Source organism: Pagrus pagrus, assembly GCF_965226575.1.
Source record: "Pagrus pagrus genome assembly, chromosome: 19".
NCBI lineage: Eukaryota > Metazoa > Chordata > Actinopteri > Spariformes > Sparidae > Pagrus > Pagrus pagrus.
The window spans coordinates 9,163,113-9,416,252 of record NC_140203.1 but is presented as its reverse complement, the minus strand read 5'-3'; the positions used below and the strand labels follow the sequence as shown (position 1 = coordinate 9,416,252).

Below are 253,140 nucleotides of genomic sequence, written 5' to 3'. Positions count from 1 at the left end.
GCCACTGTTCGCTTCATTTCTTCAGTTTGAAAGGGAACAAGCTCTGCCCTTTTACTCTGCACTAATTATGTCTCCTTACATTCACATTTGGCATTAAAAAGCCATGTCTGTCAAACTTTTTCCCACATGCATAACATTTTAGAGGCTTGTTGACACTTTCGGTCACTTTCTCTGAGTGGTTTTGCTCCCGAGGTGCCTTTTCTTTAAGGTGAGCTGTTTCCTCTGTTGCCCCCGAGCCTACAAAGCTCGCCTCTGCAGCGTATACACCGTCGCTTCGAAAGGCATGAGCAGTTGACTGACAGGCTTAATGTGTTCAGGGTGTCGGTGGGTTGCAGTAATGAGAATGGAGGCAAAAAGGAAGTCCTTCAGCGTTAAGGTGTTCGAGCTGTTATTTCCCCTGAACCTCTCTGATCTCTGGAGAACAAACACCACCTCTGCTACAGGCTGAACAAGAGAATTGATGAAGCGTGTGTTGTGTTTTATTTCTGGCACAGGATTTCTTCCTGTGTGCCCTCGCGCCCTCTTTCAACTCGGAGTTCCCCAACTGGCCGATCAATAATCCAGGATGTCTGCGCTGCTCAGGATCGCAGGAGCGACTCCCTCTTCTCTTGTTCTCGCTCTCCAGAGACGAGGCCTCCACCTGAGCCTGTTCAATACCAGACTGCATCTGATCAGCGATCAATCCGACGTGCCTCTGAAGAGCTAGATTGCAGCTTGACGTCAGCTGTGGCCACGGTCCTTTATGTGCCAATTAATGCTGCTGAAAAGTCATTAGTCTGTGAATAGACAGGAGTGAGTTCAAAGCTTTGTGTTGATGATCAGACAATTGGTTTATTGGATGCCTTTAACAGCTGCCAGTGGTAATGAAGATAAATGAGCTGATTAGGTGTAACTTTTCAAAATTATTCAAAAATGCTTGAGCGCCCCTTTTTTTTTTTTTTGCAGTCGGCATTTTTACATGATTTTAAATTAAGAAAAAAAAGACATTAAACAACCGATAACACATTTTGGGGGATGGGGAGAAATCATCGGCACAGCAGGCTACCTCATAATTAAACCTAATTGATTATCTGGTTATCATAAAGGGATCTTTCAGAAACAGGGGTAACATCAAGTAAAAAGAAGAGAAGACGCCACTGAGGTCAGGCCGTCGGTCATCTTTCATTTAAATGCAAATTTGTAATGTCGAAAGTTCCCCACTATATGCCAAATCATTGCAGGACCATGATTATTAATTAACATACTGTATCTGTTTTTCTTTCCACAACCAAGACTACGAGCTGGTAACAGTTTTTCATCCTAGTGTTTGATAAGAGCCTAAAGGCGTGGCTGCATCATGTAGAGCAATAATGTAGAGGAGGTGTGACTGCCAGTGCATACTGTCTGGGGGTCTGCTTGAGAGGAACTTCAATATCCAGTTGCAGAGTGTGGTACTCAAATGCAGAGTTTTCCAATCAGCCTAATGGGTGAGATTGTATTAAATGCTAAGCTAATGTCAACAAACAGCCTCCTGATGAAGCTGCTGTTATTTTCAAGGTGTGCGAAGTCTGAGTGGAGGGCAGTGGATGAGTATAGATGTATGAAATTGTCAATGTTGAGTCGAACCAACCCAAAATATGAGCGTGGCAGCAATGTTTCCACCCTAAAGTGTCTAAAAAGAGCCTTAAGATGTGGATGAATTATTTGGCAAAACAGATTTTGGGTAATAAACACATGGGAAAAACGGACACTACATTTTTTTACACAAAGAAAGAAAGAACTTAATGTATGATACATGCCGAATTTACAAGAAAGGCCAAATACTTGCAAAATTTAGCGATTTTGTAAGGGAGTCTGGGGAATTTCTCTCCCTCTCTCTCTTGTTTAGGAGAACACTGTTTTGCTCTGACGCTCCAGACATTTTCTCTGTATGACAAAACTTCACACAACTTTCCATTGGTTTGAGGGTGGGTAGAAGTTTCAGTTTTGGGTGAACTTATCCTTTAAACCAAACACATATGCTTCAGACATCTCTTTCCGGCCCTACCCAGCTAGAGTCCTTTCTCACTATGTCATAGCTTTATTAGGAAGACAGTCACCTCAGATATGTAAACACTGGTGTCAGGCAGACTGATGAAGCTGGGAATAGGAGGAAACCGAGGTGGGACTGTGGAGACATGCAGCTGCTCACACATTTGTCTTTTAAAAAGCCTTACACAACGAACAGCTTACATCTTCAGTGAGACATTTAAATTTTGATGACTTATTATCTCCTCTTCTTACACTTGGTACTGCCGCTGCTCATTGTCGTTGCGCACACAAATACACAGTTTGTCTCTTCTCTGTTTGCAATTTCTTTTTATTAGCTTGTAGCAAAGTCAATACCAGGATAGACAGGCGTAAAGGGTGCTTGTTGAAAGAGCCTGTGAAGCACCTCGGAGAGGGGGCTTGAGGTGAGCGGCGTCTGGAGTCGGGCCCTGGAGGAGACACAATACCCCCTGGGTTCAAACCATTTCATTTCCACAAAAATGTATTCCTCTGCGGTCAAGTGGAGGAGAAGTAATACTTAGAGTATCCACGCACAACTTTTACAACCTGCCGGAAAGGGTCAGCCGCAGTCTGAAAGCCAAGAAGCTCTTGTTTGCACTCTGAGATCTAATACCAGCCGGCCTTTTTAAAAATCTAAATATAGTTTGTGATGACAAGACTGAAAAGTGATGTTTGCTTTTTATTTTTTTTAAGCTAAAGGGAGTTGTCCAAAGAAAGAAACACTAGCTCAGTGTGCTCATTTAAGAGCCCTGCAGGAGATGTTGCTTCAGAGCTGCTGCTTGGCTCGTTCGCCGCTTGGCTTTTGAGGCCAAGAGAGAAAGTTTAGGAGGCGGTTTGTAGTGTGGGAGGTTCCCGTTCGCTCGCAAAGATTCCAGTTTTAGTATGTTGATGTAAATTACACCTGTAACACAGCAGCAATCCAGTCTGGTCAACTAATCCAAAATGAATAGTTTGACATTTCAGGAACTATTCACTTTCTTGAAGAGCGTTGGATAAGAAGATCGATAGAGCTCTCATATATGTCAGCTAAATGAAGTTACAACTGGCAGCCCGTTCAGCTCAGTGCAAAGACAGCCGCTCAAGTAAAATAAAAATCTTTTAATATCAAGCAAAACCATTGGCACATTTGTTCGTTGTCTCCTGGTGTTGATTTAAGAAAGCACAAAATACATTAATCTTTTACTTCCCACTGTTCCCCACACGTATGACCGACCATATGTCGACTGTGAAAGCAGCTTATCACTTCCTATATTTATCTTTCTTGTTAGGTGGCGACCTCTAGTGGCTGTAGTAATTGTTAAAGCAGCAAAGGAGGAAGTGAGGTGAAGTAAAGAGTGAGACAGTAAACGTCAACAGTGAGTTATTTTAACGTACTAATGTAGTTGTGACGTCAGATATGTTAAGTCTATCTAATCTAGCTATTTTAAGCCAAAACACGTTTTCCTAACCTTTATCAAGCAGCTTTCTTCCCTAAACCTAATGTAACTGCAAGTGTACTAAGTGTAAATTAGTATATTTTGGTTTAAGTTTGACATTTTGGAAAATACTCCAATAGTCCACATATGAGGCCACAGCCAGGAGATGGTTTGCTGCATTTAGCACAAGGACTCCAGGAGGTAAATGCACCCGGCCAAGTAGTAGTCCAGCACACAAACCCCTGTCAAACTACAACATGGGATTTGTATTCTTATTTTTTTTTCTTTACAGATTAAACAAACAAACAAATCATGATAAAGATTCGATATCTTCAGCAACATCACCACACACACTGTACATGTAGAGCGCCATAGTGGGGGAAATAGTAATAAAATGCAGCACTTCAGAAGAGGGGAAGTCTTGACGGTGCATGGGGACAGATAAAATGTGCAGGTGAAAACAGCAGAGAATTATTAGACTTAAGTGTGTGAATAACAATGTGAACATCATTTTGTTGGAAGCGGAATATCCGGAGGGAGTCTCAGGAATATGATAATTGATGGTTGTCCGTAGAAAGCAAAGAATATGGAATTACAGGAAAATATTATCTCTGGCAGCTCCGACTGAAAAGCCCTGCGGTTTCTCCCGTCTGCTGAAGGCGATGGGCAGCAGCTCCTCAAAGATGATTAGAGGAAAGAGGGAGGAGCAGGGGAGATGCATGTTCTGGCGGAGTTAACATGGTGTTGGAGGGTTGGCACCCTTTGGTTTTGTGAGCATGGATGTGGTGTGGTGCAGAATAGTAATGTAGTGTTAGCCTTGATTTGAGCTACCCAGGGAGATTTAATGTCACTGGTGTACTGTAAGTCTAAGGGAGTTTGTTCGGCTCTGATTATTTCCAGTCTGTGTTTTCGCAACCTTTTAACCTTCACCACAGCACAAAATGATAACCAGAGATGGAAACGTAAGGACTTTAATTAATCCTCTCACTGCAACACAAAAGAGAAAAGGAGACTCGCGCAGTAACGATTTTAAAAGAAGAGCCAATAAATTACACTCTGCCACCAAACATTCATAATTCTCATTATACAGTCCTCGTGTGGTAACACCACCAGCTTACAGAGTTTATCGCCCTCACAAATATCCTTGACTTTGTCCCTTGATAAGTATTATGTTTGGCAGGGGACAGTCCTCCCTGCCTGTTACTCAGCACATTCAACAATTTAAAAACACACAGGCTTCACTGAATGTAGAGAATATAGAAAAGATTATTCAATCAAGTAATTTTGTTGCCTATACAAAACCAAACAGCAACAGTGTTGCCAGATGGGAAATGTTAAACCACCGTAAAGAGGCTTAAGATTATAACAATGGTGGTATAAAATTAAGATTATAATGACAATAGCCTGCTATTACAACATTAAATTGTAAGACCTGTTCATATTTTTCATGAAAACAGTTAAGGCCATAAGCTAATTAAGTAAATGGCTGCATTTACTGGTGCATTTAAAACGACTCACCTTGAACATAGCATACCTTAGTGAGACAGTTCAAGCTCAATTTGCAGCAGGAGGGAGGGAGAGTGACAGAAATGAGAAATGAGACAGTGTAGACGTAAACCACCTACTAATGTTGGCATAACAAAATGGTCAAATTATCGTATACATAATGGCAACTTTGATCATACATTGCACAGAGGGCAAAATTATCGTACAAATGTGAGAATTATTGTACATCTGGCCGTGCTGACAACAGAGAACCGAAAAGAACTTCAAATAATAGGTCTAGTTAGTATATAATAACAATTCATCAATATATTCTGCGCAGGACATGAAGCCTGATCTCCTCACTTCATTCAGCCACAACAACCTGCTCCCTAACAGGCTATTTTCATCAGTTGCAATGACGGTTCTGGAGAAAAACACTATCAGGTAAACCGTGAAGCAGATTTTTTGGAACCACTAAACCAATAAACATTTAGCCGTACCCATAAATCTGCTCTTTAGGGCTTGTTAGCTATATACTGAGCTGCAGTGTCGAACCACAAGTCTTAAATAACTCTCACTCGTCCCTTTGCGAACCAGCCAACGCTTTTGTTCTGCTGCTCTTTATACCCACAGGCCTTATTATCAGCATTGAAATAATCACAAAAGCCAAAAAGGCGACCACCCTGCCCATTTCAGAAATCTTTGTTACATAAGGCCAATTAGGGCGAAGATGTTCAGATCTCATCTCTCCCTCGGCATTGTCCGTCCGAGTGTGTGGGAAGGCTGAGTGTAATTTGTGAGTCTTACCTGTTTCCCTTGGTCCATCTGCTTTCTTTGCTCTGCGGCACATGTTGAAGTGCTGTGGTCAGACCATCCAAGCATAACAAAGTCTTTATTAGAAAATTCTCTCAATTATTTGTTTAACTTATGACAGCCTCTCGCACAATGTCCTCGCATTTATTTTAGTTATAGATTTGACTTATTTAACTTGGAACCGTTTGAAACCAGCAGTGCAGGCTTAACATTATAGACCTAATGTTCTTCCACAGGCTGTCTCCCCTGAGCTCCACACAAGCGGTGTCCTCGCGTTGATTCACAAATTAATTTCATTCGATGCTGTTTTTGCACCCAACCGGCTCTCAGCATCTCTGCAACCAGGCTCTCACCACCCGATGTAATTGAATCTTCTCTACAATAAAGAAATACAAGACCCATTCAATCATCCCTGTTTATATATTCCAATTTCCCCTGTAGCAGGGAGCGCAATATTAACACCGATCTGAAATGATATGATTCACCACGGTGCAAGTGAGGATGGGTTGGAAGGCAGCGTGCTGTTTCTACTGCTTGTTTACAAAAATCTGATTCAGGTATTAAAGATGCAAGAGATACGTTATTTTACATCATAGTCACAATAGATGGCTTTAAATCAATTACTACATCTTTCTTTAACCAAAATAACATTTTAGAATCGCTATACTAACAGTACCAACCCTCTCATCTCCGCAGTACGTGTTGGTTCAGTCTATATCTGTACAGTCTGTACAGTGGGGTTGATTCATTGTGGTTGCCTCGATCATATTCTCTCAAAGTTTGAGTTCTTGTGTGTGCTTTAGTGTGTTCAGACTGTCGCTAATTTAGATGTCCTCAGTCAGTATTTGTTGCTTTTTGTTGTCTGTGTTTTTTTGAATGCTTGCACCTGTAAGCTCACCTCTGTGCTCACCTGAGCAGGTGCTAGGTTCTAGATGAGATGATAAATTCCAGTCACTGGTCCGTAGTAAAAATGGGTTAGTTTGCTGTAGGCTGTGGGTTGAATGTGTTGGTCTATGTCAGTTTTTGGTTAGCTTTATAGGGTACATTTAAGGCTTCTGTTTCATTTTATGTGAATAAAACTACATTTTTTCGTCCTTTCTCGTCCAAATCCGACACAAGGCTATTGAGCAAACCTATTTAGCTCAACATATAGTATATGATGGACTGTCTCTGCATATGTCTTCTTGTGTAAACCTTATTTTTAATTTAGTATTTTGCATGCTGCTGATGTGCATTAAAATATTAAATATTTTTCACATTTTTCAAATATTTAATTGGTATAAGTCACAAATGACTAAATAGAGGTAGCAGAAATCCCTGACAGGACATCTCTTCCTCTTACTGTGTTACACTGACACTAGATTGTGTAACTTGCGTGTTTCCACATAGTCACTGTTCCTGAGTATACTGTATTTATCATCCACACCCATGGACCCAAAATGAGCCCCCACCCCATTTCTGCCCTGGGTCAACACAGTTTCAGCACAGTTTCACTTCTTCTTTGCAGTGACCGTGTCCTCAGAGTTCAGAGTTTACATCTCTATCTTTATTATGTTTATCTGATCTTGCAACACACTTCATCCACCCGTCCGTTACAACATGTTTTCTATCAACAATAGGTCACATGACGACTAATGTTATGGATCCACAGCCAACTCTGCAGCTCTACTCAGCTTCACAGCTGGTGGCTCGTTGTTTAGCTATCGACCCACAACTTTACTGTATTTGGTCAATATCACTTTTCTCAAAGTCATTTTCGGCTAAAGCAGGCAGTTATTTTTAGTGAAAAAGCTGTAAAACTCAACTGTGTGCTACCTGCTCAGCACCAAACGATAGATCATATTACGTGTTTATGACCTGACTTCCGTATCTGGAGGCAGAGGGGATGGTGGTGGAGTTACAGGCGAGAAGGCTGCAAAGCCAATGACCACTATTTCGAGACTGCGTTGCAACATTTGTAAGCGTGACACCACTGGATAATTTTAAGGAGACTTCGGACACATTTTCAGCCATGTTTGTGGCAACAAAACCAGGTATTTTAAGCCAAAACATAGTATTTTCCGTACCCCAAACAAGTGTATTTCGTGCATAAACCCAACCAGTCCATAAGTGCAGTGTTGTCACAACATTTAGCCAGTAAAGAGACAGATGGGTGGCAAAAAAACAGACTCTAATGTTGATCTGTATCTGAAGGATGAACCTTAAAAGCCCGATAGTATGTCGCTGTTGTTTCCTTTTTCAAATGCTCCCAAGAGGCCTGAAATAATCTGTTATTAAAAGTTAAAGGTGCTCTGACTAGTATCAGCCATGACTGACGTGTACTGTCAGTTCAGTTTACACTTAACGCAAGACATGACATTATGAAATTTGATATTGTCTTGTGTTTCGACTCAAATCAAACTGTTTGAAACTATAAATGGAGGTTGACATTTCCTCATCCAAGTCGTTCATTTCTCGTACATCCCATTACAACCCTGACAGGCCATCAGCTTCCCTCAGCTGCCCCCTCTCCAACCTCCCTGCCTCCACCCAACTGCACCCACTTTATCAGTGTTTGCCATGATTTTGTTAATGGTTTCAAAGAATTCAGACTTTTTCTCACACGCAACAATGCAGTAATACTTTCATTAAATACCAGAGGAGCACGCCCTCATTGATTTTTCAGCAGTGAACAATAATTTCATTAAGATCCTTTGTGTTTATCTGTGTGTGTGTGTGACCTTGATCGTAATCTGCCATCTGGACAAAATGCTGAGCGCGGCCTTCATACAAATGGTTTGTGGGAGAGGATTGCTCACCATATTGTGCTGAAATTGAATGTTTATTCACTTGTAATCAGCAGCTTCTCCTCCCTTCAACAGCTGAGCTAGATTTCCACAGCAGGCTTTAAACAAAATTGTATTTTCTGACATGTTATAGTCTTTGCTGGGCAACACTGGACAATGCAGTGCTGGGTAACCTCAGCCCCGTGTTTTTAATGTAGAGTTAATGGTGAAACCTTTGGGAGTTACATGAATAGCAAAAGCAGACTTCCAAGGGACCTTAGAGAGGTCTTAAAGAAGCATAACTGTTCATGTATAGCTGAGTAGCTGGTGTGCGTTTTAAACTCTGCAGACCCTGGTGATGGTGAAAGCCTGGATTATTCATCCAAGTGTGCTACATTTATCAGATCCCCACGAGATGCCACTAATGCATTTGGTCATCCTCCTGGACTCCAGAAATACACACAAATAACATAAAAAGACACTTTCAAAGATGTAAAAACAAAGGACTTCAAATTGGATTGACTCACTATAAACCACTTATAAGGCGCATTGGAATAACTGATACCTTTGTAACTTAAAATATATTTTGAAGATAAAACTTAAGAAGTTAGGTAAGGTTAAGGAATTTTAATTAATTTAATACATTTCTACTGACATGTTACATCACGTGTGTTTGTGACCTGACTGTCATATCTGGAGCTGGAGGGCATGGTGGTGGAAAGGTGGGAAAAAGGGTTTTCAAGCCAATGACCACAGTTCAAGACTGCGTTTCAAGATTTGTAAGTGTGACACCACTGGATATATCAAAAAAAGACCATTGGACAATTTCTGGCCATCTTTTTGTGCCTAAACCTAAACCAGGCCATACAGTGTCTTAAACACCTGCCCAACACCGAACAACACGACAAGGCTGTAACTGCTGAACAATAGTGTTAAAGGGTTTCAAGTTCACACCATCTTCATTATTTTAAAGCATGAGTCAGCGTTTTAAGCCATTTTCCCCCGTCCCTCTGCCTCCCCGTTCATTAAATGAGATACCTGTCACCTCTTATCAGACCCCATGTATCGGGTTTTTATATAGTGTGTGTCTTAGTGTGCGTGTGCGTGTGCGTGTGCGTGTGCGTGTGCGTGTGCGTGTGCGTGCGCCTGACAGTAATAATATCAGTGACACAGAGCGGTGAGTCAGTCAGTATAAGCTCATTCAGCTGTGCTGCTTCAGCTCTCTCCAAATCTGTTACGTTTCACACTCAATTTATTTCATCACATCCCGAGGAGAGGACGGATTTGACTGCAGCACGAGGGGCATCTCTGGAAAAGAATTACAACAAGACAAAAATACAACAGAAGCTCCTGCAGTCTCTCGAATTTTACTCCAACTTGCGCTTTCTGCATTTTGTTCTTGGGTGTCGTCTTTTAACCAGCTGCAGCGTCTGGCCACCATTAAACCTAAATACTGTGGAGCTTTATTAATGAATATAATGGACAAATCATGAACAAGATTATTAATTTATGTTCAACTTATCCTGTGAGATAATTAAGAAAAAACCTCATCACCAACAGAGGGAGCGGGTTAAACATTGACTCCAGAGAGGGCATTCTGCATCTTTAGCCGCCACCATTGTTTCTTCTATATGTTTGATGAGATGAGGTGTATTTAGTTGGTTGCAATATGCAGTCTCACCACTAAATGCCCTACTGGTCTTTCAAACAGTAGGTCAAAATGATATAAAAATAATAATAAACATTTGGTACACTGTTACTGGATGAGTAATTTTGTTTCAGTGACCAAACTGAATGAATATTAATTTTGATTTTAGTGTGTAATTTACATTCGTTATCATTCTTATTCCCATTTGCCATCATTATAAACCACATCTACTTTCTCACCTCTTGAATATATGACTCAGCTCTTCCACCAAAAAGCACTTTTTTGAGGCTCTTCTGGAGAATATTGAAAGCCTTTCAAAGCCACACGACTCCCTGCGGTCACACTTTTAAAATTAATTCCTCCCTTATGGAGATGAATCCGATTATTCTGAGTGTAAGTGACAAATTGATTGGAGTGATGCTGAAGCAGCAAGCGCACCACTCTCAGGAGGGACACGTAGCGGGAAAACATCCCGTCTCATTTGCAGCACTCAATCTCATACTTGTCACAAAGGTGAGCTCGGACACACACACACACACACACACACACACACACACACACACACAGACACACACACACATGAAATAAACACAGACCCAAGGAGCATTGATTTATCTATTTCTACAAGACTGATTTATGTCTTTTAATTTGTCCTCTCTTTTTTTTATAGGAGGAGGTGACGGTATCACTGAAGCGACTTTGTCAGCCAGAGCAGCCACACGAAGCCGCATTCATCCTCACCACATCAAATCCCACATCAGCAGGTAATGTTCTCATGTTGTTGTCTTAAAGTGTCAAAGCCTCAAAGCCGTTACTGCAGCTGTGTTTTGCCTGCCCTAAGGTATCATCAGCCCAATAGGCTCATGCAAATAGATGACTGTGCTTTCACTGTGGCCTGCCTGTGACCTTGGAGAGTCATTTGACTGGATCTCATTCATAAGAAATCTCATTTTGTCTCAGTTTATCCTCCTGTTACTGTTCTCTTGCTCCCATTAATGTTGTCCTGCCTCCTTCCTCCTTTAAAGCAGCATCATTTAATTTCTCTACCTCTCCTCTCTTTAAAAATCTTTCCCCTTTTATCCTTCACCTCCATCGTCTCCTATTCAGCCTCATTTTAGTCTAATTTTCCTCCATAATCGACTCCTTTCTATCTTTCTCTCTCTATGCGCCTTGAATGTTACTCTCACACACCTGTTTGCACGCCCTCACCTGGGAGTTCTGCGTTAGATTGCGCTTTAATTGATGGAGGCAGATGTAACCTGAAAGGCAGAACACGAAGGCTTAATCTGTTTACTCTAATCAACTCACAGAGCCGTTTCACTCAGCGGTGCAGCTGCCAGGAGTGCACACATTCACAAATACACATCGTTTAATTTCTCATTTGAGACGTTTGATGTGGATTCAGCTGCAGAACGATTTGGAGAAAGGTTCAAATAAATCTTTCATGTGGTTGTCAGAGGGCAGGAAAAAATGACTTTCTATTTCTGCATTAATCAACTTTGAAAACATAATGTGCACATTTTGTGATAAGAACACCTTGTTACTCTGGTACCTCTCACACAGTTTCCTTTCATTTTTGGCTAAAAAGTGCTTTGTCTCGTCAAAACTGTGTCATGCTTGAAGTAAAAGGCAGCAGGGGAAATATTACCCAGATTACTGTCTGAGTCCGTTGATCTTCTCTGGATACAGTTAATATTTTTGTGGTAATGTTTTGATTCTGAAAATGTATCATCTTGAAGAAGAGTTGACATTTTTAACTATCTACTACGTGTGTAAAATCTGATGCAATCACAAGCCAATCACATAGGAATGTATGTTGATATATGAAAATGTAAATTTCACATGTGGGAGTTTTTGTTCATATATGAAAATAGCCAATGAGTGAAAAGGCAAACTTCATATGTGACATTTTCATAGAGGCAAATTTCATGTGATTTCTTGTGCATTGTTTTGTTGCAACGTGTTAAAAAACGGCAGTTGCATATGAACGTATGTAAATCACATGTGGAAATAAAAATTTTGCTTGTGGAAAATGTATTTTTTATGTAAAAATCATGTAAAATGTCGTGTTCATACACTTTATTCAAAGGCTCAAATTTTAGTTTACATGTAAAAATGTTAAATTCTCATGTGAAAAGGCAAAAAGGTCACGTTACATTTTCATTTTCGAACAGTGTTTGTCTTTTGACAAGCTATACAACCTATAGCCAGACTCTCAGATAATTTGTCTCTAAATTCCACAGTTGATGTAACCATAATATGGTTACAATGTCCATTATAGTTTAAGTGGATGAGACGTTGTGTGCCACAGTGTCTAAATGAGGACATACGTTTTATAAACTGGTTCAGTATTGAGTGAGACTGTCACAGTCGGCAGCCATGAAACGGCCTGCAATCTAATCCCTGCGGGCAATTGCGTAGCATCAAAGTGTATCCACTCAGAGTGGTTGTTTTTCCCCCCATTAGTCACTTAAACACAAAAACATGGGAGTCCAGGCGGAAAAATACCAAAGTTACCCTTTAACAAGGCTAAGGGTCAATACTAACAACTCTGTGAGGCTGTACTTTAGGTTCATTGATGCTTTGAGCTAAATGCCAAATTCCACTGCTCTCGTGCAGAAGTATCGGACATCAAATTATTGACTTGACGATGGCGGTTGGTGAAAAGTCAAGGAATTTTAAAAGTCATTGTATGTCAGTCTGCAGGGAGCATGAACAAAATGTTATGTCAGTCCATCCAGGAGTTGTTGAGATATTTCAGTCTGAAGGAAAGCGGTGGATCGAACAGAAGATATCACACTGACAGTACAAATTATTGTGATTAATTAACGAACGCTGACATCATCGGCTTCAAAGACAGCAACTGAAAATCACTGACACAAATGAGACAGTCACCTCTGAGTGAGTCAGTGTCTCCACACTTCGTCAGCCAACTGGAGTGTCCTACCATCATGTCAGGCTTTTTAAAAATAATGTATTGGTGTCCTGTTATGGGCGTAACTTAAGTTATTTATTTGTTATACAGCTATTTAAATGCATGTAGCCTTCAGATAATTAAAACACACCACCACATTCTTGGTCATTGTGTAAATAACAGATGCTCGACACCTCCGCATCACATGTTTCTAGAGGCGCTGCTAAAATAGAAAACTGACATTACTGGAATAATGATAAAAGGACATTGTTATCTTGAAAGAAACGTGGAGATAAATGAAAAAAGATAAACCCATGACACGTTGAACCCTCTCATAAAAACACACACACCCACACAGAGGAAGACAGACAAGAGGGCAATTTCTTTGACAGCAGGAGGAGCAGCCTGCGATGAAAGGATAATAGATGAAAACCCTGTTGTTGGTCTCTCTACATCTCTGCGGATACCTTCACATCTCTCACTGTCGGATGGAAAATGCGACACAAGGGACTGTTTGCTCGTCCTCCTCCTCCTCATCTTGTATTATTTGAATTCAGAAAGGAAGGGACAGCGATGTGTGTGTGTGTGCGCTTGGCAAGGGTTTGAGCGTGGTCCGTGTGAGAGAAAAAGCAAGTGAAAGATGAATGAGTAACCGCATTAAGAAAAGCAAGTAATAAGCAATTAAGTAATCTTTCTTGTAGTTCCATTTAAAAAAGCATCAGTGACCTTATGCTATAAACTATTCTTATGATTCTGTTCTTCAGAGACGGGATAAATGGGCGGGTTTTGTTTTGTGTGTGCGTTTGCGTGCCTGAAAGTGGCAGAGCGAACACACATCCCCGTGTTCAAGGTCAAAGTTGCGTCTTCAGTGATGGTAATGAGCCTCAGAATAATCACGAGCAGCACATCACACAGGGACGACGATGTGGAGGACGGGTTTGATTGTCACACCATGATTGTTGCGTGAGAGGGCTAACCTACGTGTTGATTGACAGACACACCCCGTTGTCCGTGGCCTCGTTTTGATCCCGTAACGACACGAGCAGAAGCCAGGAATTCAAAAACAGGCTATTTTTAGAACATTAATACAGGTGCAAACTCATGTGAGCATGTGATAACACTATACGATGACAACTGACGCGCAAGAAGTTGGGGAATATCTAAGCATTCTCATGAATGCTAATTAATGCTAATGAATGCTAACAAGATAGCAACCCATTGATGCAGCGTCTGATTGTCTGAAGACAATAGCTGCAACAGCGTTTCCGTTAAACACGCCAACAATGATGAGGTCTTTCTTTTCCTCTGTAAGTCTGCGCTGTCGTTTGATGAACAAGATATTATGCAATACATGACTCTAACTTCAGAGAAAATAACTTCAATTTGTTCCGTGTTTAAAGTGGAATAAATTGAGTTTAAGTGCCCCTCTTGAGTCACCTCACGCCCTCATTAACATACATTTAAGTTAATTTTCCATTTACGAAGAGCAGCATTTTCAAAATCTCAGACACTGGGGGCGAGTGGGAGGGATAAGAGGCTGAGAATAGAAGTGACAAGGGACAAAGAACTGTCAGAACAATCAGTGTTTTCTTTGTTGGGGTGAGGAGACACTTTCAAACAAAAGAATAATACTTCTATGACTTTCTTTTTCATTATAAAACAAGTCTAGGTGCTGTATGAATACTGTGAAAGCATCAAAACACAAGCTGTGTTCAGAAACTGCGCCTTTAAACGAGCCTAATGTGGAGACACGGTGGTTGGTGCCTGCTCATGCCTGTTAGAGCTGACCAATCAGAGCAGACTGGGCTTTTCAAGAAGGGTCTTAAAGAGACAGGCACTACGACAGAGCGTTCAGACAGAGGGGGAACAGAGGTGCTGCTGTGATGGACAGAAAGAGAAAAGGTTTGGAAATTATGCAAGTTTATGTAATTTTATGCAGTTTTTGACTATTTCATAGATGTAGTGAAAGTAAAGAAGTAAGATCATTTGACATCAGTTTTCAGGAATGGTAGCAGGTTGTTAAGTCTTCTTTTGAATATTACATCTGTACACTGTCTGGAAGCAGGGGGAGCCCTCCAGCTAAGCCTCACTCAGGTGATTGACAGGTGTTGTGATTGGGTAACTCGGCCTGAAGTGACTGCACCTGTTCACATCGCGTTCCCAGGGAAACAGCTACACTAAAGTCCCTTTTGTGCATATGCACGTGTGCATGTGAGGGTACACACTACACAAAAGAATAGATGTGCGTGCATGCGCAAAGTGTTCACATCTGCTAAATCTGATACACCTAATCGCCCAAAAACATAGATGTTTTCCATCTCAGAGTGTCCAAATGGTCCGAGTGACATTTAGGAGGAAAAATGGGTTATTACATGGATGCATCAGACAATCTTAATCCCATCTCTGAGAGCCACGGTGACACAGAGGCCTCATGAATAACTGACATCTGCTCCTCTGATCCTCCTACAGCACCAGGAAGCCATCAGCAGCCAGAGAGGCCGGAAAGAAAAGACTGTGATTTGCATAGTGGCTGCTTACACGACTTGTTCTACAGATGAGACTAATTATGTTGAATCATCCTATATAATTGTGCATTATGTGTGCAGGGTCATAAGCTCATTGGAGAGATGGATAGCGAGCCAAGAAGATATTGACAGGTTAATGTAAGTGAGGGGAAAGCAGGAAGACACATGATACCTGTGTGCATTTATTCATTCACTTAGTCGTCCGTGTCTCCATCTGAGGGATTTCCTGTGCAGAAACACAGCATCTCATTTAACATGTGTGTATGTTATAGTAGATGACTCTTTCTCTGCATTTCAGTTTCACTATTTGCGTGCTTGCTGTGAGGCTTTTCCTGACTTATTCTATGTTTTCCTGACATCAACCTCAAATGTTGGGGAGACATTGATCTTGGGTAACTTAACACCGCGACTTAAAACCAACACAATTATCAGCGTCTAATGATGTTACAATTTCATGTTGCTAGGACCGGTTAACATTGTGATGTTAAGCAAGACGACTAATGTCGGTCAAAAGACATCAAAAGACAATGAGCTTTTGTTCCATTACACCACAACTTAAAAACAACAACATCCCAACGTCAGCTGCTGTCAGTATTCAATATCAGCTTGACGATGGCATTAAACATTGTCCTGACATTCAATTTTGGTCACAAACTACATTGAACCAAATATCAATGTCCAGTGACGTTGGTGGCCAGCTTCATTTTATTGTTGTCCTGTTAAAGCACATCAATGAGCCTCATTGTTACACTGTTTTCAATGTTCCCTATCATATGTCATCTGATATGTTATTGTTCTGCTGTAAATACGTGCACCAAATGTGTATATAGCCACGTCTAAGAATAGTTCCCAACAAATACACTATTTACTCCTATTTGATTGATATTTAAACTTTAAACATCTCCCATGTGTTTCAGATGTTTAATTATTAAGCATTTATAAATAAGACTAATCCAGTCTACACCCACATTAGCCCGTCTCTTGTCCAAATTAGTGGTCATTGATGGTGGTACTTGAGGGATCATAGAAGTTAATAAAACTCCACATCAGGGGATCATGAATGCCTCTACCGAATTATATGGCAATCCATCTCACTGTTGATGACACATTTCACTTAAAACTACAAATACCAACCTCATGGGAGGCACTAAAGGGAACGTCATGCAATAGTAATCTATCTCATAATTGTTGAGATTGAGCCTTGAGGCTGAGAGCCATTGGTGGGCTGGGGAAGTCGGAAAGTACTGAAAGATAGACTACCACTTTCGTTTTTTTGTTTCTTTTTTGTCGGTCTTTTCACAGGATTTGTTCACAATAACAAAGCTTTTAATATCCATTAATTTCTACGATGAAGCTTTTACTTTTCTGTTCCTGCCTCTGTGTAAAAATTCCAGTCGGCATATATTCACTTATCCTTCAGCTATGTTGGTATATTTTAAAAGTGAGCACTGGGAGATGACAGGCACAAATCCAAGCAATCGTCTCGATATAGGACTCTCGCTTATCAAAGCTCCTGGAGGGGAAGCAATGGAGTGGCACCATCTGCCCGTTCAACACTGCCACTCTCGCCGACCCCAACTCTGATGAACTGAGTGTGGAACAAAGTGTCACTGGCAGCCTGGCGAGGACTAGGTGTGTGTGTGTGTGTGTGTGTTTGTGTGTTTGTGTGTGTGTGTGTGCATTTCAGCTTGTGTACTTTAGAGGCTTCATACGGTGGTGATAAGCTATGAGTCACCCTGTAATAGGTAGAAGGAGGAAAGTGCCAAGGTACATACAGACCTGCAGACAGAGTTTACTCAAGATCCGCCTCGTTCTTTAGGATAAACTCCAACATAGTTACAAAGACTTCTGTTTCTTGCAATTATTCCACATATACAGCTGTCTGTCCATCAGGTAAATGATGTAGACTTGAGGACAGCTGCTGGAGGACATCAGAGGGAATACCAGAAGACATTTTCTCCAATCCAATCTCCAAGTACAATCCAGTTTCACCAACACAGTTAGTGGTGTGTGACTTAATGCTGTACAGAATTACACACTGGTAATCGGGCCATTGTCACATGCAAGAACTGGTGTTCAGGGCACAGAGTTGGAATAACTGCGGCACCATTCTCCCCATTTCAAGCCATCAAAATGAGTCTGAAGCGGTTATTTTAAGCTAAGATAGTTGTAAAATGTTGATTTAAACAACATTAACAACTCTGGTGAAAATAACATTTGTTATCTCTTTGAATCTCTGTCCTCTGCTTTCGCGGTTCAGCCAGTTTAAGTGGACGAATCCACACAGATGCAAAATAGACCCCTGATAGCATCACACACACAAACGCACATTAAGTCGACATCTGTGATCACAGACCACCACTCCATAATTGCTGTGTCCAATCCTCCATCCTGCTGCAGATGAGGGTTCAGGCTTTAACTGACACTCGAATAGATTCAAGGGGTGGACCTAATGTCATGACCACCTGCGCAGCTTAATCCAATAAAATAGTCTTAACAGTGAGAAGCTTTGGTGTTAAAAATGATTTGGTCATTTTTGAGTAAAATTCGAATGTCCAAATCTACATAGTGCCCCTTTAAGAGTAATGATCGTCCACTGACTTGCCCATCCTCCAGCATATTATTTATTCATGGTGTTGTGTTTTTTGAGATCAATAGACAAGGTCTTCATGTAGAGGTTTTCTTGCTCCCACAGTGTGCATCTAAAGAAGTACAGAGTAGCACTCTGGGTAAGAATATGCTGGCTAGCTTCAGTTGGGCTGAGGCATGTGTGAGAGCAATAGAAGAAAGATGTTGAGGAGCAGATTGGAAACCGGTGATTCCTCATAATTGCATTTCTGAAAGGGAACAGAGATGGTTATGCGCTCCCGTGGGACAACTGAGATTAAACAGATGGACAAGAACAGGCCAGGCCCTTAGATTCATCTAGACAATATGAAGCAGTCCATAAATATGACAGGATTATTCTGAATCCTGTTACGGGATATCTTATCGGCGTTTTCTGACACTGATAGCGGTTCTGTAATTGTTTTTGTGTCGCAGCTGTTAAACACACCCTCGAGACAGCTGGAGGATCGATGTAGAGTAAACATCTCGAGTGTGTTTTGTACATGTCACAAGAGGTCAAAATAACTCATTTTCTCTCCTCAGTAGATGGTTTAAGTGAGATTCTGACATTTTTCGTGGTCACACTTTTCTTCCCTCAGCTGATAATGGATTTAAAGTGCCCAAACAAGTCTGTCAACAGCTCCACGGAGGTATGGCGTGATTGTTTTCAGCAGCGATTTGAGGACAAATCACTGCAGGACGTCAGATGTTTTATCACGCCTGATGGGGTGATTGCTCTGATTTTACATCTATATTATGTGCTTATTGCTGCAATCACTTGTTGCAAAAGAGTTGGAACGCACCGGAGATTTTTGTGAGCAAATTTATTCGACTCCACATAGCTGATGTTCATTCCCAGAAGCCGGAGAGGATTTCTTTCAACAGAAACGTATGTATGGGTAACTCCAACGCTTAATGACTCTTCCTCTGCAGATTTCCTTATGATCATGACATCAGACTGCGAAGTGACTTCTCTAAGCGTCTGATCTTTTAATTAAGCAGGAGATGATAGAATATGTGTGTGATCTTTAACTGTAACATTGTGTAGGTGAATGAGTGCATATCTAAGCAGCGGGCTGCAGAGAGAAGAGGAAGTAAACAAAAGGTTCGCCTTTGTCGCCCTTGAAGTCTTTCTCCTCAGTCTGAATGAACGCCGTCAACCCCAATGAAACCCCTGCACCTGTTCATACACAGCTACATACAGACTGACACACACACACACACACACATACGCATTTGATCTTTAGCTGAGAGCCTCCTTTGAATGGATTTGAATAAAGATAAGGACCAGAAGTGAAGAATTATCATATTAGAGGGTACTACAGTGCGTCAGTAAAGTTTAATTAAATTTTCAGCCATATTAGCAGGAGGGAGGTGGAGCTAACTTTATTTGCTAAGCTCTAATAGCAAAGTGCTGTACACACACAATTTTTACATCTAGCTCTCGGCAAGATAACAGATAAGCTGATTTCCTAAAATGTCACACTTCTCCTTTAAGGTGACATAAAGCGAAGACGTTCAAGGAAAGAGCGAGGGTGAAAATAAGCCAAAAAACAGTAAAACAGACTTAATGTGATGGAAAACTTGCGTTACTACTAGATAAATCTTAAGAATTAAATGCACAGTATGAAATTTCTGCAGCTATAAACCATACAGAAGACATTTACTGAATGCTCTGCCTTCTGGAGGAATAAACACCCGGAGTCACATCAGATTTGGCTCTGATCTGGAATTTTACTGACGGGAGGAGAGCTCAGAGATTACTTTTACATTTCTGGGATTAAAAAGTGGATTCATCTTCACTCCTGTTTATCAACCTGACTGCAGCAGGAATCCACGGAGGTGACTTCCGTTGTCGGGTGTTTATGTAGGCTACTGTAATGTTGACTGCTGACGGTGGTGAGTGCTGAGCTTAGTGATTTACCTGAATGCAAACACACTGATGCACACACCCTCTGTGTGTCAATGCTTGCTAGCTTATAGCTATTGTAAAGTAATCATCTAACTGTTTGGGGTGAATAAACACTCCTGTGAGTAACACGAATAAACACAAGTAATCCAGTGGTCAGACTCGCTTCGCTGCTGGGGAACACATCATTAAACAACCACTCCTGCCAATGCAAATCTATCTGACGTGACTCAGGCACAAATGCTCACAGACATGCTAATGTTTTTACTTTTATTTGTGGTGTTTGGTCAAATTCACAGACTTCCTTCCTCTATCCTGGAACTTATACTGACAGGCTACCAAATGAAACACACTGTTAACTTTTCTTCTCTGGGTTTGAACATTGTTGGAGACATTTGGGACACAACTCAACAAAATATGTAACAAAGGTCTAGTCGTTTTTGGACATTTTTATGTAGAATTCTTGCACATTACATCTGATCTCTTACTTCTAAGATCGCTCTAAATGAATCACTGTAAAATAAAAATGTAATTCTGAACAAAAGGCTTAAATCTGTGATGAGGGGTCACGGGTGCTTCATTGATTCCATTTAATGGGTCACAAGTCAAAAATGGTTGAATTCGCAATCACATCTTTCTGTTCAGGTTTCAGAAATTGATGAAAAACCATTTCAGTTCAAGTCATTTCATGACTCAGAGCTAAATAATAGCTTCTTTCTCTGTATAAATATTGAAATCATGGTTTCTGCAGTGGCATTTGGCACTTCATCTCTGTACACTGCTGTCCATGGGGCCTCCTCCGGGGATGACAGGTTGCTGACACTGCCCTCATCGCCAGCCACCAACACCCCCCGAAAAACCCTGTGATCCGGAGAGATGTGCCAATGTTGGCATCATTTTGCTTAATGTCACCACGCTGTATATGAGATTTCGGTTGCTGTTGTCTGCTGGCATCGGACCCGGTGTCATTGATAGACTCACCTCAGCTGTGATTTGGCAACATCTCGTGGCCCTGCTCTCCTCCTTGCTCTTTCTTTATTGCTCAGGTCAGCAAGACACCGATGAATCAGTCCTTTCACGGGCAACTGAGACGACAGGAGGTGAGGAGATATAGAGGAGGGTCCGTATTCATGTTGCCAGGTTGTACTTTTCTCTCCCTATCACCAACACTATCTCCATCGGCAGCAGGTTAGAGCGGATTGGTTATGTGCAATTATTTCTTTGGACTTCACAAACTTAGTTGATGGCGTGCTGACAGTGCAACAGAACCTCTTTGTTCAGCCAAACTGTTCAGACAAAAATGGGACTATTTTTCAGAAATACAAAAGCATCCTACAGCAACAGACCCAGTCATAGCACGCTGGCGTTGTTGAGGACTATTATTTAATATAAGCTTATTTTTTTCTTTCTTTTTGCACCCTTTAGAGTCTGTGCCAGCAAAAGGTGAATGGGCGTTTTCTACATTGAGCTTCTAAACTTACAGTTGGTGTATAACCTCACTGAAATCACATGGGTTCCTTCTGTCTTAAGTATGAGTGTGTTGCCTCTAGTCCTGTCCTCTTCCCACCACTGATGCAAACTGCTGCAAACAGAACTGCACTCCACTTCTGTCTGGATGAAATGACCTTAGAACGCTCATCTGGAGGTCATCGGTCAGTCTGGTTATTGAGGCTGAGCCATAATCAGAGCAGGAAGCTGGCAACAGCTCATACACAACACTTCCCTTGACACATGCATGTTCGAAATGGCATCTGGTCAGTACTGCGTTTGTAAAGGTGCTTTTGGCCATCCCTTCCCTCTCTCATCAGCGTCATTTCCAGTCACAGCAGGCAGCTGTCAGCAAAATAATAACTCTAAAAAACCTATTGCTAACTAGCTAGCTAACTGCTGTCAGTCAGACAAAGTTAGCAACTAGTTGGTGAACATAATTGAATAATAATAGCAGCTAAAGAGCCAGACATTTCCCTCAGGCTGGACAGCACAACTATAGCTAAAAGGAGAGTGAATACTGGACTTGCAGTTCTCCAGACAAAAGGCTCCATCTTAAAATTCAATACATAATAAAACAGTCCAAGCAAATCTACAACCTAAAACCTGTTATAAAATTATGTATCATCGTTTTTTCCCCTGAATTTTCAAAGGGACAGAGTTAACATAATCATTTTCACTGAGTCGTGCTGGAGGTCACAGACCTTCAGTGTCCTCCACTCTTGTTCTGTAAATACAAGAAAGAGCTGCGCACACATTGCATAACCTCACTGCCTCACATGCCTCACAGCAGGTTATTTGACTCCAAGACTTATGGTATTCATTTGGAAAACACGTCATTTTTTATGTCAGCGGTAAACAAAATAATTGTACTTGTTCATGGCAGGCCGAGTACCTCTGAAAGTCTCAATTACAGCAAATGCTGTCTCTCAAAGTCTCTAGTCATAAGTAAAACTTTCACCAGTCTTAAGTGCGGTGAATGTGCTGCCGCTACACGATGAGACTGATGAAGAAGCGTTAGTGCGAGGGCAGCTATTTCAAGGCGTCTCTAACCAGAGCGAGATGTGGTAAGATGGTAAGAAGAAGCAGCACTGTTGAATCACAGTGAGTCAGAAGGTTTGAGCAACAGAACTGAAGTCGTTCCAATCACACAAACACGGCCGGGTCCTTCTTTGAACGCAGCTGTGAGTCATGTTGAGAGAATTCCTCATCTAAACAGTGGGCAGACATAGACAGTGTGTGTGTGTGTGTATTTGAACATATGTGGGAGTAATCAGCCTTCTTTCACCTCCACTGGATGGAAGAAGGTGAAACATCAACCAGCAGCCTACAGAAAACAACCACATGAGTATGTATTGATCACAGTAGGAACTACAGAGACGATCCATATTTTTTCCTCATGAGTTATTATTGAATCCGAGTGCGGATCCTCATCTTCTTTCCTGTCCACAGTCCATGAGTGATGATGTCTGAAAATGTATTTCAGGAGGTGTACACTGAGGCTGAAAATGGAACATATCTTGTTTTGTAGATGCATTTTGCATTGCGCTTCCTGTGGCTGCTTCACAATAAAAGCCACTCGAATTTCACCATTTGGATGTTTTTAAAATGTGTGAAGCAGCTGCAGTAGTACATGTTCTGTTTGCATTAGCAGTAACTATTATTAGTTGGTAATACAACCTTCTTATCAGTGCAAGGTGGTCTGAATCCAGCATTAGACTGGCTGACTATAACAAATATATAGAGCAGTGTTAGAGCAGGATCAAAAAAATATTAGGCTCTCCAAGTAACACCATTATGGTTGACATTAAAATACAGTATCGTAGGCCCACTCTATTCAGCTTAACTGACTGTTTTATTTTGAAGTTCCGCTCTCATGCTTTTCATTTCCTCCCTTTGTCTGTTTTCCCGCCCTTTTTGCTCCTCACTTGTATTCTGTTAGTAATCACCCCCTGTCTATTTAGGTCCTTGTCTGCTCCTCAGTTGTGTGTTTCTGGCTTTTTGTTCCTGATTCCTCACATTATCCCTGGTTTGTACTTTGCCTTTTAATTTGCACATTGTTTTTGATTGGTACTTTGCTTTTTTGGCTGTACTTTGTTTAGCTTTTGGGTTTGGTCTTGGTATTGGCCTCCTGCTTAACATTAACATCATCTAGCCATCACAGTTTGAGTTTAGCTTGTGACTAATCATGGATGACGTATGCGCACTCGACTTGCATGAACGTGACTCAGCAAGTTGTAACAAAAACTACTGTAACTTTAAATAACATTCTACTTTAAGTATTCTAATTCAAAAGTTAATGATTATTGGACTTACTTGAATTGTAGAAAAAAATGCTAATCATATAGTAAATAGTGTCAAAAAATCTAAAGGATTATAAAATAAAGGTACCGATTTTAGATAATATTATATTAATTCAATGTGCCATTGCTGCCATGTTTAGCCACAGTGGCTGCTGCTCAGCAAAGGTATGCTAAAGCAAGTCTACAGGGCTTTTTCAAACAAACCTTCGATGAGGCTACATAATATCTGACTTACTGGATGTAGACTGTTGTATATAAAGCCTGTCATTGGGCGCCTATTCCCAAGCTTCATTCCGCTCTCTGCATGTACTGTTTTCAAAATCCCCATCGCGACATAAAACAGCAACAACCCCCAAGCTTGAAGCCTACATGCTAAAATTGGAACATTACTCCAACACTAAACACACATTATGTACTGTATGCATTATGTTTTCAGTCCGGTATTCCTTCACAAATGTTTTATTATATTTAACACTGACCTGTTGTCAAGATATTCAACACTGTTCTGTATTAATGAGACAACCTGAGACAACTAGGGATGAAGTCTGGCAGGGTTTCTCTCTGTGCAGACTGTTAGACCTCATGTGAACCGGCCATACTTCCCAGCCACTCTCTGCACGCACTGTGAATCACCCCTCGACATCCCACCCTAATGAAGCACAGGATGCACCACCAACCCACACCATTATATTTTTAGACCTAATCAACTAATCCATAACACCCACAGCAGGGTGCACTTGCAGCTGAGTGTTATTTTAGCAGAGTAAACTTTGCTTTGGTAGAGCACACTTAGAGTTGTGATGCCCTGTTGAAATATTAATCATACTTGACCTGACTGAGCTGTCTCTAGCACTCTCTGTGGGTCTCCGTCCACATATTTATAGTGTTGGAGTATTTACTGTAAAACCAGTTACCACTACACTGTCTAAATGTGGTCACCATGGAAATACAAGACATTATTTATAACTGTTTTCTTTCTGGATGGATCATTAAAGGACAAGTTCAGCGAGAAATTAAAATTCAGCCATTATTTACTCACCCCATGCCGATGGAAATGTGGATTTAGTTTCGTAGTCCACAAGACGTTTCTGGAGCTTCATAGCAAAACAGCGTTGCAGTATTCTCCTAAACAACTGAAGTAGATGGGGACTTGTATTAAAATGTAAACTAACAACTCAACCCCCCCAACCACAAGCTGTTTTGTTGTGAAGCACAAATGTTTTGTGGACTGCAAAACCTCAGCCACACTTCCATCAGCACAAGGGTGAGAATATAATGTCTAAATTCTCTGAGTGACCCTAAATCCTTCACAGGGTTCAACACCAAGCTTACCCAAAACCTCCAGATTGAAATACTGCTGATGTGTTTTCTTCCACTGAATCCACATATTACATATATTACATATATTACATGACGGACATTGTTATCTTTAATTCTAGCTTTGATAACATCAGTAACAGCACTGTTTTGCACTGTAGGCTTGAAACACAGGCATTAAAGTCAACTCTCACTCTGTCAGTCCTTTCACACGCTGTAAACACACACACACACACACACACACACACACACACTGATAGTGTCACCACCAACGTTTCTCTCTCTCCCTCCCTCTCTCTCTCACTCTCTCTCTCTGTCTTCCTCTCTCTCTCTCTCTCTCTCCATCAGGTTCATGAAGTCACTGCCTCTCAGCCACTCAGTGCCGGGCTGAAGCTGAAGGAGCGCTGTGGGCTCCACAGTTCAGGATCTCTGGAGCCGGGGAGACTCCTCAGCACTCAGTCCGCTCAGGTTGACATCTGCAGCAGCAGCAGCAGCTCCCGCTACAGCCCGCATGGAGATACCACCAACCCCGGACATCATGCACGTCTGACAGCTTCAACACACCGTGTTTTCGTGTAGCCTGACCGGGGGAGAAAAGTCTCACTCAAAGCTCACTTTGCCTGCTCCGCTGAGGTGGACCGAGCGCCAAAGGATTTTTTTTCTTTCCCTCCTCCTCTCCTCCTGGTTCTCTTTCTCCTTCCGCCTCTCGCAGTCCACTGCTCGGTTTTTTGACTTTTTTTTTTTTTTTTTTTAACCACCCTTGGAAAGAAAGCTGTTTCCCTGATCGCCCAGCACCCATGAATTCAGATAAAAATGTGTACCTCGGCAGAGACAAAGGCATCATGCGGAAGAGAGCCCTGCTCCTTCGGAAAGGTTGCAGCTTCGAGATTACCAGGTAGGTCCCTTATTTTATTGTCTGGGACAGGAGGGCGATCAGAGCGGCTAGACTATCCCACAGAAACTGCAACCTTCCCGCATACGAGTGGCACTTTACATAAGACCACACAATGAGTTTCCTCTGCGTGTCTTTCACCTTGTGGATTGGTGGTCTAGCCAGGATTTGCCGTGTGTGTGTGCGCGCGTCGATAAGGAGCGGAGGGATGCCCCAAAACATTTTGTACCCAAAAAGAGTGCAGCCACAAAACCACCGCTGATGTTCAGCCGCCTGGTAGAGGAAAATCACACCCTGATGTCTTTTGTTCATCTCATCACATTTGATCCAAACGGCGTGCGTTCACATGTCCTCTCGGACTGTGTGTGTGTGTGGGGGGGGAGCGTTACGCACGGATTCATTTCGTCTGCACCTGACTCTGCGACGGTGACAGAGCTGCTTAGTGGCAGGACGCCGTCAATCGTCATTTCATAGGCAAAATTAGGTATTGATTGGGCAGCCCAGCCACCACAGTGCCCCAGTTCTGTCCAATCATGCTGCTGTGGAGGGTTGAGAATATGCACGTTTCCATCCCATCCCAATAAAATTAAAAAAAACTTTACAGGAGATGATTTCAGGGATCAGATCACCTGCTGTAGGTTACACCTGCGAGTTCACTCTCATCCTCAGGCGACAGACACATGAAAGCAGGGGGTGCTGACAGACCGACCACATAATGAGCAGTTGATATGACTTCTCAGTGTGGTACAACTGGTTCCTGGCAAACCTCCTGGCGCTTTCTCAGATATGTGGCCTCTGCGGGCAGCTCCAACAGGATGGCACCGGCTGTGTGCCACCGAGCTGTTTGGATGTCTTTCCTCTCTGTGTGGTCCGTGCTCCAAGTCATTCATCAGAAGCTTGTAAGCTGTTTGGACCAGTGAATAGCTGGTATTATTTAGAGAATTTCACTTTCACTGGTGTCACACCAGTTCCTTCCTCTTTGCATAACACCTCAGTGTACACAAGACTTCCTAGGTGGGGACTGTTTGACAAGAGGTTGTGGTAGCAAGTTTGTCTGAGCACAATAGCACACAATGCATTCAGTAAGCTGAGAGTTGTTTTTCTCATCAGGGCTGCAACAACTGATTATTCTCATCAACGATTAAACCACCATTATTCTCTCAGTCATACCAGATCAGCGCCCATTCAAAACATGCTCATCACCACAGATTATCTGGTGATGTGAGGGGTTACAGATCCAGTCTGAAGCCTCCTGAACTGCTCACAGACTCACCAGGGCCGTTCCAATAATATCAAACAGGTTTGATATATACGATTTTGTAATGTGGATTAATACATCCGTATTGTCACAACAACCAACGAGGGAGGCATCCTGGAGCAGCTGAGGGTGTTGCCAAGCAACGGTAAACTTTGAACCCCTATAGGCTAACTTTAGCTAGCACACTACTGTTGACAGAAACTTGAAATCACACCTTCAGTTCTTGCAGAAGAATAGAAAACCTGCTTCTCCCCACTAATCCAGACTCGTTTAACCTTCTGCTATTCTTTTGTTCTCACTGCAACATGTTACTACAGCAAGTTGTTGTTTACGTCTGCCTCCCCATGGGATCAAGTGAGAGTGATCATGTGTCCAAATCGCACCAAATTCGATACTGCGCTTCCTCGGGTCCTCAGCAACACACTTGCCAAGTGTGAAGTGGATCAGATGAACAGCTCTCGAAATATGCGAATCACAAACTGACAGGCAGTTGGAGATCCCTTGCTTTATAGTTAGATGGCCTAACAATACAAACTGTTTGTCAGGTTTAGCTTGTTGCGTCAAAATAACCCAGTGATTTCTAGTGTGAGTAAAAAATGTCCAGTCGAATATCTTAGAGCACAAGGTGACATCAATAAATGTCTTGTTTGGAGTCCAGACTCTCCAAATCTTCAGTTTACTATAATGAAAGAAAATCTCCCATCTGATAACTTGAAACCATCAAACCGTTTGGCATTTCTTTCCACCAACTAATCGATTAATCGCCTAATCCCTGCAGCCTCACTTCTCATCATCTTGATTAAATCATCTGTAGATCATCGCGCTGGTCACATCGACCTCCCTCCTCCCACCTCCACTGTAATTTCCTGCTATTTCAGAAAAGCTGCGGAGGTGTGCAGAAGTGCGTATTTACTTCTGAATCTTCATTTCATTTCTCCCACAGCTGATAACTCTCAGTATGTGTGTGATGGTGAGACCTGTGTGTCTGGAGATGTCTCCACCATCCAGCCTGCCAGGTCCCACTTTTCCCAAATAGAGGCATGTACTGTATTCAGGGTGAATGCGGGGGCGAGATTTGGCCAGTTTGGTGCCAAGCACTTACTTTTAAATTACACATCCCTTCTCATTAGCTTGATTTATCCTGTGTAGTGAAGGAGCTCATTCCCTCTCCATGTGCTGTGGAGTCACACTGTAAGGCTTCCTGGCAGACTGTCTCTCAGACACTTGCAGTTTAACAGACAATCAATCAGAGCCGGGCCTGAAGTGCTACTGCATAGGGAAATAGATTCTCCACTGTACTGAGGGGATTTGAAGACACTCAAGTAAAGGGCTGCTGCTGCTGCTGAGAAGTCTGTGTATAATTCATTGTACTGCAGAGACGCATGGCCAAACAGACCCAACACATGTGGACAGCTTCATGAGGACACGCACAGTATTTTAGGAACCTGCTTTCATATGAATAACATGCTCACACACATACACACACAGGGGCTGAAGTGTTTCCATATGTTTGCCTGTGGAAGTATGTCATGAGGTACTTTTTATCTCAACATCGATCTGCCCTCTTTTTGCTTCTCCAGGCTACAGACACAGTCTCAGTGTGAGGCAGTGGTGGAAGAAGTGCTCAGATCCTTTACTTGAGGAAAAGTTAAAGTCCTGCATTCAGGTATAATTAGCAAAATGTAAACTATCTGAAATTAAAGCACTTATTCTGCAGCTAAATGGCTGCTGTGACTGATACATTATTTATATGCCATTATAAGATTGCCATTAGGATTGCAGCATTTTACTGCTGGTGGAGGTGAAGCTAGCCTTAACTACTTCAAATATACAGTAGCTATTGTAGACGTAGATCCAAACATCGACGTCGACCCCCTCGGAAGGGTCACAAGATAAATCTAAGGGGTTCTGAGATGATTAATGTTGAAGCAAATAAGAACAAAAAAAGTTCTGACCTCTTTGACCTCTTTGGGCCTCAGTTATTTACCATTTGAGAAGTTTAGAGGGTAAGTTAGTGAGTAAATGTACTTTGTTACTTTCTACCACTGGCGTGAGAGACATCCAAAAGCCTCTCCAACTTAAAATTAATACAAATTTACCGAACAGTTAACAGTGTCAAGTAGAGAGAGATCTACTATCTGCCTGGCTGATGCAGCATCCTTTGTCTGTCTGTAGTCAGCGTCGTGTGGTTTCACGCAATGTCCCGCCACACAACACTATCTGATTGATTACACGTCACAAACCACAGCAACACTGAAGAGTCTGCAAAGCAACTAAAGTTATCAAATAAATGTAGTGGAGAGAAAGTTTAGTAGCAGAAAATGGAAATACTCAAGTATGTTAAGTACATCAAAATTGTACTGAACTACAATATTTTAGTAAGAGTTTTTATTTTGACTGCAAATGTATATCTGTTATCAGTCCATATCGGCCCTGAGAAAAACCCACATAACTCGATCCCTTGTGTAAAGTTGTCGTGATCTGCGCTAATCCCCCTGATGGTAATCTGCTTTGGGACAAACACATCACATCATATTATTATTTCTGACTGTGTTTTGGACACTGCTTCATGGTGACTAAGCCTTATCTCACAAAGTCAGCGGACTGCCAGTTGGCACGTATCCTCACTGACAGCAGGTAGCTGCAGAGTTGCAGGTGAAAGCAGAAAAGTTAAGCGCACTCCTGCGACCAGTTGTTTGGCTGTTGTCCTCTGCTGCGGTGGTTGATGGTTGGTTCATGATTTGTAACTTGAGAGTATGCACATACACAGTTGTGTGTGTGTGTGTGTGTCCACATTTGACAGAAGGGAACTGCATCAATTTTACACATCAACGTCTGTCAACAGGTCTTAGGAAGCATTGATACATTAGTGAAAAAAAAGTTGAAGAAAGACTTTTGTCGGATAATTTGCCTCAAGTTTTGGGATTTAAGACTGTAAATTTGAAATCTGGGGGTGTGGCGTTAGAAAGAAGTGAGTTTATCAGACCTCTAACCTCTGTAACTCTGTATGTCCACCACGAGTGTGACGGTGTTATATGAGTGGAGTACTCTTTTAAGAAATTTGAGCTTATCATGCTGCCGCACAAGCAAGCACACACAACTTTGGGCAAGTTCTTTGCCCCCGAGTCTTGAGCTTGGGAACAGAAATAGAGTCTGGATGTTCTCCAAGAACAACAAATCCTCACCTATTACTGTCTTTTCCATTCATTTTCACAACAATAGTGGCATGCCTCTTTTGAGGCTGTTAACTCCGCCCGTCTCTGAACTCTCTTCCTCATTTCCAGTCAACGCTGGCTGGTTGTGTGTAAATGAGATTAGGCTACAAGGTGACACTTGGAGGAGCCAAGAACTCACTGGCTCAGCTCTGTATCATGAACTGGCATCAGAAGCATTTCAATTAGGAGAGACTTCATTCTGAGTGAATAAATAATGTTTTTATTGCCACATGCACAATCAGCTAAGAAATATGAGTCTTTGGTGAGTAGGCCCCGTCGTGACGTCCGTTATATTTTAAGAAGGGAAGGTGAAGCCATGAGTAGTATGGGAACACCCCGCTGATGGAGATGCTGTTGGTGGTGATGGGACGTTTGATTACATCCAGCACGTTTCACTTTCAGGCTCAAATAAATGCGTGTTGATGTGTGCCGATATTTAAGAATTCATTTACAAATGAATGAATGCTAACGGGCAGACAGAACAACATATTTGGTAACTCATTAGCTTCCGTCAGCCAACAACTAATATTAGCATTCAACCACTTCTTAGCTACATCCAATGCGTTTCACTTCCAGACTTAAGTAAATGTGTCCAAGATGTGTGTTGATATTTTGAAATAAAGTCCCTATCGTATCATGTAACATAATGAAACGGTAATGTTAACTAGGAAGTGTTTGAATGCTAACGTTAACTGTTGCCTAACGGAGGCTAATGGGTAACCGCTAAGGACAATGTCAAGTGTAAATCGCTGTCGTTCAACAACAGCTAACTTTAGCATTCAAACACTTCCTAGCTAACGTTACTGTTTGATTGTGTTATGTGATACGACAGAAAAGGATCAAGCAGTAATGTTAGCTAGGAGGTGGTTGAATGCTGACGTTATCAAATATGTTGTTTTATCTTGAAATGACATTTTCACTCTTCCCACCCTGAACGTGTAAATGGCCACAGTGTCTATAAAGATTTTCCTCCTTATTGAATGTACACTGACCTTCATAACTGTGCCAGAAAGACGAGGGGAAATTATGTGAACTGTCGTGAAATATACTCAAAACCAGCAAACATACAAACACACACCCCTGGAGGAAGTGTGATGAAGCCAGCTTCCAAAATTTAGAAAAAGACAGCAGCATGCTTTCTATGAATTCGGTGGCAACATCAGCAAATTCTGCTGTGGTGGAAACTAACCTCATTGGCTGTCAATCCACAACAGAACATTTGTAGTTCATTTAAGGAAAGGCATGCGCTCGCAGGGAGCAGTTTGAGCGCATTACTGGACCGTGAGGGAAGAGAGGCTCATTCATCATCAGGCTAACACGGGGCAATGTGTGATCAGAACATGTTACTATTGTTTAATTTTGTAAGGCAGACCTAACAAATACATTGTGATAAGGAGCCTGTTCACAATGTAGGGGAAAGATTAGGTCCGACAGCCTGGATTAGTTGGCTTTGAAATGTGTGCTGTTCATTAATCAATCCAGCCCCTCCTTTACTTTGTCTCCATTCACTCTCCGGACAAAAAGCTTCTCATAAGGTGCTGATAACTTCACCCTGCGACTGCAGCCACATTAACAGAACAAAAATAGATCCTTGGCGGGCTGCAGCCACCGAAACTCTGACACACTCCTTCACTCGCTCGCCCCTCTCGCACTACTCATTTCAGGGGGGTTATTTGAGTGCATTTGCTTTGAAATACTGCCGGTGTCTTCATTAACCTCCCTCGCTGCAAAACAACCCACAATGTTATGGGACTGCTGTTGCCAGGGGTTTTGCCGTAGCTTGTTGCTTGTCAGATTGGCACAAGACTGGAGCCAGATGTTGTTGAGGTGCATCGTGCTGCGTTCATGTGCTTTGTGAAGGAGCGGGTGAGCGGAGTTCTGCTTATATGTGCCTGTAAGGAGAAAGAAAAAAAAGAGAAGGAAATATGTATTAGGGCTTGTCCTCTTGTGGTTTCCTGGTGAAGCTTTTACAGTAGGCTTCAAACGGCATGTGAATGAAGAACATGTGTTGTGAATGTCAGACATGTTTTCTATGGTTTAGATCTAGGGACGCACCAACAGCCCGTTCATGGGCAGGACCATATTGATGCGGTCTCTTGCAGGCACAGTGAAAGTGTCTGTGATGGGTCGGGCTGCTGGGGTCTCCCTCTGTGTTACAGTCTGTCATAAAGCACCCGGCGGGGAGCTGAATTGATGGGCTGGCTGACATTTTTGCTGACTTAAGGCACTCCTCCGCTTTGCATGGTGCGAAGGTTATGTAGCTCTCAGACACGCATTAGAAGCAGAGCTCACACACAGATTTTTAAACAAGAGTGGATGAAGATGCAGTTTTGACAGTTTCGATGCGATGTCAGAGATGCAGGGCTGCAACTACTAATTATTTCATTCTATTGATCGATTATTGTCACAATTTATCATTTGGTCCACAAGTCCTTCACATTAAATAACAAAATATGTTGTTGTTAAAGGATGACTCCATCAATTTTACACATTAAAGTGTACTCACAGGTCATGGGGAGTACTTTTTTCACATATACATACTGTATATGTGAAAATAGTAGCATAAAGAGGAAGCTGCATGTAAGCTGATAAATTGCCACCAGTGACGTCAGTCTCTGGCTGTTGCATACTGGGTAATGTAAGCGTAGGTTTTGAGAAAACAGCCCACTGGTCTAGCATTGCACACCACTGTTGGAAAAAAAAGATCAAATTCGATACAAAACCAGAGATATCGCCCTTTTTTATTCCACTCGTTCTTCTTCCATTTCAAAACCTGGTGCCTGCTGTACATTACCCACAATGCAACGCAACTTTGTTTGGGGCCTATAGGTTCGAGAAGCAAACTTGTGGCCGGAGTTTTGCCAGTTTGACAGGATAAATCTGGGTGGGGAAAGTGAAAGGCAGCGCTTGCCCCTCCCTCATTACCACCACTGTGGTGCAGGGTCCACTGGAGCTGCTCAGCGGCAGGCAGATCAGACTGTGGTTGTTCTGAGCAGCTTCCATGTGTGAATTTGTGTAACCACGGTGTTCCTGAAAAGAGAGCAGTGCTTTCAGAGAACGCTCCCTCGATAAATAAAGGTAAAAAAAAAAACTGTTAGCTTGGAGCTCATCGATCCACTCCTCCTCCATCTGTGCACTTGTCATTCTGTCACACCATCACTTGACATCTCCATTTGCTCCTGACAGACAGGAGTTATAATTACTGATAACGGTACTTTTCAAAAAATGTCCATGGTGGTGTTAGGGTTAGGAGGACGCTCACTGTTTGATAACAGCAAAAAAAGGTCCATCTCAGAGTCATTGTGACATTTTCAAATTGCTCGTTTTGTCCAACCGACAGTCTGAAATCCAAAGATGTTTGGTTTGTCATGAAAGAAAAAGAGAGAAAACAAGGTCGTACTCACAGTGAGTATACTTAAAAGAGCACACCACCGATTCAGCATTGCACTTTTACAACACTGCAAACCCAGAAAAACCAACGAAACAGAACCAAAGATATCATCTTTTTTATTCCACACATTCATCTTCCTTGTCAAAACATGTCCACTACATCACATTCACTCCATTCAGCCCAATCGCCAGAATAAATGTTGGCAAGACAATGTTTCTGCAAACCATGGATATGTTGAAACAACGCTGTGACAACACCGTGCTTCTGCTCTGGCTAGGTTTAGGCCTGGTTAGTGTTAGGAAAGGATCATGTTTTGGCTTAAAATACCTGCTTCGGTCGACACAAACACAGCTGGAGATGTCTCCAGACGAAGGTCTCCTGAAAAATATCCAGTGGTGTCACAAATGTTGAAACACAGTCTTGAACTGTGGTAACTGGCTCGGCAACCCTCTCGCCTGTAACTCCACATGGTCTCCTCCACCTGCCGATATGATGTCTGGCAATAAAAATGTATTATGCTAGTAGCAGCTAATGTAGCCTCTCGCTGCTAGCCCGAAGCAGAGATGAGGAGCAAGCTACAGAACAACACACCTTTTAGATTTTTTTCATTTTTAATCTCTTCAGCCCTACACACACACACACTCAGTGAAATCACCTGAGGCAACTCATCGGAGACGGTCCCTCTGCAGCAAAACGGCTTTTAAACTTGTTTCCCATGTGCACTAGTGCTCGCCAAGACATGTAAATTGACTTTTGTTGTGCAAAATCAGTGCATGAGTAATTGATTATTTAACAAAAAGAAGATGATGCTGCTTCTCGGAATTATGACACATTGTTGTTGCGCTGAATCCCTTGTCTGATTTCCAAAGAAGGTTTTAGCTGAGAAATTGAAATAGTGTGTCAGGCTGGTTGTGCTCTGCTCAGCCGCACAGTCAGTCCCTCAGTGAGGTCTGATAAACACTGGACTGTAATCACTCCCATATGTGGCTGCATAGCTCAACACGACCCGGCACAGTTCAGCCATGCGCACAATGCAGCGCACCAGGCTCATTTAGACAGAAAAATAGATTCAAATTACTGGAAGAAAAAACACAAGAAAAGAGAAAGAAAAATCCCTCGCTTGATTACAGCCTTATGTAAACTTTTACTCTTCCACTGGAACATCTGCTTCCATTTAGGGCTTTAAGACACATACCTACACATTAAAATGCACTGTGCGCTGCTCCGGGAAAGCTCGCAGGCTGGAAAAACATTTCCCATTATAGTTGGCCGGAGTAAAACCAGCGTGAGTTGTACTTAAGAGGGGTATCGGTTGAGATGTGGCCAGCTCCAACGCAAAACCACAAGCCACTGGCATACAACGGTCATATTGTGGGGAGCGTTTTCTTTTCTCTCAAAGCTGCATAAACTTCCTTTTTTTTACTACGGTCCCTGTGAAGGATGACGCAAAGTGAAAGTGAGCGTGTGTTGACGTGCCAGAGAACAGAGGAGAGTATGAAAGTATGGAAGATGAAAGTGAGTCTGCACAGCACGGGCACAGTCTGTGTGCACACTGCGAGTCGCTTCACACCAGCCCCACTGCCCCCGTCATAACCCTCAAAGAGCGATCCAGGAGAGACGGAGGAGGAAATGGAGCCTGTGAAGGGTTACTGTTGTACATTTTTACCCTGCGGTTTTAAGGGCGGCCAGCCAAAACCTCGTCTTGGTTAGAGAGCGAGAACAGAAAGAAAGAATGAAGGAGATGGAAGAATAGTTCGCAAGTATGTGTAGAAACATCTAGGAAGGGTGTATTTTCAGCAGAGCTCGTGAAGATGTGGCTTAAATTAAGTTGTTGAAGTGTGGACATTCTTTAAAAAATACTTAGAGGGAGTTTCCCCAACTGTGGGCCTCCTATAGATTAAATTGCATGTCGCTATTTTTCTTTTAGCCATTCTGAAACAAGAACCTCAGCAGTTCCTTCTTTCTGTAAAACTTGTGTGATGTGCAGGACACAGGTGCAAAAACGTGTACATCCACAAATAAAGGCAGGAGTACCAGGCCTCATTTAATCGTGTACTGCTTGATTCACCACAGAGTCTGTAGGACCTCTGGGGGCCATGAACCTGCAGCTACTAACCTCGACCATCCACAGTGACAACTAACAAAGGACATGTTATGGTTCATGGGAACCTGATCAAGTGGTTCAGTTCCTGTCCTGTGTACAGTGAGGACAGTGATAGCAAGGAAGATATGATCCCTGAATCTGGTTTTAGAGGCCGTTACTTAGGATTCATCACCACTGCGACCAACATGCCTGGTTCTGAAAAAAATGGAGAAACTGTAACCGAAGGATCAGGAATAAGGAGGTGGAAGTAAGGAGCATGTAGTCAAACACATTTGTTGTATTTTTTTGCACTGTAAATGTAGTTTCCACCTCTGTTTCACAGACAGAAGTAATGCCTCTAAATAAAGAGAAATATATTTGGATAAAAAAACTGAATGACTTCATAAAGCAGTGTCCATTTTATCATTACCTAATTGATGCCTTGACGTCTTTGTGATATTTTTCTTACATCCCCGTTACTTAAATACTGTGAAAAGAAAAAAATAATTAAAACCATTTTCTTAATTTCTCAGGGGGATATTCTATATATACTTTTTTTTACATTAAACAGATTTTTCTTGGCATTTTCTACGTTAATATATCATCAGAAGATCCCAATGCAACAGAAAATAGATAAAGGATTGGTTTCCATCAGGAAAACAGCTCATGCATCAGAGGGTTAATGTTACATATGATGGAAAATATAATTAGTCAGTGTTCATATAAACTCACAAGTTGTATTTTCTCAATTAATTGTGATAAAAGTTAAAAACCACAAGAGGGCAGACTCTCCCTGTAAAAACAGTGATGTTGCCAGAACCAAACCAGTGGTTGTAAATAAAACTTGAGATAAAGGGTTCACACTTTGGATCTTCACGATTTAGTTTATTAAGGTTTAAAAATCTGTGTAAATCAAGCTAATGAGTTACAGAAGAAATCAAAGTGTGAGTTGTTTTTGTGCAGTTGGAACAGGAGAGGAATGATGTTCCTGCTGCAGTACAATGACCATTCATGCTCTCCCACTAGGAGGAGCGAGTGTCTTAAGAAGCAGTGATATTCATGTGGAGAGCAGGTGGACTCAAGTAGCTTCAGCTGAGGACACAGACAACAAGCTCGCTGTGTTTCTTTGTGTCCTGTAACCTGAATCGTTGTTGTTGCCCACAGATCCAAAAGCATTCCTTTATCTGAACTCCTTTTCAGCAGTAGAGTGCAAAAAAACCAAAAACAGCGTGGACAAAAAGCACACACACATATACACACACGCAACACACATAGCCAGAGGGCCGAGGGCAGAGTGGTGTTCAGGGCCCGGCTGATCGTTACAGACAAAAGGTTAATTCTCCTGATCACGTTTAATGAGAGTGCCACCATCAATCGCCACAGCCTGACACAGTGACATTTCCCAGAGGCCACAGGGTGACCTGCTGGCATTTGGGATGCACTGGAAACAAAGAGGCCAAGTTCGGAATCCAAATCATCTGCACGTGTGTGTGTGTCTGTCTGTGTGAGTGTGTGTGTGTGTGTGTGTGTGTGTGTGTGTGTGTTTGCATGTGCTTATGTGTGTAAATTGGAGAATACGTCATCTTAAACTGTCGGAGCACCGCAGACTGCTTGATGCAAATTACATCCAGGGTTTTAATTCATAAATCTGAATCAGTCGCTCATTTGGATGCAGGTCCTTTACTTTTGTAAAAGCACCAACACAGCACTACAAAAGTATAAAAGTATTTGATTATAGGGCTGCAACTGAGAATTGAGGATTGACATTGTAAATTCATATCTTTGGGTTTTTTTCAAAACCCCAAATATGTTCAGTACTTTTACACTTGACATAAAAAGTCAAACCCTCATATCTGAGAAGCTGTAACCACTGAATGTTTGACTTTTTGTTTGAAAAATAACAAACAGTTAATTAATCAACTAATCGTCGCAGTTCTATTCCACTTCAAGAAAGTTTTGTATATCAGCTTTTTGTTTTGTCTCTCTGTTTTCTTTCTCCTTCTTTCGTCCTCAGTTCCCGTAGATGTACTGGGATGTACCCATTTGACCTTAGGTTGTTAAAAAACAATGGGGGGAAAAATGTCATGAATAATTTGTGTGTAATTTTGGTTTAGAAACTCTTCATGTTGTTAAAACATCCTCCAAGAAACAATTTCCCCCCAAAAATGTAGCCAGCTATATTTGGCGTCTTTGGAAAGCTTTGGATCTTGACTAGAAAATAAAGTTGTGTGGGTTTGAAAAAAAAAAGTCAAACTCCCACTTGAACCAAAGTACAGAAGTCTTGACAGCAAAAAGTAACATAATCATAGTAGTTAAACCAGCAGCACTTGCCTGTTTGAGGGTTACATGATAAATCTGGAGATCTCTGCTGCACACATTTACATACATAGTGGCATACAGTAAATACAAACATACAATATTTCCAGAAATGTGGCGGAGTATAGTATACAGTAGCACAAAAGAAGTACCTTAAAAGTCCACTTTACTACTTAGGTACTTTCCACCACTGTCAAAAACTCATTGTGAACGCACCGTTCAGCCATGTCTGCTGTCCCACTGTGCGGTGCAGGTACAACACAACAGCTGAATGGCGCCATAATCAAATGAAGCCGCCTATCTCTACAGCTTCCTCCTCCACCTTACACATTATCGAGTGACACAACCTCTACAAAGAAGAGTGACATCATGGAGGGTCAATTGATTTGCATGTTCTGGATATCTGTGACAGATAAAAACCCCCAGTAGTGCAGCAGTGTGTCATATGCTTTGCATTACAGTGTGTTTTTCCTCTTGTCATACATCTGTATTTATAGAAATGACTCCCATTGGTTCCAGTGTGATTCAGTGTCAGTAACTGCACATCTAATCACATTACACTCTCATTCACACACACACACAAACACACACAGTAACAGAGGATTGTTTATCCCATGCGTGGGAAAGGTGCCGTGGTCAGACATGGCTTACTTGGTGAGACTAAAGGGCCGGAGTGGCAGCTGTCCAGAGAGAAGGCGGCGTAGCTGCGAGGGATTAGCACACTATTGAGTCGAGAGCTCCTGATCCGCATCATGCAGCTTCACGGGCTCCGACTGTTGCTTGTGCACGCACACTCGCATTTTGTGAACCTGTGCACCACAGCCCTCCCTGGCACGGACACATGGATTGAACCCACGCGCTATAATGCTTACACCTACATTTATATCCTGATCTTTGAAGCTGTATTTGTCTGGGGAATGCACAGCCTGGGATAGTCCATCACTGCTGGGTCCCACACACACACACACAGACACACACTTGCTGAGGATTCAGGGTTATAGTTTATATTTTACTCTGACTTACTCTGAAGCCCTCAAGGCTCACTGGTTATTCACCATCATGGAGAGTTGCTTCTCAGGGTGTGTGCGCCCTTTAGGTTTGTCTAAGCGGCACTCAGTAGCTCAATGACCCAACACCTAATACAGTTTGGTTTGAGTTATTTCCATGAGCGACTGGCACGCTCAGGAAAATAAACGGCAACATTCAGCCTGGAGAGTAATTGTTGGATTATTTTGTCATGACTAATGCTGAACAGGTAAGTAAATGGACAGGGAATTAGTTAACAAAAATTATCGAAGAATGTAATCGTTTGCAGGTGACGTTTTGACGCCTTTTGTCATAATAAATTTGCATCGCTGCCTCTCACGATTAGCTTATAGCAGAGTTAAAGGTGTCCTGTGAAGTTTTTTTGTAAACATACAATGCAAACGCACTGTGTTAAAGCCTAAAAAGATATGTTAAAAAGCATTTCCTTCCTCGCACAATATAAGAATTGGAGTCATACACCGTCAGCCCGATCAACGCGATGAACGATGGCAGTTAACATTTCTGCGAAACACTGATTCGTTCGCATTTGTCCGTTGACATTTCTACAAAACTTGTCATATCACGTTCACGTCTGACCGTTTATGACCCAACTTCCACATTGTGAGGTGGAGTCGATGGTGGAGGGGATGGTTGAGGAGTTACAGGCGAGAAGGCTGCCAAGCCAGCGAGCACAGTTTGAGACTCTGCTTCAACGTTTTTAAATGTAAAACCAGGGGATATTTTTGAGGCGGGACCACAGTGAGTCAACATTTGTATGTTTGTTGAAACCAAAGCAGGTATTTAAGCCGAACATGATCTTTTCCCGACCCTTAGTGGCTTTTGTGTCTAACAAGATCATAAGCACAGCGTTGTGACTTTGTTGTTTTCTCTTGTTTGCAGCCTTCTTACTTGTCTTTGCCGGCACGTTGCTGTGTTTCTTTGCACAAATTGTCGATCAGCGAGATAGATGCACATGAGACAAACAAAAAACTGGGACCCATTCTTAAAAACAGTGTTTCACAGCACCACTACTTTACTATCAGCTCCGTGTGAGACTATTAAGCTTATTCTTCCTTTTAGCTGTCATTATTCCCTCTTCTAATAACACTGTGCAAAACCTTTCTAACTCTGTCCTGTGTTGCTTTTATTATCCTCCACAGTCTACGTTCCCGTTTGCTGTTCTTGTAAAGTGCAGTCCACGTCTGAGACTGATCATGAAAACTGTATCTGACCTCTTAGTTAGTCAAATACAACAGGTTACTACTTGTGATGGGCGATGCTTTCTATTTTCTGACATTTTCAGACAAACTTTATTGCGTAAAATGATTCAAAAGAAGCATAATCAATATAATCATCAGCTGCAGCTACAACTACCAACCTGTCTTCGCTGGTTGATGGAAAGTGCTGGAAAGTGGCCACAGACTGGCATTTAAAAACTCTGCTTTACTGCAAAATACAGAGAGAGAGAGGGAATATCTGGCCGTGATACCGCAGACTTAATCAGCCGTGTGTGAAGCAAGTCTTTTAAGAACATGTTGAGCAAAAATTTCAAAGGTCACGTAATTTTTTCTTAATCTTCTGAGATAGTAAATATCGCAGATCCTTGAGTTTCGGAGCCTTTGAATATTTTATGACATCACAGTAGGGTCTGGTATGGAAGCCCTGAGGGGCAAGGGATTTCTTCTGGTGATCTATTTTCTAAGTCTGATCTAATTTATTTTGTCTCCTGTGTTTATGATTTGCAATCTGGTGGAAAAAAAACGTTTTGCCAGGATAATCTTTCTAAGTTTCCATCTGTGAATGTTTTTCACTCCATGCACAAATTGTTTTTTTCTTGTGAAATAAAAAATACTTTCTTTTTACTCTGTTTCACGCGTGAACAAATCACAAATGAATTTTTTTTTTCTTTCTTTTTTTTTACCCCCAGCAGATTGCAAGTCATAAACACAGGAGAGAAAATCATTTCGATCAGACTTGGAAAACAAATCACCGGAAAAAAAGCTAATTCTCACTCACCCCTCAGGGCTTCCGTAGTCTGAGGAATTTTGGTAGCAAATTCACTTTTTGCTGACATTTCGAGACCCAACCAATGAATCCATAATTTAAAAGAGTTGTTTGTTGCAGTCATACTCATGAGATAATCAAACTGTCAGAGTGTCTTAGAACAATGGAGATGAATGGAGACATCAGGGACGACACGAACACCTCTCGCATTTTCGTCGATTGTCATCTTGTTTTCCACTGGGAGGAGTCGGTGGATTATATTCATCACCTGGAGCGGATCGCTGTCACATTACACAACTACTTGTCTCTCTCGTTTCCCTCATCGTTAAGCATTAGGGATGATGGCTCCTAGGCTGCATTAACAGACTGATCTCTGAACAGGAAGTCTTCCCCCTTTTGACTTCCCTTCTTACAGACCGGCTTCACAAGAGACCGTTAAAAAATAGAAGCACTCATGCAAAGGCCATGTGAGCGGTGCGTGTCAGAGTGCGACAATGGGAGGGTGTGTGGTGATGTTTATGCAACATGTATGAATGTCTCTGTATGTATATGTGTGTGTGTGTGTGTGTGTGTGTGTGTGTGTGTGTGTGTGTGTGTATGTGTGTAATTGGCCTCAGGGCTCTAATTAGAGGTGGTGGGGGGTGTTCAGGTATCCTATGTTGATTGTTTGCAACTCGATCCCGACGTGAGAAAACAAAGGTGCTTATTTTCGGCGGCCCCTTTTGAAAAAGGCTTTCTTTTTTCTCCGGGCTGTTGCGGATTTCAGCTGCATTTCAACATGAGCTATTTTTAAAAAGGTAGTCACATTCAGAGAAAGAGAAAGAGAGCAAATGCCATGTGTGTCGGTAGCTGTAGGTGTTTTCCTGTGGTGTGGCGTGCCACAGAGGGGGGTTTCTACTGATTAAAAATTGATGAGCAGCTGAGTGCCATGTAGCCTGAGCCGAGCATTCCTGCACTCTTTCATGTTGTGTGTGTGTGTGCGTGTGTGTGTGTGTGTGTGTGTGTGTGTGTGTGTGTGTGTGTGTGTGTGTGTGTGTGTGTAGACTGAGCTGGAGACACAGGCTGTGGCTGAGCTATTGTGAAGGTATCAGATTTAACTAAGCTCATGTTTCACCTGCTGTTCTGTGTGTGTGTGTGTGTGTGTGTGTGTGCGTGTGTGTGTGTAAACAGATAATCAAAAATTACGTATGTTTCCACGTTTCTGCCACACTACTCTGCTTTCATCATGTGTCCTCACCCTAACATGTTGAATATTTTATTTTCTTGTGTGATCCTCCCTTTTTTTTCCCCCGTCTCTGTAATTTTTCTGAACTTCCAGCTTTAAAAGACCTTAAAGTTAATCTTCTGTTCACCCAAAATTAAGGATGCCGTCATCATCTCCCCACCCTTATGCCGATGGAAAGACGGATGAAGTTTCGTATTCCACAAAACACTGAAATACAACTGAAATTATCCACATCCAGATGCCCCGAGATCCCAAATTGATTTGAAAAGAAGTTACTAACAATCTCGATGTGCGGTCAAGCACGGGCATCAATTTCAGACAGGGTGCGCACTAACACTATTAGCTTAGCAGCTACTGTGAAGATTTTGGCTTCTAAAAGGTTGTAAGTATTTTTCTTTTCAAATTAACTTGGGATTTCGGGGCTTCCCGGGACTTGGATTATGCTGTGCGGAGCCATTTTGTGGGGAGTTCTGGTTGGTTTTTATGTTTAAAAACGAGTCCTCATCTGCTTTAGTTGTTTACGAGAAGGCTGCAGCGCTGTTTTGCTGTGAAGCTCCAGTCTTGTGGACTACGAAACTTCAACCCAACCCTTCAATGTGAGCAAACGAGACATGGGCCAAACTAAAAACTTTCCCAAAGATGGTTTCTGTCATTTTAGGTGGTTCTTATCATGCTGGTGTATGTTCAAGTTGTGTGACATCACAATTGACAGCTGAGCCCTGCTCACGACAGGCATACGGGGGACTCTCGGTCCAAATGATGTCACCTGCTTGGTTCTTCAGAGCTTTATAGCGGGTTTCAGCTCATTGTTAAACTGTCTGGCTGCAGCTTTACTGTTTTGGATTTACTCTCACGGTTGGTTTTAAGGCCGCAGCGGGCTGCTGTTGTCAACAAGAAAACCTCTAAAAGCCACTGAACACTTACCTGCTCAGCACCAAACAGCAAACAGACACAGCTAGCAACTAACTGGTGAACATAGTGGAGCCTTTAGCTGCTAAAGAGAAGTGGAGACCAAAACTTAGACTGAGAAACACAACTCCACATGAATGATAATGTTGCTTTGTAACTTGCTTTTGTGAATGACGCGTGATGCTTCCGTTTGGACGACAGCAACTGGTTTGAAATGGAGTAGATGTGCTCTACGAGTGTAATTGATGTCGACAGTAATAATTGCACAGCTCTGCCCCTCCCAGATCACAAATAAATCTATTGGAATTTTTATTGGAGTTGTTCTCTGGAGTCTATCTGTCCCGGAAACATAGGAAACGTCATTGTGCTGGGAATCGTACTGCATGTTTCTTTGCATACTATTTTTGGCAGACAAAAGGGAGCTCTGTTCGCCCGCGGATCATATAATGAAACATTTGGTCCGGAACAATATGTCGAATATTTTTAGAACATAAACAAGAATGATAAGGATCCGTTATGTTTGTTTGTCGTTGGGGCTAAAGATACGTACCATTTTGAATGACATGGTCTCCACTTAGTTACCATGTTGGGGTCTGTGAGACCCCAAACAACAATCAGATCAAGCCCAGAGCGGATGTCTGTTGTGGCATGTCATCACTCATTTTGTCTAATAAATGTAGTGGCATTACTGTACATGTTGTGTCTCCAGCACCAACCACAAGAAAGTTCACCCTAAAATGAAAATCGCCCTCATGCCGATGGAAAGTCAGGTGAAGTTTTGTCGTCCACAAAATATTGCATTAAGCCTGACGAGCTGTTTCGAATCATTACATGGGGGTTTTTGTGGTTTTTTTAAAAAAAATATTTTAAGATCCCCATCTACTTCAGTTGTTTAGGAGAATGCTGCAACGCTGTTTTGTTGTGAAGCTCCAGAAATGTTGTGTGGGCTACGAAACTTCGCCTTTGCATCAGCATGAGGGTGAGATAGATGATGACTGAATTCTCATTTCTGGGTGAAGCTATCCTTTCAAATACGCTGAGATTCAGTCGGTGAAGGCATCTTGAAGAGGAAAAGAAGAGCGAGAAGTGAGTGAGAGAGGAGGAGAGGAGGGACGCTGCATGAATAAATGAATGAATGAATGACCTCATCATTGCCTGGACCTGCTGTTGAGTGGGATTATGGGTAGGCCCTGGAGACAAATAAGAGTGGGAGAGAATCTGAGAGGCCAGAGAAACATGTTGGAGCTTTTTGTTTGTTGTTAGTTTTTAGTTATTTTTGCCAATGATAACTTTTATTTTTTGTTTGACTATTCTGGATGTTTATTTGGATTACAGTTTCTTTTGCTAGTTATTTGTTTAGTTCAATTATTTACTTGTTAAGCATTTAGTTCTGTCTAGTTAGTATTTTGTTTTTGTTGTGTTTGGGATTTCGGGTGACACTGTGGGCACCCGAGGTTCGATAGGTGAAAGGATAGGTGTAGGTGTAGGACCATGATTTATTTTGGTTTGCTAATAGAAAAGGTTTACATGCACATCACTTTGTTCACATTGTCCTGTGCTGCAGCTCTTTAAAGCCCCCTCTCCCAAATATTCGGTCTGCTCTGATTGGTCAGCTCACACGAGCCTGAGCCAGCACTGCTAACAACAACCGCGCAGCTGTGCTGAATTCATTCTTACATGCTAAAATGGCTGCTAGGCTAAAATTCTGCAAATGTGCGACATGGTGATGTAACGTGATGTCACAAAGTCAAGGAAATAAAGGCGGGGCTGCTGACGAGGCGTTTCAGAAGCGCTGTTTTCTGTGGGAGAGAGGAGCTTCTGTTGGTGCAGACTTTTTAATTCACATCAGTATGAACCCAAAACAAACAGATTTCTGTGATCTGACTGCAGTAAATGGATCAGAAGGACGCCGAAACAACAACATCATAATGCCGCCTTGTTAAAAGCCTGAATTCACGCTTCGTCGGTTCTGTCGGCCAGACGACATGGAAACAACTTTTAAAATGCTTGTTCCTTGAATGGAGTTCGGATCGATCAGAGCTATGTTGCACTGACATGACTCACCAGGTAGCCCGACCTTCTCGTCGTGTCGAACGCGTCATTGGTGCCGCCCTGGCATCGTAACTTCGTCCTACCATCGATGACTGTATGAGTCAATGATGAGTCATTGACTTTGTTACAACCGCAGACTAGATGGATTTAAAGCCATATTAAAGAGTACCATTCATAGCTTCAGACATGATGTCTTAGTAAAAGTAGACATTTTTATTTATTCATTAATGATCATCTTCCCATTTTCTCTCCTTGCACACATGGTGATGATGTGATACCCACCTCATCCTCAGGCCTGCATCCTGACATGACTTTTTGCTTCAGGAGAACTGTCACTGTAGAAGAAGCTTTGCGTAATTGACGGTGATGTAACAGCAATCCAAAGAAGAAGGGGGGGAAAGAGCGATGAGAATAATCAGCTGTGAATGGTGCCTTTTGCTCTGCGGAGCCTCCAGCTAGAAAAAAAAAAAAAAAAAATGTGGTGGATTGAAATGCACCATTGATGTGAGTGAGTGAGAGAGAGAGAGGGGGAGAGAGAGAGAGAGAGAGAGAGAGAGAGAGAGGTCACACAGTAAACACACAGCTCTTATGGCAGAGCCGTTCCGCTTCATCATCACGCTGTTGCGCGCAGAGAGAGCAGCCAGAGAGGAAGAAGAAAGAGTCGGACCACCAGCCGGGTTTGGATCAGCTGTTGTTGGAGTTTGCGCCGGAGTGATGTTCCTGCGCTCTTAGAGGAACAACAGACGGATAGAGAGGAGAGAGGAGGGGAAAAAAGACGCCGGGGCTTGTTGTTGTCGCCTTGTCCGCTGGACTGACATCGCATGGGGACATGAACAGTGTGGATCCAGCGTCTAACAAACTGTTGACTTTCAATCAGCGGTAAAGAAAAAAACAAACAAACCAAAACCAAAATCCTACTCTTGCCTGTGTTTGTGCATGCCACCTCTCTCATCTGTTGAATGCATACTCGTCGCTCTGTCATATCCCTGCAGCACTGGCACTATTTCATGCAGCCCCGAGCACATTAGACAAAGCTGGAGACTCAGGTGTGCAAACCATTCTGCTGGTGCGTAAAAACGCATGATAATGTTCGCAGCGATCGACTGTTTGGGTCGAGTTTTGATACTTGTCTGGTTTATGTATCGAGTGCATGATTTATTGATTATTTTTATTCCCTATTTACTCTGGCAAACTGAGCGCCACTGAATCCACAAGTCTCCAGTCGGGAAGTATTGACGCTCCTCCACAGACTCTCTCAGCCGCAACAGCTCTTTAATTACACCGCAGCGCAGTTTTTTATTAATTCTAAACTGCATATTAATTCATCCGTCCGCTTTTTTTTTCTCCTCCCCACCGGAGAAGAGACGTTTCTGTGCGTAAATGGAAAACTGATCATGAATTATTCATGGCATGCTTTTCAGTTCAAGGTAGAGCTGGTAGATGTGCGCGGCTCTTGCGACAGAATAACGCATATGGCCACGCTAAAGGCAGGCATCTGGCATGAAGTGTGCAGCTGAGTTCAGATGTGGTCCAAGGTTAGTCTGTAGTAGCTCATTTCCAGCCTCGGGATCTGAAAATGCCGCCACTGCAGCGCTTTTTTTTTTTTTACTGTGGCAACAGGAGAGTGGAGCTGCAGTGACACTTGAACAGAGACAGAGAGAGAGAGAGAGATCATATAGTGACCATACAGCTCCAGTGCTACCAATAGCAGAGGGGCTTTCTTTCCATGCTGCACCAATTGTGCGCAGAGGGAGGAGAGAGGAGCGAAAGGTGTCTTGAAATTGTCATGAAATGCTCTAATGACTTATCATATTGCTTTTATGGCTCGTTATGGGGCGAGTTGGCTTTTCACCACCCACCCCTAGCAGATTGTTTGAAGAATCACCAGCATCTTCCTCCTGCTCATCCTCACAAGGATCAGAGATTGTATCAAGAATAATCTAGAGGCTTCTAGCACCGAGCAACATCTGTAACTGTAGCGTTGTTGAATTAACAGTCAAGCCTTGGTGCATGCATCAGATGAATTTGAGATCAGGGATGCATGATATGGATTTTTCTTTATCAAATGATACGATAACCGACCATTAACTACTTCTCATGGCCGATACCGATAAGATACAGACAGTTTCACCTCTCAAAAGAAGTTCCTAACCTGTGTTCTGCTTCTTCTTCGTCTTTGTGTTTACTGGTGGATGGATAACCAACTTTAAAGGTGCATACCGCCTTGTTAAAGAAGACATGTCATGCTCATTTTCAGGGTTGCTAACAGAAGAGGTTTACATGCTCCAATGCTCTAAAATCATTTCACTTTTTTCATACTGTCCAGTGCTGCAGCAATGTATTCCCCCTGAGTCTGAAACGCTCTGTTTGAGCTCCTGTCTCTTTAAGGCCCCTCCTCCTGGATACCGCGAGTCTTCTCTGATTGGTCAGCTCACACATGCCTGAGCCAGCAATGCTAACGACAGCAGCTGTGCTAAATTAATTCTTACATGCTTAAATAGCTGTGAGGCTTAACTTATGCAAATGTCTGACATGGTGATGTAACGTGATGTCACAAAGTCACGGAAATGAAGGCGGGGCTATGACGAGGTGTTTCAGGAGCAGTGTTTTCTGTGGGAGAGAGGAGCTTCTGTTGGCACTGAACAAGAACCTGTGTAAAAACAAAACAAAAAAGATAATATTCCTTCAAGCCTTTAAGTCACTGAAAGCAATTTGGCTTTGTGTTATCAGTAATTTATCAGCCTGATATATATTGTGTGTCTCTTATTAAAATCAGATAAAAAATCTTTAATTTCCGAATGATTTGCCAAAGTTTCCAAATTGAACTTGTTACTCCATTACACATGTAATACAAAACAACTCTAATCTGTATGATCCAACATTTTAACCTCACATCTCTGCAGCTCTGCTGCTGCAGAAAACAGCCGACAGACATTTAAATGATTGACATTCTTGGATGTATTTTCCAGACGCCAGTGTGATAAATTCTGAATCTCGTACCAGCTGATGGGCCTTTTCATGCGCTTCATTGTCACTCTCAACAGTCTTGTGTTTGCTTCAGCGCCTCTTAACATCAAGGTCTTTTGGTGTCTGTGGCTTTTCTTTCACACAGTCTCAAAAAGAGCCACTTCATGGAGTGATTTAAGAGTTTAAAGCATCATTCAGTATTTAACAGAACCGATAAAAGGATTTTTCTTGAGCAGAACGAGGAGGTTTTGGGTGATTTATACCTCACGTTTCAGTGTACTGTACGCAGCCTTTCAGTGGCCACTGTCCATTGTCTTGTGACAGAAACCACAATTCGCAACCTTTCCCGTACTCCATTACTGAGGGCAGCAGTTGAGTAATGAATATCCATTTTACCTCTCCCTGTTCCAGAGCTATTTCTCTTTGGTCCAAGCTTTCAAAGTCATTTTTCTTTGGCTAACAGCCACTATGCTGCTGGAAAGTGACTGTCTGAACTGTTGTGGTGCGAGTTCAAGTTATGATGTCCAAACATATGAGGCGGCTTTGAATGCAGGATAATGGTTTCAACTGTACTGTACAAGTTACGCAGCATGTAGGTAGTGTAAGGTTACAGGACAGGCGGATAATCAATCACGTGTTTATTATCACGAGACTACAAGTCTGCAGCAGCGCTAGCAGTATTTTGGCAGAGCTCACAATGACAACGTGCTGGTATTCATCAGGTATAATGTTTGCCATGTTTACCATCTTAGTTTTGCGTATTGGCATGTTAACATTTGCTCATCAGCATAAAACAGCTGAAGCTGGTGTGAATGTAATTGGTTTTACAGGTCCTTTAGTCGGGTTTAAGTGTTGTACACTAAATTTTTGACCTGATGGCATTAGATGAAAGGTTCAGGGACCAACATAGACAAGGAGGTTATGTTTTCTCCCGTGTCCGTTTGTTGGTTTGTCTGCAGGATTACACAAAAACTACTGAACGCATTTCCATGGATGGACAATGGGTCTTCATCCCAGAATAGACCTCATTAAGGAACAGATCGAGAAATTTCACTTTCTTTAACATGGCGAGTTAGCATGTTCTTCAACATTTTTGTTGATTTCTCAGGGAATAATGCACAGATCTTGATGAAACAAATCAGGCGTGTTTAGATGGCTAGTATCATGATGCATCATGTGTTTAATTTTATATTGGATTAGGCTTGACTGAATTGTGCCTTGGCGGAGGTATGCACTCTACTGGTTGCCGTTGTACTTATTACAGTCTAACGTGGGGAACATGGTATGTAGTGCTGATCTAAATGCTTTGAAGCTTCTCGTCATGTGAATCAACATCTAAATTGGTACAGTATAAGAATTAAGGAGAGGTTGTACAGCTGCACGAAAAACAGACAGAAAATGGATAAAGTGAGCAAGAAATAGAGATTCTCTGAGGCAGTTAAGTAGTTTTTAGTTAATCATTAGACTAGTATTTAGATAAAAATCAAAACTTCAAAAATGATATTCAGGACAGCCCCACATGTCTGAATGTCCGTGCCAAATTTCATGGCAATCCTTCCCATAGTTTTTTAGTTATATTAGTCTGGACTAAAGTTGTGGACCCATCAACTGACTGACATCATTCCATAGAGCCACGCAGCTGGCATGGCTTTAAAAAAGAAAATGATATAAAATGACATCAAACCTTGTAATGAGTGCTCTGTAAGATGTATCATATCGGATAAACTAAGAACTCAGACATGATTGGGGTCAGTTTCAATCCTTAGTTTTGTTTTAGAGACGAACAAGAATTCCTACCGGGGGCGAACAAGCTCGCAGTGCAGAGGATCTCTTTTTGTTGCTTTGATGCCTCATTCTTCCTGTACTTGAAATCTGAATGTCATCTCCACTGCGTTGGACTCCCAGAGCTCTGTTGACAGGTACACGTTCCTCATCAGACTCCCAGCACTTCGCTCTCTCGGCTCGTTCCACCTCTTTAATAGGTGTCGGAGCAGCTTTTTGGTCTGACGGAAACCACATTGTGTGCAAAGGCCTCTTAGTTCACTGCATCTCTTGCATGCGTTAAAATATAGCTCATTTTAAAGTTAAAAAAAAGCTTGAATTGGGAATTGCACACAAATATCTTTGTGTCAAGAAGCCTAAACCCACGAACCTTTACGAATGCAGCTTCACTAGGAGATGGAGTGATTTTCAATAGGAAGGTGGGTGGGGTCATATCAATTTATCACCCCCCTCCTATGTACAATATGCCCTTTTCATGACCCCCACTCAGTCGAAAGGTGAAGGGTAAGAAAGATACCGTCTGTATAGTGAGAAGAAAAAGTGGGAGCAGATAAAGGTAACAGCTGTGATGGAGTACATGTTGCGATGGTGCTCCAGCAGACCCCACCCCAGTCCGTCGCTAGTATGTAAAGGAAGGGAGCCTGGAGGACGTGAGTGGGTAAGGAAACAGTGATGGATACATCCTGTAGTGCAGACGCACTTTAAAATGCGTCCTTTAAGCTTGAGTGTGCATTATGTATTAACAGCCCCACTCTGCCTTCATCTGCTCTGCAGAGAGAGAGAAACCTGACCAGAGAGGGAAGAGTCAGGGGGAGATATAAGAGGAGTGGGGGATGTGGTACAGGGAGACGGAGGAAGCAAAAAGCATGCAGGTCAAATCACCACTCAGGCAATCGTACAGATACATGCAAACAGAAGGTATGGAGTATACCTCCTACTATGTGCGCACACACGGTTTACCACTCGCTGCCGTAATTTGTAGATTCATGGAGCCAGACAGCCATGTATTGGCAATAAAGTCTGGGTCGAGTGTAGGTGGAAGAAAAACATGTTAAAAATCCTTTTAGATGTGGGTAAAAAGGAGGGCAGTAAAAAAAATGTGTGTGTCGGTACGGACTGTCCGCCGTGCGTCATAGTGGTACGTGCAATATTATTTTATGTCTGCACATTTTTAGGACAAATTCTGCTATTACATTAGCATGCTAAAATATTAGCCTTGTAGTCTGGGGCAGTATATAGGTCTACGTCTGTTGGTGTGTGAGGAGACTGTGTCTTGCCTTGTTCATAATAGATAATACCTGAGCCATGAGCTAATTAGCTAACAGTGGTAGCTATCAAAGTGCAGCAATTCTACATTGTCTTCTGGATTTAATTGAGTTGTTTGGAGGTACAAGTTAAAATGACATAGCTTAAAGGGAATATGCTTATTCACTTTCATGCTGAGAGAAGAAATAGCTCAGCGTAGGACTGGAAACAGGGAAAATGACCAGGCTAGCTGTGCCGGAGAAAATCCGAATCTAATCTAAAGATCACAAATTAACGCAATCCTTAAACCTACATCTTGTTTGTTTAATCTGTATATGTGTTTCATATATTTGATACTACAGTCAGCTGTGTAAGAGCGACTTTAAAGGGCATCGTGAGCTTCTATATGAATCCAAAGATGTCAGAAATCGAGCTGTTCTTCATCTTGAGGGAACAATTGTCGGTTGTCGCTGTGTCACTTTTTCATACTCGTAGCTGACGTGTTTGTGTTTGTTTTCATGCATTAGCAATTGTATCTACTCCCTGTGCGCATTTAACTATTTGAGCAGCAGTCAGCTCTCCCAGCCAGTCTCCATCTATCACTCCGGCTTAATTTAATCAGGACCCGTGTCTCAATGAGGACTGGGCTGGCTGGTCACCGTGCCACCGGCAAAGACGCCAGACACGAGGAAGAGACAGAAAGCAAAAGGGAAGGGGAGAGAGAAGGAAAGAACGTAGGGCGAAACAAAGTGGAAGACAAAGTGAGATTAAAAAAGGGCTGGAGAAAAGCAGATGCTGCAATTTTATGTCTGTGTTGTGTGATGGAGGACAGACGGGCCGTGTGTCTGACCATGCGTTTGTGTTGCAGCTCTGCCTCGGAGGACTTGGGCTGCAGGCGTGGAGACTTCAGCAGGAAACACTATGGTTCGGTCGAGCTGGTGAGTCCCATCCACAGTGCACTCATCTCTCTATATGACTGTCTCCTCATCCTCTTTCTCCTGCACCTCCTCATTGATTCTTCTCCTCATGATCTCCCCTCCCTCTCTGCCTCTCTCTGTTATTACCTTCCCCTCTTTTCTGTTGGCATGGATGGACAACAGAGGGGGACTGATGAGTCATGACGTACTGGGTGTGGTCCAGCGATGTGCTTTGCCAGCGTGGATCACAGTGGGTTCTCCACTCACAGTGATGCAGGACTCTGCCGCCTCCTAAGTTCATTTGTTTTGTTTTGACGCTGCCGGTGTAAAGCTGCAGCGCAGTGTGTGTCTTTGTGGTTGATTAGGAAGCTGTTGAGTCATTGTTGCTCTGGGGGGGAGTGTGTGTATGTGTGTGCGAGAGCGCGTCCCTCCTCTGTGAGCTGAGCCTGTACATCCTGATAGCCCAAAGGGACAGGAAGTCCAAGGGTTTTACACTGCGATCGTACTTCCTACCAGAGACATATTGTGGGTTCGTCCATGAGTGCTGTGCACCACGTGTGCGACTGATTAGTGTTGAAGAGAAACCACATGCTGCCTATCAGGGCTACCAGACTGACACGACGCACAATGCTGCTGTGTGGGGGTGTGCATGTGAGAAAAAAGAGAGGGAGTGGAATCCAAACGCTGTGGTGAGTGCGAGCCAGGATGAGGTCATTGATAGCCTCAATATTCAAAGTCTGCCCGTCACACAGCGGTGCGTGAAGATCTTGTCAGCGGTGTCCTCTCATCTTCATCACCTCTGCTGCATTTTGGTGTTAGATTTTTCTGGTGCACAAACTACTTTGTTTCTGTGTTCCATTTTGATTGATTATTACTAGATACTAAAGGATAAATTCAGTCATTATCTACTCACCCTCATGCCGATGGAAAGTCGGGTGAAGTTTCGTAGTCCGCAAAAACACTTCTGGAGGCTCACAGGAAAACGGTGATGCAGCGTTCTGTCAAACAACTGAAGTAGATGGGGACTTGTTTTGACACAAAATGGCTCCTTACAGTAATCAAAGTCCCCAAAAGCCCAGAAATACCAAAGTGATTTGAAAAGACGTTATTTACGCGCCTTTTAAAGCCAAAATCGTCGCTGTAGCTGCTAAGCTAAAAGTGTTGACAAACTGAAGTGGCTGGACAAGCGTGACTGTGCATCAAGGGTGTAAATAACGTCTTTTCAAATCAATTTGGGATCTCGGGGCTTCAGGAGACTTCTGGATTACACTGGGCGAGCTGTATGGAGCCATTTTAAGTTTTATTTTTCGTTTTTTACGTTTAAAACAAGTCCCTTCTTCAGTTGTTTAGGAGAATGCTGCAACGTTGTGAAGCTCCAGCAATGTTTTGTGGACTACAAAACTCAGTGAACTGATCATTTAAGACAATATGCACTAGTCGATTGGCATAATGGATTAAGATTGTAACACAGATAAATGTCCTGGGTTTGATGCTAATATGAGGCACTGGTCCTGTTGAAATGAGCTCATGGTAGGTTGCAACTAATAATTATTGGCATTCATTACTGATTTCTTAATACCTTGTTTGGAGGTGGTTGGGGTGGGTGGATAGTGTGCGACTTGCTGCTGTTAATTACCTGTTTCCAACCAATATTTTTATTAACCATGACCAGAATCTTTTTCTTGCCCTTTTCCCCTTTACCTTTACCAATATATTTTGAAGCTGAACTCCGCCAAACCTTAACCATAGTGGTGTTGGGTCCGAAAACAAACATGAGTCATTTTTGTGACAATAATTTCTTTGTAACTGATCAGAAAGCACTTTCAGTTAAAGACATATTTCAACATTTTGGGAAATTCCCTGATTCACTTTTTTGTTGAGAGTTGGATGAGGAGATTGATACCACAATACATTTGAAGGAAGTTAGCCAGCAGTTAGCTTATAACCAGCAAGCCTGGCTGTCTCTAATTCTGCCTGGCAGGCAGGAGAGAGGATATAAGTGAGATCCCCAAACTATTACTTTAAGGATTTTGGTCAAACTAACTGTTTAGGTCGAGGACTTACATGCTAAACACTTTGTTATTCATTTATGGGGACATGTTGCACCAATTTTCATGTGCTTTGACCAAATGGGTGTTGAAAACTAGCATTCTGTAAAATGGACTTTCACTGTTTAAATCTCCAGAACAGGACCACCAACATCTTCTTATACAAGCTCTTACTTTGTCTTTGTGAGTACTTAAAGGGCGCCAGTACGTCCTCCTTGGTGTTAGATAGTTAGTCTATGGGCCACATTAGAAGTGTTTAGGAATGACTTCTACATCTCCTTGTTAATATTATCAAGTAAATGTAAGTGTGTTACCCAAACAAAACCTGAACAAATAATCCTTTCCAGTATGAGTCTGTTTTTAAGACATAACAATTCCTGGAGAGATAAGAGGCTGTGCCGTATGTTTGATAGGAGAGTAAGTGGATAATGGAAAATGAATGGCAGGAGTTGATAAACCCAGGTTGATCTACAGAAACAACCTTAGGGAGGATAAGCGCATGATGCCAAGCTCACATTCTGGCAATTATCTTTGGTCCTTGACTCTGCAGTGAAATTAAGTCTTTTGTTTTTCTGCTGGAAAAGAAATAAATTGCTTGTGTGAACATACGAGGGAAAGTGTTTTTGTCGAGCTCACACTGTTTAAGGCTGCGTGTCTCCGGGGGAGGCTTGTGCAAAGGTCGGGAAAGAGTCGGTGGAAATTCAGGTCCTGATGCCTTTTAGCCAACAAACAGCTCCTTGTGTTGACACGGTATTGAATCTGGTGGTCTGTGTCTGTCCAATGTAAAGTAGGCAAGACATTTGCACCCGACACGTCCGTGTAGAACATAGAAGTCCTGAAAATAGGAAGATGTGACTTTAAATTGAATTTCTTGTGATTTTTCTTTTTATCAGCATTAATTCAGAATCAGACTTTCCGATAGAAAACCCAACCCTTACCTCTCCGCTGCACCAAATACACTTTCCTCTACAGTGAAATGCTTCACTAACCTGTTTACAAAATGCCTATTTTGAATCAAACCAATTCCTCTTAGCCGTCCAGATGAATCATGGAGCGAGCGCCATAGCCAGGATTTATTTAGAATTATTGAATCATTCATTTCCAAAATTAAATAAATGCCGTGCTGGTCTAATGTTGCAAAGCCTTCTCCATACTACCAGAATCTCATTCTGGTTGAGAAATACTATCTCCTTTCATTATATTTTAATTTAATTTCATACTTTATGCCTAAAAATTTGAAAAACTGGCAATCGACAAGTTTTCTGCTTCAACGTATCCCAACGGAGTCCCTGTCTAATCCTACACTAATGTCCCTTTTACACTCATGTAGCTGAATGCACAAGAATAAAAAAATGCTTTATATATGTTAAATATTACATATTTTGACACCTGTTGGCTGTGCAACATGTTCCTGCATGATTTGTCCAAAAATCCTTACATTTCCTTTTACTTTTGTCTCAGAATGATTTTACTCTTAATTTGTCTCCACAGTAACATGGTGAACAGAGAATTAAGTACTCTTTAAGTAATATTTTATGACATTTTTCATTCAAAAATAAGTATTTTCAGTCTTGTTGTACCTGTAAAGTACATTTACAGTGACCGCAGTAAACTCCTCATTATCACAACTACAAATCACTTCACCCTTTTGTCTTGTATCTTTTCTTCAGCATGAGCTTGACTCCGGTATCTCCCAAAGGGTTTGAAGACCATGTTTTCGAATGTCTCCACACAAGTGGCAGATAGTCATTCAAAGCAGGGTCTCCCTAATAAGAGAGAGCAGCATAAGCAGAGCCGTGACTCATCCGCAGTGTTTGTTTTATTTTTGGCATCATTGAAGCGGCGGCAGCAGTGGCCAATAGAGCCTCCACAGACAGACACCATTGTAGCAATATGATTCACCCCGGTCCGCACACAGACACAGCAACTGCTTTTGACATTAGAGATGTATAGGATCCGGTTACATTTCAGCCTACTCATGGAGCGTCTGATATGAGTGCTTTTGATAAGGGAACTTAAAGTTGTAGGAATCGGGGGAAACTTTTGATATGCAATTTTTCTTTTAAATATATGGCTGTGGGTCGTCCAATAATCTGAAGGTCGCTGGTTCCCTGACCCCCCGGCTGCATGAAGTATCCTTGAGCAAGATACTGAACCCCACATTGCTCCAGATGAGCAGGTTGGCACCTTGCATGGCAACCTCTGCCATCAGTGTATGAATGTGTGTGCTCAAAGCGTTTAACAAGAGTCAGTAAACTTGGAAAAGCGCTATAGAAATGCAAGTCCATTCCTCTCCAGGTCAGTTTATGCACAAAAAAATGCTAAAAACATTTGCTAATTTGCACTTGATGGTGGCGCTAAAAGTTTTTACAATCAAGCCTTCAGGGGCCGTGACTTTTTATACTATATTTAATGGCAATCAATTAAATTGTTGTAAAAAAAAAAGTAATTAAATACCACAAAAGTTAACCTAACCGTGGCACTAGAGGAACAGCCAGAGGATCTTCAAAGTAATTAGGATTCATTGTCTGGGAAGCATGAATCCATCCAATAATTGTAGAGATATTTAAGCCACTAGAGCCGTGCTGATAACTAGCATGGCCAAAACACTGAGGTACAACTCTAACTTTTCCGAGTGGAATAGTAATGTACTCACCAATTCACTAAACTGGAACATATTGAATCGTAGGATTCTTGTGAACATAAGAGAAAGTGTGTGTGTGTATGTGTGTCTGTACACGTTTTTGTTACCTATTGTGGAAACCTTCTGGCAAAAACACTCATGTCAGGACCAGTAGTCCTCATTGGAACCAAAGACCAGTCCTAATGTGGAAAAATGTGATTTCAGGTCCTGGTTAAGTTTAGGAGTCAGGTGAATTGAGATTAGGTGAAGGTTAGTGTTAGGCATTAATTGGTTAGGGTAAGGCTGTACATGAATGGAAGTCCTAACAACAACGCAAACCTTTAAAAGTCTTTGTTAGTCAGGAGACAGTAGGAAAACAAAGTAGGAAGTTTAATTCACTAAATACACTAAGGAGTAAGGAAAATCAATACCCTGCTGCTGTTGCTGTACACATACACACACACACACACACACACGTAGTATAGGCTGATGGCCTGTATTAAAGACCCAAGTCACTCCAGTCAACACACGTGAGGCTCCTTTTAAGCTCTGTGCCAGAACACACACTCATCCGCACAAATGAGCAAACAAATACTCCACGATGGCCTCTGCATTCATAGATAGAGACAAAACACTAAAACAAAGGCGACTCCCACGCTGTCTTGTCAGTTCATTCACTGACAACTCCGCGGTCCACTTTTCACAAGCCTAATTGTGTGTTGTGCACCAAAGCTAACAACAATTACACCGTTTCATCCTGACGCAGCCGCATGCAGAACGTGGCGGTTTATTTCCAGCGAAGTGACTCGTCTTTATGAGGCTCGGAGATGAAGGCGGTGATGGATAAGCAGGAGGCGGAGGCTGGTTGTCTCCTCGCTGCGTGGTATACGACACAGGAAAACAAAAAAATGTGGGAGGCAATGAGGATACAATTCTGCAGACACACTGTCTCATGTGTGTGGGCATGTGCATTTGTCTCGGCTGTGCGCTGTTTGGTTTACTGTAGCTCACGTCAATGAATGTGACTGAGACTTAGTCTGTGTGTGTGTGTGCACATGCGAGCGTGTCTCTGTATGTGTGCGTGTTGAGAGGTTAGCTGTCAGTCTTGCACAGTGACTGGTGAGCAGAAGGCTCCACTCTCACCTGCCTACCAGTGTTACTGTCGCTGCCTCAGAGGCTTTTGACTGCACCGTCACATTGGATTCATTCTCACTCTCAGCATGTGCGCATCTCACTGTTTGCCCGCGTGTGTTTGTGTGCTTTTCGACGTTCGAGCGAGACTGGGCAGCTGAACAGCGGCCATTGCGACCACAAGAGGCAATTAATACTAATGCAGCGTATTTTTATGTAGCTAACTACGTAATAGCAGCTAACTTCCTCTGGGAATGTGTGGTATGGATTTAATCAGCTGGTCCCAATAATCGATGCTTACCTGCTTTTGATGGCTGATACCAATAACATAACTGATAATTTCACATTTTTGTCATTAACAACAAAATTCTTAACCTGTGATTTATGTCTTCCTGAGTATAAGAAAGACTAACAGGCTGGCTATATTGAACACATAATGCAGAGCAGCTGCCAAAACACCACGCCACCACTGTAATCAATGAAACTGGCTACACCAGTGGGGTGCGTATGTGCCACTGAGATGCTCTCTACAAGCATAAAAGCTGCTGGCTCCAAAAACTACCTACTCTATCAGTGTAGATGCTGCACTTGTCAAGTCAGTGAAAGCAATTTGGCTTTGTATCATTGTCTCTATTTATGGGCTATAATTTAATTTAAGGTCAAGTAGCCGATATCATAACCCTGTGGTTGGCCCGGTGTATATCATGCACCCCTTACTGTCTCATCCATGTCAGTTACGCACAGTATCTGAAGTTTGCGAAGTGAGCTGTAGCGTAGCCAGTGTGTTGAATTGAGCAAAGTTGTGTCAAACTGACATTCTCACTTTAATTTAATACGTAGATTATGATTCTAACAGTGATTGAGTAAATTGAATATTTCGGAGGTAAAATAGTTGACTCATTCATGGGACTAGATGTACATTTTCAGCTTCAAGTTATGGCCACTTGAGTTACCAATTACAAAATGTAGACAATCAATTAGTTACTCACAATATCATCAAGTTATGTTGATAATCGATTAAAATGCCAAATAAATTCCAAGTTACTTATTCTGGATTGTTGGTCAGACAATAAAAGCAATTTAGGTATGTCAGCTCGAGCTTTGGGAAATTGTGAAGAACAAATGTTCACTCTTTTGTGACACCTCGTAGACCAAACGATAAATAGATCAATGGAGAAATTGATTGGTAGGTTAATCGATAATGAAAATCATCATTAATTGCAGCCGCACAAGTGAACCCATGCCAAAATGCTGGCAACTGTGATCTCCAGTGATTTATACCTGCGGGTCACGACACTTACATATTTAGCTTCTTGTGTCTGCGGGTGGTGTTTGTCACCCAGATACACACACTTGAACTTTCACACCCTCCCAGAAACTGAAGAGCAAATTAGCTCACAAGTTGCTTCTTTAAAGTCTGACTCTGAAGACGTCTTGCAGTTTTACTGAGAGGCTGCCTAGACTGAACCCTGAGTATTTTATTGGTGTCTATACTTAGAGGCAGTTCAGTTTTTCTGGAGCTCAGTTGCCTGCTTGACACTTTAATGAAGCTGCAGGGGCCAGTTGCGAGTTAAATCTGGACTGGTGGAGACCAGAGGCCGCTGTAGCTCCTATAAAGTGTCCTTTTCTTGAGTTGTTGATCCAAAAACACAGCAAAGCATGTTTAAATCCTTGAAAGTAATTGATTTTTAAAAGGCTAACTAGAAGAAGACTCCTCAAAATGCTTGATTGGAGCATCAAACACCTCTATAAATGTAATTTAAGATACCTTCTAGTCTATGTCATGATGGCTCCTTATCCAAACAACAAAGATTAAACTCTCCAGCTATCACCTGCTCTTGTCTCTCCATCTGTCCCGCCTCCTCCCATTTTCTCTGATACATAACTAATCGTCTATTAAAGGAGCTGATGCATGGCGCTCTGCTGCTGCGCTCTGTGATCCCAGGATTCACTGCAGCATCTGCCCACTCTTGAGGGCGCTTTAAGCTGCCGCACCCAACCAGCGTGACTCCTGGGTGGGTGGGTGGCCCGATGCCTTCAGTCCTAGTCATTAGATTAGTCATCTGCAGTGTTGCTGAAATATAAATGGGCAGATATTGATGCGGCGCTGTTGTTAGCGTGGCTGGATTTGTCCTAGCCGCAGGCAGCGTTAATGCTAATCAGGTGCAGTCGATGGCTACATGGCAAACAGCCACGTTCCAGACGTTGTTTGTCTTTGATTTACGTTTTCACCTGTGATTTTCCCCCCTCACAGATAGTCGGCTGTTAATTCATGTCTACAGCAACATCATGCATTATGCATTGTTATTAGTATTGCAGAAGTCTTCCACTACATGAGAGTGTCAGATTCCCTCGTGTAAATCATATTTATCTCACTAATACAAATATTAATATTGCATGTTTTTACATTAAAGTCATTCTCAAGGACTTTAAAGACGAGTCTGGTCATATTCTTTGTTTTTATTGTCAATGAAGTCCACAAAAAGACCAAAAACCAACAATGAAACGATCCCACCATGAGGAAGAGTCTGTGTATCCGGAGCCTGATAAAGCCTGTTCCTCTGAGCCAAAGAGCTCTATTGTCGTAAAAAAATAAAATAAGATATTAAAAACACAATGGACGTCTGTGGCACAGATGAATCAGACTTAACAGTCAATATTTGTTAATAGGGCCAGTTCTTTGTTGGTTTGGGTCTTTTCTCAAGATCATCAAACTTCACTTGATCACCCCTTGTTTGGGGGGCGGGGCGTCATAACCCCTCCATGAAAGACAGACATTACATTTCATATTTGTTTACCACAGTCAGTGATTTCAGTTGCCACATTTTACTTCCTTCTCTAAATGCAGCAGCTGTAGTATTTTTACTCTGGACCGTCTGAGTCACTGCATGACCTTTGTAACACACGGAGACATTTATGTCCATGCACCCCTCAGATTCTCTTTACTTTCAGTGCAACCTTTAATAATACAACTCTGCTGAACTCATGTTCCAACCTTTTACCACATAACCTCAGACAACCAGACACACACGCACATACACCGACACACACATAATTCACATTCTGTCTGGCTTCACTGTGTCCTAAGCCCTGGCCTCCCTAGCAGAGCCCGAGAGATGCTCAACTATGGAGGCAGATGCCAATACTGATATGCAAAATTCCGATATCTATATATCGGATGATTAACACACCTTTAAGGCATGATCCTTCAAATGTGGTTATCAACACAGCTTAACGAAAAATGTACTGTAAAAATTACAGTAAACCTTCATGGAAATATAATAATTATAAATTAACCTAGGCCTCTCATTTCTACCTGATGACTTTGGATTGACTGAAATGACAATGAGCCTATCAACTGTAGCCAGCGAGCAGTTTGGTTGAAGCCCCCCTCCCCCTGTTAACTGTTATTCATATGATGGCTGCGTACGTGATATAATGCTAAAAGCAAGATGCTAAAGCTAGTTGCATCTCCCAGGCAAAAAGGCTTCAACAGTTGATGGTCCATGTTCTTGTGTTGCAGTGTAGAGCTCCAGTGTCATCTTTGGCGCTAAAGACCTTTCTATTCAAAATGCTTCAAGTGGGTTGTCTCCTCTCTTATAACGTCCCTGCCTACAGTATGATTGGACAATCGCTGTTCCTGGGCAGTGTTCAGCAAACGGTCTATTGTGTTTTGAAATAAGAGAACTCGCATAATTGTAATTCATCTGAATGTGTGGAGAAAAAGACCTCAGGATGCGTATTTTTAAAAAGGTTTTATCAGAGGCTTCTCTGTTTAATCCATCTTTATTCGTTTTCTTTATCCCTCTCTTTTCTCTGCCTCCTTTCTCCATCTTCCGCTGCATCTCCTCTGTAATTTTTCCCATCTCTTTTTTTTCTCATTAGTCACTCTAACGTCTATCTTCTCTCTGACTGTGCACCTGCCTCTCTTCACCCCCATCCTCCCACCCTCCCCCCCTCACCCACTGCCACTTCCTCTCCTGCTCTGCCGCCTACGCCTCCGTGTTCTACTGGAGGATTGTGAGTGTGCATGAACAGGACCACTGATGAGATCAATTATCTATCAGCAGTCACAAAAGTATTGATTTAATACCCCAACCAAACACACACACACACACACACACACACATACATCTCTCTCTGCAGTGCAGGGCTCCTTTTGTCCCGTGGGCCTTGGGGAAATCAGAGGCTCTCTGCGTACGCCGTGAGCTCGATTGTGTTTGTAAAATGTTCAAGTCATGCCCTAAAATGGGAGCTGTTTAAGTGTGTGTCTGAGAGAGTGAGAGTGTGTGTGCGTGTGTGTGTGTGCATCCTTACTCCGTTTATATAGCTCGAAAGCCTCGGCCCTTTCCCATGGGGTTACGCATCGTGGAGACGGCTATTATTCTTTTATCATTCGGCTTTTTGTTGTCATTACACATCGCTCTTTGCCTCTCGTCCCCAGTGGCCTCATCCCTCATTCTGTCCCCCTCTCTCTCTATACGTTTGATGCCCCTTCTCTTTCTTTCCCCTGCCCTATCCCTCCGCTACTGCTCCCCGGCAGTGGTGAGGTGTTTTATGGGTTGTTTGTTAAAGCGTAGAAGCATAGCGGGCTCCCCTTTTGTCCCCGGTTTCCTCCTCCCTGCCTCCCCCAGGCCCAGGGGGAATCGTTGGAGTGCAGCTTTTTCCGTCTTTGCCACTCTTCTGTTGCATGATTTAGAAGCAGTGGCAGTGTGATGCATGCACGTGTGTGCACACAGACGCACACACAGACTCCCCAGAGCGCTTAATCACTCCTTTCTTCTGCTATTTTTCAATCTTTCATCCAAAAACAGCAGAGAGCCTATTCACACACAGCGGCACAAACACTTACCTAAACGCACATTTAATACAGAATGTCACACATTTTCTTTTCTCTCTCTCACACACTCACACACACACACACACACACACACACACCAGGGAGGCGGTGCATTGCTCTGGGAGTCTGAACACTGCATTGGTTTCCCCTCCATTATCCTGCGATTGGACAGTTAATGTTGCAGGAGGCGAGAGAAATGGAGGGAGATAGAGGCCTATAGCTCCGACGTTTACTTTCCATTTTCCGCACACGCGAACAGAGCCGGAGTAGCAGAGCCCGTTCACACACAGACACATGCGAACACAGGCACATGCCACCACACCAGGAAGTATGCAGTAAATGTATTTGTTTTCAGGCCTATTAATATGCATATGAAAGGAGAAAAGCCTCTCCTAAGACACAGCCAATTATTGCACAGCAACCTCTCTGTCGTTTATCAGAGCTTCACACCTGCAGTAAACATCCCTGGCTGCGTTGCGTTATCTCATTATATACAATATATAGCAAGGGAAGAAAATGCAGCCAGTGCTTTACTTGTGCGCACCTTAGGGCTGGAAGGAATCCGTGTTATACTTGTATGTATATATTTTTATCTTGTCAATGCGCTTTATATCACGGTATTGTCGGTAGTTGCTGGGTTCGGTATTTGACAACCTGAGAATGAGACTTGTCCCTTTCTGTCCCTCTCTCCTTTCTGTTTTTACTCTCCAAGGATCATTATCTGCTTTCTTCGTCAGCAGAGTGTTTTGTAAAGTCACCCCAAAGACGGACCTCGTGTTTTAGGTTGTCATAACAGCAGGTGAGCCGCTAGTGGAGGAAGCTTATTGTTAATTGTGTAGCCGATCAAGACCCACGTGCATCGCAACAACCAGGTGCACTTACAAGTTTGTACAAAACAACATAAGCAGGACTACAAAGGAGGCGTTGTTGGACGTATACAACATTTAAGTATAAAATGCTAAAATGGGTCGCCAAATTACTCAGGCGGCCTACTCAAGTAAAGTGTGGGAAACACTGCTATCTGATCGGTCACACGCCACAAGCGTAATAAAACTGAATAGTCTGAATCTGTAAAGTAACTAGTAACTAAAGTTACCAAATAAATATATGGAAACTGGAGGTATAAAGTAGCAGAAAATGGAAATACTCAAGTAAAGTAAATTAAATCAACTACAAATGCATATCAGTTCAAAATATCTGTTATCGATTACTTGTAATTGGTATCAGAATCAGCGTTTTAAAAAACACATAGGTCGATCCCTCGCCACAAAGTTGCAGAATTTCATTAAAGAGCTTTCTCATCTCCCAGCTACTGCAGTAGGTGACTGCGTATCAGATTTAATTTAGCATGAACAATAAAGTCAGTGTGACAGTTATTAATGATTTTATTCTTAATGTAAATCGCTTTTTATCCTCGCTTGCGCACAGGAATGTTTTAAACCCTCCCTTTCTCTTCACACGATAAGCGCTCGCTCAGCACTCTCCCTCGTCATCGTACAGTTTGACATGATCTAATGAGCTGCCGAAGTGCAGGGCACACCGCCCACTCTACTTAGTTTTGTACAGGTTGTGTCATCCATTCAGATATTTGTTTACTCTTTTGCATGGGCCGCAAGAGCAAGAAAACTCCACTTTTTATCAGAGGCAGTTAGTACATTTACATGCACCGTGGTTACCCTGGTTATTCATATCGCTGAATCCAGTTTACTGATCGTGTGCCTGCAGGTGTGCCTTTGATTCCTCAACATTTCAGCTGCTCATTTCTGTACCAACTGAGCTGCCTCAACAGCTTTTAATGAGCACAGTTTGCTAGATTTAGATTCTCAATCTCATCACTGGCTTTAGAAAATAGAAAATGAGAATGAAAATATAATTTACTGTGTGATTGGCATTATTGAAGTGTGAATGTTCCCTTTATTATATTATATCATAATGTTATATTCAAGATGAATTTAATAGTTATTGTGCAATTCGAGATGTGCAATGACCATGATAGGTTCTCTGTGATGTTCATTCCCAAGAGCCTAAAACTGTTCACCTGTTCCACCTCAGCTCCGCTGATGTAGACAGGGTCGTGCGTCTTTGCCTGCTTTTTTGAGATAATCGAATGCCGAGTACCAATCGTTGTCATTAAGCTTAATTGCAAGTGAAGTGGACAGCGTGCAGTGTGTGGGTTTTTTTTCTGATTTTGTCCTCCTTTTTTCTAAAATCAACAATGAGCTCCTTGATTTTGCTGACGTTGAGCAGTAGACCGTTCTCCGTGCACCGCTCTGCAAGATTGTTGATTTCCTCCCAAAAAGAACTCTCGCTGTTTGTAATGCGACCGATCCATCCGTCAGATTTTCAGTTTCACTGACAAAGATAGAGAATGGCCAAGTAACTGAATAAGGTGTTGACATGCCAAAGTATTTTATTGGAACACATAATCCAGGTTTCTTCACTCCCAAATACAATCTGCAAGAAAAATTGCTGTATCGTAATGTGTATTGTAATTTGAATATCACTGGCTTTTTGAACAATTGCCTGGAAAAAAATGAGACATTTGAAAACCACCTAGGACCAGGCCCAAGAAAACAATCTGCAAATGAATCGATACTGAGGATAATCTTAAGATGCAGCCCTGGTTTCATTGCGTCCGTCTGTACTTCCTGGAGGTCAGTTGCACCAAGAGGTACATTTAGCAGCTTTCCGTGTTCAGCCCTTCTCTCCCAGGAACTTCCTTTTCATCCTCTTCTTGTTTGGCTCCTTCGGACCATTTCAGGCCATCTGGACATATCACAGTGTGTGCAGGGATAGACAAAGCATTGCCAGCACCGCTTTTTAAAAATGTACACGTCTGGAGAGCAGAGACCTCTATCGGCGAGGAGAGCGGGAAAAAAAAGAGCACGACAGTCGAGGCGGTCAAAGAGCAGAGGGCAAAGACGGAGGGGAGAGAGGCAGGAGGAGAAAGAGTAACAAGGGAGGAGAGACTCTCCGTTGCCTGGCAACAAAACATCATTCGGTGCGATGGTGTTGGGGGGATGAAAGGGAAAATGGGATGTGACGAGGAATAGATTGAAGGGGGTTTTGTAGATGTTTGCAGGGGTTACAAGAAGATGGAAAATCGCTCAGCTGAGTGTCAGCTGATAGCAGCAGCACCGACTGACGAAACACTCGACTCATTACAAGTGATGAGATCAGTATCACAAGTAATTAACTGTATTTAGAGAACATAGGAACATCTTGATTTGAATTATTTCCTTTACTTTAATGTGCCTGTTTTCTACAACAAAGCTTTCATACATCTCAACTCGAACCAGGTTTCGGATAAAAAATGTCTGTTTTGGTTCAACATCATGTAAATCTAGACCTGCAGCCGTCCCACACATGCACAAACACCCAGTGAACTATAAATTCAAAAGCCCATTCAAACTCCCAGTGCATCAAATATGGCAGAACTGGTCATACGCTTTTAAGCTTGACACGCTGTAGGTCCCTCTCCGGCGTCACTTCTTGAAGCACCCCTTTCCCTACAGAGACTGTGGTTATTGTCGGCTGCCATTTTGGATGTGTTGGGAGTGAGAACTTGTTGAAATATAAGAAACTAAGAGGATTACTTCAACTTAGGCCTATTTGGAAATACAATTATTTGCCTTTTACCAAGAGTTGAATGATGAAAATACTCTCCGTCAGTTCCAACCAGGAAGTGATAAGCTTATGCTAGCTTGGGTCTGCCCAAACGCAAAAAAATCCACCTTCCAACAAATAAATATCAACACAATATATGTTGTTTGTGCAGTTAATTAAAAAGCAACATGTTAAAAGACTTTCCCAAAAAAAAAAGTCAAATCAAGTTTTAGGCTATGTACTCACACAGGATTCATTCTGTTCTCCTCCCCTGCCCTCTCTTGTTTCTCTCACTCTTCCTCTGTCATTAACTGTCCCATTTCCCTCTCATAATGTCTCCTCTTCAATGCTGTAGTGGAGAGGTGAGTCAGCAAGAGACAGATAATTGGGCTTATAAGTAGGGGGTGGCAGATGCAAGAATTACAAAAAGTAGAGCATTAAAACTGTTTTTTTTTTACAGCGAAGGGAGTTCGAGGAAGACTCGAGTGATTAGGTGAAGTGTTGGTAATCGACACAGGAGAAGACAGATGTGTTTTTAGGTCCATTATAGTCGGACTCATGCAGCTGTTATCACATGGAGGTGATGTGTCTGCCACGGTTCCTCTTTTCTCTGTGATGATAGCCAACTCTAATGTATTTATGACCTGCTTATTACTGTCTGCCACAAGTCATGGTTTGTCAGGTGTCTAATTTTAAATGTCTCTCTGTCTCTCTCTCTTTGTCTCTCCGTCTCCCTCACAGCTAATTTCCAGTGACGCAGATGGGGCCATTCAGCGGGCAGGACGCTTCAGGGTGGAGAATGGCTCGTCAGATGAGGTACGTACAAAAAAAACACGCCGCACCCATCTACTTACCCCCGTGTTGCCCTCGCTGACCTCAGTAAATGGACAATTCATCAGAAATGATGGTTATTTCTGAGGCGATAGCTTTTTTTTAATGTTGTTATTCAGTATATCTGAACATCTGTCTACTGCTTTCAAGGTATACCATGGATTATTATCATCATTATCATTTCTTTGTCATTAAAAAAAACAATATTTCAAGTTTATATCAGGTTCCATGTGTCTCCAGTGATGTCACTCAGCAGTTAAGTTGCATTGTGGGTAATGTAGGCGCCAGGCTTTGAAAAGCAGTCCTCTTGCACTAAAACACTGCTGTACTCACAATGGACAGTTTTAAAACAACTGATCAAAATCTTTACAGCAGAACCAGAGATATCAGCTTGTCTATTCCACTCATTCTTCTTCTTTTTCAAAACCTGGCACCTACATTACCCACAATGCAACCTGGCCACTGAGCAACATAACTGGAGGCAATTTATCAGATTACAAGCAGCTTCTCCTGGAAAATGCAGTGACTTCCGTATAAAATTAGTTGCAAAACGTTAGTGGTAGTAGTTTTTTTAAATATAAAATACAGCATACAGCTCAGAAATACCGAACACTAAGACCTTCAGATGTATTTTATATTAATAATTAATGCAACAGCCCAGTGTTCATATATATAAAGCAAAGAAATAATTCATCACTTTCTGACATCTCCCTGTCTTATGTCCGGAAAGTCATATTACTAGACCAGAGAAACATGCCGACTCTCTTCTCAAACACTTTCGGTCATATGTATCCAACATCAGGCTAAACATCCTCAGTATATCATACTGACCATTTGTTTTAATGACAGCAGCTACAGTGTGTGTCCATTGTGGGCCTCATCTTAATGTGGTCGCTCTCTTGCTTTTCCCCTAATCCTGGTATGATTTAGGATGTCATGTTATATAAGACAAATCTTAAACCCTCCTGTTTTTTATTGAGGAAAAAATCTCCAGGATAATGTCCATCATGAAACCACAATAACAGCATAAAGGCAGACTGTAGCCGACCGTGTCCAGGCTTTGGCTGTACCTGATTCCCTGCCCTGTATTATAATCAGTACTGCTGCATAGTGTAGCAGTTTTCCACAGAGAAGACTGCTGCGACTCAAACTGTGACCATCACGATGACAACGTAGTGTGTGTGCGTTTTTTTGTGCGTATGTGATAAACAGACCTCGGACTACACTCCGGGAACCTGGAGGAGAACCGATGTCCATCTGGAGAATCCAGAGTACCACACCAGATGGTTCTTTAAATACTTCCTGGGAAAAGGTCAGTGCTGCTCTGCTGTGCTCTGTTTTAGACACACACATATGGAGAACGTGTTCGACAGAGGGAGAAAGGGTGAGGCAGAGCCTATGTGCTGGCTCTCTCAGATGCTGCAGAAATAAAACATCCTCAGAATTTCCTCCCTGGTCCACAGGACGCTTCTTATCTTATGAAGTCAGCCTCGTCCTCATGCTGCACCGCTCTTAAGCGAAGGCCAGATCTTGTTAGCATCCAGCCATATCCCCACTGAGAGACTCGGTGACACTCTAATCCTATACACCACCCAGGGAGGATGCCCATTGAGGACATAAAGCCTCACCACCAACAGATAAGACAATTAAGATCAGACTGTTGGTTTCACAATTGAGCCCAGTGTTGTGTAGCACGCTAGCAGGAGCCATTCACAAGAACAGCCATGGAGATAAAAAAAAAAACAAACGTCACATCTTCGTTCACCTTTCTGATCCTCATCATCTCGCCATCCTCATTAACACACTGGCAGTGTAGACGGCACAGCAATTGTGCAACAAAAGATCATTGTCCAGGTTTCTTTACTGCGACTCGAATCGGGAAGGAATGCCTTCAGCTGAAAGGTTGAGATAAAGGACAGATACGGAGATGGATGCTGATAATTGTGAAGGCAGCAAAAAGTCAGCGAGTGGAAGAAAAGGAGCGCATTTTCTCCTCTAGACAGGGTGGGATCGTGCTATGGCATGGGCAGTTTAAAAAGAGCCACGTCTCCAGCAGGTTGGCTCGACCTGTTTGGACTGCAGCTGAGCCATCTGTGTCTCACAGCCTGAACAGAGCTGACTGCGACGTACAACACGACACACTATGAACTTCAGGCCAATGATTCTAACACGAGCACTTCCCGTTTCGAAGAAGCATCCAAATCAATGACTTGGATTATCAATTTCTTCACTATGAGGCGAAGAATAGTAAAACAGTTTGTTTCCCCCTTGCCTTACATCTACATCAAGATAATCTCTGTTGAACACAACGTGCTTTCTTCTCACACGGAGAAAAGCCGTCTAAACTAACAAGGATGTAATTGCAATAGTCCTGCAAAGTCGTTCTTTACCTGAAGCATAAAAACACAGCTAGTGGAGAATCGAGAGAGCTCAAAAACCAAACCGAGAAGGAAGGGGAAATTGTGAAATAAAGGAAACAATCAGGGAAAAGACAGCATTAGAGGAGGACAAAGAGAGGGACAGCGTCGCAGGCAGAGATCCTGCGTCTAATTGGGTTTGGAGGTCTGTTCAGCATTGTTTCTGAGGATGTTACCCTGTCAACCGAAGAGGCAGAGGCATGAATGTGTGACTCTGCTGGTGTCGTCAGGAGATCTTTGTCTGAAAGAGAAAACTGGAGGATGGGGGGGGGCGGATAAGTGAAAGGGAGGCAGAAAATAATGAAAGAAAGGATCGGAAGGAGGACAAAAAAGGCAGAGAAAGACAGGCCAAGACACCGAGGGGATGAAAGGGATGGTTAAATTGGCAAAAAGCTTTCCACCTCAAGTAAACTAAAATGTTCATTATGATATCCACATAATTGTATCTGTATATTATCTCTGTCTCCCTCAGTCCATCAGAACTATGTGGGTACAGACGCAGAGAAGAATCCCTTCTACCTGTCGGTCGTCCTCTCAGACCAGAACAACCAGCGGGTTCCTCAGTACAGAGCCATCCTCTGGAGGAAGACGGTGAGTTCACCACCATCGCACCATCACACCTCGAGTTTCCACAGTTATCCGGGGATATTGACTGGGGAAAAGCATGCCTCTTCCTGTTTTGGTTCTCTTCCGTAATTCAACCTTCATTATTCATTAGCAAAATCTAGCCCGGTGGCAGACTGAATCTGAATCAGTATTTACTTCAGAATGATAACTGAAAGCAAAAAGGTGTTTATTGGCAGTTTAAGTCAAAGTGCAAATACAAAAATGGAAAAATACTGCATTTAAAATTCTACTTAAAGGTTCCCGCTGGTGTTTTTAACCTCTAGTAGAGCTACAAAGCAGTTTATTTAATGCCAAGAAACACGGAAGTGCCCTAAAAAAGGAAAGAAGAAAGATGACAGCTAGCTAGTATTTAAAAACTGCTTTGCAACTGTTTTATGAGGAAGAAAGTGCATTCAACACATTTGTAAGACCTCAAGGACACACACAATGAATTTTATGGAGGACATAACTTTTGTTTGTTTACAAGAAAGGTCCACAGAGCACCTTTTAAATAAAGTATTATCAGCTAAAAGTATTGAAAGCCTCAAAAGTACCGGCACCTGCAGATAAACGGCGGCTGTGACGGATTAATATCAGATTACATGGTGATACTGTTAATTGTGATGCATCATTGTGTACACTTAGTACATAATTGTAGGTAGCACCTTTTCCGGGATCTAAATACGAGAGGACACAAACTGGCATCTTGAGGGCCTTTTTGCTAATCTACTTTTGAGTCACGGTTTGTGTTGGTGCGTGAGTGTGCGTGCGTGAGATGCATGTTCGTTGTTGTGTGTTTGTAGTGTGGTGACTCAGCTTCATGACCAAGATAGCTTGGATCTAATTTTGGTCTCCAGCCTCATCTGGAACCTGATTAGGGCGGTGCACCTCCGCTGCCTGATCACATTGATTTATCCTGTTCCTCTGAGACCCTAACTGGTACAGGATGTTGTTGTCGTCGAGCAGAACAACTTTGTTTGTCTTGAACTGCTCTGGTTTAATTCGTTTCTCCGTAATTATTCTAGGACTGATTGAAAAATATGCTGTGTGCTGTGAATTTATTTCAGGTAATACTGAGTTTGCAGGATATACCGGGTCTGACAAAAGTTACTCCTCTAAGAAAAGTCGACCGAAGCCCATTGTGCCAAGAGTTTCTGATCTCTGATCTGTGTCATTTTTCTTCGCTCAGGGCACTCTGAAGATCAGCCTCCCCTACAGCCCGACCAAAACACTATCAGTCAAGTCCATCCTCAGGTGAGAAGCGCAGCCTGGAGCCCTGAGTCGACACAGTTCATCCACTCTTTACGATACATTTTTAAGAATCAATATTGTTGGCTATCTCATGCTGCTGAAGAGAGGTGCCAGATGTGGCTGACACCAAATAGTTCAATGAGAGGCTCCAATTTCTTATGTCAAGGTACAGGAGGTACAACTACCGGTACTTAAAAACAAAAAAGTGAAAAGAAAAAAAAAGTGTCTAATACAGAATGATAATATCTTGTTAAAAGCCTGGTCTCTGTTTTGTCCGACCAACAGTCCAACATCATAAAAGACAAAAAAAAGCAGCCAGTCCTCACATTTAAAAAAGCTGACACCGGAGAATGTAGAGCATTTTTTATACTCTAAGAATGTAATCACGTATCAAGATAGTAGCTGATAAAGAATCTGTTTATCTAATTAATTCATTGAATAATAGTTTCTGCCTCAGTCATTGTTTGTCTAGCCTGCTATTGTCATGTCAGTTTCAATCATACAATGTGTAGAATGAATTTTAAGTTTACAGTGGGGGAAAACAGCCAAATTAGTACAAGACGAGGCCAAAATGATCTTAATTTTACTATTTTATCAGTACAATCCATAAAAAAGTGGCCAAATTTCTCAGAAAACTGCCAAATCTGGCAACGCTGCTCTCACAGTTTCTCTGATATTTGCACCATAATCTCACATTTATGGGAAAGACTTGTATTTTATCTTCCCGTTATGTTTCCCGTAGCAGATTTCATCAGTGACAAGTAACAGGATGTAAAAAGATCCATGAAACAGGAGATTATGAATTCCTCAGGCTGAGCAGCGTCACCACTCAAACTCTGAATGAGAACAAATGGAACAAGTAGGATGAGAAATTCCCCGTATCAAGTCCCCTGCTCATTTTTCTGTGTAACACTTTGGGCTATTTGTCTTCCATCGATCCTAAACACCCCCATTCTCTCTCTACTTTTTTTTCATTTCTACTTCCTCTACTCCTTTACCTCCTCTCCTCACCCCCAGTGCAATGAACATGGACAGGTTTGAGAAAGGCCCCAGGGAGATCCTCAACCCAGAGATTCAGAAGGTGAGTGTAACACCTTAGCATCTGCCAGCTCTTAATGAAATGTAGCCCTCGGTCCATTTCATACAGGGCCTGATCAGCAGCATCTGAACTGTATTATATCCTCAGGCTGTGTCATCTCTACCTGGAGCGCTGGACAGTGTGAATGATAATTGTTATGTCCTCTTTCCTCAGGATCTGCTGGTGTTGGAGGAACAGGAGGTAAGGGCTGAAACTGCTTTCACGATACAGTTTAGCTTAGATGTTGATTGGTTTTATAGCAAAGGTTGGAGACCACTTCCTTTTAGCCCTTTTGTTCGGTTTCCTTTTCTTTCTTCCCCATACACACATATCATAACATACCCTTGTGTTTCATCCCTTTATTGATTCTTTATCTGGTAAAAGTCGCTGGCATACTGTTGAAAAAGAAAGTTTAAATATATATCCAACCACAGTAATATTATGTATATTATTTGCATTATATCATGTTCTTTAATTTCTCTCTCTGTGTATCTTTGTTCTTATTTTTAAGGATAATTCACACTTTCAAATGCCTTTTGTGTGTCTGTCTTCTCACATTTTACATCATTCTCTATGTACATTTCTTAAGGCCTTCGCACACTAGGGACGTGACAAATAATTGACACAAAAATGCAAAAATACTCACCTGCGAATGTGTCGCTCCAAAGCTATTTGCACCAACGGGACGCGCGCTCCAATATGGGAATTTGCAACACTGGTACATTATCACATTTAAATGGTACACACTGCCGACAGAGCAGGACTTGCAGGAAAAATGGCTTGCAGGACTCACAGAGGACCCGGGGGGTCTCTGCGCTCACACTGCAGCGCTGACCGGCTCACTGACACGCAGAGAAAGGTCGCTTTCACTGGGTTGACCTGAGCTGTCTATCCCGGGGCTCCGGTTCTGTCCAGTCTGTTAAGATGTATTTATAGATTTAAACACCAAAGTTACAAGCAAACTGACTGATCGAGGTAGCAGTATTTAAAAGTGAAATGGTGTTTTTATCAACATTATTATCTATAGTTGTGATGTGACGTCCGCTTCGCACAGAATGATTGGCTGATGCCTTCATTCTTAATGTGAAAGCTCAGAAAAATGTACAGCGTTCTGAAAAAAATACTGACGTTTTAATTGATGTGTGTAAAGGCCTTCACTATACAGCACTGTGTGTCAATGGAAAATATGTTAAATGTGTGATTTGTAAATGATTTCACAATTTTAATTCAACTGTTATTTTTGTAGGGTTCTGTCAACTTTAAATTTGGCGTCCTGTTTGCCAAAGACGGACAGCTCACAGATGACGAGATGTTTAGCAATGGTAAATCCCTCTATACTCAGTTTTTCCAGTGTCCAAACTTTTTAAAATACCCTTAGTCCCTTTCTCACCAAGAGTTAGATGAGAAGATTGATTTCATTTTCATTTCTCCCTCTTCAGTATGGAGGTATAGTGATTGGACAGGTGCTGTTTTATGTATCTTTGTGAAAACTCACTAAAAACTTAAGCGAGACGAAAAACCTGGAGGCAGCAGTCAATTTAACTTAGCATGAAGACTAGAAACATGGGGAAAAAACTAACCCAGCTCTGTATGATGGGAACAGACCCACCAGCATCTCACAAGCTCAGTAGTTAACATTTAAAATGTTTGTTTACCGAAAAGAAAAACGTTTTAGAGATCCTATCAGGCAGATTTATTACTTTTAGACAGAGCCAGACTAGCTGTTTCCTCTTGAAAACCAAAGTGTAGCCCCCAATATGTCAAACTGTCCCTGTATCAAAGCACTATGTACTGCAAAAGAAGATATCCCAGAAGTCAAAAGTCCTGTGTTTGTTTGTTTCAGAGACGGGGAGTGAGGGCTTCGATAAGTTTCTCAATCTGCTGGGTGATTCCATTACGCTGCAGGGATGGGCAGGTTACCGCGGAGGGCTAGACACCAAGAGTAAGAGAGCCCACATCTGCTGAATCACACCTCATTAATACAACTCTAAAGAAAAGGCCTTTTAATATGTTCTTTGTCTTTTTACCTGCAGATGACACTACAGGAATTAAGTCCATCTACACAGTGTATCAGGGCCATGAGCTCATGTTCCATGTGTCCACCATGTTACCCTACTCTAAAGAGAACAAACAGCAGGTGGGTGGCTTAATGTGCATTTGTGTATTGTTGTTTTGTTGTAGAGTTTTTATTTTCTCTAAAGGGATGGCAGTCATCACTTTGTCCCAGAATTAACATTCATGATCCCCAGAGGATGAACCGCACTTCCTTTAGCACCACCGGCAGGTCAAAGCTTGCACTTATCCAGTAAAACAGCTCGACTAGATGATCCACCAGATGCATTGGTGCCATCTTTGACATTCATGGTCACCAGAGGAAGAATCCTATAGCTCTTGGTGACCCCCTTGACTTTTCCTCAAGTGCCACCGTGAGTTTGACGTTTCTGATTTTGAGGGGAAAGTCTCAGCAACTATCAAATGGATTGCCTTGAAGTTTAGCTCAGACATTCATGTTCCCCTGAGGATGAATTCAAATAACTTTTGGTAAAAATTGCAATTTGTCCTGCAAAACTAAGGACCTTCTTTATGATTAGTGCTAACTTGAAAATGTGGTAAACCCTAAACTTAGATGGTGAACATGGCAAACATTATACCTGCAAAGTATTAGCATGCTAGTATCGACAACATTTGGCAGGTTAGCATGTTTACTTTTGTATCTAGCTCAAGTGCCACCTCACAGAACTGCTTGGCTGTTGACTTTAAGTATTGTTTAATAATAATAATAATAATAATAATAATAATAATAATGATGTCGACTTAACCAAAAGAAAAAGAAACTGAACTGAATGCTGCAGACTTTAGATAAAAATGTCTTTCTCTTTCTCCCTTCAACACCACATACCACCATCTTTTCCCAAAGATGAGACTTCTCTTGCACGTCTGTACACTGTTATTAGAGAAATTGCAGAAAGTTAAATTGTACATCAGTCACAGGTCTTCATCTATCTGTCATTCTGCAGAGAAAAGACCCCACTTAAACAGCACACTGATTGGAGACCAGTACAATAGCAGCTAACTTGGCAAAATGTGCTCACTTTAGGAAGAAAACTAGAGAAAAGGACATTATTGCTTTACTGTAGCGCTCCATTCTGTAATGCCAATAGCAGGGGGTATGATTGAAGGCGCTGGAGATTAGCAGATCTGACACGTAATTGGATTTCGTCTTAAGATAAGAAGACAATGTGGTGGTCAATAAAAAGGAACAGTCTGTGCTGGTACTTCATGTCAGAGTATGTCATGGAATATGAAGCCACTTCAGCATAAATGGTGAAGCTGTGGTGTGAGTTTCACCTCACGATTCAAAAGTGGTGGATGTAAAAGAAAAGCATCCTGACGCTTGTGCTATGTGTTTAGCCTCACTGATAGTGGGGCTAGAAATGATAGAAGAAAAGCCATGCCTCATTAAATTCAAAGGGGTTTATCCTCTTTGGAGAATGAATGTGCAGAGGTAATTTCACAGCAGTTTGTTTCTAAGATAAAGAAATAGCTTGTGTGCAATTTCGCTCAAATTGTGGCCTGATTGTAGTCATAGAGGAGCGCCTAAGGGTTTCCAGAATAGTCCATCCTTTGGGGAGCATGAATGTGCTTCTTAAATATCATTGCAAAATGTGTTTTAGATATTGGTATATCTTGTTTTTATACTGTATACTGTAATTGTAGATTATGATTGGATAGAGGCACTAGAAGAGATATCATTTGTTCATTAAAGACTTAAGGATTCATCCTCTGAGGAAATGATAAAAAGAAATACCTACGTGGACAAAATTACGACCTTTTGCATGTATGTATTTTTACCTAATTTTCTAATGGTTATTGTTATCTAGCAGTTATAAAAACCTATGAATTTGTGTGTGCCTGTTGATGATTGACTCATCCTCTGGGGACCATGATTTCCCAAGCAAATTTCATGGGAATGCAGGTTTTATTTGTTTTCTAGAATACGTTTTCATGAACCAGAGTTTGTCAAATTTTGACTTTAGTTTGCTTCAAGCCATGAGACGTCGAGGCAGTTAAGATGTTTTTCTCTGGGACAAAATTATATTATAAATCATATGAAATCGCGATTGACAGGGAGAAGACGAGTGGCGGGGAGAGTGAACTAAAAAGCAAAATAGAGGTGACAAAAGGAGTGAGTAGGTCAGGAGTTAGTGCAGGAGATGTTCTTGATGTTGCTGCCTCTGAAGTTTTGAGATCAAAGAGAGGAAATTATCACTGCTTCAGAAAGTGTGCACAGTGCTCATGTTGGTGAGTCACACCCTCGACCTCAAACTGCAGGCTCACTCAGTATCTCATCAACAGAGTGACGCAGACTAATTAACGTTAGAGCTGCTATAGACAATATTTTTATGTTAACAGTGAATAATATGACTTCATGTATTATGAAATGTCAATTGTCCCCTCAGTGAGTGATTTAGCATCTTTCAGCTCGTTGTTTTGGTTCTACGGCTCACGACTCACATCAGTCCGAATATTGTACTTTTTAAATTAATGCCAGTTTTGCATTTTTCTCAATAAATAGTTTATAAAGCATTTCATTGTTTGTTAACAGTCAATTAACTATAAACTTACCTATTACTAATGTGTCTGCCGGGTGTATACATAGGCAATTGTTTGCTTGCCTGTTCACTTTAAAAACTTTTTAACTTCATAATACTTCAGTGTTGTGTTTACACTTTGTCTGTTTGCCCCAAAGTGACCTTAAAAAATCAATGAATCCAGATTTTAAAGACACGTCCCATCACACATGAATCACAGGCTGCTCATATTAAATTTCCAGTTTTTCCTCATCTTGTGTCTCTTTGGTCTTTCCTTACTGGCAGGTGGAGAGAAAGAGGCACATTGGAAACGACATTGTTACCATAGTATTCCAGGAAGGGGATGACGCATCGTCGTCCTTCAAACCGTCTATGATCCGATCACACTTCACCCGTATCCTTAACGTGGATGACGACTGTCAGAGAAATGAAGTGGTAATCAGGACGAGGAGCTTTGGCTGTTGAACAGATATCACATCAGCCCTGCAGCACTTAAGTGATACGGATCGTGATTATTTCTCCTGTATAATCAGTGTTTCCTTTACTCACCTCCCAGATATTTTTGCATTAGTTAGGTATAATAGCCAGAATGACAGTTACAGGTGAGTGTCTTGACTAAAGCTGTGGTTCATGTTGTTCCAATCCAGCCTTTGACTTTCCCAACCTAAAAAACGTACTTGAATTCTGGCTGCTAACACATCCTGATTGATTTTTGTAGTGTCTATAAATGTGCCCCTTAAGATGCAATATGTAGGAGTCAGAAGTCAGAAGTGTAAGAGTGAGGTCGTATATCTGCTCTTTGTCACAGGTTGAAGATATTCTCAGAGGAGAGCGTTCCACTGTTTGGACCCCCTCTCCCGTCTCCGCCTGTATTTACTGATCACCAAGAATTCAGGGACTTTTTATTAGTCAAATGTAAGCAAAAAAGAAACATGGACAATAAAGTTGCATCATCGTTATTTTCATTTTTTTCTAATCTGATCTCGCTTCATGTCCTGCAGTAATCAATGGAGAGAAAGCCACACTGGAGACGCCAACGTTTGCCCAGAAGCGTCAGCGGACCCTCGACATGTTGATCCGCTCGCTCTACCAAGACCTCATGCCTGACCTGCACAAGGTACAGCTGACCACCAGTCTACAGTCGTGCAGAGTCCTATCCTTGTACATTCCTTGGCTGTCCAAGTTGTCTCGTCCTTGTCACTTCAGTCACTGTAGCCAATGCTGCTCTGCTGTTTCCACTGCAGCCCTCGGTCTGCCTCTGCATACTGCACCACACCGACTGGATACTACTGCAATGCTGACTTTCTCAGCAGGGCTCTCTCTCCTCACATCACTTTTGTTCTTATTTCTCTTGTTTTTTTCCCCCCCTCCTTTCACTGTTGCTCCTAACACGACTTAGTTTTCACTGCTGCTGTTCTCACCCCCCGCCAGGGTCAGTTTCTAAGACCCCCTTCTGCTTTCTTTTTCCCTCTGTGTGTGTGTGTGTCTGTGTGTGTGTGTTGGTGGTCCACGTTTAGGTTCCTTTTTCTCCCCAGAACATGTTAAACCGGCGGTCCTTCAGCGACGTGCTGCCCGAGTCTCCAAAGTCGGCACGCAAGAAAGAAGAGGCGCGACAGGCCGAGTTTGTCAGAATAGGGCAGGTGAGGATGTAATAAACACACACACAAACACGGTGCTAACAGCCAAATATGAGCTCTGCACATAAACACTTGGAAACCAGGATACACACCCAGACATGAGAGACCTGTGATACCACGACGCACACACCCATCCAAACACAGATGTTAATTGCTGGTGTCAATGAGTATAATATCAGCACCGTCATCATCTACTCACCTCCATGATGACGGAAAGTCAGGTGAAGTTTCGTGGTCCACAAAACATTTCTGGAGCTTCACAGCAGAACAGCCTTCCAGCATTCTCCTAAACAGCTGAAGTAGATGGAGACTAATGAAAAGAAAGAGCTCGTCCAGCATAATCCCGGTCTCTGGAGGCCCCAAGATCCCAAATTGATTTGTAAAGACGTCATTTACACATTCGATGTGCGGTCAAGCTTGTGCACCCACTTTAGACAGGGTGGGTGCTAACGCTTATAGCTTAGCAGCTACAGTGAACATTTCAGCTTTAAAAATTTTCTGAATAACGTCTCTTTAATTGTGGCTTCTTGGGACTTTTAATGAACCAAAAGTCCTAACTACATTTTCATTTTGGGGTGAACTTATCCTTTAAAAGTAAAAGGTCACATTGGACTGATTTCAAATAGTAGAAACGGTTAACCGAGGCTCATACACAGTTTTATTCTTATTTTCTTATTTTAGTCTTTTTAGTCTGAAAGTTTTAAGACTTCCTTCAGAATTTCCTAGTTTTCTTACTGTCTCTCCAAAGCAGGACGAGAAGGAAACACTGGGGTAAGACGGAGAGATTTTTTGCTAAAACCTCTGTAACTCCAGAAAATACCCACTTGCTTTGTCTAACTTAAACTGCTTAAGACTCATAATAGCTTCAGTTGAACTTCTTAGTATATACAGTATATGTGCAGAACAAGAACAGGGGATTTTGACCCACATCACTTTCACTGGAATCTCTTTGTGGTTGATATGAGCAGAAGGAATGATTACAGCAAGAAAACACTGTTTCAGTTTACACTAACAACTATATGTTTTCATAAAAAATAGTATGACAAAAAGTAAAAAAATATGTAAACCTTTGGCTGATTCTGCTGTCTTTTTAGGACAATATTAACAATTTCTCAAAATATAGATTAAAGGATTTTTTAAGCCACAAAAAAAGCAGCAGGCATTAACTTCTTCAGCCCTGAGAAGTGTCTGCAAGCATTCATTTCAGACTTCATCAGCTCATTGTGGAGAACACTTAAGCTTTTGAGCTTATTCCACAATGTGATTTCCTGTCCAAGCCGAGAAACATTATTGTGAGCCTCACAGACTCTTCTCTACCAGCACCAGTGCATTTTCCAATTTTTGACACAATGATGAGCCAAATAGAGAAACTGCAGTAGGAGGAACTACATGCGTCTTTTAAAACTGGCTTGTATCATTTATGAGGAAGTTGTGACTCTTTGTGCCACAATGAGGTCCTTTAAGAGCTGTGCGTCCTGACAGACAGTTGAGTGAGGTGGACACTTGTTTCCAGGAGGGTAAGGGTGGAACGATGATATAAGAGTAGGTGTCTGAGCCGGCTGAGTCCAGTAGTCATTATCCGGCTGATGTAATGGTCATTACACCTCTGTTCTGGGTGCTGATGTAACTATAATTACACAGGAACAAAGCCTGAAAACACAGAGAAGAAAAGGGTGTTGAGAAGTGTTTCAGGTTTCAGGTTGGCGTCAGGTTGTTTGTGAGCTTCTTCGGACAAATGTGCGGCTTGCTGTGATGTGATATCCTGCACGTGATCATGTTTTATTACCTGAGCTAAATATCTCTGATTGTGTCTCAAAGCCCCGGGAGAAATGTGTCTGTGAATAAAATCTTGCGGGCCAGACAAATATTAAACAGCTGCAATGAATCAGAAATTGTTCTTCACTCTCACAAACCAGGTTTTCAACTGAGAAATCTAAATGTTCCTTTTTATTAATAACCCTCAGAGAGTCATCCATGCCTTCATCATCACTCCTCTCGGGTTGTTGAAACTTATTTGACTCATATTGTAATTCTTCCTCTCTCGTTTCCTTTTTCTTTATCGTCTCTATTTTCGTACCCTTGTTCTCTCTCGTGTTACTCTTTGTGTTCTCTGCCTTGTTTGTCTCGTTTCTGTCGCTCTTCTGCTCATAAACACAAAGCCGAGGCATCGATGCGTTGTGCTGTAAAGCGTGAAAACAAAGGAAGGTAGACGCGTCGAGGCGTTGATTATCCAGTTTTGTAGAGACCAGGCGTTTGTCCTCAGCTTAACTGACTCTCTGTATGTTCACTCGTTGTGTGATGCACATTATACACAATCACGGATGCCTGATAGGACAGAATATGTGTTTCTCATGGATATTTGAGTACACGCTGAACGGACAAGCCGTTGTGCTGTTGCTTGATATTGATTTAATTTTCTCCAGATTGCCTGTTTATGCAGATATGTAAATGAAAACGCCCGACTGTGCAGCTCGGATCGGAAACATTCTCTCTGATCAGATGGTTGCTGCTTGAGCATTCCTGTTTCTATTTGAAATTTGAAGCAATTACACCTTTTATCCGACGTATTATGACACTTTTTTTGATGTTACCAGTGCTTGTGTGGATTCTCTCCACCTCCGTAAGTTGTCCTCACATTTCACAGCAGCTATATAAGCCAGGAAACAACGGGAAGGTGGTTAGATGTTAGTGACGGAATACAGAGTGCTTAATTCGTCAAGCTGAGACCAGCGCTGTCCTTCTTGTAACACATTAGTGCGTGATTCATATGCAGTACGCACTTCTTTATCCCATGCTTGGGCTCATATGCAGTACATTTTGAACATGCCATCAATAACAGTATTTCCATTTTATGCCACTTTATACATCTACTCTACTTCATTTATCTGACAGCTATAGTTACTTTCCTTATAGATCTTACTTTCTAAAAGACATATGAAAAACACAAAAGGTGCATTGCATTTTTAAAGACTATATATATGATATTTTTAGCCTGTGGCCCAATCAAAGAAAAGCTGTGTCCACAGATGTGTATGAGTTGTTGGCAGTTTCACCAGAGAGTTATTTCCCCTCACCTTAAAAAACTGTTCAACACCCAAATCGGGGCCAAAAGGGCCACAAATTATCCTACGTTTTATTTAAAAAATCAACGATTAAAGAAAAGTTTGTTAAATAAATACATATTTGTGTAGCAGAAATTAGTTTTTTCCTTCTCTCCTGCCACATTTATAATCTCACAACCCCACAAATGTATCATGTGACTCTTTGGAGGGGGACCAAACCCTCGGTAGGGCAAACACCAGACTAAAATAGAATCAATCACAATGTTTATTTACAGCAACCTCCACGCAGAAAACCTCTGCTTCATGCACAAGCTTACATACAATCTAATTGTCTTTTTCATGACATTATTTCAAAATGTGTGAATATTTACGTAATCCAAAATGCATGTCTGATGCTTTCATACCATACCTTAAGCCATAGACTGAAGAAGATAACCCCAAACTAGCAGTTAGTCCGAGATGCCGTTGTTGTGTAGATATCAAAGACGCTGGCATCTTTAAAAGTTACAGTTGAAGCTGAAAATGACAATAGAAATAATAAAGTTTGCAAATTTCACATATCTTAAATGTTATGTTTTCTGTCGGATTTTTCTTGTACTGGAGTATTAATACACTGTTTCGTTGGTGCTTTTACTTAAATAAATGATCAGAGCATATTTCTGCATCCAGCACTGCTAGCCACAGAGCTGACAGATGTCTCTGTTGTGTGCCGTATCTTTGATGCCATTTCATCTTTAGGCTCTGAAGCTGAAGACCATCGTGAGAGGAGACGCCCCGACTAGCCTTGTTACCACGGGCCTGTGCAGAAAAGAGGTGAGAGCGTGTCTTTGAGATGTTTTCACTGCACAACATTGTCATCTTAACAAGCCATTTTCTTCACATAAACACATAACATGAACAGAGATTTTAATTCTCTGCACGCACACAACATTAACTGTGTCCCTACATGTGTCTGTATGTCTGTATGTGCGTGCATGCTGCAGCCATGGGAGTCCCAGTCGTTCTGCAGCACATTCCCCTACGAGATCGTGTGCGCTGACTCCTGGGGTCAGTCTCTGCTGGCTGCCACAGACACAGCGGGAGTCATGCTGCTGGATGGTGAGGTCACTCCTAATCGATATCTCCCTATGTCCTCTAAAATAAAGCCACCCATCCATATCCATTCAATACTGCGCTCGGCAGAACGCAGAGGCCGACAGCTAAACATGATGGTGATAATGATGTTGTGTACGTTTCAGGCCCTGATCCAGCTTTGCCCAACGCTGGTGAGTGACACGCAGTCTGATCCGTCTTGCTCAAAGGATTTTTTTTTTTTAACAAATATTTCAACCTCACCATAGAAGACATATTTTTCAGATCGTGCCCGCCTTTTTATTGTGATGTTTGCGTTGTGTTTCAGAGACGCAGGTTCTGCCTCCGGCGCAGGTGTTTGACAAAACCATGGTGGTGAAGCAGATGCACGTTCTCGAGCCTCAGGACCTGCTTATCACCCGGGCTGACAAAGGTAGGCTCAGACCAGAAGAAGAAGAAGATGGAAGATAAAGCTCATCCCCTCCTCATGCAATCCTTTTTTTGCAGCACCAGAACAGTATTAACAGCACATCTTCCTTCTCATTATTCCCTTTCGTCTCTCTTATTTCACCTCTGTCATCTCGCTCTGTGCTGTTTGAGTACATACTTACCCTTTCCACATCCATTGGCCCGGTGAACACATTGATCGCTCGCTGTGATCTAAGGAAGCTGACCTATAGAGAACCAATCCCTGTCGAGCTTGTGTGTGTGTGTCAGTGTGTGTGTGTGTCTGTTTATCCTGCAGGACTGGATAGGCTGTGAGAGTGAAGTGGGCTCTAGCTGACAGATATGCAGACAGACACAGATAAAACGAAGCACAAATAGTATACACAAGAAGTCTCTGTGTGCCAACAAACAGCTGTAGGGTTCGTCTCATGTTTGCTTCAACCAGATGAGCATGTAATTAATTACCCTGCAGATGATTAGCTAACCCTAATATTGACAAACAGGGTTGACTGGGTTTTGATAGTGATTATGCAATGGCAGCGCAAACATTTGTCACGACTGTGTGTGGGCTTTGATAAAGCCTCGGAGAGAGCACGAGCCTTAAGAAGCCTTCTAGTAATCCTCCCGCAGTAAGACACCATTGTCTGGCCGTGGGAGGATGCTAAAACGGAGATGGCAAATTAAAAGTAACCTTCATGCACAAAACAGAAGTGGCTTTTGTTTTCGTTTCCAGGGAAGGACGCTCGGCTCTATGTGTTCAGACTCAGCACGCTCAAGAGAGGCCTGGAGGAGAAGCAGCTCGTCAGGGGCAAGTGCGACAGCCGGGAGAACAAACTGGAGAAAACTAAAGGTACAACACAAGGAGTCGACAAATTAACCACCACAAAAAGCAAGAAGGAAATGCTTTGATCAGATCCATTTCTATTTCTATCTGTCCATATGTACATTCAAACAGGTTTTGCTTGCTGTATCCCCTCCTCCTCTTCACCCTGGCCACATACTTGCCAACCCTCCCATTTTCATTGCCCCTCAGGGCCACAATTCCCCTGTATTTTTCTGATTTATGACAAATTTTCCCTCTTTACTTATCACAGCCTGTCCCTGGCACTGCACAGGTTGAGTCTACTGTACTGTCGCCCCTCGTCCTTGTCAGTGAGTAAGAGAGGGACGGAGAAATGTAGAAGAGAAATGAATATTCGAGCAAATTTCAGACCACCTGCAAAGAAGAATCCACATTTCTAACGGAAAGTTTTAAAGTAAAAATTGTAATTATTTTAATATAAAAATCATGTTGCACTGTAGTTAATATTTAGTTATTATCATTCTTTAAAGTCAAGCTGGAAACAAAAGGGGCTCTATGTAACAATTTGTAGCAATTTATATGCATTAATCACTTTTTTACTGGCCATGTGTGAGCGGATTGTAACATGATGTGAAAAACAAGACCTTCCCCGTCTCTCTCGGTTGTCTATACAAGCCTGTGGACTATTTGTTTGACAAACAGTAGAGCAACAGTAGCAAACGACAGCTTAGAAACGGAGTCCGCTGACATAAAGTAACAACAGGCTTCCCAGCGCAACACAGACGAGCCAAAGAGCCCCTTTAATTTCAGGAAAAAACTTTGAAACATATCTTTGTTAAAGCTGTGGATCCACTGGAAGCTCGCTCAGAAAGGATATCACACTGATCAGTATGGACAGAGAAACTTTTCATCCAACAAGCATACAGCAAGCAAAAGCTGATTAAATATTCATATGGCTTTACAAGTGATTGTTGTGGCGCTTCAGAAGGAGGTTGTAACACACACACACACACACACACACAGGTTTACGCTACCAGCTTCCCTCTCAGAAAACAGCTGATAGAGAGAATTAGATTCTAGTCAAAACATGTTTTGATAATGTCCACCAAGCCATCCACATTTCAGAGCAGAAAGATGAATGTTATGCAAGACAAATCAAAAGCAGTCGCCTGGTAGACATGTTTAATAGCGTAGTGCATATGACGCTTGACAAGATTAAATGTTACTTCTCTTTTTCAGCCTAAAGCAGCATATTGTGACCTTTACGAGCGCCCTTTTTGCAGCGCAAACACATAACATTTGACCTGCAGCTGGTGTCATGCCAGCTGTCTGTGATGGACGCATTGATCTGTGGGATGATGCCAGGGAACAACACCTACAGCACAACACATGTCCAATGTACTCTCTATCTCTGCCCCACTGCCACCACCACCACCCCTCCTCCTCTCCCTCTTTGTCCCAGGCTGTCATTTGTACTCCATCAACACCCACCACGGCTCAGAGCTGAGGATAGTAGCAGCCATCAGGAACAAACTCCTCCTCATCACCAGGAAACATCCACGTTTCGAAGGCTTCAGCGCCATCGCCTCGGGGGCAGACTCACCGGTGGAGGAGTTTCAGTACATACGGGTACGACAGGCTCCACACGAGCTAATAAAACATTAATAAATGGACGGAAAAGTGAATTCATGACTGAGTAGTATAATGTAATTTTCACACATTTTGTAAATTTGCATTCTCATAAATAGAAGATATTAGAAATATTTCTCTCCACATGTTTATTAGTCTTAAAGCTGCAAGTAGAGAGTTGCAGGGTAGGAAGGGAGAGACGTGAGGCAAAGATACTGCATGAGGTGACAGAGACAGGTGCATGCAGTGCAATGCTCATGGAGGCGTTTGAGGTTGTTTTAATTCCCTCAATTTGAGTCAAAAAATGCACGACTTCGACAACTTGAGCTGTGAATGTCCTGTCTACATTATTTAATGAACTTATGAGTCTCTTAAAGTAATTCAACTAGTCTGTATGTCAGAGCACTGAGGTCATCATGTACCATCCCCCCACTAGGAGATCTGTCTTTGTGACCCACCGGTGGTGATGGCGCTGGTGGACGGGCCCACGGGGGAAAATGACAATATGATCTGTGTGGCCTACAAACACCAGTTTGACCTGATCAATGAGAGCACCGGAGATGCCTACCGGCTACATCATGTAGACGCCAACAGGGTGAGAAACACGTGCACGCACAGATGGACACACATGAGAACCCTGGTGGTTTTCTTTTCTTTCTTTCTTTCTTTCTTTTTTTTTATTAGCTTTTCATGTGTTGTTCGCCGAAGTTGAGCAGAACTGAGACCCTTTGAAAGAGTAACCAAAATAAGGAAGCAACTGTAGTAGACTTCTATCTTTTATATTGACTGGATGGTTACCCAGTGCCTTGAGGGTACGTGACATGACGTTGTTTGTTAAAAACACATTCTCATATGTGACCTTTGGATCTTGTTGAGGCGATTCCCCTAAAGTGACTCGTCTGTGCCTGCAGGTAAATTTTGTAGCAGCCATTGATGTGTATGAAGACGGGGAGGCGGGTCTGCTGCTGTGTTACAACTGTGAGTCTCCTTTAAGCTCAGATGTTGTTTGATTCAGGTATCTGTGTCTGCTGTCAAAGCCTTTATGTTCCTTCTCTGCTACTACAACTTTCTGGAATAAAAGTGATAGCACAGACCGCTTCAGAATATTAAGAGTCAGGAGATCAATTACAAAAATGTGGCTTTTACTTAATCTTTGTCTGCTTTTGTAACTCTGGATGATAGGACAAATAGCTCTCAGTACAATAAAATGCTGTTTTCAGTCAAAAACAGCAAAAAAGAGAAAGTAAATATCTTATTTTGAAAGTTGAACCTGTTTCCTCTTCCAGATATTTGTTACTATAAGAAAGTTTGTCCGTTTAACGGCTCCACACCGATGATCCAGTCCAACACCTCCGACTTCCACTTCAGCTGGAACCAGATGCCCAATGCTATTGGTAGGTAACCACAGCAACAACGCTCTGGGCCCCGCCCTGCCCATGCTGCTGGCCCGGCCGGAGCTTGCCGTCGCCATGGAAACACCATGTGTGGCCACAAGCATCCAATTGGCCTGTGTGATTATTTGTGTGTGTATGTGTTTGTGTGTGATGTTTTTATTAATGCAGGAGGCGATGAAAAGCAAACACAATTGGGACTAAAGCTGTAACCCTGACCCTGTTGATAACAACATGCTGCCGCCGTCGGTTGCTGTGCATCCTTTAATGTGCCCTCCTTTCCGCACACACACACACACACACACACACACACACACTCGAACCGGCAAAAACAAAATGTGCTGAGTAATAAAACAAATGTACTGAAACATATTGAAGAGCCTGTGTTTCAAAGCAACTGTTAAGCCGCTCCAATCAATACTTTTATATTAACAATGAACCTGCTCTGATGTTCTATACCTTGGCCAATTACCTGCAAACATGACTTTAGTAAGACATGATTATTTGTCAAGAAAATAAACTAGAAAACAGCCCTCGTTACAAGACTTTATTGAAATTATGAAAGATATCTATGTAATGGAGAAATTGACCTTTTCTTTAAAGCTAAAAGCAAGCAGATTCATATTGGGTGAAATGGATATGCTGCTTTATTGCCATTGGATCCTGTTTTTTTTTTATTGTATAACTTTTAGGGTGTCATCTTAAGAAAATCGATGAATGCGATGGTTTTTGTGTTGTCTTTATTCTGGTCTCCTCAGCCATGGACGCAGGAAAATTGGGGTGCTTAGAGGGCTGCAGCCCCCCTTATAATGATGCACTATAAAAAAACATCAATTGATGAGAAATAAAGTGTTATTCACGGAGGTGAAAGCGAGGGAGAGAGAGCGAGCGAGAGCACTAATGTTACTCTTGTATGAACTACACTACAGACTGGAGTCTCTGTTAACAAGGGCAAACAGAAAGTGTGTTATGTACACTGCATTATTGTAAACAATAAGACTGATAAGACTGTTAACCCCTGGCATTAACGTGAGTCTTTGGTGATCCGATCACAAGTGGACAGGTCTCCATCCAAATAACTTATGTATAACATTTGCCGAATTTACAAGAAGGCCCAAATAATTAAGAATTTGTCATGAACAGCATTTTGTAAAGTTTTCTTAACTCCAAAACTGACAAAATTTTTCTATTTTATAAGGGAGTCTGGGGGATTTCTGTCCCTCTTCATCTCCTTCCTGTTGTTCACTTTTGTTGTTGTTGTTGTTGCTGCCGTCCTATAATATGTTGATGCTCGCATTACAGTTTGTTTACATATTTGCAAAAACATATGAAAGCGTAAGGTTGAGAAAGGTCTATGATTTAAAGATGGAATTGTTTTCAAAATGCTCTCAATAAAAACTATTAATGGGGGAAAAAATGAACCTAATAAATATATGATTTTGTTTTTATGGCCCTTAACTGGTTTACTCTTTCACCTTTCACCACCTGCCCAGCACAAACAGCAGAAAGACACAGTTAGCAACTAGCTGTTGAACATAGTGGAGCATTTAGCAGCGAAGGAGGCAAAAAGGAAAGCGAACAGAACTCTCCACATCTGTGGTGAGCAACTGTTTGATAACATGTTCTCTACATTGGTATTATAAGGTGACAATGAGTCAGTGTTGTTTTGAAAGCTTGTAGCGCTGCCCCCAAAGTGGCCATAAAAATCAGTCAAAGCAGATTTAAGTTTTGAAATGTGACAAAAGTAACAAAAAATTGGACAAAATCATCACTCGGCATTTTCACTCGACCTTTCTTTTACCCGTCGAGCCTGTCCTCCATGCTGTGCTGCAGTTCACTCTCACCTTGTTGTACATTTCACATCAAACAGAGGTGAGAGGAAGCGTCTAGAGCGGCGAGGAGAGACGCTCAGCCCGATTCTCATTTCTCTGCATATTTAAGCAGCTAATGATGGCATTTCAAAATGCCATTCTGGGTGAAAGTCTTCGTCTCGTACGGTGGTGGTTGGGCATTGAGCACATTATAAAACGTTTTGATCTCTTGCTAGCAGGACAAGCTTGGTGACATTTTCATGGGCGGTTGTTGTTGTTTCCTCGATGTCCCCTGTTTATTGTTTGCTCGTGTTGTCTTTGCAGTTTGTGCGTTTCCTTACATCCTGGCCTTCACGACGGACTCCATTGAGATCAGACTGGTGGTCAATGGGAACCTTGTGTACACAGCCGTGGTCCCAGAGCTACAGTTGGCCGCTTCACGGGTCAGTATGATCGACGGCTAACACAGTGTCATCTACATGCCCTGTTTTTATCAATATTGGACACTACCATTTTATAAACAATTTACTTTTTGCATCCATAACTAGGTAAGGTAAAGGTAAACTCAGGTAGTCAGTAGAAATGCAACACACAACACACTTGGTTTCACTACAGCAAGAGCCCTTTTAGCTTGTGAGTGTGTGCAGGGCCCACTCTGCGTTATAGAAGTAGCTGTCTCAGCCCTCTCATTTCAATCAATCTTTATTACCCTGGTGGGAAATATGGCTGGCAATCTGCATGGCTACAGAGCAATACTACACTCATGTTCTCACAGATAACTTCAAACAGACCACAGTGTACCTGGAAAAAAAAGAAATGATTCTCCACCTTATTCCATCTCTTCATATTCGGTTTTCCTTCCATGTTTCATCCATCCTCTTCATCACTTTTTCCTCTTAATATTTCCTGCCGTCGTTACACGTTAACCGTGTCTCTGTATCGATCGCATTTCCTCTCTATGTCCCACCTACAGTCGGACATCTATTTTGTTTCGTCGGCTCCGGTGAGCTCAGCCTCCAACTGCAGTTCGAGAGACACCAGTTCCCAGAGTTCCCCGCAGACGCCCACCGGCTACGAGATGCCCGTGTTCCCCTCGCCGCTCGGTGATGGTAAGCCCCGCACAGTGAAAGCACCACAGGATGTTGATATAAGTGCTTCGTTATGAAAGGTTTTCAAATGTCAATGTTGCCTGCAGACCTGTTTGACTGTGGATGCTGCTGTGTTCGCCCAGAGCTCCAAGATCCATTTACATAAATGTGCAGAATCCTCCCGAGTTCTTTCTTTCTCACAATAATGTGAGATTTAATTGCATTAATCTCTCCCGTCAATATTACCTCATCCTTTCTCACGTAATTTAGTCTTGTGACAATTATGAGAATTGTTTGGGCTACTCAAAGGATACAGATGTTCAGAAAGTCACCTTTCCAAAGCGTCTTTTCTTTCTGCTTTAACTAATAAACTGATACTAATACTAACACTTAAGCCAATCACCTTCAAATCATGTTTTAAACATTACATGATAGCTGAAAAGACATCAAGACATCAAGACAAGGCAGCCAAAAACCCTGGTTCTGAATCCCTGGGGTTTTGAAGTATTAAATAAATAAGCATATGTATTTAACTTTAATAAGTATGTATATTTTATACGTATTTGTAATTAAGTATTTCTATATAACATTAAATATTTATCACTGAAAAAGCAGAAATCAAAGTTGGAGTTTAGTGGAAAAAAAACATTGTGGATTAATAAAACGTAAGAAATTCATGACAGCGAAGAATTCATTGGTTTATCATCACTGTCACTACTTTCCTGCTGGTGTGTTCAAGGTCCCTCTGAGTTTATGGCTGGCGAGCATAGCTTTTGCGAGTAATCTCATCAGAATATCTAACATAGAGGTCAATCGAGCCAGAGCGTGGTTAAAAGGTTAATGTTAAATTTGTTTTGCACATTCAAAGAATAAAGTTGGTGTTGTTCTACATGTTTCTTATAGTCAGCACTTAAAGCCCAAAAACATGGATGTGATAGTCCTTCTCTCGTTCCAACTTCTCTACTCAGCCTCAGTCTCATTGGTTCGTACTAAAGACACAAATCTTAAAGACATAGTTTAATTTATAAAGTGGTTCAGTAATTTGTGAACAACAGATTTTAGCAAACAGGAATAAATAGAGCATTTCTTGGGGACTATTTTCACTGGCGGATGAATATATATTTGTGTTTTAGTGAACATTTATCGCAGCAGAGAGATGTACATGTGGAATTGATAAAAAAAACAACAAAGTTGGCTCATTACTGTGTTTTTATTAGTTTTAGGAAATAAGTGGAGCTTTATGGCACAGTATATTCACTCATTTATTGTTGGTTATAGAATAAAGGACTGCTGTTGGACAACCAACTCTCAGATTTTGGAGCCTCCTTGAACACACCACGTTTCAAAAAAATCCTCCAAATAGAGCCTGTAAGTGCTGACGTGATGATTACGTCACGGTTTAAGCTGGAGGCAAAATAAAGGCAAAACTGAAGGGAAACACAAATCACCACAGAGTCGTAGGCGACACAACAGACCGAAAGTGTCTGCTGTGTTTTGTTGGGTGCCAGAATCGAAGGAGTGATGACTCCAAATAGAGATTTAGCCACTCCAGTCATATTGGTTAACTTACTTTTCCAAGTTGCAGCCCCGGAGAGTGAGTGTCGGTACATTTTCAGATGATAACATGACACCGACAAAAATCAAGGCAACAGAATTTCTACTGTGATCTATTCTGCGTCTCTTGCCAACATCGTCACACAGCAGTTAAATTAATTTGGGGCTCGGACGTTCAAAAGCATCGTTAAAATTCTTACAAATCACAAAAAAGAGGAACAGACTAATCACCCACAGACCACCCGCCACCACCGCCATTGAAGGGACACAATAAGTGTCCTCAGAGGCAGAGAATGCTTTCAAGGATGATCGAGGATCAATACGAGCCCCTCCCTCCCAACCTCCAGCCCACTTTCACTCCCTCCACCATCTTTCATTGAGTATTTGACCATTCAGAGCCAGCTGACCTCTTCCAGATTGATACAGCTGTCCGCAAAGTGGGACAAATTTGTGATCCACAGCTGCTGTTAATGTTATACAGGTTTGTCATTCAGCGTGAGCGACACACTGATGGATCAATGTCAGCTTCTTTCTTTCATTAGACTTTCAAGCTGCTAAAAGGGACGCAAAGTCCTCCTCAGATGAATCCATGTAATTGTGAAGGACAAGGGTTGAGAAAAACAATTATTCAAATGTCCTTGTTGTGTGTGGCATCAAGGCAGACTTTCTGTTTTCCTGAGGGGAGCGGGTATTTACAGGTCCCATTAAGGCTAACAGGGAGGAAGGTTTGGCTGTCACCGCTGCAATTAGCCGAGGTCGGGCTTTATGCTTTTAGGCTGGTTCGGGTAATCATTTCTCTCCGAGGGATTCTCATTTTCTTTCCTGTTTTAGCTGGTTATGCATATGATTCTGCACCTACTGTGTGTGCCTAAATGTATGTGACTTTGTGTGTTCAGTTTGTGTAACCCTCTTCTTCATCCCTGGTTCAGATTCTATACGGATCCCCTATGGTACCAAGCTTTCCCTGTACATGTCTAAGGATGCCGAAGGTACTGCAGGACTCTCCCACAACTCGTCCTCAGTTCATGAAAAAAACGCTCATAATGCCGCTCCACTAACATGCACATGCTCCCAGAGTGTATCACCCTTTCTGCTCCGAGGCGGCATGTTGACTTGAACGTTGATTGAATGTTAAGTGAACATTATGTCTTCGCCATCCCCTCCCCCTTCTGTCTTAACTAATTAAAGCATTAACGTTAGGAGAGAGTGAGAGGGGGGGGGAAAGGTGAGTGAGTGCAAAGTAAAAAGTGAGGCAAGGGGAGATAACGTCGATCAAGGCGGAGGGTTTTTAAATTACGGGGGAAAGAGTGGAGGAGACGCAGGGAAGGTATGCATGAGGGATAAAACGGGAGGGGTTGTGTACAAGCAGGAGGTTGGGAGAGAAGGAGGGAGAAAAGGGAAAGAGGGAAGGAGAAGACACATCTGCCGCAGCATGATTTACAGATTGCACTGTCACCATGGAGACTTTTGTCAGCCCTCTCTTCGATCCAAAGTGGTAGTCCAAACAATCCGAGGGTGAGGGTGGGGGAGACGGTGTACAGCAGCCTAAAGGAGTGGGCTGAAGAAGGGGGGAGAAAGGTGGAAGGGGTGCTGACAAAAATCCCATCCTCTAACTGCCTGTGCGCCTGCCGTATCTGCTCCTCGGGGAGGGTTTCATCTGATGTAATCGCATCAGTAATGTGAACAAGATGCTGTTACTGATGTGGCTGCTGGCCGCCGCCGCCGCCGCCACCTCCCTCCACTGGCTTAAACACACGGCAAAGACCTGCAGCAAAGCAGCTCTGGAGAATTGGACCTGCTCGAAACCCTAATATTTATATTTAATTCATTTGCCAGTGCGATGGAGTGTGACACTTCCCCTGGTCCAGAAACGCATGTGGAATATATTGATATCTGCGACTATATATTCCAAGTAACTGCATGCTTTCCCGCATTTTGGTTTACTTCCATTTTTTGCTGTGTGACAGCACAGGTACAGAGGAGGATCTGTAACAACACTAACACGGTGTACCTGTCAAACATCAGCAGTGACCCTCTATTTTTCTCTGTGGCTCTTTACTCACCTCTCAACCGCTGACATTTCGGATGAGACGGTCCTCTTTGTGCGCCGTAGCCATCACATTAATTCAGTCTCATACATGTTACCAGCAGCCTGTCTCGATGGGGCAGAGCGAGGCTGCCGAACTGCAATGCTGCACCCTGATGGCTCAATCGGGCACTACACGTTGGCACACTGCAGCTTTGCGGGCAGATTGTGCCATTTGAAAAACTCCAAACATCCAGTTAATGTGGCCCAAACAGACTTCCAAGTGTTTATAGTCTCTGCTGAATAATAGATGGTCTCCTATGACTGGTTACAGCTGAACAGTTTTACGACATGAGCTCTCTGTAGGAAGGATGATTAATTTTAGGCTCAAGATGTCTTCATTTGAAAATTGAGGTTTGGTTCTATTGCATCAGCTTATCAACCTCCAGAGGTCGAGTGTGTGAGTTAGAGGGAGACTTTGGGTTCATATAAAGTGAGAAATGAAGGTCATCTTGCATATTTTAGTTCATAAACAACGATCAATTTTTCCAATTTTTACCTGCTCGAAACTTGCTTGAGGTTAGTTATCCATCACAATGAACTCTTTGCCTTTTAACCTTTATTTTTGTTAAAGCTTTGTAAGAAAATGCTGTTACAGTTGGTGTCCGTTTTGAAAACTGTCTCTACTGGTGCATTCAAGGACTCTTTTTGAATATACATAAAAATGAAAACATTTCATTTTAACAACAGCTACGGTATGTTTGATTGCTGCATGTGTTGTGAGGTTGATTTTCTAAAACACGAAACAAGAGAACAATGATTCAGTAATCAGTAAATGTTCATAAAGGGTCCTTGAATGCGTCACCAAGAGGGTCCCGAAGGAAGAGTTTGACATCTTGGGAAATATGCTCATTCACGTTCTTTGCCAGAGATTACAGAGAAGATCGGTACCTCTCTCATGTCTCTCCAGAAAATACATTTAACATTTAAGAAAGCAGCAGGCACTTAGTTTAGCATAGCATAAAGAAGCAGGGGGAACCGTGAATCCCAGCTTTTGCCTGTCATGAATCGGCATTAGCTACATGAGAGTCACAGATGTAAACAACTGCTTCTGTAGAAGACTCTTCTAACCATCTGGATGAGAAAATGTTCCATCTGTTGCACAATAAAAAAAAACCTTTTCTCAAGTTGTAACTCTTGTTTTCTATCCACGGAGTTGGCCGGCTGCCATTTTCGATTGGATTAAGAAATAAAGTCAACGTGGGGTAAAAGGTTACAGAACATTTTCCTCATCCAGATGGTCAGAAGTCTCGTTGAGGACTATGGAAATACCATCAGAACAGAAACATCTATTTCAAATGTAACTAATATTATTAGCCTGCATGAGAGGCACAAGGTAGAGCTAAGAAACAGCTAGCCAAAAACATGTTCACACTTTGGTTTTTTGTACGGTTTAAAAAATAGAGATAAAGAGTGTTATTTAGTGAGCTTTAGAGGTGCTAGTAGGTGGATTTTTGCGATATCTTAGCCTTTGGACGGAGCCAGGCTAGCTATTTCCCCATGCTACCTGTATCTATGCTAAGCTAAGCTAACCACCTGTTGGCTTTCGCTTCATTATTTACCAGACAGACGTGAGAGTGGTGTCTATCTTCTCATCCAGCTATGGGTAAGAAGTCAAATAAAAATGTTTCCCAAAACATCGAGCTATTTCTCTATCTCAAGAAAAGCACTGATAATGACAAACTATTCTGTGGCATGCTTTCAATACATATGCATTCTTGTACTATAGCTAGTGAGCTAAAACATGCAAAAACACTGTAATGCATCAGGCCAGGAGTTTCAAACATTTCTCATTAACTGCCACACATTTCCTTTATATGTGTCTCTTTTCCAACATTCTTTCCTATCTTTGCTCTGTTTATCTCCTTACTTCATATCTTCTCTCGTCACCTGCCTCCTTCCTTCTTTCTGATTTTACCTGCCGCTCTCCTGTTTCCATCCATTTCTTCCTCCCAGGTGAAGCAGCATGTAAGCACATGTTCAAGATCCCTCTGTGCAACCTGGTCGGCCGCAGCATCGAAAGACCCCTCAAGTCCCCTCTGGTCAACAAGGTGCTGACGACGCCGGCCCCCGCCATGCTACCCTCGACTCCCCTCATCTCCGCCACACACTCGCTTTCCCTGTCCCGCATGGAGATTAAAGAGATAGCCAGCCGCACACGGAAGGAGCTGCTCGGTAAAAATATATTTATCTGTATTTTTTAGTTTCAAATCTTTAATACTTAAAATAAATTATCAACAGAATGTAAAGACAAACAGTTTTGATGTTTGTTGAATACCTTTATGTATTACGCCGCAGAGATATCAATTGAAGTTAGCATGCTAATCAGCTAGGTGCTAGCCAATTTGTACCTCATGAGGTCATAGTTGGCTCTGTCCAACTCTAAAGCTTACTAATTAACGCGTTATTCTATAGCTATGTCGTAGCCAGGCAGCAGTTAAAGGTTAAATAGAAATTGTTGTTTTCATGCTTTGTTTTTAGTCATAATGTGTTAATTATTGAGTTTTAGAGATGCCAGTAGGGGGGATTTTGTTACCAAACTAGAGCCAGGCTAGCTATTTTTATCTTCTTCCGGTCTTTATGCTAAGTGAAGCTAAGCTAACTCGCTGCTAGCTGTAACCTAACCAAGTCGTTTTGTTGTCTTAAAGCACAAAAATAAAAAGTAATGACTCAACTAATTCTAAAAATGGTAAAACCAAACTGACTTTTCACAGCTAGCATCAGGCGACAAAAGCACAGCACAGTAGTAAGCGAATAAGCGTATTCCTCAAATTTTGAAGTGTCCCTTTAACTCATCTACATTTTCTGTTACTTCATACCAACGAAGGCTTGACAGAGGAGCCGAGTGGGAAGCCAGACAGTGGAACAGTCAAACAGAGGAAGATGAGCAAAAAGAACACCGAGGAGGAGCCCAAAGCGCGAGCGCTGACGTCAACAAACAGCGACAGGTGACGGCGACAGATTCAACGGCAGCGATGTTGCACATTTAACAGCCGCATGATGTTATCTGAGCTTGAGTCATATCTTTCTGTGCACAGCAGGTTATCCTCAGAGTCTGTTGAAACAGAGCTGGACCTCCAGCTGCATTGTTCGTCCAGTTCGGAGGCGGAGCCGGAGAAGGTGGTGCTGCAGGCGGAGAGCCCGCCTCTCGCCAGCGCCTTTGCCCTTACCACATCCTTCGAAGAAGATGTCCTGGACCTAAAGTGAAGACAATCCCATCATGCACTCCTCTGCCCACCCACTCCTGTACTGTCACCATTATTTTATTGTTTGTTTGGTTTGCTTTTATTTTGTTGTTTGTTAAATTTTCTTGTCTTTTTTTTTTTTTTTTTTTGTATCTTGGGTCTCCCCATTCATCGGACAAGATGGGTGCAGCGGGAGTTAAAACGTGTCCGTGCGTGTGTGTTTGTTTTTCACGAGCAGTCCCTCAGCCACTGTGCATTGGGTGTTTGTGTTGCCCCCGCAGCAAATAACCCAAAGAGGTGTCGAGGTTGTGTAAAATGCCGTGGTTGATATAGAGTTCTGCAACAGCCTTGAGGTAATGTTAACGGTTTGATCCCAAACCGCAAACTGAATGTAAATCTGAGCACCGAGGCACGACAGAAATCTCATTCACAACGCCCTCTGAAGTTGCTAGAGCTTAATGTGTTGTATATTATGTGATTATTTCCAATCCACTTTCAAATGTTGTATGATATGCATATGTATGTGTACATCTGTTTATACATGAAGATGCATACACTGTGACAGGCGTGTATGCCTGTCACGCCTGTGGTGCATATTTATAGATATATTATAAAAATCCATTTTATTCCCATATTTAGTAAAAGTATGTTTTATGCTCTCTGCACATATTAGTCCTTATTCCTCTCCTTATTCACAGCATACAGGTAGACAGGGCTGGAGGCAAAGTCTCCCACAAGTGCCATTTCCCAGCATCCTCCACTGAACTACACCTCTAACAGCCACCACATTCTGGTGTCTGACAGTAGCAGCCATGATTGTAGTCCACATTAGATTACTACAGTGACCCGCAAATCCATTCAGTTTGGATAAATCCACTTCCTGGAGGCACTCTCTCGAGGCCACATGCACTTAACGGTTCCCCCCGTAAGAATGAGCCCACCTTAAATCTGCATGACCCACCTTCGCTGCAAGTATTGTGACTTCTGCGCCAAAAAAATAGCTTCTTTTGAAACTATGAGGTCTGCGACATCATACCAGACATGGCAGCATAAAGCAAACCACAACCTGAGATGACGGAAAGAGTGTGGATGTTAAAAGACTGTCATGCGTGATGGTCCAAGGTACAACAATACAGGAAGGGGACGAGACAGAACCACAATTTTACATAAAAACAAAGTTAAAGTAGAGTATATTACCATAAACATCATAAAAATATATATATATTAAAGTCAGCAAAAAGCTATCTTGGATATCGACAGTAAAATACAATTATGGGTGAATTATTTTTAACTTGTGTATTTGTGGAAGACACATGAAGGGAATACAGTTTGAAACTTTAATGTAGCCCAAAATAAAATATTGTTTATATTGCACATTTCAAATACATTCTAGATACACTTCTAAAAGTTGACTTTACTTAAATAAATTCAGACAAACCAATGACCTCAGAATTGACAAGTAAAGTAGACTATAAAAATAAGTTTTAACAACTTAAAATTATGAGTCTACTTTACTTAGTTATTTTAATATAATCAGTTTCCTTGATTTTCCCTTCGGTAAAGTTACTTTGTCAGATTTTACAGTGTAGGTGAACCCACCTATGTAAGAAATTGTAGCCTTTTCACAACTAAAATTAACAGGAAGAGTAAACTAAAACTAAAGCATAGTAAATTAAATGGTCAAATTAAAAAAAAATAAGTTCAGTGAATATTAACTGGAACTGAAATACACAGAAAATGGAAAAACAATATAGAAGAAATAAAAAATCACTAAATTGTGATTCAGCACTCACTTGGACACCCTCACTTTATTTAAAAAACACATTTTTTCAATGATTTTAAACCTTTGCCACAAAGGTTTTCATTCCTGGTCTCCAGAGTCCCACATGCTTGGCTGGTCTTTGTTCTAGATGTCCACTAAAAGCCTGATTTACAGCTGTTTGTTACACCTGGTGCAGGAGCACAGCTATGAATTATGGGATGCTGGTGACACTCCAATTTTCTTTTACTCCCATTCTGCTATGTGTCTATTGATAAACGCCTGTACAGATCTTGAAAGCCAACACCTGCACATAGTTTAATTTACTGATCAATTATCAGACACTTCCTCAACTGAACTGTCAGACGCTGACTGCAGTTATTGCAAGTCATTATTTAACTTGAACTGGCCGTCCTTCCTTCAAAATCTGTTGAGGAAGGACAGCGGGGAACATTTTATTCCAGCTCACATCCTGACTTTTACTCTTATTATATAAATTTGAACACAAAGGTGCACTCCAGACATTTTGTACTGCACTTCCATGAAGTTGGAGGACCCAGAGGAGATAGACCAAGAGGAAATCCAAATTGAATTATTGCATTTTCATTTTAAATCAAAAAACACATGCATATGTGGAAAATTTTAATGCTATCGTGGAATGACATTTTTCTATTTTCAAGTTTTAATAAAGTCCCCTATGGGCTCCCATACACAGCAGCCTATGGCAGTGCATACAGGGCTTAGATATCAGCTGTGTTACCCTCTGCTTTAACCCTTCCTCCTCCTCCATATAAAGTCAAGCCAGCAAAGCAGTTTAGCTCCCAGCCATCCATCAGACAATGCAGTTCAGCTCCCAGCTTCACGACACTCGGCGTTTGCTTGTCAACAGCCAACAATCTCACTAAAATATCTCCAGAAATTGCTTTTTCTAGTTAAAATACTTTCATTGCACTGAGCACTGAGTAGTACTTAATCTAACATCACACAGTGAAAATGTTCTGAGTCATGAGACAGCCAGTTAAACCAAAGGAGAAAGCTTCAAGGATCCACCAAGAGTTGTAGGGAAACAATGAGCCGTAGTTCTGACTGTGCTAACGTAGGTATGAGAGCGCCTCTATGTGGTGGTTTCACAACACAGCAGCCTTCAGATCTTGCATGAGCCTCCTCCTCCTCCTGACACCTCTCCTCTGTTCTCCTCCTGCCTGTCACAGTGTGAACCCCTTTCAACTCTATATCACAACTCAGAAAAACTAAAAAAGGGAAGAAGAAGAAGAAGAAGAAGAACAGGATGGGGGGGATTTTTACAAAGGTACTCTACTTTAGTGTTTATTACTCTGAATGAGTGTGGGTGGCTCAGAGATGCCTGGCAGTTACAGTTTGTAACCCTGCTTCTCCCACTTATGATGTTCCTATTTCTCCTGTATTTCTGTCGAGTAATCTTTGTTCCTACCTCCCCTTGGCATTTTCACTGTTTTTTTTGTTTTGTTTTGTTTTGTTTTTGTATTTGAATCTATATTTACTGTTTAGACTGTTGCTGAACCTCCTGTGATATCAAAATGAAAGAAAATTAACAAAAAAAACACCAAGTGTCTTAAAATATTGTATCGCCATCGTTTTTAATGCCAAGTACTACTTGTAAATGTTTGTGTATCAAATGTGGCCTCAAATGAAACTGAACTATATTATTATTATTATTATTATTATTATTATTATTATTATTATTTGAGCAATTATTTTAAACAAGTGCTGTAGACCACTGCTGTGAAAGTAGTCGATTCTGTTCATTGATATGTAATAAATATTTATGAAATTTGAACTGTTTGGCTTTTTTTTGCTGTCAAGCTCATTCCCCCACTTCAGACGGGGTGTGTTGTATGATGTAACATGAAAAGGGCTCATACATCAGAATGAGGCCATTAAATGTTCCTGCTCGATCTTACTTGCTGAAAATATCTTCCACCTATGACACTGACGGCTGACTAGCGCCAATTATAACATGTTTCTCGCCAAATTAAAGACATGGCAGTAGTGTTACATACCCTGCGAACACATCATAGATGTACTGCTCTAAGAAATGATAAATCCCCCAGGAAGAGAACATGAATGTTTTAGTCCTATTAACATATTATTGAGAACTTGAGGTCGTGGTGCAGTTCAGCCTCTTAGGGTCAAAATGACATTTTTTTCACTCTGTTTTACACATGAAAAAAACAATTCTGAAAAAAAACTTTTTCAGAAATTATATTTTTTCCACCTGATTTTTTTCCCCCACTCAGTTTCACACATGATTTTTTTTTCCTTCTGACAAACAAAAAAATACTTTGCATTTGGTTTTCCACATGGAAAAAAAAAAATTCTGAAAAAAACAAACAAAAAAATTAATTCAGTTTCACACATGGAATAAAAAAAATCTCCTGAAAAGAAATTGCATCTACGGAAGACCTAAAGGGCCATGCATTCATACATTTTATTTCCTCTGTTTTCCCGTGATAACGAGTTAATTTCATTTATTTTCTCGACATCTCGATTTATTATCTCGAAATAACAACTGCCATTTTCCCGAGATAACGGGATAATTTTCTTGAGATCTCGAGATAACGAAACTTTGTTTTCCCGAGATAACGATATAATTAATTTGAGATCTCGAGATAATGACTGTGATATGATAGGCCTGAGATTATGGAGACGCCCGGGACCTCGTAGCTGATCAGCTATGTAGTTAACAACGACATCAGGCTCACTTAGATTGCGCCGCTGATATAGCTGAAGCCTTGCTAACCTTCTTTTGATCGATATGCTCCTGCTACTCTGACATTGCTACACTGAAAGATGTTTCCTGCAATGATTTAATATCGTTTTTCTCAAGATCTCAAATAAATTATCCCGTTATCTCGGGAAGACGGCAGTTGTTATTTCGAGATAATAACTCCAGATCTCGAGAAAACAAATGAAATTAACTCGTTATCACGGGAAAACGGAGGAAATAAGATGTATGAATGCATGGCCCTTTACGGCTTCCGTAGCATCCACTTGTTTCACCTATGAAATATTTTTTCCACTTAGTTTTACACATGAAAAAGAAAATGTTATCTCCTGAAAAACCCATGATGTCACCAAAAGAAAGTACAAACAAAAGCTGATAAACTGTGTTCTGCAGTACACTCTCAGTTTTATCAGATCTTTGGAATTCCTCAAATCGTTCATCACTTTGAGCTGTAAATTACGTGGTGGCATGATTCCTGAGAAATACACACACACACAGACACACACACACACACACACACACACACACACCACTTAAAGTTTAAGGTCTACCAGATCAAAGTGTGTCTGCCTCTGTGGTATTTACTGCAGTTATGCAAAAACATCATGGGAAAGTCAAATGTCTTACTGAGTACCACCTGTGCTGCCGTGTAAACTAATGAGGTGTGATTATGGAGGCGACCACAGACCATTCGTCTCGTCAGAAGGAGAAAATCTGAACCATGTGATTGTAGTAGCAGTGGTAGTAGATATACATTTAGTACCTACTTAGGTACACTTTTGGAAGTTTTACCTCTTGAGGCTCCAAGAGGTAAAATTAATTGAAATGAGTTGGGAATTAATTGGGAATGAGACTCAAAAATCTAATTTTCTCCCAAATAAAATAGAAATCAGTACTGCTACAACAACACTGTATTCACCAGCTAGTTGCTAATTGTCTCTTGAGTGCTGAGCAGGTGGTCTAAAACAACACTATGAGAGCCTTGTGAGAGTAAAACAAAACAGTAAAGTTTCAGGTCAGACAGCTAAACCATGATCTGAAAACATGCTTCGAAGCAAGCTCCCTAAAGCCAGGCAGACACTACCTCCTTCCCTGAGAGACATCTTGAACACTGTCACATTTGCTCTGACATTAACATTTGATAAACTGTTATCATAAAAATATGGATTACTTCAACTAAGGAATCTAAACTATTCTTCCTCCCGTGTTGATTAAAACTGACTGTGGCCACAAGGTGGCGATAAATAATGACAATACAGCACTGTGATGAAATCACAAAGAAAGATTTTTGTTTTATTTTTTCAAGTTTTTATTACTTTCTGCCACTCTCTGCTCTCTCCTCGCTGAGGTGAACCTACACCCGCTTAACAATAGGCCGCCCTGGTGAACGTAAGCTGATCTCCAGACTGTGACCAGCCAGGAGCAAAGAAAACATAGCTTTTGAAAGAGTTATCACTTGATCCGGCCTGAAGAAGCAAAAATAAGAAGTTTTGAGCAGCCCTACATTTCCTGTTACTCAATACTTTCAGCTACATTGCAGAGCTGTGATTTCCACGAGTGAGTCAGGCCTCGCAGCTCATTCACTCGGTGAGCTCATCAGCTGAAAATGAGAGTGGTGAGGAGAGAAAACGTGAGTATAGTGCAGGACAGAGGATGTGCCTTGTTTCCTGTTACCCTGAAGGTACAGGCGTGTTGAGACAGCCTCACTGTTGACATATAAAGGATGTAGACACACCCCTGTCCGATTGTAAATAGCTTTACGTTTTAACCCAGATCATATGTGCTTTTATCCACTAAAAGGAAAGGGTGAGGCTTTTCCAGCCCCCCTCCCACCTTCACGGCGTTCGTTGTATTTCTTTTGTTTTGGAATAAAACTCCATAATCACAAAACATTCCAGCTCTGTAATGCAAGTTCAGTCATCGCTGGTTGGAAAATTACTGGGAACTGGGAAATTCTTGCTTGTGAGATAGAACAAAGCCAAAGATGTTTTGTCAAAGAGCTTTTCTCTCACAATGCAACAGGTAATTTAAACAGATTAACATGTTAAGCATAAATACTCTCTGTCCGTATGTCTGTACAGCTTTCCCAGCACCCTCCGGGCCCCTCAGGGTACGTCAGTGAACACGGCACGGCCAGAGGACTTACATAATAGGTGGAGGAATGCTGGAGCTTTGCCGCGGACTTCTGGATCGTCTCACTCTTACACACAGAGTGGGGCCCCGTCCCTGTAAAACACTAGAACAAACTGTCTCTGCACGACCAGACAGAGTCCACAGAATAATCGCTCCACTGAGAGACAATTAAGTGAATAAAGAGACTTGGTTGCATGTGTGATTTGCTTTATTGTCTGCAAAAATGGACTCAAAAACATCACTGTATACATTACAATGAATAATAAATTAGTATTAACAGCTTCGAAACGTGTATTCACAGATGCATTCTCACTCTTTTTTTCTGTTCTTTGTTGTTGCAGGATTTATTCCCAGTCCAAACAGACTCTTGCCTTTAAAAGGACATCGAGAGACAGTTTTACTCTCGCAGTAAAAAGCATCGAGTGTCTTTTAAATCTCTCAACGCGTCATTAGTCACCGAGCCAGGATTCGCTGCAGTTTGGTTGAACGCAAACAAATGTTAACACAACAGATGGAATGTCTACGCAGGAAAACAAATGAAGCCGCAGGAGATACAACACCACAAGAATGGTGGTCTGTGTTGTGTGTAATCACAAAAAAGGGCATGGATGAACGTACAGTGCAGCGAGAGGCTAAAACTAAACTGTTCGGCAAAAAAACGAGCAACAACCTTCATTTGCATGTTAAATACAGTACAAGACGTCAACTTCAAATGACTTTTAAGATATTCTCACAGTTCAAAAATGTAAATAAAACAATAAAAAATACTGACAACATCTTACAAAACCCAGCTGAGGTGTAATCACACACCTTATATTGCACCATCACTGACATTCTTCTCTTTTATGTGCTCCTCCGAGGAGGCCTCTCGGGTACCCTCCTCTGGCTTTTTCTGACACACATAACAAATCATAACCACCATCTCTCCAAGTCAGAACACCACCTCTGATTCAGTTCCCCATTCCTGGACGTTTAGGCGTACACTGCGACTGCGATCAGGATCTGCACGGCCATAGAGACACAAGGTATCTGTGCGATGGTGTAGGCAAGAGAGCGGGTCGGCGCTCGCAGGGCGAACAGGTAGGCGACGCTGTGCAGCACACGAGCCAAGAAGAAGACCAGGAAGTGAATGCGGGCCACAGACAGAGAAGGTCCAGTCATGGCGTACACAGCACCCAGGAAGAGGAAGGGGTAGATGTTCTCCATGTCGTTACGATGAGCTCTATAGGAAAGAAGAAGGAGATGGTGATTCAATCACACACATCTGTTTTCAGTAGCCTGTAATGTTGTGACTCAGCTGTCTACGGTCCATTGAAGTGACGATGTAATAAAAAGTTTTCCTCAATTATTCTAGTGACTCATTCGAATTCTCAATAATATTGTGGTTTCCTGTGACTTTTTCCTGCAGAGTCTGTTGTCCGAAGGGTGAAACCCCCGCTTATGAAACACTGTGGATTCAGTCGTTTCTCAGATAGGTGACTGTTTAATTATCTCTAGGAAAGACCTGGTGAGTCACATGCGAGGAAAAGTAAGTAAAAACAGATTGAAAACATTGCTTAACCTTATCATTTATGTAGAAGAATTGGTGGTTTTGTTTCTTTTGTTGTTACTTTAGTGCCACCTAGTGGTGATTGCAGAAAGCTGCATTGGAGAGGAAGTGAGGTAAAAGGGAATATGCCGAATGACATGAAGTGGTAATCAGGACGTGGAGTTTGAGCACAGTGTTTTTGATGATGGTTGGTTTGCTGTCGACTTTATGTCAGTTATCTTTTCTTTAACGATGTACTAGATACAAGATGTACTAGAATTATTTAATTTAAACATGTGCTTCTTTGTCTGTGGTGCAGCATGCAATCAGTAAAGTAACTAAAGTTATCAAATACAGTTAATGACACGAGTTAAAAGTACAGTTTTTGCCTCCAAAATGTGGTGGGGTGGGAGGATAAAGTAGCAGACAGTGGAAGTAATCAAGTTAAACATAAGTACCTCAAAATTGTACTTCAGTACAGTACTTTGGTTTTAAAAAATCATATTTTATAAGGTCTTTATATGTTTTGGGTGCAAAAATCTGCCTTTGTAAAGTAACTAAGACTGTGAATTAATTACTTATAGTGAAGTCAAAAGTAAAAGTCGAACGTGGCATGAAAAGACTTATTAATAAGTGCCTTGAGTAAATGTACTTAGTTACATTCCACCACTGTGCATCACACAACAGCAGACATCTGTAAGTTGTCCCTGTGTAAGCTGAGTCAGAGCACCGATCAGCTCCGCTGTTTCACTACTTCCTCTCCGCCCACTGGCTTCAGTGTTTTAATAATATTATTATAAGAAGCCTGCCCAGTTCACAGTTCTCCCAGAAACAGCACATTAATAAAAGATTGTTGGCCTGGCACACTATTAGACCACGTCATATTGTTGCAATTTGTGAACCAGATTTTTACCAAAAAAAAAAGACATATCAGGATTTGTATCTGTCTGCCATCGAGCAGCTGTTTCCCATCACAAGTACATGGATGGTCCAAGATAGACAGATGTGGAAACCAGAGGGGAAAAAGTTTAGACTCGCAGAAAAACATCTGCTGTCACGGACCATTTTCTGACAAGTCAAAACAGCGCAGTGAAGCTCCTGCAGCTGACAAACGCTTGGTGTGAAAAGCACTGAAGGAAATCACTTGATCTCACACCTGAGTTGTGAGGAAATCTCTAAAAACCCCAGAAGCGTCTATAAAACCTTTTTACCTGTCTCTAATGCTCAACACGATTAGATATCCTAATGTAGAAACTGTACGGGCAGGAAGTGTACAGGATCTATGCGACCATCAGTAGTGATAAGTTCATGTAGTACATTTGATGTACTTGTACTTTACCTGAGTATTCCTGCACTACAGTTCAGACACAGATACACTGAAGTAGTTTTACTCCTCTTTTATGTGAAAGCGATGAAAGACATATGATGAGCTCAGTGATGGAATGTAACTAAGTACATTTACTCAAGCACTGTACTTGAGGAAGATTTTGAGATACTTTATACTTCTACTCCTCTTCATGTTGGAGGCAAGTTTTGTCATTTTTACTCCACTACATTTATTTGGTTACTTTAGTTACTAGTTACTTTGCAGATTGCATGCTGCTTCAGATCCCAAAAATCAGAAAAGGTTAAATATAGTATATTGTATATCACTATTATTAAGTTTGTGCTGAGGGGATGATGCGTCCGTCTCTACTAGTTACTTCTTAATAGTTACTTTTAAAAGTAATGCTAACCTATCACTGCTTATGAGTACATATTTCTGACATACATTTACTTGGGTGACATAATATTTTCCATGTAGTGCTTTTACCTTTACTACCTCAACCAGCTACAGCAGTAAAACCTCCTTTAACATGAAAGCACTGGTAATAATGTGATAGTGTAACAGTCACAGGGACATTTCTCTGCATTTAGTACTCTTATTCCTGATTGTACATGCTTTTATTCAAGTTACATTCTCAATGCATTGCCTTTTGCTTGTAACAGACTAGTTGTACAGTGTGGTATAAACTCGAAAGGATCTTAAATCTTCCTCCACCACTGGGTGTTTCTGTAACAGTGGAAAGTAAAATAACTAGGTATTTTAACAAAATAAAAGCATGTCTTATGTTCTCTTACCTCAGGCACCTCTCCACGTCTGGATCCTCTCTGTGAAACTGTAACCCTCCGTGTCTCAGCGAGTCCTCAGGGTTTGCAAAAGCCTGTCAAGAAAAGAGGAAGAAACTTTGCATGAGCAACTTTCCCCGCCGCAAAGATAATAAAGTTGCAGACACAGATTTGTGCGCTCCCTGCTCTCTAATGCAGCCGCTCACCTTTTTGCGCAGCCTCACTTGTCCCGTTATTATCGCAATGATGTACATTTTTAACACCAGGAGCACGCCGTAGAAAACAAAGCAGGAGAAAACCTCATTTCTAATCAAGGCTGACATGGTTTTGTTGAAATGATCGAAGCTGGTATTGAAATGGAAGAGGAACTCTGAGGCTGGTGCGTGCGTAAAGCCGCAATAAAAGTGAGAGTGAGCCAGAGGGGAAAGGCTTTTATGTGCCGTCTGTGCTGCCTCCACCCACTGAAATGATTCAGGTTAAACGCAAAAGACGGAAGCTTTCATTCATAATTCCGTGAATCCCGGACGAAGGAGTGGGATACGTTGGCACGCAAAAATTGGTTCCCCGGGGCGATTTTTAATTAAGGAGTGGCTGGAAGAGGTATTCACACCTGTCACTTATACCACACTGAAGAAATACACTGTTACAAGTAAGAGACCTCGTTTGAGATTTTACAAAAAGTGTTGGCAAGAATATGCTACTTGAAAGTGTTATTCCTGATGTATTATTATATAAGGATTATGTTTCTGCATAAAATCATAATCTGAAAAGTTACTTAAGATAATAGGACTTTAAAATATACTAATAGTACCGATAACACTAGAAAACAAACTAACTATTGGCTGTTTTATTCAAATTTCAACTTTCGGTAGCACTTTACAATTAGGTACACATAAATGTGAGTAGTTACAAAGGAACTAGTGAGGAACAACTTGATAATTAATGATTCGTTAATGAGTAATCTCGGAGTAACTCTGGTTTGACAACTATATAGTAGATAACAATGAGTTACTATAGAACTGAATGGGACAAAGTATATTTCTGAATGATTTCTTCATGAGTTGATCCTGATTAACTATGAACCATCTGCTGAGTGACACAAACTTCTAACAACTCATGAATTATTGGTTACTTCAGTTACCTGTTTGTGTTTGTGCCTCCTCAAGTGCAAAGTTACCGAAAGTTACTGAATCATTAGTTACTCTTTTGTGCCCCCTCAAGTAAAGCAAAACATATTACTAAATAGTTACCATGTGGACTCATTAAATACTAATTAATTAATTATTAGCTACGCTTTTTGTGCACTTTGATGTAAAGTGACATATACTGTAATAGTGAGTAGATACCAAGTAGCCTTATTAATTACTAATTACTTAATCATTAGTTACTCTTTTTGTGCACCTTCAAGTAAAGTGAAACAAGCTGCTGAGTATTTACTGTAAACATATTAATTACTAATTACTTAATCATTAGTTACTCTTTTTGTGCACTTCAAGTGAAGTGAAACAAACTACTGAGTATTTACTGTAAACATATTAATTACTAATTACTTAATCATTAGTTACTCTTTTTGTGCACTTCAAGTGAAGCGAAACAAACTACTGAGTATTTACTGTAAACATATTAATTACTGATTACTTAATCATTTGTTACTGTGCCTGTGTCACCTTAATCAAAGTGAAACAAACTGAAACACAAACTGAATAGAGACCAGGTAAAGTCATTAATTACTAATTACTGAACTCTTTTTTACTCTTTTGTGCCCCCTCAAGTAAAGTGAAACATAATAATGAATAGGTACCAAGTAGCCTCATTAAATACTGATTACTAGATCATTAATTACTCTTTTTGTGCCTCCTTCAAGTTCTCATTTCTACTGTTACATTCAGCTTAAAGCAAACAGTGTCAACACTCTCATTTGAATAATGTAAGATCAATCTGATAACATCTGTTACAACTTTGTACATGTTTGTTTAACAAAGTTGGCAAAGAAATACCTCTCCCTTCAGACTAATCTGACTCAGGGTTGAGTGTAGCAGCCAGCATGTCTTTTCTCTTGCGTGTCATACTGGGAAAATGAATAAGACTGATGGCAAAATATGGGTCGAAGAGTTGGTTGCAAAACAAGGAGAATTTCCATCCAAATTTGGACTGTTGTGCTGCCATGATCCGGTCCCTCGGTTGCTCAACACCATAATCTTTCATCATTTTCTACAGTACACTATCATGAAAACATTTTAATGACGACAGCACTGAGCAAAAGTGACAAAGTACATTTACTTTTATGCTTAAGTATAATTCTGAGGTACATGTACTTTACTTTACCATCTCCACTTTCTGCTACTTTATGTACAGGGGTGGAAAAAGTATCAATAGGCCTACCACAGTGTTAAAGTACTCTAAGTATTACAGTTACAGTTACAAGTTTTAGCATCAAAATATACTAAGTTTAAGTATTTATTCAGCAGAATAACTTATGTTAATAGAATTGCTTTAATACTGATTAGCCATTAATAATACATCATCATTTATTAGCTGGTTTATATCATGTATTCATAATCTATATCTGCAAAGTAACAATATTTACTTCCAAAATGTAATAGAAGTTTAAAGTAACTAAAAATGGGAATACTTAAGTAAAGTAGAATTGTTCTTAAGCACAACACTGGAGTAAAAGTACTTGTTTACAATAAAAATACAATTAAAAGTCCTGCATCTAAATGTTTTATTTAAGTAAAAGTACATGAAGTATTCTCAGGTAAGTTAAAGTACCTAATGTAAAAGTACTTGTGATGCAAAATATCTCCTTTCAGCATTTTAATATAGCAGGTGGCCATGGTGGAGGTAATAGTACATTAAAAATATATTTTGATCTGAATATTTGCCTCTGAATTATAGTGGAGTTGAAGTATAACGTGGCAAAAACATTGTAGTACTGAAGTAAAGTTCACTCTGTATTTAAGCACTTGAGTAAATCTACTTAGTTACGGATGATGACAAGATAATAAAGAGGATATTATTTGTAGAAAAACAACACACATCATTCACACCATTTATTGCAAATACACCACATTTCCTGTGTATTTCCATCATGTTTATTTACATGTCGGTGTTGTAACACCTCTCGGTCGAGCGTCAGCCATCTGTCCCCTGTGTCTGCCAGTCCAAGGTGAGAGAGCTGCCTGAGCTGGTGTCGTCGCAGCAGTCTTCAGCGTCAGAGAAGGAGGACATGTAGTGGAGGCCGGTCACTCTGTGGTAGCCTCCCTGGAGCATCTGAGGGTAGGCGGTGAGCTCCATGGCCCTGCGGCCCGTCCTGCTCACTCTCACGGTCCACATGTCGACCAGCTGGGAGCACATGGCACAGCCCATCGTGTGTGTGTGTGGTGTGTGTTTGCAAACAGGTCAGAAGACAGTTGATACAGGTGTAAACAGTTATTCTACGCAATCATCCTCATTAATATATTTGGCATTTTGCACACACACTCCTATGACTCATGCAACAGAAATATATTTATATACACTAATAGTTTTACGGACATTTAACAATCCTGTATATTTCTAGAGTGTACTGCAAAGATATTTGCAATTTATTGCAGTAAATGTAAATTATTGCTGTTTTGTACATTTTAAAAACATGACCACATATTTTCTGTATATTTGGCAGCTTAATATAAGAGCAAGAGATGTGAGATGATCATTATATTTAGCAAACATTCAGGAAAATTGCAATATATTGGCGTGTATAGTAACATATATGTGGAGTGGTTTTCATGTTTTTAACACATGGAGTTACATTTCTGTTTGTTCTGAGAGGGTTAGAAAAGAGTCGGTTTTACGGCCTGACTCTTGAGACTAAAACACAAACTTTGTACATGTGAATGCCTGTGAGTAAGTGTTTTCCTGGAATATGTTTATCTGGGTTTTCTCCTTTAAAAGTCTTGCAGTGGGAAGAAAAATAGACAAGCAGGGAAAGGGAGGCACAGCACAAAATACCAACGAGGAGAGCAGCTACCGATCGAGTTCTCTCCTGTTTTCAGCAACCAAAAAACCACAACAGTCTCAGATCCAGCCCTGCCTGTCGGGCTTGTAATGAGTTAGAAGGTCACAGAGACGTATCCAATCTGCTTCAAGGTGTTATTCGTCTTGTCTCTAAGAGCTGCCTGACACGGCATGTAAATATTTACAGAGGTCGCTTTTGCCAAAACCGCTGAGAAGGATTCACAGAAAGAGTCCAGGACACGACTCATCTGGTGGTTCACTCCTCTGACAAAACTGCAGAAGTGATTTTTGCTTCGGCAGGGTCCGGGGTCACCGCTGAGCCTGCATGAACTGCTTCCTGTGTCATGTTAGTTGTCCTCCACTTAGCTTGATGGAGCATGGCTGTCAAATAAGATGTAATATGTGCCTGTGGAAAGAAATGGATGGACATTAGTTAACAGCAGATTAATATAGATACTGTACTGTCAGTCTTCAAGACAAGTTCACTGGAAAAAGCCCCTCCAAAAACATGAATACACACTGCTTCTTGCTTGTAATAAGTACAGAAAAACAATCTGCCAATGGAACAAGTGAAAAATGTCAAAAAAAAGTCCTATTTATCTCACTGAAATGCTACTTTCTAGATAATTGGTAATCTCTGAATAAAAATAAAACAAAAGACAGAACAGTTAGTAGCGTGGGATCATGGGAGTTGTTGTCTTCAATGTTAAAAAGACACCACTGCTGATGACTCAGGCAGAAATGGTCACGAACAAGGTCATGTTTTTAAAGTTTTCTTCACGTAACGTTGAGTCACGTTTGCTCATTTCCTTACTCACTCTCTCCCTGAAGTTACAGCGACAGGCAACCGAATGAAACACGGTGTTAGCTCGACTGAACTTTTCCAACATTGTTGGAAACATTTGGGATAATGTAAGCACACAACCCAACAAAATATGTAACAAAGGTCTAGTTGTTTTCAGACTTTTTAATGCAGAAATGTTACATATATCCTTAAGTTTAAAGATATAAACATGTTGGAGCTGCTCTCAGATTGTCAGACAGACTGCTTCGGTGTCTCAGAGTGTAATGGGTAAAAACTCAATGCCAAAGTGGTTTGCGGATCGGAAGCATTGCTAGATCACAAAGAGCTCCAAAAAGTGACCGACACTCGCTGCTCTTTGTTGGCTATGCGTGGCTTGAGCTAGCTACTGTTAGCTAAATAGCTCATGGCTCAGTTAGCTGTGAAGCCCGTGGAGAGAGTGAACATGGCTGAACACTGACCTTTAGTTTATTTTGATAATTTATTACACAGTAAACAAATCCAATGGCACTTGTAAAAAAAAAAAAAAAAGAAATCTAGCAAACTCACTGCTGGCATGTATCTCCCAGCTGAACCTACATGGGGCTATCGGGCTATCGCTTCTTGAGGCAGGACGGGCCAGGCCTAGCTGGTTTAGCATGCTAACTTAGGTAGATCTCTCTGCAACACTACATAAAGTCTTTGGCACAACATCAACTGTTGTTTCTTCAAATTGCATTGACTTTTGTTAATTTTTTTAATGTTTTCAACTAAAATTCTAACCATCTCCCGCAAATTGCTCCTTTGAACACAAGCAAAAGAGTTTTAAAAATCAATATGAAAACTGACGGACAACAATAGATTTAATGTGTTCTCATCTTGCCGTCCTGGGGACCACTCAGCAGTAGATTTATGACCCTTGTAGCAAACATCCATTTTAACTTTGTGCCAAAATAACTGCGTACCTACAGGAGTGCTGTGAAGGAGTAGAGGTAAAATGGGGGGAACCACTCAAGTGTTCATAATCTGGGATATTAAAAATGTATCTACAACCCTGGCAGGATCCAGTTTGTTCTGACAGCTGTAGCAACACACAAAGATCACTTCTACAAGAGTTATTTTAGCTAAAAAACATATTACACTGATTCTTCCGTGTGATGAAAAATAAGTTAACATATTAAAAACAACAACAGAGCTGCAAGAACATCCATGTTGATGATTTTTCCGCTCCACAGACAGACATTCGCATGCATGATTGGCAGTTATTCAAGTTCATTAACACAGATCTCAACAAGCGCTCCTTCATCTAATATTTGACCTTCATCATGCGAAGCTGGCCTGTGCACAGAGACCCATCAATAAGACTGAAAATGACATTCATGATGGGGATGGAAAGGACAAGTAGTCTGCTGCTACCTGCCACACCCATCCCATCCCTGTGAATGGACACAGCAGGGGCAAGCCTCTTAAAGCCAGCACCACCACCCCCCTCTGCTGCCCTGGATTATCATTGTTTCGTGATCTGCTGATTTAATATTCTGTGATTTGTACAACAACTGCTATAGGACATTCAATTATTCATCAGTGTATCTAGTGTCAGGCGAAATAGATCCCTTACGGCACAAGTATCCCAGCTGCGATGACACACACAGTGCAGGAAACGTGCCAGAGATGCTGCAGCTGCATCTGTGTGTGTATATAAAATACTTCCCCTTCAGCCAGTGTTTGTTTTTCTCTCTTACCTGAAATGCACAGTGACTCGGCTATCCTGTCTTCAGAAATGCTCAGCATGTGCATCACATCCTCTCATACCTCTCAGCAGCCCGGTGTGTTTTCCTCTCGGTCTGCCTCCTGTCTGGGCTGGGTACAGCTCAGCACACGATTGGGACTTGAGATGACATCACAGCAGCTCACTGGAGAGCAGTTCCCTCTTTCTCAAATTAAAACAGGTAAACCCTCCTGCTCTGTCTCTGGTATTACACTGTATTTATTCAGAAAAAGATTGATCAAAGCATAGGACAAAATATCCAGTCTTTTCCTAAAATACAGTCAAAACATAGACCGTCCTTGCCCTTGTCTTTTTTCAAGGAATAGTATAGACATTTTGGGAAGTTGAAAAAATAGATCGATAACACTCTCATGCCAGCATGCTAAATACTGGAGCTGGAGTCAGCAGCCTTTTAGCTTAGCTTGGCATAAAGACTGAACGCAAGGGGAAAGCTAACCATGCTCTGTCAGTGCTGCAAGTATATTTTTTATGCTTTACAAATAAAAAAAACAGTTAAATTAAATGTTAAATAGGGAACTTTGGGTGCTGAGAGGGACATTTTCTTCCCGTTGCACAAAACCAGGCTAGCTTCTTCCCCTTGTTTTACATTCTTTATGCTAAGCTAACTGTCAAATAAAAGTATTCTCTCACTATATATTGTATTTATTATTACACAAATCAAGCTCATCACCAGGATTATTTTCTACAATTTGACAAGTCCCTTTAGAGCAAGGAAAAATATTTATTTGTGAGGGAAAAAAATGGAGGTTCCCTAAACATTAATCCATTTTGGCAGGCAGAGTGACACTAAGCCAGCTAAGGGAACATGTAGTACCATTTAGCATCTTCACAATGCAACTGATGTTTCCTTTTGCTCCCTGGCGCACCATTAAGTTTTAGTTTTGGCCCCCCAATGGAAAGACTTTGGACAACCTGGCCATAGAGTCACAAAAGACCTTACTTTACCTCAAAACTGACTGAGTCCCATGAGTCTCAGTGTGGTTTATAAACATTTATCCAATTAAATCAGTCCGTTTCTGGTTTTTTTCCACTTTCAGTGCTGGCTGTTTCTAATTAGACTCATTTATTTATTTATTTTTTGAAAAAAATCACAGCAATGAAAACACAAATCAAATCAAAGACCAGGTAATTTTAATCATTTAACCAGTCATGAGTAATTACATCAGCTCTACAGACATTAAGACATCCCACTGAATGGAGGTCAACCACTTAAACCCCTTATCAAAGCATCACCATTATCATGACCACAACAGCCACACACTGTAAAATGTAGGGAAAACACGAGTCAGCGAAATCCTGATGTGCTGTCTGCAGGGTGCCAATGATATTATTGAAGAACTCCGTCCGCCAACAGCAATGCTTGTATTTTCCACCGAAATGTGAAATGGAAATCTCACACGCATAGCTGCGGGCTATGGTAACACAGGCAAACACACTCACAGGTGGGGGTAATTAAGTAATTACCACTCGACATTTCTCAACACTGCAACAGAATGAGCTGCGCTTCTCCAGTCGTTACTGTCAGCTGTTCAAATCTACAGCTGTCTACTGTCTCTTTAATGATAAAGCTAAGATTGCACAAAGATTTACCTCTTTTTCATTGCACTTGCTCCCCCAAAAAACAAATCTAAACATAGCACACATATCCTCACAGTACTAACATTATCTCAAGAGGATCCAGACTGGACATGTGTGAAAAAAAACAAACAAAAACAGAATCAGCGTCTTCTCTTATTCAAACTGGTGAATTGCTCTTTGGACACATCAACAAACAAAACAGGGAGACATTGGTTACTATAAACAACATGGCTGACGTTTGACATGTCATGGCGAAAAGTGAAATCAATGACATTAAGAATGGCTGCATTTCCATGTTGTATGAAATCGTTTGGATCCCGGGTTTTTCACAGGGTGATTGTGACTGCGAGCCTCAAATGTCCTCGTCTGAGAGGGCAGGGAATCTATGAGACAGTTCACTGGGATAGTGATGCTAGTTTAGCTCTGATGCAGCCGTTAGCGTCAAACTTAAAGCGCCTGTAACTGATTTTTTTTCCCACAAAAATGTATCAAATGAAAATCATCAACTGAATTTGAAGCTCCCCTCGTTTTTATAGCGAGTTTCGGCTCATCGTTTAGCTCTGCGATGTGCAACTTTTCTGTTTTGGTTCGCTCTCACCGCCTTCAACGTGTCATTTTCGGCCAAAAACAGGCAGCTGTTCTCACTTCAAAAGGTTTAAAAACACGCTGTACACTACCTGCTCAGCACTCAACAGCAGAAAGACACAGTTAATGACTAGCTGAACAGAGTGGAGCATCCAGCAGTAAAAGAGCCAGGTGTTTCCCTCAGGAGTTGGTGGAGACCAAAAACAGAGCTAAAAGATAAAGAATGTTGGCAAAAAAAACAACAAAAAAAGAAAACAACAAACAAAAAACAGTTATTGCAGGTTTAACTTTGAAATAAAACACAAACATGTATTTGCAAAGTTGGCTTCTGTAGTCATAATGAAGATTTAATTAGTCATTAATGCCACCTGCAATTGATCGTACACTCCGCCGCCTTGGAAGCCACCCAGCAGCCTTCCAGAAAGGATGCTGGGATTGAATATAGCGAATGCTGAATGTATTAGTTATATCTGTGGTTTTCCTGCTATGACAAGTCAAAATAAATAAATAGCTAGGGGAATGTTAAAGCTGCTCTTCTGATAATAACATTTCTGAATATCTGCTGAGCTTGTTTTAAAATACACTTGGAGCGTTTTAAGTGTCTTAACCCCTTCTTTTACAGTTTAAAGTAATAGTTTGACAATTTGGGAATTACATAAGAAAAACACTCGCATTTACGCTCAATATGAAGCTACAGCAAGGAACCCATTATCTTAGCTTAGCTTACAGACAGTAAGTCAGCTATAACTTGTGCTTAAACTCCAATTTTTGCCCACAAAGATACAATTTTGATAAGTGAGCTCAGTCGTGCTAGCAGGTCGATTTAGTTTCAGTCATATTAGCTGTTTCCCCATTTCCAGCCTTTCAGCTAAGCTAACTAGCTACTGGTAGCTTTTCATTGACTGTACATCGATATTCTCATTGAACTCATGAAAAGAAAGCCAAGAATGTCAAACTATTTCTTTAACAACAACTTACACATCTTTAATTATAGGACTTTTTGGATACCTTTCTTGGTTCATGTGCATGTCTACATCCTCCAGAGTATCATGTCTCATGTATTTTGTGATCAGTGTCACCTTTTCTCATTGATCTTACAATGAAATACAGCTGGGCGATTTCATGGTACGTCACCACAAACCTTTCTAAAGTAAAGGTGGATGGAAAATTTACTCAAGCTAGTGGATACCCACACAGGTATTTTCACTTATCCTGGCTGATTAAATCTCTGCTGGGAATTCATTTTTGACAATAAACTAAACTTCAAATGATGACCTACAAATTCTTCAAATATTAGATTGAGGGATCTTGTCAATCAAGGCCCGTTTGAACATGCCCACACATTCATAATCAGGCAAAATATGTAAAAACACCTGAGCAGGTGCACTGAGGAGTGTGAAGGGGTTTGAAGGCACTGTATTCCAACGTAGGATGACTGTACTGCATATCATCGACTGTAACATCACCATATCTTTTTTTTTTTCGGCTCATAATTCGCTCTGCTAATGCTGCTACAAAAAGGAAAAAAGCAAAAATTAAGAGCTATTGTATGCCTTTGTGAATACTATATGGCGATTAAAGATTAAATCAGTGTTCAATCTTATTTTCAGTCATTTGGCATTGGAAATTTTTGCAAGTAATTCTCGTCTTCACAAATAGGCTTTTAGATGCCGAGTGGCTAGTATTTGTGGATCTGGAGGTTTTGGTGTGCAAGTGTAATGAGTACAATTACAACATTAATGTGACTATTTATACAGGCTGTAATAATGATTTCAATGTAACAAAAATTAAGTAATTAATTAACTTTGGGATTTCAAATCTGGTGTTTATTAACAATAGTCAGTACATTATGCTATTTGCTTTTATCAAAAGGGACAGAGAAGAGCACGGTTACACTCAACATTATCGTTATCTTGTATTTTGTGTTGGTGGAGAACTTTGCCTTTGCAGATGTGTACAGTAAAAAAATGTAATATATCTACAATGGACGGGGACTTTGTTTATCTAGTTGAGCTTGGACTAGATTTTACCCTGGCACGTTAATCTTGCTGTTAAATTAATTGCACAATTTAGAAAAAAAATCTCCACAATAATATATAATGTTACTATCGATATCTCAGATAAAAATGTAGCTACAGCGATCGATTATCAAAGAAAAAAACCTCTGAGCAACTTTGCATGTTGGCTTTTTCAAAAGGAAGTGTCACAAATGTCATTATATTGCACAGCACACTCTTGATTACCAGTCTCATCTGTGATCTAAAGGTATATATATAAAAAAACAAAAACAAAACAGAAGATGTACAAGATCTGAATCTAGTTATCTCGAAAACAAATCCCTGCGGTCAGGGCAGTGTTTTTATCACTTTCTGTGTGGGTGGAGGTTTCAAAACCTTACACCAGAATAGAATTTGAGTAAACAAGCTGTGAAGACAGGTGTGTATTACTATCAAATATTAAAATGCATCTTCAACAAAAGTGCCATTTGCAGATGCGCAACTATTTTTACAAGCGAACACCCCTTTGTGTAACACCACCTCCACAGGGTACAGCTTCATTTTTCTGATGACCTGGTGACGAAACATGCACAATTAAGATATTTTTTCAAAAATAACAAAATATACTTATCATAAATGACCTTTGTGTTGTAACAGGTCTGGATTTGTGCATGACGTACTAATTATTTGTGGTGTTGTGAGGTTAATTCTTTCTTTCTTCTTCATTAAATACTGCCCTCTCTTGGTATAAACAGGTACTGCATTATTGGTCATTTTGGGACAATCTCTTCGAAGATGAGAGGTGAGGTCATTCACACTGCGAAGGTGTGAAAGAATTATAAACTCGCTCTGTTGGCTATTATCAAAAAAGCCATTTAATACATTTTGTTGCACACAAATACTCGAATTACCCCTTGGCAATTTACTGCTATTGCACCAGATGTGTAACCCTCCTCTTACTTACTTCCTGCACTCTTGCCACAGTGCAGAAATTCCCTACTTCTCTACTCCATTTAAAGTTATAGCCATATATCTATATGCTTATTTATGGATGGCTGTAGAAAGGAGTGACTCAATATTTCTATCATTTTGTGCATTTAAACGTGTCTGTTTGTGCACACCAACTCACACCATCCTGTCAGTTACAGGTCCAAATAAGGAAGTTGCAGTTACATGCATCTTGAAGCTTTTTTCAAATATAGATTACCCAAATGGTCTTTAAAACACATGCATGTTTTGTGGTTCTAAACAAACCTGCTGTGGTGTTTTTTCCTCGAGTTCCTTAAAGGGGAATTCTGGTATTTTTAACCCTGGGCCCTATATTTACATGTTCCAGTGTGTAAATGGTTAATACTTACCAGAACTTTTGGAATCGGTCCAGTAGATCATCTCTACTGGTAGCCGTCTCATGACCGCAATGTAATCCTTTGAGGCAACTCCGACCGTCAAAGTCAAAGCACAAGTCCTATTCAATGAGAAGTCTCGCTGAGTTGTTTGAGGAAGACGACCGTGCAAACGCAAGTCAGCAAGTTAGAGAGAGGAGTTTGGCGCTAACTTAGAGGGACAGCCAGAAATAGTTTATTTCCAAAGTCATGGGAATTGTTGCCTTTATGTTGTTAGACACTTAGAATAACAACCTAAGCCTGTCCGTAGCAAACACAAACACTTCTAGTGGACGTAACTTTGACAGTCGGAGTTGCCCCAATGGATTACATTGCAGCCATTGTAGCCGATTGCAAAACTTTTAGGAAGTTTGAGTCATTAACACAACCAAACATGTTAATATAGGACCCAGGTTTAAAAATAGCAGAAGTCCCCTTTAATCTGATAATTTCACTGACTTAAACAAACAAAAGACTTCCATTCCTGAGGGCTCAGTTATACTGTGTGTTTAAGGTTGAAGGTGCAAAAGTAAGAATTATGCTGTATCTGTCACTTGATGTCTGAACTTGTTGCTATGTAACTAGTAAACAGGCAAACAACAAAAAGCTTCATAATGTCTCTTGGTTGTTGCTTCCACTGAAGAAGAGAAGTCCTCAAACCAAACATCACACTGTACTTCTGTTTTCCACCTCAGCAAACTGGCTCATGACGCCAGTTTAGCAGTATATGACACCTAGTCACTACAGCAGCCACTGAAACACTACCAAAAACAGCTCCAGAGATGTGACATGACGCCTTATTTTGTACACCTTAACATTAGAGGATCAGACTTATCCAATAAATAGACTACGCGATATTTAGGTACCGTTTCACCCTCCTGCCACACAGCTTCAGAATAATGCGTTGCTACATTTACAAAGTGCTCACGGCGCGGGCTTCTTCACCAAGGTGCAAATTCCGCAGCTTCCTGTGAGAGCAGGGGTGGAAAAGTGGAATCAGAGGACCTGGAGATAAGGAAAGGTGAAAAAACATGTTTTAAATCAAACAGCCATTTAGTGGGACCAAAACTCAAAAAGATTTGGTTCACAGATGTTTATCAGCTGGATGCGCTGCCTCCAGTATTCTCGGCCACATGTGCAGATTTCTTAATCTCTGCAGGCCAGAAGGAATTCATGAGGTCATGTGGGTGGAGAAGACGCTTTTTCCAAGAATGGCTACAAGCTCCACAACCGCAGCTTTCAGTAAATTGTTACACATTACCCAAAGTAAATTCAAACTCCTGACTGTATGCAAGGCTGTGCAGGGGGAATGTTAGTGTTTTCCAATAAATAAACATTCCAACCTCTCTTTATCTCAAAGCGCTCTGGTTTCTGCCTCGATTTTCCTCTCTCCGTGAAGGCTGTCAGGGTCAGCCGGGGCCACCGTCTGTCTCACTGCGATTTCAGGGCCTCCACCATAAATACCTAGCAAGTACTGCCATGTCTCCTCTGAGATCTGACCATAGTCTGCACCTTGATGGGAGAAACACACATGAAAAAACAAACATTTATCGACCGTCTGAATTCTACTTTACACCCATTTCAACCAGTGCTGCGGTTTACCTTGCTTGAGCTGTATGTGTCCTCCTTTCATGACACCTATTTTACTGTTGTCGATGGGTCCAGGAGGCTCTGAGAAAACAAATTATCAAAAATATTTTAAGATGCAACTTCAATGCATTTCTGTATTTGTCTAACTGTGAGGCCATACCATTGTCTTTGCCCTTCACAAAGCTCTCCCACTCTCTGAACCACTGCATGCTGATGCACAGGATCACAGTCGGAGCCTCCTCCGCCTGGAACTCTTTGTTCAGCTACAGACAAGAGAAAACTGCTCATACAACATCAGACATGAAGCATAAAGATGCAAAATTCTTCCAGATTAAAGGCTAGTACCTTGATGAAAGTGTCTATTTCCATTTTTCTGCGTTTAGCCAGAGCTTCAATCTCCACCTGGCAGATGGCGCACATATACAGGTGGTTCACTGCTGGGCCGCCTCCAAAACTGAGGAAAAAACACCAACATTTAACAGAAAGGCACTTAAAAGATACAAGGACAGAGAGACGCAAACAAATGTGAACATTTGCATTCATATGCAAATCCTTCAGTCAGCTGAGGGCTTAAAAGGTTTTGCTATCGAATAAATTCAAATACATTCTTCTTTTATAACTTTATCATAGAGCTGCATATGTTCAGTGTGCAGAAAATGTTGCTTTTCAAAACAATCTGCCGATCAGCAGAAGAAAGTCAGAATCAAAATGTAATTAATTGTGTTTGAACTATTTTCACATTAATTAAATTATTAATTTATAGTTTTTACCATTGACTACGCTCTTACTTTAGTAGGCGCATTGGCAACATAATTGAAAAAAAGCACAGGACCCTGCAGAGGCTATGTTGACTGCATTTTTGGGCCCATAGCGAATGTGTAAGTAAATATTTGTCTCTCAACATTAACATGCATTTTGAGTCCCATTTCTGGTCACCTGGTGAATGAAAGTCCAATATTCACTCTTCTTTTAGATCTATTTTTGTCTACCCCAATTCCTGACGGAGCTATCTGGCTCGTTAGCCGTTAAATGCTCCACTGTATCAAAGCCAACAAAAAAATCACAGCATTAGCCAACTTGTAATTCAAAGGTTGATATTTTTTTTTGATTTTTTGGTTTTTGGTTCCCAGCACTCATATTGTATATCTTACAATCTTACATATCTCTCTATCTTAATCCATGAAATAAAAGGCAATAAAACCAAAAGTAAAGTGTTAAATGATGCATTTAAAACAATAATGCCAATTTCAGACAATAGAAAATAATTGAAGAGCAAGATGGGGGGCAATAACAGCACTGTCCAGATAAGGATGTGCTGAACTCTGTTTGGTTTTGAGTTTCCTCTTACGTTGAACATTTTCATTCATGATGCATATTTACCTGTTGTAAAGGTACTCCCACACATTTTGGGGAACAATCACCACCAGGTCATCAATGTAGTGGTATTTATTAGGAGGGATCCCTGTATAGAGATAAAATATGTTTAAGTTACATGAGAAATACACGACCTTCTCCTGCCTGAACTGGAGACCAGTAACAATTCCAAGAGCAACAGAAGATTATTTTCTCCACCTACACAAAACCCCCCACCCCACCCGCTGTCCTCTTGAACATGTTTTTCTCATTTAGTCATGTAAACCAGCCAACTATCATACAAATCCAAAAGAAACACCCAGACAAAGAGAAATATATCATCGTGTGAAAACTCTGTGGTACTGATACAGCTTTGTTCTTTGGCTTGGGAGAAAGTATTAATCATTTTAAGAGCTGACACATCTGGAGAGGCCATTAATTTCCTCACAGCACTGTAATCATGTTACAGATGCAACTCTGCTGAATAATGCAGTCTGTGTAGAGATAGTAGCAACAGGCTTAAGTGAGCTAAATGTATTGATTTGATCTAACACAGCTTTGAAACCCTAAGATGAAAAGCATGAAAAAAAAGCATGATTGATACTGATCGACAGCATCATCAACTTCCTACAGATAATATGCAACTTTATTTCATGTAGCCTGGAACTCAAGAGATCATTTCGCTTCCATAACGTTACAGGACTCAAAATAAACAGATTTTGTGAGATCCAAACACTTAGTATATCTAAAATACATTAAAATAAAGCACTTATCCAGTGTCATCAGGAGACATGGCCACATAAAGCTGTGTGTCATCAGCACATTGATGGAAAGAGATGTAATTTCTCTTGATGGGACCAATAAGAGGTAACATATGGCATATAAATTAAAAAGTAGTGGGCCTAAAATTGATCCTTGAGGAACCTCATTTATTTTTAGTTATATTAGTGTTTGAAGAAGTTATCATTGATTGCTACTGAGAACTCTCTGGCAAACCAGTTCCAGACAATCCAATAGGATTCGTAGGTCAGTTTAAAAATACCAAAACTAAAAACGTTTATTGGTACTTACGTAACAGTGAGTCAGCAATTGATCATCGGTAAATACCCCCTAATCGTGGGAGGGCTGCTTGTTAAAACACATCTTTTTTTTTATTTCTACACATATCAAATGCAGAATATGTCATGTGTGGGCGAGGAGGCTTTAGAGTTGTTTAAAAGAGACCTTTTTATGGAGCCGGGATCAAAGAAACTAATGTCACGTCAGGGAATAACTCTTTCAATTAGTAATATGCGATGATTTTCAAACAACTTGCCGAAACCTGCTTTTTAGTTACACATGCCTTCTGTTAGAGATTTGTAAGCCAGATGACATCATCGGAGTTTCTCAGACTTGACAAAGCTTCTCTAAAGCAAATATAGAATGTGACAGGCTGATCAGTTATCCTCATGACTAGTAACTTATTTGTAAAATGTTGCCTTTAAGGAAGCTCAAGCTGTGGCTTGTGGGCCGGATGTAGCCTGCTAACAACCTTATTCATTATCACTTTACTGCGGACAAAATCAAAAGTGCATTGTTCAACACTTTTAAATTCCTCACTTTACATGTGAGACAAAAGGAATCCTTCTGAAAAAGAAGGAAAGGTCATTACGTCACTGAATCTCGCTTTGGTGCCAGACTGTATTGAAGTCTATGGGAGATACATGGAGAAAACCCACCATGTCATTAACCTACTCTCTGAAGTGTGTTTTTGTGTGTGCATTTCTTCATCAGAAGTCAAAGGATGGGTCAAAGTGATGTAATGATCCTTCCTTGTTTTTCAGGCTCCTTGTCAGACATAGGAAATATAAATGTCTGGCCCATTCACCTGTTTTGTTTTTTATTTCATTTAAATCTGGCTCTTCTAAAGAGTAGTTTAATAGACTTGATATACTGTTTATGTTTTCTCAGTGTGAGCCAATCGTTTCAGACACACACCTCCGTGCTGACATAGAAACGTGTGGTTGCTGATAGGGCCCGGTTCAGCGAAGGTGTTGAACTTGTTCAGCCATTCTCTGGAGATGTAAAACTGCAGCAGGCTGGGCTCCTTCATATTGGCCAGAGCCACCACTTTCTGCCTCTCTCTCACCGACTCCTCACTACTTTTCCTGCACGGCCCCAAGAAAAGCACAGTCAGTAACAACATTTTGATTTAATCAGCACAGTTTCAATGTTACTCGGGCGTCAAATGCTTACCTGTAGAACAACACATAAGCCTCTGCATTCTGCACCACCGTCTCGTGGACTTCTGTGACATACTGGTCGTCAAACTCATACCACTGGCCATTGATCACATTCTGACAGTAAGCTATGTAGTGCCCACCTGCAGCATCATAGACAGTGGAAGAGAAGAGGGAAGTGTTGAGAAAGAAAGGGGACTGGTAAAGATGAAAACATGTTTATGTGTTCTTGTTTCCTGGAATAGGTCAACCGCAAAAAAAGACAGACATGCTCTTATCTGAGGGAAATTAAGTTATCTCATACTTCCTGCCGTGCCGTGGTGACAAATGACTGACAGCAGATCATAAGTGGTGACTTGGGATGGACTCTCTTTAGCCAGGAAAGGTCGCATGTCCAGGCCCTCCAATGGGAAGGATACGTGGCTGCTGATCTTGAACGAATACATGACTTCATGCCGGAAGCGTTTCAGGTGAATGCACAGAATCTGCACGAAAAACACTTTGTGATGCAAACCACAAGCAAACATTGTTATCTGAAGGAAGAAGGAAATCATACAAGAAAAAGGTTTACCTCTGGAAGTCTTAGCACTTTGCAATATTTGACACCATTTCTCAACCTGTAGGCAACAAAACACTGTGTGAATAGATCTATATGGAAAATATCCTTTGTCTCCACCTGGATTTCCTACACATACTCACTTTTTACATCTCTCACAGCTGTACATGTTGTCCCCTGGGAAAAGAACAATGAAAGTAAATGTAAATTCTGACAGAAGTATTCTCATCTACACCAGACTGTTACAGTAGAGTACCACAGTGTCATGCTGTTTACCTTTGAGTTCATCTGCGGCAAAGAAGGCAGCGAGGCAGTCCTCTAAGGTTACCATGGGCCCCCAAAACCAAGTGGGGATACACGAGACTACGAATCTGTTCAGAGGCACAACACAAAGAGACACAATCATTACAACCACATGCAGCAACAGGGCCACTCATAGTCTGCTTTATAAGGTCAGAGGGTCAGCAACTGGAGTAGAGTTGTTCCGATTTCGATACCAGTATCGGAAATGCAGGCGATACTGCTGAAAATGCAGGTATAGGTATCAGAGAGTACGTGAGTCTTTGCACCAATCCGATACAACATACTTTATAAACAGTACCCAGGTACTTCCCAGTTAACTCGGTAAGCTCTGCTTAATGTTACACACCAGAAATCAATTCTTGTTCGCTGCTCTAAAAGCCAACACAGGCCGATACCCAAAGCCCAGGTATCAGAATCGGTACCGGGGAGGAAACAATATTATCGGAACATCTCTAGCCTGGAGCCATATTAGCTCCTGACAGGGTCTTTGATGGAAGTATGTTGGAAGGGCAGTTTTCAGCCTAAATACACCTGATTTTAGGACTCTATAAAGCTCTTCAGACATGAGAGAGCTACAGATAAGGGTGACAATTGTCTAATTCACAATGTTTCTCATTCACATCACTTGCTGAGATTAGCACAGGTAAGAATCATATACACCAAACGCACAGCAAAGAACTAGCTGCGTCAAACGGACGCTCACTTGCCTTGAGAATAAGTGCTAAACTATGCTTCTGCATAGAGGTGTTGTGCAGAGGATATATTATATACATTTATCCTATATATATATAGATTATTAGGATATATTAACCTGACCTTGACTGTACTTCCACAAAATCCACAAGAATCACCAAACAAAGGCACTGGCACTGTTATTATGACGGAGCTTTCAAATGTTTTGAAACAGCTGGAAGGCAAATCATGCCAAGCATGCCAACTCCTGTCTCTGCACCTCCGTCCTTACATCTAAGATGAGAAATCCAGATGATGCAAATGCACTTGGCAAAGGCAGTGATCCTACATTTATGTCAAACAGATAATATCTCCGGAAATGTTTGCTGACAGACAATACCACTCTCTCTACTCCAATCCTGAAACTTCTCTACAGTCCTTAAAAATGCAACCTCACTGCTGTTTGGTGATTTGGTGGCTCAGCACTGAAATCCTTATCTGGAGCTCTGGATCGAGCACTTCAGAGCTCTCATCAGTTTACATAATCTCTCCAACCCATCAGTCCTGGACTGATTCCCAGATGTCGTCAAGGCCCCTCTCAGTGCCTGAACCATGCAAAGTCTTTATCAGCTTTAAGGCATGAAAAACAAAATAAAATGTTTGTCCTGCTTTTGAATGCCTGGATTTTCTGTGAGGGCAGAAGTCTAACCGAAGAAGTCTAACTAAAACTGCACCGTGAAATGATGAATTATTTCATGGTGCAGGTTTAGTTGTTGGAAACAAACACCCAACAATGGAAAGACTGAAATAAGTCACTATAAACTATATATTTAAATTAAGAGGTTTAATTGTGAAAGAGAATCAGCTGTGGTATCTCTACTTCCTGTGACTGGCAATGTGCTGGCATGCATCAACCTCACAACATGAGTCAAGAAGAATTTCCTTCCACATCAGATTGACAGCACACGAGATCATCTCACATGATGGTTTTCATTTTCCAACTCCACGGGAAGTACAGCAAACAAACAAAGGATGCATATATTGTCCTGACAGATCTGGTGAAGCCCTCTGCCTACGTGCTTCCACCTGCATCTCCTGAGGCCTCCACAGTCACGAACATTTTCATCTACTGTAAATCACTCAAATTTATACCTAACACTTTTCTCGGAAGCCTCGCTGTGAGTGTAATCTCGGCTTGCATCTAAATACAAAGTCATAGCGAAACAGCCTATCTCTCGTTACATCATATCAATTACATCAACATGTACGTGCACAATTAAAATTCTACTGAATTCGGGTTCTTCCTGTGACTGTAAAACGTGGTCCACTCACCGGCGTATTGAGTCCATGATGTAGGAAATCCATCCCTGCGAGTTGTACGTGTCAGGACACACACCTGTCTTGACTGGAAGGTTCTGGTGTATGGAAGAGTGGAGCTTTGCCAAGTCCTCTTTACCGGGAATAGGTAGGGACAAGTCTTGGAAGGTTTCCACTGTGGTAGAGACCTGTCACACATTCAGAGAATTGATTTAATTAGTACAGAATGACTCTATCAGTAAGATAAGAGCTTTAAACATTATTTCTTTTCCAAGAAATAAATGCTTAACTGAACAAATCAATGTGTGGTGGATGTGTAATTTTGGATTAGACTAAATTATTTCGCATCCAAAGAAAAACAAGCAGATGTGAACAATACAAATTAAAATACAAACCAACTAATAAATGTTTTAAATGTGAATTGTGCAATAAATTATTCATTCTAATGTTGATGAAGGTTCTCAGTCATCCAGGTCATGGTAATTCTAAGTGCTGTATCGTAGGCGACTGGGCTGGACTGAACCCAGTTTCCTAAAGACGAGAGGTGAAACGTCCGGTTGCCTATGATACAGCACTTATTCATTCTAATCTAAAGGAAATGGCACACATCAAGAGGCCGTACTTGAATCTTAATTTTACTTAAAACAAAAAAATACAATATCATTTTGAAAACATACTAGTTTCTGTGTTTTTCTTAATATGTAGCGCCCTCTGGTGTTCAAATACATGAAGCACAGCTTACCCTGTCACAGGTTAAACACTGGACCAGACTGAGGATCGAGCCGTCGAAGATGTCAGAGATCACACTGCGATAGTGAGACTGTTTCTTCTTCCTGGCACCGAGCAGCAGCTGAGCTACAAGATTCACAACAGCATGGAGGATATATGAGGACAAACGTAATATTTATGATGTTGTTTGACGTAGACTAACAAGGCACCTTAATCATAGACACCTTTAGAAAAAGGTGAAAAAGAGGTCGGCTGTATGTGTAAAGCTGAGAAACCCTCAATGAATTCATCAAATTCACATCAAATTCAGAAGGCACCGTCACTCTAACAAGTCTCTCATGGCAGCTGTAACAACTCTCATGTGACATTCTGGTGTACCTATCCAAGGCTGAGGTTTCAATTACTGGAACTCCTCTGGAGTTAGTAGAAATAATAAGTGGTTTTGAATGAGCAGCGAGACATCTTGTTTATTGAACCACAGACTTTTTGATTACCTTTTTTTAAAGAGTATGCAGGTCCTGCAGAGCGGAGGGGGCTCGAGCGAGGAGGACTGGACGACAGTTTGGGATGAAGCTCCTGAAGGGTTCGCACTGGACTGCAGGGAGTGGACTGGGGCTGGGTCATTGACGCTTCATTGTCTGGCTCTGGAAAACACAATGTTGGATGCACGAAAATTAACAGTTAAGAGACAAATGATACATTCGCTGAGAAATACCAACTTTGACACTCCTGCTGGCCTTATACCTGAGGTGTTGTTGCTCTGAGTTTGACCTTGCCCAGTATCAGATAACTGGTTGTCTTCTTGGCTTTGGACCTCAGTGTTTGTGGTTGGTGTTGCCTCCTCTTCCTCTGGCCTCTCAGGGGCCCCCTCCTCAGCGGCTGTATCCACATCAGCATCCTCATCCATCTCCTGGGAGCCTCCACGTAGAGGTGAGCCAGACACCCTCCTTTCCTTCAGCCTCTCCTTCTCTGAGATCACCGCGCCAGTGCTGACCGCCACCACCCCTCCTGCCGGTGATCTGACCCCATCACACTCATCCTGCAGGAGCAGCTCGCTGTCGCCTGCTCCTCCTCCCTCCCCCCTGTCACTGCTGGAGCCGGAGTCGCAGGACAGGAATTCGTCCTCGGACGGCGAGCGGTCACCGTCTCTTATCTCCTCGCCGTCACTTCCCTCCCCACTCATGTTGCACTCTGTCAGAGGCTCCTTCAGCTCTTCATGTAGCTGGTCCATCAGACAGCGCAGGAACTCCTGAGTGTCCTGTAGAAAAGTACATTGCATTCAGTCAGGAGGAAGATGAAAGAGTGCGGTTTCATACACAGAGTTTTGCAGAAGGGGGCAACACATAAATGTCTGGAAAGCTAAACACGGGAAGGGAAATGTGTGAGTGATGGTCTTGTTTGCAACAAAAAGCATTTTGTACATTAGCAAAATGTAGTACAAGGAGGACCTATGCACTAGTCATCCAAACTACAGTCAGTGGGCTTCAGGCAAAACTCATTCTCATTTAAAAAGGCTGAACACTTTTCCTTGGCAATCACAATCAAACTAAACCAGACACTTCCAATCAAACATGCACTGAGCCTGAATCAAACATGTAAACATTTTTAAACTGGATTTCATAGATAAATATTGTTTTTTACAAAGAATCACAATCAGATAAACTCAAATTTAAAATTCAAATTTACCTCAATGGTTTGATTTAAGTTGTTTATTTGTTTGTGTATTTTTAAAGGGATAATTCAGTGTTTCTTGCTTCACCAGAGTCAGATAAAGTCACAGATGAGCTTTTAATGTTTCTGCATACAGTTGGAGGGTATGTTAAGATATGAATTTAGCCGCTTTTCCTCTTATTCTGAGTGCTGGATGTCTATTGGCACAAGTACCCTCTCCAAAGTTAAAGAAGTAGTTTGGCATTTTGGGAAATATACTTCCTGTATTAACTGAAACTGTAAGCTGAAAGCTAAGCTAACTGCTTCTCTCCACAAAAGCCAAAAAGGGCTTTTATCAAAATGTCAAACTAGTCCTTTAAGAAAAATACATTATGAAACCTATCAAATAGGTTTGGCTGGACCAACAAAAGTACACTTTGTAGTTTATAACATCTTGATTATCAAAGAAATATATCTATTTTTGCTTGGTAATTTGACAGAGACAGTGCACAGCTCCTTGGGCAGGAGACAGAGCTATGACCTCTGTTGAGAAAATTAACACTATAGTATTAAAAAACACAGTTACAAGTCAATACATAATCACTACATAACAACAATAAGACTGCAAAACATTCAGTCACCTCTACGGGGCGTCCTAATTCCCCTAAAAACTGAAATATCCCCTAAAACAAGTAAACAACTCAAGTCAAACCTTCAGTTATTTTTAACAAATGTAGCTGTCATTAGCAAGGATAAAAGTCATTTTTAGGGAATGTGTGAGAACAAATATACACAGCAGTTCACAAGACAGTGTCAGGCTGTTGAGTGATGCCAGGTGTACTGTAGTTACCTGCTGGGTGCTTGCCCCTACCTGCTGAGCGTAACCACGAAACATGGGGTTGACTAGTTTGATGCCATGAGACAGACTAGTAGGGACGACATAGCTGGGCCTGGAGAGGAGCAGGCATGACAATTAGTTTAATGAATCATTAGCATATAAAAGTCTATTTTTTATTGAAAATATATAGCTGCTTTATGTGTTTATTACCGTTTTTTATGCCAGAGCTCTGAGATGAGTTTCTGGTAACTCTTACAGAGAGCGGGCTTCTTATCAGTCCGGACCAGTCCACTGCAGTCAATGAAGAACTGAGTAAGAGGAGGGCTGGTGAGGAAAGAGAGGGGGATCCCATCAACACAACTGTTTAACTAATGGAAAATGAACTCATATACTTATCATAAAGAGACACCTCCCCGGTATTGGACCAAATGTAATGAGAGGAAGTGACCTCACCAGTTGGACAGGGCCTGAAGAGCTGCATTCATGTAGCAGGAGTTTCCAATATTTTTCATTCCTGTCAAGCCTAAAAATAACCGGAGAAACAGGAGCCGTACAGTTTTTTGTTGTATTCCCAGAGGGTTCCAAAATAAGCAATTTAGATATGAACTCATATTTTTAGTCGAATGCAGTGGACACCATCAAGGGTTAACTGTCAGTGCTAGTCTGGATTTAAAGACACAGGCCCAGTAACTATTTATAGGATTGAAAGCAATTATATCTATCAAAATGGCAGATATGAGCAAATATCATGAGCACTATTACTATGAGAAAATATATTTTTTTGATCTTTTATTAACATTTTTGCCCAATTAATACCTTAACCACCACTAACGAGGCTGATTTGAGGCACGTCAACTGTTCTGTTGCTAGGGAGGAGAAAAGCAGACATGGTGTACCTCTGGGTTTAAGCTCATCCTCCTCAGACTCTGAACCCTCTTCTTCTGCTACAGCAATTGGTACGGCTTTCAGTGGGTGACCCACTGGCTGAGGAACTGCTTCCTGTGAAAATGATTAACGGATACTAAAAAATATCAAGATGAGTAACAAAAAGGTCGTGTGGCCATTTGAAATCGCATTTAAATCCATCAAACAGATGAAGTGACCAAGTCGTACCTGCTCTGTGGCTTTACAGTGGTGGGGAGCAGCAGGCAAAGGGACCAGCGAAGGCCTGTGCTCCAAAAACACCTCCCGCTCACACACATAACACCAGATCCTGAACGTCGTCAGGTTCACAGTCAGGTTGTGCTTCTTAGCCTAAAGAAAACAATCATTCAAGGGACTGTGTTTTAAATCAATTTGATATTTTCCTCCTCATAACCATCCGTTGAAGAGATGAACAAAAATTGTTACATTTCGTGTGAGAGGGTTTTTACCTGTGCGTGCAGGGTGCTGTGATCAGAGAAGGACTCTCCACAGCCAACATATGGACAGTCATTCTACAGAGCAGAAACACTGTATCAGCTCATGAATCCTCTTTATCTTGCAAAGACATTAAGTCACAATATGTACCTGTCTATCTGTGAGGACTTAATTAACTCTCAGAGACCTAGAGAGCCGCTAGCAGCTAAAATTAGCTATTGTTTTAAAATGTTTAATTACTTTTAAACCACTAATCCTATTCACATGATTTAAAATATCATGTTAAGTGGAGTTTCTGGGCTTTAGAGGTTTTCAGGTCTCATACAAATTTTGACCAGCATTTTTTTAAGTCTGATAAATTCATCCATTCTCAGATAAAGCAAATGTAAAATTGGTACTTCAAATGAGCCAGATTGAAACTAAAGGTTTCTCTGAATTAAATGATATACGGCACTTGATGCTGACTGCTGGGCATGATAGGAAAATACAAAATAAATTCAGGAGTCAGGCACCCAAAGATATCTTCAAGTTCTTTGAGGGTTAATCTATAAATTCATGCTAGAATGTCAAAAAGTGAGTAGCTGTAAGTGCACATATTGTGTATTTGCTCGCCTGTGTGAGCTTGAGAGCTACTGCATTTATAATCACATTTATGCCCTACATCATCATTAATTATTAAGCATTCACCTGGCCTTCTTATCTGAAATGGTGTACGATTAGCGCAGTGGTAGTCGCACTTGCAGTGGTCATCATTTACATGACAAGGTTCACAAGCTAAACCAGAAATTAAATTTAAAAAGGCACAAATTTAAAACATCTTCAAAAAGCATTCGAGTCCCGACCTTACCTGCAGACAGGCCCACAGGTTTGGGCCCCCTGCTCCACAGGACTGGCAAGTCCCCTGCAGCAGGAAGAGGAGAACATCAATAGTATACAACAGAAAGGAAAAAGATAAAATATTATGTACAATAAACAGAACAACACGGCAGAGCTTCAAGAACGTATTCCAGCTCATGTTGTTATTATTACAGTGTGAACAAATCATACAACAGCCTTAAGAGATGTGCAGGCCAAGCACACACAGAGACAATGACCTGGACTGGGCATCTTTGACATTGTGCAGAACACCTACAGTGAATGAGTGAAAACCCACCTTGGATTTCTGGAGGAGGTCCTCCTTGGTGACCTCTCCTATGGAGTCCAGGTGAGGACAAATGTCTTGTTCGGCCATAGCTACTCACTCTCTTCAGGGGGACGTCTGCTAGTTTGACAGGGCAGTAATAACAAAACTGTGGTGATTCAGATGTTGTAGCTAAAGCTAGCTTGATCATCTCACCACAACAACACGATCTGATCCCACAGAAATCCCCCCACACCTCGTCTATGACTTATAACGGAAACATTAACAGTACAGTAAGGCCATTTTCTCACAATTACCCACAGAAACTGAACAGACCTGCAAAGTGAAAGGCCTTATGTTTACCAACGAAAGCTCAGAAATCATCTAGATGACAACAGCATTTATGAATGAATCGTATTTACCAACAGAAGCAGCTGCCACGGTGACAATCGCTATTTTTCATTCTCCTCGTATACAGTCCATACTGGATGCGGGCAGGCGACTGTAGGCTAGCAGGATTTCGAGGAGCCGAGGAAAGAGACGCGATACCCCGGCCCACCATCCCCAAACATCCCCCCTCCCGTCCACTGCACAGCACGACGACGCAGGGCCGGGGAGGAGGAGACAACACGGAGACGTCAAACTGACAGACCGTTGTTTTAAGATATTCTAATTAATTTTATCGCTTTAATTATGTGCTTTGCCATTTATTTAAACCTTTAAATTTATTAGAAACTGTGATTCAAATAGCTAAATAACTCGCCGGCCGAGTACACAGATTTTAGAACATTCTATTCAGTAACGGATTCCTGTTTACGGAAGTACGTAATCTTGTACGTCGGTTAAATGGGCCCCCGAGTCCTCTGTGAGAGGAACGTTCATTCCAGTGGAGGAAAAAGTATTTATTCTTTGTTTGTTTTGTTTTTTTACTTTAACGTAGAGAAAAATTGCAATATTTCTCCTGAAAAATTGCAAATGAAAGCCCTGCATTCAGAATTTGACTTAAGTATAAGTTAAAAAAAAAGAAAGAAAAAGAAATAGCAAAAATAATAGCATTACCGTGTAAGCAGCATTTTATGTTGTAGCTAATCCATTCATGCATTAATTATTAAATCACAAAATAATATTTTTTAGTATTTGTTTTTACTCTTAAACAAATGAAAAACAATCCTAATAACTTTTTCTTTGATATATATTTGGAAAAGGGGTTACGTAAATGTCCACTGCAGTTGGCAGTGCTGTAACAACAGTATATAAAGTAATTCTTTAATTCCTTTATTTTAAGGAAAAGAGACATGTAAAATGGAGATTTTTCAACTAAATAAGAAGAAATATTTTTATTTTATCAGATTTCAATAATCATGTTCTTGTCTCCACTCTAGTGGACTTAAGCGCCAAAGGGTATATTCTTCATGTTGGACCTAATATATTGGTGAAAGCAAAATCTGAGAGGAAACACTAACAGGATCCAGATTATTGTTAAAGCAGCAGCGTGCCACGTGGCTATAATACATTTATACTACAAAACAAAGAGGGAAGCAGTGGTGGAATAACTAATATAAAGTAGCAGTGAGCAATATGAATAAAGCATTTAAACTAATGAACACATCTGTAAATTGTTGGAATGGATTGCAAATAAGAGGCTAATGCTACTTTATTTTCTGCTACAATAAATAAAATATTTGCAGATATACCAATGAGTATGGAAACATTACTGTTTCCAGATGATGGAACTTTGTGGAAAAGATGGAGTTTAATTATGTTTAAACATGGGGGTGAAATGGGTAATGTGTATGGATTATCAGCAGTGGAATTTTATGAGGTAGGCTACTGTATGTCTATTCAAGTTCTGCACATAACTACACGTTTGAGGTACTCTTATTTTGTATTTTGATTTTCTGCAAGTTCATGCTTCTACTACATCTCAGAGGCAGATATTGTTCTTTCTACTTTAGTACATTTGTCAGCTTTAGTTGCTTATTTTCAGATTAAAAATTTTAACATGAATTTCATGTTTTTCTGATAAACTGATGTATTAAAGGGAAATTTTACACATTATATACATACATACCCTCTAAGTATGTGGTGTGATGTGTTTGCACTATGTTTTCCTTTTGCACTTGTATTGCACTTATGTCTATGAAGATGCGTTGAGTTTGTACTATATGTTTTGCTTCTTTTGGAGTTATGCTTTTCTCCTTCTATGTCTCTATGTTATACCGGTGCTGTGTGTGGTGTAGTCACTGCGAGTCCATCTGTACTTGAGATGAATTCCACCAGCCTGGCCAGGTGGTCAATAAAAGAAGAAATATACTTGAATTAAAGTGTGTTCACAGGTCTTGCGGAGTACTACTGCATATGTGAGAAAGTAGCATAAAGATGTTTGTGGCTCCAGAGGAAGCTTCATGTAATCTGATAAATTGGCTGACGTGACGTCACTCAGTATCTAAATTGCATTGTGGGTTATGTAGGTACCAGATTTTGAAAAGCAGTCCACTGGTCTAGCTTTATAACAGTGATAGACTCATCATGGACAGATATTCAGAATCAATACAGCAGAACCAAAGATATCTCTGTTTCATTCCACACATAGTTTCTCCTTTTAAAAGATTAAATAGTCTTACAAAATTAGCTAATGAAAATTGTATTCAGATTAAAGTGAAAAAGTTTGCCTAAACCTCACAACTACTAAAAAACTTTAAAAAAACAATGAAATAATATACTTCCTTGACTCAATTAGTCATTATGTATATTTCCATTATATAGCCTATTCATTAGGTTATTATACATGTAATAATATATGTACATACTCCACGATTTATACCATAAACTGAACATTTACATTATATACATGTTATTCATAATAAGTTCAAGTTTATTTAATATTTTATAAATAAATTATCGACAAAATAAGATAAGTTCCTGCATAAGTGATGGAAAATTGAACCCGGTGTCTTGATTGAGTATGACGTACAAATCATTATGGACTTGTTATCACTGTTCCTGAGTCAGTATCCTGATCTCTACTACTTCACAGCAGAATCAAGCGAGCAGCTGTGAAATCTGACTCCAGATCGGTGCACGCGAGGCCACGTTACCACGTCGCAAGCCTCGCGGTATTTACGTTACCCAGAATCCCTCGGTCTTCCTTTCTGCCTGAACCGACATGGTGGGTGCATAGCTGACTCTTCTGGGGAATAACTTTACGTATTGTATCTGTCTGCATCCCTGTATATATGCTTATTCTTACATTGTAAAACATACCTATGCATTTTGTAGAGCCTAGCCGTGTATATAATGTCGATATTTTGCGTCGATGTTGTATTTTTGGATAAAACTTGGTTAAGCGGAGTGTAGTTTAGCCGGTACGAGTAGCGCTGTGGCTGCCTGTCAGGAGCTAAAGCTAACGTGGGTGAACACGCTTGATTCAGGAGCACTGGCGCTTTATTATTCTGCATTTTCCGCATGATTGTGAACAGCCAGATGTTATATCGTAACTTTATGTAGTAATGTTACTGTTGGAAGTACAACGGTGCTTGAAACGTTGAGTAGTTTTACGTGTGTATCCGGGTGGTTCACCCGGTAGTGTTAGCTGAACGGGCCCGAGAACTGCTTGGTTGTTCAAATGGTAAAGCTAACATTCAAGCTAGCAGCAGTGTCTCAAATATAGCCCACGCGTATAGTTTTGAGTAGCTTTGTAATTTCACTAAGTGAGTGTCTTTATAATAATGGTAGCAGTAAAGCTAGAAGCATAGTCTTTAACTCAGATTGAATGGCATGCTAATAGCAGTGTTCACTGAGTAACGTGGGGATTTGGCTAGCTGTATTCACTGCCATGCTTTTTAAGTATACTCCAAGCTTTTCCCTTTAACTTGGGTTTTAAGACTATGTTGTAAGTGTGCGTGGGAAACAACATCCAGAGAGAAGGATAGATAAGACGAGGCTAACCCTCATGTTTACCAAATGGATGTTACATGCGTGTTAAAGTACTGGTGACTTCATATTTTGGTTATTTTTAGATTAAAATCTAAATTCAGGATGTATTTGGCTTCCATTGTGGTGATGCTAGGAGTTTGAGGCACAGCTTTTAAACAGTCAAGTCTGTTCTTTAAAATGTTCTTGTGTTGATGGAAAAGTAATTATGTACCTCCACTGCTGCATCCTAACTGTTGTTTTTTTTCTCTTGACAGCCTAAGGGAAAGAAGGCTAAGGGGAAGAAGGTGGCACCTGCCCCTTCTGTGGCCAAGAAACATGAGGCCAAAAAAGTTGTGAACCCCCTGTTCGAGAAGAGGCCAAAGAACTATGGCATCGGTAAGTAGCCCTATCTGCGGTTTTGGGAGAACTGGGGATTGTATTTAGTGCAGATGATGTAAAGAATATTTGCTATCTTAATAATGCTGATGACAATTTCCCACCAAGATCGCTGATGCACTTCATCGAGCAAAAGACTTGTCCTCAGTTTGATTTCAGATGCTTAACATTTGTTTGGTTGTTTTATTTCCACAGGCCAGGATATTCAGCCCAAGCGTGATTTGACACGCTTTGTGAAATGGCCTCGTTACATCCGCCTGCAGAGGCAGCGCTCAATTCTGTACAAGCGTCTCAAGGTTCCCCCTGCAATCAACCAGTTCACCCAGGCTCTGGACCGTCAGACGGGTAAGTTTCAAAAGCTTTTTGAATCAAGGGAACCAAGTGCTCTTTAGCATGCTGTAGTATGATGCTGTAAGATGGCTAATGGGCTCTGAATAGTGGCGTTGCAAATGATGTGAAAGAATATTTGCTATCCTAATACCCGTGCTGACATCCACCAAGATCACTGATGCAGTTACTTGAAATGCCATTCACTTGCCATGATGTATAACAAACCACGCATGTAGCCATTGCTGGGTGGTTAAAGTTGATCTACATTGTTCTGTTCCTCATCAGCCACACAGCTGTTCAAGCTGGCCCACAAGTACAGGCCAGAGACCAAGCAGGAGAAGAAGCAGAGGCTGCTGGCCCGCGCTGAGCAGAAGGCAGCTGGAAAGGGAGATACCCCTACCAAGAGGCCCCCTGTCCTCCGTGCAGGTGAATTATACAGAGCTAATAATTGTGGACTGTAATTGATAAGTTTAGTATAAAATGATGTGGAACACCACCTGGTTAATCAGTCTACCTTAAAGTAGATATTGGGAGTTTTTCACCGTAACTTGGCCTGAATGCAATGATGTATTGAATTTCTTCAACTGAACTGCCTTGATGCTTTATTGAGCTTTTTAACCCTGAGCATTGGCCAAAGAAAAACAAATAACTTTAGGGGTCGGGTGTTTGATTAATTTGATCAGGTTGATTAAATTTTTTCCCTCCCAACAGGTGTGAACACTGTCACCTCTCTGGTAGAGAGCAAGAAAGCCCAGCTGGTCATCATTGCTCACGATGTGGACCCAATTGAGGTAAGTTTGTCATGCATTATTCTTGCAGCCTCGGGACTAAAGCTCAGTCTAGAAAAGTGGTCACTAGCAATGATGTCTGAATTTCTTCACCTGAATCCTCTATGTGGATCAAAACATACGAGCTTTTTAAATCTGAGCAGAGACCACAAACCAGGAACAGATGTTATGGAACGCACTTGTTTTGGACATTAGCTTTTTATTAGATTCAGCAGTTTTCTCTGAAATTCCCTAAAGCTAAAATTGAGTTACTTAAAGCATTTCTCCTGTGCTTCTCCTGCTTTTCTAGCTCGTCGTCTTCCTGCCAGCTCTGTGCCGCAAGATGGGCGTCCCATACTGCATCGTCAAGGGCAAGGCTAGACTGGGCAGACTGGTGCACAGAAAGACATGCACTTCAGTCGCCTTCACACAGACAAACCCGTAAGTTTACACACAAACTGAGCTGTATAGTGTCTAAGTGTAATATAAGATATTGCCAGTTTCAGGACAAATTACTGGCTAAATCATTTGTGAAAATGGGAGTTTCTGGAATCAAGGGTTTGCGTTATGTTAGCTTCACATTTGAAACGTTGTCTATTCTAAAGTAATTAGTGTTTTCTGTATCAGTGCTTTCTAACCATGGTCAAACTTGGTTTTACGGGACCCATTTGGCAATTTTTCCTGAATTTTTAATAGACAGAATGCAATATTGATGTATGCAATTCAAGGTTAGTCATGATACTTGGCCTAAATGCAATGATGTATTGAATTTCTTCACCTGAAACTGCCTTGATGTTTTATTGAGCTTTTTAACCCTGAGCATTGGCCAAAGAAAAACAAATAACTTCAGTCAAATCAAACTTTAATTTGATCAGGTTGATTATTTTCCACCTCTACTGGTGTGAACGCTATAAAATGACAACTTGATGGGAGGGGGTGAAGTTGGGATCTGTAGAAACAAACAAATATTTTATAAAGTTGCATTTAGCTACATTATCCTTGCTAAATTGACATGGTGTAATCAATAATCCCCTGTAGCTCCATCTCTAATTGGTGTGAACACTGTATTAACCTGCTTTTGTTCTCTTCTAGTGAGGATAAAGGTGCACTTGCCAAGCTTGTTGAAGCCATCAAGACCAACTACAATGACAGATATGAGGAGGTGTGCATTTGTTTGAATTCAAGTATCGCCATGAGTACAATTCCTGACTGACGTCAAAGAACAAATTCATTATTTTAACGATTTGAATTTTGTTTTCCAGATCCGTCGTCATTGGGGAGGCAACATCATGGGCCCTAAATCCACAGCCCGCATCAACAAGCTGGAGAAGGCAAAGGCCAAGGAATTGGCAACCAAGCTTGGTTAAATTGTTTGGAATAAAAAATGTATGTCCTAAAAGAGCGAGACTGATTGTTGTTGTTGTTACTAAATATATATTTTGGAACCAAGTTGCAACTCTAGATTCATTGAACATGGCAGAATCTGGAAAGTGTTTGAATAAGACACAAGGGGTTTGTAACACAAGGTGACTCCTGGTTTCTAGAACACCTGTTGTGTGGCGCATTTGCACAGGATAAGCAAATTTGTATTTCTATTTACTGAAATTATTTTGTAGATATATAATCCCAATACAGGGATGCCTGCAAAAATGGGTATAGAAAGTAAGGTGTGGAACACGCTCCATGTAACATCAACTTTCAGAGGTGAAGCATAGCTTCTTTAAAAGCCACTAATATAGTTTAGAGCTGATTTACCCACTTTCTACATGTGTTGAAGCATAAATACATATTTGCAGTTCATTTAGATGAAGTCACTGATGCTGATCTCTGGCTGAACGTGAATATGACCTTTTGTTGCTCCAAAGCTTCCGTCAGTGACTTTACATGTCAGTGTAGTTGTCATACAGTGTTAAGCAAAACATGCAGGGTAATGGGTTGAAATTTGTCAAATTATGCACATGACAGATTTGCCAGGGATTAAGATCAGATGTACTCCACAATTCAAATACAGCATTTATTCTTCTGAATGCAACTGGGGATGAAAAGTTAATATCGAACACTCAGGTGATCTATGAGGTCCAAGTTATACACTTGATCAGACTACAGTGACGAGTTGCTTTTGAAATCGGGTTATCCAGTTAAAAAAATCGAGTGCAAAGTAGCTCTTTGGAAAGAAGCAAGACAGGCAGAAACAGTCTGACAGATGGATTTTAAACATTTGAAAGGAAAGATGTGATTTAAAATAATATGTGGACATGTTGAAGAGAAAATCTCAGGAACTTAAATTGATACGTGTTAATTCAGTAAACTCACAACTGACTTGTGATGTTGAAAGAGGCCTCGACAATAATTTACCACCCAGGTCTGTCAAGTGTAGGATGTCACAGCAGCTTATAAGTGCCTGTTTAAATGTTCAATTCTGAAGATAAATGATAGATGACAGATATTTCTTGTTTACCCCTCAATTTATGAAACAGTCAAGAATAAAGCATACAAGAGCTTAATTTATATTAATTTATTCTCAAATACATGTTTCAGAGAATAATCCACAACTATTTACATATTTGAATGTCTGCAGCACAAATCAAGTACATCAGGTTTGCTTTGCAACATTTCAGGCCGACTGGTTCATCACATTACAGTTTCATCTTCTTGATGAACTTTGCAAACCACATGTAGGAGGTAACTGCACACAAGCCGTACCTAAGAAAACAAGAGTGATTATTGACAAAATCAGTTCAGTGAATATATAACAGAGTACAGAGTGGGTTATTTAAGCATTAAAGCAGCTTTAGAGACAGAAAGCTGCCACCTACCATACTGCTATGTACTGCATGTGTTCGTTCCTCAGTGTGACCCTGGTCTGTCCACCTATTGGTCCTCCAGGAATGGTGCTCCCTGAACGATACAAGACACTCACCATAACTAACATTACAACTGTTCCCTTTTCTGCACACATAGAATAATTACTACCAACTGTATGAGTGGATTTGTAGTTTAATCAGATATTCACTGACACAGTTGAGTCACAGACTTTGCCGTTCACGAGACCTTACCAAAGTCAGCATCTATGAAGATGGGCTCTGCTCCGGTGACACCGGACATGGCCTCCAGGTCTCGGTAATGCCAGCGGTTTCTCTCCACGTCATTGTGCGGTATAAAGGGTTTGCGTTGCTCTGTCAGCCGAACTACCCCGACCACCTCCATTTCATCTTCCGTCTGCACACATGCATCGTCACCGTTCGTTTAAGTCGGTCTGAATAAGCTGCAATGCTTACAAATGTGAGTATGACTGAGGGAAATGTATGGTGCCAGTTTCCTTTAAAGGATGAGTTCACCCAAACATTATCCATTCATGCTCATACTGATGGAAATTTGAGTGAAGTTTTGTAGCCCACAATTTCTGTCATGAGTCTTGACGATGCTATAGGAGTGCACTTTAAATAAAAAAAGTACCGATGTGCACATGATCTGGAATACCAACCTGTCCCTTCATCCTGGTCTCTGGTCTGATCTTCTGCCTTGGTACGTACCCTCTGTTCACCAGGATTGTGATGCTGCGGGTGAAAATGCAGCTATTATAAGCACAGGGTTGATTTTACGAACTTAAAAACCCTGTGCAACTGTGTTTGATTTGTCGTCTTACCCGAGGTCAGTGCAGTGGAATGGGGTGATGACATTTGCGCCGGTCTCTCCGCTTGAAGACAACCTGCCGGCCTCTCTGGCCTCTTTCTCTGGGTCGACAGGAGAGCGGGGCAGAATGTACAGCTCCTGCGAGTGGTCGTACTTTCCACGCACCTTCACCCTTCTGTACTCGAGGCTTTTCAGCTCATGGGGGCTAGGATCCAAGGAGAAAAAGGATAAGAAAATCAGCACATTAATAGTTAACAGATACAGATTTTGGGGGAGGACAAGGACAAGTACCACCTTCAGTCTGAAGAGGAGGATTTATTGTTATTTCCAGGCTTCCTTGATGGGGTTTCAATACATGCAATTTAAGTGATTGAAGTGCAGTTTTTATTTATAAATGTTGATTGTGGACCTAAAATGTAGCCATGACACTGGATGTCTTACAAACCAACTTGCATATTTGTATTTCTAAAAAGGCATCATCTGCGTAATAAATCAGGAGAGGGACAGTTATCATATATATGTGAGCCTGTCTTTGTGTGACCTGCTGTTCAATCCTAAGTGTGTGTGAGAATAACACTGTACTAAATGGATGACACATGTACTTACTCAACAGGAAGGGGAATGGGTTCTGCAGTAGTGAGTCTCCTCAGGTCATCGATCAGCTGCAACTTCCACTGACGTCGTTTCACCTGCAGGGACACAAAAGAAATATCTGAGTCCATCTGACAACAACAACACATCAGCATTATTTTAAAGACGCAAAGTACATAAGCTTTATACCTGCCATGTTCCAAGGCCAAAGGTGGTGGCAGGGATGAGCAGCAGAAACCATTTGAGGAAAGAGTCTTCTGCTTTCTCCGCGCTGGCTCCTGTGGAGCTCAGCTGTCGCCCGAAGGGAATAAACCTGCCTGGAAATTCACAACACACAGAATGTGTACGGATGTTATCCCATACAGTCGTTCCATGTAAGATTATTCAGAATGGTGTTCAATTAAGCACTATATGACACAGATTAAACCTGATATTGATGTGAATTGTTATTTTTTAAAGATTCAGTTTGCAACACATTTACATTTAATCTGTCTAACACACTGTATATACATGTTTCACGAGCTGTTTGCATGTTGTAACCTCATTTTTACAAATCTAAAAACTATTTTCTAAATTGTTACCCAAATACTATAGATTTTAATGTGTCCTTCTGGTAACAAAATGGCTGTACATAAAAAAAAAAATACATATAGATATATTACTTTACTTGTGTAAATCAAGTCTCTCTAGTTGTTTCAAATATTTGCCAAGGACTGTTTGCATTGAATTGTGTGCATGTTGTGTTATGTACAGAATGAACAAAGGTGAGTCCAGTGTCATGATCATATTCATTATGATTTTTACCGTCTGCACGTTTGAAGAGTGGCTGTCTGGTCAGGAGGAGAGTCCTCTTGATGTAAACAACATGAGTCTGCAATGACACAAAATCAGCCCCCCACAGAAACGTTACTTTCACAACACTCAGTTTAGTTTCTCTAGGACATAAAGACGCAAATATGAAAGATACAACAAGTCATTTACCTGTTTCTTTAGTGTCGTGAGCAGCCTGGAGGATAAAGCCAGCACTGATTTCAGGGAAGCCATGCTGGATCAAAACATCAACGAATAACAGGGAGAAAACTGGGCGAGATAACCGACCAAATGTCAGCTACATAACTGATCCGAAGGGGGACCGCTTCTTGTGTTACTCCTTCCGGTTTGGTGACGGTCCGCCCCGTCATGTCCCCCACGTGTGTACAGAAATGTGTTGATATTTTCCACCAGTAAGTTCCTGCCTTCGCGTGTCTCCTTTAGCTGGATTTAAGGTTGATTTGTAAACATGGACCTCGCCTCCAAGGACTCGTACATTCAGAAACTCGCCAGTAAAGTCTGCTCTCAACGAGACCAGGAGCCAAAGAAGAGGCCGTTCGGTAATGTTAGCTTACTGTGTTGGCTAATTTATACCCTGTTGTGTTTAAGTACTCTTGTCTGTGCTTTAAGTACAAGTGTGACTGTTATAGTTTATGTGTTAGCAGTTGTGGAAAAGCATCTAAAACTCCATTATGTGTAGTAACTTTGGCTGTGAGTACAGTTCACCAAAGGAGGCGCTACAGTGCTTAAAAAGCTGGTTTTCCTGATGTAGTTTGTGTATTCAAGGTAAATATCAGGTGGAATATCCAGAAAAGTACATCTACAAAACAATAATGAACAATTTTATAACTAATATATAATTATGGTAATCTGTATTCAGCAAAAATACAAATATCCTCCATTTCCAGCTTCTGAGAGGGGATGATTTGCTGTTTTTCTCTGGTTTTATATTCGTAAATTAGTAAGTATCTTAAGGTTTGGGACTGTTTGACAGAAAAAAGCTGGGAAATTGAAGACATTGTGCTCCAGGAAATTGTGACTGATGTGTGTTGTTCCAACATCAAATAGACAAACAATTAATTCGATTCTGATTTGAATTCATTAAGCCGGTGCTTCACAGAGGGGATCGACTGATATCTTCTTTCAGGGCCGATACTTATCAGCAGTCCAACGCAAAAACCAGCATTGATGGCATTGCCTGAGCATGTTTATGTTCCTAGTCTGGTAACTGTAATGACAATTCAATCAGTCCAACTGACATTATATAGTCTGATACACCGTATGTAACCATTAATATATGTTTTGTGTTCTCTGTGTTTAGCTTATTTCAAGGCTAAAACTGACACTGGTCCTCCAAAGAAGAAGAAAAAGTGTAAAAAGAAGCATTTTAAAGAAAAGAGCTCCGATGAAAAGAAACCTAATCCGAAATCCCAACAGAAGTCTTCACCCTCTCCCGCAGCACAGAAAGGGCCGGCCTCGGCAAAACTGAATGGCTCCAAATCTCAGAACACAATTGTATCTACACCGCAGCAGCCTAAAGGTATTTTTGTTTTCTTACTGTCTTTTCCTGTTATTTAAATGTGTTAATGTGTCCTACAGTAAGATTTTGTCCTTTTTATCTTCCTCAAAGGAGCAAATGCAGAGTCCAACTTCTCCACTGTAGATGTACTGCGCAAGAGACTGCATGAAAAGATTGAAGAGTCCAGAGGGCAGGTAGGCAGTATTTAAAGATGGCGCAGACAATAAAGGATATTTTATATACACTGTTTATGCACATTAGTGACAATCTGACATCTGTCAGTCTGTTAAACTAACATGTTACGCTTGTCTTCTGTCAGGGAGCCCCAAAGGATGCAGCATCAGAGGCAGTCCAGGCAAAGCGAGCAAAGCGAAAGCTGGAACGGGAGCGCAAGAAGAGGAAGAGGAAAGAGTTTCGGATGAAGCAACTGGCTGAAAAAAATGGCCAAGAACAGCAGCCGGAGATTAAACAGGAAGAAGAGCCAGTCGAAAAGAAGGCAAACAAAAGAAATGAATCAGCCATCATCTTCAATACTGTGCAGACAGTGGAAGAGGGATATGTAGACAAGATACAGAAAAAGAGGAACAAGAAACAGAGTGTGAAGGGCCAGATAACTCCACTGACGGGGAAGAACTACAAGCAGCTGCTCAGTCGCGTGGAGGCTCGCAAAGCAAAGCTTGAAGAGTTGAGGGGGAAAGACGCAGGGAAGGCCCGCGAGATGGAGGAGAAGATTAAGTGGACCAACTTGCTATACAAGGCAGAGGGCATCAAAATCAAAGATGACGAGAACATGCTGCGCACCTCGCTGAAGAGGAAGGAGAAGAGGCGTGATCAGAGGAAGAAGAACTGGAACAAGCGTAGTGAGAACATCATAGGGAAGATGCAGCAACGTCAGGACAAGAGGCGAAAGAACCTCCAGAAACGCAAGCAAGTCAAAACAGAGAAGAAGAAGGACAGGGCGCGGAAGAAGGGCAGAGTGCTGCCTGAGGACTTGAAAAAAGCCGCAGGTTAGAGGAAGGACTGTGTAACAACCGAGGCAATGTCTAAGTAAATCTGTCTTTTCATGGCAGATGATTTAGTAACATGATGTGAACAGTGCACATATTGTACTTTTGCTCCTTTTTAAGAAGTAATATCATGTGTGTTGTGGTCAATAAAATGTGGTCCTTCATTGATTGTTATGAACATGAATGGCAACGTCTGTGTTTTTATTTCTTAGAAAGGAATAGCTAGATATTCTGGGGAATATAGCTCATTCACTTTCAGTTAGATGCAAAGATTGATGCTAAGAGCTATCACGGTATCAGATTTACACTGGACAATTATTGCAGACAAAATAATTCATGATAAAGATATCGCAATATCTACAGAAGTTTTTAATGAATATCAGTCGAATTCATCTTTTGCTCTGTTTACTGTGTTTTTCTGCAAGAACAATTGCATTTGCTAGCCAGCTAACAATACTGCAGCTCCTTCCTCCTCCGTTTAATGGTTGGTAACTACCAGCGTTACGGCACATTACCGCCACCCACAATGACAAAGCAAGATTGAAAACAAACAATTGATTAAAGAATATTATTAACACAATATCAATATTTTATTGTTTAAGGGTCAGTGACAAATAAGGGTTTGCATTATGAGCAATTCAAAAATGTTTAAAAAAATTGTTTTTTTAAGCTTGCATCAGGTTTGCTAAAATGTATATTTTGTATTTATGTTGGTTTCATGTAATTTGAAATAGAATTTGAACTATTTTTTACGAAAGGTAAGACTGATTGCCCCTGAAAATGTCAAGTGGTGTAACCACAACAAAAGGAGAAATATTAAATATTTCTTTCCACCTAGAGTGTATGCAAGTGTACTTATGAAAACAGTTACTTAATTTTAAAATATCACATTAAAAATGATTTTATCAGGATTATTTTGAATTAAAATTGTATGTGTTTTTGGAATATAGAGCAGGACAAATGCTGAAAACACTTGTCTAAATAATATTTGACAAGCTATGTATAAACTGTTAAAAAACATGTTAGTATATTACAATACATCCTATTCCACATGTATTTTCCTGTATATTATAATAGTTTTATGAATAATACTTGTTATACCAATTGACACAAACCAGTTACACCACCTGACTATGTTGCTTGTACAGTCAAAGGCCATTGTTTGTTGAAGAAACTGGCTCTAAAAATCAAGAATGACAGTGAACAAGGTCAATTGAACTTTTTAAAATTATTTTCAATGAACAAAAAACTGTTCTCAGGGCAGAATTAGTTTTTCTGTTTTAAGACAACGTAGCTGGACAAAAGGGAGTCAACTGTCTCCTCTGGTCTCAGGGCAGAAGTTGTTTTGTAGGATTTTCCTCATGGCTGTTTAGTCTCATCTGGTCCCAGGGCAGAGACCATCGTTTCCCACAATTTTGTCTGAGGGCAGTGAATCTCTCCTGGTCTCAGGGCAGAAGTTGTCTGAGGGCAGGTGAATCCCTCCTGGTCTCAGGGCAGAAGTCGTATTTTTCTGTTCTCACGGCAACGTAGCTGGACAAAAGGGAGTCAACTGTCTCCTCTGGTCTCAGGGCAGAAGTTGTTTTGTAGGATTTTCCTCATGGCTGTTTAGTCTCATCTGGTCCCAGGGCAGAGACCATTGTTTCCCACAATTTTGTCTGAGGGCAGGTGAATCCATCCTGGTCTCAGGGCAGAAGTGGTATTTTTCTGTTTCAAGGCAACATAGTTGGACAAAAGGGAGTCAACTGTCTCCTCTGGTCTCAGGGCAGAAGTTGTCTGAGGGCAGGTGAATCCCTCCTGGTCTCAGGGCAGAAGTTGTCTGAGGGGAGAAGTTGTCTGAGGGCAGGTGAATCCCTCCTGGTCTCAGGGCAGAAGTTGTCTGAGGGCAGGTGAATCCCTCCTGGTCTCAGGGCAGAAGTTGTCTGAGGGCAGGTGAATCCCTCCTGGTCTCAGGGCAGAAGTTGTCTCAGGGCAGAAGTTGTCTGAGGGCAGGTGAATCTCTCCTGGTCTCAGGGCAGAAGTTGTCTGAGGGGAGAAGTTGTCTGAGGGCAGGTGAATCCCTCCTGGTCTCAGGGCAGAAGTTGTCTGAGGGCAGGTGAATCTCTCCTGGTCTCAGGGCAGAAGTTGTCTGAGGGCAGGTGAATCTCTCCTGGTCTGAGGGCAGAAGTTGTCTGAGGGCAGATGAATCTCTCCTGCTCTCAGGGCAGAAGTTGTCTGAGGGCAGGTGAATCCCTCCTGGTCTCAGGGCAGAAGTTGTCTGAGGGCAGGTGAATCCCTCCTGGTCTCAGGGCAGAAGTTGTCTGAGGGCAGGTGAATCCCCCCTGGTCTCAGGGCAGAAGTTGTCTCAGGGCAGAAGTTGTCTGAGGGCAGGTGAATCTCTCCTGGTCTCAGGGCAGAAGTTGTCTGAGGGGAGAAGTTGTCTGAGGGCAGGTGAATCCCTCCTGGTCTCAGGGCAGAAGTTGTCTGAGGGGAGAAGTTGTCTGAGGGCAGGTGAATCCCTCCTGGTCTCAGGGCAGAAGTTGTCTGAGGGGAGAAGTTGTCTGAGGGCAGGTGAATCCCTCCTGGTCTCAGGGCAGAAGTTGTCTGAGGGCAGGTGAATCCCTCCTGGTCTCAGGGCAGAAGTTGTCTGAGGGGAGAAGTTGTCTGAGGGCAGGTGAATCCCTCCTGGTCTCAGGGCAGAAGTTGTCTGAGGGCAGAAGTTGTCTGAGGGCAGATGAATCTCTCCTGGTCTCAGGGCAGAAGTTGTCTGAGGGCAGGTGAATCCCTCCTGGTCTCAGGGCAGAAGTTGTCTGAGGGCAGGTGAATCTCTCCTGGTCTCAGGGCAGAAGTTGTCTGAGGGCAGATGAATCTCTCCTGGTCTCAGGGCAGAAGTTGTCTGAGGGCAGGTGAATCCCTCCTGGTCTCAGGGCAGAAGTTGTCTGAGGGCAGGTGAATCCCTCCTGGTCTCAGGGCAGAAGTTGTCTCAGGGCAGAAGTTGTCTGAGGGCAGGTGAATCTCTCCTGGTCTCAGGGCAGAAGTTGTCTGAGGGGAGAAGTTGTCTGAGGGCAGGTGAATCCCTCCTGGTCTCAGGGCAGAAGTTGTCTGAGGGCAGGTGAATCTCTCCTGGTCTCAGGGCAGAAGTTGTCTGAGGGCAGATGAATCTCTCCTGGTCTCAGGGCAGAAGTTGTCTGAGGGCAGGTGAATCCCTCCTGGTCTCAGGGCAGAAGTTGTCTGAGGGGAGAAGTTGTCTGAGGGCAGGTGAATCCCTCCTGGTCTCAGGGCAGAAGTTGTCTGAGGGCAGATGAATCTCTCCTGGTCTCAGGGCAGAAGTTGTCTGAGGGCAGGTGAATCCCTCCTGGTCTCAGGGCAGAAGTTGTCTGAGGGCAGGTGAATCCCTCCTGGTCTCAGGGCAGAAGTTGTCTGAGGGCAGATGAATCTCTCCTGGTCTCAGGGCAGAAGTTGTTTTGTAGGATTTTCCTCATGGCTGTTTAGTCTCATCTGGTCCCAGGGCAGAGACCATCGTTTCCCACAATTTTGTCTGAGGGCAGTGAATCTCTCCTGGTCTCAGGGCAGAAGTTGTCTGAGGGCAGGTGAATCCCTCCTGGTCTCAGGGCAGAAGTCGTATTTTTCTGTTCTCACGGCAACGTAGCTGGACAAAAGGGAGTCAACTGTCTCCTCTGGTCTCAGGGCAGAAGTTGTTTTGTAGGATTTTCCTCATGGCTGTTTAGTCTCATCTGGTCCCAGGGCAGAGACCATTGTTTCCCACAATTTTGTCTGAGGGCAGGTGAATCCATCCTGGTCTCAGGGCAGAAGTGGTATTTTTCTGTTTCAAGGCAACATAGTTGGACAAAAGGGAGTCAACTGTCTCCTCTGGTCTCAGGGCAGAAGTTGTCTGAGGGGAGAAGTTGTCTGAGGGCAGGTGAATCCCTCCTGGTCTCAGGGCAGAAGTTGTCTGAGGGCAGGTGAATCCCTCCTGGTCTCAGGGCAGAAGTTGTCTGAGGGCAGGTGAATCCCTCCTGGTCTCAGGGCAGAAGTTGTCTCAGGGCAGAAGTTGTCTGAGGGCAGGTGAATCTCTCCTGGTCTCAGGGCAGAAGTTGTCTGAGGGGAGAAGTTGTCTGAGGGCAGGTGAATCCCTCCTGGTCTCAGGGCAGAAGTTGTCTGAGGGCAGGTGAATCTATCCTGGTCTCAGGGCAGAAGTTGTCTGAGGGCAGGTGAATCTCTCCTGGTCTGAGGGCAGAAGTTGTCTGAGGGCAGATGAATCTCTCCTGGTCTCAGGGCAGAAGTTGTCTGAGGGCAGGTGAATCCCTCCTGGTCTCAGGGCAGAAGTTGTCTGAGGGCAGGTGAATCTCTCCTGGTCTCAGGGCAGAAGTTGTCTGAGGGCAGGTGAATCCCTCCTGGTCTCAGGGCAGAAGTTGTCTCAGGGCAGAAGTTGTCTGAGGGCAGGTGAATCTCTCCTGGTCTCAGGGCAGAAGTTGTCTGAGGGGAGAAGTTGTCTGAGGGCAGGTGAATCCCTCCTGGTCTCAGGGCAGAAGTTGTCTGAGGGGAGAAGTTGTCTGAGGGCAGGTGAATCCCTCCTGGTCTCAGGGCAGAAGTTGTCTGAGGGCAGGTGAATCCCTCCTGGTCTCAGGGCAGAAGTTGTCTGAGGGGAGAAGTTGTCTGAGGGCAGGTGAATCCCTCCTGGTCTCAGGGCAGAAGTTGTCTGAGGGCAGAAGTTGTCTGAGGGCAGATGAATCTCTCCTGGTCTCAGGGCAGAAGTTGTCTGAGGGCAGGTGAATCCCTCCTGGTCTCAGGGCAGAAGTTGTCTGAGGGCAGGTGAATCTCTCCTGGTCTCAGGGCAGAAGTTGTCTGAGGGCAGATGAATCTCTCCTGGTCTCAGGGCAGAAGTTGTCTGAGGGCAGGTGAATCCCTCCTGGTCTCAGGGCAGAAGTTGTCTGAGGGCAGGTGAATCCCTCCTGGTCTCAGGGCAGAAGTTGTCTCAGGGCAGAAGTTGTCTGAGGGCAGGTGAATCTCTCCTGGTCTCAGGGCAGAAGTTGTCTGAGGGGAGAAGTTGTCTGAGGGCAGGTGAATCCCTCCTGGTCTCAGGGCAGAAGTTGTCTGAGGGGAGAAGTTGTCTGAGGGCAGGTGAATCCCTCCTGGTCTCAGGGCAGAAGTTGTCTGAGGGCAGGTGAATCCCTCCTGGTCTCAGGGCAGAAGTTGTCTGAGGGGAGAAGTTGTCTGAGGGCAGGTGAATCCCTCCTGGTCTCAGGGCAGAAGTTGTCTGAGGGCAGAAGTTGTCTGAGGGCAGATGAATCTCTCCTGGTCTCAGGGCAGAAGTTGTCTGAGGGCAGGTGAATCCCTCCTGGTCTCAGGGCAGAAGTTGTCTGAGGGCAGGTGAATCTCTCCTGGTCTCAGGGCAGAAGTTGTCTGAGGGCAGGTGAATCCCTCCTGGTCTCAGGGCAGAAGTTGTCTGAGGGCAGGTGAATCCCTCCTGGTCTCAGGGCAGAAGTTGTCTCAGGGCAGAAGTTGTCTGAGGGCAGGTGAATCTCTCCTGGTCTCAGGGCAGAAGTTGTCTGAGGGGAGAAGTTGTCTGAGGGCAGGTGAATCCCTCCTGGTCTCAGGGCAGAAGTTGTCTGAGGGCAGGTGAATCTCTCCTGGTCTCAGGGCAGAAGTTGTCTGAGGGCAGATGAATCTCTCCTGGTCTCAGGGCAGAAGTTGTCTGAGGGCAGGTGAATCCCTCCTGGTCTCAGGGCAGAAGTTGTCTGAGGGGAGAAGTTGTCTGAGGGCAGGTGAATCCCTCCTGGTCTCAGGGCAGAAGTTGTCTGAGGGCAGATGAATCTCTCCTGGTCTCAGGGCAGAAGTTGTCTGAGGGCAGGTGAATCCCTCCTGGTCTCAGGGCAGAAGTTGTCTGAGGGCAGGTGAATCCCTCCTGGTCTCAGGGCAGAAGTTGTCTGAGGGCAGGTGAATCTCTCCTGGTCTCAGGGCAGAAGTTGTCTGAGGGCAGATGAATCTCTCCTGGTCTCAGGGCAGAAGTTGTCTGAGGGCAGGTGAATCCCTCCTGGTCTCAGGGCAGAAGTTGTCTGAGGGCAGGTGAATCCCTCCTGGTCTCAGGGCAGAAGTTGTCTCAGGGCAGAAGTTGTCTGAGGGCAGGTGAATCTCTCCTGGTCTCAGGGCAGAAGTTGTCTGAGGGGAGAAGTTGTCTGAGGGCAGGTGAATCCCTCCTGGTCTCAGGGCAGAAGTTGTCTGAGGGCAGGTGAATCCCTCCTGGTCTCAGGGCAGAAGTTGTCTGAGGGCAGGTGAATCCCTCCTGGTCTCAGGGCAGAAGTTGTCTGAGGGCAGATGAATCTCTCCTGGTCTCAGGGCAGAAGTTGTTTTGTAGGATTTTCCTCATGGCTGTTTAGTCTCATCTGGTCCCAGGGCAGAGACCATCGTTTCCCACAATTTTGTCTGAGGGCAGTGAATCTCTCCTGGTCTCAGGGCAGAAGTTGTCTGAGGGCAGGTGAATCCCTCCTGGTCTCAGGGCAGAAGTCGTATTTTTCTGTTCTCACGGCAACGTAGCTGGACAAAAGGGAGTCAACTGTCTCCTCTGGTCTCAGGGCAGAAGTTGTTTTGTAGGATTTTCCTCATGGCTGTTTAGTCTCATCTGGTCCCAGGGCAGAGACCATTGTTTCCCACAATTTTGTCTGAGGGCAGGTGAATCCATCCTGGTCTCAGGGCAGAAGTGGTATTTTTCTGTTTCAAGGCAACATAGTTGGACAAAAGGGAGTCAACTGTCTCCTCTGGTCTCAGGGCAGAAGTTGTCTGAGGGCAGGTGAATCCCTCCTGGTCTCAGGGCAGAAGTTGTCTGAGGGGAGAAGTTGTCTGAGGGCAGGTGAATCCCTCCTGGTCTCAGGGCAGAAGTTGTCTGAGGGCAGGTGAATCCCTCCTGGTCTCAGGGCAGAAGTTGTCTGAGGGCAGGTGAATCCCTCCTGGTCTCAGGGCAGAAGTTGTCTCAGGGCAGAAGTTGTCTGAGGGCAGGTGAATCTCTCCTGGTCTCAGGGCAGAAGTTGTCTGAGGGGAGAAGTTGTCTGAGGGCAGGTGAATCCCTCCTGGTCTCAGGGCAGAAGTTGTCTGAGGGCAGGTGAATCTCTCCTGGTCTCAGGGCAGAAGTTGTCTGAGGGCAGGTGAATCTCTCCTGGTCTGAGGGCAGAAGTTGTCTGAGGGCAGATGAATCTCTCCTGGTCTCAGGGCAGAAGTTGTCTGAGGGCAGGTGAATCCCTCCTGGTCTCAGGGCAGAAGTTGTCTGAGGGCAGGTGAATCTCTCCTGGTCTCAGGGCAGAAGTTGTCTGAGGGCAGGTGAATCCCTCCTGGTCTCAGGGCAGAAGTTGTCTGAGGGCAGGTGAATCCCTCCTGGTCTCAGGGCAGAAGTTGTCTCAGGGCAGAAGTTGTCTGAGGGCAGGTGAATCTCTCCTGGTCTCAGGGCAGAAGTTGTCTGAGGGGAGAAGTTGTCTGAGGGCAGGTGAATCCCTCCTGGTCTCAGGGCAGAAGTTGTCTGAGGGGAGAAGTTGTCTGAGGGCAGGTGAATCCCTCCTGGTCTCAGGGCAGAAGTTGTCTGAGGGCAGGTGAATCCCTCCTGGTCTCAGGGCAGAAGTTGTCTGAGGGGAGAAGTTGTCTGAGGGCAGGTGAATCCCTCCTGGTCTCAGGGCAGAAGTTGTCTGAGGGCAGAAGTTGTCTGAGGGCAGATGAATCTCTCCTGGTCTCAGGGCAGAAGTTGTCTGAGGGCAGGTGAATCCCTCCTGGTCTCAGGGCAGAAGTTGTCTGAGGGCAGGTGAATCTCTCCTGGTCTCAGGGCAGAAGTTGTCTGAGGGCAGATGAATCTCTCCTGGTCTCAGGGCAGAAGTTGTCTGAGGGCAGGTGAATCCCTCCTGGTCTCAGGGCAGAAGTTGTCTGAGGGCAGGTGAATCCCTCCTGGTCTCAGGGCAGAAGTTGTCTCAGGGCAGAAGTTGTCTGAGGGCAGGTGAATCTCTCCTGGTCTCAGGGCAGAAGTTGTCTGAGGGGAGAAGTTGTCTGAGGGCAGGTGAATCCCTCCTGGTCTCAGGGCAGAAGTTGTCTGAGGGGAGAAGTTGTCTGAGGGCAGGTGAATCCCTCCTGGTCTCAGGGCAGAAGTTGTCTGAGGGCAGGTGAATCCCTCCTGGTCTCAGGGCAGAAGTTGTCTGAGGGGAGAAGTTGTCTGAGGGCAGGTGAATCCCTCCTGGTCTCAGGGCAGAAGTTGTCTGAGGGCAGAAGTTGTCTGAGGGCAGATGAATCTCTCCTGGTCTCAGGGCAGAAGTTGTCTGAGGGCAGGTGAATCCCTCCTGGTCTCAGGGCAGAAGTTGTCTGAGGGCAGGTGAATCTCTCCTGGTCTCAGGGCAGAAGTTGTCTGAGGGCAGATGAATCTCTCCTGGTCTCAGGGCAGAAGTTGTCTGAGGGCAGGTGAATCCCTCCTGGTCTCAGGGCAGAAGTTGTCTCAGGGCAGAAGTTGTCTGAGGGCAGGTGAATCTCTCCTGGTCTCAGGGCAGAAGTTGTCTGAGGGGAGAAGTTGTCTGAGGGCAGGTGAATCCCTCCTGGTCTCAGGGCAGAAGTTGTCTGAGGGCAGGTGAATCTCTCCTGGTCTCAGGGCAGAAGTTGTCTGAGGGCAGATGAATCTCTCCTGGTCTCAGGGCAGAAGTTGTCTGAGGGCAGGTGAATCCCTCCTGGTCTCAGGGCAGAAGTTGTCTGAGGGGAGAAGTTGTCTGAGGGCAGGTGAATCCCTCCTGGTCTCAGGGCAGAAGTTGTCTGAGGGCAGAAGTTGTCTGAGGGCAGATGAATCTCTCCTGGTCTCAGGGCAGAAGTTGTCTGAGGGCAGGTGAATCCCTCCTGGTCTCAGGGCAGAAGTTGTCTGAGGGCAGGTGAATCCCTCCTGGTCTCAGGGCAGAAGTTGTCTGAGGGCAGGTGAATCTCTCCTGGTCTCAGGGCAGAAGTTGTCTGAGGGCAGATGAATCTCTCCTGGTCTCAGGGCAGAAGTTGTCTGAGGGCAGGTGAATCCCTCCTGGTCTCAGGGCAGAAGTTGTCTGAGGGCAGGTGAATCCCTCCTGGTCTCAGGGCAGAAGTTGTCTCAGGGCAGAAGTTGTCTGAGGGCAGGTGAATCTCTCCTGGTCTCAGGGCAGAAGTTGTCTGAGGGGAGAAGTTGTCTGAGGGCAGGTGAATCCCTCCTGGTCTCAGGGCAGAAGTTGTCTGAGGGCAGGTGAATCCCTCCTGGTCTCAGGGCAGAAGTTGTCTGAGGGCAGGTGAATCTCTCCTGGTCTGAGGGCAGAAGTTGTCTGAGGGCAGATGAATCTCTCCTGGTCTCAGGGCAGAAGTTGTCTGAGGGCTGGTGAATCCCTCCTGGTCTCAGGGCAGAAGTTGTCTGAGGGCAGGTGAATCTCTCCTGGTCTCAGGGCAGAAGTTGTCTGAGGGCAGATGAATCTCTCCTGGTCTCAGGGCAGAAGTTGTCTGAGGGCAGGTGAATCCCTCCTGGTCTCAGGGCAGAAGTTGTCTGAGGGGAGAAGTTGTCTGAGGGCAGGTGAATCTCTCCTGGTCTCAGGGCAGAAGTTGTCTGAGGGGAGAAGTTGTCTGAGGGCAGGTGAATCCCTCCTGGTCTCAGGGCAGAAGTTGTCTGAGGGGAGAAGTTGTCTGAGGGCAGGTGAATCCCTCCTGGTCTCAGGGCAGAAGTTGTCTGAGGGCAGGTGAATCCCTCCTGGTCTCAGGGCAGAAGTTGTCTGAGGGGAGAAGTTGTCTGAGGGCAGGTGAATCTCTCCTGGTCTCAGGGCAGAAGTTGTCTGAGGGGAGAAGTTGTCTGAGGGCAGGTGAATCCCTCCCGGTCTCAGGGCAGAAGTTGTCTGAGGGCAGGTGAATCCCTCCTGGTCTCAGGGCAGAAGTTGTCTGAGGGGAGAAGTTGTCTGAGGGCAGGTGAATCCCTCCTGGTCTCAGGGCAGAAGTTGTCTGAGGGCAGATGAATCTCTCCTGGTCTCAGGGCAGAAGTTGTTTTGTAGGATTTTCCTCATGGCTGTTTAGTCTCATCTGGTCCCAGGGCAGAGACCATCGTTTCCCACAATTTTGTCTGAGGGCAGTGAATCTCTCCTGGTCTCAGGGCAGAAGTTGTCTGAGGGCAGGTGAATCCCTCCTGGTCTCAGGGCAGAAGTCGTATTTTTCTGTTCTCACGGCAACGTAGCTGGACAAAAGGGAGTCAACTGTCTCCTCTGGTCTCAGGGCAGAAGTTGTTTTGTAGGATTTTCCTCATGGCTGTTTAGTCTCATCTGGTCCCAGGGCAGAGACCATTGTTTCCCACAATTTTGTCTGAGGGCAGGTGAATCCATCCTGGTCTCAGGGCAGAAGTGGTATTTTTCTGTTTCAAGGCAACATAGTTGGACAAAAGGGAGTCAACTGTCTCCTCTGGTCTCAGGGCAGAAGTTGTCTGAGGGCAGGTGAATCCCTCCTGGTCTCAGGGCAGAAGTTGTCTGAGGGGAGAAGTTGTCTGAGGGCAGGTGAATCCCTCCTGGTCTCAGGGCAGAAGTTGTCTGAGGGCAGGTGAATCCCTCCTGGTCTCAGGGCAGAAGTTGTCTGAGGGCAGGTGAATCCCTCCTGGTCTCAGGGCAGAAGTTGTCTCAGGGCAGAAGTTGTCTGAGGGCAGGTGAATCTCTCCTGGTCTCAGGGCAGAAGTTGTCTGAGGGGAGAAGTTGTCTGAGGGCAGGTGAATCCCTCCTGGTCTCAGGGCAGAAGTTGTCTGAGGGCAGGTGAATCTCTCCTGGTCTCAGGGCAGAAGTTGTCTGAGGGCAGGTGAATCTCTCCTGGTCTGAGGGCAGAAGTTGTCTGAGGGCAGATGAATCTCTCCTGGTCTCAGGGCAGAAGTTGTCTGAGGGCAGGTGAATCCCTCCTGGTCTCAGGGCAGAAGTTGTCTGAGGGGAGAAGTTGTCTGAGGGCAGGTGAATCTCTCCTGGTCTCAGGGCAGAAGTTGTCTGAGGGGAGAAGTTGTCTGAGGGCAGGTGAATCCCTCCTGGTCTCAGGGCAGAAGTTGTCTGAGGGGAGAAGTTGTCTGAGGGCAGGTGAATCCCTCCTGGTCTCAGGGCAGAAGTTGTCTGAGGGCAGGTGAATCCCTCCTGGTCTCAGGGCAGAAGTTGTCTGAGGGGAGAAGTTGTCTGAGGGCAGGTGAATCTCTCCTGGTCTCAGGGCAGAAGTTGTCTGAGGGGAGAAGTTGTCTGAGGGCAGGTGAATCCCTCCCGGTCTCAGGGCAGAAGTTGTCTGAGGGCAGGTGAATCCCTCCTGGTCTCAGGGCAGAAGTTGTCTGAGGGGAGAAGTTGTCTGAGGGCAGGTGAATCCCTCCTGGTCTCAGGGCAGAAGTTGTCTGAGGGCAGATGAATCTCTCCTGGTCTCAGGGCAGAAGTTGTTTTGTAGGATTTTCCTCATGGCTGTTTAGTCTCATCTGGTCCCAGGGCAGAGACCATCGTTTCCCACAATTTTGTCTGAGGGCAGTGAATCTCTCCTGGTCTCAGGGCAGAAGTTGTCTGAGGGCAGGTGAATCCCTCCTGGTCTCAGGGCAGAAGTTGTCTGAGGGCAGAAGTTGTCTGAGGGCAGATGAATCTCTCCTGGTCTCAGGGCAGAAGTTGTCTGAGGGGAGAAGTTGTCTGAGGGCAGGTGAATCCCTCCTGGTCTCAGGGCAGAAGTTGTCTGAGGGCAGAAGTTGTCTGAGGGCAGATGAATCTCTCCTGGTCTCAGGGCAGAAGTTGTCTGAGGGCAGGTGAATCCCTCCTGGTCTCAGGGCAGAAGTTGTCTGAGGGCAGGTGAATCTCTCCTGGTCTCAGGGCAGAAGTTGTCTGAGGGCAGATGAATCTCTCCTGGTCTCAGGGCAGAAGTTGTCTGAGGGCAGGTGAATCCCTCCTGGTCTCAGGGCAGAAGTTGTCTGAGGGCAGGTGAATCCCTCCTGGTCTCAGGGCAGAAGTTGTCTCAGGGCAGAAGTTGTCTGAGGGCAGGTGAATCTCTCCTGGTCTCAGGGCAGAAGTTGTCTGAGGGGAGAAGTTGTCTGAGGGCAGGTGAATCCCTCCTGGTCTCAGGGCAGAAGTTGTCTGAGGGCAGGTGAATCTCTCCTGGTCTCAGGGCAGAAGTTGTCTGAGGGCAGATGAATCCCTCCTGGTCTCAGGGCAGAAGTTGTCTGAGGGCAGGTGAATCCCTCCTGGTCTCAGGGCAGAAGTTGTCTCAGGGCAGAAGTTGTCTGAGGGCAGGTGAATCTCTCCTGGTCTCAGGGCAGAAGTTGTCTGAGGGGAGAAGTTGTCTGAGGGCAGGTGAATCCCTCCTGGTCTCAGGGCAGAAGTTGTCTGAGGGCAGGTGAATCCCTCCTGGTCTCAGGGCAGAAGTTGTCTCAGGGCAGAAGTTGTCTGAGGGCAGGTGAATCTCTCCTGGTCTCAGGGCAGAAGTTGTCTGAGGGGAGAAGTTGTCTGAGGGCAGGTGAATCCCTCCTGGTCTCAGGGCAGAAGTTGTCTGAGGGCAGGTGAATCCCTCCTGGTCTCAGGGCAGAAGTTGTCTGAGGGCAGGTGAATCCCTCCTGGTCTCAGGGCAGAAGTTGTCTGAGGGCAGATGAATCTCTCCTGGTCTCAGGGCAGAAGTTGTTTTGTAGGATTTTCCTCATGGCTGTTTAGTCTCATCTGGTCCCAGGGCAGAGACCATCGTTTCCCACAATTTTGTCTGAGGGCAGTGAATCTCTCCTGGTCTCAGGGCAGAAGTTGTCTGAGGGCAGGTGAATCCCTCCTGGTCTCAGGGCAGAAGTCGTATTTTTCTGTTCTCACGGCAACGTAGCTGGACAAAAGGGAGTCAACTGTCTCCTCTGGTCTCAGGGCAGAAGTTGTTTTGTAGGATTTTCCTCATGGCTGTTTAGTCTCATCTGGTCCCAGGGCAGAGACCATTGTTTCCCACAATTTTGTCTGAGGGCAGGTGAATCCATCCTGGTCTCAGGGCAGAAGTGGTATTTTTCTGTTTCAAGGCAACATAGTTGGACAAAAGGGAGTCAACTGTCTCCTCTGGTCTCAGGGCAGAAGTTGTCTGAGGGCAGGTGAATCCCTCCTGGTCTCAGGGCAGAAGTTGTCTGAGGGGAGAAGTTGTCTGAGGGCAGGTGAATCCCTCCTGGTCTCAGGGCAGAAGTTGTCTGAGGGCAGGTGAATCCCTCCTGGTCTCAGGGCAGAAGTTGTCTGAGGGCAGGTGAATCCCTCCTGGTCTCAGGGCAGAAGTTGTCTCAGGGCAGAAGTTGTCTGAGGGCAGGTGAATCTCTCCTGGTCTCAGGGCAGAAGTTGTCTGAGGGGAGAAGTTGTCTGAGGGCAGGTGAATCCCTCCTGGTCTCAGGGCAGAAGTTGTCTGAGGGCAGGTGAATCTCTCCTGGTCTCAGGGCAGAAGTTGTCTGAGGGCAGGTGAATCTCTCCTGGTCTGAGGGCAGAAGTTGTCTGAGGGCAGGTGAATCCCTCCTGGTCTCAGGGCAGAAGTTGTCTGAGGGGAGAAGTTGTCTGAGGGCAGGTGAATCTCTCCTGGTCTCAGGGCAGAAGTTGTCTGAGGGGAGAAGTTGTCTGAGGGCAGGTGAATCCCTCCTGGTCTCAGGGCAGAAGTTGTCTGAGGGGAGAAGTTGTCTGAGGGCAGGTGAATCCCTCCTGGTCTCAGGGCAGAAGTTGTCTGAGGGCAGGTGAATCCCTCCTGGTCTCAGGGCAGAAGTTGTCTGAGGGGAGAAGTTGTCTGAGGGCAGGTGAATCTCTCCTGGTCTCAGGGCAGAAGTTGTCTGAGGGGAGAAGTTGTCTGAGGGCAGGTGAATCCCTCCCGGTCTCAGGGCAGAAGTTGTCTGAGGGCAGGTGAATCCCTCCTGGTCTCAGGGCAGAAGTTGTCTGAGGGGAGAAGTTGTCTGAGGGCAGGTGAATCCCTCCTGGTCTCAGGGCAGAAGTTGTCTGAGGGCAGATGAATCTCTCCTGGTCTCAGGGCAGAAGTTGTTTTGTAGGATTTTCCTCATGGCTGTTTAGTCTCATCTGGTCCCAGGGCAGAGACCATCGTTTCCCACAATTTTGTCTGAGGGCAGTGAATCTCTCCTGGTCTCAGGGCAGAAGTTGTCTGAGGGCAGGTGAATCCCTCCTGGTCTCAGGGCAGAAGTTGTCTGAGGGCAGAAGTTGTCTGAGGGCAGATGAATCTCTCCTGGTCTCAGGGCAGAAGTTGTCTGAGGGGAGAAGTTGTCTGAGGGCAGGTGAATCCCTCCTGGTCTCAGGGCAGAAGTTGTCTGAGGGCAGAAGTTGTCTGAGGGCAGATGAATCTCTCCTGGTCTCAGGGCAGAAGTTGTCTGAGGGCAGGTGAATCTCTCCTGGTCTCAGGGCAGAAGTTGTCTGAGGGCAGATGAATCTCTCCTGGTCTCAGGGCAGAAGTTGTCTGAGGGCAGGTGAATCCCTCCTGGTCTCAGGGCAGAAGTTGTCTGAGGGCAGGTGAATCCCTCCTGGTCTCAGGGCAGAAGTTGTCTCAGGGCAGAAGTTGTCTGAGGGCAGGTGAATCTCTCCTGGTCTCAGGGCAGAAGTTGTCTGAGGGGAGAAGTTGTCTGAGGGCAGGTGAATCCCTCCTGGTCTCAGGGCAGAAGTTGTCTGAGGGCAGGTGAATCTCTCCTGGTCTCAGGGCAGAAGTTGTCTGAGGGCAGATGAATCTCTCCTGGTCTCAGGGCAGAAGTTGTCTGAGGGCAGGTGAATCCCTCCTGGTCTCAGGGCAGAAGTTGTCTGAGGGGAGAAGTTGTCTGAGGGCAGGTGAATCCCTCCTGGTCTCAGGGCAGAAGTTGTCTTAGGGCAGATGAATCTCTCCTGGTCTCAGGGCAGAAGTTGTCTGAGGGCAGGTGAATCCCTCCTGGTCTCAGGGCAGAAGTTGTCTGAGGGCAGGTGAATCCCTCCTGGTCTCAGGGCAGAAGTTGTCTGAGGGCAGGTGAATCTCTCCTGGTCTCAGGGCAGAAGTTGTCTGAGGGCAGATGAATCTCTCCTGGTCTCAGGGCAGAAGTTGTCTGAGGGCAGGTGAATCCCTCCTGGTCTCAGGGCAGAAGTTGTCTGAGGGCAGGTGAATCCCTCCTGGTCTCAGGGCAGAAGTTGTCTCAGGGCAGAAGTTGTCTGAGGGCAGGTGAATCTCTCCTGGTCTCAGGGCAGAAGTTGTCTGAGGGGAGAAGTTGTCTGAGGGCAGGTGAATCCCTCCTGGTCTCAGGGCAGAAGTTGTCTGAGGGCAGGTGAATCCCTCCTGGTCTCAGGGCAGAAGTTGTCTGAGGGCAGGTGAATCCCTCCTGGTCTCAGGGCAGAAGTTGTCTGAGGGCAGATGAATCTCTCCTGGTCTCAGGGCAGAAGTTGTTTTGTAGGATTTTCCTCATGGCTGTTTAGTCTCATCTGGTCCCAGGGCAGAGACCATCGTTTCCCACAATTTTGTCTGAGGGCAGTGAATCTCTCCTGGTCTCAGGGCAGAAGTTGTCTGAGGGCAGGTGAATCCCTCCTGGTCTCAGGGCAGAAGTCGTATTTTTCTGTTCTCACGGCAACGTAGCTGGACAAAAGGGAGTCAACTGTCTCCTCTGGTCTCAGGGCAGAAGTTGTTTTGTAGGATTTTCCTCATGGCTGTTTAGTCTCATCTGGTCCCAGGGCAGAGACCATTGTTTCCCACAATTTTGTCTGAGGGCAGGTGAATCCATCCTGGTCTCAGGGCAGAAGTGGTATTTTTCTGTTTCAAGGCAACATAGTTGGACAAAAGGGAGTCAACTGTCTCCTCTGGTCTCAGGGCAGAAGTTGTCTGAGGGCAGGTGAATCCCTCCTGGTCTCAGGGCAGAAGTTGTCTGAGGGGAGAAGTTGTCTGAGGGCAGGTGAATCCCTCCTGGTCTCAGGGCAGAAGTTGTCTGAGGGCAGGTGAATCCCTCCTGGTCTCAGGGCAGAAGTTGTCTGAGGGCAGGTGAATCCCTCCTGGTCTCAGGGCAGAAGTTGTCTCAGGGCAGAAGTTGTCTGAGGGCAGGTGAATCTCTCCTGGTCTCAGGGCAGAAGTTGTCTGAGGGGAGAAGTTGTCTGAGGGCAGGTGAATCCCTCCTGGTCTCAGGGCAGAAGTTGTCTGAGGGCAGGTGAATCTCTCCTGGTCTCAGGGCAGAAGTTGTCTGAGGGCAGGTGAATCTCTCCTGGTCTGAGGGCAGAAGTTGTCTGAGGGCAGATGAATCTCTCCTGGTCTCAGGGCAGAAGTTGTCTGAGGGCAGGTGAATCCCTCCTGGTCTCAGGGCAGAAGTTGTCTGAGGGCAGGTGAATCTCTCCTGGTCTCAGGGCAGAAGTTGTCTGAGGGCAGGTGAATCCCTCCTGGTCTCAGGGCAGAAGTTGTCTGAGGGCAGGTGAATCCCTCCTGGTCTCAGGGCAGAAGTTGTCTCAGGGCAGAAGTTGTCTGAGGGCAGGTGAATCTCTCCTGGTCTCAGGGCAGAAGTTGTCTGAGGGGAGAAGTTGTCTGAGGGCAGGTGAATCCCTCCTGGTCTCAGGGCAGAAGTTGTCTGAGGGGAGAAGTTGTCTGAGGGCAGGTGAATCCCTCCTGGTCTCAGGGCAGAAGTTGTCTGAGGGCAGGTGAATCCCTCCTGGTCTCAGGGCAGAAGTTGTCTGAGGGGAGAAGTTGTCTGAGGGCAGGTGAATCCCTCCTGGTCTCAGGGCAGAAGTTGTCTGAGGGCAGAAGTTGTCTGAGGGCAGATGAATCTCTCCTGGTCTCAGGGCAGAAGTTGTCTGAGGGCAGGTGAATCCCTCCTGGTCTCAGGGCAGAAGTTGTCTGAGGGCAGGTGAATCTCTCCTGGTCTCAGGGCAGAAGTTGTCTGAGGGCAGATGAATCTCTCCTGGTCTCAGGGCAGAAGTTGTCTGAGGGCAGGTGAATCCCTCCTGGTCTCAGGGCAGAAGTTGTCTGAGGGCAGGTGAATCCCTCCTGGTCTCAGGGCAGAAGTTGTCTCAGGGCAGAAGTTGTCTGAGGGCAGGTGAATCTCTCCTGGTCTCAGGGCAGAAGTTGTCTGAGGGGAGAAGTTGTCTGAGGGCAGGTGAATCCCTCCTGGTCTCAGGGCAGAAGTTGTCTGAGGGGAGAAGTTGTCTGAGGGCAGGTGAATCCCTCCTGGTCTCAGGGCAGAAGTTGTCTGAGGGCAGGTGAATCCCTCCTGGTCTCAGGGCAGAAGTTGTCTGAGGGGAGAAGTTGTCTGAGGGCAGGTGAATCCCTCCTGGTCTCAGGGCAGAAGTTGTCTGAGGGCAGAAGTTGTCTGAGGGCAGATGAATCTCTCCTGGTCTCAGGGCAGAAGTTGTCTGAGGGCAGGTGAATCCCTCCTGGTCTCAGGGCAGAAGTTGTCTGAGGGCAGGTGAATCTCTCCTGGTCTCAGGGCAGAAGTTGTCTGAGGGCAGATGAATCTCTCCTGGTCTCAGGGCAGAAGTTGTCTGAGGGCAGGTGAATCCCTCCTGGTCTCAGGGCAGAAGTTGTCTGAGGGCAGGTGAATCCCTCCTGGTCTCAGGGCAGAAGTTGTCTGAGGGGAGAAGTTGTCTGAGGGCAGGTGAATCCCTCCTGGTCTCAGGGCAGAAGTTGTCTGAGGGCAGGTGAATCTCTCCTGGTCTCAGGGCAGAAGTTGTCTGAGGGCAGATGAATCTCTCCTGGTCTCAGGGCAGAAGTTGTCTGAGGGCAGGTGAATCCCTCCTGGTCTCAGGGCAGAAGTTGTCTGAGGGGAGAAGTTGTCTGAGGGCAGGTGAATCCCTCCTGGTCTCAGGGCAGAAGTTGTCTGAGGGCAGAAGTTGTCTGAGGGCAGATGAATCTCTCCTGGTCTCAGGGCAGAAGTTGTCTGAGGGCAGGTGAATCCCTCCTGGTCTCAGGGCAGAAGTTGTCTGAGGGCAGGTGAATCCCTCCTGGTCTCAGGGCAGAAGTTGTCTGAGGGCAGGTGAATCTCTCCTGGTCTCAGGGCAGAAGTTGTCTGAGGGCAGATGAATCTCTCCTGGTCTCAGGGCAGAAGTTGTCTGAGGGCAGGTGAATCCCTCCTGGTCTCAGGGCAGAAGTTGTCTGAGGGCAGGTGAATCCCTCCTGGTCTCAGGGCAGAAGTTGTCTCAGGGCAGAAGTTGTCTGAGGGCAGGTGAATCTCTCCTGGTCTCAGGGCAGAAGTTGTCTGAGGGGAGAAGTTGTCTGAGGGCAGGTGAATCCCTCCTGGTCTCAGGGCAGAAGTTGTCTGAGGGCAGGTGAATCCCTCCTGGTCTCAGGGCAGAAGTTGTCTGAGGGCAGGTGAATCTCTCCTGGTCTGAGGGCAGAAGTTGTCTGAGGGCAGATGAATCTCTCCTGGTCTCAGGGCAGAAGTTGTCTGAGGGCTGGTGAATCCCTCCTGGTCTCAGGGCAGAAGTTGTCTGAGGGCAGGTGAATCTCTCCTGGTCTCAGGGCAGAAGTTGTCTGAGGGCAGATGAATCTCTCCTGGTCTCAGGGCAGAAGTTGTCTGAGGGCAGGTGAATCCCTCCTGGTCTCAGGGCAGAAGTTGTCTGAGGGGAGAAGTTGTCTGAGGGCAGGTGAATCTCTCCTGGTCTCAGGGCAGAAGTTGTCTGAGGGGAGAAGTTGTCTGAGGGCAGGTGAATCCCTCCTGGTCTCAGGGCAGAAGTTGTCTGAGGGGAGAAGTTGTCTGAGGGCAGGTGAATCCCTCCTGGTCTCAGGGCAGAAGTTGTCTGAGGGCAGGTGAATCCCTCCTGGTCTCAGGGCAGAAGTTGTCTGAGGGGAGAAGTTGTCTGAGGGCAGGTGAATCTCTCCTGGTCTCAGGGCAGAAGTTGTCTGAGGGGAGAAGTTGTCTGAGGGCAGGTGAATCCCTCCCGGTCTCAGGGCAGAAGTTGTCTGAGGGCAGGTGAATCCCTCCTGGTCTCAGGGCAGAAGTTGTCTGAGGGGAGAAGTTGTCTGAGGGCAGGTGAATCCCTCCTGGTCTCAGGGCAGAAGTTGTCTGAGGGCAGATGAATCTCTCCTGGTCTCAGGGCAGAAGTTGTTTTGTAGGATTTTCCTCATGGCTGTTTAGTCTCATCTGGTCCCAGGGCAGAGACCATCGTTTCCCACAATTTTGTCTGAGGGCAGTGAATCTCTCCTGGTCTCAGGGCAGAAGTTGTCTGAGGGCAGGTGAATCCCTCCTGGTCTCAGGGCAGAAGTCGTATTTTTCTGTTCTCACGGCAACGTAGCTGGACAAAAGGGAGTCAACTGTCTCCTCTGGTCTCAGGGCAGAAGTTGTTTTGTAGGATTTTCCTCATGGCTGTTTAGTCTCATCTGGTCCCAGGGCAGAGACCATTGTTTCCCACAATTTTGTCTGAGGGCAGGTGAATCCATCCTGGTCTCAGGGCAGAAGTGGTATTTTTCTGTTTCAAGGCAACATAGTTGGACAAAAGGGAGTCAACTGTCTCCTCTGGTCTCAGGGCAGAAGTTGTCTGAGGGCAGGTGAATCCCTCCTGGTCTCAGGGCAGAAGTTGTCTGAGGGGAGAAGTTGTCTGAGGGCAGGTGAATCCCTCCTGGTCTCAGGGCAGAAGTTGTCTGAGGGCAGGTGAATCCCTCCTGGTCTCAGGGCAGAAGTTGTCTGAGGGCAGGTGAATCCCTCCTGGTCTCAGGGCAGAAGTTGTCTCAGGGCAGAAGTTGTCTGAGGGCAGGTGAATCTCTCCTGGTCTCAGGGCAGAAGTTGTCTGAGGGGAGAAGTTGTCTGAGGGCAGGTGAATCCCTCCTGGTCTCAGGGCAGAAGTTGTCTGAGGGCAGGTGAATCTCTCCTGGTCTCAGGGCAGAAGTTGTCTGAGGGCAGGTGAATCTCTCCTGGTCTGAGGGCAGAAGTTGTCTGAGGGCAGATGAATCTCTCCTGGTCTCAGGGCAGAAGTTGTCTGAGGGCAGGTGAATCCCTCCTGGTCTCAGGGCAGAAGTTGTCTGAGGGGAGAAGTTGTCTGAGGGCAGGTGAATCTCTCCTGGTCTCAGGGCAGAAGTTGTCTGAGGGGAGAAGTTGTCTGAGGGCAGGTGAATCCCTCCTGGTCTCAGGGCAGAAGTTGTCTGAGGGGAGAAGTTGTCTGAGGGCAGGTGAATCCCTCCTGGTCTCAGGGCAGAAGTTGTCTGAGGGCAGGTGAATCCCTCCTGGTCTCAGGGCAGAAGTTGTCTGAGGGGAGAAGTTGTCTGAGGGCAGGTGAATCTCTCCTGGTCTCAGGGCAGAAGTTGTCTGAGGGGAGAAGTTGTCTGAGGGCAGGTGAATCCCTCCCGGTCTCAGGGCAGAAGTTGTCTGAGGGCAGGTGAATCCCTCCTGGTCTCAGGGCAGAAGTTGTCTGAGGGGAGAAGTTGTCTGAGGGCAGGTGAATCCCTCATGGTCTCAGGGCAGAAGTTGTCTGAGGGCAGATGAATCTCTCCTGGTCTCAGGGCAGAAGTTGTTTTGTAGGATTTTCCTCATGGCTGTTTAGTCTCATCTGGTCCCAGGGCAGAGACCATCGTTTCCCACAATTTTGTCTGAGGGCAGTGAATCTCTCCTGGTCTCAGGGCAGAAGTTGTCTGAGGGCAGGTGAATCCCTCCTGGTCTCAGGGCAGAAGTCGTATTTTTCTGTTCTCACGGCAACGTAGCTGGACAAAAGGGAGTCAACTGTCTCCTCTGGTCTCAGGGCAGAAGTTGTTTTGTAGGATTTTCCTCATGGCTGTTTAGTCTCATCTGGTCCCAGGGCAGAGACCATTGTTTCCCACAATTTTGTCTGAGGGCAGGTGAATCCATCCTGGTCTCAGGGCAGAAGTGGTATTTTTCTGTTTCAAGGCAACATAGTTGGACAAAAGGGAGTCAACTGTCTCCTCTGGTCTCAGGGCAGAAGTTGTCTGAGGGCAGGTGAATCCCTCCTGGTCTCAGGGCAGAAGTTGTCTGAGGGGAGAAGTTGTCTGAGGGCAGGTGAATCCCTCCTGGTCTCAGGGCAGAAGTTGTCTGAGGGCAGGTGAATCCCTCCTGGTCTCAGGGCAGAAGTTGTCTCAGGGCAGAAGTTGTCTGAGGGCAGGTGAATCTCTCCTGGTCTCAGGGCAGAAGTTGTCTGAGGGGAGAAGTTGTCTGAGGGCAGGTGAATCCCTCCTGGTCTCAGGGCAGAAGTTGTCTGAGGGCAGGTGAATCCCTCCTGGTCTCAGGGCAGAAGTTGTCTGAGGGGAGAAGTTGTCTGAGGGCAGGTGAATCCCTCCTGGTCTCAGGGCAGAAGTTGTCTGAGGGCAGGTGAATCCCTCCTGGTCTCAGGGCAGAAGTTGTCTGAGGGGAGAAGTTGTCTGAGGGCAGGTGAATCCCTCCTGGTCTCAGGGCAGAAGTTGTCTGAGGGCAGAAGTTGTCTGAGGGCAGATGAATCTCTCCTGGTCTCAGGGCAGAAGTTGTCTGAGGGCAGGTGAATCCCTCCTGGTCTCAGGGCAGAAGTTGTCTGAGGGCAGGTGAATCTCTCCTGGTCTCAGGGCAGAAGTTGTCTGAGGGCAGATGAATCTCTCCTGGTCTCAGGGCAGAAGTTGTCTGAGGGCAGGTGAATCCCTCCTGGTCTCAGGGCAGAAGTTGTCTGAGGGCAGGTGAATCCCTCCTGGTCTCAGGGCAGAAGTTGTCTCAGGGCAGAAGTTGTCTGAGGGCAGGTGAATCTCTCCTGGTCTCAGGGCAGAAGTTGTCTGAGGGGAGAAGTTGTCTGAGGGCAGGTGAATCCCTCCTGGTCTCAGGGCAGAAGTTGTCTGAGGGCAGGTGAATCTCTCCTGGTCTCAGGGCAGAAGTTGTCTGAGGGCAGATGAATCTCTCCTGGTCTCAGGGCAGAAGTTGTCTGAGGGCAGGTGAATCCCTCCTGGTCTCAGGGCAGAAGTTGTCTGAGGGGAGAAGTTGTCTGAGGGCAGGTGAATCCCTCCTGGTCTCAGGGCAGAAGTTGTCTGAGGGCAGAAGTTGTCTGAGGGCAGATGAATCTCTCCTGGTCTCAGGGCAGAAGTTGTCTGAGGGCAGGTGAATCCCTCCTGGTCTCAGGGCAGAAGTTGTCTGAGGGCAGGTGAATCTCTCCTGGTCTCAGGGCAGAAGTTGTCTGAGGGCAGATGAATCTCTCCTGGTCTCAGGGCAGAAGTTGTCTGAGGGCAGGTGAATCCCTCCTGGTCTCAGGGCAGAAGTTGTCTGAGGGCAGGTGAATCCCTCCTGGTCTCAGGGCAGAAGTTGTCTCAGGGCAGAAGTTGTCTGAGGGCAGGTGAATCTCTCCTGGTCTCAGGGCAGAAGTTGTCTGAGGGGAGAAGTTGTCTGAGGGCAGGTGAATCCCTCCTGGTCTCAGGGCAGAAGTTGTCTGAGGGCAGGTGAATCCCTCCTGGTCTCAGGGCAGAAGTTGTCTGAGGGCAGGTGAATCTCTCCTGGTCTGAGGGCAGAAGTTGTCTGAGGGCAGATGAATCTCTCCTGGTCTCAGGGCAGAAGTTGTCTGAGGGCTGGTGAATCCCTCCTGGTCTCAGGGCAGAAGTTGTCTGAGGGCAGGTGAATCTCTCCTGGTCTCAGGGCAGAAGTTGTCTGAGGGCAGATGAATCTCTCCTGGTCTCAGGGCAGAAGTTGTCTGAGGGCAGGTGAATCCCTCCTGGTCTCAGGGCAGAAGTTGTCTGAGGGGAGAAGTTGTCTGAGGGCAGGTGAATCTCTCCTGGTCTCAGGGCAGAAGTTGTCTGAGGGGAGAAGTTGTCTGAGGGCAGGTGAATCCCTCCTGGTCTCAGGGCAGAAGTTGTCTGAGGGGAGAAGTTGTCTGAGGGCAGGTGAATCCCTCCTGGTCTCAGGGCAGAAGTTGTCTGAGGGCAGGTGAATCCCTCCTGGTCTCAGGGCAGAAGTTGTCTGAGGGGAGAAGTTGTCTGAGGGCAGGTGAATCTCTCCTGGTCTCAGGGCAGAAGTTGTCTGAGGGGAGAAGTTGTCTGAGGGCAGGTGAATCCCTCCCGGTCTCAGGGCAGAAGTTGTCTGAGGGCAGGTGAATCCCTCCTGGTCTCAGGGCAGAAGTTGTCTGAGGGGAGAAGTTGTCTGAGGGCAGGTGAATCCCTCCTGGTCTCAGGGCAGAAGTTGTCTGAGGGCAGATGAATCTCTCCTGGTCTCAGGGCAGAAGTTGTTTTGTAGGATTTTCCTCATGGCTGTTTAGTCTCATCTGGTCCCAGGGCAGAGACCATCGTTTCCCACAATTTTGTCTGAGGGCAGTGAATCTCTCCTGGTCTCAGGGCAGAAGTTGTCTGAGGGCAGGTGAATCCCTCCTGGTCTCAGGGCAGAAGTCGTATTTTTCTGTTCTCACGGCAACGTAGCTGGACAAAAGGGAGTCAACTGTCTCCTCTGGTCTCAGGGCAGAAGTTGTTTTGTAGGATTTTCCTCATGGCTGTTTAGTCTCATCTGGTCCCAGGGCAGAGACCATTGTTTCCCACAATTTTGTCTGAGGGCAGGTGAATCCATCCTGGTCTCAGGGCAGAAGTGGTATTTTTCTGTTTCAAGGCAACATAGTTGGACAAAAGGGAGTCAACTGTCTCCTCTGGTCTCAGGGCAGAAGTTGTCTGAGGGCAGGTGAATCCCTCCTGGTCTCAGGGCAGAAGTTGTCTGAGGGGAGAAGTTGTCTGAGGGCAGGTGAATCCCTCCTGGTCTCAGGGCAGAAGTTGTCTGAGGGCAGGTGAATCCCTCCTGGTCTCAGGGCAGAAGTTGTCTGAGGGCAGGTGAATCCCTCCTGGTCTCAGGGCAGAAGTTGTCTCAGGGCAGAAGTTGTCTGAGGGCAGGTGAATCTCTCCTGGTCTCAGGGCAGAAGTTGTCTGAGGGGAGAAGTTGTCTGAGGGCAGGTGAATCCCTCCTGGTCTCAGGGCAGAAGTTGTCTGAGGGCAGAAGTTGTCTGAGGGCAGATGAATCTCTCCTGGTCTCAGGGCAGAAGTTGTCTGAGGGCAGGTGAATCCCTCCTGGTCTCAGGGCAGAAGTTGTCTGAGGGCAGGTGAATCTCTCCTGGTCTCAGGGCAGAAGTTGTCTGAGGGCAGATGAATCTCTCCTGGTCTCAGGGCAGAAGTTGTCTGAGGGCAGGTGAATCCCTCCTGGTCTCAGGGCAGAAGTTGTCTGAGGGCAGGTGAATCCCTCCTGGTCTCAGGGCAGAAGTTGTCTGAGGGGAGAAGTTGTCTGAGGGCAGGTGAATCCCTCCTGGTCTCAGGGCAGAAGTTGTCTGAGGGCAGGTGAATCTCTCCTGGTCTCAGGGCAGAAGTTGTCTGAGGGCAGGTGAATCTCTCCTGGTCTGAGGGCAGAAGTTGTCTGAGGGCAGATGAATCTCTCCTGGTCTCAGGGCAGAAGTTGTCTGAGGGCAGGTGAATCCCTCCTGGTCTCAGGGCAGAAGTTGTCTGAGGGGAGAAGTTGTCTGAGGGCAGGTGAATCTCTCCTGGTCTCAGGGCAGAAGTTGTCTGAGGGGAGAAGTTGTCTGAGGGCAGGTGAATCCCTCCTGGTCTCAGGGCAGAAGTTGTCTGAGGGGAGAAGTTGTCTGAGGGCAGGTGAATCCCTCCTGGTCTCAGGGCAGAAGTTGTCTGAGGGCAGGTGAATCCCTCCTGGTCTCAGGGCAGAAGTTGTCTGAGGGGAGAAGTTGTCTGAGGGCAGGTGAATCTCTCCTGGTCTCAGGGCAGAAGTTGTCTGAGGGGAGAAGTTGTCTGAGGGCAGGTGAATCCCTCCCGGTCTCAGGGCAGAAGTTGTCTGAGGGCAGGTGAATCCCTCCTGGTCTCAGGGCAGAAGTTGTCTGAGGGGAGAAGTTGTCTGAGGGCAGGTGAATCCCTCCTGGTCTCAGGGCAGAAGTTGTCTGAGGGCAGATGAATCTCTCCTGGTCTCAGGGCAGAAGTTGTTTTGTAGGATTTTCCTCATGGCTGTTTAGTCTCATCTGGTCCCAGGGCAGAGACCATCGTTTCCCACAATTTTGTCTGAGGGCAGTGAATCTCTCCTGGTCTCAGGGCAGAAGTTGTCTGAGGGCAGGTGAATCCCTCCTGGTCTCAGGGCAGAAGTCGTATTTTTCTGTTCTCACGGCAACGTAGCTGGACAAAAGGGAGTCAACTGTCTCCTCTGGTCTCAGGGCAGAAGTTGTTTTGTAGGATTTTCCTCATGGCTGTTTAGTCTCATCTGGTCCCAGGGCAGAGACCATTGTTTCCCACAATTTTGTCTGAGGGCAGGTGAATCCATCCTGGTCTCAGGGCAGAAGTGGTATTTTTCTGTTTCAAGGCAACATAGTTGGACAAAAGGGAGTCAACTGTCTCCTCTGGTCTCAGGGCAGAAGTTGTCTGAGGGCAGGTGAATCCCTCCTGGTCTCAGGGCAGAAGTTGTCTGAGGGGAGAAGTTGTCTGAGGGCAGGTGAATCCCTCCTGGTCTCAGGGCAGAAGTTGTCTGAGGGCAGGTGAATCCCTCCTGGTCTCAGGTCAGAAGTTGTCTCAGGGCAGAAGTTGTCTGAGGGCAGGTGAATCTCTCCTGGTCTCAGGGCAGAAGTTGTCTGAGGGGAGAAGTTGTCTGAGGGCAGGTGAATCCCTCCTGGTCTCAGGGCAGAAGTTGTCTGAGGGCAGGTGAATCCCTCCTGGTCTCAGGGCAGAAGTTGTCTGAGGGCAGGTGAATCCCTCCTGGTCTCAGGGCAGAAGTTGTCTGAGGGCAGGTGAATCTCTCCTGGTCTCAGGGCAGAAGTTGTCTGAGGGCAGGTGAATCCCTCCTGGTCTCAGGGCAGAAGTTGTCTGAGGGCAGGTGAATCCCTCCTGGTCTCAGGGCAGAAGTTGTCTCAGGGCAGAGGTTGTCTGAGGGCAGGTGAATCTCTCCTGGTCTCAGGGCAGAAGTTGTCCGAGGGGAGAAGTTGTCTGAGGGCAGGTGAATCCCTCCTGGTCTCAGGGCAGAAGTTGTCTGAGGGCAGGTGAATCTCTCCTGGTCTCAGGGCAGAAGTTGTCTGAGGGCAGATGAATCTCTCCTGGTCTCAGGGCAGAAGTTGTCTGAGGGCAGGTGAATCCCTCCTGGTCTCAGGGCAGAAGTTGTCTGAGGGGAGAAGTTGTCTGAGGGCAGGTGAATCCCTCCTGGTCTCAGGGCAGAAGTTGTCTGAGGGCAGATGAATCTCTCCTGGTCTCAGGGCAGAAGTTGTCTGAGGGCAGGTGAATCCCTCCTGGTCTCAGGGCAGAAGTTGTCTGAGGGCAGGTGAATCCCTCCTGGTCTCAGGGCAGAAGTTGTCTGAGGGCAGGTGAATCTCTCCTGGTCTCAGGGCAGAAGTTGTCTGAGGGCAGATGAATCTCTCCTGGTCTCAGGGCAGAAGTTGTCTGAGGACAGATGAATCTCTCCTGGTCTCAGGGCAGAAGTTGTCTGAGGGCAGGTGAATCCCTCCTGGTCTCAGGGCAGAAGTTGTCTGAGGGCAGGTGAATCCCTCCTGGTCTCAGGGCAGAAGTTGTCTCAGGGCAGAAGTTGTCTGAGGGCAGGTGAATCTCTCCTGGTCTCAGGGCAGAAGTTGTCTGAGGGGAGAAGTTGTCTGAGGGCAGGTGAATCCCTCCTGGTCTCAGGGCAGAAGTTGTCTGAGGGCAGGTGAATCTCTCCTGGTCTCAGGGCAGAAGTTGTCTGAGGGCAGATGAATCTCTCCTGGTCTCAGGGCAGAAGTTGTCTGAGGGCAGGTGAATCCCTCCTGGTCTCAGGGCAGAAGTTGTCTGAGGGGAGAAGTTGTCTGAGGGCAGGTGAATCCCTCCTGGTCTCAGGGCAGAAGTTGTCTGAGGGCAGAAGTTGTCTGAGGGCAGATGAATCTCTCCTGGTCTCAGGGCAGAAGTTGTCTGAGGGCAGATGAATCTCTCCTGGTCTCAGGGCAGAAGTTGTCTGAGGGCAGGTGAATCTCTCCTGGTCTCAGGGCAGAAGTTGTCTGAGGGCAGGTGAATCCCTCCTGGTCTCAGGGCAGAAGTTGTCTGAGGGCAGGTGAATCCCTCCTGGTCTCAGGGCAGAAGTTGTCTCAGGGCAGAAGTTGTCTGAGGGCAGGTGAATCTCTCCTGGTCTCATGGCAGAAGTTGTCTGAGGGGAGAAGTTGTCTGAGGGCAGGTGAATCCCTCCTGGTCTCAGGGCAGAAGTTGTCTGAGGGCAGGTGAATCCCTCCTGGTCTCAGGGCAGAAGTTGTCTGAGGGCAGGTGAATCTCTCCTGGTCTGAGGGCAGAAGTTGTCTGAGGGCAGATGAATCTCTCCTGGTCTCAGGGCAGAAGTTGTCTGAGGGCAGGTGAATCCCTCCTGGTCTCAGGGCAGAAGTTGTCTGAGGGCAGGTGAATCTCTCCTGGTCTCAGGGCAGAAGTTGTCTGAGGGCAGATGAATCTCTCCTGGTCTCAGGGCAGAAGTTGTCTGAGGGCAGGTGAATCCCTCCTGGTCTCAGGGCAGAAGTTGTCTGAGGGGAGAAGTTGTCTGAGGGCAGGTGAATCTCTCCTGGTCTCAGGGCAGAAGTTGTCTGAGGGGAGAAGTTGTCTGAGGGCAGGTGAATCCCTCCTGGTCTCAGGGCAGAAGTTGTCTGAGGGGAGAAGTTGTCTGAGGGCAGGTGAATCCCTCCTGGTCTCAGGGCAGAAGTTGTCTGAGGGCAGGTGAATCCCTCCTGGTCTCAGGGCAGAAGTTGTCTGAGGGGAGAAGTTGTCTGAGGGCAGGTGAATCTCTCCTGGTCTCAGGGCAGAAGTTGTCTGAGGGGAGAAGTTGTCTGAGGGCAGGTGAATCCCTCCCGGTCTCAGGGCAGAAGTTGTCTGAGGGCAGGTGAATCCCTCCTGGTCTCAGGGCAGAAGTTGTCTGAGGGGAGAAGTTGTCTGAGGGCAGGTGAATCCCTCCTGGTCTCAGGGCAGAAGTTGTCTGAGGGCAGATGAATCTCTCCTGGTCTCAGGGCAGAAGTTGTTTTGTAGGATTTTCCTCATGGCTGTTTAGTCTCATCTGGTCCCAGGGCAGAGACCATCGTTTCCCACAATTTTGTCTGAGGGCAGTGAATCTCTCCTGGTCTCAGGGCAGAAGTTGTCTGAGGGCAGGTGAATCCCTCCTGGTCTCAGGGCAGAAGTCGTATTTTTCTGTTCTCACGGCAACGTAGCTGGACAAAAGGGAGTCAACTGTCTCCTCTGGTCTCAGGGCAGAAGTTGTTTTGTAGGATTTTCCTCATGGCTGTTTAGTCTCATCTGGTCCCAGGGCAGAGACCATTGTTTCCCACAATTTTGTCTGAGGGCAGGTGAATCCATCCTGGTCTCAGGGCAGAAGTGGTATTTTTCTGTTTCAAGGCAACATAGTTGGACAAAAGGGAGTCAACTGTCTCCTCTGGTCTCAGGGCAGAAGTTGTCTGAGGGCAGGTGAATCCCTCCTGGTCTCAGGGCAGAAGTTGTCTGAGGGGAGAAGTTGTCTGAGGGCAGGTGAATCCCTCCTGGTCTCAGGGCAGAAGTTGTCTGAGGGCAGGTGAATCCCTCCTGGTCTCAGGGCAGAAGTTGTCTGAGGGCAGGTGAATCCCTCCTGGTCTCAGGGCAGAAGTTGTCTCAGGGCAGAAGTTGTCTGAGGGCAGGTGAATCTCTCCTGGTCTCAGGGCAGAAGTTGTCTGAGGGGAGAAGTTGTCTGAGGGCAGGTGAATCCCTCCTGGTCTCAGGGCAGAAGTTGTCTGAGGGCAGGTGAATCTCTCCTGGTCTCAGGGCAGAAGTTGTCTGAGGGCAGGTGAATCTCTCCTGGTCTGAGGGCAGAAGTTGTCTGAGGGCAGATGAATCTCTCCTGGTCTCAGGGCAGAAGTTGTCTGAGGGCAGGTGAATCCCTCCTGGTCTCAGGGCAGAAGTTGTCTGAGGGCAGGTGAATCCCTCCTGGTCTCAGGGCAGAAGTTGTCTGAGGGCAGGTGAATCCCTCCTGGTCTCAGGGCAGAAGTTGTCTCAGGGCAGAAGTTGTCTGAGGGCAGGTGAATCTCTCCTGGTCTCAGGGCAGAAGTTGTCCGAGGGGAGAAGTTGTCTGAGGGCAGGTGAATCCCTCCTGGTCTCAGGGCAGAAGTTGTCTGAGGGCAGGTGAATCTCTCCTGGTCTCAGGGCAGAAGTTGTCTGAGGGCAGATGAATCTCTCCTGGTCTCAGGGCAGAAGTTGTCTGAGGGCAGGTGAATCCCTCCTGGTCTCAGGGCAGAAGTTGTCTGAGGGGAGAAGTTGTCTGAGGGCAGGTGAATCCCTCCTGGTCTCAGGGCAGAAGTTGTCTGAGGGCAGATGAATCTCTCCTGGTCTCAGGGCAGAAGTTGTCTGAGGGCAGGTGAATCCCTCCTGGTCTCAGGGCAGAAGTTGTCTGAGGGCAGGTGAATCCCTCCTGGTCTCAGGGCAGAAGTTGTCTGAGGGCAGGTGAATCTCTCCTGGTCTCAGGGCAGAAGTTGTCTGAGGGCAGATGAATCTCTCCTGGTCTCAGGGCAGAAGTTGTCTGAGGGCAGATGAATCTCTCCTGGTCTCAGGGCAGAAGTTGTCTGAGGGCAGGTGAATCCCTCCTGGTCTCAGGGCAGAAGTTGTCTGAGGGCAGGTGAATCCCTCCTGGTCTCAGGGCAGAAGTTGTCTCAGGGCAGAAGTTGTCTGAGGGCAGGTGAATCTCTCCTGGTCTCAGGGCAGAAGTTGTCTGAGGGGAGAAGTTGTCTGAGGGCAGGTGAATCCCTCCTGGTCTCAGGGCAGAAGTTGTCTGAGGGCAGGTGAATCCCTCCTGGTCTCAGGGCAGAAGTTGTCTGAGGGCAGGTGAATCTCTCCTGGTCTGAGGGCAGAAGTTGTCTGAGGGCAGATGAATCTCTCCTGGTCTCAGGGCAGAAGTTGTCTGAGGGCAGGTGAATCCCTCCTGGTCTCAGGGCAGAAGTTGTCTGAGGGCAGGTGAATCTCTCCTGGTCTCAGGGCAGAAGTTGTCTGAGGGCAGGTGAATCTCTCCTGGTCTCAGGGCAGAAGTTGTCTGAGGGCAGATGAATCTCTCCTGGTCTCAGGGCAGAAGTTGTCTGAGGGCAGGTGAATCCCTCCTGGTCTCAGGGCAGAAGTTGTCTGAGGGGAGAAGTTGTCTGAGGGCAGGTGAATCCCTCCTGGTCTCAGGGCAGAAGTTGTCTGAGGGCAGATGAATCTCTCCTGGTCTCAGGGCAGAAGTTGTCTGAGGGCAGGTGAATCCCTCCTGGTCTCAGGGCAGAAGTTGTCTGAGGGCAGGTGAATCCCTCCTGGTCTCAGGGCAGAAGTTGTCTCAGGGCAGAAGTTGTCTGAGGGCAGGTGAATCTCTCCTGGTCTCAGGGCAGAAGTTGTCTGAGGGGAGAAGTGGTCTGAGGGCAGGTGAATCCCTCCTGGTCTCAGGGCAGAAGTTGTCTGAGGGCAGGTGAATCCCTCCTGGTCTCAGGGCAGAAGTTGTCTCAGGGCAGAAGTTGTCTGAGGGCAGGTGAATCTCTCCTGGTCTCAGGGCAGAAGTTGTCTGAGGGGAGAAGTTGTCTGAGGGCAGGTGAATCCCTCCTGGTCTCAGGGCAGAAGTTGTCTGAGGGCAGGTGAATCTCTCCTGGTCTCAGGGCAGAAGTTGTCTGAGGGCAGATGAATCTCTCCTGGTCTCAGGGCAGAAGTTGTCTGAGGGCAGGTGAATCCCTCCTGGTCTCAGGGCAGAAGTTGTCTGAGGGGAGAAGTTGTCTGAGGGCAGGTGAATCCCTCCTGGTCTCAGGGCAGAAGTTGTCTGAGGGCAGAAGTTGTCTGAGGGCAGATGAATCTCTCCTGGTCTCAGGGCAGAAGTTGTCTGAGGGCAGGTGAATCCCTCCTGGTCTCAGGGCAGAAGTTGTCTGAGGGCAGGTGAATCCCTCCTGGTCTCAGGGCAGAAGTTGTCTGAGGGCAGGTGAATCTCTCCTGGTCTCAGGGCAGAAGTTGTCTGAGGGCAGGTGAATCCCTCCTGGTCTCAGGGCAGAAGTTGTCTGAGGGCAGGTGAATCCCTCCTGGTCTCAGGGCAGAAGTTGTCTCAGGGCAGAAGTTGTCTGAGGGCAGGTGAATCTCTCCTGGTCTCAGGGCAGAAGTTGTCTGAGGGGAGAAGTTGTCTGAGGGCAGGTGAATCCCTCCTGGTCTCAGGGCAGAAGTTGTCTCAGGGCAGAAGTTGTCTGAGGGCAGGTGAATCTCTCCTGGTCTCAGGGCAGAAGTTGTCTGAGGGGAGAAGTTGTCTGAGGGCAGGTGAATCCCTCCTGGTCTCAGGGCAGAAGTTGTCTGAGGGCAGGTGAATCCCTCCTGGTCTCAGGGCAGAAGTTGTCTGAGGGCAGGTGAATCTCTCCTGGTCTGAGGGCAGAAGTTGTCTGAGGGCAGATGAATCTCTCCTGGTCTCAGGGCAGAAGTTGTCTGAGGGCAGGTGAATCCCTCCTGGTCTCAGGGCAGAAGTTGTCTGAGGGCAGGTGAATCTCTCCTGGTCTCAGGGCAGAAGTTGTCTGAGGGCAGATGAATCTCTCCTGGTCTCAGGGCAGAAGTTGTCTGAGGGCAGGTGAATCTCTCCTGGTCTCAGGGCAGAAGTTGTCTGAGGGCAGATGAATCTCTCCTGGTCTCAGGGCAGAAGTTGTCTGAGGGCAGGTGAATCCCTCCTGGTCTCAGGGCAGAAGTTGTCTGAGGGGAGAAGTTGTCTGAGGGCAGGTGAATCCCTCCTGGTCTCAGGGCAGAAGTTGTCTGAGGGCAGATGAATCTCTCCTGGTCTCAGGGCAGAAGTTGTCTGAGGGCAGGTGAATCCCTCCTGGTCTCAGGGCAGAAGTTGTCTGAGGGCAGGTGAATCCCTCCTGGTCTCAGGGCAGAAGTTGTCTCAGGGCAGAAGTTGTCTGAGGGCAGGTGAATCTCTCCTGGTCTCAGGGCAGAAGTTGTCTGAGGGGAGAAGTGGTCTGAGGGCAGGTGAATCCCTCCTGGTCTCAGGGCAGAAGTTGTCTGAGGGCAGGTGAATCCCTCCTGGTCTCAGGGCAGAAGTTGTCTCAGGGCAGAAGTTGTCTGAGGGCAGGTGAATCTCTCCTGGTCTCAGGGCAGAAGTTGTCTGAGGGGAGAAGTTGTCTGAGGGCAGGTGAATCCCTCCTGGTCTCAGGGCAGAAGTTGTCTGAGGGCAGGTGAATCTCTCCTGGTCTCAGGGCAGAAGTTGTCTGAGGGCAGATGAATCTCTCCTGGTCTCAGGGCAGAAGTTGTCTGAGGGCAGGTGAATCCCTCCTGGTCTCAGGGCAGAAGTTGTCTGAGGGGAGAAGTTGTCTGAGGGCAGGTGAATCCCTCCTGGTCTCAGGGCAGAAGTTGTCTGAGGGCAGAAGTTGTCTGAGGGCAGATGAATCTCTCCTGGTCTCAGGGCAGAAGTTGTCTGAGGGCAGGTGAATCCCTCCTGGTCTCAGGGCAGAAGTTGTCTGAGGGCAGGTGAATCCCTCCTGGTCTCAGGGCAGAAGTTGTCTGAGGGCAGGTGAATCTCTCCTGGTCTCAGGGCAGAAGTTGTCTGAGGGCAGGTGAATCCCTCCTGGTCTCAGGGCAGAAGTTGTCTGAGGGCAGGTGAATCCCTCCTGGTCTCAGGGCAGAAGTTGTCTCAGGGCAGAAGTTGTCTGAGGGCAGGTGAATCTCTCCTGGTCTCAGGGCAGAAGTTGTCTGAGGGGAGAAGTTGTCTGAGGGCAGGTGAATCCCTCCTGGTCTCAGGGCAGAAGTTGTCTGAGGGCAGGTGAATCCCTCCTGGTCTCAGGGCAGAAGTTGTCTGAGGGCAGGTGAATCTCTCCTGGTCTGAGGGCAGAAGTTGTCTGAGGGCAGATGAATCTCTCCTGGTCTCAGGGCAGAAGTTGTCTGAGGGCAGGTGAATCCCTCCTGGTCTCAGGGCAGAAGTTGTCTGAGGGCAGGTGAATCTCTCCTGGTCTCAGGGCAGAAGTTGTCTGAGGGCAGATGAATCTCTCCTGGTCTCAGGGCAGAAGTTGTCTGAGGGCAGGTGAATCCCTCCTGGTCTCAGGGCAGAAGTTGTCTGAGGGGAGAAGTTGTCTGAGGGCAGGTGAATCTCTCCTGGTCTCAGGGCAGAAGTTGTCTGAGGGGAGAAGTTGTCTGAGGGCAGGTGAATCCCTCCTGGTCTCAGGGCAGAAGTTGTCTGAGGGGAGATGTTGTCTGAGGGCAGGTGAATCCCTCCTGGTCTCATGGCAGAAGTTGTCTGAGGGCAGGTGAATCCCTCCTGGTCTCAGGGCAGAAGTTGTCTGAGGGGAGAAGTTGTCTGAGGGCAGGTGAATCTCTCCTGGTCTCAGGGCAGAAGTTGTCTGAGGGGAGAAGTTGTCTGAGGGCAGGTGAATCCCTCCCGGTCTCAGGGCAGAAGTTGTCTGAGGGCAGGCGAATCCCTCCTGGTCTCAGGGCAGAAGTTGTCTGAGGGGAGAAGTTGTCTGAGGGCAGGTGAATCCCTCCTGGTCTCAGGGCAGAAGTTGTCTGAGGGCAGATGAATCTCTCCTGGTCTCAGGGCAGAAGTTGTTTTGTAGGATTTTCCTCATGGCTGTTTAGTCTCATCTGGTCCCAGGGCAGAGACCATCGTTTCCCACAATTTTGTCTGAGGGCAGTGAATCTCTCCTGGTCTCAGGGCAGAAGTTGTCTGAGGGCAGGTGAATCCCTCCTGGTCTCAGGGCAGAAGTCGTATTTTTCTGTTCTCACGGCAACGTAGCTGGACAAAAGGGAGTCAACTGTCTCCTCTGGTCTCAGGGCAGAAGTTGTTTTGTAGGATTTTCCTCATGGCTGTTTAGTCTCATCTGGTCCCAGGGCAGAGACCATTGTTTCCCACAATTTTGTCTGAGGGCAGGTGAATCCATCCTGGTCTCAGGGCAGAAGTGGTATTTTTCTGTTTCAAGGCAACATAGTTGGACAAAAGGGAGTCAACTGTCTCCTCTGGTCTCAGGGCAGAAGTTGTCTGAGGGCAGGTGAATCCCTCCTGGTCTCAGGGCAGAAGTTGTCTGAGGGGAGAAGTTGTCTGAGGGCAGGTGAATCCCTCCTGGTCTCAGGGCAGAAGTTGTCTGAGGGCAGGTGAATCCCTCCTGGTCTCAGGGCAGAAGTTGTCTGAGGGCAGGTGAATCCCTCCTGGTCTCAGGGCAGAAGTTGTCTCAGGGCAGAAGTTGTCTGAGGGCAGGTGAATCTCTCCTGGTCTCAGGGCAGAAGTTGTCTGAGGGGAGAAGTTGTCTGAGGGCAGGTGAATCCCTCCTGGTCTCAGGGCAGAAGTTGTCTGAGGGCAGGTGAATCTCTCCTGGTCTCAGGGCAGAAGTTGTCTGAGGGCAGGTGAATCTCTCCTGGTCTGAGGGCAGAAGTTGTCTGAGGGCAGATGAATCTCTCCTGGTCTCAGGGCAGAAGTTGTCTGAGGGCAGGTGAATCCCTCCTGGTCTCAGGGCAGAAGTTGTCTGAGGGCAGGTGAATCCCTCCTGGTCTCAGGGCAGAAGTTGTCTGAGGGCAGGTGAATCCCTCCTGGTCTCAGGGCAGAAGTTGTCTCAGGGCAGAAGTTGTCTGAGGGCAGGTGAATCTCTCCTGGTCTCAGGGCAGAAGTTGTCTGAGGGGAGAAGTTGTCTGAGGGCAGGTGAATCCCTCCTGGTCTCAGGGCAGAAGTTGTCTGAGGGCAGGTGAATCTCTCCTGGTCTCAGGGCAGAAGTTGTCTGAGGGCAGATGAATCTCTCCTGGTCTCAGGGCAGAAGTTGTCTGAGGGCAGGTGAATCCCTCCTGGTCTCAGGGCAGAAGTTGTCTGAGGGGAGAAGTTGTCTGAGGGCAGGTGAATCCCTCCTGGTCTCAGGGCAGAAGTTGTCTGAGGGCAGATGAATCTCTCCTGGTCTCAGGGCAGAAGTTGTCTGAGGGCAGGTGAATCCCTCCTGGTCTCAGGGCAGAAGTTGTCTGAGGGCAGGTGAATCCCTCCTGGTCTCAGGGCAGAAGTTGTCTGAGGGCAGGTGAATCTCTCCTGGTCTCAGGGCAGAAGTTGTCTGAGGGCAGATGAATCTCTCCTGGTCTCAGGGCAGAAGTTGTCTGAGGGCAGATGAATCTCTCCTGGTCTCAGGGCAGAAGTTGTCTGAGGGCAGGTGAATCCCTCCTGGTCTCAGGGCAGAAGTTGTCTGAGGGCAGGTGAATCCCTCCTGGTCTCAGGGCAGAAGTTGTCTCAGGGCAGAAGTTGTCTGAGGGCAGGTGAATCTCTCCTGGTCTCAGGGCAGAAGTTGTCTGAGGGGAGAAGTTGTCTGAGGGCAGGTGAATCCCTCCTGGTCTCAGGGCAGAAGTTGTCTGAGGGCAGGTGAATCCCTCCTGGTCTCAGGGCAGAAGTTGTCTGAGGGCAGGTGAATCTCTCCTGGTCTGAGGGCAGAAGTTGTCTGAGGGCAGATGAATCTCTCCTGGTCTCAGGGCAGAAGTTGTCTGAGGGCAGGTGAATCCCTCCTGGTCTCAGGGCAGAAGTTGTCTGAGGGCAGGTGAATCTCTCCTGGTCTCAGGGCAGAAGTTGTCTGAGGGCAGATGAATCTCTCCTGGTCTCAGGGCAGAAGTTGTCTGAGGGCAGGTGAATCTCTCCTGGTCTCAGGGCAGAAGTTGTCTGAGGGCAGATGAATCTCTCCTGGTCTCAGGGCAGAAGTTGTCTGAGGGCAGGTGAATCCCTCCTGGTCTCAGGGCAGAAGTTGTCTGAGGGGAGAAGTTGTCTGAGGGCAGGTGAATCCCTCCTGGTCTCAGGGCAGAAGTTGTCTGAGGGCAGATGAATCTCTCCTGGTCTCAGGGCAGAAGTTGTCTGAGGGCAGGTGAATCCCTCCTGGTCTCAGGGCAGAAGTTGTCTGAGGGCAGGTGAATCCCTCCTGGTCTCAGGGCAGAAGTTGTCTCAGGGCAGAAGTTGTCTGAGGGCAGGTGAATCTCTCCTGGTCTCAGGGCAGAAGTTGTCTGAGGGGAGAAGTGGTCTGAGGGCAGGTGAATCCCTCCTGGTCTCAGGGCAGAAGTTGTCTGAGGGCAGGTGAATCCCTCCTGGTCTCAGGGCAGAAGTTGTCTCAGGGCAGAAGTTGTCTGAGGGCAGGTGAATCTCTCCTGGTCTCAGGGCAGAAGTTGTCTGAGGGGAGAAGTTGTCTGAGGGCAGGTGAATCCCTCCTGGTCTCAGGGCAGAAGTTGTCTGAGGGCAGGTGAATCTCTCCTGGTCTCAGGGCAGAAGTTGTCTGAGGGCAGATGAATCTCTCCTGGTCTCAGGGCAGAAGTTGTCTGAGGGCAGGTGAATCCCTCCTGGTCTCAGGGCAGAAGTTGTCTGAGGGGAGAAGTTGTCTGAGGGCAGGTGAATCCCTCCTGGTCTCAGGGCAGAAGTTGTCTGAGGGCAGAAGTTGTCTGAGGGCAGATGAATCTCTCCTGGTCTCAGGGCAGAAGTTGTCTGAGGGCAGATGAATCTCTCCTGGTCTCAGGGCAGAAGTTGTCTGAGGGCAGGTGAATCCCTCCTGGTCTCAGGGCAGAAGTTGTCTGAGGGCAGGTGAATCTCTCCTGGTCTCAGGGCAGAAGTTGTCTGAGGGCAGGTGAATCCCTCCTGGTCTCAGGGCAGAAGTTGTCTGAGGGCAGGTGAATCTCTCCTGGTCTCAGGGCAGAAGTTGTCTGAGGGCAGGTGAATCCCTCCTGGTCTCAGGGCAGAAGTTGTCTGAGGGCAGGTGAATCCCTCCTGGTCTCAGGGCAGAAGTTGTCTCAGGGCAGAAGTTGTCTGAGGGCAGGTGAATCTCTCCTGGTCTCAGGGCAGAAGTTGTCTGAGGGGAGAAGTTGTCTGAGGGCAGGTGAATCCCTCCTGGTCTCAGGGCAGAAGTTGTCTGAGGGGAGAAGTTGTCTGAGGGCAGGTGAATCCCTCCTGGTCTCAGGGCAGAAGTTGTCTGAGGGCAGGTGAATCCCTCCTGGTCTCAGGGCAGAAGTTGTCTGAGGGGAGAAGTTGTCTGAGGGCAGGTGAATCCCTCCTGGTCTCAGGGCAGAAGTTGTCTGAGGGCAGAAGTTGTCTGAGGGCAGATGAATCTCTCCTGGTCTCAGGGCAGAAGTTGTCTGAGGGCAGGTGAATCCCTCCTGGTCTCAGGGCAGAAGTTGTCTGAGGGCAGGTGAATCTCTCCTGGTCTCAGGGCAGAAGTTGTCTGAGGGCAGATGAATCTCTCCTGGTCTCAGGGCAGAAGTTGTCTGAGGGCAGGTGAATCCCTCCTGGTCTCAGGGCAGAAGTTGTCTGAGGGCAGGTGAATCCCTCCTGGTCTCAGGGCAGAAGTTGTCTCAGGGCAGAAGTTGTCTGAGGGCAGGTGAATCTCTCCTGGTCTCAGGGCAGAAGTTGTCTGAGGGGAGAAGTTGTCTGAGGGCAGGTGAATCCCTCCTGGTCTCAGGGCAGAAGTTGTCTGAGGGGAGAAGTTGTCTGAGGGCAGGTGAATCCCTCCTGGTCTCAGGGCAGAAGTTGTCTGAGGGCAGGTGAATCCCTCCTGGTCTCAGGGCAGAAGTTGTCTGAGGGGAGAAGTTGTCTGAGGGCAGGTGAATCCCTCCTGGTCTCAGGGCAGAAGTTGTCTGAGGGCAGAAGTTGTCTGAGGGCAGATGAATCTCTCCTGGTCTCAGGGCAGAAGTTGTCTGAGGGCAGGTGAATCCCTCCTGGTCTCAGGGCAGAAGTTGTCTGAGGGCAGGTGAATCTCTCCTGGTCTCAGGGCAGAAGTTGTCTGAGGGCAGATGAATCTCTCCTGGTCTCAGGGCAGAAGTTGTCTGAGGGCAGGTGAATCCCTCCTGGTCTCAGGGCAGAAGTTGTCTGAGGGCAGGTGAATCCCTCCTGGTCTCAGGGCAGAAGTTGTCTCAGGGCAGAAGTTGTCTGAGGGCAGGTGAATCTCTCCTGGTCTCAGGGCAGAAGTTGTCTGAGGGGAGAAGTTGTCTGAGGGCAGGTGAATCCCTCCTGGTCTCAGGGCAGAAGTTGTCTGAGGGCAGGTGAATCTCTCCTGGTCTCAGGGCAGAAGTTGTCTGAGGGCAGATGAATCTCTCCTGGTCTCAGGGCAGAAGTTGTCTGAGGGCAGGTGAATCCCTCCTGGTCTCAGGGCAGAAGTTGTCTGAGGGCAGAAGTTGTCTGAGGGCAGATGAATCTCTCCTGGTCTCAGGGCAGAAGTTGTCTGAGGGCAGGTGAATCCCTCCTGGTCTCAGGGCAGAAGTTGTCTGAGGGCAGGTGAATCCCTCCTGGTCTCAGGGCAGAAGTTGTCTGAGGGCAGGTGAATCTCTCCTGGTCTCAGGGCAGAAGTTGTCTGAGGGCAGATGAATCTCTCCTGGTCTCAGGGCAGAAGTTGTCTGAGGGCAGGTGAATCCCTCCTGGTCTCAGGGCAGAAGTTGTCTGAGGGCAGGTGAATCCCTCCTGGTCTCAGGGCAGAAGTTGTCTCAGGGCAGAAGTTGTCTGAGGGCAGGTGAATCTCTCCTGGTCTCAGGGCAGAAGTTGTCTGAGGGGAGAAGTTGTCTGAGGGCAGGTGAATCCCTCCTGGTCTCAGGGCAGAAGTTGTCTGAGGGCAGGTGAATCCCTCCTGGTCTCAGGGCAGAAGTTGTCTGAGGGCAGGTGAATCTCTCCTGGTCTGAGGGCAGAAGTTGTCTGAGGGCAGATGAATCTCTCCTGGTCTCAGGGCAGAAGTTGTCTGAGGGCTGGTGAATCCCTCCTGGTCTCAGGGCAGAAGTTGTCTGAGGGCAGGTGAATCTCTCCTGGTCTCAGGGCAGAAGTTGTCTGAGGGCAGATGAATCTCTCCTGGTCTCAGGGCAGAAGTTGTCTGAGGGCAGGTGAATCCCTCCTGGTCTCAGGGCAGAAGTTGTCTGAGGGGAGAAGTTGTCTGAGGGCAGGTGAATCTCTCCTGGTCTCAGGGCAGAAGTTGTCTGAGGGGAGAAGTTGTCTGAGGGCAGGTGAATCCCTCCTGGTCTCAGGGCAGAAGTTGTCTGAGGGGAGAAGTTGTCTGAGGGCAGGTGAATCCCTCCTGGTCTCAGGGCAGAAGTTGTCTGAGGGCAGGTGAATCCCTCCTGGTCTCAGGGCAGAAGTTGTCTGAGGGGAGAAGTTGTCTGAGGGCAGGTGAATCTCTCCTGGTCTCAGGGCAGAAGTTGTCTGAGGGGAGAAGTTGTCTGAGGGCAGGTGAATCCCTCCCGGTCTCAGGGCAGAAGTTGTCTGAGGGCAGGTGAATCCCTCCTGGTCTCAGGGCAGAAGTTGTCTGAGGGGAGAAGTTGTCTGAGGGCAGGTGAATCCCTCCTGGTCTCAGGGCAGAAGTTGTCTGAGGGCAGATGAATCTCTCCTGGTCTCAGGGCAGAAGTTGTTTTGTAGGATTTTCCTCATGGCTGTTTAGTCTCATCTCGTCCCAGGGCAGAGACCATCGTTTCCCACAATTTTGTCTGAGGGCAGTGAATCTCTCCTGGTCTCAGGGCAGAAGTTGTCTGAGGGCAGGTGAATCCCTCCTGGTCTCAGGGCAGAAGTCGTATTTTTCTGTTCTCACGGCAACGTAGCTGGACAAAAGGGAGTCAACTGTCTCCTCTGGTCTCAGGGCAGAAGTTGTTTTGTAGGATTTTCCTCATGGCTGTTTAGTCTCATCTGGTCCCAGGGCAGAGACCATTGTTTCCCACAATTTTGTCTGAGGGCAGGTGAATCCATCCTGGTCTCAGGGCAGAAGTGGTATTTTTCTGTTTCAAGGCAACATAGTTGGACAAAAGGGAGTCAACTGTCTCCTCTGGTCTCAGGGCAGAAGTTGTCTGAGGGCAGGTGAATCCCTCCTGGTCTCAGGGCAGAAGTTGTCTGAGGGGAGAAGTTGTCTGAGGGCAGGTGAATCCCTCCTGGTCTCAGGGCAGAAGTTGTCTGAGGGCAGGTGAATCCCTCCTGGTCTCAGGGCAGAAGTTGTCTGAGGGCAGGTGAATCCCTCCTGGTCTCAGGGCAGAAGTTGTCTCAGGGCAGAAGTTGTCTGAGGGCAGGTGAATCTCTCCTGGTCTCAGGGCAGAAGTTGTCTGAGGGGAGAAGTTGTCTGAGGGCAGGTGAATCCCTCCTGGTCTCAGGGCAGAAGTTGTCTGAGGGCAGGTGAATCTCTCCTGGTCTCAGGGCAGAAGTTGTCTGAGGGCAGGTGAATCTCTCCTGGTCTGAGGGCAGAAGTTGTCTGAGGGCAGATGAATCTCTCCTGGTCTCAGGGCAGAAGTTGTCTGAGGGCAGGTGAATCCCTCCTGGTCTCAGGGCAGAAGTTGTCTGAGGGGAGAAGTTGTCTGAGGGCAGGTGAATCTCTCCTGGTCTCAGGGCAGAAGTTGTCTGAGGGGAGAAGTTGTCTGAGGGCAGGTGAATCCCTCCTGGTCTCAGGGCAGAAGTTGTCTGAGGGGAGAAGTTGTCTGAGGGCAGGTGAATCCCTCCTGGTCTCAGGGCAGAAGTTGTCTGAGGGCAGGTGAATCCCTCCTGGTCTCAGGGCAGAAGTTGTCTGAGGGGAGAAGTTGTCTGAGGGCAGGTGAATCTCTCCTGGTCTCAGGGCAGAAGTTGTCTGAGGGGAGAAGTTGTCTGAGGGCAGGTGAATCCCTCCCGGTCTCAGGGCAGAAGTTGTCTGAGGGCAGGTGAATCCCTCCTGGTCTCAGGGCAGAAGTTGTCTGAGGGGAGAAGTTGTCTGAGGGCAGGTGAATCCCTCCTGGTCTCAGGGCAGAAGTTGTCTGAGGGCAGATGAATCTCTCCTGGTCTCAGGGCAGAAGTTGTTTTGTAGGATTTTCCTCATGGCTGTTTAGTCTCATCTGGTCCCAGGGCAGAGACCATCGTTTCCCACAATTTTGTCTGAGGGCAGTGAATCTCTCCTGGTCTCAGGGCAGAAGTTGTCTGAGGGCAGGTGAATCCCTCCTGGTCTCAGGGCAGAAGTCGTATTTTTCTGTTCTCACGGCAACGTAGCTGGACAAAAGGGAGTCAACTGTCTCCTCTGGTCTCAGGGCAGAAGTTGTTTTGTAGGATTTTCCTCATGGCTGTTTAGTCTCATCTGGTCCCAGGGCAGAGACCATTGTTTCCCACAATTTTGTCTGAGGGCAGGTGAATCCATCCTGGTCTCAGGGCAGAAGTGGTATTTTTCTGTTTCAAGGCAACATAGTTGGACAAAAGGGAGTCAACTGTCTCCTCTGGTCTCAGGGCAGAAGTTGTCTGAGGGCAGGTGAATCCCTCCTGGTCTCAGGGAAGAAGTTGTCTGAGGGGAGAAGTTGTCTGAGGGCAGGTGAATCCCTCCTGGTCTCAGGGCAGAAGTTGTCTGAGGGCAGGTGAATCCCTCCTGGTCTCAGGGCAAAAGTTGTCTCAGGGCAGAAGTTGTCTGAGGGCAGGTGAATCTCTCCTGGTCTCAGGGCAGAAGTTGTCTGAGGGGAGAAGTTGTCTGAGGGCAGGTGAATCCCTCCTGGTCTCAGGGCAGAAGTTGTCTGAGGGCAGGTGAATCCCTCCTGGTCTCAGGGCAGAAGTTGTCTGAGGGGAGAAGTTGTCTGAGGGCAGGTGAATCCCTCCTGGTCTCAGGGCAGAAGTTGTCTGAGGGCAGGTGAATCCCTCCTGGTCTCAGGGCAGAAGTTGTCTGAGGGGAGAAGTTGTCTGAGGGCAGGTGAATCCCTCCTGGTCTCAGGGCAGAAGTTGTCTGAGGGCAGAAGTTGTCTGAGGGCAGATGAATCTCTCCTGGTCTCAGGGCAGAAGTTGTTTGAGGGCAGGTGAATCTCTCCTGGTCTCAGGGCAGAAGTTGTCTGAGGGCAGATGAATCTCTCCTGGTCTCAGGGCAGAAGTTGTCTGAGGGCAGGTGAATCCCTCCTGGTCTCAGGGCAGAAGTTGTCTGAGGGCAGGTGAATCCCTCCTGGTCTCAGGGCAGAAGTTGTCTCAGGGCAGAAGTTGTCTGAGGGCAGGTGAATCTCTCCTGGTCTCAGGGCAGAAGTTGTCTGAGGGGAGAAGTTGTCTGAGGGCAGGTGAATCCCTCCTGGTCTCAGGGCAGAAGTTGTCTGAGGGCAGGTGAATCTCTCCTGGTCTCAGGGCAGAAGTTGTCTGAGGGCAGATGAATCTCTCCTGGTCTCAGGGCAGAAGTTGTCTGAGGGCAGGTGAATCCCTCCTGGTCTCAGGGCAGAAGTTGTCTGAGGGGAGAAGTTGTCTGAGGGCAGGTGAATCCCTCCTGGTCTCAGGGCAGAAGTTGTCTGAGGGCAGAAGTTGTCTGAGGGCAGATGAATCTCTCCTGGTCTCAGGGCAGAAGTTGTCTGAGGGCAGGTGAATCCCTCCTGGTCTCAGGGCAGAAGTTGTCTGAGGGCAGGTGAATCTCTCCTGGTCTCAGGGCAGAAGTTGTCTGAGGGCAGATGAATCTCTCCTGGTCTCAGGGCAGAAGTTGTCTGAGGGCAGGTGAATCCCTCCTGGTCTCAGGGCAGAAGTTGTCTGAGGGCAGGTGAATCCCTCCTGGTCTCAGGGCAGAAGTTGTCTCAGGGCAGAAGTTGTCTGAGGGCAGGTGAATCTCTCCTGGTCTCAGGGCAGAAGTTGTCTGAGGGGAGAAGTTGTCTGAGGGCAGGTGAATCCCTCCTGGTCTCAGGGCAGAAGTTGTCTGAGGGCAGGTGAATCCCTCCTGGTCTCAGGGCAGAAGTTGTCTGAGGGCAGGTGAATCTCTCCTGGTCTGAGGGCAGAAGTTGTCTGAGGGCAGATGAATCTCTCCTGGTCTCAGGGCAGAAGTTGTCTGAGGGCTGGTGAATCCCTCCTGGTCTCAGGGCAGAAGTTGTCTGAGGGCAGGTGAATCTCTCCTGGTCTCAGGGCAGAAGTTGTCTGAGGGCAGATGAATCTCTCCTGGTCTCAGGGCAGAAGTTGTCTGAGGGCAGGTGAATCCCTCCTGGTCTCAGGGCAGAAGTTGTCTGAGGGGAGAAGTTGTCTGAGGGCAGGTGAATCTCTCCTGGTCTCAGGGCAGAAGTTGTCTGAGGGGAGAAGTTGTCTGAGGGCAGGTGAATCCCTCCTGGTCTCAGGGCAGAAGTTGTCTGAGGGGAGAAGTTGTCTGAGGGCAGGTGAATCCCTCCTGGTCTCAGGGCAGAAGTTGTCTGAGGGCAGGTGAATCCCTCCTGGTCTCAGGGCAGAAGTTGTCTGAGGGGAGAAGTTGTCTGAGGGCAGGTGAATCTCTCCTGGTCTCAGGGCAGAAGTTGTCTGAGGGGAGAAGTTGTCTGAGGGCAGGTGAATCCCTCCCGGTCTCAGGGCAGAAGTTGTCTGAGGGCAGGTGAATCCCTCCTGGTCTCAGGGCAGAAGTTGTCTGAGGGGAGAAGTTGTCTGAGGGCAGGTGAATCCCTCCTGGTCTCAGGGCAGAAGTTGTCTGAGGGCAGATGAATCTCTCCTGGTCTCAGGGCAGAAGTTGTTTTGTAGGATTTTCCTCATGGCTGTTTAGTCTCATCTGGTCCCAGGGCAGAGACCATCGTTTCCCACAATTTTGTCTGAGGGCAGTGAATCTCTCCTGGTCTCAGGGCAGAAGTTGTCTGAGGGCAGGTGAATCCCTCCTGGTCTCAGGGCAGAAGTCGTATTTTTCTGTTCTCACGGCAACGTAGCTGGACAAAAGGGAGTCAACTGTCTCCTCTGGTCTCAGGGCAGAAGTTGTTTTGTAGGATTTTCCTCATGGCTGTTTAGTCTCATCTGGTCCCAGGGCAGAGACCATTGTTTCCCACAATTTTGTCTGAGGGCAGGTGAATCCATCCTGGTCTCAGGGCAGAAGTGGTATTTTTCTGTTTCAAGGCAACATAGTTGGACAAAAGGGAGTCAACTGTCTCCTCTGGTCTCAGGGCAGAAGTTGTCTGAGGGCAGGTGAATCCCTCCTGGTCTCAGGGCAGAAGTTGTCTGAGGGGAGAAGTTGTCTGAGGGCAGGTGAATCCCTCCTGGTCTCAGGGCAGAAGTTGTCTGAGGGCAGGTGAAACCCTCCTGGTCTCAGGGCAGAAGTTGTCTGAGGGCAGGTGAATCCCTCCTGGTCTCAGGGCAGAAGTTGTCTCAGGGCAGAAGTTGTCTGAGGGCAGGTGAATCTCTCCTGGTCTCAGGGCAGAAGTTGTCTGAGGGGAGAAGTTGTCTGAGGGCAGGTGAATCCCTCCTGGTCTCAGGGCAGAAGTTGTCTGAGGGGAGAAGTTGTCTGAGGGCAGGTGAATCCCTCCTGGTCTCAGGGCAGAAGTTGTCTGAGGGCAGGTGAATCTCTCCTGGTCTCAGGGCAGAAGTTGTCTGAGGGCAGATGAATCTCTCCTGGTCTCAGGGCAGAAGTTGTCTGAGGGCAGGTGAATCCCTCCTGGTCTCAGGGCAGAAGTTGTCTGAGGGGAGAAGTTGTCTGAGGGCAGGTGAATCCCTCCTGGTCTCAGGGCAGAAGTTGTCTGAGGGCAGAAGTTGTCTGAGGGCAGATGAATCTCTCCTGGTCTCAGGGCAGAAGTTGTCTGAGGGCAGGTGAATCCCTCCTGGTCTCAGGGCAGAAGTTGTCTGAGGGCAGGTGAATCTCTCCTGGTCTCAGGGCAGAAGTTGTCTGAGGGCAGGTGAATCCCTCCTGGTCTCAGGGCAGAAGTTGTCTGAGGGCAGGTGAATCCCTCCTGGTCTCAGGGCAGAAGTTGTCTCAGGGCAGAAGTTGTCTGAGGGCAGGTGAATCTCTCCTGGTCTCATGGCAGAAGTTGTCTGAGGGGAGAAGTTGTCTGAGGGCAGGTGAATCCCTCCTGGTCTCAGGGCAGAAGTTGTCTGAGGGCAGGTGAATCCCTCCTGGTCTCAGGGCAGAAGTTGTCTGAGGGCAGGTGAATCTCTCCTGGTCTGAGGGCAGAAGTTGTCTGAGGGCAGATGAATCTCTCCTGGTCTCAGGGCAGAAGTTGTCTGAGGGCAGGTGAATCCCTCCTGGTCTCAGGGCAGAAGTTGTCTGAGGGCAGGTGAATCTCTCCTGGTCTCAGGGCAGAAGTTGTCTGAGGGCAGATGAATCTCTCCTGGTCTCAGGGCAGAAGTTGTCTGAGGGCAGGTGAATCCCTCCTGGTCTCAGGGCAGAAGTTGTCTGAGGGGAGAAGTTGTCTGAGGGCAGGTGAATCTCTCCTGGTCTCAGGGCAGAAGTTGTCTGAGGGGAGAAGTTGTCTGAGGGCAGGTGAATCCCTCCTGGTCTCAGGGCAGAAGTTGTCTGAGGGGAGAAGTTGTCTGAGGGCAGGTGAATCCCTCCTGGTCTCAGGGCAGAAGTTGTCTGAGGGCAGGTGAATCCCTCCTGGTCTCAGGGCAGAAGTTGTCTGAGGGGAGAAGTTGTCTGAGGGCAGGTGAATCTCTCCTGGTCTCAGGGCAGAAGTTGTCTGAGGGGAGAAGTTGTCTGAGGGCAGGTGAATCCCTCCCGGTCTCAGGGCAGAAGTTGTCTGAGGGCAGGTGAATCCCTCCTGGTCTCAGGGCAGAAGTTGTCTGAGGGGAGAAGTTGTCTGAGGGCAGGTGAATCCCTCCTGGTCTCAGGGCAGAAGTTGTCTGAGGGCAGATGAATCTCTCCTGGTCTCAGGGCAGAAGTTGTTTTGTAGGATTTTCCTCATGGCTGTTTAGTCTCATCTGGTCCCAGGGCAGAGACCATCGTTTCCCACAATTTTGTCTGAGGGCAGTGAATCTCTCCTGGTCTCAGGGCAGAAGTTGTCTGAGGGCAGGTGAATCCCTCCTGGTCTCAGGGCAGAAGTCGTATTTTTCTGTTCTCACGGCAACGTAGCTGGACAAAAGGGAGTCAACTGTCTCCTCTGGTCTCAGGGCAGAAGTTGTTTTGTAGGATTTTCCTCATGGCTGTTTAGTCTCATCTGGTCCCAGGGCAGAGACCATTGTTTCCCACAATTTTGTCTGAGGGCAGGTGAATCCATCCTGGTCTCAGGGCAGAAGTGGTATTTTTCTGTTTCAAGGCAACATAGTTGGACAAAAGGGAGTCAACTGTCTCCTCTGGTCTCAGGGCAGAAGTTGTCTGAGGGCAGGTGAATCCCTCCTGGTCTCAGGGCAGAAGTTGTCTGAGGGGAGAAGTTGTCTGAGGGCAGGTGAATCCCTCCTGGTCTCAGGGCAGAAGTTGTCTGAGGGCAGGTGAATCCCTCCTGGTCTCAGGGCAGAAGTTGTCTGAGGGCAGGTGAATCCCTCCTGGTCTCAGGGCAGAAGTTGTCTCAGGGCAGAAGTTGTCTGAGGGCAGGTGAATCTCTCCTGGTCTCAGGGCAGAAGTTGTCTGAGGGGAGAAGTTGTCTGAGGGCAGGTGAATCCCTCCTGGTCTCAGGGCAGAAGTTGTCTGAGGGCAGGTGAATCTCTCCTGGTCTCAGGGCAGAAGTTGTCTGAGGGCAGGTGAATCTCTCCTGGTCTGAGGGCAGAAGTTGTCTGAGGGCAGATGAATCTCTCCTGGTCTCAGGGCAGAAGTTGTCTGAGGGCAGGTGAATCCCTCCTGGTCTCAGGGCAGAAGTTGTCTGAGGGCAGGTGAATCCCTCCTGGTCTCAGGGCAGAAGTTGTCTGAGGGCAGGTGAATCCCTCCTGGTCTCAGGGCAGAAGTTGTCTCAGGGCAGAAGTTGTCTGAGGGCAGGTGAATCTCTCCTGGTCTCAGGGCAGAAGTTGTCCGAGGGGAGAAGTTGTCTGAGGGCAGGTGAATCCCTCCTGGTCTCAGGGCAGAAGTTGTCTGAGGGCAGGTGAATCTCTCCTGGTCTCAGGGCAGAAGTTGTCTGAGGGCAGATGAATCTCTCCTGGTCTCAGGGCAGAAGTTGTCTGAGGGCAGGTGAATCCCTCCTGGTCTCAGGGCAGAAGTTGTCTGAGGGGAGAAGTTGTCTGAGGGCAGGTGAATCCCTCCTGGTCTCAGGGCAGAAGTTGTCTGAGGGCAGATGAATCTCTCCTGGTCTCAGGGCAGAAGTTGTCTGAGGGCAGGTGAATCCCTCCTGGTCTCAGGGCAGAAGTTGTCTGAGGGCAGGTGAATCCCTCCTGGTCTCAGGGCAGAAGTTGTCTGAGGGCAGGTGAATCTCTCCTGGTCTCAGGGCAGAAGTTGTCTGAGGGCAGATGAATCTCTCCTGGTCTCAGGGCAGAAGTTGTCTGAGGGCAGGTGAATCCCTCCTGGTCTCAGGGCAGAAGTTGTCTGAGGGCAGGTGAATCCCTCCTGGTCTCAGGGCAGAAGTTGTCTCAGGGCAGAAGTTGTCTGAGGGCAGGTGAATCTCTCCTGGTCTCAGGGCAGAAGTTGTCTGAGGGGAGAAGTTGTCTGAGGGCAGGTGAATCCCTCCTGGTCTCAGGGCAGAAGTTGTCTGAGGGCAGGTGAATCCCTCCTGGTCTCAGGGCAGAAGTTGTCTGAGGGCAGGTGAATCTCTCCTGGTCTCAGGGCAGAAGTTGTCTGAGGGCAGATGAATCTCTCCTGGTCTCAGGGCAGAAGTTGTCTGAGGGCAGGTGAATCCCTCCTGGTCTCAGGGCAGAAGTTGTCTGAGGGCAGGTGAATCCCTCCTGGTCTCAGGGCAGAAGTTGTCTCAGGGCAGAAGTTGTCTGAGGGCAGGTGAATCTCTCCTGGTCTCAGGGCAGAAGTTGTCTGAGGGGAGAAGTTGTCTGAGGGCAGGTGAATCCCTCCTGGTCTCAGGGCAGAAGTTGTCTGAGGGCAGGTGAATCCCTCCTGGTCTCAGGGCAGAAGTTGTCTGAGGGCAGGTGAATCTCTCCTGGTCTGAGGGCAGAAGTTGTCTGAGGGCAGATGAATCTCTCCTGGTCTCAGGGCAGAAGTTGTCTGAGGGCAGGTGAATCCCTCCTGGTCTCAGGGCAGAAGTTGTCTGAGGGCAGGTGAATCTCTCCTGGTCTCAGGGCAGAAGTTGTCTGAGGGCAGATGAATCTCTCCTGGTCTCAGGGCAGAAGTTGTCTGAGGGCAGGTGAATCTCTCCTGGTCTCAGGGCAGAAGTTGTCTGAGGGCAGATGAATCTCTCCTGGTCTCAGGGCAGAAGTTGTCTGAGGGCAGGTGAATCCCTCCTGGTCTCAGGGCAGAAGTTGTCTGAGGGGAGAAGTTGTCTGAGGGCAGGTGAATCCCTCCTGGTCTCAGGGCAGAAGTTGTCTGAGGGCAGATGAATCTCTCCTGGTCTCAGGGCAGAAGTTGTCTGAGGGCAGGTGAATCCCTCCTGGTCTCAGGGCAGAAGTTGTCTGAGGGCAGGTGAATCCCTCCTGGTCTCAGGGCAGAAGTTGTCTCAGGGCAGAAGTTGTCTGAGGGCAGGTGAATCTCTCCTGGTCTCAGGGCAGAAGTTGTCTGAGGGGAGAAGTGGTCTGAGGGCAGGTGAATCCCTCCTGGTCTCAGGGCAGAAGTTGTCTGAGGGCAGGTGAATCCCTCCTGGTCTCAGGGCAGAAGTTGTCTCAGGGCAGAAGTTGTCTGAGGGCAGGTGAATCTCTCCTGGTCTCAGGGCAGAAGTTGTCTGAGGGGAGAAGTTGTCTGAGGGCAGGTGAATCCCTCCTGGTCTCAGGGCAGAAGTTGTCTGAGGGCAGGTGAATCTCTCCTGGTCTCAGGGCAGAAGTTGTCTGAGGGCAGATGAATCTCTCCTGGTCTCAGGGCAGAAGTTGTCTGAGGGCAGGTGAATCCCTCCTGGTCTCAGGGCAGAAGTTGTCTGAGGGGAGAAGTTGTCTGAGGGCAGGTGAATCCCTCCTGGTCTCAGGGCAGAAGTTGTCTGAGGGCAGAAGTTGTCTGAGGGCAGATGAATCTCTCCTGGTCTCAGGGCAGAAGTTGTCTGAGGGCAGGTGAATCCCTCCTGGTCTCAGGGCAGAAGTTGTCTGAGGGCAGGTGAATCTCTCCTGGTCTCAGGGCAGAAGTTGTCTGAGGGCAGGTGAATCCCTCCTGGTCTCAGGGCAGAAGTTGTCTGAGGGCAGGTGAATCCCTCCTGGTCTCAGGGCAGAAGTTGTCTCAGGGCAGAAGTTGTCTGAGGGCAGGTGAATCTCTCCTGGTCTCAGGGCAGAAGTTGTCTGAGGGGAGAAGTTGTCTGAGGGCAGGTGAATCCCTCCTGGTCTCAGGGCAGAAGTTGTCTGAGGGCAGGTGAATCCCTCCTGGTCTCAGGGCAGAAGTTGTCTGAGGGCAGGTGAATCTCTCCTGGTCTGAGGGCAGAAGTTGTCTGAGGGCAGATGAATCTCTCCTGGTCTCAGGGCAGAAGTTGTCTGAGGGCAGGTGAATCCCTCCTGGTCTCAGGGCAGAAGTTGTCTGAGGGCAGGTGAATCTCTCCTGGTCTCAGGGCAGAAGTTGTCTGAGGGCAGATGAATCTCTCCTGGTCTCAGGGCAGAAGTTGTCTGAGGGCAGGTGAATCCCTCCTGGTCTCAGGGCAGAAGTTGTCTGAGGGGAGAAGTTGTCTGAGGGCAGGTGAATCCCTCCTGGTCTCAGGGCAGAAGTTGTCTGAGGGGAGATGTTGTCTGAGGGCAGGTGAATCCCTCCTGGTCTCATGGCAGAAGTTGTCTGAGGGCAGGTGAATCCCTCCTGGTCTCAGGGCAGAAGTTGTCTGAGGGGAGAAGTTGTCTGAGGGCAGGTGAATCTCTCCTGGTCTCAGGGCAGAAGTTGTCTGAGGGGAGAAGTTGTCTGAGGGCAGGTGAATCCCTCCCGGTCTCAGGGCAGAAGTTGTCTGAGGGCAGGCGAATCCCTCCTGGTCTCAGGGCAGAAGTTGTCTGAGGGGAGAAGTTGTCTGAGGGCAGGTGAATCCCTCCTGGTCTCAGGGCAGAAGTTGTCTGAGGGCAGATGAATCTCTCCTGGTCTCAGGGCAGAAGTTGTTTTGTAGGATTTTCCTCATGGCTGTTTAGTCTCATCTGGTCCCAGGGCAGAGACCATCGTTTCCCACAATTTTGTCTGAGGGCAGTGAATCTCTCCTGGTCTCAGGGCAGAAGTTGTCTGAGGGCAGGTGAATCCCTCCTGGTCTCAGGGCAGAAGTCGTATTTTTCTGTTCTCACGGCAACGTAGCTGGACAAAAGGGAGTCAACTGTCTCCTCTGGTCTCAGGGCAGAAGTTGTTTTGTAGGATTTTCCTCATGGCTGTTTAGTCTCATCTGGTCCCAGGGCAGAGACCATTGTTTCCCACAATTTTGTCTGAGGGCAGGTGAATCCATCCTGGTCTCAGGGCAGAAGTGGTATTTTTCTGTTTCAAGGCAACATAGTTGGACAAAAGGGAGTCAACTGTCTCCTCTGGTCTCAGGGCAGAAGTTGTCTGAGGGCAGGTGAATCCCTCCTGGTCTCAGGGCAGAAGTTGTCTGAGGGGAGAAGTTGTCTGAGGGCAGGTGAATCCCTCCTGGTCTCAGGGCAGAAGTTGTCTGAGGGCAGGTGAATCCCTCCTGGTCTCAGGGCAGAAGTTGTCTGAGGGCAGGTGAATCCCTCCTGGTCTCAGGGCAGAAGTTGTCTCAGGGCAGAAGTTGTCTGAGGGCAGGTGAATCTCTCCTGGTCTCAGGGCAGAAGTTGTCTGAGGGGAGAAGTTGTCTGAGGGCAGGTGAATCCCTCCTGGTCTCAGGGCAGAAGTTGTCTGAGGGCAGGTGAATCTCTCCTGGTCTCAGGGCAGAAGTTGTCTGAGGGCAGGTGAATCTCTCCTGGTCTGAGGGCAGAAGTTGTCTGAGGGCAGATGAATCTCTCCTGGTCTCAGGGCAGAAGTTGTCTGAGGGCAGGTGAATCCCTCCTGGTCTCAGGGCAGAAGTTGTCTGAGGGCAGGTGAATCCCTCCTGGTCTCAGGGCAGAAGTTGTCTGAGGGCAGGTGAATCCCTCCTGGTCTCAGGGCAGAAGTTGTCTCAGGGCAGAAGTTGTCTGAGGGCAGGTGAATCCCTCCTGGTCTCAGGGCAGAAGTTGTCTGAGGGCAGATGAATCTCTCCTGGTCTCAGGGCAGAAGTTGTTTTGTAGGATTTTCCTCATGGCTGTTTAGTCTCATCTGGTCCCAGGGCAGAGACCATCGTTTCCCACAATTTTGTCTGAGGGCAGTGAATCTCTCCTGGTCTCAGGGCAGAAGTTGTCTGAGGGCAGGTGAATCCCTCCTGGTCTCAGGGCAGAAGTCGTATTTTTCTGTTCTCACGGCAACGTAGCTGGACAAAAGGGAGTCAACTGTCTCCTCTGGTCTCAGGGCAGAAGTTGTTTTGTAGGATTTTCCTCATGGCTGTTTAGTCTCATCTGGTCCCAGGGCAGAGACCATTGTTTCCCACAATTTTGTCTGAGGGCAGGTGAATCCATCCTGGTCTCAGGGCAGAAGTGGTATTTTTCTGTTTCAAGGCAACATAGTTGGACAAAAGGGAGTCAACTGTCTCCTCTGGTCTCAGGGCAGAAGTTGTCTGAGGGCAGGTGAATCCCTCCTGGTCTCAGGGCAGAAGTTGTCTGAGGGGAGAAGTTGTCTGAGGGCAGGTGAATCCCTCCTGGTCTCAGGGCAGAAGTTGTCTGAGGGCAGGTGAAACCCTCCTGGTCTCAGGGCAGAAGTTGTCTGAGGGCAGGTGAATCCCTCCTGGTCTCAGGGCAGAAGTTGTCTCAGGGCAGAAGTTGTCTGAGGGCAGGTGAATCTCTCCTGGTCTCAGGGCAGAAGTTGTCTGAGGGGAGAAGTTGTCTGAGGGCAGGTGAATCCCTCCTGGTCTCAGGGCAGAAGTTGTCTGAGGGGAGAAGTTGTCTGAGGGCAGGTGAATCCCTCCTGGTCTCAGGGCAGAAGTTGTCTGAGGGCAGGTGAATCTCTCCTGGTCTCAGGGCAGAAGTTGTCTGAGGGCAGATGAATCTCTCCTGGTCTCAGGGCAGAAGTTGTCTGAGGGCAGGTGAATCCCTCCTGGTCTCAGGGCAGAAGTTGTCTGAGGGGAGAAGTTGTCTGAGGGCAGGTGAATCCCTCCTGGTCTCAGGGCAGAAGTTGTCTGAGGGCAGAAGTTGTCTGAGGGCAGATGAATCTCTCCTGGTCTCAGGGCAGAAGTTGTCTGAGGGCAGGTGAATCCCTCCTGGTCTCAGGGCAGAAGTTGTCTGAGGGCAGGTGAATCTCTCCTGGTCTCAGGGCAGAAGTTGTCTGAGGGCAGGTGAATCCCTCCTGGTCTCAGGGCAGAAGTTGTCTGAGGGCAGGTGAATCCCTCCTGGTCTCAGGGCAGAAGTTGTCTCAGGGCAGAAGTTGTCTGAGGGCAGGTGAATCTCTCCTGGTCTCATGGCAGAAGTTGTCTGAGGGGAGAAGTTGTCTGAGGGCAGGTGAATCCCTCCTGGTCTCAGGGCAGAAGTTGTCTGAGGGCAGGTGAATCCCTCCTGGTCTCAGGGCAGAAGTTGTCTGAGGGCAGGTGAATCTCTCCTGGTCTGAGGGCAGAAGTTGTCTGAGGGCAGATGAATCTCTCCTGGTCTCAGGGCAGAAGTTGTCTGAGGGCAGGTGAATCCCTCCTGGTCTCAGGGCAGAAGTTGTCTGAGGGCAGGTGAATCTCTCCTGGTCTCAGGGCAGAAGTTGTCTGAGGGCAGATGAATCTCTCCTGGTCTCAGGGCAGAAGTTGTCTGAGGGCAGGTGAATCCCTCCTGGTCTCAGGGCAGAAGTTGTCTGAGGGGAGAAGTTGTCTGAGGGCAGGTGAATCTCTCCTGGTCTCAGGGCAGAAGTTGTCTGAGGGGAGAAGTTGTCTGAGGGCAGGTGAATCCCTCCTGGTCTCAGGGCAGAAGTTGTCTGAGGGGAGAAGTTGTCTGAGGGCAGGTGAATCCCTCCTGGTCTCAGGGCAGAAGTTGTCTGAGGGCAGGTGAATCCCTCCTGGTCTCAGGGCAGAAGTTGTCTGAGGGGAGAAGTTGTCTGAGGGCAGGTGAATCTCTCCTGGTCTCAGGGCAGAAGTTGTCTGAGGGGAGAAGTTGTCTGAGGGCAGGTGAATCCCTCCCGGTCTCAGGGCAGAAGTTGTCTGAGGGCAGGTGAATCCCTCCTGGTCTCAGGGCAGAAGTTGTCTGAGGGGAGAAGTTGTCTGAGGGCAGGTGAATCCCTCCTGGTCTCAGGGCAGAAGTTGTCTGAGGGCAGATGAATCTCTCCTGGTCTCAGGGCAGAAGTTGTTTTGTAGGATTTTCCTCATGGCTGTTTAGTCTCATCTGGTCCCAGGGCAGAGACCATCGTTTCCCACAATTTTGTCTGAGGGCAGTGAATCTCTCCTGGTCTCAGGGCAGAAGTTGTCTGAGGGCAGGTGAATCCCTCCTGGTCTCAGGGCAGAAGTCGTATTTTTCTGTTCTCACGGCAACGTAGCTGGACAAAAGGGAGTCAACTGTCTCCTCTGGTCTCAGGGCAGAAGTTGTTTTGTAGGATTTTCCTCATGGCTGTTTAGTCTCATCTGGTCCCAGGGCAGAGACCATTGTTTCCCACAATTTTGTCTGAGGGCAGGTGAATCCATCCTGGTCTCAGGGCAGAAGTGGTATTTTTCTGTTTCAAGGCAACATAGTTGGACAAAAGGGAGTCAACTGTCTCCTCTGGTCTCAGGGCAGAAGTTGTCTGAGGGCAGGTGAATCCCTCCTGGTCTCAGGGCAGAAGTTGTCTGAGGGGAGAAGTTGTCTGAGGGCAGGTGAATCCCTCCTGGTCTCAGGGCAGAAGTTGTCTGAGGGCAGGTGAATCCCTCCTGGTCTCAGGGCAGAAGTTGTCTGAGGGCAGGTGAATCCCTCCTGGTCTCAGGGCAGAAGTTGTCTCAGGGCAGAAGTTGTCTGAGGGCAGGTGAATCTCTCCTGGTCTCAGGGCAGAAGTTGTCTGAGGGGAGAAGTTGTCTGAGGGCAGGTGAATCCCTCCTGGTCTCAGGGCAGAAGTTGTCTGAGGGCAGGTGAATCTCTCCTGGTCTCAGGGCAGAAGTTGTCTGAGGGCAGGTGAATCTCTCCTGGTCTGAGGGCAGAAGTTGTCTGAGGGCAGATGAATCTCTCCTGGTCTCAGGGCAGAAGTTGTCTGAGGGCAGGTGAATCCCTCCTGGTCTCAGGGCAGAAGTTGTCTGAGGGCAGGTGAATCCCTCCTGGTCTCAGGGCAGAAGTTGTCTGAGGGCAGGTGAATCCCTCCTGGTCTCAGGGCAGAAGTTGTCTCAGGGCAGAAGTTGTCTGAGGGCAGGTGAATCTCTCCTGGTCTCAGGGCAGAAGTTGTCCGAGGGGAGAAGTTGTCTGAGGGCAGGTGAATCCCTCCTGGTCTCAGGGCAGAAGTTGTCTGAGGGCAGGTGAATCTCTCCTGGTCTCAGGGCAGAAGTTGTCTGAGGGCAGATGAATCTCTCCTGGTCTCAGGGCAGAAGTTGTCTGAGGGCAGGTGAATCCCTCCTGGTCTCAGGGCAGAAGTTGTCTGAGGGGAGAAGTTGTCTGAGGGCAGGTGAATCCCTCCTGGTCTCAGGGCAGAAGTTGTCTGAGGGCAGATGAATCTCTCCTGGTCTCAGGGCAGAAGTTGTCTGAGGGCAGGTGAATCCCTCCTGGTCTCAGGGCAGAAGTTGTCTGAGGGCAGGTGAATCCCTCCTGGTCTCAGGGCAGAAGTTGTCTGAGGGCAGGTGAATCTCTCCTGGTCTCAGGGCAGAAGTTGTCTGAGGGCAGATGAATCTCTCCTGGTCTCAGGGCAGAAGTTGTCTGAGGGCAGGTGAATCCCTCCTGGTCTCAGGGCAGAAGTTGTCTGAGGGCAGGTGAATCCCTCCTGGTCTCAGGGCAGAAGTTGTCTCAGGGCAGAAGTTGTCTGAGGGCAGGTGAATCTCTCCTGGTCTCAGGGCAGAAGTTGTCTGAGGGGAGAAGTTGTCTGAGGGCAGGTGAATCCCTCCTGGTCTCAGGGCAGAAGTTGTCTGAGGGCAGGTGAATCCCTCCTGGTCTCAGGGCAGAAGTTGTCTGAGGGCAGGTGAATCTCTCCTGGTCTCAGGGCAGAAGTTGTCTGAGGGCAGATGAATCTCTCCTGGTCTCAGGGCAGAAGTTGTCTGAGGGCAGGTGAATCCCTCCTGGTCTCAGGGCAGAAGTTGTCTGAGGGCAGGTGAATCCCTCCTGGTCTCAGGGCAGAAGTTGTCTCAGGGCAGAAGTTGTCTGAGGGCAGGTGAATCTCTCCTGGTCTCAGGGCAGAAGTTGTCTGAGGGGAGAAGTTGTCTGAGGGCAGGTGAATCCCTCCTGGTCTCAGGGCAGAAGTTGTCTGAGGGCAGGTGAATCCCTCCTGGTCTCAGGGCAGAAGTTGTCTGAGGGCAGGTGAATCTCTCCTGGTCTGAGGGCAGAAGTTGTCTGAGGGCAGATGAATCTCTCCTGGTCTCAGGGCAGAAGTTGTCTGAGGGCAGGTGAATCCCTCCTGGTCTCAGGGCAGAAGTTGTCTGAGGGCAGGTGAATCTCTCCTGGTCTCAGGGCAGAAGTTGTCTGAGGGCAGATGAATCTCTCCTGGTCTCAGGGCAGAAGTTGTCTGAGGGCAGGTGAATCTCTCCTGGTCTCAGGGCAGAAGTTGTCTGAGGGCAGATGAATCTCTCCTGGTCTCAGGGCAGAAGTTGTCTGAGGGCAGGTGAATCCCTCCTGGTCTCAGGGCAGAAGTTGTCTGAGGGGAGAAGTTGTCTGAGGGCAGGTGAATCCCTCCTGGTCTCAGGGCAGAAGTTGTCTGAGGGCAGATGAATCTCTCCTGGTCTCAGGGCAGAAGTTGTCTGAGGGCAGGTGAATCCCTCCTGGTCTCAGGGCAGAAGTTGTCTGAGGGCAGGTGAATCCCTCCTGGTCTCAGGGCAGAAGTTGTCTCAGGGCAGAAGTTGTCTGAGGGCAGGTGAATCTCTCCTGGTCTCAGGGCAGAAGTTGTCTGAGGGGAGAAGTGGTCTGAGGGCAGGTGAATCCCTCCTGGTCTCAGGGCAGAAGTTGTCTGAGGGCAGGTGAATCCCTCCTGGTCTCAGGGCAGAAGTTGTCTCAGGGCAGAAGTTGTCTGAGGGCAGGTGAATCTCTCCTGGTCTCAGGGCAGAAGTTGTCTGAGGGGAGAAGTTGTCTGAGGGCAGGTGAATCCCTCCTGGTCTCAGGGCAGAAGTTGTCTGAGGGCAGGTGAATCTCTCCTGGTCTCAGGGCAGAAGTTGTCTGAGGGCAGATGAATCTCTCCTGGTCTCAGGGCAGAAGTTGTCTGAGGGCAGGTGAATCCCTCCTGGTCTCAGGGCAGAAGTTGTCTGAGGGGAGAAGTTGTCTGAGGGCAGGTGAATCCCTCCTGGTCTCAGGGCAGAAGTTGTCTGAGGGCAGAAGTTGTCTGAGGGCAGATGAATCTCTCCTGGTCTCAGGGCAGAAGTTGTCTGAGGGCAGGTGAATCCCTCCTGGTCTCAGGGCAGAAGTTGTCTGAGGGCAGGTGAATCCCTCCTGGTCTCAGGGCAGAAGTTGTCTGAGGGCAGGTGAATCCCTCCTGGTCTCAGGGCAGAAGTTGTCTCAGGGCAGAAGTTGTCTGAGGGCAGGTGAATCTCTCCTGGTCTCAGGGCAGAAGTTGTCTGAGGGGAGAAGTTGTCTGAGGGCAGGTGAATCCCTCCTGGTCTCAGGGCAGAAGTTGTCTGAGGGCAGGTGAATCCCTCCTGGTCTCAGGGCAGAAGTTGTCTGAGGGCAGGTGAATCTCTCCTGGTCTGAGGGCAGAAGTTGTCTGAGGGCAGATGAATCTCTCCTGGTCTCAGGGCAGAAGTTGTCTGAGGGCAGGTGAATCCCTCCTGGTCTCAGGGCAGAAGTTGTCTGAGGGCAGGTGAATCTCTCCTGGTCTCAGGGCAGAAGTTGTCTGAGGGCAGATGAATCTCTCCTGGTCTCAGGGCAGAAGTTGTCTGAGGGCAGGTGAATCCCTCCTGGTCTCAGGGCAGAAGTTGTCTGAGGGGAGAAGTTGTCTGAGGGCAGGTGAATCCCTCCTGGTCTCAGGGCAGAAGTTGTCTGAGGGGAGATGTTGTCTGAGGGCAGGTGAATCCCTCCTGGTCTCATGGCAGAAGTTGTCTGAGGGCAGGTGAATCCCTCCTGGTCTCAGGGCAGAAGTTGTCTGAGGGGAGAAGTTGTCTGAGGGCAGGTGAATCTCTCCTGGTCTCAGGGCAGAAGTTGTCTGAGGGGAGAAGTTGTCTGAGGGCAGGTGAATCCCTCCCGGTCTCAGGGCAGAAGTTGTCTGAGGGCAGGCGAATCCCTCCTGGTCTCAGGGCAGAAGTTGTCTGAGGGGAGAAGTTGTCTGAGGGCAGGTGAATCCCTCCTGGTCTCAGGGCAGAAGTTGTCTGAGGGCAGATGAATCTCTCCTGGTCTCAGGGCAGAAGTTGTTTTGTAGGATTTTCCTCATGGCTGTTTAGTCTCATCTGGTCCCAGGGCAGAGACCATCGTTTCCCACAATTTTGTCTGAGGGCAGTGAATCTCTCCTGGTCTCAGGGCAGAAGTTGTCTGAGGGCAGGTGAATCCCTCCTGGTCTCAGGGCAGAAGTCGTATTTTTCTGTTCTCACGGCAACGTAGCTGGACAAAAGGGAGTCAACTGTCTCCTCTGGTCTCAGGGCAGAAGTTGTTTTGTAGGATTTTCCTCATGGCTGTTTAGTCTCATCTGGTCCCAGGGCAGAGACCATTGTTTCCCACAATTTTGTCTGAGGGCAGGTGAATCCATCCTGGTCTCAGGGCAGAAGTGGTATTTTTCTGTTTCAAGGCAACATAGTTGGACAAAAGGGAGTCAACTGTCTCCTCTGGTCTCAGGGCAGAAGTTGTCTGAGGGCAGGTGAATCCCTCCTGGTCTCAGGGCAGAAGTTGTCTGAGGGGAGAAGTTGTCTGAGGGCAGGTGAATCCCTCCTGGTCTCAGGGCAGAAGTTGTCTGAGGGCAGGTGAATCCCTCCTGGTCTCAGGGCAGAAGTTGTCTGAGGGCAGGTGAATCCCTCCTGGTCTCAGGGCAGAAGTTGTCTCAGGGCAGAAGTTGTCTGAGGGCAGGTGAATCTCTCCTGGTCTCAGGGCAGAAGTTGTCTGAGGGGAGAAGTTGTCTGAGGGCAGGTGAATCCCTCCTGGTCTCAGGGCAGAAGTTGTCTGAGGGCAGGTGAATCTCTCCTGGTCTCAGGGCAGAAGTTGTCTGAGGGCAGGTGAATCTCTCCTGGTCTGAGGGCAGAAGTTGTCTGAGGGCAGATGAATCTCTCCTGGTCTCAGGGCAGAAGTTGTCTGAGGGCAGGTGAATCCCTCCTGGTCTCAGGGCAGAAGTTGTCTGAGGGCAGGTGAATCCCTCCTGGTCTCAGGGCAGAAGTTGTCTGAGGGCAGGTGAATCCCTCCTGGTCTCAGGGCAGAAGTTGTCTCAGGGCAGAAGTTGTCTGAGGGCAGGTGAATCTCTCCTGGTCTCAGGGCAGAAGTTGTCCGAGGGGAGAAGTTGTCTGAGGGCAGGTGAATCCCTCCTGGTCTCAGGGCAGAAGTTGTCTGAGGGCAGGTGAATCTCTCCTGGTCTCAGGGCAGAAGTTGTCTGAGGGCAGGTGAATCCCTCCTGGTCTCAGGGCAGAAGTTGTCTGAGGGGAGAAGTTGTCTGAGGGCAGGTGAATCCCTCCTGGTCTCAGGGCAGAAGTTGTCTGAGGGCAGATGAATCTCTCCTGGTCTCAGGGCAGAAGTTGTCTGAGGGCAGGTGAATCCCTCCTGGTCTCAGGGCAGAAGTTGTCTGAGGGCAGGTGAATCCCTCCTGGTCTCAGGGCAGAAGTTGTCTGAGGGCAGGTGAATCTCTCCTGGTCTCAGGGCAGAAGTTGTCTGAGGGCAGATGAATCTCTCCTGGTCTCAGGGCAGAAGTTGTCTGAGGGCAGATGAATCTCTCCTGGTCTCAGGGCAGAAGTTGTCTGAGGGCAGGTGAATCCCTCCTGGTCTCAGGGCAGAAGTTGTCTGAGGGCAGGTGAATCCCTCCTGGTCTCAGGGCAGAAGTTGTCTCAGGGCAGAAGTTGTCTGAGGGCAGGTGAATCTCTCCTGGTCTCAGGGCAGAAGTTGTCTGAGGGGAGAAGTTGTCTGAGGGCAGGTGAATCCCTCCTGGTCTCAGGGCAGAAGTTGTCTGAGGGCAGGTGAATCCTTCCTGGTCTCAGGGCAGAAGTTGTCTGAGGGCAGGTGAATCTCTCCTGGTCTGAGGGCAGAAGTTGTCTGAGGGCAGATGAATCTCTCCTGGTCTCAGGGCAGAAGTTGTCTGAGGGCAGGTGAATCCCTCCTGGTCTCAGGGCAGAAGTTGTCTGAGGGCAGGTGAATCCCTCCTGGTCTCAGGGCAGAAGTTGTCTGAGGGCAGGTGAATCCCTCCTGGTCTCAGGGCAGAAGTTGTCTCAGGGCAGAAGTTGTCTGAGGGCAGGTGAATCTCTCCTGGTCTCAGGGCAGAAGTTGTCCGAGGGGAGAAGTTGTCTGAGGGCAGGTGAATCCCTCCTGGTCTCAGGGCAGAAGTTGTCTGAGGGCAGGTGAATCTCTCCTGGTCTCAGGGCAGAAGTTGTCTGAGGGCAGATGAATCTCTCCTGGTCTCAGGGCAGAAGTTGTCTGAGGGCAGGTGAATCCCTCCTGGTCTCAGGGCAGAAGTTGTCTGAGGGGAGAAGTTGTCTGAGGGCAGGTGAATCCCTCCTGGTCTCAGGGCAGAAGTTGTCTGAGGGCAGATGAATCTCTCCTGGTCTCAGGGCAGAAGTTGTCTGAGGGCAGGTGAATCCCTCCTGGTCTCAGGGCAGAAGTTGTCTGAGGGCAGGTGAATCCCTCCTGGTCTCAGGGCAGAAGTTGTCTGAGGGCAGGTGAATCTCTCCTGGTCTCAGGGCAGAAGTTGTCTGAGGGCAGATGAATCTCTCCTGGTCTCAGGGCAGAAGTTGTCTGAGGGCAGGTGAATCCCTCCTGGTCTCAGGGCAGAAGTTGTCTGAGGGCAGGTGAATCCCTCCTGGTCTCAGGGCAGAAGTTGTCTCAGGGCAGAAGTTGTCTGAGGGCAGGTGAATCTCTCCTGGTCTCAGGGCAGAAGTTGTCTGAGGGGAGAAGTTGTCTGAGGGCAGGTGAATCCCTCCTGGTCTCAGGGCAGAAGTTGTCTGAGGGCAGGTGAATCCCTCCTGGTCTCAGGGCAGAAGTTGTCTGAGGGCAGGTGAATCTCTCCTGGTCTCAGGGCAGAAGTTGTCTGAGGGCAGATGAATCTCTCCTGGTCTCAGGGCAGAAGTTGTCTGAGGGCAGGTGAATCCCTCCTGGTCTCAGGGCAGAAGTTGTCTGAGGGCAGGTGAATCCCTCCTGGTCTCAGGGCAGAAGTTGTCTCAGGGCAGAAGTTGTCTGAGGGCAGGTGAATCTCTCCTGGTCTCAGGGCAGAAGTTGTCTGAGGGGAGAAGTTGTCTGAGGGCAGGTGAATCCCTCCTGGTCTCAGGGCAGAAGTTGTCTGAGGGCAGGTGAATCCCTCCTGGTCTCAGGGCAGAAGTTGTCTGAGGGCAGGTGAATCTCTCCTGGTCTGAGGGCAGAAGTTGTCTGAGGGCAGATGAATCTCTCCTGGTCTCAGGGCAGAAGTTGTCTGAGGGCAGGTGAATCCCTCCTGGTCTCAGGGCAGAAGTTGTCTGAGGGCAGGTGAATCTCTCCTGGTCTCAGGGCAGAAGTTGTCTGAGGGCAGATGAATCTCTCCTGGTCTCAGGGCAGAAGTTGTCTGAGGGCAGGTGAATCTCTCCTGGTCTCAGGGCAGAAGTTGTCTGAGGGCAGATGAATCTCTCCTGGTCTCAGGGCAGAAGTTGTCTGAGGGCAGGTGAATCCCTCCTGGTCTCAGGGCAGAAGTTGTCTGAGGGGAGAAGTTGTCTGAGGGCAGGTGAATCCCTCCTGGTCTCAGGGCAGAAGTTGTCTGAGGGCAGATGAATCTCTCCTGGTCTCAGGGCAGAAGTTGTCTGAGGGCAGGTGAATCCCTCCTGGTCTCAGGGCAGAAGTTGTCTGAGGGCAGGTGAATCCCTCCTGGTCTCAGGGCAGAAGTTGTCTCAGGGCAGAAGTTGTCTGAGGGCAGGTGAATCTCTCCTGGTCTCAGGGCAGAAGTTGTCTGAGGGGAGAAGTGGTCTGAGGGCAGGTGAATCCCTCCTGGTCTCAGGGCAGAAGTTGTCTGAGGGCAGGTGAATCCCTCCTGGTCTCAGGGCAGAAGTTGTCTCAGGGCAGAAGTTGTCTGAGGGCAGGTGAATCTCTCCTGGTCTCAGGGCAGAAGTTGTCTGAGGGGAGAAGTTGTCTGAGGGCAGGTGAATCCCTCCTGGTCTCAGGGCAGAAGTTGTCTGAGGGCAGGTGAATCTCTCCTGGTCTCAGGGCAGAAGTTGTCTGAGGGCAGATGAATCTCTCCTGGTCTCAGGGCAGAAGTTGTCTGAGGGCAGGTGAATCCCTCCTGGTCTCAGGGCAGAAGTTGTCTGAGGGGAGAAGTTGTCTGAGGGCAGGTGAATCCCTCCTGGTCTCAGGGCAGAAGTTGTCTGAGGGCAGAAGTTGTCTGAGGGCAGATGAATCTCTCCTGGTCTCAGGGCAGAAGTTGTCTGAGGGCAGGTGAATCCCTCCTGGTCTCAGGGCAGAAGTTGTCTGAGGGCAGGTGAATCCCTCCTGGTCTCAGGGCAGAAGTTGTCTGAGGGCAGGTGAATCCCTCCTGGTCTCAGGGCAGAAGTTGTCTCAGGGCAGAAGTTGTCTGAGGGCAGGTGAATCTCTCCTGGTCTCAGGGCAGAAGTTGTCTGAGGGGAGAAGTTGTCTGAGGGCAGGTGAATCCCTCCTGGTCTCAGGGCAGAAGTTGTCTGAGGGCAGGTGAATCCCTCCTGGTCTCAGGGCAGAAGTTGTCTGAGGGCAGGTGAATCTCTCCTGGTCTGAGGGCAGAAGTTGTCTGAGGGCAGATGAATCTCTCCTGGTCTCAGGGCAGAAGTTGTCTGAGGGCAGGTGAATCCCTCCTGGTCTCAGGGCAGAAGTTGTCTGAGGGCAGGTGAATCTCTCCTGGTCTCAGGGCAGAAGTTGTCTGAGGGCAGATGAATCTCTCCTGGTCTCAGGGCAGAAGTTGTCTGAGGGCAGGTGAATCCCTCCTGGTCTCAGGGCAGAAGTTGTCTGAGGGGAGAAGTTGTCTGAGGGCAGGTGAATCCCTCCTGGTCTCAGGGCAGAAGTTGTCTGAGGGGAGATGTTGTCTGAGGGCAGGTGAATCCCTCCTGGTCTCATGGCAGAAGTTGTCTGAGGGCAGGTGAATCCCTCCTGGTCTCAGGGCAGAAGTTGTCTGAGGGGAGAAGTTGTCTGAGGGCAGGTGAATCTCTCCTGGTCTCAGGGCAGAAGTTGTCTGAGGGGAGAAGTTGTCTGAGGGCAGGTGAATCCCTCCCGGTCTCAGGGCAGAAGTTGTCTGAGGGCAGGCGAATCCCTCCTGGTCTCAGGGCAGAAGTTGTCTGAGGGGAGAAGTTGTCTGAGGGCAGGTGAATCCCTCCTGGTCTCAGGGCAGAAGTTGTCTGAGGGCAGATGAATCTCTCCTGGTCTCAGGGCAGAAGTTGTTTTGTAGGATTTTCCTCATGGCTGTTTAGTCTCATCTGGTCCCAGGGCAGAGACCATCGTTTCCCACAATTTTGTCTGAGGGCAGTGAATCTCTCCTGGTCTCAGGGCAGAAGTTGTCTGAGGGCAGGTGAATCCCTCCTGGTCTCAGGGCAGAAGTCGTATTTTTCTGTTCTCACGGCAACGTAGCTGGACAAAAGGGAGTCAACTGTCTCCTCTGGTCTCAGGGCAGAAGTTGTTTTGTAGGATTTTCCTCATGGCTGTTTAGTCTCATCTGGTCCCAGGGCAGAGACCATTGTTTCCCACAATTTTGTCTGAGGGCAGGTGAATCCATCCTGGTCTCAGGGCAGAAGTGGTATTTTTCTGTTTCAAGGCAACATAGTTGGACAAAAGGGAGTCAACTGTCTCCTCTGGTCTCAGGGCAGAAGTTGTCTGAGGGCAGGTGAATCCCTCCTGGTCTCAGGGCAGAAGTTGTCTGAGGGGAGAAGTTGTCTGAGGGCAGGTGAATCCCTCCTGGTCTCAGGGCAGAAGTTGTCTGAGGGCAGGTGAATCCCTCCTGGTCTCAGGGCAGAAGTTGTCTGAGGGCAGGTGAATCCCTCCTGGTCTCAGGGCAGAAGTTGTCTCAGGGCAGAAGTTGTCTGAGGGCAGGTGAATCTCTCCTGGTCTCAGGGCAGAAGTTGTCTGAGGGGAGAAGTTGTCTGAGGGCAGGTGAATCCCTCCTGGTCTCAGGGCAGAAGTTGTCTGAGGGCAGGTGAATCTCTCCTGGTCTCAGGGCAGAAGTTGTCTGAGGGCAGGTGAATCTCTCCTGGTCTGAGGGCAGAAGTTGTCTGAGGGCAGATGAATCTCTCCTGGTCTCAGGGCAGAAGTTGTCTGAGGGCAGGTGAATCCCTCCTGGTCTCAGGGCAGAAGTTGTCTGAGGGCAGGTGAATCCCTCCTGGTCTCAGGGCAGAAGTTGTCTGAGGGCAGGTGAATCCCTCCTGGTCTCAGGGCAGAAGTTGTCTCAGGGCAGAAGTTGTCTGAGGGCAGGTGAATCTCTCCTGGTCTCAGGGCAGAAGTTGTCCGAGGGGAGAAGTTGTCTGAGGGCAGGTGAATCCCTCCTGGTCTCAGGGCAGAAGTTGTCTGAGGGCAGGTGAATCTCTCCTGGTCTCAGGGCAGAAGTTGTCTGAGGGCAGGTGAATCCCTCCTGGTCTCAGGGCAGAAGTTGTCTGAGGGGAGAAGTTGTCTGAGGGCAGGTGAATCCCTCCTGGTCTCAGGGCAGAAGTTGTCTGAGGGCAGATGAATCTCTCCTGGTCTCAGGGCAGAAGTTGTCTGAGGGCAGGTGAATCCCTCCTGGTCTCAGGGCAGAAGTTGTCTGAGGGCAGGTGAATCCCTCCTGGTCTCAGGGCAGAAGTTGTCTGAGGGCAGGTGAATCTCTCCTGGTCTCAGGGCAGAAGTTGTCTGAGGGCAGATGAATCTCTCCTGGTCTCAGGGCAGAAGTTGTCTGAGGGCAGATGAATCTCTCCTGGTCTCAGGGCAGAAGTTGTCTGAGGGCAGGTGAATCCCTCCTGGTCTCAGGGCAGAAGTTGTCTGAGGGCAGGTGAATCCCTCCTGGTCTCAGGGCAGAAGTTGTCTCAGGGCAGAAGTTGTCTGAGGGCAGGTGAATCTCTCCTGGTCTCAGGGCAGAAGTTGTCTGAGGGGAGAAGTTGTCTGAGGGCAGGTGAATCCCTCCTGGTCTCAGGGCAGAAGTTGTCTGAGGGCAGGTGAATCCTTCCTGGTCTCAGGGCAGAAGTTGTCTGAGGGCAGGTGAATCTCTCCTGGTCTGAGGGCAGAAGTTGTCTGAGGGCAGATGAATCTCTCCTGGTCTCAGGGCAGAAGTTGTCTGAGGGCAGGTGAATCCCTCCTGGTCTCAGGGCAGAAGTTGTCTGAGGGCAGGTGAATCTCTCCTGGTCTCAGGGCAGAAGTTGTCTGAGGGCAGATGAATCTCTCCTGGTCTCAGGGCAGAAGTTGTCTGAGGGCAGGTGAATCTCTCCTGGTCTCAGGGCAGAAGTTGTCTGAGGGCAGATGAATCTCTCCTGGTCTCAGGGCAGAAGTTGTCTGAGGGCAGGTGAATCCCTCCTGGTCTCAGGGCAGAAGTTGTCTGAGGGGAGAAGTTGTCTGAGGGCAGGTGAATCCCTCCTGGTCTCAGGGCAGAAGTTGTCTGAGGGCAGATGAATCTCTCCTGGTCTCAGGGCAGAAGTTGTCTGAGGGCAGGTGAATCCCTCCTGGTCTCAGGGCAGAAGTTGTCTGAGGGCAGGTGAATCCCTCCTGGTCTCAGGGCAGAAGTTGTCTCAGGGCAGAAGTTGTCTGAGGGCAGGTGAATCTCTCCTGGTCTCAGGGCAGAAGTTGTCTGAGGGGAGAAGTGGTCTGAGGGCAGGTGAATCCCTCCTGGTCTCAGGGCAGAAGTTGTCTGAGGGCAGGTGAATCCCTCCTGGTCTCAGGGCAGAAGTTGTCTCAGGGCAGAAGTTGTCTGAGGGCAGGTGAATCTCTCCTGGTCTCAGGGCAGAAGTTGTCTGAGGGGAGAAGTTGTCTGAGGGCAGGTGAATCCCTCCTGGTCTCAGGGCAGAAGTTGTCTGAGGGCAGGTGAATCTCTCCTGGTCTCAGGGCAGAAGTTGTCTGAGGGCAGATGAATCTCTCCTGGTCTCAGGGCAGAAGTTGTCTGAGGGCAGGTGAATCCCTCCTGGTCTCAGGGCAGAAGTTGTCTGAGGGGAGAAGTTGTCTGAGGGCAGGTGAATCCCTCCTGGTCTCAGGGCAGAAGTTGTCTGAGGGCAGAAGTTGTCTGAGGGCAGATGAATCTCTCCTGGTCTCAGGGCAGAAGTTGTCTGAGGGCAGGTGAATCCCTCCTGGTCTCAGGGCAGAAGTTGTCTGAGGGCAGGTGAATCCCTCCTGGTCTCAGGGCAGAAGTTGTCTGAGGGCAGGTGAATCTCTCCTGGTCTCAGGGCAGAAGTTGTCTGAGGGCAGGTGAATCCCTCCTGGTCTCAGGGCAGAAGTTGTCTGAGGGCAGGTGAATCCCTCCTGGTCTCAGGGCAGAAGTTGTCTCAGGGCAGAAGTTGTCTGAGGGCAGGTGAATCTCTCCTGGTCTCAGGGCAGAAGTTGTCTGAGGGGAGAAGTTGTCTGAGGGCAGGTGAATCCCTCCTGGTCTCAGGGCAGAAGTTGTCTGAGGGCAGGTGAATCCCTCCTGGTCTCAGGGCAGAAGTTGTCTGAGGGCAGGTGAATCTCTCCTGGTCTGAGGGCAGAAGTTGTCTGAGGGCAGATGAATCTCTCCTGGTCTCAGGGCAGAAGTTGTCTGAGGGCAGGTGAATCCCTCCTGGTCTCAGGGCAGAAGTTGTCTGAGGGCAGGTGAATCTCTCCTGGTCTCAGGGCAGAAGTTGTCTGAGGGCAGATGAATCTCTCCTGGTCTCAGGGCAGAAGTTGTCTGAGGGCAGGTGAATCCCTCCTGGTCTCAGGGCAGAAGTTGTCTGAGGGGAGAAGTTGTCTGAGGGCAGGTGAATCTCTCCTGGTCTCAGGGCAGAAGTTGTCTGAGGGGAGAAGTTGTCTGAGGGCAGGTGAATCCCTCCTGGTCTCAGGGCAGAAGTTGTCTGAGGGGAGAAGTTGTCTGAGGGCAGGTGAATCCCTCCTGGTCTCATGGCAGAAGTTGTCTGAGGGCAGGTGAATCCCTCCTGGTCTCAGGGCAGAAGTTGTCTGAGGGGAGAAGTTGTCTGAGGGCAGGTGAATCTCTCCTGGTCTCAGGGCAGAAGTTGTCTGAGGGGAGAAGTTGTCTGAGGGCAGGTGAATCCCTCCCGGTCTCAGGGCAGAAGTTGTCTGAGGGCAGGCGAATCCCTCCTGGTCTCAGGGCAGAAGTTGTCTGAGGGGAGAAGTTGTCTGAGGGCAGGTGAATCCCTCCTGGTCTCAGGGCAGAAGTTGTCTGAGGGCAGATGAATCTCTCCTGGTCTCAGGGCAGAAGTTGTTTTGTAGGATTTTCCTCATGGCTGTTTAGTCTCATCTGGTCCCAGGGCAGAGACCATCGTTTCCCACAATTTTGTCTGAGGGCAGTGAATCTCTCCTGGTCTCAGGGCAGAAGTTGTCTGAGGGCAGGTGAATCCCTCCTGGTCTCAGGGCAGAAGTCGTATTTTTCTGTTCTCACGGCAACGTAGCTGGACAAAAGGGAGTCAACTGTCTCCTCTGGTCTCAGGGCAGAAGTTGTTTTGTAGGATTTTCCTCATGGCTGTTTAGTCTCATCTGGTCCCAGGGCAGAGACCATTGTTTCCCACAATTTTGTCTGAGGGCAGGTGAATCCATCCTGGTCTCAGGGCAGAAGTGGTATTTTTCTGTTTCAAGGCAACATAGTTGGACAAAAGGGAGTCAACTGTCTCCTCTGGTCTCAGGGCAGAAGTTGTCTGAGGGCAGGTGAATCCCTCCTGGTCTCAGGGCAGAAGTTGTCTGAGGGGAGAAGTTGTCTGAGGGCAGGTGAATCCCTCCTGGTCTCAGGGCAGAAGTTGTCTGAGGGCAGGTGAATCCCTCCTGGTCTCAGGGCAGAAGTTGTCTGAGGGCAGGTGAATCCCTCCTGGTCTCAGGGCAGAAGTTGTCTCAGGGCAGAAGTTGTCTGAGGGCAGGTGAATCTCTCCTGGTCTCAGGGCAGAAGTTGTCTGAGGGGAGAAGTTGTCTGAGGGCAGGTGAATCCCTCCTGGTCTCAGGGCAGAAGTTGTCTGAGGGCAGGTGAATCTCTCCTGGTCTCAGGGCAGAAGTTGTCTGAGGGCAGGTGAATCTCTCCTGGTCTGAGGGCAGAAGTTGTCTGAGGGCAGATGAATCTCTCCTGGTCTCAGGGCAGAAGTTGTCTGAGGGCAGGTGAATCCCTCCTGGTCTCAGGGCAGAAGTTGTCTGAGGGCAGGTGAATCCCTCCTGGTCTCAGGGCAGAAGTTGTCTCAGGGCAGAAGTTGTCTGAGGGCAGGTGAATCTCTCCTGGTCTCAGGGCAGAAGTTGTCCGAGGGGAGAAGTTGTCTGAGGGCAGGTGAATCCCTCCTGGTCTCAGGGCAGAAGTTGTCTGAGGGCAGGTGAATCTCTCCTGGTCTCAGGGCAGAAGTTGTCTGAGGGCAGATGAATCTCTCCTGGTCTCAGGGCAGAAGTTGTCTGAGGGCAGGTGAATCCCTCCTGGTCTCAGGGCAGAAGTTGTCTGAGGGGAGAAGTTGTCTGAGGGCAGGTGAATCCCTCCTGGTCTCAGGGCAGAAGTTGTCTGAGGGCAGATGAATCTCTCCTGGTCTCAGGGCAGAAGTTGTCTGAGGGCAGGTGAATCCCTCCTGGTCTCAGGGCAGAAGTTGTCTGAGGGCAGGTGAATCCCTCCTGGTCTCAGGGCAGAAGTTGTCTGAGGGCAGGTGAATCTCTCCTGGTCTCAGGGCAGAAGTTGTCTGAGGGCAGATGAATCTCTCCTGGTCTCAGGGCAGAAGTTGTCTGAGGGCAGATGAATCTCTCCTGGTCTCAGGGCAGAAGTTGTCTGAGGGCAGGTGAATCCCTCCTGGTCTCAGGGCAGAAGTTGTCTGAGGGCAGGTGAATCCCTCCTGGTCTCAGGGCAGAAGTTGTCTCAGGGCAGAAGTTGTCTGAGGGCAGGTGAATCTCTCCTGGTCTCAGGGCAGAAGTTGTCTGAGGGGAGAAGTTGTCTGAGGGCAGGTGAATCCCTCCTGGTCTCAGGGCAGAAGTTGTCTGAGGGCAGGTGAATCCCTCCTGGTCTCAGGGCAGAAGTTGTCTGAGGGCAGGTGAATCTCTCCTGGTCTGAGGGCAGAAGTTGTCTGAGGGCAGATGAATCTCTCCTGGTCTCAGGGCAGAAGTTGTCTGAGGGCAGGTGAATCCCTCCTGGTCTCAGGGCAGAAGTTGTCTGAGGGCAGAAGTTGTCTGAGGGCAGGTGAATCTCTCCTGGTCTCAGGGCAGAAGTTGTCTGAGGGCAGGTGAATCCCTCCTGGTCTCAGGGCAGAAGTTGTCTGAGGGGAGAAGTTGTCTGAGGGCAGGTGAATCTCTCCTGGTCTCAGGGCAGAAGTTGTCTGAGGGGAGAAGTTGTCTGAGGGCAGGTGAATCCCTCCCGGTCTCAGGGCAGAAGTTGTCTGAGGGCAGGTGAATCCCTCCTGGTCTCAGGGCAGAAGTTGTCTGAGGGGAGAAGTTGTCTGAGGGCAGGTGAATCCCTCCTGGTCTCAGGGCAGAAGTTGTCTGAGGGCAGATGAATCTCTCCTGGTCTCAGGGCAGAAGTTGTCTGAGGGCAGGTGAATCCCTCCTGGTCTCAGGGCAGAAGTTGTCTGAGGCAGATGAATCTCTCCTGGTCTCAGGGCAGAAGTTGTATTTTTCTGTTTTAAGGCAACATAGTTGGACAATTCTCATATTATTGGAGTTTTAAGTCTTTTTGAAGCTGCTGTTCATGTTCAACATTGTCACTGTTCACCCACTTCATTCTGTTGCAGTATGAAATTACATATATTGCACTATATATTGCTTAAAATTGTAAGTGAATGGAATACAAATATATATTTATGCTAAACATTTGACATTTCAATTTCAATTTAAATTTAACAGGCATTATGATTGACACCTATGTAAGCACATGGCCTTGGTGTGAAGATTTCAAACACATCTTTTAAAATAAATACTTATTTTTACAATTATTATGAACGATAACTGTTTTCCTGGGGTCATACCATTTGACATGTAACCCTAAGCACACCTGACCATACCCTAAAAATGTCAAATTATCCAGATTTCAAAGAGAGTTACTAACCTCCTGAAGTTTTTATGGTTACGCCTCATTGACATTTTTGCCATTAAACCCCTGAATATTCTCTGAGAATTGATTAAATCCAGACATTTTAGATGATGGTCTTCAAAAAGAGAACGTATGCAAGTAATTTGTACGTTTATTTTCAGATTTTAACCTTTTTAAATTCAACTGAACCATAAGCACACACAAAAAATTGACCCCTTGTCATTGATATAGCTATTTTTGTCAATACTGGTCAATTGCGTCACTCCTAATTAATACAACGCTTTGCACCTACCAGCGCCTCTGAAGCTCACATATTAACACGGCGTATTTTTAAAAAAATCGGTACGGAAATAAAGTAACTGTAAAAGTGACATTTCGTGTTTTGACTGCGGTTTAGGTGCCGGACTATTTCTTTGCTTGGCGCAGTGACACTCTTGTTACACCTTGAGGTTGCCCGGCAACCAGCATATAGACTCCTGAGAGCGGTATCAACGCTCGAGCTACTTCTCTAGCGTCCTAATATTATGTTTTCCCTTTTATTATGTGTCATATTGTATAGATGCTGCCTGAGCTGGCTGTATTAGACATCTACAGTCGTGTTAAACATTGCTTGCCATCGCTGTTTTGAATGCACTTTTTCATATTTGGTGTCACATCCTGGTAACTGCTGAGCCGCGTCTCGCTCCGCCCACACAGGAAGTAGAAATGAAAACACAAGGAGGTCGAACGGGAGGTCCAAGCACTAGGATTCACCGGTGCACTTTACCTTGACGTAGAGATACAAGTCTGCAGTTGCTGCAGATTAGACAAAACACACTCATAGGAAACATTAGTGCACTTGTATCTCTGTGGGTGATACAAGCCTGTGCGCTCTTATAGCGATGATCATCCATTGATGGGAATAATCAGGATTATTGCCACAAGTTTGACTGTTGTTCGTCAGAGTTTTATCAGAAATCGTCACAAGGTGGGTTCAGCTGTGCTAAACAGAAGAGACACCTCTGTAATGCGATATATGACGTGCTTAAATATGCGCTTGTATTTCAGATAATCATGTCAAGACAACTTCATGCGGCCAGAACAGACGGTGTGGATAAAAACGTTTGGTACGTGGCCGCAGTTTATTTACGACTTAATGATTGAATCAGTCCGAAAATAGACAAACGGCTCCTAAGCGAGGAGAAGAGAAACTACTCGTGTGCTATTTATATAAGATAAGTTTGCTTTTCCAGATGATCAGGTTTGTCAGGGTTGAACTCCTACGTGTCTCTGCTTGTATTGACACTGTGACCCAACAGTACGTTTCCCTTCTTTAACCGGAATATGATCATCTGATTGGTGGAGTACAGGGGTCCTTCAGATATATTTGTAATTTATTAAAATGACACATTTTATATAAACATCTATATAGTCAGATTATATCGTATGATGCTGTTATACCATGTTATGTAGTTTAAAGTTGGTATTCTTAAATCTTGTCTATCTTTTTGTCACTTCCAAAACACTACTACATTACTTGTGGCAAAAAGAAAGTGTCCATCTTTACAGTGAAATATTTTGTCCTTTTCAACTTGAAATTCAAAATCAATAACTTCCCTTTGGTGCTTTTCAAAAGAAAAGCATAAAAAACATGTGGTATTTAGAAATTAGAGATGGATCATGTGATATCACGCATGATTTTAGATGATATACCTATAGCTGTTAATTCAAAATGATCATTTTCATAATTGCTGTCTGACTTGTTTGGCGCCAACAGGGTTGAATTCACACAACTGGCAGCAGACTACAAAGCAGTGAACCTTGGACAGGGATTTCCTGACTTCTCTCCTCCAAAGTTTATCCAGGAGGCTTTCTGTAAAGCTGTGAATGGAGGACCCATCATGCACCAGTATACCAGAGCATTTGTAAGCGGAAATACACACCTGGTCACGGTTTTATCTTTCAATAAATGTCAGAGAAGCATGCTCATTTTTAGTTCATGCTCGAATAATTTGAAGGGACAGATGAATGCAGAACAAACGGTGACAGTGACCTTCAGTTCTCATGTCGTTTCTCTCCTCAGGGCCACCCTGCTCTTGTTAAAAGTCTGGCTAAATTCTTCAGTAGGATTGTGGGACATGAGATTGATCCTCTAGAAGACATCCTGGTCACAGTTGGAGCTTATCAGGCTCTCTTCTGTGCATTTCAAGCGCTGGTTAATGAAGGAGATGAGGTATGAAAATCAACATGAGACGGATCATGTCAAAATGATCTACAGATAAGAGACTCTACACATTAGCCACAAGTTTTGTTTTTCAGTATCAACACAGTAATGTGCGTAAAAGTAGTGCATTCTGTACTTCATGGTTAAATACATGACAACATTGACAGAAATGTGTCTTGCAGGTGATAATTGTTGAACCGTTCTTTGACTGCTATCAGCCAATGGTGAAGATGGCTGGAGGGAAGGCGGTGTATGTACCTCTGAGGCCGGTGAGTGGTTTACCTGTTTCTTTACAAACAGTTCAAGAGGATCTCTCATGATTTCACACACGTCTTTGTCTACATGTACGTAAAGAGTGTATATGCCATCTATCAACTTTTATTTTCTCCTGTTATATTTAAGAAAGTTGCAAGCCGAGCCGTCCTGTCAAGTGGAGACTGGGTCCTTTCTGCTGACGAGCTGGCCAGTAAATTCACTCCACGCACAAAAGCCGTCGTTATCAACACTCCCAACAACCCATTAGGCAAGGTAAGACAGAGTGTCTCTTGAAAGGCCAACTGGTCTATAAAACTGGTTAGTCATTTTGTTGTTTTGTTTTACAGAATAAAATCCATTCTTGTACACCTGTCACAAATCTTCAAGGTTGTTAACACATTTATTTAATCCTGTCTCGACTGTTGCAGCTCCTTGGAAACGTCTCTCAAAAAAAGTCTCTCCGTTGCCTCCAACTCATCGTTTATTATCTTTATCCATGACAGGTTTACAAGACTGAAGAGCTCCAAATGATCGCTGATCTGTGCATCAAACATGACGTGCTGTGCATCAGCGACGAGGTGTACGAGTGGCTGACGTATGATGGAGCCAAGCATGTAAAGATAGGTGAGATCCAGCTCGACAAAATTACCAAAAAAGTATAAAGCAGCATGATTAATGTATTAATTTGAATATTGACGTATGTACAGCCAGCCTTCCTGGGATGTGGGAACGAACCATCACTATTGGCAGTGCTGGAAAGACCTTCAGTGCGACAGGCTGGAAGGTAGTGCACAGATTCTCTGACTATTTAATGTTTTCATCTGTACTGCATGTAGTCATGATTGCCTGTTTTGTCTGTTTTCAGGTTGGCTGGGCCATCAGCTCTGGGCATATTGTAAAACACATGAAAACCATCCATCAGAATACTGTGTACCACTGCGCTACAGCTGCTCAGGTAAACACATTCTTTTTGCATTTTAGATTAATTTGTAGAAATAAAACCTAGTTTCTTGTTGAGGGTGTTGATCAATCTGCACAATCATTGTTTCAACTGTAGTCCTGCCTTGTTTTCCTATCTTGTTCTTCTCATCCATTGCTGCCTGTAACAGGAGGCAGTGGCTCAGGGATTTGAGAGAGAATACGAGGTGTTCGGGACTCCAGAGAGCTACTTCCAGCAGCTGCCTGCGATGCTGCACCTCAAGAGGGACAGGCTGGCCTCGTGTCTGGAGAGTGTGGGTCTGCAGCCCATCATGCCACAGGGAGGCTACTTTATGATCGCAGACATCTCCTCTGTCAGTGAGTGAAGAACATCTGCGTCTGTCACTGCGTCTTTTTTTCTGTTTATTTTCTAGTAAATGCTCTCTAATTATCTTTTACCTCGGCTTTCTATTTTCCGACAGAGGTGGACTACAATGACCAGAGCTCTGTGGATGAGTCAAACGACTTCAAATTTGTGAAATGGCTAACTAAAGAGAAGGTAAATATATCATTCAGTTGATACTGAACTGGATTTATTGTAGAATATTTCAGATTTGTCTCACTTTTAACTGCACCATTTTGCTTTTTTTTCTGCAGGGTTTGGCAACAATCCCCGTCTCTGCATTCTACAGTCCAGAGCACAGCAAGGAGTTTGACAAATACATCCGCTTCTGTTTTGTCAAGGTAAATTCAACCCAACCGACTGAAATGAATTTGATCCATGCCTTCTCTGCCGTCTCACTCAGTTGCCCTTTGTCTCACAGGAGGACTCCACCCTGGATGCAGCAGAGGACATCCTGAGGAAGTGGAGTCAAGGACAGTAAAGTCACCTGTGATGAGAAGCGTCCCCCGTCCACCCACATTTCATCAAGCTCACGCTACTTAAACTAGCTTTGGGCACCCTCCTCAGTTAAATTAGCCATACTGAGTGTTTCTGTTGTACGATTGCGTCGCGGTAGAGGCACAGGAAACATAACGTCCACTTTCAGTATTTCCTTGCAATGCAACTGTGAAAACACTCAGGTTTGAAAAAAAATATCCTATGAATGATCCTGTGCAATGATTTTAAACAGAAGTATTTTTCAATGTTAGAACTGATTCTCAGTTGAGATATTTGTCCTCAATCAAACTAATGAAAAGTTAAATGTGAAGCTTTTAATAAATCCTAATGTTGTCTTCATCAGTGTTACTCTTCTCTGTTCTACAGCTTCATTTGCACAGTGTTCCTAAGTTGTCTTATTTCCAGATGCAACCACTATTTAAAAAGTTGGGATGCTGTGTAAAACTATTAAATCAGACTGTGATCATTTGCTAATCTTTTTTTACTTATACACCACTAACACGCCAGCCTTCAGATGTCTGATGCATCATGTCGTGCATTAGATTTCAAATTGAGCAATATATAGTGTATGTAATTTTTTTAAGGCCCTAAAAGTGGAAATTATGCAAGTTTATGTACTTTATGCATTTTGCTCTTTGAATAAGTTGTTTGTTCCACATAAGCACTGGTTTTTGACAATTTTATATGCACAAAACTCAGTGTAAATAAGTAAATAGACAACCATAATGAATATTTGCGCCTGTTGAGGTCACAAAATGACATTTTTCTGCCAGGTGCCTGAATATTTCCTCAGAAAAACGAGTGTTAAGCGTTTATGTTCAGTGATATTGTTATCTAATTTGAACTTGGGCCATGTAAGACTCTATGATATGGACCCATTGTGTTTTTCAGCTAACAGAGACACTTAGAGGTCATTTGTGGGCTTATTTTGCAATAAAAAAAGTAGGCAGGAAAAATAAATAATTCAGTGTGTTCAAACTCCTATGGATTAATACCAGGGGCACATACAGAGCTGACAGTCTGGGGTAAAAAGATATTAGTTTAGGACAATTTTACATGAATGTCCAGGATTAAGGTGAGGTTAATGAAGTAGGATTGTGAATGCAGGACTTTCAGGCCGACTTGTAACATCATACTTTTACAATGTGTTATTGCTAGTTGAGTAAAAGACCTGAATACTTCTTCCACCTCTGTCATATAAAGGTTCAAAAGGTTGAACGGGCGGGAGAAGGAGGGGTGGAGGCGACTGAATGTTTTGACCGTCACAGTTCAATAAGACACCATCAGCAGGTGGCTGCAGCAGCTCAGGCGTTCTCTATTAATAATCTTAGCTTTTTGGCAAAGTTGAACTGTGCTTTTTAATCTCAGATAATCATGTCAGGGGGACTTCGTGCATGCAGAACAGACGGTGTGGATAAAAACGTGTGGTGAGTGATGATGACCCAGGTGGACTTTAGACACTTTGACACCTGAGCTAAGCGTGAGTTTAAGAGCTATAAACTACAGACAGCCAGTCAAGAAACTGCTTAGTGGAGTCTAAACTGTTCAGTGTTTTAAATCATTCACACTGGGAAAAAAAAGGTTTCTGCTAGAGGAACAATTCTGGTGTCCATGCTTATTAAAACTTTGAGATTTTTGTAATCCTGAGTTAAGACTGACATGAAGCTGTGTCCTTCCTCCTCTGTTCGGTACATTAATGTCTAGAAATTGCAGTTTAAACCCAACCATCTTCCTGATCCTATGTATCCTCTAGTGTATTGTGAATTGTTGTGTTTTGACCCTCAGGGCCACTGTACAGATGGCTCAAAAGGCAGGGGACATACCACTAGATTTTTGTCTTATGTGCTTCTTATACTCCACACACTTGTAATAATGTCATCGCAGCGGTTGACAAGCAGTTTTGCGCCAACAGGGTTGAATTCACACAACTGGCAGCAGACTACAAAGCAGTGAACCTTGGACAGGGATTTCCTGACTTCTCTCCTCCAAAGTTTATCCAGGAGGCTTTCTGTAAAGCTGTGTGTGGAGGACCATTAATGCACCAGTATACCAGAGCTTTTGTAAGTGGAAATACACACCTGGTCACAGTTTTGTCTATCAATACATATCAGAGAAGCATGCTCATTTTTAGTTAATGGTTTGAGTCATTTTGACCAGGTATTCAAAGAACAAGTGGATGCAGAACAAACGGTGAGAGTGACCTTCAGTTCTCATGTCGTTTCTCTCCTCAGGGCCACCCTGCTCTTGTTAAAAGTCTGGCTAAATTCTTCAGTAGGATTGTGGGACATGAGATTGATCCTCTAGAAGACGTCCTGGTCACAGTTGGAGCTTATCAGGCTCTCTTCTGTGCATTTCAAGCTCTGGTTAATGAAGGAGATGAGGTATGAAAATGTCATTAATACTTTTTTTCCAAGAAATAAAAAAATGAGTGTGCGTGCTTTATATTTCAAAACAAAAAGATCATTGTTGCCATTTTATTCTGTTGTGTGGTTTATTCTTCCGGTTCCATATTGGAAAAGGCAGTTTTTTGGTGAATTTCTCCTAATATTACCTTAAAAAGCACAAATAATGCAAACACATGCTTTAAATGACATGTGTCTTTCAGGTGATAATTGTTGAACCGTTCTTTGACTGCTACCAGCCAATGCTGAAGATGGCTGGAGGGAAGGCGGTGTATGTACCTCTGAGGCCGGTGAGTGGTTTACACACACATTATAATGCATCTTTTGACGGTCTTGGTCACCTTCACCTATGTATGATTTTATACAACAACTTTTAAGGATTTTTGTTTTCCTTTTTTAAATTTCAGAGAGTTGCGAGCGGAGCCGTCCTGTCAAGTGGAGACTGGGTCCTTTCTGCTGACGAGCTGGCCAGTAAATTCACTCCACGCACAAAAGCCGTCGTTATCAACACTCCCAACAACCCATTAGGCAAGGTAAGACTTTAATGTTTAAGCCAGAGGGTTTGTGCAACCAGCCAGCATCTCAGTTATTTGACTGACACGTTCATGTCCATGACAGGTTTACAAGACTGAAGAGCTCCAAATGATCGCTGATCTGTGCATCAAACATGACGTGCTGTGCATCAGTGACGAGGTGTACGAGTGGCTGACGTATGATGGAGCCAAGCATGTAAAGATAGGTGAGATCCAGACAGAGCTCAACAGAGTGCACACAAAGTATAAAGCTGCAATACTGATATATTTATTATGTACAGCCAGCCTTCCTGGGATGTGGGAACGAACCGTCACTGTTGGCAGTGCTGGAAAGACCTTTAGTGCTACTGGCTGGAAGGTAATCCACAGATTCTCTGACTATTTAATGTTTTCATCTGTACTGCATGTAGTTATGATTGCCTGTTTTGTCTGTTTTCAGGTTGGCTGGGCCATCAGCTCTGGGCAAATCATTAAACGTCTCAAAGCCATGCATCAAATGTCTGTGTTTGATTGTGCAACAGCTGCTCAGGTAAACCCAGTAATTCCTTAATTTTCACATCTGTTTCTGCACATGATGTCCTGTTTAAGTCCTGTGTAGCTCATTTTGGTCTTTTCATCCATTGCTGCCTGTAACAGGAGGCAGTGGCTCAGGGATTTGAGAGAGAATACGAGGTGTTCGGGACTCCAGAGAGCTACTTCCAGCAGCTGCCTGCGATGCTGCACCTCAAGAGGAACAGGCTGGCCTCGTGTCTGGAGAGTGTGGGTTTGCAGCCCATCATGCCACAGGGAGGCTACTTTATGATCGCAGACATCTCCTCTGTCAGTGAGTGTCACCAGTATGGATCTGTGTCCAGTGTCTATATTACCTCTATTAACGAGCTTAACATGAAAGGCAACGGTACAATAACCTGTTGCACCACAAACAACTGGTCAGAATATAGAGACACAATAAACAAAGACAACATATTATGTTTATTAGTGTATATATCTGTGACTAACTTTGACTTTCTTTTGTGACAGAGGTGGACTTCAATGAACAGAGCCCTGAGGATGAACCCTATGATTTCCGATTTGTTAAATGGCTAATTAAAGAGAAGGTAAAAAATTGTGAATTTACTGAAAGTCTTATAAAGATAAAAATAAATGAGCGCGGTAGGATGTATGATGCACCATGATGTTTTAAGATGATCCTGTTTTGGGCTTTTTTCTGCAGGGTCTGGCAACAATCCCCGTCTCTGCATTCTACAGTCCAGAGCACAGCAAGGACTTTGACAAATACATCCGCTTCTGTTTTGTCAAAGTAAAAAAAATGCACTTTATTACATCGAATATCATCTTGATTTCATTATTTTTCTCATCTTTAATAGTGTTGCTTTGTGACAGTCCGTCCACTCAAACTCTCTCTCTTTCTCTTAAAGGAGGACTCCACTCTGGATGCAGCTGAGGACATTTTGAGGAAATTCAATCAGTGATATAGTCCAGAATGTGGAGCACTCAAGTTCAACAAGTGATTTAAACCTCTGGTGAAAACCCTCAGGGCAAACATACCCTGTAAATATTTCTGTGCAATATCTTTTTTTAATTTTTAGCAGAAAACTGTACATGAAATATTTAAAAAAAAATGTATTTCTCTGTAAAAATCCATGTATCTAAAAGGTTTAATAAAGCTTTTCATAAATCCACTTCTTCTTGTTACCCTTCTCCGTCCCACTGGCCTTATTGGCAAAGTATTTGTCTCATAAAGCGGTGTGAATGTCACAGTGGAAAAGCTATGCCCCCGAAGCAAGGTCCCATTACACAAAAGGTATATTTTATATAACACGTTTTTTAAATTTGCAGTAAAGGGATGTGCCATTCCCTGACCGATTTCAGAACAAAACGAATAAACAGAAAGACTTTTATTTTGAAACGCCAATAGCAACCCGCAAGAATGAAGTCTTTGCTTTCTTCTGGGAATTAAAAAAAAAAATTAAGGTAGTTGCGGGGGCGATTTTTTGTATTGTTTTTGCGTTACACTCGATTGTACTGTATAACAAGAATCAAGATGACCGCCTCATAACACAGGAGGGCAGTGTTACGTAGCGCACAGCTGGCCGGAAGAAGAAGTAGAAGAAGAAGCAACAACCCGGAAGTAAATAAACCTCACATGTTGTGCGTGAAGAAATGTCTACTGGAGCTGCAGTGAGGAGACCTGATACCATGTCCACTGAGGTACTGTAAGGCTATTGTTTTACATAAAAATAACACTGTACGTTGTCTTTATCACTTTTAACGTGTTTCTTGATTCCTTCAGGCTGGAGAGAGAGTGAACTGGAAGAAAAGGAAAGCAGAGAGTGAGTAAACGGCTAGCTTAGCTAACATGTTGCTAAGAGCTTTTAGATGCATGCCATCAGTTTGGTTTGATAGATAAGTATAGTGCGATATTTTATTTCATGATTTATTTATATGTTATAATGAATGTGTGGATTGTGTTTGTTGTGGGTGATTTTATTGTAAAGTAAAATATAATTCATATACTTGAACATTTATTTGGCCACAACATGTGTGTAGAATTTCTTGATGGGTTCTGTAAGAGTAGTCTGATGTAATATTTATCACTTTAGCTCAAAATTTTGAACTTCAGTTTGACTGAAATAGTCAAGTTTGTATTGCTCTAACTAACAGTTTTGCCTCAAAGGTCTTTTCACAATCTGTACAAGTGATGTGACACATAGATTCTTAGACTAGTAGTTTCCAACCTGGATGTCGGGGGGGCCCCCATGGGATCTGTTAAGAGTCACAAGATGATTTAACGGAATAAGAAAAAATATACATGCAGTATATTTTCTTCTAAAAAAATATTGTTTATTTTATTTATCTTAGTAAATGAGGCTAAGAAGCAAAGGAAAGAAGCCAAGCTGTTCAAAGAGTTGGATAAGCAAAAAGAAGAAGAGGCTTCAGAGAGGGAAAAACTTGAACAAAGCCAAAGCAAAAAAGGTAAATGACATTTTATTTATTGTTCATAGCGTTATGTGAGTAGAGTGCTGTAATGTGTGATCTATACATATATCTGTATCTTTAAGGTCGGGCTTACACAGTGAGCGTGGCCCTGCCAGGTTCTGTCCTGGAGAACGCTCAGTCCCCCGAACTTCGTACATACCTGGCTGGACAGATCGCCCGAGCCTGTGTCGTATTCTGCGTCGATGAGATCGTCGTGTTTGATGAACAAGGGGAAGATGTCAAGTAAGTGAACTTTGGTAGAAGTTGTTGGTAAACACTCCTTAAACAATCAGAAAGCTAAGAGAGATGATTTTGCTTTTTTCTTTGGCTCACAGGAGCGTTGAAGGAGAATTTACAGGTGTCGGGAAGAGAGGACATGCTTGTATTCAGCTCGCCAGAATACTTCAGTACCTGGAATGTCCACAGTAAGTCAGAATGCTACTATAATCAGATAATCAGCGTCATCTTATCTTTATCAGATTGTTTACAGCTTTTCATCTCCACCAGGTATCTGCGCAAGTGTTTTTTCCCAAAGCATCCAGATTTACAGTATGCAGGTAAAAGTCAAATTTTTCTTTTCATGAATTCATTTACAGCAGGGGTCTCTAAAGCAGACACTGTGGGTCCTTCTTTAGACACAAATGAGACAACTGCCAATTTTGGCAACTTGGCACTATTGAAAGTGTGCTGGGTTAAATATTAGCAGGTCCTGTTTGTAATGTAAAACCCCAAACTATCACTGGATTACTTTGATGCTGAAGATGTTGATTCTCAGGCAAGCTCTGCAGTCATAAGGATGATTTTTTTAAATCAGATGTATGGGAGTTTATTAGCAATTTATTATTGAAATAATGATGTCCTCAGAGAGTGAAAATAACTTGAGTACCTGAGACGGTAATGTTTAGATAGTGATATCAAGGGTTTAAAGTATATTGGTTGCCTCTGTTTTAGATATATGTAAATTCTGCTATATTCAATCCTGTTAGAGCAACTTTTAAATGGTTGTATTTGGCAGAAAGTTACATCAACAGGACAAAAACAACACAAATTTAGAGAACCCTTATACTGTATAGACAGACACCGATGATGTAATATGGTTATTATTATTAATCTTAATAGACACATTTTCACAAGTCATTGGTCTTTTTTCTATCAGGCTTGCTGAACCCCTTAGACAGTCCTAACCATATGAGGATAGACGATGAATCAGAATATCGGGAAGGAGTTGTGGTTGACAGGACGACAAAACCAGGACGAGGCTCATTAGTCAACTGTGGAATGAGAAAGGTGAGCGTGTCTTAATGGAGGTTACTGTCATCTGTTATGGACGATGTCATTTATCAAAATTATTACATATTATCATTATTACAGATTATCTGATTATTCTGTCGATCTGACTGAACAAATAATCCCTCCTCTCTCACAGGAAGTTCGGATTGATAAACAGCTGAAATCTGGGCTTCGAGTCACAGTTCAGCTGAATAAGACACAGAAGAATGGTAATCTTGTCCTTCAAACTTTGACCTATTTAATGTTCTATAGATGTTTTCTCTATGCAAAGTTCTCAGTGCGTGTGTCCATCATCCTCAGAGAGCAAAGTATATAAAGGTACGGTGGTGGCTCCTCATGTGCCCAGGACTGAAGGAGGTCTCTACTGGGGTTACAGTGTCCGCCTGGCGTCTTGCCTCAGTACGTTTCCTGTGCTCACAATACACACCTATTACTCAAACATTTGTTTCAAGTTATTTAAAAACATATTAGAGGATTAAGAGCCAAATAGCACTTCTTTTCACTTAATAAATTGTGTAATAATCCAGGCCCCACTGTGACTGCTTATTTATCCTTAGTGCTGTGTGTTTGTTGATGCAGGTGCAGTTTTCACAGAGAGTCCATACGAAGACGGATACGATGTGACTATAGGCACATCAGAAAAAGGCAACGACATAGATCAGACGACTTTGTCACCATTCAAGTAGGTTCAGATCAGAGCTAATAACATCTGAGAACTATTTTATAGTCCATGCCTACCAAACAGGAATGTTGGTGTGTTGTTTGGTCCAGACTGAAACCGCTAATATCCAATCAGTAGCGGTTTCAGTCTGGCATGAAATGTTGTAAAGACGTCTGTCAGGATTAATCATACTGACTTTGGTGATCCTCTGACTTTCCATCTAGTGCCACAAGGTTGACATTTGTAGTTTTAAGTGATATTTTTTCAACAACCACTGGATGGATAACCATGAATTGTAACTTTGTTGATCTCTTCACTTTTCCTCTTGTAACATCATCAGGTTAAAATATCAATTTGTAGCAATGCGTCAGTCATGAATGATGGGAGCCGGCTTTGTGTGAGAGCCATTTTTGATGAACAATAAATTAAGAAGTATGGTGAGACTTTTGTATATTGGGATGGTTGCCAACATACAAATCATAGATCAAGACACACAATAGTGTTGGGCGTTTTTATACCAAACATAATGTAGAATTAGGGTATTCTAAAAATTATAAGTGGAGGAGCCAATTAGCGCACGGTTCCATAAATAGGAACAGGTGTTCCGCCTGGAAGGTAAAAGGTTTTTGACCGCTGAAGCAGCTGGTTGCTAAATTTGACTGAATTGTAAAACTCAAAAATGGCACTAAATGAAGAGTCGTTCAGGAGCTGAAAGAGTGGGTTCTTCTTGCTAAGCTGAGCCAAAAACAAAGAGCCAGAAATTCATCACGATCAATTAGGCCAACCCTTTGTTTAAGACCGAATGACTGTAAAACTAATAACATTACCATCATTCTCACTGTAATTTGTGTTGGCATTTAGCTCAAAGCACTGTGGTCTCATCAGTGGTATTTTATTAATTGATTTTTTCCACTTCAGGCATCTTCTGGTTGTTTTTGGAGGTCTTCAGGGACTGGAGGCCAGTGTAGATACCGACCAAAACCTGGATGTGACTGACCCCAGTGTATTGTTTGATCTTTATCTGAACACATGTCCCAGTCAGGGCAGCAGGACCATTCGCACAGAGGTGAGGGCATGTGTGACATATAAGTTTGAACCGGCAAGCACTGCGTGACAAGATGCATTTACACAATTTGTAGAAGCAAATGCTTAATAGTCTGTAATAAATAATGATTCAAAGTGTCTGTGCTGCTCAAGCTGTGTTAATTTATCTTCTCCTATTTACTTTCCCACAGGAGGCCATCTTAGTCTCCATGGCGGGGCTGAGGCAGAAGATCACAGCTGCCTTTTCAGATGTATCCAATGGTTTATTGAAGAGTTAGTGATGGAGAAGAGTGAACAAAGACAGTAGTAAATGTTATGATCTGCTCAGTTTCCATAATTGGACCTTTTTAAGCATTGCCTACTGTTAAAACATCACATCGCACGCATCAGTGCAGGCAGTGCTCAATGCCTATCAAATTACTCTTTGTGTTGTTGTTTCATCATGATTCTGTAAGTCTTTGCTGCTGAATGACTCATGAAATGTACATATTTAAATACACGTTATATTCACAGACTTGAACTGACTTGCATTTTATTTTTCAAAGCATATCATTTGTACCTCAGTAATAAACAGTACAGAGCTTTTCATGAAAAATGGCGTTGAGACCAGCACGACAAGGACACACAAATGGCACTGAACCTCTGAGTTAAACACGATAGTCAGCTTCAAGTTTCCGAGCGAGTAGGGCAAACACATGCTGGCGTTAAGAGAAAGTGAACCATGTGAAAACTGGGAGATTTTGTAGTGAGTGAGTAGAAACTTTTACAACCTTTCGGATTGTGTTGTGGATTCAGTCACTTCCCAGGTGCCACACATGCGGCATGCATCTACCCCTATATTAGTATTTAATTTACCATCATCAAGACAAGAAAGCCAGGCACAGATTTCATGTTAATGGCAGGTTTGTGCGAGGCCTCAGGACTCCGGGGTGTTACAATTTTTGTCACACGTGCTCTTAAAAATCTGTCAAGTGCGACTAAACATTTTCATTGGTCGTACCAGTGCGCCTGTGACTCAAAGGTTCAGTTTTTAAGCTATTGAGATTATCGCAATTTGTTGTTGCATTTGATTTTAAATGAAGAGTAACATGCATTTCCATCCATTTTCCTGTTTCAAATTATTTATATAATGTGTTAAGAAATGTATATAAAATGTGTTATTTGGTGTGCGCCTAAAATGAAAAAGTAAGGCGCACCAGTGCAACTGTTGATAAGTGAGTCTGGAGCCCTGGGCCTGCAGTATGCTTTTGGGTTATTTGTCTGACTGTGAGTGATTAGAGAAACCCAGTGCAGTATGATACAACACTCCTGCAATAAATCCTACTTTTTAAAACGACTGAGAGGTCTTGTTTGTCATGTCGGAGCCTGCAATTTGTGGTGCTGTTGACTTTTGAGTCTACCCTCATTGATATATAGCGGGTGGACAACATATTCTAGAAACCGTGAGTGTGTTTATGTCATATCTTTGAAATTTGAGTTTCAGCTGCCGCCTCTGTGTTGTAGATATTGACTGTGCTCCTTCATGGTCCTCAGTTCTTAAATTTAGCATCCTATAAAATGAGTAATGTTAGTATTTCAGGCTAGTATATCAATAAATGTAGCAGGCAGTTTAATCTTGGTAAAGTACCATAACAGTCAGTGTATTTTTGATGCATTTTCTTCCTGTTCTTTACTGACTAGCACATTGCGTCCGTATTGAATAAGAGCCTCTCTTGAAGATCATTTCATAAAAAATGTGTCTACAGATAAATTATTTCAGAGCAGTTAAAGAAATTGCACCTCTCTTTGCTTCATAGTTCTACAATTAAAACGGAAATGTCCCTTTTAAGTTTAATAGTGCAGTCTTTAGAGTGACATACGGATACGTAACACGACCACGTGGACTGTTTGAACTTGAGTTGCATGCCACTGAGGTAAAAAAGTTCATGAGGCAACATATGTCATGTTTATAGGCTAATTTCACGAAAACATTAAAACCAATATCCAGTGCAGCAAAAATATTACAATACAGTACGATCATCTTTAAAAACGAGGATATATCAAGATGTAATGACTTCGGAGTAAAGTGACACATAATTTCTGCAATCTGAACTTGTCAATCTATTACAAACAGTGGTGTAGCTTCTTGTCAGTGTTGAATCAACCTGAAATCCCTCAAACTGAAGGTATCTGTGATTCATCCTCAGTAACACTGAAACTATAGCTGGAACCTGAGCCTCATAAATATTTTAGTTGCACCAAATATAGTAAAGAAACGTTGAATCCTTGCTCAGATTGTTGCTCATCTTTACTTATTAATCCATTATTCCCTGATTTTATTCACAATTTGCCAATTTTATACTCTTATTTTGTTGTTGTACGGATCTTTGTGTTAAGATATTTAACACTGATACCTTTTCCTTTTTTAATAATGTAGTGTTACAATGTTTTCCTTGATCAATCTAAGATAGTGAAAAAGCATGGGTAGGGTAACGGTTCGGGAACTCGGCTGCATTGCCCTCATACAACGGTACATTGCATCTGTGGGCTGAATTAGTGATCTATTGAATGTGACTGCATTAACTGTGGAGTATAATCTCTTGATAATGGAGAGCTTAAACAATATTGTGCTCTGTAGGCCACATATATGTATAATGAGAATGCTTGCTGATGTAACCCCCTCCAACATGGGGAAACACGAGTGCATTTTCAATACATAATAACAAAAATATTATAAACATGTAAAAATTCATCTTTTAAAGTCGTCTTACTTTCCATTTACAAACGCTTGTTAGCCAGCAGCCACGTGTCCATGTGGAATATACATAGTTCTTTTCTCCTGAGACAGAAGACATTCCCGGGCGTCTCCTCGTTCAATCGGTCCAATAATAGACTTTCATCCTCAGAAGTAGCTGTCATTCTTCATGTGGCTGTTTGAAGGCTCATTCAGGGGAAGTTACGATAAAATCCAGCTCATAGCGCTTTTCATTCAAGCCTCTTTGTTGTTTTCACTCTAGTCTCATCACCATTTGGGATGAATGAATGTGATGTTGTACTGTTTTGCCCAGCGTGCGAACACATGTTTCTCTGTAATAAAGCGGTGGTGGTTCCCTCTACGGCCGCCCTCGTTCTGGATGTATGTGACACATTCATCAGAGCCCCTGGGCTTGTAGTAGTGATAGGGCATCTTCTTGCCTCCAGGTTTTTTTCTGGAAAAAGAAGGGATTTAATATTAATAATCAGTTTAACTGGGAATTTTTAATAATATGGCAACTAATGGGTTCATAGTAGGGACGCACGATATATTCTGGACTGATAAATTACTGGTCAGATATTGGGAAATTTATATTATCAGCTTTTTATCGGTATTGGTGATGACATCATTATACTCACGCGCAGTGGTTGGGTGGCACCATCCCATATACTTTGATATTATCACATATCTCAATGGCGATGACCATGGTGAACCAGCCTGTGCTCAACCAAGAGTGTGATTTTTGTCTGAACAGAGAAAACAACAAAACAAATGTAAAAGTGATATTAATAGGGGTCTGAAACACAGTGATTGAATGTAATTAAATACATTTTCTGCTCCTTATTAGTATGGGTGACTTTCATTTTTTCCAAAGAAATATTTCAACACAATATCTTTGATCTGACTTAAGTATAATGCTTGGGTACTTTTCACAATACTGCTAATACACAATAAAATGTAATTCACATTACACTAGCTTCGTAAATACTCACCTATCTCTTCCTGTTTCCCTTTGAAACAGATTGTCAAACCTGCGCATCTTGCTGGCTGTGATACTGTAGCACGACAGGTTGCTGTAGGTCATGCTGACTCTCTGGATCAACCTGTACAGGGTTCCTTTGGATTCCTTCCCGATCTTATTCGGGGGTCCCCAGAAGATGATCACAGGGCTGCTCTCTGTCCGCTGTAGCAGCTCATTAATCTTCCGGACCACCCGGAAAACACTGGAGTGGGCAACGACCCTCAGAGAGGTCTGGTTCCCGACATCAGTCTCGTATCCCATGGTGGGGGCGTCATTCATACGAATCACACACTCCGTACGGTCAATCTCTTCTCCTGCTCCAGTGCCCAGGACATGACTGGAGCTTGTCACCAGTGCACAGTTGTGACAGCGTAGGGTCATATTCTTAAAAAACATAAAAAAAAACAAATAGAGATGCTGCTTGTTTAAACACAGAACATTAATACAGTACATCTCCACCCCATTGTGCATGTGCCCGACAGTTGTTGCATTAGGATCAAAGTAAATGCTGCAACGTAAAAATATGTCAAAAATTGTATTTACTGCTGAGGAACAAAAGGTGTTTCAGCACTTTGTGGACTACCTGAGGAGGCAGACAGTGCTGGAGTGATCGGTGTCCCTCATGTTGGTGATGAAATAAACTCTCAAATTCAAAGATTCTACTAAAGTCTACTAATGAATTATTTCAGCCTGCTTGAGATATTTCTTTAGGTTGTTTTAATGTATGTGATTTGCTTATTTTGTCATCTTTGAATGATTATTGTCTATCACATTACAAGTACATTTTCATTCTGGATCACTGCAGAAACATTGTTAAACCTAGCATTAAGCTGGAAGCACCACAAGGATCGACTGTTTACTCGTATACATACTCGTTATGTAACGTGCACATAACTGGGTTAAGACTGGGTTATGATGAAGACAACAGATAACAGGCGGAAAGAAAAAAACACTCACTGAAAAACAAACCAGCTGCTTTCTGGCTCACACAACCTCTTGAATCCTCTTAAAGGGGTTGACCTCCATTTAAAACTATTCTTCTAATGTCTTACATAAGCTGCAGCTGCTTCCTGTTGCAAGTGTACCACTTCACTTCTAGTATCTCTTTTATGCATTGTGTCCACTGATGTATAGTAATAAATCACCTGGCATGCAAACAAGTATCAAAATCAGACCCAGTCAGATCAGTTCTGTTGTTGTGTGCGATCCATTAAGTACCTTGTTCCCATAAACTGGCACATATCCGTCTCTCCCAGACCACTTCTTCAGATCTGTGGCCTTGAGTGCGTGATTTGTAGCCACGTGGAACGGAGCATAGACGTCATCGATGACATTATTGGAGCCATACAGGATGAGTAGTGTCATGAGGACGAAGATGGCCGCCAAGATCACCATCCTGTGGCTCTGCTGTCCCTGTAGTGTGAACAACAGTGGTGGAATGTAACTAAGGACATTTACTCAGGCACAAATTATGCATTGTTGTAGATTAAACTACCAAAAAGTGTATAAAATCTAATATGAAACCGTTAGACAGTTAACAAAATGTACCAGCAAGTATGTTGAGAAAGGAGCTAGTCATTTAACTAGCTTTTTTCATGCAGAAATTCTGCACGGTCAGAGCTTCTCTAGGTTGAGAATTTACTGCATTTCCTTGTCCTAAATTATCCATCCACATTTATTCTTCGGAGAGCTGCGGTGGGTTGGAGCCAATCTAAGCTGTTACTGGGCAAGAGGTGGAGTACTTTGGACTGTGGGAGCTGAAACCCACTGCACCACTGTGTCTCCCTTAGACCTACATTACGGTAAACTTGGAACAAGCAATTTGAAGATTTCACCGTGCGCTTATGACGGCACTTATCACTACTTTCAACCTTTTCATTTATACCACAAAATTCATCTTTACGGGTCATCTGTGCAACCGTATCAGGCTCGGGGGTTAACAGAAGACATGTAACAGCATTACATAATTAGGATACAAAAAATAGGTAACCATTATCCGGTTAAGTTAAAGAAAAAAATCCTATATAATACACACTTGTCTTTATTTGCATATGTTTGGTATTGAAGCAATCCAAAAGCAACGGAAAGTAGTTAAAAATTATATTACTTTAATATTGTGATACTTAGATTACTTTACATATACTCAACATTTTAAACAGGTAATTAATAACTGTATCAGATTACATTTTTAAAGCAACCCTCCCAACCCTGTTAAGCAACTATAAAGACAAGATAAGATAACGTACCGCGTGCAAACGACACAAAACAATACAAAATGTAGTAGAACTATAAAGATAAAATTAAGATAATTTTTTTAATTAAGATAAAATTGAATAAATAAAAATATACTCAAATAAATAAATAGAAGTACATCAGAGTAGAAATGCATCAGTTGCAACTTTATAAGGGCCATCCAAATAATGTTTATAGATGAACTACATTTATCAACCATTTACAAAGTATTAAGGGCATCAGTCAAAAAACAGGATGCAGAAGGCGCTGCTCGGGTGTGGTAAATGGTGTCCATCAGTTTAAGGATCATATTCCTTCAACATCGCAGAAAAAGTCTGAGGCACTCAAGAGGGTAATGCGTTTAAAAGCCTTAACTTAATCACGGCTGCAGAATCGTAACATTGTTAGCGTTTTTTCTGATATTACAGATATCAGTTGCAACTTCACTATAAACAACTGCTTAATAAATAAATGGTTTATACAGCATTTCTCTGGTTGTTAATTGACATAACTATTCATTCAAGTTTAATCAACTATGAATTTACCATTGTTATAAAGTGTGATACTTCAATGCCTGATTAGTACTTTTACATCAGTAAACACAGCACTTCCTCCACTGCTTTTAAACAGTAATTACATTGATAATCTAACTAAAACACTTTGTGCTCATAAGAATAATAATGATGATGATGATGAAGGGCAAGAGGTCTGAGTGCCACACCCTGTCTTACCTTGCCACTGAGCTTGAGCCCCATGCTGCTTTCTGATCAGGCTGCTGTGTACCAACACACTGACAGCGACTGCAGTCTGTCATCATACCTGACAGGAGAAGACAAACACACAGGAGACTGAAACCCTATTTAAACAAACACACACACACACACAAAAAGCTAATTTTAGGGTACGACTTTCCAGCTAGTGTCAAAACATTATGCTCCGGTTTAGGTAGATATTTTTACATGTCGATGTTTAAGCAATTGGTGAAGTATTTACAGTCCATTTTACAGTATGAACATGCGACGAGAGGTGCTTAATTAACGTACAGTGCGGTCGCCTGGTTAGCTAGCTTTATGTCATATTTTGCCGAACGCCACACACACGAAAGGCAATAAAAAATGTTATTATCCTCATTAAAAAAAAAACCAAATCAAACGCCGTCCTACGCGGCCGCTCGCTGTTCACACGCCGTCACTGAGAAAATAAAAAAACAAACGATAACCCGCAGTTATGATTGAGGTGTGAGCTAACATGACAGATCAAAGTGTTAATCCTCTTTTACCGTCTCATGGCCTCTGCTGTTCTGGTGTTTGAGGTCTCCCTCCTGCCTCTTCTTCGTCCCCCATCTTCCTGCGCCACTTGCTGACGTCATCACCACGTCTCTCACTGCAGCACGGTGCTGTTGTCGGGGGCTGTCCAACTTTATCAAGTGACCTCAAATTAACTCGTCACGGGGAGAGAAACAAACAGACAAACGCATTAATGATGTGTGTGTGTGTTCTTATTCATTATTTGATAGGTCACCCTTGAATTTGAATTTGTTGTTTGTTGAGTCAGTTCATGGATTGTTAATGGAATATAAGATTAGGGATTTTCTGAGGAATGTTCTGGAAAGGGTGAGGGATTTCAAGTATATCCTTAAAAAAAAATCACAAAATGACATTATAGTTGTCTCTGAAAGGATAAGTTCATCTAAAAACTATCAAATTTGAGTCATTGAACTACTCAAAAGCAGTAGCGTCATTAGGCCTATTTTAGGGGGGCTGAAGCCGAGCTGTCAGGATGCGTTCCCCCTCTTGTAAATGGTCAAATTTAATGATATCAGCCTGAAAATCACAGGACTTGTCTGTTGTGGGGAAAGAAGTCAGGAGTATGAATTTGACAGGTGTGTGAGCCTTCTTTCATATTGAACAGAGGGGGAACAGTATCTGACAGCAATACTCCAAGCTGTCAAGATGCGTTCCCCCTGTTGTAAATGGTCAGAATTAATGATATCAGCCTGAAAATCACAGGACTTATCTGTTGTGGGGAAAGAAGTCAGCACATGCTAACATGCTTTTTTCTTTTTTTCTTTATAGTTTAGTTTATCTATTTATTTTTTTAGTTTTAAGTATATTTTGTGTGAAGGGAAACTAGCAAATTAAGAATTTCATTGCTCGGTGCAAACTATGTTTCCACTGTGTATATGACAATAAACATCTTGAATCTTCAATCTTTTGTACACGCACACTGAAATCTAATCAGTGAAATCACATGTGGACCAAGGATGTGTAGAGACTTTGAGTAGATTATATATTATATATAGATTAATATAGATTATATAATAGTAGACTTTATGTGTAGATACAAATCGAGTGGTCAAAAGGGACAGAGGATAAAGTAAATTGGTCAAGAGTCTCACACACAAGCAGACGGTATCTTACAGCAGATTTATTCATGTTGACACCCATCAGCAGTGACCAGTGGTCAAGTTTACATTCAACAGTTCACAGCGTAAGTAGACTATTTATAATTACCAAAAAGTCAATAATAATACATTTTAACTAAAAAAACATCTTAACAGTAAAACTCTTTGACACAGTAGTTTGCTCGGTAGTGCAAATACTATTACAGTCTTTGGAATTCATCACAAAATCATCAATATGCAACTGAAAAGGCAGCACTATGTTTTTCATTGTAAACAGGCAGCAAAATATAAAGGGTAAACACTTGTAAAATTGACGTCAGAAGACAAGTAATGCCTTTTATGTGTTCGGTATCAGGCCTATTGTTTTCAAAGTTAAAGAAATGACACTATTCGTAGCTTTCTGTAGATTTCTGGCAAGAAGCTTAGGATTTCACACGGTGGTGGAACTGTCACCAGTGCAATTATCTCATCAGACTTCCAGGAAATCTGCTGGTTCTCCATACCCCTTCCCTTGAACACAGATAATAATCACAAAGACATGCAGGCTCTGTTTTTCTATCCTCTTATCGTCCTCATTGTTTTTAATCCTGCAGGCTGTGTATCAGAGGAGTGCTGTCTGTGGTGGACAGCAGACTTCTCTGCAGCTACGTCGGATCACTGGCTGCTCTATCATCGTAAACAGTGTAACTAGTATCATGTTACAACACTGACGTAGCACAACTGCAAACTGATCCCTCTTCGGGTTAAATGGCACGCAGCGCACATGAAATGTTTTGGTTAAACAAAAAGCTTCCAACTATTACTCAGCAAACGTTTAAACACTGTAAATGGTTGTGATCAGGCTAAGTGAAGGGCATGAAGCTTCAATATCACACTTTACAAAAATAGCAGTTGTAGTATCAGTCCCAAGCTGTCTGACCGGTATGTTCACTTGTTGTTGTCTGGTGTATGAGCATGAATCGCTGCTGTACAGTTGAGGCCCAGAGCCAACAAACAAAATATGCCCCAAAACAAGCCTGAAACGGGAGAGATGTCATCTCAAGAAGTGTCACTTTTGAGGCAAAAATACAGACCAACTTTACAGGGAGGAGAGCAGGAAACACAATGCGGGAGCTGAATCTATTGGTCAATGAAGTTCCAGCTTATCAAATACGATTATTTCCGATTGTCGTTAAGTATTGATGATTGTAAATTTTTAACCTATTACTGAACAAAACAAATCATTTAAATACATCAACTTGACTTTTAGGAAAACTTTTTTGATGATTCAGTAGACCAAACAACGAACTGATTCATTGTGAACATTATCGTTAGTTGTATCTCTAAACAATGCACTTCCTGCTGTCTAGAGTAAAGGTGCATACTTTTGCTGCAAGCCAGACAGCAGCATAAAATAAACATTGTGCAGAATAAGACAGGAAGTCAAGGCACATATAAATAGAAATTAAAAATTGCAAGCTTTGGTATAAATTGGTTTTAGTGTCTAGTTTAGTGGCTTTATATTCTTCATCGGTCTCTACACTAACATATGGCTATACACACTTTAACAGAAGTATTCAGTAATACTGAGGGTGGTACTTTACCACCTGTTACCAACGAAATGCTGGTAAATTTGGGTATTTAAAAGGACCCAACAATGAAAAATTCAGTCAGTATCTAGTCATCCCCATATTGATGGAAAGTAGGGTGAAGTTTTGTAGTCCATTAAACACTTCTGGAGCTTCACAGCAAAACAGTGCTGCAGCATTCTCCTAAACATCTGAAGTAGATAGGGACTTGTTTTACGATGTAAAAAAACGTCAGAAAAACAACAAAAAATGGCTTCATACAGCTTGCTAGGCGTAATCCAAGTCTTTGGAAGCCCTGCGATCCGAAATTGATTTGAAACGACCTCATGTACACCAATGATGTGCGGTCGAGCTTGTGCACCCACTGTAAGACGTGGTCTGAGCTAACGCTCTTAGCTTAGCAGCTACATTGAAGATTTTGGCTTCGTAAGGGGTGTAAATAATATCTTTTTAAATCAATTTAGTATCTCTGGGCATCCAGAGATTTAGATTACGTCAGAGTCAAGTTTTATGGAGCCATTTTATGATTTATGATTACATTTTTCTGTTGTTGTTTTTACGTTAGAAAATAAGTCCCCATCTACTTCAGTTATTTAAGATAATACTGCAATGCTGTTTTGCTTTAAATAGTTGCAAATAATTGTATCCACAATGAGCCACTATCAGAGGGGGCTCTTTTCTACACAAGCTGTTGAGCTGGTAAAAAAAAGTCAATAAAAGCTTCAGTCCACCGTTAACAATGCCATATACTTGAAAAAGTGTTGCTCGGACAACACTTAAATCTTCAGCAAAGACGATCAAAAGCCAGCAAACGTGAACACCATCGTCAGTGAGGGAACATCTTCTGGCCGTCTTTAGAGGCTCCAGGTGGGGTGTTTAAATTCCATCTTGTGCCGTGTTGCCCATCTGGCATAGATGGCCTTCTCAGTGATGAAACGATGACCCCCGCGCTTTGTGTGCTCGTGGACTCTGTACATCCTGCACTCGTCGATTCGGTTCCTCTCGTAGTAATGGTAAGGAACAGCTGTGTGATTGGCTCGACTGTCGGGAGGAGTGCAAGAGACGGGTAAAAGGTTACTGACAACACTTAACGATAAAAAAAAAAAAAAAGCTTGAGTACAGATCATAAAACTGAGTGTCACCTGCAGTAGTTATCATCGATCATTCCATAAACATGGATGCTGTCACACATGTCTATGGCCAGAATCATTGTGAAGAAACCGGTGCTGAGAAACGCCCCCGTCTTCATTCTGAGAGAGAGACACCAAACATCTGTTCTTAAAAACTTACTCTTAAATTAATAAAATACCAACACCTGATAAAATATGATGTATTATTGTATATCAAGTATGGACTTATATTATTTTGAAGGGAGCTTTGTGACAAACAGTATTTGACAGTAAAAAGGGGAACAGTAAAGGTCAGTATGGTAAAAAATAATTAATAAGACTGAACTACGGGATGCAGTTCAAAACTCAGACGCTAACATCATACTGTACCTGTTTTTTCCGGTCTCATTCTGAAACACACTATCACAGTACTGAATCTTCTCTCTGGTCACTGCGTAGATTCTGACGTTTGGATACTTCTTTGCAATTTTCACAAGCGTATTGAAGACGCGTCCTTTCCCGTCCTGTCTCATGTTCCTTTCAGGACCCCAGAACACGTATGTGGTGTCTGCCGATTGCTGGAAATAGTAGAGCTCGTTTCTCACCAGCAGGGGAACACTGGTGTGAGACACAACCCGAACACTGGTGCGGCTCCCTACGTCTTTCTCGTACCCCGCTGTGGGCGCATTGTTCATTCGGATCACGCATCCGATGTTGTCTATCTCTTCTCCAGCACCTGCTCCGAACATCTGACCTGAGCTGGAGACCAAGGCACACTGGTTGCAGTGCATGTCCAGGAACTGTTGAGAAAGATGGCAGAGAGTTGTTTAAGGTTTGGATTTGTGCCTATAAATACAGGAAATGCATTCAAACCAGCACTCATCTTATCTCAGCAGCACATCACTGCAACCACTACAGTGTTGCAGCATTCCTCAGTGTGTCTGGCAACAACAGCCGATTTATCATATGATTCCATGTGACATCTTTGACAGTGGTGACCAACATTTTTCGTCACACGTACCTCACTGGGCTGTTCCACTTCATCAACACCAACATGATTCATGATGTAGATGTGCTCCCTGGAACTAATTTCTAAGATGATGTTATCTAGCACTAATAATTATATAAAGGTGGATCTAAAAATGCATGTTAAAATATTTTCTCAATGTTTTTGATTTGATTACATTTGCATACCAGCTGGAGTGGCAGAAGATAGAAATTCCAGCCTCAAACTATTTATTATCAAATTAATTTATCATATTTTTATCCAAAGCGACTTACAATAAGTGCATTCAACCATGAAAATTGAACCCAAAAATTGCAAGAATTAGGCGAGCGCATGGGCAAAACAATACAAGCTCTGTTAATCCATTTCTTTTAGCCCACTGTAGATTCATTGTGGGCAGTGTGGGCAGGGAAAACCCACACTAATCCTGTGTGGACCCACTGTGTGTGAACGCATGCAGGGCCCACCAGAGTTCCCCCCCCCCCTGGGTCCCCTTTGAGCGTTTTCTATCGGCAACTTCTGTAAACTCATGTGGGTCAGCTGTGGGACAGCCCACTCTGGGCTGACAGCACAATAGGATTATCTTCAGAATTGTTAGTGGTGTTTTATATTTGTGGGGTAACCATGCTCATTAAATATGATGAATCTGTAATTAGGATTTATTTTTCACAATCTGAGCATGGCGGGCAAAGTGACAAAGAATCAATCAGGTAAGGGATAGTTGGATTTTAATATCACTTTGCATCTTAAAAATAGAACACAAAAGGTGTTTGCTTCTCAAAACACTTCATGTCAATGAACAGTCATCTTCCCCTAATATTGTTCTTTTAAAAATGTTTTAACTCTGCATATTTTTCTGACTCTCAACAAGAATGAATGAATACCCCTGCTCTCCAGGCCTGGGATGTCACATTGGGCTTCAGGGTATTGGGGCAGGCTATTTTCTCACATCTAATATCAAATCAATTGTTAGTTAATTGAGAATATAACTGGCAGATTAATCGATAATGAAAATATTTCTCATTTTCAATCCTATTTTGATCAGCATCTGCCTTCAGCAATACAAAATATGAAACTAAAACCGCCCAATGTGGAAAATGTGAAGGATCCAAAACGATTTTCAGGATCAGTGATGAACTATGACTCGGATCCAAACTCCTGGAAGCTGTATCCTGTGTGAACCCCAGCCCTGCCTCTCACCTGGACCATCCTACCGGGGGGGATCCTCGTGTAGCCCTGGAGACCGTTGCTCTGCACAGCAGGCGGAGGGCCATCCCGCCGGATCACATGTCCAAACCAAAACAACAGAGGAAGGCTCACGCTTAGCAGGCACAGCCAGAGGGTCTGCATTGACCGGAAACGGTGAAACAGAGCCGTTTAGGGTTTAGGTGTTCACTTGTACTGTAACATACATCTACGTTACACACATAACATGACATAACCGGCTCGCTCTTACCAAAGGTTTCATATCAAGGCCTTTGGGAAAGCCCTGCTCCAGAGACCCCGGCCACACTCATTTTACCAGCCGCTTAACTGGAGGCAGAAGCGGCGAGAGAGAGAGACTCGGCCATGGACGAATCGCGGTCAACATAATTCATATTTACAGATTTGAATGGCTGATCTCGGTCAATTCTGATAAGAGCTCTCAGGTCCTGGATCCTTTCCCTTTTTCGTTAACTTCACTTTCCATCGCCCTTCAGATAACAGTTCATCTATCCTTGTCTGAAGTACGGCAGCATATTTCAATTTACAATTATCTGAAACCTTATTATCGGCTGTGTTAGCTTACCCACTATATTGACACAGTAGATTACGAATGATTTCTTGGACCTGCCATAGATCCGCTCTGTGTTCCTCTATCCAGGCACACAACTTCCGGCCAGACTTTCACCACAATATAGGAAATATACATGTATACATTCGTGTACAGTGTACAGCTCGCACAGAGGTTTTTTGAAAACTATTGAATTAGAAATATAGGTCAAGGATATTTTTTACAAGCGTGTCCAAAGATTCTCTTTAACTTCTGAACTCCCTCTGGCCTGTGCATATGTCTCACACTCTTATTCTGAAAGTTAAGCAACAAAACCGGAAACAGTGACCTTAATGAAACTTCGCTGTGCCGCCTTCACGTGCCATTCGTAAATTTACCTTTCCACGATACGGAGTCGCAAATTACTGTACAAATAACAGCAGCCAGTTGTATACTGTATAAAAATGTTTTAAATGATAGTTTACAATGGCTGTGCTCAAGTATTTGTTCTTGCTTGGTTATAAAAACATAATAACAAATGCAGTTCTCTGTACCTGACAAAAGTGTGTCTGTTGGCAAAATACTGGCCATTTAATGTCAAATTTTAAGAGTCTATTTAATTGTTAAGATTATAACAAAATAGTTCATTTACCTGTCGTCTTTTTTAATGTCATTTTTAACATGCATATGAACCACGGAAAAACTTCTAACAGCTTTTGCCTTTTGATTTTTGCTCATGCAGGGACGATGCTCTATGATCTACGACCTGATTGGATCGTAAAGGCACTTGCCCCAGTCACCTTCCATCCGATTGGTCAGGAACAAAAGCAACCGTCTGTACTCCTCCTTCCATTGGCCGGTGGTCGCGTCAGTATTCTTGCGTTTCTAAAGCTCACGCCCCCGAGCAAAAAGCTAGTGTGCGGCTTTCACTTACACTGACTGTGACACAGGAATGTCCTTCCCTGCCGCCTTGGATGCTCACGGTATGTACCTGTGTGAGGGATTATGTTATTAGTGGTGCTGCTGATGAGCTGTATACACAGCTGCTGAAGCCTCCGTGGTGTCAGTGGTGTCAAGCCGTACAGTCGGTGTCCGGTGGACCGGGTGATGCTATGATGTGAAGTGACAGATGAGGCTGAGCTAAGCTAGCTAAATGTGCTAGCTAACATTAGCATGCTCGCTGGTGACTGTCAGGGCATTAAACTGCTTGCTACTGTTGATTCTGGCCTGTCATTAACACATTTTTTAAAGACAGAGCCCAGACTTACTGTGTAATTTACGTAAAATAAAAAAAAAAAAGGTTCCTGGTCATAGCTTGACGGGCTAACTGCCTAGCTTGCTATTTACCTTTCAGTCAAGTCTCTGTCAGCTAGCACCTTCTCCATTAACAATATTCAGTGCTTTCTGACTGGAAAGTGATTGTTTACTTTGTATAAGTAGATGTTTTATTGTATAAGTCAGCCACAAAGAGAGAGAAGATTCGGCCAGTCCCACGTTGAAACCACACCTGCTCATTGTCATGTATTGTAGGTGTAGGGCAGGCTGGTCCAGACAGCTGCATTCCAGACAGTGTAGACTGGTAAGTAGCTGGAAGAATGTCAAGTTGCTGCTTAACAGTTAATACGACCGTGATTTTCACAGCTTAAACCATGAACTTAACTCTGGGTCTTGAGGGTTTTGCCCTGGAGCCAACAGCCTTGTTGTATTCATCATTATGTCTTTTAATGTCAAGTCTTTAGCATTACAAGGGAGGAGGCTGGCACACTGTAGGTAATTTCCATGTCTTATCTATTGTAGGGTAATAAATCCACAGCCAGACACTAGACCAGTGTGGAGTACAAGCCCAGGAGTGGATGAAGACAGGCGGTTCATCAGCAAGCCCTGAGCTGGCTGATCTCAGAACAGAGAGGAGACTCTCGTTAACGGCTACCTTGAAGGAGCTTTGGAGAGCCGTGGCCTGAAGGCATTTCGATCTCTGAGATGTCAATGAGACAAGCTGATGGGATGTCCATCGCCCAGGCTTTGGCCATGACCGTAGCAGAGATCCCAGTGTTTCTCTACTCCACATTTGGGCAGGTAAAGCACTTTGCATTTACAGTTATGCTATGCATCTCAAGCACTATTCGCTTTCCTGTGTAGACTTGTTCAATAAAAGATAAGTAGTAATGGCTGAATTAATGTTTAATAGTGCCCTTTATGTTGCTTATGCGTTTGTTTATCTCTCCTGCTATCAGAGCATATTTTCACAGCTAAAGCTGACCCCAAGCTTGAAGAAGGTGCTGTTTGCCACAGCACTGGGCAGTGTAGCTCTGGCTCTCACTGCTCATCAGCTGAAAAGGCGGGGGAGAAAAAGGAAGCAGGTGACACAAGGGAAGGAGGGCCAGAAGACCGTGGGAATACCTGAGGCGCTGCTGAGGACAGGAAGACCCTCGTCATTAAAGAGAGGTGTGGACATAAGACATTTTAAAATGATCATTTTGCTTTGTGGTTACTGCTGTATCAACATCCGCTGAGAAATACGAAAACGAGAGAATGTTTTTCTCCTCACAGCGCCGTTTAGTGGTCGACAGATGATGAGTCCCAGCACTCGAAGCAATGACACCATGAGTGGAATTTCTTCCTTGGCCCCCAGTAAACACTCGAGTTCCTCACACAGCCTGGCATCTGTTAGTCATACAATCTACAACTAATTTTCTGCCTTTTTTGCTCACCGTTTTTTCTTATTCCACATTTGCCTAATGTTGTGTTTTGTGTGGGTGTTTTTTGTGACGTAGACGCGGGTTCCAAACTCTCCAAATCAGTCTGCCAATCCGTCCACCCCCTGGGAAGCGGAGCCTGTGGTTGAAGAGTCGATGGCAGTAGAGGATGCAAATGCAGAGAATCTCTATTTAATGGGTAGGTATCTGATGGCACTCCCAGTTTTATGAAAATGTAATACACAAAATGTATGTCAAATGTGGTGACACTTTAAGCTCCATTACCTGAGATATATAGTGTTAGGTTCAGAGAGATAAGCTCTGTATTTCTCGGTATTTGCCTTTTTAGTCAGAAGTAATAGTTGATCATGAAACATAATCATCTGCGTTGGTTACTATGCTGCTTATATAGTTCAAAATGTTGATTTCCCAGCTCACAAATAGACAGTTTGGTTCTCCCTAATCATCACCGTTTTCCTTCTAGGGATGGAGTTATTCGAGGAAGCTCTGCAAAAGTGGGAACAGGCTCTGAATATTCGTCATCACACCCACTCGACCTCCAGCAACAGTAGTCTCGCTCTACAGGGGGCAATGTGTGCAGACCTTCCTGTGGTAATCATTAAATTAAATACTTGTACATGGTTGGATTACCTTACAGTTCAAGTGCTGTAGTGTATTTTATGGTTCAGTGTGGATCACCTACAGTCCCTGTGATGTTGTTGGTTGGTTCATAGGTGACACACCAAGACGATAAAATTGAAAGAACTTACATTGATCCAGGAGCCTTTTGCTATGTACTATTAAAGTAACTTTAGGCCTGTTTTGTGCTTTTCCTCCATTTTCATTATAGGTTGAAACCCGTAATAAAGTGTTTGCTGAGAAGCTGGAGACATTACTGCACAGGGCATACCACCTACAAGAGGATTTTGGCAGCAGCATCCCAACAGACAGTGTGCTGGCAGACTTTGGTAAGAGTTGTGTTGAGCTTGTATTTGACCTTGATAGAAGGAAGGAGTGGGAGTGATGCAGAGTCTTGGTCTGTATGCACAATTTGTGTGCTTTACAGTAGTGGCACACATTTTATATTTTGTTTTAATTATTTGCCTGTTAGTCAATGTTTGTGTTGCTCTTTTGGCAGAGAGTGAAGGAACTCTTATCTTACCTCAAGTAGAGAGTTTCCAAAGACTGCAAGACGATGATGCGACTACCGTTGCCTCCGACGAGTCCTTCTTCTCGGCTGCAGAGGTTAGTTTCTTTCGTCTGTTCTCTAAAGACAGAAAACAAGATGCATCATGACAGTTTCCCAGGGCAAACCTGGTACTTGTATCAAGTACACATACTGGTACACTTGCATGCCTTTCAGATTCATTCATGCTTGCTGCTTTTTTTAATATGAGCAGAAGTAGAATGTACACTGAGGTATGTGTGTCTTGTCTGTGCAGCTGTTTGATGCCATGTCTCTAGACGAGGTCTACCAGCCACTGAAGCCAGCAGCTCTCTATGAAGAAGCCTTGTCTCTGGTCCAGGAGAGCAAAGTGTCCTATAGGTCCCTGAGGTAATGTGCTAATCTTTCCCTGTGCTAATCAACATTTTTATATTACCAGTAATTAAATGACTATGTGTAACCCAAAGAGAGTCACTCGACTCTGTTGTTACCCTCAGCTTTACAGTTTTAGTGTTTAGTGGAGTTGGGGAAAACCAAAACAGAGCTAAAAGGAGAGTGAACAGCCAGAATCAGAAGATGATAATTTCACAACTTGTGTTGTCTTTGTCTTCCAGGCTGCAAAATATCCATTTATACTGCGTTAAATGTGCAGTGGCTGAAAAAAGAAAAAAGGTTTCTCTGAGTTTCATGCCCTTCTCTTTTTTTTTGTTTTTACCAGGACTGAATTACTTGAATGTTATGGTGACCAAGACTTCCTTGCCAAGCTCCATTGTGTGAGACAAGCATTCCAGGTCTGTTCCAGCTCACACAACTTAACTGTATTACCTAAATCATTCTTTGTTTATTTCAGGCCTGCCCAAAGTGGGGCCTGTGTGCCAAAGCTGGCCCGCCATAAGGTTTAATTTGGCCCACCAGAAGAAAGAAAAAGTTAAAAGAATTGTAATAATGTTCATGCTGTTTTATTTATTATAATTATTTTAGGTTAAAAAAAAAATGTTTTAAATATAGAGGGCCCCTAATATTTTTTTCTAATCTAAGCATGAGTGATAATAGAGGCATTTGTTTTTGGCCCATGGTGTTACATTAGATTTCAGTTTGGACCCTCCAAGGAAAACAAACTACGGTATGCTTAATCAGTTTAACAATAATGCTTCTTTATTTTTTCAGTTCCTGTTGTTAGATGAAACACACCGCACATTTTTCATGGAGACTGGGAAGCAAATGATTACAGGGTTGATGGTGAAGGCAAACAAGGTAAAACACTCCTCAACTGGATCCTCCCTTATTAACTTGTCATTTTTGGATAAACGGGACAAGCTCCTGCTTCTGTGGATATATTTGCGCAGCTGTAACTAATCACTTCCTGTGGTGTTTTTTGCTCTTTTATCACAGAGTCCCAAAGCCTTCCTGGAGAGCTATGAGGACATGCTGCTTTACACTCAGAGAGAGGAAACGTGGTCCGTCACTAAGATGGAGCTGGAGGGCCGAGGGGTGAGTAATGCTGTCATTCATGTCATGCTGCTTCTCTTCATTACACGGTCAGTCTTCAAGAGGACTGAATATTTGACTAAATGATTTTTCACTTTTTGTGTTTACAGTTTATTCCAACTTTAAGATTATGTGTTTGTTTACAATACCAACAACTGTTAACTAGTCGAATAACATAAAACCATTGGCATGACTGCATATCACATAACCTGAAATACAAATAAAACAGGGATCCGCTGTTTTAGGGTAGTTCAGCCAGTTTTACACATTCAAGTGTGCTTACAGGTTAAACGCAGTCCGCATGTCTAATATTGTACCCCTATAACACTGCTGGACCTATTATGGACAGTTTAAAAACAAATGATCAAAATGAACCAGATATATTCGGCCTTTTATTACAGTTTTCTTCCTTTTCAAGACCTACATTATCCACAATGCAACTTAACTCCTGAGTGACATCACTGGAGGCAGTTTATCAGATTACATGCAGTTTCTTCTGGAGCCACAAAAGACTTATAAACATACTTTAATTGGTGGAATACTACCATGGACAACTCCATATTGTACCTTTTTAATGAATGTGTGCATTTATATTCTGTAGTTACTGGTAAAACTGTGATATTAAACACAGTATTGTGGTTATCATGTCTGCAGGTGGTGTGTATGAACTTCTTCGACATAGTGTTGGACTTTATCCTGATGGACGCCTTTGAAGACCTGGAGAGCCCTCCCTCCTCTGTGGTAGCCGTGTTGAGGAACCGCTGGCTCTCCGACAGCTTTAAAGAAACGGTTAATATATAACACATACGCACAAATTCCTTGAATGTGCAACTGATAGCTTAGTGACAAGTTACTTGAATAACAGAGTTGTGTTTTTCTGTTAGGCTCTGGCGACTGCTTGCTGGTCCGTCCTAAAAGCAAAAAGGCGTCTTCTCATGGTGAGTTTGAGCTTTGTAGTTCATCTTCAAAGTACCGTTCTACATCTTTGATGCTGACGACACGTTCTCTCACTGATCTTCATAGGTTCCTGATGGTTTCATCTCCCACTTCTATGCCATATCAGAACACGTGAGCCCCGTTTTAGCTTTTGGGTTTTTGGGACCCAGGCAGCACCTAAGTGAAGTGTGCACTATCTTCAAGGTGAGAGCAAACACAGCACTTTTTTTTCATAAGTTTGGAAAGGAAGCGACTGCTCGTGGTGTAATTTTAAAGTAGTTAAAAGAGGCTCAGTTGTCATGCCTTCATCTTTTGTGGCTTTGGAGGAGATTTCCAACGTTCATGTGTAAAATCAGTGTACAACTGTAAACTAAGTTGTTCATTGTGCTATTTATATAACAATTTATGTCATTCACGTCCCTTCTTTCCTCTGCAGCAACAAATCGTGCAGTACCTTAAGGATATGTTCGATCATGACAAGGTCCGCTTCACCTCCACTCAGTGCTTGGCTGAGGACATCCTGAACCTTTCCCACCGCAGGAGTGAAATTTTATTGGGCTATCTGGGAATCGACAGCCTCATGGAGCTCAATGGTACCCTGCCCAGAGACACAGAGGGCTCTTCAGGGCCCAACTAAGACGACTAGCTGTCACTAAGGGCTTCATTGGGCTTGTACAGGCCGATTGCAGCAGCAGGCTGACCGGTACACTGAGAACCAGTATTATGGTTCATTCATCCGTGTTCATCAAACACAACTACTGTAAGGGGATATATTTTCATCCAGATCTACAGCATCACTTGTCCTTGAGCTAACGAGGGAGAGTGGTTGGATAACATGATTCCATCTCTCCCTGATAAGAGCTGCTGTGTTGCGTATCAAGAATGGCTACTGTAGTCATTTAATCTCAGACGTGTGAGGACTTGTCTCTGCCTTGTTGAGTGACACGGATATTTCTAACAAACACATGAAGACTGGGCCTTCTACACTATTACTCTACATGGATTGAGAGGATTCAGCTGACTTGTGGGATATCATTGTCTTCATTATTATGTGAGAAGAAGTGGTGTGTGAAAGTGTGTCGATACTATGCGATTGTATGTTTTGTATTATGATGGGAAAGACATTTGTTAAAACCATGATAATTCCTGACAGGCTTGGCAGCTGAAAACTTTAAGGATAATAGACTTTTCTCCTCACTGATTATTCTTAAGTATTTTTTCCAAACTGGTTTAATCAGGCAGGATAATGTCACACAAGTGTGTTAAATGCCGAAAGACATAATGTAAAATTAGTGAAGGGTTCTTACATGTCCCACATGTAGACGTTAAATTCTCCCAGAGCTATTTTGTGACCCCAGTGCTAGTCTTCTCAGTCAAAGTGGACATAGCTAATCCAGCTAAAAGGCAAATGGTGAAGTTTTGTTAAGTTTTACTTTCTCTAAGTCACAGCTGATCCCTCAGATTGTATCTGGCAGAGACAACACATCCTCATACCTAAACGACTGAATAGGTTGATTGTCAGTGTCTCCCAAAGCGACATATATCACCGTTACCAGCACAAAAGCAATATACTGTACGTACCAGACTATCGTCGTAGGGTCACAGTTTAGTCAGGTTTAGGCAACACAACTACTTGGTTAGGGTAAGGAAAACATTATGGTTTTGCTTAAAATCACTTCATTATTTCTGTAACTTCAGTTACAAATGTACCTACGTTACCTAAGTAACTTGCATTGTGTTATGTCACTAAAAGACCTCACGTTGACTTAAAGTTTCGCACTGAATGAAAGTCCTGCGCTTGTTGAACCAGAACATCCGTCCCTGACCTCCTCCCTATACAGACTTTTCCATCTTTATATTTCTTTTAGTCAATTCCTCCTTTGCAGCTGTACTGATTTCTACAGCCACTAGAGGTCACTGCCCAACAACATGGCATCAACATGCGTCGTACTGAAATAAGCTGCTTTCATTTTTGACTTATATGGAGATTTCATGGTCAACAGCAATGGATAACATGAATATTATCCGTTTTATATGGCATAGAGGCACAAAAAGAAACTTCAACTGACATAATACAATGTGTGAGAACATCTGCCAGTATCTCCAAGAGGGCTCTCGGGGAGCAATGAGTGGCATTATAACTTGAAATCAATATTAGGGAACGTGTCACTTCTTGACTAACGAGCTCAATGATTGTTTTTTTCTCACAATTAATGTTCTTAGGAGCTGGTTGTGGCACCTGAATCCAAATATTTAGGCCTAAATTCTACAACGTGCTAAGCTTTACTTCACAAAATGAAAAATAAATGAAATGGTGGCATTATTCAAACACAAGTTGTATAAAGTTATAAATCGGTGTTTTCAATGTAAAATTTGAAACGATTATCGTTGTTTGTCCTTGGTTGTTCTTATCTTAAAGGTTACTGACTGGAAATGAGTGTAAGACAGGTGGATTAGTAAAAAAAAAAATGGATTGGAAAAGCCCATGTTACCTATAACTTCGGTAACACCAGGTCAGTTGCCCTGGGTCTTAAAAGGGCCCAACATGCCCATCTAGCCCTTAAAATAAAATGCTGAGGGGGGTCTTTGGGGATTATTTTGTCCTGGGTGTGAGCAAAACTGTTGGCGGCCATGCTTATAACAGCAACAACGGCTCTGTACTATTTCAAGTGTCCCAGTTAGCCATGAATGTATGGCTTAGAGCCAGAATGCGCAATACCAGAATTGGTAATTTTATTATTTACCACCTGCGGTTTTCAAACTGTTGCAGGTCAAAATGCATCAAACTATCTGGACCACCTTCGGGGACTTTGCAAAAAACACTGTCAGTGTTATAGTCGATTAGAAACAAATGGTTATTTTCCATCGGTGTGAACATACACTGTACATGTGTTGCTTGATTTCTTCCTGACACAAACTCTAAATGGAACGGTGCCATTTACTAGTCTTAAAAAGGACATAACTGTTTAGTTTCTGGTTTCATGAAGACCTGTAGTGAAGAACCAGGAATTGGAGAGTCAAACTGTAACCGAAGTAACAAGTGCACTGACAGTAACCCCTGAACTGTCTTTGTTTTCCTAAAACTGTGAAAAACTGTCGGAGCGCAGAGATATGGAAGGGGCACAAAGATGCCAAGTTAAACTGAGTTGTCTGCAAAAGCAGATTTGATACACAGACTGTAGTTTGTTTGTTTGAGACACTGTCAAATACTGAATCATCTGTAGGAAATATTATGACAAGATTATTTATTATTAACGACAGTAGAAGCACAGAATGTATGACTGTCTGTGTGAATGAGAAAAGGGAAGACATTTCTCTCAAATCATTTGGGGTTTCATCAATGTTGGTGTCCTTTGATCATACACATTTGCAGAAGTCAGTTCTTTGTTATTCATAATCATATAAGTGTGTTTTTGTGGTCTTGATAATCCAAATCCTGCTCTTGTTGCAACACGCCTCCGAGATTCAGAGCTCAGAAATGTTGTTTGTCGCAATGTCGCAATACAATAACATTGTGTTCTTCTTAAACTGTACAGTCATGAGCTTTGTAGGATTATTTCTGTCTTTCCGTCAAACATGAACCTTAACTGTAAATAGAGCTTTTACAGACAATAATTAAGTTCCTTGCTTTGACGGATGTGCAACTTTGTGTTTTTTTAAGCATTTTGCACTTTATCAGAAAAGCAGGAAGATACAACAACCCTTTTGAATAATCATTTTGAGAGTTTAAATATAAAAAAAAACATTGAATTATTTATTGCATCATAGAAGTGACATATAATTGATCATATAGACCATAAATGCTGTACAGAAGAGAAACTATCTTTCCCAGAAAACTATATTATGGAAATATATTCTGGTTACTATCCAAAGTTTTTGTTTTAGTCTCCATCTTTGAAATGTTAACTGTTGACTGCTTGTGGTCCAATCCCTTGTGGTGCGCTGCTTTAAAAAAAATAATTTCTCCCATGTTTTAGTCCTGTTAATGTAGAGTTTCAAGTATATTTGCAGCAGTATGCATCATGCAGGTAAATGCTGTTATGAAGAAATGCTAATGTTTAGTCTTGTGTTTGCATATCGGTCTGCTTTTTCTGGGTCCTGAGGGTAGATGATCAGCGATGAATTGCTCCAACAGCCTTTGCATGCTTACAGTGTAGAGTCTGTGAAATGCATCAATCATAGTATTCCTGCAACATTTAGAAACAGACTCGGCTCTAGTTGTTGTTAGTTTTGAAAATCCCAATTAGAAATAAGCTAAAGAAAATGTTTAGGAATCATTTGAAAGTCAAAATTCAGCCATGGACTCGCATACCTGGCGTATATGCATTAGATTATAGAGTTTTACAAAGATTTCAGATGGCCAAAATGTGGAAAGAGTCACTGCTGTTCATTACAAGTGTCCTATTCATGCCTTTTGTCTTTTCTATTGTTAAATTACAATGCCAGCACAAACTGTAAATTGATTTTGATTCTCCATATTAAATGTTATTTTTTGTTATTAAACAAAATGTTTATTGTTGCCTTTTCCCAACTGATGACGGCTCATTGTATTTCATGTCCATCAAGATGATTTTCTTATAGAGAAAAAGACTTAGTTAGAAAAAACATAGTATGTCCTTAGGAAAGTATAAATAAGTGAGAAAAATGTATGGAAAGGGCCTTTGTGGTGTTCTGAGATGGCTTAATTGTTCTCTCTAGATATCAAAAGTCAGTAATGTGAGATTGTCCACAAGGTGGCAATCCACTGCAGTGTATTACATAGACTTAAAGGGTAACTCCACTAAATTTAACCATTCAAGTGTTTACAGGTTTCAGGGAGTACAACTGCATGTGA

General features: G+C 44.8%; 12 protein-coding genes and 1 long non-coding RNA gene across 22 annotated transcripts; 7 read left to right on the top strand and 6 right to left on the bottom strand.

Annotated features, from left to right (window-relative positions):
• The first annotated feature begins 25,605 nt into the window (after positions 1-25,605).
• garnl3 (GTPase activating Rap/RanGAP domain like 3) lies at positions 25,606-100,860 on the top strand. Of its 5 annotated transcripts, none has more exons than XM_084383316.1 (31): positions 25,606-26,112; positions 52,451-52,520; positions 67,489-67,563; positions 68,791-68,890; positions 70,468-70,586; positions 71,791-71,855; positions 72,870-72,933; positions 73,105-73,131; positions 74,177-74,252; positions 74,774-74,872; positions 74,964-75,067; positions 77,808-77,916; positions 78,079-78,124; positions 78,331-78,437; positions 78,524-78,639; positions 79,058-79,162; positions 82,960-83,034; positions 83,205-83,319; positions 83,460-83,486; positions 83,621-83,725; positions 84,473-84,589; positions 86,004-86,170; positions 86,607-86,765; positions 87,082-87,148; positions 87,457-87,564; positions 89,697-89,815; positions 90,346-90,481; positions 92,944-93,003; positions 96,057-96,275; positions 96,928-97,048; positions 97,142-100,860. In XM_084383316.1, exons 1-31 carry the CDS (start codon positions 26,015-26,017, stop codon positions 97,305-97,307), a joined length of 3,141 nt encoding a protein of 1,046 aa, XP_084239442.1. In that variant the 5' UTR covers positions 25,606-26,014; the 3' UTR covers positions 97,308-100,860. The 5 variants fall into 5 exon arrangements, with proteins under 5 accessions (XP_084239442.1, XP_084239441.1, XP_084239445.1 ...); XM_084383315.1 differs by having other exon boundaries at positions 79,040-79,162; XM_084383317.1 differs by lacking the exon at positions 25,606-26,112 and adding an exon at positions 46,187-46,467 and having other exon boundaries at positions 79,040-79,162.
• Positions 100,861-104,137: 3,277 nt separating this feature from the next.
• On the bottom strand, positions 104,138-107,966 carry ptges (prostaglandin E synthase). Its single transcript, XM_084382400.1, has 3 exons — positions 107,785-107,966; positions 107,591-107,673; positions 104,138-105,163 (listed from the first exon to the last, which is right to left on the bottom strand). The coding sequence occupies exons 1-3, from the start codon at positions 107,899-107,901 to the stop codon at positions 104,914-104,916; spliced, it is 450 nt and encodes a 149-aa protein (XP_084238526.1). The 5' UTR covers positions 107,902-107,966; the 3' UTR covers positions 104,138-104,913.
• A 2,652-nt stretch (positions 107,967-110,618) lies between these two features.
• Positions 110,619-114,211, bottom strand: LOC311274866. Its single transcript, XR_014624795.1, has 2 exons — positions 114,101-114,211; positions 110,619-111,983 (listed from the first exon to the last, which is right to left on the bottom strand). It is a non-coding gene; the product is annotated as an uncharacterized lncRNA (long non-coding RNA).
• Positions 114,212-115,256: 1,045 nt separating this feature from the next.
• On the bottom strand, positions 115,257-134,186 carry usp20 (ubiquitin specific peptidase 20). 3 transcript variants are annotated; one of them, XM_084382978.1, is made up of 25 exons: positions 133,818-134,186; positions 133,429-133,536; positions 133,123-133,176; positions 132,290-132,352; positions 132,030-132,170; positions 131,813-131,915; positions 131,370-131,439; positions 131,127-131,240; positions 130,929-131,028; positions 129,173-129,686; positions 128,923-129,072; positions 128,442-128,554; positions 127,715-127,887; positions 125,684-125,778; positions 125,551-125,584; positions 125,423-125,468; positions 125,156-125,336; positions 124,868-124,994; positions 124,610-124,779; positions 122,660-122,741; positions 121,625-121,733; positions 121,440-121,542; positions 121,292-121,360; positions 121,033-121,201; positions 115,257-120,694 (listed from the first exon to the last, which is right to left on the bottom strand). In XM_084382978.1, the coding sequence occupies exons 2-24, from the start codon at positions 133,504-133,506 to the stop codon at positions 121,044-121,046; spliced, it is 2,847 nt and encodes a 948-aa protein (XP_084239104.1). In that variant the 5' UTR covers positions 133,507-133,536; positions 133,818-134,186; the 3' UTR covers positions 115,257-120,694; positions 121,033-121,043. The 3 variants fall into 3 exon arrangements, with proteins under 3 accessions (XP_084239104.1, XP_084239103.1, XP_084239105.1); XM_084382977.1 differs by having other exon boundaries at positions 133,429-133,533; XM_084382979.1 differs by having other exon boundaries at positions 130,950-131,028; positions 133,429-133,533.
• A 2,355-nt stretch (positions 134,187-136,541) lies between these two features.
• On the top strand, positions 136,542-140,204 carry rpl7a (ribosomal protein L7a). 2 transcript variants are annotated; one of them, XM_084383929.1, is made up of 8 exons: positions 136,542-136,564; positions 137,586-137,706; positions 137,902-138,051; positions 138,322-138,462; positions 138,748-138,827; positions 139,114-139,244; positions 139,896-139,965; positions 140,066-140,204. In XM_084383929.1, exons 1-8 carry the CDS (start codon positions 136,562-136,564, stop codon positions 140,168-140,170), a joined length of 801 nt encoding a protein of 266 aa, XP_084240055.1. In that variant the 5' UTR covers positions 136,542-136,561; the 3' UTR covers positions 140,171-140,204. The 2 variants fall into 2 exon arrangements, with proteins under 2 accessions (XP_084240055.1, XP_084240056.1); XM_084383930.1 differs by lacking the exon at positions 136,542-136,564 and adding an exon at positions 137,005-137,023.
• Positions 140,205-141,303: 1,099 nt separating this feature from the next.
• Positions 141,304-144,177, bottom strand: surf1 (SURF1 cytochrome c oxidase assembly factor). The gene is made up of 9 exons (XM_084383593.1): positions 144,009-144,177; positions 143,832-143,898; positions 143,217-143,344; positions 143,043-143,125; positions 142,450-142,641; positions 142,288-142,360; positions 141,860-142,022; positions 141,620-141,701; positions 141,304-141,506 (listed from the first exon to the last, which is right to left on the bottom strand). The coding sequence occupies exons 1-9, from the start codon at positions 144,069-144,071 to the stop codon at positions 141,440-141,442; spliced, it is 918 nt and encodes a 305-aa protein (XP_084239719.1). The 5' UTR covers positions 144,072-144,177; the 3' UTR covers positions 141,304-141,439.
• Positions 144,178-144,195: 18 nt separating this feature from the next.
• On the top strand, positions 144,196-146,547 carry surf6 (surfeit 6). The gene is made up of 4 exons (XM_084383592.1): positions 144,196-144,397; positions 145,159-145,377; positions 145,468-145,550; positions 145,676-146,547. The coding sequence occupies exons 1-4, from the start codon at positions 144,307-144,309 to the stop codon at positions 146,366-146,368; spliced, it is 1,086 nt and encodes a 361-aa protein (XP_084239718.1). The 5' UTR covers positions 144,196-144,306; the 3' UTR covers positions 146,369-146,547.
• Positions 146,548-215,727: 69,180 nt separating this feature from the next.
• Positions 215,728-219,624, top strand: LOC311274622 (kynurenine--oxoglutarate transaminase 1-like). Its single transcript, XM_084382438.1, has 13 exons — positions 215,728-215,975; positions 216,056-216,114; positions 216,765-216,912; positions 217,071-217,220; positions 217,394-217,480; positions 217,614-217,739; positions 217,970-218,090; positions 218,174-218,250; positions 218,332-218,421; positions 218,576-218,762; positions 218,867-218,943; positions 219,042-219,128; positions 219,209-219,624. The coding sequence occupies exons 1-13, from the start codon at positions 215,904-215,906 to the stop codon at positions 219,266-219,268; spliced, it is 1,341 nt and encodes a 446-aa protein (XP_084238564.1). The 5' UTR covers positions 215,728-215,903; the 3' UTR covers positions 219,269-219,624.
• Positions 219,625-220,659: 1,035 nt separating this feature from the next.
• LOC311274847 (kynurenine--oxoglutarate transaminase 1-like) lies at positions 220,660-223,702 on the top strand (the record flags this gene model as incomplete). Its single annotated transcript, XM_084382846.1, has 12 exons — positions 220,660-220,712; positions 221,198-221,345; positions 221,517-221,666; positions 221,891-221,977; positions 222,095-222,220; positions 222,306-222,426; positions 222,502-222,578; positions 222,660-222,749; positions 222,857-223,043; positions 223,241-223,317; positions 223,434-223,520; positions 223,639-223,702. 12 exons carry the CDS (start codon positions 220,660-220,662, stop codon positions 223,690-223,692), a joined length of 1,257 nt encoding a protein of 418 aa, XP_084238972.1. The 3' UTR covers positions 223,693-223,702.
• Positions 223,703-224,323: 621 nt separating this feature from the next.
• Positions 224,324-228,714, top strand: spout1 (SPOUT domain containing methyltransferase 1). The gene is made up of 12 exons (XM_084382439.1): positions 224,324-224,431; positions 224,514-224,553; positions 225,083-225,196; positions 225,283-225,442; positions 225,535-225,624; positions 225,707-225,756; positions 226,356-226,486; positions 226,626-226,698; positions 226,790-226,888; positions 227,069-227,171; positions 228,069-228,216; positions 228,386-228,714. Exons 1-12 carry the CDS (start codon positions 224,384-224,386, stop codon positions 228,470-228,472), a joined length of 1,143 nt encoding a protein of 380 aa, XP_084238565.1. The 5' UTR covers positions 224,324-224,383; the 3' UTR covers positions 228,473-228,714.
• st6galnac6 (ST6 (alpha-N-acetyl-neuraminyl-2,3-beta-galactosyl-1,3)-N-acetylgalactosaminide alpha-2,6-sialyltransferase 6) lies at positions 228,710-235,565 on the bottom strand. The gene is made up of 6 exons (XM_084382440.1): positions 235,461-235,565; positions 234,913-235,000; positions 233,168-233,362; positions 231,921-232,333; positions 231,567-231,674; positions 228,710-231,382 (listed from the first exon to the last, which is right to left on the bottom strand). The coding sequence occupies exons 2-6, from the start codon at positions 234,934-234,936 to the stop codon at positions 231,196-231,198; spliced, it is 927 nt and encodes a 308-aa protein (XP_084238566.1). The 5' UTR covers positions 234,937-235,000; positions 235,461-235,565; the 3' UTR covers positions 228,710-231,195.
• A 1,023-nt stretch (positions 235,566-236,588) lies between these two features.
• st6galnac4 (ST6 (alpha-N-acetyl-neuraminyl-2,3-beta-galactosyl-1,3)-N-acetylgalactosaminide alpha-2,6-sialyltransferase 4) lies at positions 236,589-242,190 on the bottom strand. 2 transcript variants are annotated; one of them, XM_084383454.1, is made up of 5 exons: positions 242,058-242,190; positions 241,469-241,612; positions 239,653-240,062; positions 239,296-239,403; positions 236,589-239,194 (listed from the first exon to the last, which is right to left on the bottom strand). In XM_084383454.1, exons 2-5 carry the CDS (start codon positions 241,475-241,477, stop codon positions 239,008-239,010), a joined length of 714 nt encoding a protein of 237 aa, XP_084239580.1. In that variant the 5' UTR covers positions 241,478-241,612; positions 242,058-242,190; the 3' UTR covers positions 236,589-239,007. The 2 variants fall into 2 exon arrangements, with proteins under 2 accessions (XP_084239580.1, XP_084239579.1); XM_084383453.1 differs by having other exon boundaries at positions 241,725-242,188.
• A 641-nt stretch (positions 242,191-242,831) lies between these two features.
• On the top strand, positions 242,832-252,825 carry miga2 (mitoguardin 2). 2 transcript variants are annotated; one of them, XM_084382371.1, is made up of 16 exons: positions 242,832-243,004; positions 243,819-244,097; positions 244,256-244,466; positions 244,572-244,687; positions 244,796-244,916; positions 245,202-245,329; positions 245,568-245,685; positions 245,856-245,962; positions 246,160-246,272; positions 246,601-246,673; positions 247,050-247,136; positions 247,275-247,373; positions 248,025-248,159; positions 248,255-248,308; positions 248,394-248,510; positions 248,743-252,825. In XM_084382371.1, the coding sequence occupies exons 2-16, from the start codon at positions 244,002-244,004 to the stop codon at positions 248,941-248,943; spliced, it is 1,776 nt and encodes a 591-aa protein (XP_084238497.1). In that variant the 5' UTR covers positions 242,832-243,004; positions 243,819-244,001; the 3' UTR covers positions 248,944-252,825. The 2 variants fall into 2 exon arrangements, with proteins under 2 accessions (XP_084238497.1, XP_084238498.1); XM_084382372.1 differs by lacking the exon at positions 242,832-243,004 and adding an exon at positions 243,562-243,600.
• The last annotated feature ends 315 nt before the right edge of the window (positions 252,826-253,140 follow it).

Excerpts from the sequence above, each read along its gene's own strand:
- garnl3 (XM_084383315.1), top strand. The coding sequence starts at position 26,015 with ATGAATTCAGATAAAAATGTGTACCTCGGCAGAGACAAAGGCATCATG. Across the intron at positions 75,068-77,807 it reads CTAAAGAGAACAAACAGCAG|GTGGAGAGAAAGAGGCACAT; the intron begins GTGGGTGGCTTA and ends CCTTACTGGCAG. Across the intron at positions 79,163-82,959 it reads AGTTTGTCAGAATAGGGCAG|GCTCTGAAGCTGAAGACCAT; the intron begins GTGAGGATGTAA and ends TTTCATCTTTAG.
- ptges (XM_084382400.1), bottom strand. The coding sequence starts at position 107,901 with ATGTCAGCCTTGATTAGAAATGAGGTTTTCTCCTGCTTTGTTTTCTAC. Across the intron at positions 107,674-107,784 it reads AAGTGAGGCTGCGCAAAAAG|GCTTTTGCAAACCCTGAGGA; the intron begins GTGAGCGGCTGC and ends TTTTCTTGACAG. Across the intron at positions 105,164-107,590 it reads GACGTGGAGAGGTGCCTGAG|AGCTCATCGTAACGACATGG; the intron begins GTAAGAGAACAT and ends TCTTTCCTATAG.
- usp20 (XM_084382978.1), bottom strand. The coding sequence starts at position 133,506 with ATGGCCGAACAAGACATTTGTCCTCACCTGGACTCCATAGGAGAGGTC. Across the intron at positions 127,888-128,441 it reads AGTGTTTAACCTGTGACAGG|GTCTCTACCACAGTGGAAAC; the intron begins GTAAGCTGTGCT and ends AATGTGTGACAG. Across the intron at positions 125,585-125,683 it reads TGCCGCAGATGAACTCAAAG|GGGACAACATGTACAGCTGT; the intron begins GTAAACAGCATG and ends TTCTTTTCCCAG.
- rpl7a (XM_084383929.1), top strand. Across the intron at positions 138,828-139,113 it reads ACGATGTGGACCCAATTGAG|CTCGTCGTCTTCCTGCCAGC; the intron begins GTAAGTTTGTCA and ends CTGCTTTTCTAG. Across the intron at positions 139,245-139,895 it reads GCCTTCACACAGACAAACCC|TGAGGATAAAGGTGCACTTG; the intron begins GTAAGTTTACAC and ends GTTCTCTTCTAG.
- surf1 (XM_084383593.1), bottom strand. The coding sequence starts at position 144,071 with ATGGCTTCCCTGAAATCAGTGCTGGCTTTATCCTCCAGGCTGCTCACG. Across the intron at positions 143,345-143,831 it reads ACTCTTCAAACGTGCAGACG|GCAGGTTTATTCCCTTCGGG; the intron begins GTAAAAATCATA and ends GTGAATTTCCAG. Across the intron at positions 142,023-142,287 it reads AGACCAGGATGAAGGGACAG|ACGGAAGATGAAATGGAGGT; the intron begins GTTGGTATTCCA and ends GCATGTGTGCAG.
- surf6 (XM_084383592.1), top strand. The coding sequence starts at position 144,307 with ATGGACCTCGCCTCCAAGGACTCGTACATTCAGAAACTCGCCAGTAAA. Across the intron at positions 145,378-145,467 it reads TACACCGCAGCAGCCTAAAG|GAGCAAATGCAGAGTCCAAC; the intron begins GTATTTTTGTTT and ends TCTTCCTCAAAG. Across the intron at positions 145,551-145,675 it reads TTGAAGAGTCCAGAGGGCAG|GGAGCCCCAAAGGATGCAGC; the intron begins GTAGGCAGTATT and ends GTCTTCTGTCAG.
- LOC311274622 (XM_084382438.1), top strand. The coding sequence starts at position 215,904 with ATGGGAATAATCAGGATTATTGCCACAAGTTTGACTGTTGTTCGTCAG. Across the intron at positions 217,221-217,393 it reads TGGTTAATGAAGGAGATGAG|GTGATAATTGTTGAACCGTT; the intron begins GTATGAAAATCA and ends TGTGTCTTGCAG. Across the intron at positions 218,091-218,173 it reads AGCCAAGCATGTAAAGATAG|CCAGCCTTCCTGGGATGTGG; the intron begins GTGAGATCCAGC and ends ACGTATGTACAG.
- spout1 (XM_084382439.1), top strand. The coding sequence starts at position 224,384 with ATGTCTACTGGAGCTGCAGTGAGGAGACCTGATACCATGTCCACTGAG. Across the intron at positions 225,197-225,282 it reads ACAAAGCCAAAGCAAAAAAG|GTCGGGCTTACACAGTGAGC; the intron begins GTAAATGACATT and ends TGTATCTTTAAG. Across the intron at positions 225,757-226,355 it reads TCCAGATTTACAGTATGCAG|GCTTGCTGAACCCCTTAGAC; the intron begins GTAAAAGTCAAA and ends TTTTTCTATCAG.
- st6galnac6 (XM_084382440.1), bottom strand. The coding sequence starts at position 234,936 with ATGGGGCTCAAGCTCAGTGGCAAG. Across the intron at positions 232,334-233,167 it reads TGCCAGTTTATGGGAACAAG|AATATGACCCTACGCTGTCA; the intron begins GTACTTAATGGA and ends ATGTTTTTTAAG. Across the intron at positions 231,383-231,566 it reads GTGCCACCCAACCACTGCGC|AAAAAAACCTGGAGGCAAGA; the intron begins GTGAGTATAATG and ends TTCTTTTTCCAG.
- st6galnac4 (XM_084383453.1), bottom strand. Across the intron at positions 240,063-241,468 it reads CCCCCGGTAGGATGGTCCAG|TTCCTGGACATGCACTGCAA; the intron begins GTGAGAGGCAGG and ends CTTTCTCAACAG. Across the intron at positions 239,195-239,295 it reads ATCGATGATAACTACTGCAG|TCGAGCCAATCACACAGCTG; the intron begins GTGACACTCAGT and ends TCCTCCCGACAG.
- miga2 (XM_084382371.1), top strand. The coding sequence starts at position 244,002 with ATGTCAATGAGACAAGCTGATGGGATGTCCATCGCCCAGGCTTTGGCC. Across the intron at positions 244,467-244,571 it reads ACCCTCGTCATTAAAGAGAG|CGCCGTTTAGTGGTCGACAG; the intron begins GTGTGGACATAA and ends TTCTCCTCACAG. Across the intron at positions 247,374-248,024 it reads TGGAGCTGGAGGGCCGAGGG|GTGGTGTGTATGAACTTCTT; the intron begins GTGAGTAATGCT and ends TCATGTCTGCAG.